At 48.3% G+C, this 225,999-nt stretch overlaps 2 protein-coding genes, 1 non-coding gene and 1 pseudogene across 9 annotated transcripts; 3 read left to right on the top strand and 1 right to left on the bottom strand.

Moving 5' to 3' along the window:
• Positions 1–67,568: 67,568 nt before the first annotated feature.
• Positions 67,569–158,958, bottom strand: OTOG (otogelin). Of its 7 annotated transcripts, XM_047824173.1 has the most exons (57): positions 158,728–158,958; positions 158,228–158,297; positions 157,999–158,059; positions 154,323–154,398; positions 153,297–153,389; positions 152,958–153,112; positions 150,541–150,659; positions 148,990–149,195; positions 148,027–148,157; positions 147,653–147,759; positions 147,111–147,220; positions 146,616–146,744; positions 145,626–145,734; positions 145,279–145,325; positions 144,653–144,798; positions 138,077–138,209; positions 137,040–137,217; positions 134,856–134,980; positions 133,397–133,609; positions 131,829–132,021; positions 130,200–130,274; positions 129,905–129,948; positions 128,326–128,479; positions 119,237–119,344; positions 118,722–118,860; positions 116,965–117,099; positions 116,529–116,675; positions 116,111–116,230; positions 114,115–114,231; positions 112,897–113,053; positions 110,117–110,143; positions 107,489–107,656; positions 103,121–103,399; positions 101,088–101,205; positions 100,337–100,416; positions 97,973–99,768; positions 97,025–97,193; positions 96,569–96,714; positions 95,863–95,952; positions 85,879–86,062; positions 83,322–83,542; positions 82,973–83,111; positions 81,426–81,620; positions 81,001–81,213; positions 80,332–80,436; positions 80,057–80,164; positions 79,560–79,661; positions 76,383–76,481; positions 75,122–75,162; positions 74,064–74,139; positions 73,789–73,967; positions 72,942–73,046; positions 72,650–72,769; positions 71,463–71,508; positions 70,678–70,755; positions 69,028–69,107; positions 67,569–68,946 (listed from the first exon to the last, which is right to left on the bottom strand). In XM_047824173.1, exons 1-57 carry the CDS (start codon positions 158,837–158,839, stop codon positions 68,746–68,748), a joined length of 8,874 nt encoding a protein of 2,957 aa, XP_047680129.1. In that variant the 5' UTR covers positions 158,840–158,958; the 3' UTR covers positions 67,569–68,745. The 7 variants fall into 7 exon arrangements, with proteins under 7 accessions (XP_047680129.1, XP_047680130.1, XP_047680131.1 ...); XM_047824174.1 differs by lacking the exon at positions 70,678–70,755; XM_047824175.1 differs by lacking the exon at positions 153,297–153,389.
• LOC125147307 (small nucleolar RNA SNORD89) lies at positions 90,662–90,771 on the top strand. The gene has a single exon (XR_007145135.1). It is a non-coding gene; the product is annotated as a small nucleolar RNA SNORD89 (small nucleolar RNA).
• Positions 158,959–161,619: 2,661 nt separating the features above from the next.
• On the top strand, positions 161,620–208,854 carry USH1C (USH1 protein network component harmonin). The gene is made up of 21 exons (XM_047878397.1): positions 161,620–161,723; positions 169,231–169,298; positions 170,693–170,836; positions 170,953–171,091; positions 175,789–175,897; positions 176,013–176,037; positions 176,247–176,304; positions 176,630–176,724; positions 178,315–178,399; positions 179,561–179,620; positions 179,786–179,842; positions 180,155–180,297; positions 181,340–181,405; positions 181,752–181,876; positions 184,944–185,017; positions 200,644–200,685; positions 201,234–201,287; positions 201,615–201,714; positions 205,047–205,153; positions 206,434–206,489; positions 208,716–208,854. Exons 1-21 carry the CDS (start codon positions 161,688–161,690, stop codon positions 208,726–208,728), a joined length of 1,656 nt encoding a protein of 551 aa, XP_047734353.1. The 5' UTR covers positions 161,620–161,687; the 3' UTR covers positions 208,729–208,854.
• Positions 174,442–174,795, top strand: LOC125176641 (60S ribosomal protein L34-like; annotated as a pseudogene).
• Positions 208,855–225,999: the final 17,145 nt, after the last annotated feature.

Here is a 225,999-nt window from a genome sequence, read left to right as displayed (position 1 = left end):
TGCTGGCCTGGATGGCCACCATAGCCTCCTGGCTGCTCTCCTTACTTCCACTCTTGTCCCAGCATAATCTGTGCACTATACAGCAGCCTGAGTAATCCTTTAAACATGTAAATGAGATGATATCCCTTTCCCGCTTTAAAACTCCCTAAGAGCTTCTTGGTTGCGTTTAGAATAAAATCTCATCTTCTTACACTAGCCTGTAAGGTCCTACATGAGTTGGCTTCAGCCCATCTCTCCAATTTCATCTGGAGCCACCATCCCTTTTGATCACCCCGTTCCCGTCTGAGCTCCTTTCCTGTCTTTTCAACACTGAGAGCTCAATCTGGCCTCAGAGCCTTGAACTTTTGGCTTATAGCACTCTCTCAGGCTCCTCCCAGGATCAGCGGCTTTTCCTATGTCAGGTCTCCACTGAAACGTTACTTCCTGGGGATGTCTCTGTCCATCTTCTCTCAGGTAGCTGGGTCACATCACTCTGCTCATTTCCTTCTTAGCACCGCCACTCTTTAATTACCTTCTTAATTCGCTCATTGATGGACTTAGGCCCAGGAAGGCAAACACGTTTTGTTCCCCGTGGCGTCTCCAGAAACCATCACAGTGGCTGTCACATAGTAGGAACTTGATAAGTGTGGAATGAATGAATGGGTGGCCTCGTGCCCTTTGAATCTCTACGCATATATTTGAGTTTCCTGAAACACGTCATTAACGAGGATGGTTGTATTTCTTCTGAGCTCGACAGTCACATACATAATTAAACATACATGCTGGGTGGCACTCGCTCTTCCCAGGCAAGACTCAGGCCCATTTGTGGGCCTGACACATGGCCTGCTGCAATATCTTAATAGTGTGCTATAGATTTGGCACTGACTACAAGCTTGAGTCTTTTCATTTGCCTTACGTACCCACAATGAGAAGTGCAAATAATTGTTATATTAGTGATTTAGACCAAAACCTATATTTCTTCCTACTTGTTCCAGCAGCAGCAGCAGAATGCCTGGCACACAGGTCCTCAATAAATACTTGTTGGATGAATGAAGTAATGAAGCAAATCATTTGATGCTAGAGTACCCTGAGATTTCCAGGTGAGCTCCTCGAATCGCTTATCTATGTAAATCTAAATTTTTCTCAAGCCTGAGCAGATCTAATTTTTTTCTCAAGCAAGCAAACAAAAGAAACAGAAAAACAACCACAGAGATAAATTTAATGCTAAGACTTAAAAGATTACAGCTTTGGGGCGCCTGGGTGGCTCAGTCGGTTAAGCCTACGACTTCAGCTCAGGTCATGATCTTTTGGTCCATGTGTTCAAGCCCAGCGTCGGGCTCTATGCTGACAGCTCGGAGCCTGGAGCCTGTTTCGGATTCTGGTCTCCCTCTGTCTCTACCCCTTCCTTGCTCGCTCTCTCTCTCTCTCTCTCAAAAAATAAACAGTAAAAAAATTAAAAAACAAAATAAAAGAATACAACTTTGTGTTTTGTGTTTTGCTTTCATAAGAACCACCTTGGGGCCATCATCAAGGCGCCTTTATGATAAGTAAATGTGTGTTCAAACTTACGAAACATTTAACATATTACCACTTGTGGCTTCGAAATCTGAACTGCTTTCGCAGTTTTAAACTTGATTTGTAGCTTTATTTTGTTCAGTAATCAGGAAGCACGCACACCCTGGGGGTGCACTGCCGCTTTTCCATCAGACTTCCAAGTGGGATTTAGTTTGTTACGGAGCTCCTGCTGCTTGAGGAGTTTGGGAATCACTGGACTCAGTGGCTGTTACAGACCTTCCAGGCTGGCCTCACGCCTGACTGGGGTCACTCTCCTTGTTGTGATACCACATCCTCAGGGAGAAGTTTGCCAATACCACCATCCCATCCCTGCTGCCCGAAGAGCAGAGAGAAGCATGTCTGCCCTCGGAACTGGTGCCCTTTCATAGTCTTAGAGCTGGGTTGGGGCCAGGGAGGGGGAAAAGGACAGGTCTGAAAATGGAGAGAGTCCAAACCCTTATAGGCATAGAGTCCAGTCAAGGGTGGCCCTTGAGGACACGAGTGCTGGACTTGTTCTGGGGGAAGCCAGAGGCAAGGGGCTGAGGGAACTACCCAAGGAGGCATCCCCCAGCACCCTCCCTCTCCGACTCAGGGCCGAGCATACTGGTGGGCAAGTGAGCCCCCGCCCTTGGTTCTCTGGTCTTCCCAACGAGGAGCTCCTTTGGCAGCAGGTGGGAAGGGAGGGATCCCTAGGCTTTTCTCCCTCCACCCTTTCCAGTCCACCCTCCTCAGCTCTCTTGCCTGCCTGCCTGCCTGCCTGGGGCTATAAATGGAGAGCTGGCCCTGGGTAGGAATGTAGGCCTGGCTGAGCCCCACAGGGTTGCACCCTCAGGGAGCGGCCGGCCCCAGGGCTCCCAGCAGCTCTCTCTCTCTATATATAGCCTCTGGAAACCCAATCCAGCCTGCACCTGCCCTGGTCTTCATGTACTCTGCCACTGCCCACGCTGGACCTGTGGCCTCTCCCCCTCACTGGCATAGGCTGCATATCTGGCTGGGAGTTGGGGGTGCCACAGGGCCACGGGTGAAAACATAAGCTGGCCAGGTGGGGCTGGGCCAGCCCCAGGTTCCCTTTCTATCCCTAGTCTCTCCTTTCCTGTTCTTGGATCCACCCTGAGCACCCCTTCTGTCCCCTGCCAACCTTGCTCCCTGGCAAAGCCTGAAGCTGCCTACCACTTGGGTATGAATCCTGCCCTGGGGTCAGCCTGGGTTGGTCAGGAGGGTACAGACGTGGCCCCAGGTTCAGGGCCAGGGTCCCTAAGTTTCTTCACTCCCCAACCTTCCACTTACAATCAGGGCTTGGGAGCCTAGCAGATAAAGTGGAGTTGGAGTAAAGGAGCACCCATGGAGGGGGAGGAAACAGGGAGACAACTGTCATGTATAGGCCCCCGGGGCCCAGGAGGCAGGGTGTGGCTGTGTGGGGTTGGGTGTATGCTGAGGGGGGAGGTCATATGCCCCCTGTCATTGTCCTCTCTGATCCATTCACTTATTCAACAAATATTCATTCCTCTCATGGTCTATGCCAAGTGCTGGGAACATAGCAGAGAACAAAACAGACAGAGTCCCTTGCCCTTGCGGAGCTGACATTCTAACAGGCAAGACCAGGAGTAAACAATAGACGACACACTAAGAAGTAGATCATGGGGTACGTTAGAAGGTACAGGGGAAACTGCAGGGGAAAAATATTAGAAGCAGAGCAGGGTGAGCAGGACTCGGGTGCCAGGACAGGCCTGGTTGCAGAATTTGAGTGGTCGGGTTGACAAGGTAACATTTGAGCAAAGAGGTAAAGGAAGGTTGTGGGGGTGAGGCATGTGCCCTTTTGGGACAGAAGGTTCCGGGTAGAGAGAACAAATCATTATGAAGCACCTTCTTTGGGACAGTTGCCCCTGTCAGAAGCAGGGGATTCTATGGAGGACAAGACAGGTTTGGCTCCTGTTCTAGAAACCCGTGGCCTGAATGTCTGGTGCTGCGTGGGCTGAATGAGATGGGGTTTGAAGGTGGCTTGGATGGCTTGGATGATTCACAGGGTGAGGTGAGGGTGAGATGCTTCATGCATACAATGTACTATGTGCACAAGGAGGGGGTGCAGGGCACGGGATGGACCTGATGTGAGCTTGGCATTGTCGGGGAAGACTTCGTGGCTTGCACAGCTGTTCACTCTGCTGGGCCCCACATGCCGCGTGTACCTCACTCCGTGCACACTTCACTGTCCATGTCTACCTCTCACCGCCAGGTCCTTCCCCAGGGACTAAGAAGCCAGGTGAGGGAAGTTCTCAGGAGCCCAGACTATTTGACAGAAGCAGGGAACGCTGAGGCTTAAATTAAGAATGACCTGATGCCTGAGGCACCTGGGGGGCTCAGTCAGGTAAACCTCTGACTTTGGCTCAGGTCATAATCTCACACCTCGTGAGTTCAAGCCCTGCATCAGACTCTCTGCTGTCAGCGCAGAGCCCGCTTTGGATCCTCTGTCCCCCCCCTCTCTCTGCCCCTTCCCTCCTCTCTCTCTCTCTCAAAAATAAAACGTGAAGAAAAAAAAAAAAAAGAATCACTTACTGCCTGACTTATGGGAAGAACTGAGGAGTTCATTCATCCAAAGTCTCTCCCTCAAACATATTCTTCACATAATGAAAGCCTTTCCCCAGTCTTTGAAGGCCCAGGTTGCTGTGGTCTAACATACAAACTTACTGAGTCTTACTAAGCAACACAAATACGGTGACAATGGCTTAATGACCAAAGTGTCAAGGCAGAAGGTGTCAAGGGAGGCGGGGTCCATGAAGGTACTGATTCTGCCAGCCTGAGGGCATCAGGTTCTTGGGGTGAGGAGAGCCAGTTAGTGGAGAGTTTACCACCTCCACTGAACAAAAACCACATTTTTAAAATGTGATTTTAACCCGCACTTTGTCTTTCAGGTAAGATGGTTTGGGTGCAGAAGAAGGGATGACGGAAGGCCTCTCTAAGTCACCTTCTACTTTATGCACATACGGGTTTGCCAAGAGCAGAAGGATGTCCCTTGTCTCCTCTGGCTGTGGCACTCCACAGGAAGTCGTCCCAAGGTTCTAGTGTCTGGGCCCACAGGGGAGCTGACAAGTGCATTTCTGTGGAAGGACTGCCTGCCCTCCTTCCCACACCATCATGCCCTTTAAAAAAAAATTTTTTTTTTAATGTTTATTTATTTTTGAGACAGAGACAGAGCATGAGCAGGGGAGGGACAGAGAGAGAGGGAGACACAGAATCGGAAGCAGGCTCCGGGCTCCGAGCTGTCAGTGCAGAGCCCAACGTGGGGCTCAAACTCACAGACTGCGAGATCGTGACCCGAGCCGAAGTCGGACGCTCAACCGACTGAGCCACCCAGGCGCCCCTGGGTGAGTATATCCCACGTACAGACGCACCTTCCATACTATGCAAACCTCTCACACTATGTCCCCTCACACACATACACACCCCTCACTCCATGTATACCACACCTGTGTCACACACTACTTCGTATTCTGTGTCAAGCGTATCCACACCTTGGGCCAAACGTGACCCCTTGCCTCCACCTATGCGCCTGGATGTTCCCCACTCTATCCAGAAGAGGACACTAGGGGGCATATTGGCTGTGGCATCCACACCTTCGTGGTTTCTAGTTTGAACTTTTCTAAGCTGAATCTTCCCGCTTAGAAAAGGCCAGGCCTCCATGTAAGGGCTGAGGAAAGAACCGGTGATGGGGATGGTCCGTGTGGCAGGATCCAGTGGGCAGCTGTGGGGGTCTGGGGGGGGGGCCTCAGCTCCCCACCCCATTCCCACTGCCTCCTTTCTGTCTAATCAGCCCACCTGCCAGCCTGGGGGGCTCCAAGGAGCTGGGATTAAGGCACACGCAGCCGTTGGGCTCCAGGGACAGACACCAGCTGCTGCCCCCAGCAGCTGCCCCAGCCACACGCCTCTGAGCGGAGGTCGGGAGCCTTGAGGAGGCCTCACTCTCTTCCCCAAACCTGCCCATCCCTGGACAGTAGCAGCCAGGACAGGAGTTTCCTGGCGGAGGGACAGAGGGCAGGGGCTTCATGACTGATACCCAGGCTGCCTGGGACACCTGTCATCTGCCTTTGTCCTACATCCTGTCCTGCCACCCCCATGAAGCCTCCCTGGATTTGCTGCTTCCCCTCTGGTTTGGAAAGGTGATTTATGGCCCATGTACCTCAACAGGTCTACCTTCTTACCATTCCTCAAGTGCTCATTAAGTACCCACTCTGTTCCCTGGGCTTCAAGCTAGGCGGTGCGTACAGGACCCCTAGCTTCTGGGAGCTCCACCTAGTGGGGAGAGGGAGACCCATGAATGAATCATCAAAACATCCTGTGGGAATACCCAGAGGGGACAACTAACTCTCATGTGGATCACTGAGAAGACTTTCCCAAGAAGGACCTACTGATATCCTTCTTCTTGGGTACTGAAGGACGAACAGGAGTGCCCAGTGGGAGAACTGGAGGAAAAGCATGCCGGGCTAGAGAAGAGCATGAGCAAAGGCCAGAAGGCATGGCAACATACGATCGGATATTCCTGTGTGGCTGACCCTGTGTCTGGGGTTCCTTTGGTCATTTGGGAACTGCTGTCCCATGCCCCCAGTGGGGTAAATGGGCTCTGTTTGAGGTGAAGCTCACTAGCTTTCCAGGCAAAACAAACTAAGTCAAGGGTAGAGGGTGGTGTGAGGAGGGATTGCAGGGACCGGACGGCAATGTTGTGCAGTGGAGAGAGCCTGGACTGAGTCCAAAGACCAGAGTTTTCACCGCAGTGGCTGTGTGCTGCATTGTGATCCTCTGTGAGCCCTTCCACACCCTGCCTAGATCTCACTTTCTCCACACGAAGGATGGAAGCATTGGACTCCTGGCTCCACTCACATTTAGGTAGGGGCTTGCCGAGGCCCTTGCGTCTCCCTGACCTCCCAGCCTCTGTCTTGGGCCCCCCTTCTCAGCACAGAGGAAGAGGCCTGTCCTTCCACCTGCCCACCCGGCCCAGCACAGAAGCAGGGGTCACCTGAGAGAGAGACTAGGGCTCAGCATGCGATGCAGAAGCTATTCTCCAGACTGGAGAGGTAGTTAACAGGAAGGTCCCTGCCCCAAGGAGCACTGGGGAACCATGAATGTCACAGTTTGTCCTCTCCAGAAGATAGGCAGCTTAATCTCTCTCGGGCCCTGTCTGAGCTTGCCCTTGGAGAACATGGAGCTGATCTTGCCTGCCGCGGATACTGGGTCACCAGAGCCTCAGGCTGTGTTTCCAGGCATCTCTACTGGACTTAAGGGTCAGAGAGACCTGAACTCAAATGCTGGCTCTGCCCTTTTTACTTACCTTGGGTAAGTCACTTTCTGTCTCTGAGGGTCAATTTTCCCACAGCTGTAAAATGTGACCAGTCCCAGCACCTATCTTGTAGGGTCATAAGGATTCAATATGCTGAGGCGTGTGGCGTACTTGTGAGGAGCCTGTCTCATGGTGCATGGTAAGAGCTTGGAGATTATTCTTGCCTTGCTTGCTCTCCCTTTGGAGAGATGCTAGGAGCAAGCTGTGGGTGGAGCGGGGCTGGGGCAGTGGGGGTCCTGGCCTGGTTATTCTGGGGTCTGGACCTCTCGGAAGTGGGGACCATGGTGAGGTGGCTGGAAGTATGGGTAACCTTGAAGCCTGCGAAGTATTTGTCTGCAGCAGCAGGTGTCACTGCCTCCACTGTGCACATGGGCAGCCTGCCAGTCGCCCCCAAACAAAGCTTGGCCCAAGGGGAGCAGAGCTGGCTGATGACAGATGCAGAGAAGCTGGTGCAGGCAGGGCCAGGGGGTGGGGGCTGGAAGGGGCCAGAGAAGGCAGTTTGTGGAAGGCATCCCCAGAGAAGACTGAAGCCCAGCAGAGCCCACATCTCAGTGGCCAGTGTCTCTCCCCTGCTCCAACACTAGCGATGACATTTATCTTCTTTATATAGTGTAGGGCTCTAGGCAGGGTTCTAAGCAATTTTCCCAGGATATGTATAAGCTTAGCCATGAAGGCTCTGGGATGGGAATGTTGGTCTCTTGGCTCTATATACCAAGCCAATCTAGGAAGCCCAGCCTTGGAGACAGGAGGATGGACTTGATGACTTCTTTGAGGCCCCTTTATATCCAGGATGAACCTGCCCTACCTCATGCCCTTGAAGCAAAGACATCCCCACCTGTGGTAGATGAAGGCAAATCAAGGATCACCAGGGGCCGGGCTGTTTTGGTTTATCTGTGGTCAAGAAGTAGGCACCTCTGCCTTGGTATAAGACCTTCAACTTATCTGGCTCATGGGTCTTGGGCCTCCCAGTCCTTCCTTAGCTATTTTGGGATGTGGGCTTATAGTAGTCTTGTCCAGGAACTAGAGGGAGGAAAGGAAGTGGTGAGAACACGGGTGGAAACAGACACTTGGTCTTGGGGCCTTCCTGGGCCCATCACATTTGCTCTTGTCCATTCGGCCCCTCCTCTGCCTCTTCTTCCCTTCTCAGCCAAACCTCCTTTTTTCACTCTCTATTGTAAAGAGTTTCAAACATAGGCATAGACACAATAGTATAATAAGCCCACTACTAGCTCTGACACCCACTAGCCAGTGTCTAAACTTGACCTGACCTGTCAGTGTCCTGCCTGCTTCTTCCCCTCTTGTGATTTTGAACATATTTCAGACATTATAGCATTTCAGTTGTGTATATTTGATTATATTTTCTAAAAGAGAAGAGATTTCTGGGGCGCCTGGGTGGCGCAGTTGGTTAAGCGTCTGACTTCAGCCAGGTCACGATCTCGCGGTCCGTGAATTCGAGCCCCGCGTCAGGCTCTGGGTTGATGGCTCAGAGCCTGGAGCCTGTTTCCGATTCTGTGTCTCCCTCTCTCTCTGCCCCTCCCCCGTTCATGCTCTGTCTCTCTCTGTCCCAAAAATAAGTAAACATTGAAAAAAAAAAATTAAAAAAAAAAAAATAAAGAGAAGAGATTTTTTTAACATAAGTACATACCTTTAGAATATGAATAAAATTAATAGTATGTAACTCCTCATACAATAAAATATTCAATTAGTAATCAAATTTCCAATTATCTCACAAATATTTTTGTTTGTTTGTTTGTTTGTTTGAATCAGGATACAAATAGGGCCTACACATTGTGATTGTTAATCTTTTAAGCCCCTTTACATGTAAAAGTTCCTCTTCCATATCTTTCTCCTTTGCAATTTATTTATTGGGGAAAAACAACAACAGAGTTGTTTGTCCTGCAGAGTCCTTACACTCTAGAGGTTTTTTTTTTCCTTTATTGTATCCCAGTAGTGTCGTCGTGTTTTTTTTCACTTTTTATTAACAAAAATTTTTTTCCTTATCCATTCATCAGTTGATGGACATTTAGTCTCTTTCCATAATTTGGCTATTGTTGAGAGTGCTGCTATAAACATTGGGGTACAAAGAAATTGTGGTTTATATACACAATGGAATACTATGTGGCAATGAGAAAGAATGAAATATGGCCTTTTGTAGCAACGTGGATGGAACTGGAGAGTGTTATACTAAGTGAAATAAGTCATACAGAGAAAGGCAGATACCATATGTTTTCACTCTTATGTGGATCCTGAGAAACTTAACAGAAGTCCATGGGGGAGGGGAAGGAAAAAAAAGAGGTTAGAGAGGGAGAGAGCCAAAGCATAAGAGACTTAAAAACTGAGAACAAACTGAGGGTTGATGGGGGGTGGGAGGGAGGGGGGGTGGGTGATGGGTATTGAGGAGGGCACCTTTTGGGATGAGCACTGGGTGTTGTATGGAAACCAATTTGACAATAAATTTCATATTAAAAAATAAAATAGGGGCGCCTGGGTGGCTCAGTCGGTTAGGCGTCCGACTTCAGCTCAGGTCACGATCTCACAGTCCGTGAGTTCGAGCCCCGCGTCGCACTCTGGGCTGATGGCTCAGAGCCTGGAGCCTGTTTCCGATTCTGTGTCTCCCTCTCTCTCTGCCCCTCCCCCGTTCATGCTCTGTGTATCTGTCTCAAAAATAAATAAACATTAAAAAAAAATTTTAAAAATAAAAAATAATTGTAAAAAAAATTTTTTTTAACATTCATTTTTGAGAGAGAGAGAGAGAGAGAGAGAGAGACAGAGTGCAAGTGGGGGAGGGGCAGAGAGAGACAGAGACACAGAATCCGAAGCAGGCTCTGAGCTGTCAGCACAGAGCCAGATGTGGGGCTTGAACTCAGGAACTGTGAGATCATGACCTGAGCCAAAGCCGGACACCCAACCGACTATGCCACCCAGGCACCCCTTTTCTTTTTTAAAAAACATACTGATATCATTTTTAGCTGGCAGCACGGTCATCTAGCAGAAGACGACATTTTCCAGATTTCCTCGCAGCTAGCTGTAGCCCTATGAGAAAGTTCTAGTCAATGTGGTATGAGTGGAAATGATTTGTATGTAACTTCTTTGTTATACTTTTCCTTTCTTCTTCCTCATTGGTTGGACTGTGGGTAAATGGCAGGGGCTGGAGTAGCCATTGGTAGTAGAATGATGGTCCACCAAAGATGTCCATCTTCTAATCCCCAGAACGTATGGATATGTTTCCTTACCTGGTATAAAGGGCTTTGCAGATGTGTTAAAATTAAGGATCTTGATGGAGAGATTATTCTGGATTATCTAAGTGAGCCCAATGTAATCAAAAGAGTCGTTAAAGGAAAAAAGGGAGGCAGGAGAGTCAGAGCTAGAGAAGAAAATGTGATTATAGAAGCAGTGATCAGAGTGATGGGGCCATGAGCCAAGGAATGAGGTAGCTTCTAGAAGCTGGAAAAGGTGAAGAAACAATTCTCCTCTAGAGCCTTCAGAAGGAACACTGGTCTGCCAGCACCTTAATCTTAGCCTTTGTAAGACCCACTTCAGACTTCTAATCACCACAATTATAAGATAGTAAGTATGTGCTTTATTTATTCATTCATTCATTCACTTTTTTTTTATTCAAGTATGAGTAATATACAGTATTATATTTGTTTCTGATGTGCAATATAATGATTCAAGATTCCATGCACTTCTCAGCGCTCACGATTAGTGTGTGTTGTTTTAAACCACTGAGTTTTGGTAATTTGTTTCAGCAGAGATAGGAAACGAATATACCATCTTAGATCATGCGATGATAGTTCTTATTGAAGATTTCAGAGCAATGAGACAGAAAGAACCTGAGTCTCAGTACTGTTAAGCCACCATACATCTTTGACTACCTCCTGAAGTGTCACATAAGAAAGGAATGAACTGCATTTTTAGGTGTCTTTGTTGTTACAGCAGCCTCACCTCTACCCTAATTAATATGCATACCTATTATGTGTCTGACAATGACATAGGTCCTGGGAAATAACATGTGTCATGCATGTGGTTAAGTGTGGTGGCTGAGATATGTCCAGGAAATTGTGTGAACGTAAACGAAGGAAGCAAAAAGTATTTGTTGGACTCAGCTGACTGCTAGCAGGTAAGTAAGGATTGCTCTCATTTTGCAGACAGGGCCAAAAGGTTGGTGATTCTCAGGCAAGCAAATGGGGCCCCTGGGATGGAGGCAGAGGTTCTGGGGTAACCTTTAGGGAGGGTGAGAAATAAGAGCCACATAAAGGGAATCTATGTAAGTGATGTAGTTAAGCCTGTGGATTCTGGGAGTCACGCGGCTTTGGTTGTACTCCTGACTCTGCCACTAACTGTGTGACTTTGGCAAGTTCTTCAGTCTCTCTGAGCCTCAGTTTCCACATATAGTAAAGTGTAGATATTATTTTACATTTGTTGAAGTGCTGGATGTGAAGTAAGAGAATTCACGAAAAGTGGACCCAAAGAACAGAACTGGGAACACAGTAAGGACTCGATAAATGGCATGATTTTTAAGGTCTCACCTGTCCAAAACTCAACAGTCAGGCCCACCTATAAAATGTTATGGAGGTCCAACACCCCTCAGTCTCTGCATTGCCGACATTTAAGCCTGTCTCTCTTAGACACAGACTAGAATAGTTACAGCTGCCACTTAACAGGCCCAGCCCAAGTAAGGGAGGAAGAAGTGAAAGGGTCTGCCCTGCCTGCCCCCTCTTCCCATCCTCCTCTTGTCCTACATGAAGAAGGAGATTTATTTTGGCCTAATAGGGAGCAAATATCAGCAAATGTATAGTATGCAGGCATAATCCTGTTAAAAATGTTTCCCAAGGGCAGCTCTTTAATGGCTTACCTCTAAAGGCTCTCAGGGGAGGCCAGAAGGGAGTCACAGTTTTACTACTGTTGCAAATGGTTCTCATTTGCTTAACTCATTCATGCATTCTTTCAACAAACCATGAGCTTTTGCTCTGTGCCCAGTTCTGGAAGACATAAAATTGAACCAGCCTTGGTCTTTTCCTTCAAATCCCTAAAGTTCTAGAGGGGAGGGCAGATGGTGAAACATTTTCTTATCCCAAGACACAGATTGAATTAGTGCTAACTTGGGAGGGGTGATGCAGTGACAGTCTTTGCACTGAACAAGAATACTGTTGCAAAGGGGTCTCTCACAATCCCTTTAAACCTGCTTTTTAGCATAATAGGTCTTTTCCTGATCCTGGAGAAATGTTAGGCACTCTTATGACTTTTCTAGTATCCTCAAGATAGTAAAAAGTCCTAGTATTATTTTGGGTTGTAATACTGTAGAAGAATCTAAGGTGTCCCCCAAGATGTCCCCTTCCCCCTGCCTTGCACACATTCTTAATAATCACCAGCATTGTGGTTTCAATGGTTTTACTCTGATGAATAGGTTATGTTACATGCCACAGTTGACCTTAAGATTTGGAGATTATTTGGGTGGTCCTAACCTAATCACACAAGCCCTTTAAAAGCAGAGTGTTTTCTCCAGTTTGTCCCAAAGAAGGAAGTCAGAGATTCAAAACATGAGAAGGATTTGATATACCATTGTTGCCTTGAGGATAAGTTGGCCACATAGACAGGACCTGAGGGAGAATGCTGAGGGTGACCTCCAGGCAAAAGCCATCGAGAAAATTCAGACCTGAGTCATAAGACCATAAGGAACTGGATTCTTCCAACAATTTGAGTAAGATTGAATGTGGATTTCCCCCCTAGAACTCTCGGATAACTCAGCCCATTGACATATTAACTTCAGCCTCATGAGGCCCTGAGCAGAGCCCAGCCATGCCATTCTAGACTTCTGGCCTTTAGAACTAATGGTAAGCTACTACATGGGTATTGCTTTAAGCAGTGGTTTATGATAATAATGCTATGGGGCAATAGAAAACTAACACAAATACAATCTCAATTCAGTGATTACAATGATCAAAACTCTTATTCTGAAATGTGACTTCCATGGAGGCTTCTCTTCCTTGCTCTCCAGCTTGCGTTTGCTATGGGTAGGAAATCTGCAGCCAACGAGACTTGCTTCAGCGGGGAGAGGTGAGGGGCAGGCAGGGCAGGAATGTAGTTATTTGGCTGGTGCTTCTACAACATTCTAGCAGCAGTGCTCTCCAGGCTTGAAAGGCATTTTATTTTTTTTCTTTTGTTTATTATTATTATTTTTTAATTTACATCCAAATTAGTTAGCATATAGTGTAACAATGATTTCAGGAGTAGATTCCTTAATGCCCCTTACCCGTTTAGCCCACCTCCCTCCCACACCTCCTCCAGTAACCCTCTGTTTGTTCTCCATATTTATGAGTCTCTTCTGTTTTGTCCCCTTCCCTGTTTTTATATTATTTTTGTTTCCCTTTCCTTCGGTTCATCTGTTTTGTCTCTTAAAGTCCTCATATGAGTGAAGTCCTATGATTTTTTACTTTCTCTGATTGACTAATTTCAGTTAGCATAATACCCTCCAGTTCCATCCATGTAGTTGCAAATGGCAAGATTTCATTCTTTTTGATTGCCGAGTAATACTCCGTTGTATACATATACCACATCTTCTTTATCCATTCATCCATCGATGGACATTTGGGCTCTTTCCATACTTTGGCTATTGTTGACAGTGCTGCTATAAACATTGGGGTGCATGTGTCCCTTCGAAACAGCACACCTGTATCCCTTGGATAAATACCTAGTAGTGCAATTGCTGGGTCATAGGGTAGTTCTATTTTTAGTTTTTTGAGGAACCTCCATACTGTATTCCAGAGTGGCTGCACCAGCTTGAATTCCCATTGAAAGGCATTTTAAAGTTTACTCTTTCCATTTTGGTGCTTTCTTTGGTGATTCTTCCTGCCCTTATCACTGGGGAACCCCTTACCTGCAACTCTGTTCCACTGATCTCTTGCAACTCCAGATGTTAAGTTGTCTACCTCCAGTTTTCTCCTGATGAGGCCCCATTGCTCTCTAGATGGTCTCTAGGGCAAGCTCTAAGTCACCCCATGCCCACTTTTCCTATATGACCCATATATAATCCATAGAAAGTACACATGAATCCTTGCCCAGACATTTATGAGCATGCAGCTTTCTACTCTGCAAGTCCAGGCCATTTGGGCCATCTTCGTACTCTTTAGGTTTTGTATTCATGATTCAGATGTCAGCCTACTATGTCTCCCAAACTGTAGGACAGATATGTTAAGGTCCCCATGAGATATCCCTAAAGCTTCTCTCTCTTGACTTGAGGGAAAGCATGCCCCACCCCAAGGGAGTGTCTTCATGGCTCCAAGAACCACCTCCCCAAAGAAAAATCCTCCCTTAAATCCTTAATGCCCAAGATAATTAGTTCTTAGCCACCTGGTTACAAATGCTTGCATCTTAGTTTGGGATCTTACTTTGGAATGTTCCTCAGTGAGAATTTCCATAAGATCTTTAATGCAAGGAACTCACAGTGGAGACACAGAGAAACAACTAATGAATACCTCGCCCGGAGTGGGGAAGAGAGGAGAGGGGAAGGTCCCACAAGACAGACTTTGAGTTAAATATGATAAACAGAGAGGGAAGGAAGAGAATTCTAAGCTAGACACCAGAACAAGACAAAGCAGTGAGCTCTAAAGGGGCATAGTTTTGTAGAGACACTCCAACAGAAGAATGGAAAGTTCGTGACTTCTGGAATAAGACCTAGGTTTGAGTCCCAGACCTGCCACTTATGACTGTATGATTTTGTTTTTTTTTTTTTAAATTTTTTTTTTCAACGTTTATTTATTTTTGGGACAGAGAGAGACAGAGCATGAATGGGGGAGGGGCAGAGAGAGAGGGAGACACAGAATCGGAAACAGGCTCCAGGCTCTGAGCCATCAGCCCAGAGCCCGACGCGGGGCTCGAACTCACGGACCGCGAGATCGTGACCTGGCTGAAGTCGGACGCTTAACCGACTGCGCCACCCAGGCGCCCCAATGACTGTATGATTTTGGATAACCACTCTGCACTTCAGTTTTCTCATACCAAAACTTGTAAGCAACCAAGATGTCCCTTAGTAGGTGAATGGATAAATAAAGTGTGGTACGTCCAGTCAATGGAATATTATTCAGTGAACTATCAGACTCATGGAAAGGCATGAGGAACCTCAAATGCATATTACTAAGTGAAAGAAGACAATATGAAAAAGGCACATAACTACATGATTCCACTGTAAGACATTCTGGAAAAGGCAAAACTACGGACAGAGCAAAAAGATCAGTGGTTACCAGGAGTTATGGGCAAGGGAGGGATCAATAGGCAGAGGACAGGATTTTTAAAGCAGTGAAACTATTCTGTATGGTACTTTAATGGTGGATACATTTCGTCACACGTGTCCAGACTCACAGAATGCATGACACTAAAAGTGAACCCTAATGCAAACTATGGGTTTGGGTGATTGTGATGTGTCAATGTAGGTTCAATGATTATAACAAATGAACCCCTCTAGTGTAGGATGTTGACAGTTGGGGAGATTGTGTGTATATGGAGACAGGTGATACATAGGAAATCTTTATACATTCTGCTCAATTTTGCTGTGAACCTATTATTTAAAACCTATTATTTAAAAATAATTAAAAACCTATTATTTAAAAAGAATCTATTTTTAAACAACAAGATGTGCATCTATTATCTATTACATCATGATAATGATCCATCCCTAAACTCTGTGGCCCCAAACAATAAGCACTTATTTAGTTTATGAGTCTGCCTTTGGCTATTTAGATTGGGCTGTTCTCCTGGGCTCATGTGGGCAGCTGTTCTGGGCTCAGCTGGACTCACTCACATGTTGTGGCTGACTGGTTCTTGGCTGCTCCAGGCTAGCCTTGACTGGGGCAACTGGGACAACTCATTTCTACTCCATGGGCCTCTCCTTATCCAGCAGACTAGCCTGGGCATGTTTTCATGGTGATGGCAGTGGCACAAAAGTTCAAGCAGAAGCACACAAGTGTGTTTTCAAACCTCTGCTCGGGTCATGTATGTCATCCCTGGGGCCACAACAAGTTATATGATTGAATTCAGAATTGAGGGGCAGAGAAGGATACGTCTTGCTGTGAAGAGTTGCAAAGTCATGTGGCAAAGGGCATGGACACCAGTAGGAGTGGAGAATTGGGTCCATTAGTGTAATTAGCCTACCACATAGGGATAATAGTATGTTTCCCCCATAGGCTTGTTGGAAAGATTAGATGTGGTCAAACATATGTGTTTTATACAGGCCCTTAATAGGAAGTCATAAAGTGGTTAGTTCCTCCCCACACGGGAAACTTAGGCTGTCTCTGGGATTTCTCAGGTAGGGTAGAAGATATTGCAAATTGCTGGAGATACAGCAGCAAAGGCTAACACACAACTTATGCTTTGCTCAGTAGAGCTACCAGTGGGACCCTCCATCACGTATCTGCTACAGCTATTTCTCGTGTTTTGTCTTCAGCCATAGTGAACCACAATGTTACCGGTTGGCAGATACTTGCTCATCATTTACCGAGTTACGCTCATCTGAATAGATTCCTACCAGATGACAGGAGTCACTGAAAGCCTTTCAAACCATTAGCTTCCCTCCTACCACACAGACACCATCCCTGACAAGTGAAAATGGATTCTCCTAAGGGAACCCTCTTGCACTGTCAGTGGGAATGTAAATTGGTGCAACCACTGTGGAAAACAGGATGGAGATTCTTCAAAAAAAATTAAAAATATAAATATCATATAATCCAGTAATTCCACTACTGGGTATTTACCCAAAGACAATAAAAACATTAATTTGAAAAGCTATCTGCTACCCTATGCTCATGGCAGCATTATTTACAATAGCCAAGATATGGAAGCACCCTAAGCATCTATCGATAGATTAATGGATAAAGAAGATGTGGTATATATAGAATGGACTCAGCCGTATAAAATGTCCTGCCAATGGGGTGCCTGGCTGGCTCAGTCAGTTAAGTGCCGACTTCGGCTCAGGTCATGATCTCGTGGTTCATGAGTGAGAGCCCTGTGTCAGGCTCTGTGCTGACAGCTCCGAGCCTGGAGCCTGCTTCGGATTCTGTGTCTCCCTCTCTCTCCTCTCCTTCCCCCCTTGTGCTCTGTCTCTCAAAAATAAATAAGCGTTAAAAAACTTTTTTTTTAAATGTCTTGCCATTTTGACAACATAGATAATGGGGGACCCAGAGGGTATCATGCAAAGTGAAATAAGTCTGGCAGAGAAAGATGAGTAACATATGATTTCACTTGTATGTGAAATCTGAAAAACAAAATAAATGAACAAATAAGAAAAAAGACCCATAAATACAGAGGACAAACTGGTGGTTGCCAGAGGGGAGAAATGGGTAAAATGGGTGAAGGGAATGGGAGGTACAGACTTCCAGTTACGGAATGAATAAGTCATGGGAATAAAAGGTACAGCACAGGGCATCTAGTCAGTGGTACTGTAATCGCGTTGTATGAGGACAGAGGGTAGCTACCCTTGTGGTGAGCATAGACAACATGTAGAATTGTCGAATCGTTATGTTGTACACCTGAAACTGATGTAACATTGTATATCTATATCAACTTTATGTCAATAAAAAAATGGAAATGGTTCTTCTCTGCCTTTTGAGTGATAATGATGATGACAATAATTATGGCAATTATGCCAGTCATAATAATAATAATAGTTCCTACCTACTAAGTAGGCAAAACAGAATCTTGTCTGATTTTCACATTAACTCACCGAGGTGAGTACTGTCGCTATCCCCACTTTACAGATGAGAGAGCTGAGACTCAGAGAAGCCATTCAGCTAGCAAGTGGCAGAAATGGGACTTGAACGCAAGTCTCTCCAACTCCAAGGATAATACTCTTATTACTTCACTTGCCCTCCCTTAAAGTTCTTGTGTTTATTCTGCTTATCTCAAGTCAGAGATCCACTTGACCTTGGTCTCACTTTTTGCTAGCCAACTTTAGCCATTCCCCATGTGCTTCATGTCATACACCGTCAACCAACAGCAGATCTGCAGTGAGGGGGTCATGATGAAAGGAAACAATTTTCCAGATCTATCCGGGCAATGGACCCCCAATTGCAGGGCTGTCCTCTCCCTGCTCCCAGGGTTAGACTTGAAACCTCGTCCTTCCCTTGAGGGCCAGGGAAGGCTGGTCATTGCTGGGGACATCCTGAGATCTTGGCCAAAGCCAAGGTCCTGGAACTGGCCCTCCTCCCAAGGTCCTGACCTCTCATGGCTCATATCTAGGGGTCAGTGAGGAGCAGGACTCCAGGAGGGAAGACAAGGCCCCAAACCTCAGGCCTGAGTTTGGAGAAACCCGAGAAGGACCCTGGAACAGCTGACTCTGGGCGCCACGTTTTGGAGGCAGCTGCCCCCTCCCCCACACTGGCTATTCTGTGAGTCACGGGTTTTAAGCTGAGCACTCTGGGAGATTAACCAGCTTTGTGACCAGCTGCTGGAGGAGGATACTTGGCCGAAAGAAGCAGGATAAAGTTACCCTCTCAGAAGTTTATAGGAAGGCCCATAAATGCCCCCAACTGCTGTGGGGCCCACGATCTGGGGCGCTCCTAGATGCTTCCCTTGCCCAGGCCCTCAATGGCTATACTCGTCTCCCCACTTCTCACCTACCCAGCAGTTTCTGCTAATCTGGCACTCCTTGGGAATGCCCGCCATTTGGGGCCAAGTGGTTCCAAGAGGGGTCTTGGGCAATGGTCCTTCCTTCCCCGGATGACACACATTAGGAACAGAGCCTGGCCCGGAGTCAGTGGGAAGGGCCTGGCTCCTGCCTGGCTCAGGCCCAGGGCAGAGGCTGGCGGGAAGTGCCTGGAGCAGGGTGGTGGGCCGCTGGCACACAGGCTGTCCCAGGCAGGGAGAGGTGATGGGAAGAGTCCACCCTAGGGCCTCAGAAAGCATCATGTTGAGATGCTGAGAGGGAGCCCTGGGATGAGGATTCAGACCTGGGTTCTAGCCTGCTTTTCCCACTGACCCTCTGGCCTTAGGGTCCTCATTTGTTAAAACAGGTCACTTTCAAATGGTGTTCTGGGGAGTCCCGGACCATTCAGAAATGCTACAGGGATTCCAGAAATGCTGGATGAGAATTTCAGGCTAGTAGGATTCTCCAACTATCATACATAACTCCCTCCCCCCACTCCTCACCCCATTTCACAGATATGTGTTCATCAAAATAACCTCTTTTTTTTTTTTCTCACAGATTGACTATGCATTCAGTCAATAATTATTTCTTGAGTGTATACTATGTGCCAGGTTCTGTTGTGGTGGTGAACAGGAGTGCTCTTTGTAAGAAATAAGAGTTACATATTTAAACTAATACAATTAATTTATAATGAAATGGCACCTCCTCTGCTTTATGTATCAAGGTTCACTTAAGAACTTATCTGACTAGGATTCTGCTCCTAAAGAAGTTTGCCTTGGGACCATCTCCTGGGCATGTCCTGTCCACCTGACTCTATTCCCAAAGCCCTAAGCTGACATTTCCCCCAGGAAGATCAGGAAGGGGTGAGGAGAAGGCATCTTGTTCCAGGGTAGCTATTGGCATGGGGTTTTCTCCATATGATGGAGGGTGCACAGTCTGAGTGAGGCTCTGTGTGCCCTCTGTACTGGGGCCTGAAAGGTATGTGAGTAGGAAGATGTGCTGTCGCAGCCTCTGCCCTAGATCTGAATATGGGGTGTCCAGGAACACCTGCCCTGGCCCTGACCCCCCCATCAACCTACCCACAGCCCACTAGTGCCACTACCAATGCCAGCCTCTGCCCTGTGCCAGGCATTTTACATACAACCCCTCAATCCTGTAGGTTGGATATTATTAGCCACATTTTACAGATGAGGAAATGCAAGGACCCACTAGAGGCCAAGCCTGTGCTAAGTCCTGGGGATACAGCAGAGAGCGGTACCTGGCCCATTCTAGTCTAGTGGGAGCTACTAATAGATAGTAAGAGTATTATCTAATGCTTATGTACTACCTGCCATATGACAAGAACTTCCCCTGGTTGACGCAGTCTTCTAATACCACCATATGATTATCCTTCTCATTTTATACACGATGAGACAGAGATTAATGTTTCAATGTCATAGCACAATTAAGACAGAGCTGAGATTTGAACCCCAGAACTTGCTATGCTGTCTAAGAGCCAAGGTAACATCATTCCACTAGCATTCCTCAATGGCTTCTCTGGGGCAATCGAGAAGACAGGACAGTCCTTGTACCCCATAGCTCTTGCTCTAATGTGGGAGGCAGGTGTATAAGCATAGTCACCACCCAGGATGAGGAGAGAAACACCTGGGTCAGCACTGGGAAAAGAATCCTGGCTCTGCCTCTGAACTGGCTCTGTGAGGTGACCTTGGGCAAGAAATATACCTCTCTGAATATTTACTGCCTCATCAGAAAGACAGGGATAATAACACCCACCTTTCAGGATTGACTTAGGATTAAGTAGATAATGCACACACATCATCAAACACCATGGAAGGTGGACAGTAAGTGCACAGTAAATGGTAGCTGTTATTAATAATATGAAGTAGTGGGTGGGGAGAAGGAGGAAGAGGAAGAGGAAGATTTTGGAACGCTGTCTCTCTATGAGTCCTATTCTTGGCCAGAGGCTGGCCTGCTGTGCCCAGCCCTTCTCTCCAGCCCCAAGTCTGTCCAGGCACCTGCTGTGTGTCCTGGCATCTCCAGGCAGGGCCAGGGTGAGGCCAGGAGGGCGGGTAAGGACAGCTCAACCCAGCTCCTCACTGCTGGGGAGCCTGGCGGGGGCTGGAGCAGGACTGCTCATGGTGGTTTGGTGCCTCCCTGGAAGGAGAGAGGACGTGTGTGAACATAGAGCGAGTGGAGAGAGGGTTGGTCAGACCCACCTGCCCCTTAGAACTGAAGCCCCGAGCAGGCTTTTGCTAGTTGGTGGTGGGCAAGGACAGGGTTCATGGCTCTGCTGCCCAGTGCCTCAGTGCAGTGAACATTTCCTGCCACTTGTCACGTGTCCAGACCTGCCTCTGTTCTCAGGGAGCTCCTAGCTGCAGAAGACGCAGATGAGTTTGGAAGAGCCCAAGCCAGGTGTGATTGAAGTTTCTGCACTGAGAGGGGAGAGCAGGATGGGGTGGGAATGCTACAGGGAAGGCTGGTGGAGGTGGCTCCTGTGCTCTAGGAAAGGCAGAAGCCTCTTTCCAAGAAGAGGGAACAGCAGGTACAAAGGCCCAGAGGCTTACCTATGGCGGTAGATAAGAACTCCCAATTCCAACACAAGCTTTGTCCGGATCAAATTATTTTGGTAGAAAATGTGACTGTGAAAGCAAGTCTGGGGGCCCTGAGCTAGACTTGGGCTGGGGAAGTTCTTGAGGGAGCAGACCAAGTTTAGGGAGGAGAGGAACACAGGGACCAGAACTCCCCTCCTACTGTCTCTACTCAGCACCAGAGATTTGGGGTCCTGCAAGGTACGTGACTGAGAACTGTCACTGGGAAGTAGGCAGCTTGTTGGGTGGCTCGTGCCTCAACTATAGAGGGAACCTGAACAGCAGGTGCCAAGGAAGGTAGTTCTTCCTGATACCCCCTAAGCACATACTCAAAGTGCAGAGGTGTCCCATATAGTCTTGTCCAGATCAGTCTCACAAGTATGGGTTAAGGTCCTGGCCAGCCACACACGGTCAACATAGGGTGATAATGGGGACTATCATATCAGAGGCATCCCTGGTCAGAGCCCCAGGGACTCAGACCCAGAGCGACACCATCACAAGGTGACAGCCGCTCACTGTGGCACACCATCAAGTGGCCCTCACTTGACCCTGAGAGCCCTTACACACGGCGGGGACACCTTCCGGCCACCGCCCCTGGCGGCCTCACTCCGGGGGCCCTCACAGGGCCGTGCAGCCGGTGGCGGGCAGACAGCCGCCGGGGCTGGTGGCGCACGTGCGCACGCCGACGGGCCGCACACACCCGCGCACACGCCGGCGCGGGCTAACGAGCCCACAGCCCTTCTCGGCGGGAGGGAGCCAGTTGTCGGGCGGGGCCGCGCGGTCACACAGCATTAGCCCTGCGGCCGCCCCACCAGGTGCGGCCACTGCCCCTAATCCCCGGGCCTGGCCCGCTAAGCCGGGCCTGAGCGACGCCACAGCTGGGGGCGGCCGGCCACGCGCCGCCCATCACCGCAGCCCCAGCCCACCGCCCTCCCGGCCACGCGCCCGGGGGCCCCTCCCCACCCCCCACCGCCCCCACCTCCCTAGCCCTGCGCAGCCTCCCCGGCCCACCTCCGACCAGGAGCTCCCACCTCCATCTATCCCATAGCACCCTACTGCTCCGCCCCCAGATCCTCCCTCACCACCACCCCGTCTGCCCATCAGCCTCCCTCCGGGTCCTCAGGCAGGTAGACTCGCACCCGGCCCGGTCCCTCCATCGCAGGACCCGCAGCCCAGACCTGCCCCAGAGCCACCCACCTGCCAGCTCCCTGCCCATCACGGATACCACTGCCGGATCATGGCTTGGGCCCCAACCTCCTCACGCTTCGCTTCGTGCGACCCTGTCATTTACCTGCCCTGCCCCTCTCAGCTGACCCCTCAGCTCGGCAGCCTCCCCTCCTTGGATTTGTAAAGTTCCCAGGCCCTCTCTTCCCACACACAGGTTTCCAGCCTTCACCTGCTCCTGCCGGTCCCAGGCAGAACTCACCTCCCTCCAGAGTAGCCAAACTTCAGTTCTAATTCTGGGACTCTTGCTAGACTCCTGACGGATCCCAGGGTCTTTGGTTGGGGGGTCCTGGGGCCTCTTTGAACCTCAGTTTTACTCATCTGAAAAATAAAGAAGTGCGATCTAGATGACCTCCCAGCACTCTTTTGCCTTTTCCTATCCCACAACATTAGCAAGGTCATGTCCTTCTAGTCATCTGTATGCTGAAGACAGATGAGTGTGGGAGGGCACCCGCTGGCCACGTGTCCCCTCTCAACCTCATCCCCTCACTTAGCTCTCAGGGTCTGAGTGGCAGGGTAGCTTTTTAGCCTCTGGGGTGGGGGTGGGTAAAAGAGGACAGGTTGGAATCTGGGTGCTTAGGTCTGGGCCAGAGCTTGGGGCTGGCTGTGGGGCGGTCTCTGCCACCTTGGGATGTGCCCTGGAAGAGTGTGCCTTCTGAGACTAGTCTGCTGGGGGTCCTGGCCTCAGGCACTGCCAGCACTGGTGCTGATGGACAGCCTCAGCAGGTGGGAGCCGGCCAGTCACCCCCGACAGCCCTGCCCACCTGTCACCCTCCTGCTCGGGTGACTGGCTGCCTGACCCACTGACCAACTTCCTGCTACTTCCCAGCACCCTGGGCACTGTATGATCAGGGCTGCAGTGGCCTGCCCCCTTCCCTTCAGCTTTTCCCAACAGCTGCCTGCCTCAGAGCACACAGGCACACAAATATCACACATATGCAGATTCACACTGCTCACACATACACATGCACTAATAAGGGCTGCATGAACGCATGCCCACATCAGAGCCTGCTGCAAACTCAGACAAACTGAGCCAAGTTGCTTCTCCCCAGGTGGGAGAACACCGAATTGCCTTCCCTGTGGCAATAGGCCACATAGTAAAGACAAAGGCATTAAGTCTGGGCTGACCTGACACCAGTCCTGGCTTTGTGATACCCTAACTGTGTGGTTTTGTCAACCTCCTGGCACCTCAGGGTCCTCATCTGTTAAATGGAGCAGATAATAACAAGTATCTGTCTTGTTCGGAGGACCAAATGGAACAATCCACAGAAAGTGCTTAGAATAGTTCCTAGTAAAATGTGAGTCCGCAATACAAGTTAACCAATAATATTATCATCCAGGGGGAGGGGGCTGAGAGGCTCCTGGGAATACCCTAGTCGATAATGCTCCTTTAATCCGTAACTTCTGGCCATAATTGTTCAAATGGTTGTAAATCATCCTGGTAGTATTTTTATTCCATTTTCTGCATTGTGAGAGGCTGGCCGTCTATTAGGAGATGAAACCAGGATATGCTATTCCCACAGCCTCGCCTGGCTCCTGGCTATGATTGCTCATTCTCTGCTATTTAAAAACCCAGAAAGCACATTGTTGGTTTAGTGAACTCTGGGCCGGGCCTGAACAGATCTCTTCAGACTCTGTTCTAGGCACTCTCCCCAGATCAGGATCCCTTAGAGTCTCAGGATCCGTCTCCTTCTTTCTGGAAATAAGAACAGTGTCTGCCCCCTCCAACAACTTGACCCCTCTAATTCCCCAGACCCTCCCCCCACCAAGGGCTACCATAGTACTACCAATCTCAATTCCCATGCTCTTGGGCCCACAGAGTGAGATTTCTGGGGGCCTACGGAGAAGACTCCAGAAGCAGAGCTCTGAGCTCTGGGATAGCCTTCAGTCTGCTCCAGCCAGACCTGATTCTGCCAACATTCTTGGCAACATCTGAGAAATGAGTGAAGAAGCGTGAGGCTCATGGCTCCTCACTGGGGACAAGAGATGAAGAATGAAACTGGGGAGTTCTGCTTCTCTGCCACCCTCAGCCCTGACAGGAAGGCTTCTTTGTTCTGCTTGTTGCCCTAAATGAAACTTAAGAAATTCCATTTTCTGCCTTTAGCATTTCCCACTTGTCACTCCACACGGGGCCCCTTCCCTTTCTGACTCCCTTCTCATAAACCCTCTCTGTGGTTCATTCTCAGGTGTGAGTTCTGAGTTTATTTGGGTATATTCTTTATTGTAACTGTAATAAAGTGTTGTCATCTCTATCATAAACCTTCCAGTATTAGTTATTTATTGCTACATGGCAAATTTCCTAAAACTCGGCGGCTTAAAACAACAAATTTTTATTATCCCCCTGTCTCTGGGGGTCAGGAATCCAAGAGCAGCTTAGCAGTGACTCTGGCTCAGGGTCTCTTATAGGCTGTCATCAAGGTGTTGGCTGGGGCTGCAGTTATCCCGAGGGCGTGACCAGGGGAGGATCCAGGCCCAGCTCACTTATGCGGCTGTTGGCAGGCCTCAGGTCCTCACTGGCTGTTGGCTGGAGACATCAATTCCTTGCCATGTGGGCCTCCCCATTGGGGCAGCCCACAACATGGCAACTGGCTTCTCTCAGAGCGAGTGAGCTGAGGGAGAGGGCACGAGAGAGAGAGAGAGAGAGAGAGAGAGAGAGAATGTACCCCAAACAAAGGTGCATCTTTACAAAACCTAATCTTGGAGGTGACATCCCATTACTTCTGCTGATATTCGCACTCAGAGGGAAGGGATTACATCATACCAGGAGGCAGGGATCATTGGAAGCCATTGTAGGGGCTGCATCCTGCATTTCTCATCTGGTTTCTCCCTGTATTGTGGTGCCCAGCACAATGCCCACAGTAGATATTTGTTGGAAGAATAAAAGCAATTATCAGAAGAAACTCTACAGGGGTCCTATTATTCTATGTTGTTCTCCTTGGATACAACTCTCCCCCTACCCTACACCCACCCTCCACTTTTCTCCTTCATGGGAATTATTTGCAATTAAAATTTTAAAACTATATTACCTTGGGGCACCCGGGTGGCTCACTAGGTTAAGCATCCTGCTCTTGATTTTGGCTCACGTCATGATCTCACGGTTCATGAGTTTGAGCCCTGCATTGGGCTCTGCACTGGCATTGTGGAGCCTGCTTGAAATTCTCTCTCCCCCTTTCTGCCCCTCCCCTTCTCATGCTCTCTCTCTCTCTCTCTCTCTCAAAATAAATAAACTTTAAAAAACAAACAAAAAATATTACCTTTGAATAACATATATTCTCACGGGAGCCTATCATCCCTCCCACTTTTTGAAAATTGCCTTCCAAAAATGGGGACATACTTGGCCTTTGTCTCATGCAGATAACCTCTATGACTGTCACAAACTCTAAAGTGAGTTGGCTACTTCTCTCCTCATTAAACAGATCAGGAGTGGTTTCAAAAAAACATTCCCTAAGTCACAGTGCTCCTATGACTTGTGTTTACCTCCCACAGCTATCGCTCCTGGAACTTCCCTGTCTTCTCAACTGAACAGGGACCTACTGCAGGGTAGGGACAGTGAGCAAACGCTCAGCATTCACTGTGTGCCATGGCTGGGCTAAAGACCAGGGAGACGAGGGGGTAACTCATAAAATTCTCCAGCATCTGAATGGAACAGGTGCTCAGGAATGCTTGCTCCTTCTGGGAGATAAAACTGTCAGTAAGTCCACCCAAAAATAATTATCAGGTGCTGTGGGGGCCGAATTTCTAGGAATGGCTCCCAAGATTCTATGCCTAAATCCATGGAACCTGTGAATGTGATAAGACACCACTCCCCTGATTGCATTGTGTTACGTGGTACAGTTGACCCTAAAGAGGAGTGATTATCTCAGGGGGGGTCTAATCTAATCCCAAGAGTCATTCACGGCAAAGAACTGTCTCACACTGGCGGCAGAAAAGGAAGCCAGAGAGATTTGAAGCATAAGAAGGACTCAAGGCACTGAGTTGATTTACTAGTTTAAAGGTAGAGGATCATATGAGAAGATATGCAGTAGCTTTAAGGTGCTGAGAGACAGCCAGCGAGGAACAGGACCTCAGCCCTATAACCACAAGGACTGGACCCTGCCAACAAATTGATGAGTTTTCAAGCAGATTCTTGGCATCTGTCTCATGCCACCCTCCTACTGACAGCTTGATTTTGGTCTTACGAGACCTTGGGATTAGAACCCAGCCAAGCCTACCCAGACTTCGGATCTACCGAATGTAGATGAATTTTAACATGTACAATTCAATGTATTTGTTGTTATGTTGTTGTTGTTGTTGTTGTTGTTGTTGTTATATTCACAAGGTTGTGTAGTCATTATTACTGTCTAATTCCAGGACATTTTCATCAACTACCTCCCCTCCCCAGAGACAAAATTTATATTCAGTAAGTAGTCACTCCCCATTCCCCACTTCCTCCTGTCCCTGGCAATCATTAACCCACTTTTTGTATGTGTGGGTTTGCCTTTTCTGGACATTTCATATAAATGACATCATACAGTTTGTGACTTTTTGTGTCTGGCTTTTCTTGCTTAGCATATTTCAAGCTTCATCCGAATTGTAGTATATATCCATACTTCATACCTTTTTATGGCTGAATAATATCCCATTCTACGGATATGACACATTATATTTATACATCCATCAATTGATGGACATGTGAGTTGTTGCTACTTTCTTGGCTATGATGAATACAGTTGCCAAATAGAGTTGCTATGGATATTTGTGAGCAGGTTTTTGTGTGCACATATGTTTTAAATTCTCTTGGGTAAATACCTAGGATTAGAATTTCTGGGTTACATAGTAACTCTATATTTAACTTTCTGAGGAATGGCCGACCAGAGTGTTGCCCAAAGTGAATGTACCCATTTACATTTCCCTCAGCAATGTATGACAGTTCCAATTTCTCCACATCCATGCCAACAATGGTTATATCTGTATTTTTAATTTTTTAAATTAAAATCATTGCAGAGTGTGTCTCATTGTGGATTTAATTTGCATTTCTGTAATGGCGATTGATGAGGAATGGGTATTATCTTAAGTCACTAAGTTTGGGGTAATTTGTTATACAGCAGTAGAAAATGAATTCAGGTGCTTTCTCACACTCCTGTGACAAAAATGGAAATGGGGCAAAAGTTGGTGACAAAATAAGCCATTTGAGTTGAGTTGCCAAAGAAGTCTCTAAATGCCATTCTCATAAGGCGGGCCTTGACTGCCATGGGTGGGAGGACAGACATCTAAAGTTAAGGGGTCAGAGTAAATTAAGAACCAGGATTGTTACCCAGTTATTAAGGCAAGCACAGAGTAGCAGGCATGAAGTGAAACCAAAGAATATCAGGCATATGTTGCTTCCAGTTTTTGCCCAGTTTGATTGGATCAGCCATAAATTGGGCACTTCAGTATGTGCAACATGTTAGTTTTACCACAGTGGCAGGACATCCAGATGGATGGGGACCCCATCACTGTCTAAATGGATCTCTGGGCCAGTACTGGGATGCATTTCAATATATAGCCAGAGAGCTTTGGGGACATTCCTCTCCTCTTTACCACCTCAACTCATTCATTCACTCATGAGTGGGACACATTCTGTTTCCAGGCGCTTGGGAGATGGTAGTGAACAAAATACAGATCTCATGGGGCTTACCTTTTAGCTGGGAGAGATGGTCAACAAACATAAAGATAATAAGAATATTGGTGTTACACATAAAACAATGAAAAAGTAGGGGCGCCTGGGTGGCTCAGTTGGTTAGGCAACCGACTTCAGCTCAGGTCATGATCTCACAGTTGGTGGGTTCGGGCCCCATGTCAGGCTCTGTGCTGACAGCTCAGAGCCTGGAGCCTGTTTAGGATTCTGTGTCTCCCCCTCTCTCTGTTCCCTCCCCTGATCACACTCTGTGCCTCTCTGTCTCTCAATAATAAATAAACGTTAAAAAAAAATTTTTTTTAAATGAAAAAGTAGATTTGAGCAAGAGTGGTCAGGATTTTGGAGGAGAGAAGCTTCAGTTGCATTTAGATGGCGAGGGCAGACCTTGCTGAAAAGATGAGAGCTGAGCAAAGACTTGAAGGAGGTGAGGGATGAGGAAGGTAGATATCTGGAGGGAGAATATTCCAAACAAAGGGAACAATTACAGCAGAAGTTCTAAGACAGAAACACATCAATCTGGTTTGAGAAAGAGCAAAGAGGTCAGTGTACCTGGAGCAGAGCAAGGAAAGAGTAGTGGGAGATGAGGGCCAAGGGTTGAGGGAACAAGATCACGTAGAGCCTTATGGGTATTGCCAGGGCTTTGGCTTTTGGTCTGAGTGAAATGGGAGCCTTGAAGAGTTTTGAGCAGAAGAGACCTAACTTGGATTTTTAAAAGGATTCCTCTAGTGGCTGTGCTGAGGACGGATGGGCTAGAGAGGTGGGATGGGGCAAGGGCAGAAGCAAGGGGACTTGTACAAAGGCTTTGGCAGGAATCCGGGTGGAAGACAACTGTGGTTGGGTTCACAGTGCTAACAGTGGAGGAACTAAGTAGTAGTCAGCTTTTTGATATAGTATTTGAAAGTAGAGCCAATAGTATCTCATGACAGATTGGATGTGGGAGTGGAGAGGAAAGACAAAGAGAAGATTCAGAGACCGTGTCAAGGTTTTGCCCTAAACTATGTGAATGATGGAGTTGCCATACGCTGAGATGGGAAAGGCTGTATGTAGAGCAAGTTTGTGGGAGGAGATCATGAGTTAAGTTTTGGAAAGTTATGTTTGAGAGCTCAGTTGGATATCCAAGTGATGAGATCAAGCAGACTGATAGATGTAAGAGTTTGGAGTTTGTGAGATCTTGGCTGAAGATAGAAAGTTGATAGTCATCTGCATATAAATGGTATTTAAAGCAAGACTGAAATGCAAACATTGATGTCTCTGACATATAGGACTGTTTGTCCTTCCCTCTGAGCAGACTCATTTTCCTCGTGCACATGAAACATTTCCATCCTGTTTCTGAAGGATGAGTCTCATCCTGCTATGTCCCCGTGAAGACTAAGAGGTAGCATTGACTTTGCTGACTTAAAATCTCAAGCTCATGGGATTGATCACCCTACTCTGATCTTGACATCAGACGCCACTGCATTATTCGCCAGCCCCTTCTCCCAGGTGGCATCTCTGAAAAGCAGGGCAGAATTTCTATACTGCTCTTATCTCTAGGTCATACCAGTAGATGCCATACCAGTTTTATTTGGTTATCATTCTCCCTCTTCCTCCATTTTCAGTTTGTTGGTATATTGGTGTCAGATCTGGAAGCGCGTGGTAGGGACTTCAAGACATTATATGCATAGGGAGTATTGGATGGTGTTTTTAAGTCAGAAAGTAATAGAGTTTTTAAGGTCAGTCTTGTAGATTATGCTCTCAGGGGCGAGAGGCAAGGACAGCTGCTGAAGACACCATTTCCACTATAGCCCCTCAACACAGGGATTTGGCTGTGTCCTAGAGTGAAGCGTTCCCTACTTTTGTCAGCTAACTGTTCTCTGCCCATCCCATCTCTGGACACACAACACAACAGTCAGAGCGGGTGTGGCACGTGAAAGAGATGGAATTAGGGGGTCAGGGCATGATAAAGAAGCTCATGTCTGAGCTCCATGGCCTGCATGACTCTGGTGTCCCCTCCTCTGGATTCTCACTTCCTTCTTCCCTCAGGCTGGGTTCTCCCTGTCTCCTCTTCCCTCTCCCCAGGCAGAGAGGGGGCCAATTCAGGGCCCTATGACTCAGGCACAGGGTGGGGGAGGATGTTTTGGATGCCGCTCTGCTGACGCTGGTGCCCTCTGTTCTTACATCCTCCTTAATTTACTGCCTGAGGAGGGGGCCAGGGCTCTGGAGAGAGGATTAGATGGTCCACACTGATCTGAGGCAACAGCTGCTGGGCTGGCGGCCGAGGAGCGAGGAGTGAACAGGAGGTGGGGGAGGCTCATGCCTCTACCAGGGCCGGAAGGGAACTAGGCAAGCATCTGGATGTGGCCCCTAGGTGAAGTTTGCTCTGGGGGAAGCCACCCTTGGTCTGAGCTGTAGGGCTGCAAGGCTCGGTCAATGAATGAAGTCAAATACAGGAGTCACACAGGAAAGCCTGGAGGCCATCTGGTCAACCATCTTGCCAGCTTCCTAGAGAAAACTAGAAAGTGTTTTGTTTAGCTTTCTGTAACCTAGGGAGGGGAAGACCAGCTCTGGGGCCTGGGGCTTAAAGGACCATCTTGTCAAGCCCTAAGGAGCCACACAGTTGTGCAAGAGGCTCCCTAAAGTTGAGGCTGCCCCACATCAGTTGGAGCAATCCCTCACATCATTAAGAGCACTCTCTTTTCTCACTCATGCATTCACTTCCTCCTTCTAAAGCAGAGGAAAACCAAATAGCCACATCCCCATTTGGCAGATGGGGAAACTGAGACCCACAGAAGGTCAGTGCCTTGTCCCAGATAACACTTGGGGTCAGTGGTGTGACCAGTGCTTATAACTAAATCACTCTGGTTCTTGAATACCAGGGCACACATGTTAACATTTAGCACTGGAGGTCAGCTTCTCTCCTTCCTTCTAGTTCGTAATTCCAGGCGATAGACTTGGCTAATAGAAAATAGACCAGGCATAGGAGCCATAAACCCAGACTCTCTGAATTAATTGATGTCTCCTTTTGGGGACCTGGTTTTCCCCTCTGTATAATGGACAAGATCTTGAATAGCACTCTGACTATCCCTAAAAGCCTGACAGTATCATCCTAGTGAAAGGACAGGAAAGGCCTTCAGGATCATTAAAAAAAAAAAGTTGGAGTGAATATGTGAGCTCTGGATTCGAAATATCTGGGATTAAATATAATCTCTATCACTTACCATTATTTCTAGTAAGTTTTCTCCCCTCTCTGAATTCAGTTACCTCATATTCTGTAGATAAGAGACAATAACACCTACCAAAAAGGACTGTTATGAGGATTCAAAGAGACAATGCCTTCTAAAAGCCAAGCATTGTTCTTGCTGCATGTTCTTGGTGCATTACTTTTTCCTTGCTGATACATGTAGCCACTGAGATTAGGCCAAGAGATCCTGTTCTAGTGGATTGTTTAGGGCAGTGGTTCTCACCCTTGACCAATCAGTCAGGATACCTGCATTGGGCACTGATGCTTAACAAGGTTCCTAGGTGACCTTTAGGTTCACCCGAGGTTGGTAATCACTATCTTAGGGGACCTGCTTTGATGGCCAGATAATTGACATATCAGTTGTTTGTAGGTAAACAGGTGCTCAGCCATTTAATAGTTTAAACACTCCCTTCTTGGCACTTTCGCTACTAATTAACTCCTAACTAGCCCTTCCTTCTCTGGGTCATGAGCAGGAATTCCCCACTGGGGGTTCCCAATTAATGAGGTTTAGCCAGTGTGGGGGCCTCTGGGAAGCAGGCAGGACTAATTATGCTCTACCCCCCACCCCTGAGCCCCCTGGCCAAATCCTCTCCCTGTCCTTCATCAATCTTGTCCTAGCCTCCAGCTGGCTTGCATTAGCTCTGGTTTTCCAGCCCCCATGGCTGCGACTGTAGCTGAGAGGTTGAGCCAGTCCAGGCTGGATGGATCTGTCACCCGATCCTGGGTCTGTGCCGCAGCCAGTCCTGGAATCTGGGGCAATGTGATCCTGCCCTGCGGGAGCTCCTAGCCAGGCCAGGGACACCATGGCGGGGCTCAGAAAATCCCAGCTATCCAGGGACCTCTGCTTAAGCCCCTAAGGATCACAACCACTGATTCTCAGATCACCTCCTGTCTCGGCCCCTCACCTTAAAGAACAGGAAATGGGTCCAGAGAGGCGAGGCATCTGCCCTGGGTCACACAGCCTTTTCACTGCAAAACCTGCACTAGAGCTCTGATCTTTCTACTCCTAGCCCAGGCTCTTTCCCCAACTCCTTCTGGAGAAGTTCCATAGACTAGAGAAGTTCTACAGACTAGTCTGGGTGATAGGCCTGTTATGAGGGGTCCTACCTAATCCCAGACTCCCAAGGCAGAGGATATCAGGAGAAGGAAGTTTTTGAACTAAAGCACATGATCCTTTTAACCCAGATAAAATCAGACAAATTTTAGGTCATTTGAAGTTAGAAATTTGAGGAGTAGCAGGAGTGAAAGTTGGGGAATAATTGAAATAAGGGCAATAAATAAGTTTTAAACATTTATTTATTTACGCATTTATTTATTTAGAGAGAGAGATACAGAGTAATCAAGAGAGGAGCAGAGACAGGGGGAGACAGAAACCCAAGCAGGCTCCATGCTGTTAATGCAGAGCCTGATGCAGGACTGGAACTCATGAACCATGAGATCATGACCTGAGCCAAAATCAAGAGTCAGATGCTTAACTGACTGAGACATCCGGGCGCCCCTTAAAATATCTTTTACGACATAGCACCACTTCTTAACACAACTGAGGACAGATGGTTGGACTTGACACACAGGGACATTCACCTCTGGAATTTGCTTATTATAATGTCCACCTAAAGGTATTGCTACACTCAAAGATATGGAACTTCAGACTACGAAACAGAAAAAGTTGTAGAGGAAAGCTTGCATTGTTATCTTCAGTGTTTGAGGGAAAGGTCAAGATGATTCATCAAGGATAGATCTTTCTCATATTATCCCGTTTTTTAAATATCTGGATTTTACATCTCTCACTCAGACCTGCTTCTCCTGTACTTCTCAAATGGTTTGAACCAAATATTTAGGACAATAAGTGGTTCTGTTAAGGGTCTGATTGTGAAGACAGCAGAGGTTACATGACTATCTGCTGTTGGCCTTCAAAGTGTCAGGATGTCAGGCAGCTTTTGTCCAGAGAAGGTCAAATGGCCACCTTCTCGCAGAGACAGACTGGAACTCAGAGTCTGGAGCTGAGGAAAAATGTGCCAGCCCTTTAGTAAGAGTCGACATATGCTGAAAAGGGCCTTGCACACCACTGCTTTAGAGGAAGTATTTTTATTCCTATTGAACACAGAGGAAACTGAGGCTAAGAGCAGCCAGGTGGCACACCTAAGGTTAGTAACTTTCATAGTGGCAGAGCCAGGATTTGAACCCAAACTTGAGAGATTCAGAAGCCAGTACATTTTTTCTCCAATGCCTTTTGGGTATAAGTGTGGAATACCACATCCTTCGTTTTGGGTGAGGTAAACTGCTTCACATTTCTTGCTCCTGAATTTATTTCCTCGTTGCTCTCCCTCAGAGTTCATAAAATTGTTCAGGAAGGTTCCAGTCAGCATGTATAGCCTGTGGTGTCTGCACCACAAGCCCCCTGGACCACCTCTGCTTTCAGCCACAGCCGGAGCGGACCGGTCCTAGGTGAGGTCACACTCATTCTCAATGTCCTGCCTCAAGCAGAGCCAGTCTCTCTGAACTCTCATTCAGGGTCCCCCACCTCCACCCCCACCCCTTCTGTGCCCCGGGGGGCTTGATCAGAGCTTGCAAGGGCTGCCCGGAAGCACAGAGGAGTCAACTTCCCCAGAAAGTTTTCAAACAGTGAGGGAGGGAGACAATGAGGAAAGGCTCCAGCTATCATCCGTGAGGTGGGTATTTCTGGGAGGCGCCTGTACACTCCTCAGAGGTTCCAGAAGACGGAGCCCCCTGTGGCCGTAGACCTCAAGGAAACATGTACTCATCTTGGCTTTTCCCCTGGGTCACTCTTCCTACCCCACACATCTGCCTCCTGGAGTCACCTTCTGAGTAGACCACTTCCATTAAATTCTTGTCTGAGCCTCTGCCTTCAGGGTGACCCAAAGCAAGACAGTGTGCCTGTGCCTGGAAGGCTGTGTGAATTGCAAGTAGCACCTCCAGTGTGTGCGTGTGCGTGTGTGTGTGTGTGTGTGTGCATGCACACGCGTGTGCGTGTGTGTGGTGGGGTGGGTGGAATAGGGTGGCAGAGTCGTAAACAGGGACGCAGGGACACAGCGGCCAGGACCTCCTTTCCTTCCCTGGAGATTCTCTCCATATAAAATTCCTGGAGCTCCTGAAGTCTCTGCCCAAAAGAGAGGCATCACATGACTTACAGGACCCTGCAGAGACATGTGATCTCTTGATCACATGGGTGGGGTCAACACTCAACGGGGTGTTTCTGGATGGGGCTGTCCCTGTCTCTAGGTAGGGCTACCCCTCAGCCCTTGGCGATGGCTTTCCCACGCTGTCACCAGTGGGGCTGTCTCAGGTAGGTCACTACCTGACCGGGATTTCAATGCAGCCAGTTTTATGAGTCACAGAGTGCGGGGCTTACATGGGTGGGATGTGGGGGCTGTTTTACCTGGTAATATCTTTGCAACTGATATGCAGCCACATCCTAAGCCTCTGTATAAAAACAAAGGGGGAGAACTTAACCAGCTGGAAAAATCAATTTAAATGCTTACAGGGAAACAGTAATGCCTGACACTGCCGCCTCATTTTCACGAGGTGAGTCACTAAAACGGTTGACCTCATGGCTAATCTATGAGCAAAGGCGCGCTGGCAGTTACTGTTGGCGCGAGAAGGGCCTGTGACCAGTTTCCTGGAGCCCTGGCGCCAGTCGGAGGCCAGAGTAGCCGTCTGCCATTAGGAAGTCAGCCTACTTCTCCAAGGAGCAAGCTCCCAGCTCAGAGGCACGGGTCTAGCGGAGACTCCTTGATTGGGCAGTTTCATGGGCTAATCCCCTTTTCACGGTTAGTGATTGGCCCGTTCCACTACCCACGCCTCACAATATGCAGCTCTCATTGGCCAAGTTCACTGTGCCCTCCAAAGATCTTGCTCTCTAATTGGTAAATCCTGCCAGCCAGTCCGCTGAAGAGTCTGCTCTCACACACCTTCGGTCCAATTTCTATTTAAATGATAGTTCCTGCTGTGATTGTATGTATTTATGCTATTCTCGCAGGCCTCCCTTAAATATGCCTGCTTTGTGACTCTGCCGCCTAGGGTGAAGAACAAAGGCTTGGGGTTGGGTGAGATCTAGATTTGACTCTCAGCCCAGTCCCTTACTAGCTTTATAACTGTGGTCAAGGTATTTAACTTCTGCATGCCCCAATATTAACAATTGAGAGCACTAGAGTTAGATGGCTTCTTGTTTGCTAGCTGTGTGATTTCGAACGGATTACTTAACTTCTCTGAGCCTCACTTTCCTCAGCTCTGAAACAGGCATAGTAGTAGTACATACCCCCAAAGATTTGTTGAGAGGATTAAATGAGATAATGAATGTAAAATATGTGGCACGTATGTTCTCAATAAATATTAGCTATTTCTGTTGTGTGTTGGGGTGGGGGTGGGGGTGGGGGGAGGGGAGGAATTTGCAGAACAGTAAAGACCCAGCCTTGTCTTCCAGTGGCTAAGGATTTAGTCCAAAGATCAGCCAGTGTGCAGGCCTAGGTAATGGTCGGTGATATTATGCATGCAGTTCTTATCTTCCTGGGTGTGGGCAACCCCACACCCTGGGCCTCCCTGGGCCTGTCCCTCAAGAGATGTAGGCAGAGATTTCAGGTGTGAGTTAGAGAGACCCAGGAGGGGCAGGAGGATGAAGAATGTTGCATTAAGACCAGCGACTCTGAGAGACCTGTGTGAGTCAGTGGTGGCCAAAGTATTGATTGTGGCTCTTAACTATGCTAAAGCATTTAAAAATGAGCATAAAAGCATTAGGAAATAAAGACATGCATAGTATAGGATTCAAATATTGTATAAAGGATCTGCATTCAAGCACATGACTACAATATCATGAAGCGCAACAATTATGACAGAAGAAGCAAGATCTAAGGTGTGTTATAGTGCATTTTTGTGCAATTGCATTACTACAATTCTCTGGGGTTGCCCAATAACACTCAATAGGCATTCTCCTAGTCTTTACTGGGTTAAAAAATTATAAGAGCAAGATACATTGTACTCATAAAAATTAAAACATCCATGAGTTAGGGGCACCTGGATGGCTTGGTCAGTAGGTTAAGGGTCCAATTCTTGATACTGGCTCAGGTCATGATCTCATGATTTCATGAGCTCTACCCCATGTTGGGCTCTGCACTGACTCTGCGGAGCCTGCTTGGGATTCTCTCTCTCTCTCTCTCTCTCTCTCTCTCTCTCTGTCCCTCCCCAGCTTGCAGTCTCTCTGTCTCTCTCAAAATAAATAAACTTAAAGAAATTATTTTTTAAAAATCTGTGAGTTAAAGAGCACCAGAAATTGCTGTATTGGTCAAATTCAGCTTTTGGAATTCACACTCTGTCAAAGAATATTTCACCTGCATTTATTCCTCTAATTTTAGGATTAAGCTATACTATGCCTGGATTGCCTTCATATGCAAAGATTATATATATATATATATATATATATATGTATATATATGTATATATATATACATATATATACACATATATATATACATATTCCAACATACTGACTATATATATATGTGTGTGTATATATATATATACGTATATATATATATATATATATATACACACACATATATATATAGTCAGTATGTTGGAAAACCCTATAAAAACTGGTCATTGCCTGCCATTTACCAGAAGAATCTGGAAGTTTGTGTCAACACCGGAAGGAAGAACAGCTGTCAGTGCTTGCTACCTTTGAGACTTAGCTGCTTGTTAGCTGAAAGTATATAGAAATCTTTGTGAGAATCGTGTGTGTCAGGGATCAAAAAAATGTTTTATACCTGCTGATGTATTTTTCTAAGTGGTTTGGGTTTGTGCCTTACAGCATTTTTGCCATCAACCTTTGGGCTGTGGAGCTGGAGTGGAAAAGGAGGAGGAGATGATGTAACAGAAGCCAGATCAGACAGGAAAGGGAAACAAGAGTTGCTAGGAAGCCATGAGGTAAGATCAGCCTGCTGCCTCAGCCCAGGGGTACAGGGGGGTATGTAAGAAGAAAGATACTCCAAAGGAAACACTCACCCCCAACAGGTTTAAGAAAATGTTACAAGCGGTCAAGCTATTGTTGCATGTTCTCCCAGCCCCACCTTCATGCTGCAAGATGTGTCCAGACTGGTAGCTTGAAGCAGTCTTTGCGTGTTACGCAAGAGATCCAGAAGCATCTGCACCACTGTGGTAAACAGAGAAAGTGGCTGAGAATTGAGAATTGGCAGGCCTGCCCAAAGGTCGCTCTGCACTGGAGGTACAGGGACCCCGCCCCGTTGTATGGAGGTCTGACAAAAGGCTGCAGGTTGGCAGCTCAAAGCTGAGGGTCCAGGTGGTAGTTGTACCAAGTCTCTGGGGGCAGTGGCTGGAGCAAGAGCCCAGCAGCAGGAGCAAGAGCCCAGCAGCAGGGTGACAGGGCCAGAACACTGCAAGATATCCAGCCACAGATCCCTCAACAAGGATGTGGAAGGACAGAGACTCCTGTCCAAAGGCGTTGAGCTCCCTTTTCCCACGGAGGAGCAAAAGCCATATGGCTCAGACCAGAGGTCCCTCTCCAATTCTGTGCCCCTGTAGCACTCAGGAAGCAGAGAGGGAGGGGTGCACAGAGAGCCCCTGGAAGGGCTGAGAAGCTATTGCAGAGTGAGCTTACTCACAGAGAATGAGAGGCGATTTTAAGCAGAAAAGCTGGAGTATAATTTCCCCCCACCTTCGTTTCATTTGGAGGCTTTGAAACAAGATAAAAAAAATATTCAGGGAACAATAAAGAAACACCTTATTTCCTTGCACATCTGAATTGTAATGCATAAATTGTAATCCAGTTACAAAAGTATACAGTGGCCAGTGGCATTGTCCTAAAAGGCTATGTGAAACCAACTGCTTTAAATCACATTTCCTGCGTTGTAAAACTCTCTTGGTTGAAAGAATAATAGTTTAGACATTTTTGTGTCATCTGCTCCAGAGCGTATGATGGTTCTCTGATCTGCAGATTCTTTACGGGAAAGGATTATAGTTCACCATTTTTCATCCTGTAATTGATACACTAACTGCCTATCGAGACCCAAGATTTCAGAGGCAAAATACAGCTACTGGCTTTGTCTGTATGTCTTACTCAAAAAAAAAAAAAAAAAAAAAAAAAAAATTAAATAAATAAAAAATAAAAACGGGTGAAAAATCCAGTGTGGCAGACAAACTAAAAGTGTAAAAGCAATTCTCAAGTGACCTTTCGGAAGCATTATCAATGCTGCTTTATGTAAAATCATTAAATGCCAAACTGGCCAAAAATTAAGACTGCATTTGCTGGGATGCTTACTGTGACGTATCACATCTTAAGTGCCTGCTTTTCTGTAGTGTGTGCTTCAGTTTGAGCAATTTCTATCACTTTTGACCTCGGCAAAAATGAATTTAAGCCCCTTTAAGTAACTAGGGGAGGCAGAGCCTTTTCTAAGTGTAGCATGACTTATCAATAAGACTCAAATAGCTGGTCCCCCACCCAGGCATTATAGACTCGGCATACCTTTTGTAATTTCTTCATAACAACAGAAATTTTTAAAAATGTTTATTAATTTATTTTGAGAGAGAGAGAGAGAGAGCGCGTGAGAGAGCAGGGGAGGGGCAGAGAGAGAGGGAGAGAGAGAAAATCCCAAGCAGGGATCCCAAGCACTGAGAGTGCAGAGCCCAGCGCGGGGCTTGAACTTACAAACCATGAGATCATGACCTAAGCTGAAGCCAAGAGTCAGACAGTTAACCGACTGAGCCACCCAGGTGCCCCTAATATTTTTTTTATTGTTATATTGTCAAGAATTGTTTAACATCTTCAGGGGTTTTTTTTATTTTTTAAAGTTTATTTTATTTTTGAGAGAGAGACAGAGTGTGAGCAGGAGAGGAGTGGAGAGAGAGGGAAACATGGAATCCGAAGCAGGCTCCAGTCTCTGAGCTGTCAGCACAGAGCCCGACACGGGGTTCGAACCCACGAACTGTAAGATCATGACCCAAGCCGAAGTTGGACGCTTAACTGACTGAGCCACCCAGGCGCTCCAACATCTTCAGGTTTTTTTCAATGAGGTTTACTTTTGCTTTAATCAATAAAACAATAAAATTATTGATTATTGATCAATATTAAAATTATTGATTATGTGCCTAAAAATTACAATAAGCCTTTTTTTTATTATGCTCAGTGCTGGAAGGAATTAGATTTCACACTGCAGTCTATTTTTCCTGCCAGAAGTTCTTGTTATTCCCAAAATATCTGCCTAGAATGCCTACCCTTGTAGTCTGTGGGCTAAGGCACCTCCTTTATGAAATGTGCCCACCTGGGAGGTGAAGACAACATGAGAGAGAACGTCACAGGAGGGTAAGGTAGGAGCGGGCCACAGATAGAAAAATGCTTTTCCTGAGCCCTTACAGTGTGCTGGCACTGGGCCAAGCTCTTATGAGCAAATTGTTGCCTTAAAATTTTTTTTAATGTTTATTTATTTATTTTGAGGGAGAGAAAGCAGGCAGGGAAGAGGAAGAAAGAGAGGGAGAGAGAATCCCAAGCAGAGAATCTCTGCTCTGACAGAGCCCGGTGTGGAGCTCGAACCCACAAACTGTGAGGTCATGACCTGAGCTGAAACCAAGAGTCAGATGCTTAACCAACTGAGCCATCCAGGTATGCCCCTCCCCCCCCCCCATTTTGTTTATTGAGGTATAATGTACATAGAGGCAAATGCACATAAAGGTACAGCTTGATTTTCATAACATTTTTATAAAGTGAACATACCTGTGTATTTAGCCCCCAAATTGAGAAACAGACCATGACAGCACCTCAGAAGCCTCCTAATGTCCTCTCCTAATCACTTCTGACCCTCCCAAGGATAACCACTATCCTGACTTCTAGCAACATAAATTTAGTCTGCTTTTAAAAAGTTTTTTTATTTTGAAATAATCTTAGACTCACAAGTTGCAAAAGTAGCACAGAGTTCCTGTATAGCTTTTACCCAACTCCTCCCCAACCCCCATGATATATTATAGAACCTTAGTACAGTATGAAAACCAGGAAATTGACGTAGGTACAGTAATAGTAACTTAGCTAGAGGTATTATTCAGCTCTTGCCAGTTTTTACATGTGGGTTTTTGGGTTTTTTTTTTTTTTTGGAGTATAGTTCTATGAAATTTTGTCACATACATAGATTCATGTAATCACCACCACAATCAGGATACAGAAATGTTCCATCACCACAAAGAGTTTAACCTGGTTTTGAACTTTATCTAAATGGTGCCATACAATGTACTTTTATTTCTGGCTGCTTTCATTGAATACTATGTTTGCAAGATTTATTATTGTTGCTGTGTGTAGTTGTAATTTGTTTCTTCTCATAATGTGTTCCGTTGCCTGCATACCCTACAACTATTTATCTGTTCTGCCCTTGGTGCACATTCTGGTAGTTTCAATGTTTGTCTCTTTTGAGTGGTGCTATTATGAACATTCTGGTGTATCTTTAGGTGAATATATGTAAGCATTTCTGCAGGATATATTCTGAGGAGGGGACTCCTGGGTCTTGTGTTATGCATGTGCTTATCTTCGATATACACAGCAAATCAATTTTCTAAAGCAGCTCTACCCATTTACTTTCCCATTAGCAGTTTAGGGCCCTGGTTTCCACATCCTCACCAAATCTCAGTATTTTCTGTCTTCTTCCTTTTAGCCGTGCAGTGGTATGCATGTGGTATTGGGTGGTGAGTTTAATTTATATTTGTTTCCCTGATGACTAGTGAAGTTAAGCACCATTTCATACATTTATTTGCCACTTGGATGTTATTTTTTGAGAAGTGCCTATTCAGGTGTTTTGCCTTTTTAAAAATTGCATTGTCTTTTTCTCCCCCCTCTTATTGATTTGTAAGAATTTGGATATGAGTGCTTTGTGGGGTATATATCTTGCATTCTCTTCACCCACTCCATGTGTTGCCTTTTTTTTTTTTAATAAAAACTTTATTTCTTTTAAAGAAGATTTAGGTTCTGAGAAAACTTAAGTGGAAAGTGCAGAGAGTTGCTATATGCTTTCTTGCCCCCACTCACACCCAGCCTCCCCCACTATCAACATCCTGCAGCAGAGTGCTACATTTGTTACAATCGATGAACTTACATTGACACATCCTTATCACCCAAAGTCCATAGTCTAATTAGGGTTCACTCTTTTTTTTTTAAGTTTATTTATTTATTTTGAGAGAGAGGGGGCCAGCTTCAGTGAGGGAGGGGCAGAGAAAGAAGGAGAGAGAGAGAGAGAGAGAGAGAGAGAGAGAGAGAAAGGAGAATCCTGAGCAGGCTCCAAACTGTCAGTGCAGAGCGTGAAACGGGGCTTGAACCTATGAACTGTGAGACCATGACCTGAGCCGAAACCAAGAGTTACACTCTTAACTGACTGAGCCACCCAGGCACCCCAGGGTTCACTCTTGATGTACTTTCTGTGGGTTTAGAAAAATGTATGACATGTATCCACCAGTATCATATTATAGAGAATAGTTTCACTGCCCTAAAAGTCCTTTCACTCTGCCTATTCATTCCTCCCTTGCCCCAACCCCTGGCAACCACTAATCTTTTTACTCTCTCCATAGATTTGCCTTTGCCAAAATGTCATACAGTATGTGGCCTTAGATGCTTGGCTTCCTTTCCTTAGTAATATGTATTCAAGGTTCCCCCATGTGTTGTCATGGCTTGTTAGCACATATCTTTTTCTAGTGCCGAGTAATATTCCACTGTCTGGATGTCCCACAGTTTATTTATCCATTTACTTACTGACGGGAAACTTGGTTGCTTCCAAGTTTTGGCAAATGAATAAAGCTTCTATAAACATCCATGTGCAGTGGGGGGTTTTGTTTGTTTTGGTTTTGGTTTTGTTATGGTTTTGGTTTTGGTTTTGGTTTTGGTGTGGACATATGTTTTCGACTCATTTGGATAAATACCAAGAAATGTGACTGCTGGATTGTATGGTTAAGAATATGTTTAGTTTTGTAAGAAACTGCCAAACTGTCTTCCAAAGTGGCTTTGTATCATCTTGCATTCCTATCAGCAATGAATGAGGGTTCCTGTTGTGCCACATCCTTGCCAGCATTTGGTATTGTCAGTATTTTGGGTTTTGAGCGTTCTAATGGCACATGATGTTGAGCATCTTTTCATATGCTTACTTGTGGTCTTTAGTGAGGTGTCTATGTAGATCTTTCGCCTATTTTTACGTTTGAATTGTTCATTTTCATATTGCTGAGTTTTAAGAGTTCTTTGTATATTTTGGTAACAGTCCTTTATCAGACATGTCTTTTTGCAAATATTCCCTCCCAGTCTGTGGCTTGCCTTCTCATTGTTTTGATGTGTTACTTTTCTAGTCTCTTAATTGTACTTCTTTTAAAATTTTTTTTTTCAATGTTTATTTATTTTTGGGACAGAGAGAGACAGAGCATGAATGGGGGAGGGGCAGAGAGAGAGGGAGACACAGAATCGGAAACAGGCTCCAGGCTCTGAGCCATCAGCCCAGAGCCCGACGCGGGGGCTCGAACTCACGGACCGCGAGATCGTGACCTGGCTGAAGTCGGACGCTTAACCGACTGCGCCACCTAGGCGCCCCTCTTAATTGTACTTCTGATGAACATCCTTTTTTAAAAAAATTTAAATATTTATTTATTTCTGAGAGAGAGAGAGAGAAAGCGCTAACGAGAGAGAGAGCAGAGCAGGAGGGGCAGAGAATCTGAATTGGGCTTGCGCTGACAGCAGTGGGCCCAACGTGGGGCTCGAACCCACGAACCATGACATGAGATCATGACCCAAACCCAGGTTGGATGCTTAACTGACTGAGCCATGCAGGCACCCCGATGAACAGACATTCTTAATCCTAATATGGTCTGATTTATCTTAAAATTCCCTTTTTGATTAGTGCTTATTCTGTTCTATTCAAAAAACTTTTGCCTATTTTAAGGTCACAAAAATGTTCTATATTTTGCTCTAAAAGCTTTGGTGTTTTATCTTTCATGTTTAGATTTGTCATCCAAATGGAACTGATTTTTGTGTATAGAGTGGGATGGAGGTCAAAATTATTTTTTCTCTATTGATATGCAACTGACCCAGCACTATTTATTGGAAATATCATTATTTCCCTGTTGCACTGAAGTGGCATCTTAGTCATAAACCAGGTGTCCATGTACATGTGTGTCTGTTCATATAGATCTATTTTATTCTTCACCGTAACTCTTTGTAAGAGGTGGGAGCTCTGGCCTCAGGACTTGCTCAACTCAAGACCAGAATTGCTCAACAGAGACCCAGCCTGAGACTGGCTCAAAGTTGGGAAACTTCTGTCATTGGAGTTAATCCTGTGAGCTTTGTTGTCTGGCAGATTTGCATTTGAGTCTTTATTGTGTGGCTTTGAATGCATTGGCTGACATCTCTGAGCCTGTTTCCAAATGTACGAGACGAAGATAATGACACTGTTGTGACGTAGAACTTGAGACACTTAGATAATCAAATGTATATTCTCACCGTTGTTGTTACCGTCATCTTAAGAATGATGAAGGGGAGGGCAGGGTGATTCCACTGCAACCTTTAAGTGCCTTCGTTCCTGCTCCCTTTCTTCTAGTCTCATCTCCCCAGGGAGGCTCCTAAGCTGATGTCCTTGTGAGGACAGGGGAATGGAGAAGGTTTTGAAGGTCTGCCTCCTAGGGGGAACCAGTTGCTTCCCATCCTCAAAGCTTCTACTTTTGTCCGGCCCTATGCTCCCTCTGGAGACCATCTCCAGCCTCCTCCCTGGGGAGCTTGTTAAGTGCACACAGTCTAAAGCAGGCAGAGGCTGCGGGAACAAGAGTAAGGTGTGGCAGTCAGGGAGCCCTCATTCTTGAGCTTGACTCAGTAGTTCATCTCTGCGGACAGCCTCAGAAGAGCCGCTCCCCTTCCCTGAGCCTTAGAGTCTTATGGATTGTGTCCCCAAGTCTTATGGGGATTGTGTCCCCAAGTCTCTTTGGCACTCCTATTCGGTAACTTCTAAATGTAATGTGACACTGGTGACCCCTAGTTTGTGGTAAGTTTGAGGGTAGGTCCCCAGAGATGCTGCAGAGAAGGCTTACCCCACTCTCAAGGGCTTAGCCTTTCTCAGTCAAGAGACAGGTAGTGTGGTTGCTGTTTGTTTCTTATTTTCCCAAGGAAAGACTTTAACATACAGAAATAGCTTTATGCACAAAGATGTTTACCACAGTATTGCTTATGCCAGGGAAAACGCTAAGTTTGGAAATAATTTTTCTGCTTTATGCTCCATCTGGAGGCAGCCAGACTGGTCCTCGGGATCCTAGATTCAGCACAGAGAACTCTAGTATCAACTTGGTTTCAGGAAGCAGCTACAATACTTGATGTAGAATCATTTAGCTAAACATTAAATGTTTTGATCACACCTTATGTCCTGGGCTAAGGAATGGTTTTATGAAGATGACTCAGACATTATTTCTCCTCCAAGGAGCTCACAGTTTAGACGAGGAAGAAGAAACCTAAGGAGTGAAGTGGATGCCAATGGAAATGCTGCATTAAAGGCACGCGAAGAGCGCCGTGAGAGCCCAGAGAAGGGAGAGTCATTTTTGATGATCAGATGGGAGCTGCTTGCAATTTTCTGGGAGACAGAGGAGGAGGCATGGAAGCCTGGGGTTGCTGAGGTTGGAGAGAAGCAGAGTCCTGCTGCTCTTCAGGAGGTAGAATCAACGCCCTGTGAGCTGAGCGGATGCGGGAGGTGTGATGAGTCTCAGGTTCCTGCTTGGCAACTGTGTGGGTGGTGGTACCTCTCCTGAGACAGGAAACCCGGGAAGGGGAGACGTTGGTGGGAAGTTAAGGGCTGTGGACTGGGCTGTGTTGGGTTTTGGCTGCTTAGGATGCGCTGTCGGGAAGCAGATGGGTGGATAAATCAAGGGCTCAGAAAGAGAGTGAGGCTGGAGATGTTGCTTTGGGACTCATCAGCCTAGAGTTGCTGTTTAAAGACTCGGGACGAGAAGACATGTGTCAGGAGCGGGTGCTCAGAGAGGGGACTAAGGAGCCTACCTTTAAGGAAGGGACATGAAGGCATGGAAAAGTGAAAGAAAAAAAGCCAATGAATGAGGGAGACAAGGGAAAGTCAGAGGAGACCAGGAGAGCTCCAGAGGAGGAGCGAGAGGCTCAGGAAGGAGGCACCTGCCAATCTGTCTTGTAATGCTGAGAGGTCCAGACAGTTGAGGACTGAGATGTGGCGTGTGCTAAATATAGCATGGAAGTGGTCAGAACAGGATAGTTCTCTGGGGTGGGGAGAGTGCACTCGACCCTGCGAGGAGCTGAGGAGTAAGTGGGCAAGTGGAGGACAGTGAAGAGAGACCACGCTTTTGAAGAGCATGGCTAGAAAGAGAAGGAAAGAAATGGGCAGTGAGTAGGCGTGGGGGGAGGTTCAGGGAGGGTTTGAAGCTGTGGTGGAGGCCACATCACTCTTTCCAACAACCTCCAGCTACTGAACAAAGTCATAGTCTGCCTTGGGACCTTTCTTCTCCGGGCCACGCTTCTCATGGAAGAAAGGGCCAAGGTCAGATGCTTTTCTCTCTCCCTTTCTGAGCAGTGTGTCTGCGGGCATATACACGCCCTGTGTTCAGGAAGCTGGAGTAAGAAGCCACTGTGTGTGAGCGCTGGCTTCCCACCTGGTCTGGAGGCAGCCCTGGGGCAGCCCCAAGTTTCCCGAGAGGGTAGGCCTGCATCTTTTTCTCCAAGATGAGGATGAGAAGTGGGAGGCAGGCTGTGGACCATCAGGATCTGTCAGCAGCCTCTGCAAGTCTGCCCACCATCTGGGTCCCATCACACAAGTGGGGCTTTTCCTACATTAATCTCTGATGAGCTTGGCCCGGCTTTCATTTCAAAAGGCTCTACTTCTTTTCTGTCTTCCACCAGCCCCTTCTTTACACCCCCTCCCCAAAAATCATGCCTTCTCCCTTCCTTGGTTTCCCAACCCAGCTGGGGCCAGAGAAAGCTTTGAAATTGGAGCGAGGCTCAGGATGGGGAGGGAACGGATGCTGGTGTAGCTGGTGGGAAGGCGCTGGAGGAGGAAATGGCCAACTGAGTTCCCAAGTGAGGGGGAGAGAACAGAGATCTCTTGGGTGACCAGTGCTGGCCCCTTGGAGTCTCCAGTCCTTTCCTTCCCATTTCCCACCAAGCATCTGTCCTTCACCACAGTCTTTCCTCTTCTTGTCCTGCATCCCTGGGACAGGGACCATCTCCTGGTACTTCTACTCCTCCCCTGGGTTTCTCTATAGATAAGGGACAACTCTCCTACCCTGTCAGGAGATGAGTCCCGACAAAGGCTGACTTGTTATCAGCTGCCTGAACATGGGCTTCCAGAGCCTGAGCCAGGACTTCTGGGAACTTTGTTTCCTATCCTCTTCCCTCCGTGTTTATTATACAGTATAGAAGACCATCGCAGAATCGATGTGTGCCAAATGCAAAAAGGGCATTAGGGTAACCAGGATAGATAGAGTTTAATGTATCTTAGAGTCCAGGAATCCTGGAATGTCAGAGGTAGGAGAGATCTTGAGACATCTGGTCCAGCTCAGTTGTTGTATATGGATGAATGCCTAGGGCTCAAAGAGAGGAGAGCAATCACACAACAGGGCCAGGATGAGAACCTGGCAGTGAGGCACTCACTTGTGGGTCTCCTAGTAAGGGATCCTGCAACAGGAACAAAAGATGCTTTACTGGTCACATGTCAAAGGCTAACTTAGATTCATAGTCACGGGGGGCAGGGTTGTCCTGGAGGTGTTTTGTGACAGATCCGGGTTCCACAGATTGACGATGAGGAGGTGGCTAGGAGACAAAGTCAAGGCCCAGTTTGTAAGAGGCATACGAGGGGAGGATAAGTGGCTAAGGATAAAAGATAAGGTTAATGAGAGCCCATTCGTATTAGATTCTTGCCTGTATCAGTCTCTCCTTCTGTTTGCACAAAGGAGGGATTCATTTAGTAAGGAAGACATTATATGGGTACAGGATGGATTTGGTGCCATGTAACAGAAAACCCAGCTCAAACTGGACCCCAAATTAAGAGCCTTTATTAACTCACATAACAAGAAGTCCAGAGATAACGTGGGCTTAAGGACTGGTTGATTCAGCAGCTTAACTGTGTCATCAAGGATTCAGGTTCTTCTGTTTCTCAGCTTTGCCTCAGTCTGTATCATAGATGGCTGCCTCCTAGTTGTAAGATAGTGGCCAGCCGAAAAGGGAGAGTTTTCCCCCTTTATTCAGTTTAATGGAAAAGAGGCAAATATTCTCTCCCCAGTCATGGAATGCAAGTCTTTTTCTTGAGTCTGACTGGGCAACTTTGTGTTACATGTCCATCCCTGGACCCATAGGAGTTACCAACAGCATGCATCCTATATACTATTAAATAGATTTTTAAAACATAGATTAAAATAGATTAAAAAATTCTTTTGACATTTATTCATTTTTGAGAGACAGAGAGAGACAGAGCATGAGCAGGGAAGGGGCAGAGAGAGGGAGACACAGAATCCGAAGCAGGCTCCAGGCTCTGAGCTGTCAGCACAGAGCCCGACGCGGGGCTCGAACTTACGAACTGCGAGATCATGACCTGAGCCAACTGACTGAGCCACCCAGGCGCCCCTAAAATAGAATTTTAAAAAAAGCCTCTCAATTTTTCTCAGAAATGAAAACCTTTTTGTTGGAGAAAAAATAATAGAAGACTTGATGAACATATTGTAGACTGAACAGTGAACTAAAAAACAGTGCCAAGGACTTCTCTCAAAATACAATGCAATAAGACAAAGAGGTGAAAAGCATAAGACAGAAGTGTAAGTATAGGGAGACTTAAGACTTCTAACTTATGCCTGGGATGTAGAACTCTGGAAAGAGCTTTGCTCATTGTTTCTACAGTAACAGAAAGAAAAAGCTGGATAAATTACAAAACTGTAACATTTCAGGAACCCATCTGTGGTAGCCAGCTTCCAAGATGGCTCCCTGTAATCCCTACTTCCTGGTATTTACACCCGTGTGTAATGTTCTCCTGTATTATACCAGGTCAATCCGCATAAGCCATAGAATGCGGCAGAAGTGATGATAACGCCATATCGAAGATTAGGTTATAAGATAATATGGTATTCTTTTTTGGGCTCTCTCTCTCTCTTTCATCACTCATCACATACTCTGGGGGCAGCAAGGTGCCAGGTTGTGAACATCCCTAAGGAAGGGCCCAAAGAACTGAAGTCTCCGACCAACAGCCAGCAATATACCAAGGTCTACTGAAAACCATCATCATGAGTTGGGAAAAAGTCTTCAACCTCCTTCAGGTCTTGAGGTTTCTATAACCCTGGATGAGAGTTTGAGAGAGTTTGACTGCAACCTCATAAGAGACCCTGAACCAAAACCACGCCATTAAGCCTCTCCCATATTCCTGAGACATGGCAGCTGTGAGATATAATTGTGCGTTGCTTTAAAGCTGCTATGTTTGGGGGACAATTTGTTAGGGAGCAGTGGATAACTAATAACCCATCAGAGAGTAGAGGTGTTAGGGTAACCAAACAGTGTGAAATCTAAGGAAATACAGAGCCCTCCAAACAGAGACAGAATTTGTTTACCTATGGCAGAGTATAAGAAGAGATCTAGGTGATGTAGAAAGAGGTAAACAGAGAAGAGACAAATTTTTATTTATTTTTGTTACATCAAAGGACTTTATGTCTTCTATTAATGTATAAGTGACATGTAACGTTATATTAGTTTCAGGTGTACAACATAATGATTGGATATTTGTGTATATTGCAAAATGATCACTACATTAAGTCTAGTTAACATCTGTCACCATACATAGTTACAGAATTTTTTCTTGTGATGAGAACTTTTAATATCTACTCTCTTAGCCACTTTCAGATATGCAATACTGTGTCATTAACTATAGTCACCATGATGTACATTATATGCCCATCACTTATTTATTTTATAACTGGAAGTTTGTACCTTTTGATTCCCTTCACCTGTTTTCCCCACACTCCACCCCTTACCCCTGGCAACCACCAATCTGTTCTCTGTATCTATGAGCTTGGTTTTCATTTTTGTTTTTGTTGTACTTTTTTAATGTTTATTTATTTATTTTGAGAGAGAGAGCACGTGTGAGCAGGGAAGGGGCAGAGAGAGAATCCCAAGAAGCCTCCATGCCCATCACAGAGCTCTACTCAGGGCTTGATCTCATGACTGCAAGATGAGAGCAGAATCAAGAGTTGGACACTTAACTGACTGAGCCACCCAGACGCCACTTTGCTTTTGTTTTAGATTCCATAAGTGATTTCATATGGTATTTATCATTCTCTGACTTATTTCATGAGATAAATTTTTAAAACAAATTGCTAAAGGCCAAATGTGGGTTAATTTGAAAATATAGAAATTCTGGAAGCTGCAAACAAAAGAGTGGTTCGTGCTTGCTTGTAGACTCCTCTTCATCAACCTTTCACTGTTTGCTCATGACAAAGATCAGTGACCATGCAGGAGAGTTGAGACCCAAATCAGCCTGCACCTTGACCTTGGACTTCTCGACATCCAGAACTATGAGAAAATAAATTTCTGTTATTTAAGCCACCCACAGTATTGTGTTTTCATTATAATAGCCCACTGAAACAGTACTTATTTTAAATTGTAATTTCAAGTTCTTTGTTGATTTATATTGACCTTATATCCTACAGCCTTGCTAAACTCACTTATTAGTTTACTGATTTTTCAGGATTTTCTACAGAAACACTTATGTCATCTGAGAATAGAGATAGTTTTATTTCTTTCTTTCCAATCTGTATACCTTTTGTTTCTTTTTCTTGTCTTACTTCATTGGTCAGAACTTGCTGTACAATGTTGAATAGAGGTGGTGAGGAAAGATATCCTACCTTGTTCTCAAATTTAGGGGGAAAGCATTTAGCCTTTCATCATTAAATATGATACCACCTAGAGAATTTTTCTTAGATGCCCTTTCTTGGATTGAGAAAGTTTCCTTCTATTGTTAGTTTTCTGAAAGTTTTTATCATGAATAAATGTTGAATTTTTTTCTAGTGCTTTCTCTGCATTTATTGAGATGATATTATGTCTGTTGCTATTCCTTTGTTGACAGTGATTTTTCTCTGTTACATTAATTTTCAGATGTTGAACTGACCTGGTATACCTGGGATAAGCCCCATTTGGTCATGACATACTGTTGTGCTTTTTTCTATATTGCTAGATTTTTCTTTTCCTTTCTTTTTTAATGTTTATTTATTTTTGGAAGTAAGAGAGACAAAGCATGAGCGGGGGAGGGGCAGAGAGAGAGGAAGACACAGAATCCGAAGCAGGCTCCAGGCTCTGCACTGTCAGCACAGAGCCTGATGCAGGGCTCGAATTCACAAACTGTGAGATCATGACCTGAGCCACCCAGGCACCCCTAGATTTTTATTTTCTAATATTTTCTTAAGAATTCTGCATCTATACCCATGAGGGATATTGGTCTGTAGTTTATTTTTTCCATAACGTCTTTTTCTGTTTTCAGTATAAAGGTAATGCTGCCCATATAAATGAATTAGGAAGTATTCTCTCCTCTTTAATTATCTGGAAGAGTTTGCATATAATTGGTATTATTTCTTCCTTAGTATTTGGTGAAATTTTCCAGTGAAGGCATCTGATCCTGGGGTTTTCTTTGTTGGAAAGTTTTTAATTACTAATTGAATCTTTTTAATAGATATAGTGTTATCCAGATTACTTAATTCTTCTTGAGTAACATTTGGTAGTTGTGTGTTCAAGAAATTTTCCCTTTCTTTTAAGTTGTTAAAATTTATTGGAATTGTATTTTCACAATAATATCTTATTCTTCAGTGTCTGCAAGGTCTGTAGTAAACTCCCTTCATTCATTCCTGATACTGATAATTTTTATCATCTCTCCTTTTTCTTAATCTGACTGGTTAGAAGTTTATCAATTTTATTGATTTTGTCAAAGAACCACTTTGGATATATTAATTTTTCTCTGTAACTTTTTTCTTTTAAATTCCATTGATTTTTACTCTTATCCTTACTATTTTCTTCCTGTACTTGGTTTGGATTTAATTTACTCTTCTTTTTCTTTCTATCTTTTTTTTTTTTTTGAAGCGAAAACTTAGGTAATTGTTTTATAGTCTTCCTTCTATTTAAACATTAGCATTTAATGCTGTAAATATTTGTCTGCATATTACTTTAGCTGTACCCTGCTAATTGTAATATGTAGGACTTGTATTTTCATTCAATTCAGAGTATTTTCTTATTTCTCCTTCTTTGACCTATTAGTCAACTCCTTCTTTGACCTTCTTTGACCTATTAGTTATTAATAAATACATTGCTTTGTATTTACGCCTTCTTTGACCTATTAGTTATTAATAAATACATTGCTTAAATTACAAATATTTGTGGATTTCCCAGACATCTTTGTTATCATTTCTAATTTAATTCTGTTTGTTAAAGGAACATACTTCCTATTATCTCAATTTTTTTAAACAATTTCTTGAGGTTTTTTTAGTGACCCAGGATATATTCTCTCTTGGTGAATGCTTCATATATATTTGAGAAGAATGAATATTCTGCTGCTGGTGGGTGGAGTTTTCCTTAAATGTCAGTTAGATCACTTTGATTAGTCATATTATTCAGATTCTATCTCTTTTTACTGACTTGTTGTCTACTTATTGTATCTATTACTCAGAGAAGAGTTTTGATGTCTCCAACTGTAATTGTGAGTTTATCTATTTTTCTTTTTCTTTTTAATTTTATATTTCATCTACATTGTTAAATTTAGGGGAATTAAGTTTTTCATAATGATATTTTATTATCTTTTAGTGTCCATAAGACATGCATTAATGTTCCTTTATTAAATCCTGATACCGGTCATTTATTCCTCTGCCCTTTTTTTTGAAAAAAAAAATGTATTTAAAAAAAAATTTTTTTTTTTCAACGCTTATTTATTTTTGGGACAGAGAGAGACAGAGCATGAACGGGGGAGGGGCAGAGAGAGAGGGAGACACAGAATCGGAAACAGGCTCCAGGCTCTGAGCCATCAGCCCAGAGCCCGACGCGGGGCTCGAACTCACGGACCGCGAGATCGTGACCTGGCTGAAGTCGGACGCTTAACCGACTGCGCCACCCAGGCGCCCCAGAAAAAAATATTTTTAATGTTTATTCATTTTTGAGAGATGGAGAGAGACAAAGCATGAGTGGGGGAGGGGCAAAGAGAGAGGGAGACACAGAATCCAAAGCAGGCTCCAGGCTCCAAGCTGTCAGCACAGAGCCCTACCTGGGACTCAAATGCATGAACTGTGAGATCATGACCTGAACCGAAGTCAGACATCCAACCAACTGAGCCACCCAGGCACCCCCCTCTACCTTTTATTCTGGATTAATTAGTCTAGAGGTATATCAGTTTTATCCAGCTTTCCTAAAAAACGACACTTTGGTTTTATGGATTTTCTATGATTTATTCTCTATTATTTTCCATCTTATTCGTTCCAACTTTATGAGTTTTCCATTCTTAAATTTACTTTGAATTTAATTTTATCTTTTCTTTTTCTAGTTTCTTAGAGTGAGAATTAAGATAATTAATTGACACATTTCTTCTTTTTTAATATAGGCAATTAGTGTTACAATTTTCCCTCTAAATAGTGCTTTCGATATGTCCCATAAATTTTGATATATTATGTTTTAACTTCCGATCACTGCTAACTTAAAAAAATGTTTCCTTTGACCCATGGATAATTTAGAAGTGTTTTATTTCTAGATAAATGGAGAGTCTTCAAAAAAAACCATACTATGAATGGTTTCTAACAATTCCATTGTGGTAAGAGAAGATGGTTTTTATGACAGTATTCTTTTAAATTTTTTTAGTTTTGGCTTATGGTCAGAATATGGTCTGTCTTTACAAATATTTCATGTCCATTTGAAAAGAATAAGTATTCTATTCTTGTTGGGTGGAGTGTTCTATGAATGTAAATTAGGTCCCATTAGTTTATAGTATTGTTCAAGTCTATATACAGACTTACTGATTTTTTTTAAAATTTTTTTTTTAACGTTTATTTATTTTTGAGACAGAACAGAGCATGAACGGGGGAGGGTCAGAGAGAGGGAGACACAGAATCTGAAACAGGCTCCAGGCTCTGAGCTGTCAGCACAGAGCCGGACGCGGGGCTCGAACTCACAGACTGAGAGATCATGACCTGAGCCGAAGTCGGACACTTAACCGACTGAGCCACCCAGGTGCCCCAGACTTACTGATTTTCTATCTGCTTGTTCTTTGAATCATTGGTACCAGGTGTTGAAATATTCAACTATGATTATAATTTTTTTCGTTACATATATTGGAGCTCTGTTGTTAGGTGCATGCAAATTATTGATTGTTATGCTTTCTTTGATGAATTGACTCTTTTATTGTTAAATGTTCTTTTAAAAATATATAATATAAAACTTACCCATTGTAAGTTTCCATGAATATTAGTAAGCTTACACAGTTATGTAATCATTAATACAGTCAGTTTGAAAATAATTCCACTACCTTAAAAGATCCCTCCTCTGCATTTGCAATCAGCCCCACTCCCATCCCAAGCATCAGTTAACCACTGATCTTATTTCTGTCTCTAGATTTTTGGCTTTTCTAGAACTTTCATATAAATGGAATCATACAATATATAGTCTTATAAAGATTTGGCATTTCACCTTTTGCACAATGTTTTTGAGGTTCATCCATATCTTTGTATATATCAATAGTTCATTTCTTTTTTTATTCTTGGATAGTCCATTACATGTGCATACCATATTTAGTTTATTAATTCACCTGTTGAACATTTGTGTTATTTCCAGTTGTATAATGCTGCTGTGAACTTTTTCATACAATCTTTAGGGGACACAAATTTTCACTTCCCTGTGTATATACCTAGGGGTAGACTTTCTGGGTCCTACAGAAGTGTATATTTAACTTTTTAAGTAACTCACTGATTTCTAAAGTGACTGTACTATTTTACATTCTCACCAGCAATGTATAAGGGTTCCATTTATCTACATTTTCAAAACGTGATGGTTCAGTCTTTTAGTATATAGACATCCTAGAGGGTATAATTGTGTTATCTTATTATGGTTTTAATTTTGATTTCTATAATAGTGAATGATGTTTGGAATCTTTTTATATATTTGCCATCATATATCTTATTTGGTGAAGTGTCAGCTCAAATTTTGCTTATGTTGTTATTGGGTTTTTTTTTTGACTTCTTACTATTGTGCAGGTATATTTCTGTACTCCCTATTGTAGTCCATTGATCTTTATGTGTATCCTTAGACCCATATCACATTGTCTTGATTATTATAACTTTACAGTAAGTTATGAAGAAAGGTTGTGTAAGTGCTCCAGCTTTGTGTTCTTCCAAATTGTTTTGGCTATTCTAGGTCCTTTATAATCCCTATACATTTTATTTATTTTTTAGGTTTATTTATTTATTTTGAGAGAGAGAGCACACAAGCAAGGGAGGGGCAGAGAGAGAGAGGGAGAGAGAGAATCCCAAGCAGGCTCCCTGCAGTCAACGCAGAGCCTGACATGGGGCTCGATCCCACCAACTGTGAGATCATGATCTGATCTGAAACCAGTGTCAGATGCTCAGTTGACTGAGCCACCACCCAGGCACCCCAACATTTCTGTTTACTTGTTACTTTCTGCAAAACAAGCTTGCCAAGATTCTGATAAGGAGTTCAATGAATATATAGATTAATTTAGGGGAAATTGCCCTCTTAACAATTTTGAGTCTTCCAATCCACAAAGAAGGCATCTCTCTCTTTTTAAAATATCCTTATTTATTTTTGACAGAAGGAGCGTGCATATAGGCAGGGGAGGGACAGAGAGAAAGGGGGACAGAGGATCTGAAGTGGGCTCCGTGCTGACAGCAGAAAGCTGGATACCAGGCTCAAACCTGCAAACTGCAAGATCATGATCTAAGCCGAAGTCAGACACTTAACTGACTGAGCCACCCAGGTGCCCCATGAAGGCATATCTCTCTACTGATTCACATCTTCATTAAATTGTCTCTGCAATGTTTTGTAGTTTTCGGTATGTAGATTTTGCATGTTTGTTAAATATATTCCAAATGTATTCAAATTTTATACTATTATGATTGGCATTCTTTTCATAATTTCATTTTCAGATTGTTACTATTATATAGAAACACAATTGATTTTTGCATATTGAATTTGGATGCATTGCCTTGCTTCGTAGCTCTAATAGCTTTTTTGTAGTTTCCTTAGGATTTTATACATAGATGATCATTAGTATGTGAATGAAGACAGTTTTACTTTTGCCTTTCCACTCTGTATGCCTTTAATTTCTTTTACTTACTTTATTGCACTGGTAAAATTGCCAAAACACGATTTCATAGAAGAGGTGAGACCAGAAATCCTACTAAGTTTACAATCATAGTGGGAAAACATTTAGTCTTTGGTCATTATGTATGGTATTAATTGTAAATTTTTCATAAATACCATTACCTGGTTGAGGAAGCTTCCTTGTATTCTTACTTCTTAAAGAGTTTTTTAAGGGTTCCTGGTTTAAGGGCTCAGTTGGTTAAGAGTCTGCCTCTTGATTTCAGCTCAGATCATGTTCTCATGGTTCATGAACTCGAGCTCCACATCAGTCTCTGTGCTGACAGCATGGATCTTGCTTGGGTTTCTCTCTCTGTCTCTCTCTGTCTCTCTCTCTCTTCCCCTCCTCAGTTTGTGCACACATGCTCTCTCTCTCTCTCTCTCTCTCTCTCAAAAATAAATAAATATACTTTAAAAATGGCTTATTAAAAATCATGACTGGGTGTTGGATTTTATCCAATCTTTTTTCTGTGTCTATTGAGATGATCATGTGGAACTTAATCTTCATTTTATCAATATGGTGCATTATGTTACTTGATTTTTGGATGTTAAACCAACCTTGCATCCCTGGGATAAACCCCACCTGGTCAGAGTGTGAAATTCCTTTTTACATGTTGGTGGATTTTGTTTGCTAATATTTCGTTAAGGAATTTGCACCCATGTTTGTGGGGAATATTGGAATGTTGCATGGTCTCTTGTCACACTTTTGTCTGGCTTTGGTATCAGGGTGATACCTGCTTTATAAAATAAATTGAGAAGTGTTCCCTGTTTCTCTCTTTTCTGAAAGAGTTTGTGTAGGATTTGTGTCATTTATTCCTTGAATGTTTGGTAGAATTCATGAGAAAAGGTATCTGGGCCTTGTACTTTCTTCATGGGATGAGTTTTAATTATCAATTCAGTTTTTTACTTGATATATGTCTTTACATATTTTCTATTCCTTCTTAAGTCAGTGTCAGTAGTTTATATCTTCCTAATAATATTTTCACTTAGTTTGTCTAGTTTGTCGGCATGAAGTTATTCATAATATTCCCTTATAATTCTACAGGATCTTTGTGATGTCCCCTCTTTCAGTCATTCCCAATTTTGGTAATTCATCTCTTCTCTCCTGTTCTTGGTCAGTCTGGCTAAAAGTTTATCAATTTTGTTGATGTCTTCAAGTAACTAATTTCTGGTTTTATTTATGTTTGCTATTGTTTTTCTTTTTTCTATTTCATTGCTTTCTGCTCCAATGTTTATTATTAATGTCCTTCTCCTTACTTGGAGTTTGATTCAGCTTTCATTTTATGGCATTCTGAGGTTAAAACTTAAGATTGTTGATTTTGAATCTTTCTTCCTTTTTAATACATATTTAAAACTATACAATATATTATAAAGACTTCAGCTGCATCCCATAATTTTCAAAATGCTTTGTTTGCATTTTCATTCAGTTCAAAGTATTTTCAATTTCAACTGAAATTTTTAATTTTTTTTAAAAAACTTAAATTCAAGTTAGTTAACATACAGTAAAGTCTTAGCTTCAGGAGTAGACTTTTATGTAGAAGTATGTTGTTTAATTTCCAAATATTTAAAGATTTCCTAGATTTCTTTTTTTGGTTGATTTCTGACTGAATTCCATGGTGATGGGAGATTTTGTATGATTACATTCCTTTTAAATTTATGGAGACTCATTTAATAATATAGCATACAGTCTATTCTGGGAAATGCCCCATTTGAACTTGAAAAGTATTTATTTTGTTGTTGAGTGGAGTGATCTATATATCATTTAGGTTAAGTTGGTTGAGAGTGTTGTTCCAGTGATCTATATTATTGCTGACTTCATATATATATATATACATATATATATATATTTAAATTTTTTTAAGGTTTATTTATTTTTGAGAGAGAGAGAGAGAGAGAGAGACAGAGTGCGAGCAGAGGAGGGGCAGAGAGAAAGGCACACATAGAATCTGAAGCAGGCTCCAGGCTCTGAGCTTTCAGCACAGATCCCAATGCAGGGCTCAAACCCACAAACTGAGATCATGACCTGAGCCAAAGTGGGATGCTTAACTGACTGAGCCACCCAGGTGCCCCTCATTGCTGGCTTTCTAATGTACTTTTTTTGTATAACATGTATTTTTAGTTCTCTTGCATTTATACCTGGAACAGAATTTCTGAGTCTTAACAGGTACCTTATGATTATAATTCTGAGAAACTACTAGGCTGTTTTCCAAAGTAGTTGCCTCATTTTGTATTCCCACCAGCAATGTATGAGGGTTTCAATTTGTCCTCAGCCTCTCCAACTCTTATGATTATCTGGGTTTTTGATTATAGCCATTTTAGTGAATGTAAAAGTGGTATCTCATTGTGTATTTTATTTGCATTTCCTTGATGTCTAATGATGTTGATCATGTTTTCATAAGCTTATTGAACATTTGTACATCTTATTTGGAGAAATATCTATTCAGATCCTTTGCCCGTTTAAAAAACTGGATTATTTGGGCTTATTTGTTGTTTATTATCAATTTGTAAGAGTTCTTTATATATTATCCGTACAAGTCTCTTATTAGACATAAGACTTGCAAACACTTTTTTCCACTGGTGAGTTGTCTTTTTGCTTTTTCCGTGTTGCCCCTTGAAACATAAAAGTTTTCATTTTGATGAGGTTCAAAGTATCTATTTTTTTTCATCACTTGAGCTTTTGGTATCACATCTAAGAAGGCTTTATTTAACCCAACCCAAGGTCATGGAAATTTACTCCTATATTTTCTTCTGAGAGTTTTATTGTTTTACCCCTTACCTTTAGGTCTGTAGTCTATTTGGAGTTAGTTTTTCTGTGTGGTGTAGGGCACAGGTCTGGCTTCATTGTTTTGCATATAGATATCCAGTTATCCCAGCACCATTTGTTTAAAACTATTCTATTCCCATTGAATTGTCTTGGCACCCTTGTCAAAAGTAATTGACCATAAAGATATGGACATATTTCTGAGAGTTCAATTCTGTTCCATTGATTCATATGTTATCCTTATGTCAGCACCATGACTATAAATTTGAATGCTGTCATCAACCCACATACAGATTGATAGGCAGAGTAAGCATAACCTCTGTGCAATTCATTGGCTGACCATGAGGCTCAGCTACTCTAAACATGTCATATAAGTGGAATCATACAGTATTTGTCCTTCTGTAATTGGGTTATTTCACTTAACATAATGTCTTTAAGGTTCCTTCACATGGCAACATGTATTAGAATTTTCTTCCTTTTTAAGGCTGAATAATATTCGCTGTGTGTAAAACATTGAGTGTTTATCCATTCATCCATCAGTGGTCACTTGGGTTGCTCCTGCATTTTGCTTATTGTGAACAGTGTTTCTGTAAACATGGGTATACAAATATCTGTTTGTGTTCCTGCTTTTAAGTCTTTTGAATATATGTCCAGAAGTATAATTTCTAAACCATATGGTAAATCTATTTTTTATTTTTTGAGAAACTGTCATATTTTTTCTATAGGGATTTGTCATTTTGCATGCCCACCAGCAGCGCACAAGGGTTCAGTCTTCTCTACATCCTCACCAACACTTGTTCCCTTTTCTTTTTTTTTAAATCATAGCCACCCTAATGAGCGTGAAGTATATTTCATTGTGCTTTTGATTTTCGTTTCCCTCTTGATTAATGATTTGTGCATCTTTCCTTGCACTTATTGGCCATTTGTGTTACTTCTTTGGAGAAATGTCTGGTTTATTTGCCCCTTTAATAAGGGGCAAATTGTTTTGTTGTTCATTGTTTGTTTCTTCATTGTTGAGTTGAGGAATTCTCTATATATTCTGGATTCAGCCATTATTTCTTTTTTTAATTTTAATTTTTTAAATATTTTTTAAAATCTTTAGTTTTGAGAGAGACAGAGACAGAGTGAGAGCAGGGGAGGAGCAGAGAGAGAGGGAGAAGCAGGCTTCAGGCCCTGAGCTGGCAGCACAGAGCCCGATGCGGGGCTCAAACTCACGGACTGTGAGATCATGACCTGAGATGAAGTCGGATGCTTAACCGACAGCCACCCAGGCACCCCAAGCCATTATTTCTTAATATACTTTTTTCTTTTCCTTCTCTCCTTTTGGGCCTTAAATTACATGGATTTTAGATCTCTTGATATTATTTTACAGGTCACTGAGGCTCTATTTACTTTTTCAGCTTTTTTTTTTTCACTCTGTAATTCCTTTTGGATACTTTCTCTTATTATGTCTTCAAGGTCATTGATCTTTTCTTCTGAAGTCTTTATGTGTTGTCAATCCTATTTTCATTTAAAATGTTATGTTTTCATCTCTAGAAGTTCCATTTTCTTTTTAAAAAGATCTTCCATTTCTTTCCCCCTTATGTTAATATTTTTCTCTGCATTCTTGAGCATATTTGTAACAGCTATTTTAAAGTCCTTGTCTGCCAATATCATCTTTGTCATTTCTATGCCTGTTTCTATTGGCTGATTTTTCTCCTTGTGATGAGTCATATTTGCCAGCTTCTTTGCATACCTAGTAATTTTCTTTAATTAGAACTCTGAACATTATTATTACATTGTTGAGTGTCTGGATTTTTTTCTTCTAAAGAATATTTGGGGTTTGCTGTATCTTACAGTTTAGTTACTTGTGTATCAGCACAGTCAATTTCAAGCTTGTTTCAAAACTTAATTGGAGCAGATTTAAGGTGGGATTTACTCTAAGGCTAGTTTAATCCTATTTCTAAGGTGTGACCCTTTCTAGAGGCTCAGTTAAGTGCTCTGGACGTTCAGTGAGGTGTTTCCACTCTGGCTGGTAAGAACTTAAATGTCTCCTATCCTTGTATAAGCTCCAGTAATTCCTCAGTTTACAATTGGGCAATAGTTCTTTGCCCAACCTTATGGATTTCTGCTCTCTACATGCGTACCTTAGTATTCAGCAACAGACTTAATCTATGCATATTTCTGGAGCTCTTTCACTACACAGCTCCCTCTGCTCTAATACATTGCCACACAAATTCCAGTTGCCTCACACTTCCTGTTTTGATCTCTGTCTTAATGAGACCACCACCCTCTGCTGGGGCTTCCTCATCTCTGTGCCTTGTTCCAGAAAATGCCTGTAGGCAGAAAGTTGGAGCTTTCTATTAAGACTCATTATGTTTATTTTCTTTTCTCTTGAGGATCCTAGCCCTGCATTGCCTGTTGTTCAGTGTCTGAAAACACAGATTTCATGTATTTTGTCCAATTTTCTAATTGTTTATAATTGCATCGTAGTCTGTAATTGCAGGATACTCTGTTGTAAGGTCATGGATGTTTTCAATTTCTAAACACGCTTTTGTTTTCTAATTGTGTTTTTATATGCAAGCCTCCTATTTTATAGATACTTAAATATCCTCACAAATCATCCTGGGAATGTTAATTAGAATACTGTCCAGATCCTTCCTGTTTCTTGAATTGATGGTGTTTCCTTGAGGGAAATTTGCCCTGTCGTCTCAACTTGGATATCATTTTCAGGTTGTCCATCTTTTACAAATAGCTAATGAGTTGTAATTTACTGAAAATATTTATAATAAAAGTCTACGTTAATCTGAATTGGTACTCTGTGGGGTTTCTTAGCAGCTCTGTAGGTGGGTGGCTGGGCTTCCCAGCCCACACCACACCCATTCATTCACTGGGTGATGCTGTTTCCTCCAATAGTGGGATCACAAGGATGTTCCCCCACATGATCTCTTCTCATGTTTACATAATTCTCACCACTATTATAATTATTATTCCAATTTCACAGTTGAGGAAACTGAAGTCCAGAGATGTTCAGTTACTTGCCAAGGTCACAGAACTGGTGAGTGAAGCAACCAGAATTAGAACCCAGAAGGTCTGTCCAACCTATACACTGTGCTGTCTCCCACTTGCTTGACAGCTTCCAGAAATTTCATATTATCTGGCCTATTGGTGGAACTGTTTCATGTTTTTTATTTTAGGTACATTTTCTAGTTTTAAATTTTCTTTGTTATATCATACGGCTTTTTAGAGTATTTTGAGAGTACTTATATCTTTTTATCTTGAAACTATAGCCCTCAACATTTCCCCCATATTATACACTATTTATGGTAAATTCATCTTAAGTTAAAGTTCTCACTGGAACTACTGAGACAGAAGAACAGACATTTTTGAGGGACTTCATATATACTTGGTAAAAGTAAAATAAAATTTTGATAAATTTTACTGAGACATTCCCATCAAGCAGTGCCTAAGAATGCCAGCTGCTCCAGGAAGTGCAGTTTTTAATTGGTGTCTTTGAAAGACCTGAAGTTTGTAAGATGTCTAACAGTAGAATTTGAGGCCCAGTGACATATGGGCAGAGGAGGTATTTTTGGGAGCAGTCCCTCCCCTGTACCTCTCAAATCCCTTACAGACCCCCTTTCTCGTCAGGCGGCCCCTCCTGCACATGCTGGGGGCAGGGCCTGGGCTGGGGGCACCTCTGCCAGGACCCTGCTGATCTATGTTCTCGCCTGACACTCAGCAGCTGTCGTGGAGGCGTGGGCTGCAGGCGCTGTTCCCCATGGGCCGTGTGCAGGCTGCAGGCCGGGGATCCTTTCCCGCCTAATCCGAGGGGCACTGGCGGTGGGGAGGGAGACAGCTGGGTGTAACTGATCTGCAAAGGAATGGAGTGGTACAGGCCTCCCAGTGCTGGGCTGGGCCGTCTGCAGCCTGCCCGCTCCAGCTGCCTTGCTTTAACCCTTCCCTCTCTTACTTCTCTCTCCCCTTCATCCTGGGAATTTATGTCATCCAGCTCAGCTGAGTCCTCGGAACGTCCCTGGCTGTGTCTGCACACCTTGCAGAGGACCCAGGCTTGTGACAGCAATGTTGGGGAGGCTAGGGCAGGAGAAAGAACCTCCAGTCTTAGAAGGAGACAGAACTCTTGGAAGGCCCAGTAGGTGAGTCAGGCGGTGCAGGCTCTGAGATCAGAGCAAGGAGGCCCTAAGTGGGTTGGAAGTCAGAGGAAACTCCCTGGAGGATGCGATGGAAGGATTACAGGGTTTGGAGTCTAGTGTTGGCTCTGCCATTGCTCACTTTGCAGGGAGACCTTGGGGAAGTCACTGCCTCTCTCTAGGGTCAGGTCCTGCCCCTGGAGATGTGGAGTTTGAAGAAGATGACCGTTAAGGTTCTGTCCGCAGTGGTTAACAGTAGCTTCATTCACTAAATGCCTACTGTAGGCCAGGGGCTTTATCTGTCAACATGATCACGGTCACTTTGCCAGATTCTCCTTTCCATTTTAGTGATGAGGAAACTGAGTTTGGAGAGGATAAATCACGTAGCTGTGCAGAGACAGAGCTGGACCCCATCATCTAGGCTCTTCCCTCAGAGCACTCTGCTCCCTTAGCTCCAACCATCCGTAAGCGATGATTTTAGCTCAGGTAGAAAGGCAGAATGCACAGCTGGCTGGGCAGCAGAGGCAAAGGCTTAGTTGGGAGCCCCAGAGCCTCTGCAAGAAGGGTGGGCTGGGCTGGGTTGGGCGGTTTGCTCCAGCTTTTCTCCTACTCTGTGCATGGCTGGAGCTGGATCTCCCGGCTCATCTGGGCAGCTTCACACAGGGTGGCAGACTCCGCAGTTGTCCGGCCTGTTCCCATCCATGATCTCACTTGACACTCATGCCAACCCGAGCATGTAGAACCTGTTGCCCCTCCTCACAATGGGGGACTGAGCCTTGACATTTGCCAAAATCCTATAACTGGTAACTGGCCAAAGAGAGAGAAGAGACTAGAATATTCTTTCCACTGTGCTCTCTGGCTTCCCGGAGGAAGGGGTCTCGACACCCAGCAGTCCTTTTTGTGCTTTTCCCGGTGAGAAGGAAAGTCTGATTGTGGACTCTGGAGTGACATAAGCATGGGCTCAAGTCCCGAGTCCCCCACTCTCCAGCTGTGCAGTTGCTAAACCTCTCTGAGCCATGGCTTCCTCATCTGTTGTGAATGAAATGTGGGTGAATAATGACGGAATGCTGCAGCTGGGCCTGCATCCATCTTCCCTGAGCAGAGCATAGGGTCGCACTGGCACATAACACCCCAGAAAAGGAGAACCTAGGGCCGTGGGGGACTAGTGGCCAAAGAGAAGGAACCCAGGGCTGGGGTTTTGCAGCTCAAAGCTGGTCAGAAGGATGGGCAGGAACTGCCCAGGGAGAGGGAGGCAAAGGGCCCAGGCAAAGGCGCAGAGGCAGAAATGGATGTGATGTGGGATGAACAGGGACATGGTTTGGCTTTAGCCTGGGGGGGAGGACAGTGGCCCAGAGGAAGGTAGGTCTTCATGCCAAGTGTGGCGGCGGTTGGGGTGGGGGGGGCGGTGTGCTGAGTAGCAAGCCTAGAGAATGGCTCAGCTCCGGAGAACGAGTTTTCCAAGCATGCAGGGGCTGGACCAGTTACCCACCATGTTGCCTACCTATCTCCTCCCCTTCCTCCCAACCCTGGGCAGCCAGGACCTCTGGGCAAAGGGCCGGCTGGGTGTGCAGTTCCAGCTTGAGAGAGACAGCTGTGCAGGCCTCCTGCCTGCTGCAAGGGATTAACTGGCACTGCCACAGTATGTTGGGGGGCACCTGGCTCCCCAGATCTGCCCACCCCTACATTCTTTAACTTCTTGCTGCCTGGGCTCCTCCCTTTCATGCTTAAACACACGGTCATACTCAGCTTTCAGTGCTCTGTGTTAGACACTGGGGGCCCAGAATGAATAAAGATCAGGGCAGGGTCCACCCAGCCAGAGGTGCCTTTATCTGTCACTGTTCCTCCTCATGCCAGCCCAGGGCCCTCTGAGACCTTGAGCTCTTCCCCAGCAAAACCCTTCCCTCTCCATTGGCTCCTTCCTGAATACTTGGTCAAATCACTGCCTTCCTCAAACCACCAAACAAATAAACCTTCCCTTGACCTCATGCCCTATCTCTCTCTGTCCTGCTCAACCACACTCCTCAGAGTTGACCCACTATCTACCTCCTCACTGAGAAGACATATCACAGACCCAGCCCCTCTTCTTCCTGGGCACACAGTCGGACTACATCTCCCAGCCTCCTTTGCAGTTAGTTGTGGCCACATACACAGGTTCTGGGCAGTGGGATGTGAGTGGAAGAGAGCAAGCCACTTGCGCTCCCGCTCCCCCAACCTGCAGTGCGTGCTTCCTGCTCCTGGCACACCTCCCAGGGGCTGGCTTGATGCAGAGGAGCATGGCGCCTTTGCAAGGCTTGTGTTGAAGATGGTAGTCCCTCAAGATAGAGGAGCCAGGGTCCTGAATCGTTTTGGAGGCAAGGTTCCAGCTACTCAGAAACACCTGTTTTTGTTTTTGTTTTTTATAGGAGGGAGAAATAAACTTGTATCATGTTTGAGCCACAGAAATGATCTGACTTGCTGTGCATTAAAAAAAAAATGAGGAACTGGGGCACCTGGGTGGCTCAGCGGTTAAGCACCGATTTCGGCTCAGGTCATGATCTCGCCATTTGTGGGTTCGAGCCCTGCCTCGGGCTCTATGCTGACAGCTTAGAGCCTGGAGCCTGCTTCGGATTCTGTGTCTCCCTCTCTCTGCCCTTCCCTCAATCATGTGCAAGCGGTCTCTCTCTCTCTCTCTCTCTCAAAAATAAACATTAAAAAAAAATTTTTTTTTAATGAGGAATTTAGTCCCTCTTCTCCTCCGTCTCCCCATGTGGGACAACCCTGGGCAGCAGGGAAGGGGTGGGGGGGGACCTAAGAGCTCTGAAAGGAGGGTTGGAAGTGGGAAAAGCGCACCTTCACGGAGACAGATTTCCTGGGTCAGGATGTGGCCAATGAATTTATAGCATTGACCTTCAAGTTGAAGTTGTTCCTGTTTGGCTCAGGCTGTGATTGCCATCTACCTACCCCAAATCACCAGGAGCTTGTGTGAGGTTCCAAAGCCTGTGTGGTCAGACAGAGCCCCCTGGGGGGGAGGGGGCGGGAGGGGGATGTAAAGGGCAGGGCCACACTAGGGTGAATGTGCCCTGGGGCCCTAGGCTTGAGGGAGGAGGCTGAAGCTGGGCGAGTGCTGCCCCCGCCTCTGGGGGTGGTGAGGAAAGGGTTAAGGGGTCTGGGAGCAGGATTGGCTCTCCTCTCTGTGAGGCGGTAAAATCAGCATGTCGCCTCCAATTTGCTCTGGCCTGACCTTGAACGTGAATCATTCCATCACAATGTCCTTATTGATTTCCACAGGAAGAAGATTAAGCCCAGAAAATCAGGGCGGGAACTTGAGCCCGAGGCAGGGAAAATGGGATGGTTCTGGGGCTCAAAACCCCTCGTGTTTGCAAAGACGTCACAGGGGGCCCGTAGGCTGGGCAGCCGCCCAGCTCAGCTACCAGCTCTCTGAGGGGCTGGGCCCTGGATTCCTGTTTCCTTACCTGTCTGCTGTGTGGCCTCTGGGCTTCCCTGAAGCTTTAAGTCATGCAAAGAGATTGGGGATAGGGGAGAAGCCATACATACCCCTTGAGCCTTGAATCTATTCTAATCACTTCGTCCTCCCTTACACAGTGACAGTCTTTGGGACCCTCAGGACCAAACAGGATGTTCTGGGACCAATGTTGCCATTGAACCAGCTGGCCCAAGCAGCGAGGAAGGGCTCTCCTCAGTCCTGATAACCCTTCAAGGGAATGAGACTGATGTAGGTGTGTGTGTATGTGTGTGTGTCCCTGCACAGGTGCATAAAGGAGGTGGATCATCCTGTGGGACTTGACCCACAATTTCCTTTCTTCATTTACCATATCCTAGAGAGCCCACCATGCCAGTATATGAAACAGTTCTATTATGATTTTCAATGGCGTGGCTGTAGCAGGTGATCTAATCATTCACATTGATAGGCATGTAAAGTTGTTACTTTTTTTTTTTTTAACTTAAGACAATGCTGTAATAAATAATCGGGCACCTGCCTTGTATGAATTGCCTTTTTAGATGCTGTATTAGTTTTCTATGGCTGCTGTAACAAATTACCACAAACTTCATGGCTTAAAATAACACAAATGTATTCTCTTAGAGTTCCAGAGGTCAGAAGTCTGAAATCAGTTTCACTGGGTTAAAATCAAAGTGTGGGCAGGCCTGTGTTCCTTCTGGAGCTCCAGGGGAGAATCCATTCCTTGCCTCTTCCAGCTTCTATGGGCTGCCCGCATTCTTTGGCCAGCGGCCCCTTCCTCCAACCTTAAAGTGCATCATTTCAACCTCAACATCTGTCATTTCATCTCCTCTCTCTGACCCCTCCTGCCTCTCTCTTCCAAGGACTCTTGGGATGACATTGGGCCCACCTGGATAATCCAGGATGGCCTCCCCACCTCAAACGTCTTACCGTAATCACATCTGCAGAGTCCCTTTTACTATGTAAAGTCATATATTCAGAGCTTTCTGGTATGAATATGTGGACATATTTGGAAGACCATCATTCAGCCTACCACAGCTGCCTAGAAATATGATGGCTTCATCAAAGGGTGTATGTATTTTTTATATAAATCACCATCTCCAAATCATTTCAGTGAACACTGATATCAGTGCTGCTGGTGGCTTTTTGAGGGCAATCCGGCAACACTGATCAAGGTTTAAATTCCTCACCATGTCCTGTCCTTTCTAAAGCACAGGGCATGGGATCATGCTGGCTGATAACGTGTGCTTCTTGTGAATCTTACACTAAAATGTCTGAATCTAAAAGAGTTGGTTTCCCAGGAGGCAGCTGGGGGATCAGGACTGGGATATTTGGCCAAAGGGCTGGAGTAGGAGGCTGGCTTCCAGGAGGAGCAGGCAGGAGGGATGCCTGGGTGGAAATGAAGGTGAGGTAAAGAGGCAGAAACATGTGATTCCAGTGGTGGGTGTGACCATCAGGAGTGAGGCCCCCAGGAGTACACAGTGGGGGCAGGGCAGGTGCTGAGGGGGGCACAGTGCTGGGCACAGGTGGGGCAGGACAAGGTGGGGTGACCTTCAGGGCCATAAAATAGAGTCTTTTCTTCACAGCTGAAACTCCTTCAGATTCAAAGCAAACCTGACACCCTCAGAGATGCTCAGAGGCCTGATATCTTTCCTTGGTTTATTGGATCTAGAACCAGAATACAGATACAAGAACAAAGAGGCTGCAGGAACAGCTGGGGACCATCTTGGCACAGGCCCCTATCCCCAAACCTAGGGACACTAGGGCAGCCACATATCCCCAGACATACCAGAGCACTGCTGGGGCCTGAGCATCCTGGCCTGGACCCAGCAGCACACAGTGGCATGGGGAGGTGGCCTACAGAGTGGGGTGTGAAGGGGACCCTAGACCTGGCTTTAAGAAGGACACTCTGGTTCAGAGACAAGGTTCTGGGAGATCAGCTGTATGTAGGGCTTGCATTTTCCACTGATACGCTCTCCTGCTAAACAGTCCCATGATGCAGAGAGCTAGGAATTGGCTGAGCCACAAAACTCACAGGCCCCTCCAGAGACCAACTCTACTATGTCCTTGGAGAGAAGGCACATTGCAAAGCCAGGCACTGCCCTTGCAGGCTGAAGGTACCATTAAATAACCAAGGCTCCTGCCCCCACCTCGCAAGAGCCAGCTCACCTCCAGGAAGGCTGGCTGTGGGGGATACGTATACAGCAGGCATGGGTCTGTTCTCCTAAATCCTTTCCTGAACCACAGTGTCAACAACAGAATACGAGGGCATCCCTCTTGGGGCTATAGGGGACTTGAGGGTCACCAAGCCCCCTCCCCAGTCTCTGGGCCTGGCCTCACAACACTGCTGAGAGGACCCCGGCCTCGGAACCCACCCTCTATGCTTCTGGGAAGTCCTCCTGGGCAGCTACTCACAGGCCTGTGTGTTGCAATTAAAGCCTCCCTTCCTTTTACTGTGTCTGTGGTTCTTCCCTGGTAGAAAGGGCCAAAAGAGAGAATGGGCCACCACATCCTGGCCCTGCACGTGGTCTTGGGTCTAGCTCTGGTCCTTCCTTCTCAGGAAAGCCTTCCCCCTCTCCACTTGTAGCCAGAGTCATGGATTCCCACATCCATGCAGGGGCTGCTGCCCCCAATCTAGGGCCCATTCCAAACCTCAGCCAAAGACAGAGCTGAGTTCCCTGACCCTTCGGGTGTGGCACTTTCCCTGTATGCAGGAGAGGGAGGCCAGAGAAGGAGCCGGTATGGGTGTGGCCTGTTCTAGTCACGTTCTGTGCCTCTGCCTGGCATTCCATGCTCAGCACATACCAGCTCTCTACTCCCTAGGAGCTTCCCCCTGCACACTGGGCCAGCCCGCCCCCAGGTCTCAGGACCACTGGCAGGCGCAGTCGGTGGGCTCCTGCACTGTGTAGGGCACCCAGGTGGCGTTGGTGGCACAGAAGAGCTGCACCGAGCGGCGCTGCAGGCCCACCTCCCGGCAGCACTTGCAGAAGCGGGCGTAGGTGTTGATGTTGTAGTTGTAGATGCTGGCGGATGGGCATCTCCCGTCGCAGGACACGAGGTTCACCTGGAGACAGGCAGGCCAGTGAGGCCCACTGTGTAGCCCCGCCCCCCCACCCCTTCCCACCGCCACTCGGGCAACACTCACAGGGGTGTTGCTCCGGCATTCATTCTTTCGGATGGTCATACGGATGGTCACCTTCTTGCAGGAGCGCCCATCCTCTTTACCTGGGGGGACAGGCTGGGTGAGGCAGCTATGGCTGAGAAGTGCTGGCAGGGGGCAGCAGGATGGGCCAGACTGAGGCAGTTAGTGTCATGCTAGAGGGTCTCTCTACTGGTGTTAGTGCCCATGCATTAGAGCCCTTCGCCAGCAAAGAGAAAGCCTTCTAACTCAGTGCCCTGGAAAGATGTGGAGATGGCTAGGGCAGGGGAGAAAAGGAACAATGTCTGGATGGCCTCAGGGGCTCTTGGCCAGGGAAGAGGAGGATCTGGAGACCAGGTGGGCTGCTTCCCCACCCCACCCCCAAAGCCTATCTCTAATCCTTGCCCCTGACCCTGGCCATGCTCCCCCGCCCCCCACTCCCCTTGTGCCTCTGGCTCAGCTTCAGCATTCTGACTCTGAGAGGGCTTCTGGGTAAAGAATCTGCAGTTTCCTGGATGTCTGGAAACCCCAGTCCCGAGCAGATGCTTGCATGCCTCAGGCTCACTGGGTTTCCTTTATCCATCAGACAGGGCCAGGGATTTGCCCACTTCACACAGTTGTCACAGAGGTGGAAAGTGATAAGCAGGTTCCTCTGCCTGGACCACGCCTCCCACAGACAAGCGAGCTCAGGGCCATTCCTGCCCTCACTGGCTCAAATAGCTCATCCTTGGGCCCTTCCTTCACCACTCCTGAAACTATAATGCCCACCCTCCCTCCACCCTGTGCTCCCTGCCCCCTCCCTTGCCTTATTTCTATCTGGGGCACTGTCACCATCATGTCCCCAGTATGCTGGGGAAACGGAAGCTTTGGACCTTCCTTTGAACGGCCCCTTCCACAACTTGTGGGTTGTTTTCTCATCCTCAATGAATACTTGCTTTCACACCCTGATACAGGACTTGTAAGTTTGTGTTCTTTCTCTTATGAGGCCCCCCAAGTTGCATAAGTTTCAATCCCCATAAAACTGGATGCATCTATCATATATATTTGACTTATTATGCGGGGCTCTCCCACTACAACATCAGCTCCATAAAGCTTTATTTATGCTGTGTCTGCAGTGCCTAAAACAGGGCCTGGCATACTGATGCTCAATAAATATTTGTCTGATGCATGGGCTCCCTCTGTCACTAAGGGTGCCTGCCAGAAACAGGGTGGAATCCTTTCTTGTGGCCTCTTGGCCTCACCACAGTGGGTTTCCTATCATCCCAGTGGAGGACTCCTGGCCAGAGCTAAGTTCACTTTTTCCTCCTTCCCTGTTTCCAGGAGGCAAGAGGACCAAGGGCTGTCCCGGCCAGGGCCCTCGGGGTCCCAGACCAAGGCCAGCTGAGTGACGAGTGGGAGCAAAGTGGTGGTGGCATTCGGCATTGATGGGTCCAGGAGAGGGGGAACCGCTGAAGCATTCCCACGCAAGCCCAAGGGATGAGGCTCGCTACCCAGCATGCACTGTTGGCCGAGAAAGGCCTTTGCCAGAGGCAGGGAGCAGAGGCCCCGCCCTCCCCTCCCCCACCCCCAGAGCTGGGGCCACCTAGCAGAAGGAACATTGTTGGGAATAGCAACGTGGCTGCATGCCTCAGTCCTGTGGGTTTCCGAGAGGAGTACCTGGGTGGCAGTGGACACTAACCCGTGGAGGAGAGGCGGGGCTAACGGGGACCACAGGAAACAGGGTCCCCGGGGAACCTGGGGAGAGGGACACGGGTCGTAGGTCACACGGGAGCACATGGAATATTCAGGGAACATGAGTTGCGGGTCGGAGATCAGCCAATGAGGCACTTAGCCCAGCTTCCTTGCAGTATGTGAGGTGGACACAAAAGGGTGTCAAATTCTACATCCCTCCAAAGGACAGTCTGAGGACCCTAGGGAGAGGGGAGGCGTGTAGACAAAGGTCCTAAAGCTGACTAGAATGTGCATGCTTATGTGGCTCGGGCTGCAGGTTCCAGGGGCCAGGTGTGAGTCCAGGTCACTCGGACTGAGACAGCTACCCTGTGGGCCTGAATCCCCCCCGGGGGGAATCTCTGAGACAGGGCTCCTGACCACAAGGAGAATTCACCTGGGGGGCTTCCGGGCTGGGGGTCTTGGCAGGGGAAGGAGGAGGCAGAACAGCTGATGAATCTCTGACCTCCTGGACTCAATAGCCCAATGTCCCCTGTCTCCATCAAGAAGTAAAGGCTTTTTGTTGGGATAGGGACAGGAGCATGGGCTCTGCCCACCCGCATATCTGTGCCAGTGCCGTGAGCCCCATGGTAGCGGTGTGATCCCTTCATCTAAACCCCCGAAGAACTAGCACTGGAGGTGCCAGGCCAGGAACCCGGCCCTCTGAGCCCTGACAGGATACCCTGTCCCCCGACCAGAGACCTCACCCCTGGGCCTCCACCGTGCTCACTCACATGTCCTGCAGCATCCTTCCAAGGAAGGTACCACTGAGCCCCCAACCTAGAGGGAGAGGGGGGGAGGTGAGTGGGAGAGCCCGTCCCAGGCCAGAAGCCAAGATCCCAGCAAAAGGCAGAAAAGGCACAAGAGCCTTGACTCAGCTTTTCCTCCCAAGATGCCCCAGGGCAGGTGTGCCAGGCCCTGCCGTCCATCAGGCCCTGGCCAGAGGGAGAAGGCGCCCCTGGGCTGACCATGGGAGAGCCACAGGGACTACCCTGACTGGCTGGGCCACTGGCATAAAAGCTGCCAGTGGCCCCAGTAAGACTGGAGGCTGGGTTAAGATGGTGAGATCCTCCCATCTTTCCAGTGGCGGCTTCCCTCCTGCCCCACCCTGTGCCCACATTAGTGCTTCCTGCACAGAGGGTCCGGGAGGGGAGCGCTGCAGGGGCTGACCCATTTGGGTCAGTGGCCTGGGCTCCATCCCAGCCCTGGATAAGTCATCCTTTTCCTCTGGGCTCCGTTTTCCCACCCTTAAAATGGGTGCAGTTATCCCTTATAGCCCTCCTCCTCTATTATGAAATGGATAAAACAATGATGTGACAGTTCTTTGTAAATAAGTATTGTGTGTGTGAGCACATGCATGTGATTTTGTGAACATATACATGTGTGGTTTTGTAATGCGAGTGTGTGTGACTGGGAGCGTGTGTACTTGTTTTTAAGATCAGAAACCTTTCAATGTCCAGTATCCATCTCAGGAACCTTCCTCATTTAACAATAACCAAACCCTCCAGAAATCCTTTTCCTTGAGGTATGTGCCCTTAGTGACAGCTGTCCCTGCCAGTGCTGTTTTGGCTAGTGGTAGTGCCATTAGAGCATCAGAGGACTGAACTGTGCACCTGCATGGCGTGTATGTGACGTCTCCGAACATGTGAGGATGTGTGTTTGCATACATCCGTGTGCAGCTGTGTGTGTGATGTATGAGGATGTGGGGTGTGACGCATGAGGATGTGGGGTGTGACGCGGTCAGAGCAGGAACATGGAGAGATGTGGAGCTGGGGTGGCAGGGCAGGTACGGCCTCCAGGGAACCCCTCTTCCCTCACTTCCGCACACAGGAGCCCCCCACCCTGCAACACCCCCCGCCAGTAAGACAGGCGATACCCCTGGCTTCAGGCCATGCTGTGAGGGGAGAAGGCTGGCACTGACCTTGGCACACTCGGTCTCGTTGAGTGGCGGGCAGCTGATGGGTGAGCGGACAAGCACAGCGCCCAGGGGCGTGTTGCCACAGTGATGGCGGGTACAGTTTGCGATCCAGGACGCCCCAGGCTGGAGGGCACAGAGGTGGACAATGGGGACTGGGTGGCTAGATGGTCTGAGTGAACAGACAGGGCACAGCTCTTGGGCACAGGTGCTGCCCAGGACCCTGTCTGTGCCTAGCCCTGAGCCCCGGTTGCCTCCTGGGATGCCCTCCCAGGTGGGTGGTTAAGGGGCTGCATACCAAGAACAGGGAGGTGGTGCCGTTGGGGAAAGTGAAGAGGCAGGACACGTTCCTACAGGAGCCACAGCAGGCGGCCAGGTCCCGTGGATGCTCGTACTCCTGATTCTGCAGGACAGGGAGGGACCAGAGGGACCTCAGCCATGTGCCCACCTCCACCCTCCCGCTTTCCTACTGCCCCAAGCCCAGAGAAGCCCCCCTGTAGATGCTCAGAAAGGGAGCTCGCTCCCAGCCTCTTATTTCAGACAGGAAGGTCATCCCTTAAGCCTCCTTTACGGCAATTCCTAGACCCATTCCCAGTTGACGAAGAGCATTTCCACCCCTTTCAAAGACAGCACTGCTGGTGATTAAGGGTGCTGGTTTTGTTTCCATGCAGACCTCAGTCTGAGTCCCGGTCCCTGTGGGAATTTGTACAAATGACCGGACCTCCCTAAACCTCATCTTTCTCATCTGACAAATGGGAATAATGCCAGCCCCTTTTAGCTTTTACTAGAAGCCAGTCGCTATCTTAGATACTGGGTGTGCAGAAGTGCAACAAAGGGTAACAACACAAACACACAAACCAAAGCAATAGGGAATGTACCAGTCGTAAGTAGGTGCTTCATCAATACGTCTTCTGTCAAATACTCGCCCTTGCCAGACCTTCACTCCTGCCGTTCCCCTCCTGGCCTCTCCCAACCCCGCCCGTTCTCAGCACTTTCTACAGAGGTCTCTGAAGGGTCCCCTGCCCGCACCATGTCTCCTCTTCAGACTTGTCTAGAAACCTTGAGACTCCTCTGATTCCTGGAGCACCAGGGATCACCCAGGGCAGCCGCTGCCCCTGCCCACCCCCATCCTGCCCCACACCTACCGCCTCACAGTGCACGTCACACAGCACAGAGGTGGTGTTGATTTGGTAGAAGCTGGTAAGAGGGTCGAGCACGTCAGTGCAGCGGGAGGTGTGGCACACGCCATCGGCCGAGAGTTCCACCACGGTCTGGCCCGGCAGCATCACCCCCAGCTCACGGCTCAGGCACACGGGGGCCTTCACTGGTTGGGCGTGCAGGATGGCAACAGTCACCGGAACCCAGCACGCACATCGGGCCCAGCCTGGCTCTACCCCACAGGCTTCCCTTCCCCACTCACCGCACTCGTATTTGGCGCATCCACACACGTTCTCCACGCTATGCAGGAACTCCTCGTCCAGCTGGGACTTCTCCCACTGGGTGGGGCAGAGGCAGTCAGCACCCCACGCTGGGGAAGCCCAGCCCTGCCCTTGGGAGCAGTCTGCCACCAGGGCCCTTGTCTCTATCAGCTGCCTCCTCGCGGTGGGTGGGGAGGGGCTGGCAAGCTCCGGCAAGCTCAGTCACTCCCCAGCCAAGGGAGAAATTCCCAGTATGGCTTCCCCACTGAGGATCACTCCCCGACGTCTTCTTCAGGGACTTAGGCCTCTCCTTTCATCCCAAGAACCCACGGGCCTCATCAGGGAGGGACCATTGCATGGCTTCCAGCCAAGAACCCAGCTTGGCTCATACTATCTCCCTTCCTCCTTCACCAGTTGAAGGGAGGAGGGAGGAGTGGGGGAGAAAATGAGAGGAAATGTGTGCTGGGGGGTAGGGGGTGAGGAGAATATATAAAATCTAGAAAATTGTGAAAAAACTTTAAACATAACTTCACATTTCTTACAGTATTTTCCCTTCCCTCAGTGGCTGTGCGGTCTGGTGGTTAAGGGCATGGCCTCTGGAGTCAGATTTCCTGGGTTCTAATCCTGACTGTGACTTACTAGCTTCACGATCTGAACCTTAGCTTCCTTGTCTGTATCACTGAGCTCATCGTGGAATCAACCTTGTTGGTATGACACTATATACACAAGGCCCAGGAACGTTCCTGACATATAGTTAGCTCTCAATAAGCATGAGCTGCCGTAAAAAGTATCATCACCTTCATCATCTTCATCCTCACCATCCCCACCATCCCCACCATCATCATTGTACTTGCTCATCACAATGCTGAAGCATCCTCACGCCCACTCTATAAATGAGGACACTGGGCTCAGAGGGCAGAGCTTAGGACAAGAATGCCAACTTGTGATCCACGGCTCTTTGCACTACATTAAAGGAATAGGGTCTCCAGGGGATGGGAAAGAGTGGAAAAGAAAGGGGGAGGCAGGTCATAGACGGCGGGGAGGAGCAGGGTCTCCATACCAGGTGGCACCGGGGCACCGGGATTGTGTCGCAGTCACACTCTGAAAAACAGGAGGGGCCAGGACCTGTCTCACTGGAGATGTCCAGGTGGAAGTCTCCCCGGGCCTCCACGCCACTCACTCTGGCACAGCCCCTCCTCTGGCACAGACTCAAGCCCAATTGGGAGAGGGACTGGGGAGAAGAAGCCAAAATCTCAGCTTCCCTCCAGCCTGGCCCAGCATGGGGGCTGCGGCTTTCCTGGTAAGGCAGGTGGGGCAGTGATGGGTCCTAAGCTCCACCAGTGGCGGGTGAGGAGAAACAGGCCAACAGACCAATCATAGGTGTCCTTTGTCATCTGGGCTTCATCCCGCCCCATCCTCCTGAAAACCCTTTCTAGAGCAGATGTGGAGCCTCTCCAGGAGGGAACGCATCAAGGGCAGAACTTCTGACCAGGGGCACGTCCTGTTGGAAGACTGCTGTGGCCCCACTAGCAAACTTAACAGACACCACGTCAGCTCGAGCTTCAAGGTAAGGAGAGCTCACAGTGCCTGTGAAACGCTCTCCCGGGTCACTCAGTCATGTTTACTACATGCTGAGGCTTTTCTGTGCTCTGGGGACAACACAATGAGTAAAATAGACTAAAATCTCTACCCTCGTGAAGCTTACATTGCAGGCCTGGAAAAAGACAGTGAAATAAATGCAAAATAATTTCTCAACTCTTTTTAAATAACATTTTATATAAAGCTCACTGGTATTCACTATTGGTCATTGATGCTCCCAAAGGAGTTTGGGGTAATTTTTCTTTGTTTGTTTGTTTGTTTATTTATTTGGGGGGGGGGGCGGAGAGAGAAAGCGGATCTCGAGCAGGCTCTGCAACAGCACAGAGCCCGACATGGGCCTCGAACTCACAAACCGTGAGATCACTACCTGAGCCGAAATCAAGAGTCAGACACTTAACCAACTGAGCCACCCAGGTGCCACTGAGGTAAATTTTAACAAAAATCATGCTTACTAACAGACAGCTGCAATAAAGACTTGCTTTAGAAGGAAAAACCTTTTGGGAACAAGGAACTTGATTTTTCCCTTCTTTTGTCCTGGGGAGAAAAAGGTGTAGGAATGCTAAGCACCCAGAGATCAGAGGCAGGGCGAGGAAGGTGATTTTGGCAGCCTCCATCTGGGGATTCTGGAGGGACAGTGGTGGGTCATTCCTCCCCTCCCTTACTCTTCACGGGGGCCCTGGATCCCTGCCTTTGGGGAAGGGCATCCCTGGCCAGGGACTTACCACAGGACTTGTAGGGGCAGCAGCGGTCTGGGCTCCACACCTCCACCAGAGCAGTGCCCATGCCACACTGTACTTGGGGACAGCGGAAGCTCTCACACACTGCGAGGGAGGGGAGGCAGGGGACACATCAGCTGCAGATACCTGGAGCAGAAATCCCCAGAATGCAACATTGGCTACGGAGAGGGCTCCTCCTTGGGTTCCCCCCAGTGTCCTCAGACACCCTTCAGGGCTAGAGTCCTGGGAAGAAGTCTGGGCTCCTGGAGTCTCTCCATAGAACTCCTAGTGGAAGACATAGTTCCACTCTGATGAGGCATTAGCGATATGACAATGTCAGAACCTTAAAGTCACTCAGCTGGGCCTTCCCTCCCCTGAATTCTGTGTCACCCTGCGAGTAGTCAGGTTAGGATTATCAAAAAAATTATGAGGTGGAGGAAGAGAAGGACTTTTGTATAGTGTCAAAGTAATGGGTTACTTTCTGGCTGAAAGAGGAAAACTGTAAATGTAAGATGGAGGCATCTGGCAGTCCCCACCGTAATCCAGGACCAACATTAGCCTGAGTCGCGGTGTCTCAACCAGCTAGTCTGTATCTCGTGATGTGATGTACGTTGAAGCTCGTGTTCTGTCGGGCCCCACACACAACTTGAATCCACCGGGTCTTAGATCTAACTTCTAGTTTATAGGAAGCACAGAGGATGGGGAGGAGCAAGGAAAACAGTTCCCGGACGAAGCAAGTGGATAAACCTAGAAGGTAGGACTTTCTGCAGGACCACAACCCAAACTCTACAATTCCATGTCACGCAGAAAAAGATGCTTATGCTAGATTAAATATTTAAGAGACCACAGGTCCTGGGTTGGACAAACCAGGAAAATCATAGATGGGGTATGATAGAACTTGAAATTTTTATTAACATTAACTGAGAACAGCTGGTTAAAAAAGAGCACGTGCTGGGGCGCCTGGGTGGCGCAGTCAGTTAAGCGTCCGACTTCAGCCAGGTCACGATCTTGCGGTCCGTGAGTTCGAGCCCCGCGTCAGGCTCTGGGCTGATGGCTCAGAGCCTGGAGCCTGTTTCCGATTCTGTGTCTCCCTCTCTCTCTGCCCCTCCCCCGTTCATGCTCTGTCTCTCTCTGTCCCAAAATAAATAAAAAACGTTGAAAAAAAATTAAAAAAAAAAAAAGAGCACGTGCACATTGTTGGCGACATGGATAGAGCTAGACGGTATGATGCTCAGTGAAATAAGTCACACTGAGAAAGACAGATACCATATGATTTCACTTACATGTGGAGTCTGAAAAACAGAACAAATGAACAAGAAAACAAACAAAAAAGCCAGACTCTTAACTGCAGAGAACAAACCGGTGGTTACCAGAGGGAAGGCTGGTGAGGAGCTGAGTGAAATAGGTGATGGGGATTAAGATACAAACTTGCAGTTATAAAATAAATAAGTCACGGAGATGAAAAGTACAGCGTAGGGAATATGGTCAGTAATATTGTAATGACATTGCATGGTGACAGTCGGTGACTACATTCATCATGGTGAAGACAGAGTAACGTCTTCTTGAATCAATATGTTGTACATCTGAAACTAATATAATATTGTACATTGATTATACTTTAATAAAAGCAATAAAACATAAAATAAAAAAGAGCATATACATGCTTATTTTGGTTAAAACACACACACATATGAAGGCATAGAGATTATTTGGAAGGATATATACTCAAGTGCTGACAGTGGAAGCAGGAAGAAAGTATTTTCACTTTCTTATCTTTACTTGGATTCTGTACTTTCTATAAGGCATATGTAGTGCCTCTATAATAAAAGCACTATGAAGATTGGGAGAAGGTAATAATATCAATAGCCTCCTTACACTGAGCACCTCTGTATCCCAAAGACCATCAAGTATTTCATTTATTGTCTCCAGGCTTCACAACTGCCCCTCAGGGGACATCCTATTAGCACCTCATTTTACAAATGAGGAACCTTGGCTCAGAGAGTTCGTGACTCGCCCTAGGCCACACAGCCAGAAAATGGCAGGACTGGGGTGCAAAACCATGACTCACTGACCCCGCCTGTACTCACTGCACACGACCAGGCTTTCTCCTGAGAAGCGTGGAGAGACACGTGAACAAGAGAGGGGGGTGAGGTGGAGAGAAGAAGAGACGCGCAGAAAAAGGAGAGAGAAGACGAGAGGAAGGACATTGACCCTCTGCTCAGATCATCTTTGTAAGCTGGCCCCACTTTTGGGACCAGTGGCCTCTGAGACCCCGGGTGGAGCCGATTGGCCCGGTGTGGACAGCGCATCTGGGGAATGCTCCATGGGAAACCTACACTGTTTCAGACTTGGTTCCTGACACTTGAAGCAGTCGGTGTTGCCCCTGGAGTATCCTGGCAGACGGTCCTCACTGGCACCGCTCTGTGCCCGTGAGGTTCGCTCACATTTTTCCCACAGTCAATGTGCAGTTTTTGCAAATGGGGTCATCTTTAAATTTAACCAGTCTGTTAATTCTTATCCATCAGGTGTTCTTCAGGTCTCACATGCTGGCCGTACCACTATTAAGGTACTAGGTACATAGTACACCCTGTATTAAGGTACTATGTCCTGTAAAATTATCAGAAAGGGCCCACGCTTATTTGCGATTGCGAAACCAAAGAGCTTCAGAGGCTTCAAGATGCAGGGTCGTCAGGGATCCAGCCTCCATGTGCAGATACCAGGGTAATACAGTGACAAAAGAGATTGTGAAGCAGGGGCCTGGGGTCAGAGAATGAAGACTGTAAATCAATGCTAGGAGGATTGGGGTGGCCTCAACCCAGGCCTGTCCCTGGCCCTGGGCTGGGTGGCCATGGAGGGGACAGGGAACCTCTTCATGAAGCCTCAGAGCCACCCATGTCACAGCCTGGACCCCACACCATCCGGCTCCCCTGGCCTGGCCCCGCTTCCTCGGGTGGGGTCTCATCATGGCTTTGGCTACTTCATGCTTCGGTGCTCACTACCTGGGGGCTCCCTGTTGCTCCCTGTTGAACTCCCACGGTCCTGAGGTGGGGGCATGGTGAAGGGGCCTGGTGGCACATAAGAGTCTCATGCTCTACCCACTGAGCTAGCCGGACAGTTTCTGGTGGCACATAAATGTCCCTGGAGCCCCTTACGGTTAGGTCCCCATGTCCAGGTGGGACTCACCACACTGGTACACAGGGCAGCAGAGCTCTGTGGTGTTCCTGTCCACGGTGAGCGCCTCTCCTTCCTGACACTCGGGGATGGGATCTGGACAGTCGCCACAGGCTGAGGGGGGAGAGGGGCCACGGCTGTCACAGGTGGTCCCCCCCCCCCCCGGGTATGTGGGGGGGAGGACCTAAAATCCAGCTGTGACAGACAGGAGTTGGACTAAAGTAGTGTGTTGTGGCTTCATGGGGCCTGTCCTGGAGCAAGAATCTAGATCTTTCCTGTCGACCTAAAGTCTTACACTGAACAAGCACCAACTTCCTCATGCTCAGTAATATACAGGATGAAGCTGGGGTTGGTTCTCTTCCTCCTTCACTTCGCTCTGAACAGGAATCTCACCCTTCTGTGCCCAGGCCACCTGGAGACCCTCTCCCTTTCCTCCCTGCTGCCCAAGGAAACCAGTGACGAAGGGGTGGCTGGGATCCAGCCGTGCACCCGATGGCATGTCCACCCACCGCAGAAGTAGGAGGTACAGCACGAATCCCCCAGGCGGCCCGCGATCAGAATCTGGTCCTGGCGGCAGCTGGGGACCAGCTCTGCCTCACACAGGTCTGGGTCACACTCTGGGGAAAAGACAGAATTAAGTGCAAGGAGCAGACCCTGTCTGGCCACGCCTGGACCCCCACCCTGGCTCTGCCCTGATCTCCAGCCAGAACCCAGTCCCCAGAGCTCCCCTAACCCAGCGGCTGGGCTCCCTTCCCCCTGCCCTCCCCACCTCAGGGTCTCTCACCACAGCTGTAGCTGGGGCAGCAGGAGTCCTCCTGGAAGTGGGTGAGGAGTCGGTGGCCTGGGTGGCAGGTAGGGGCGAGGCCCTCGCACAGGGTCTGGTTACACACTGGCCGGGGGGCCACGGGGCCTGTCACCTGGAGGCTGGGACTCCCCCCAGCCTCCGGCACTGCCCAGCACCTAGACAACTTGTCCCCATTTCTCCCTCCAGCCCCCCAAGACCCATGTTCCTGGAAGGGGCCTCTGAGGGTCACATAGAAGGTCCAGGGCTGGACAGAAGAGCATTAATAGGTAATATTCATTGAGATGGGTCATGTGCCAGCTGCTGTCCTAGATCAGTATAAACTTCTAGATTCTCACAACCCAGAAGGTGGGTACCTATGATCAGCCTCCTGCTACAGTAGAATTGACTAAAACACAGAGGATGTTAAATGATCTGCCGAGGTCACGAGGCTGCAGTGGTGGAGGAAGAGTTCTCCAGGCTGCCTGGCTCCATAGCCTGTGCCTTTAAGCCCTACCCCATGTTGATTCTTGAGGGTGGCTCCTGCCCCCCCCCCCCCCCCACCTCAAGACACTTTCCTCTGCCCAGGCCTTGTCCTACCCATCAAGGCAGAGCTGGAGCCTTTTAACAGTCTTAAAGTTGAGGTCGAGGAAAGTAAAGGGTCTGACTCACCACAAACTGTCCCCAGGCAGCAGGGATCCTCAGTGGGCAGGAGCAGAGCCACCTCCCCGAAACGTGGGCAGGTCTCAGGGCGGGGCCCTGGGCACTCCAGGTCCACTGGGACGATGGTGTTGGGAGCTTGGCACTGGTGCTGGCAGCATCCGCTGAGGGAGCTGTTCCAGGTCTCCCCCAGGGCCCGCGGCACCCCTGTGCTGTCAGTGCAGGCTGCAGTGGGGGGTATGGTGGGGCACAGGGCACTGAGGTGGGCAAGGAGACCCAGACTGTCCCAGGCTAGACCCTCCCTGGGACACTGACCATCCCCAAAGTGGCCCTGGAGGAATGCAGATGGGCCTCAGCCATGGGTAGCAGATGGGCTGAGGAGACCCTAGAGCAAGGCCAGCTTTGGAGGGCCCCACCCAGACAGAGGAAGAACCTACCGCACTTCTCCTGAGGGACGCAGAGTGCTGAGTGGCGCCGGTGCAAAAGGGTGCCCTCAGAGCAGACACAGCCCTCGCCCAGCACCTGGCACTGCTCTGGGTCCAGCGGGCCAAGCAGCCCATCCTGGCATGTCTCCGGGGGCTCACAGGCTGCCACACATGCCTGGTATATGGAGTCACTGGAACACAGGAAGGCTGCAGGGACACAGTGGGCACCAGGCCTGGCTCAGACCCCAGGCAGAGTGAGGAGGGGCCTCAGAGCATCACCTGTGCCTCAGCAGAGAGCACAAAGGGGTTTAGGGGCATTACCTCCCTTCTCTAGATCAGGAGGCAGCAAGGTACAACCCGTGGCCCAATTCCAGCCTCCCACCTGTTTTTGCAAATAAAGTTTTATTGAAATACATTCACACTCATTCATCTACCTATTGTATCTGGCTGATTTTGCACTACAAGGACAGAGTTGAGTAATTGTGACGGAGACCACACAGCCTGAAAAGCTCAATTATTTACTATCTGGCCCTTTACAGAAAACATTTGCCAACCCCTTGCTCTAGGTCAGCGTTTTCAAACTTTCTTAACGGGAAAAAGCAGATTTTACATTGTGGTCCAATACACAAGTGCATGTAGAACAGTGCTCCTCAAACCTGATTGCCAAGGAGTCCCTTGGGAGTTTTTGAAATACCTTTGCCAGGATCCCACCGCAGGGCAACTGAATTGGAACCTCTTGTTGTGGGACCCAACATTAATACTTTCTGAAGTTCCTCGGTGATTTCAAAGGGGGAGCCGGGATTGAGAATTACTGATATATGAAAACAAATTTTTTTCACAAAATAATATTTAATCTTTCTAGGTGGAGTACACGCTAGCATTTTCTATTCTATTGTGTATTTTGAATGTGGGGTTGACCCCCAAAGTAGATTTCACACCCGCAGTTTGAAAACACTCCTCTGGATGACTTAGTCTTGTCATCCTTTAACCGTCATATTGTAGGTGCCGTCTTCCTGCGAGCTGTTTCCAGCCTATCTGGATGTGTTCACATTTATAAATCAAACTACTCGAGGCCAGTCTACCCCTGCCTACCCCACTAATGCAAACCTAACAGGGTGGGGAGGCGGTGGATCTCACCTCCATTCTCAGGGAAGGAGGGGAGAGACTGAAAGAAGAGAAAGATGACCAAGAATTTAGAGAAAGGAACTAACGTTTCCTGGATGGTAACCATGTGGTGGGGCCATTCTGCACACACTGTCTCGTGTCACCTTCAAAAGAACCCTAGAGGGAGCTACTATTACTGCCCTCATTTTACAGATGAGGCAGGGAGATTCAGATAAATTAAAGAGTAATCAGATAATATTCCTTTGACTTATTAATATAAACTGTAATAAAAATAAATTTATTAATGTACTTATGGATTTATTTATAAAATGTTTCTTAACTTCTTAATATGAATGAATGAATGAATGAATGAATAGTTAACAGGGGGTGGGAGCAACAGAAGCAATGGAGGAGTCCCCCACCCTCCCTGCTCCCCCCTCAGCCCCCTGACTCACGGCAGTAGTCGGAGCGTCTCCACTCGATGCACACGTGGAACTTGTGGCACATAGCCACATACACGGTCAGTGCCACGCAGGGCTGCTGCACGTACTTGGTGTCCCGGATCCACAGCTCACAGAACGACTCTGGGGAAACCTGGGCACGTGCATCGGATAGCCCTGCTTGTCCCGACTCCCCCCATCCCAGCGTCCAGCTCCTCCTAGCCCTGTCCAGGGGCAACAACGAGCTTCTGAAGACTCCTAATCCAGTCCCAAGTTCAACACCTCTGGGGGCCCACCCTCTGCAGGTAGTGCTGCCATTCCTAGCCCGGGAGGTCCCCCAACACCGGACACAGTGGGTACATACAAAGCGGTGACAGGCGCTGAAGGTGCGGTTGGACACCATGCGAAGGCAGGGTGAGCAGTCAGCTGTGGCACAGCTGTCCGGGCGGAAGCGGGTCTGGCCCACCGAGGTCAGGGAGCTGGGCACCTGCCAGCTGTCCAGAAAGGGAGCAGGGTCCTCAGCCTCACCCACCACAGAACCATCCTCTAGGGTGAGGTCATTGGCTGCGTCCCCATCACAGATACCTGAAATGGGGCAGAATTATGCCGATAGCTATAATAATCACCACCACGCCCAGGTCCCCAGATGTCACTCTGCATATTTCTTACAACAATTCTTTGAGGCTGGTATTACTATTATCCTCATTTTATAGATGAGAGAAATGAGGCACAGAGAAGGTAAGAAACCTGCTGTGTAGGAAGATGTTGTTGTTCTCAGGAAATGCACACCAAAGAATTTAGGGATAGAGGGATACAATGTCTCAAACATACTTTCAAATTGCTCAGAAAAATGCATATATATGCAAATTGCATACACATAAAAAAGTGCACTTATATAAATCCTACATGTATAGATGTATTTACACATCTGTCTGCATGCATACACATGTGTGTATTTTATATACATACACACACAGAGGCAGGAAAAGTAAATGGGGCAAAATGCAAACACTTAGTAAATCTGAACAAAAAGTACATGGGAGTTCTTCATACTACTTTAGACATTGTGTCAAAACGAAAGGTTACTCCAAAAAATGTGCTCTAGCAGAGATTGCTAGCTAAGTGTAACTAACACCTGTTTCCTTTTCTTCCCGGGCAGTTCGCTAGCCTGTGTTTTCCAGGCTCTCCTGGGGTGGGGGAGCCCATGCTTGTCCCAGCTGGCAGAACGAGAGTGAGGGTGAGGCAGTGACCACTGCCAGGCCTGGCCCATAAACACTTCCTAACTTTTTTTCCTGCAGTGGAGCTGGAAGCTTGTGCTGAGAATGGAAGAGCCACATGATGAACGGAGTCTCCATTTGGGAATTTACATGTGCCAGAAATCAACTTTGGCTGTGTTGAAAGGCAAGGAGACGGGAGTAGGGCAAGAGCTTGTCTGTCACAGCTTCTAACTTAACTTCCAGCTTTATCTCTCACACTCTAGGCTCCAAACACACACTTCCCTGCCTTTGACCTTGCTTACACTGTTCCCCCTGCCTGAAACACTTCCTCAGAAGTGTGTCCTTCAAATGCCCCTCACATGCATCTGAATCCATGACCTTCCCAGTTCTGCAGAGCAGGCTTTGGTTTGCAGGTATGTCTTGCTCTGGGTGCAAAGACTCGTTTTCCTTTAGACTCATTTTCTTACTCTCTCAGTAGTCCCCCAAGTTGCCCAGCCGGGTGCTCAGGATACTAAGCGTGAATGTGGATAAAAACAGAGGAAAATTAGCCGGCTTGTACTCCAGCCACCAGTGTCATGAATATATAGCATGATTGGCTACAAAACCTTCAGGTTTTATCAATGGTCCCAGTGGCTGCGTTTTGGGTCTTGGCCTTGAGTCACAAAGGTATCCCAGGCAGGGGATCACTGCTGCCCCCAGCACTCCTTGCCAGGCATAAACAATGGAAGGAAGAAACGGTGGCAAAGGGATGGTGGAAGTGGTGGCAGTGCTGGTATGTGTGTGTGTGTGTGTGTGTGTGTGTGTGTGTGTGTAAAGATGTTTGTATCAATAAGTCAGTAAGGACGGAAGTTTCATAAAACAGCAATTTTGTCTGCTTTGCATACTATCTGTCCCGTGACTGGTACATGGGAAATAAATGAAAGAATGAGCAGGGACCAGACTTAAATGTGTCACTTCATATGTAGAGGGCATTTTGAATACAGGGGTGCAAGCGTGAATGATTAAAATGGGTGCAGATTAATGGGGGGGAGGCCACGCAAGTATGTGTGTGTATAAGTGTGCCTATGTCTCCCGTCATCATAATCACGGCCATCTGTCATGGGTGTCCTGTGAGGGTGCAGCAGTCTGCACTCAGACTCTTCCTGCACCCTTTTATCTTATCAAGATACATCCGGTCCCTTAGGGCATGCGCCTACAGTCATGCTGTGGTCTGAAGAGCCCTAATTTTGTGCATTGTGGCAGCTCTGCTGTGTGAGCTTAGGCAAGCCGCTTAACCTCTCTGGGCCCTCTTTCTTCTTTAGTTCAATGGCCACCTCTCAGGGTTGTTGTGTGGATGGCCTGCAATCAGTGAGATCAGAGTGTGGAAGTGCTTTGTGAAGTGCCCATGCACATGCAGACAGGAAGGATCATCTGGTATTAGGAAGCTGTCAGGGAAGCTGACAGACAATCCCGGCCAAAGTGACAACTGGCCGAGACCAGAGCCCCGCGCCATCTCCCTGCTGGCAGCTTCAGCCCCAGAACACAGGACATTAGGTCTCTCTGCCCTGGCAGCTCTCCTGGTCCCACCTCTGGGCTGGCACTCTGTCCTAGCTTCCCCTGATTTCACACAGAGGAACCTGTGTCTGGGGACAGAGGTGGACTCTGGAAACTCAGGGAACTAGATCCCCTCACCTCCCGCCCCGCCCCAGCTGGGTCCCTCCTCACCGCAGAGGCCACGGCCCTGGGCCTCGCTGGTTTTGCTGGCCTCCAGGATCATGAGTCCTGAGCTGTGGAGCCACTGGATCTGGATGTGTGACGGCGTCCGGATCACGTACATGTGGCCTGTGTCCTCAATTCTAAATCCGTGTCTGCTCACAGGGGGCCAGACAGGCTGTGAGTCCACAGTCACCTTGTGGGGTGGGGGTGTTCAATGTGAGCACAGCTTGTCTGTCTGCCCATCCGTTCATCCATCCCTCCATCCATTTATCCAACAAATCGTATCAAGCTATGTCACAGGCTCTGTTTCAGGCACATGTGGCCAAGACACAGTCCAGGGTGGCACGGAAGAATTCTGAAACCATTTCATGAGCACAAAATGATAAAACAAGAAATACAACAGTGGGAGGCAGGCTGCATCCCTGTGCCCAAACAAACACACACCTTGAGCCTTTCAAATCACTCTCTTCTTTCCTGATCTGCTCAGATCATTTTTTTAGGGAGATTTTCCTAAGTCTCCAGCCTCTAGCTTGGGCACCCCTTCTCTGGGCTGACCTCATCTCTGTGCTGACCGTTAAGATAGAATCTGTTCCCTCATCGAGGCATCCTGTGGACTCTGAGTTTCTTAAGGGCAAAAATTCTGTCTGATCCACCTTCGAATCCCCAGCTCTTGCCTTTGAGCCTGACATTAACTGGGGTCTCAATCAATGTTTGTGATAGAAGGAAAATTGTAAAAGCGGTCAGGAAAAAAAAAGACCCATTATGTAGGGAAACAAAGATCAGAATGACAGAAGATTTCTTATTGGAAATAAGCAAGGTGAAAGCACAACTTTATATATAGCAGCACTATTCACAATAGTCAAAAGGTGGAAACAGTCCAAACGGCCATCGATGAATGAATGGATAAAACAATGGCAGTATGTACATACAATAGAATGTTATTTAGCCCAAAATTGAATGAAGTACTGGTAGATATTACAACACAGATGAACCTCAGAAATATTATGCTAAGTCAAAGAGCGAGACACAAAAAGTCACATATTATAGACTCCATTTATATGAAATATCCAGAATAAGCAAATCTATAGACAGAATGCATATTGGTGGTTGACAGGGGGTAGGGAGATTAATGATTAATTTTACGTTAGCTCAATTTTACCTCAATTTAAAAAGAAAAGACAGTGGAGCAAAATCTTTAAAGCACTGAAAGAAAAATTAAAGTCAACCTATAATTCTAAACCCAGTTAAAATATCTTTAAAAAATTTGGGAATGCAAGCTGGTGCAGCCACTCTGGAATACAGTATGGAGGTTCCTCAAAAAACTAAAAATAGAACTACCCTATGACCCAGCAATTGCACTACTAGGCATTTATCCAAGGGATACAGGTGTGCTGTTTTGAAGGGACATATGCACCCCCATGTTTATAGCAGCACTATCGACAATAGCCAAAGTATGGAAAGAGCCCAAATGTCCATTGATGGATATATGATGTGGTATATACACACACACACACACACACACACACACACACACACACATATACAATGGAGTATTACTTGGCAATCAAAAAGAATGAAATCTTGCCATTTGCAGCTACATGGACGGAACTGGAAGGTATTATGCTAAGTGAAATTAGTAAGTCAGAGAAAGACAAAAATCATATGACTTCACTCATATGAGGACTTTAAAAGACAAAACAGATGAACCTAAGGGAAGGGAAACAAAAATAATATAAAAACAGGGAGGGGGACAAAACAGAAGAGACTCCTAAATATGGAGAACAAACTGAGGGTTACTGGAGGGGTTGTGGGAGGGGGGATGGGCTAAATGGGTAAGGGGCACTAAGGAATCTACTCCTGAAATCATTGTTGCACTATATGCTAACTAATTTGGATGTAAATTTAAAAAAATAAAAATTAAAACAAGTTAAAATTAAAAAATATCTTTAAAAAATGAAGGTGAGGTCAAAACTTTTTCAGATATATAAAAACTGAAAGAATTTATTACTGGCAGAACCTCACTATAAGAATATTAATGGAAGTCCTTCAGGCAGAAGAAAAGTGATATCAGATGGAAATCGAGATCTACGCAAAGGAATGAAGGACACCAGGAATGATAAATATGCAGATAATATAAACTTTTTGTATTTTAAAAACCATGCTAGAAAATAATTGACTGCTTCAGGAAAAGTAATAATGATGTAATGTGTAGTTTATAACAGATGTAGAAGTAAAATGTACAGATAATAATCCAACATAGGCAATGAAATGGAATCATTAAAAATAACCTCAAAATGGGGCACCTGGGTGACTCAGTTGGTTAAGTGTCTGACTCTTGATTTCAGCTCAGGTCATGATCTCATGGTCATGAGATGGAGCCCTGTGTTGGGCTCTGAGCTGAATATGGGGCCTGCTTAAGATTCTCTTTCCTCCTCTCTCTCTGCCTCTCCCTCCTCAAATAAATAAATAAATACCCAAAGAGAACAGAAAAGGAGGAAAGGGAGGGGACAAACAGAGAACAAATACCAACATTATGTTATATACAAACCTAATCATATTGATGACTAAATTAAATGTAAATGGTCTAAGGATCTCCCAATTAAAAGGCAGAGATTCACAGATTAGATAAGAGGAAAGGAAGACCCAACTATTCACGCCCTACAAAATCCTACTTTAAATAAAAAGACACACTATGTTAAAAGAAAAAGGATGGAAAAAGATGTCTCTTAGATATATACATTAAATATACATGCTAACACAAATCAAAAGAAAACTGGAGAAGCTATTACAGACAATTCAGACAAAGCAGAATTCAGAACAAGGACTTTTACCAGGAGAAAAAGGACATTTCATACTGATAAAGGAGTTAATTCAACAAGAGGGAATAACAATCTTAAGTATTACGCACCAAATAACAATTTAAAAATAGGTGAATAAAAAACTGATAAAACTCCAAAGAAAAATTGACAAATCAACAACTTTAGTCAGAAATTTCAACATCTTCTCTTTCAATGATTGATAGAACAAATAGGAAATGAGTAAGGATGTAGAGACTTGAACAACCCTGTCAGTCAACTTGACCTAACTGACATTCACAGAATACTCTACTCAACAAGAGAATATACATTTACAAGATAGAGTGTATTCTGGTACATAAAATAAGTCTCATTAAATTTAAAAAGGTCAAAGTTAGATTAAATGTTCTCTGAACACAGTGAAATTAAATTAGAAATCAGTAATAGAAAGGTATCTGGAAAATCACCAAATATTTGGAAACTAAAGAAAAACACTTGTAAATAACCCATGCATTAAACAAAAATCAAAGGGAAAATTTTAAAGTATTTTAAACTTAATGAAAATGAAAATACAAGATATCAAAATTTGTAAGATGCTGCTAAATCAGACCTAAAGGGAAAATTGTGGCACTAGATACTTATATTAGAAAGAGCAGAAAGGTCTAAAATCAGTGACCTAGGCTATAACCTTAATAAACTAGAAAAAAAAGAGTAAATTAAACCCAAAGGAATCAGAAGGAATAAAATAATAGACATAAGAGCAAAAATCAATGAAATAGAAAACAGAAAAACAGCAGAGAAAACCAATAAAAAATTCTTTGAGAAAAACAATAAACCTGACAAAACTCTAGCCAGACTGGTGAGGAAAAAGAGAAAAGACACAAATTACTAATATCAGGAATGAGACAGGGTACATGGATACAGATCCTATGGTATAGCAAGGATATCCTAAAAGGATAGGAAGACTGTATGATGAACAACTTAATGCCTAGAAATTTGACAACGTGGATAGAATGGACATATTCTGTGAAAATGAAAACTACCCCAGCCTACTAAAGAAAAAATAGGTAACCAGAATAGCCCTATATCATTTTAAAAAATTGAATATGTACTTAAAAACCTCCCCCAAAGAAAACTCCAGACCCAGATGGCTTCACTGTTGAAGTCTACCAAATATTTAAGGGAAAATATGAAAATTACCAATTATACACAAACTTTTTCAGAAAATTAAAGAGGGGGAATACTTCTAATTCATTATTGAGGCCGGCATTACTCTGATACCAAAACTAAACTAATACATTACAAGAAAAGAAAATTTAGACTAATACACTTCATGAAGATCCAACAACATATAACAAGGCTAATATATCTCAACCAAATAAAGTTAATTCCAGGAATGCAGCACTAGTGCAACATTTGAAAATCGTAGTAATTCAACACATTAATAGTCTAAAGAAGACCAATGGAATATTATCCAGTGGTAAAAAGAAATGAGCGATCAAGCCATGAAAAGCCACAGAGGAACCTTGAATGCATATTGCTAAGTGAAAGAAATCAATCTGAAAAGGCTACATACTATATGGTTCCAACTCTGTGGCATTCTGGAAGAGCAAAACTGTGGAGACAACAAAAAAGATCAGTGGTTGGGTGGGGGCTGGCGACCAACTGGCAGAGCACAGAGAATTTTTAAACCAGTGGAAATACTCTGGATGATATTATAAAGATGGATAGATGTCATTACATATGTACCCAAACCCATGTGGAAAACCAAGAGTGACCCCTGAGGTAGGTAGACTATGGACTTCAGGTGATGATGATGTGTCAATGTAGATTCATTCACCTTGGTAACAAATGAACTCTGGTGATTGAGGCTGGTAATGAGGGAGGCTATACATGTGTGGGTACAGAGGGTATATGGGAAATCTCCATATGTTCCTTTCAATTTTGTTGTGAACCTGAAACTGCTCTAAAAGAGTTAAATCTTTAAAAAAAAATAGTCTGAGGAATGATTACAATAAAAGGCCAAATTGCAATGCCTCCCCCAGCTGCTCTTTGTGGGTGCACGATGAGAACATCTTCAGATGTGAACCACTGGTCTGACCCCAGTAATCACAGGATTGAACCTTCGTACGTTGGGGAAGCTTTCCAAACAGGTATGGCCAAAAAAGGCATTCCCATAGAGAGCTCAAATTTAAGAAAAATAATCAGTTAAGAAAACATAATCAGGGAACCTCAAACAACACTGTGGCTTAAAGAAGCAGTGAATACCTCTCTGTGTACTTTTCAATACACTTGCCAAATCTAGGACTGCTACAATCGTAAAAGTTATCATAATAATAGAACCTTCAAAAGCAGGTGATTTGAAGATATTAAGCTAGAAATTATAACTAGAAAATCTGGAGAATTTGATTTTTTTTAACATGACAGTTAAATTGAACTCATCTGATGACACGTAGAAGTTGATTGCATGGTTATTGAATCTAGGATTATAGCTTCTTTCTCAGGAAAACTGTCTTCTAAGTATATTTAATGAAGAAGATTTTGCTGATGTTGTAAATGTAAATCTTGACTCAGAGGTTTTTTTATATACATAAAATGTTCTCTAAATATAACTACTATTATTTATAAGCTATTTATTTAAAACAAATTTGAAAATCTTTCCTTTTTTAAGTAAACAGCAATACTGTGATTTGGGGGTAGGGTAGAAAGTCTAAAGAAAAAGAACAATATGATTATTTCAATAAATGCAGTGAAAAGCTTTGACAAAATTCAACATCTGCTTACAGTAATAAAAACTCTCAGCAAACTACAAATAGGAGAAAACTTTCTTCACCAGATAAAGGATATCTATAAAAGACCTACAACTAACTTTGTGCTTTATAGTGAAAGACTGAACACCTTCTCCCTAAGACCAGATACAAGACAAGGATGTCAGTGCTCAATCCCTCTTATTCAACATCATATTAGAGGTCCTAACCAATGCAATAGGCAAGAAAAATAAATTTTAAAAATATCCACTGGAAAGGAAGAAATAAAATCGTCTCTATTTAGAAAAGACATAAACATCTATGTAGAAAAACTAGAAGAATTTACAAGAATAAGTGAGTTTAACAAGGTTGCAAGATATGAGATCAATGTAAAACTCATGTGTACATATAAACAGCTAAATGAAAACCCAATGGCAAACACTTTTTAAGAGATGCAAAAATCAATTGTATGTATATATATTAGCAATGAGCGATTAGAAAGTGAGTAAAAAGAACAGAATCATTTACAATAACATCAGAAATATGAAAATTTTAGAGATAAATCTGACAAAATATGTTCAAGATTCTTATATTGAAAACTACTTTATATAGAAAGATGAAATAATTAAAATAGCCAACATAATTTTGAAAGAGAAGAAAGTTGGAAGACTCATACAACCTGATTTTAATAAAAATTTAATAAGAAGTAACAGTTATCAAGACAGTGTGGCACTGGTGAAAAGATAGATATATGATTTGTGGAACAATATTAAAGGTCCAGAAATAAACCCAAACATTAATGGTCAGTGGATTTTTGACAAAGGTGCAAAGACAAGTCAATGGAGGCAGGATAATCTTTTTTAAAAAGGTGCTGGAGGGGCGCCTGGGTGGCTCGGTCGGTTAAGTGTCCGACTTCGGCTCAGGTCATGATCTCACGGTCCGTGAGTTCGAGCCCCGCGTCGGGCTCTGTGCTGACAGCTCGGAGCCTGGAGCCTGTTTCAGATTCTGTGTCTCCCTCTCTCTCTGCCCCTCCCCTGTTCATGCTCTGCCTCTCTCTGTCTCAAAAATAAATAAACGTTAAAAAGAAATTTAAAAAGGTGCTGGAACATATAGGTGTCCATATGCGAGAAAAAAAAAGAATCTTGACCCATACCTCACTCCATTTATAAAAATTGACTTAAAATGCAGCATATACTTAAAACTACTACTTAGAGGCACCTGGGTGGCTCAGTTGGTTAAGCGTCCAACTCTTGATTTTGTCTTAGGTCATGCTCTCACAGTTTGTGAGATCGATCCCCACATTTGGCTCTGTGCTGACAGTGAGGAGACTGCTTGGTATTCTCTCTCCCTCTCTCTCACTCTGTGCCCCCCCCCCAAAATAAATAAATATTTTTTAAAAATTTAGAGACGTCTGGGTGGTTCAGTTGGTTGAACGTCCAACTTCAGCTCAGGTCATGATCTTGCCATTCATGAGTTCAAGCCCCACGTTAGGCTCTGCGCTCACAGCTCAGAGCCTGCAGCCTGCTTCAGCCCTCTCTCTCTCTGCCCCTCCCCCACTCGCACTCTGTCTCTCTCTCAAAAATAAATAAACATTAAACAATTTTTTAAAGTAATACCTAAAGCTATAAAACTTCTAGAAGAAAACATAGGAGAAGATCCTTGAGACTTTGCATTAAGCAAAAGTTTGTTAGAACACCAAAATCATGATCCATAAAAGAAAGAACTGATAAACTGGACTCCACCAAAATTAAAAACTTCTGCTCTTTGAAAGACACTTGAAAGTGAATGAAAAAATGTGCCACAGACTGGAAGATAATACTTATATCTGATAAAGGACCTGTATCCAAAAAAATACAAAAAATTCTCAAAACTCAATAAAACAGACAACATAATCTTTAAAACGTGCAAAGGTTTGAACAGACATTTCACCAAAGAGGATATACCATGGAAAACAAACCCATGAAAATATATTCAATATTATCAGCAATTAGAGAAATGCAAATTAAAACTACAATGAGATCTTATTACACATCTGTTAGAATGACTTAAAAACTCAACACCAAAAGACCACAATAATCCAACTAAAAAATGGGCAGAGGACCTGAATAGACATTTTCCAAAGAAGTCATACAGATGGCAAACAGACACATGAAAAGCTACTCAAAATCACTAATCATCAGGGAACTGCAAGTCAAAACCACAAGAGATTACCTGATATCAGTCAGAATGGCTAGAATCAAAAAGATGAGAAAAAATAAGTGTTGCTGAGGATGTGAAGAAAAAGGAACCCTTGTGTGCTGTTGGTAATGTAAATTGGTGCAGCCACTGTGGAAAACATTATGGAGGTTCCTTAAGAAATTAAAAGTAGAAATACTATATGATTGGGGTGCCTGGGTGGCTCAGTCAGTTAAGTGTCCGACTTCTGCTCTGGTCATGATCTCATGGTTTGTGAGTTTGAGCCCTGTGTCGGGCTCTGTGCTGATGGCTCAGAGCCTGGAGCCTGCTTTGGATTCTGTGTCTCCCTCTCTCTCTGCCCCTTCCCTGCTCATGCTCTGTCTCTCTCTCAAAAATAAACAAACATTTTAAAAATAAAAAAAAAAAAAGAAATACTATATGATCTAGTAATTCCACTACCAAGTGTTCACCCAAAGAAAACAAAAACACTAATTCAAAAAGATATATGCACCCCTATGTTTATAGCAGCATAATTTATAATAGCCAAGATATGGGAACAACCCAAGAGTCCATCCATAGATGAATGGATAAATAAGATTTATGTATACATACATATATGCGTGTGTGTGTGTACACACAATTATTACTCAACCATAAAAAGAATGAAATTTTTCCATTTATGGCAAAATGGAAGGACCCTAGAAGGTACTGTGCTATGTGAAATAAGTCAGACACAGAGGCAAATGGTGCATGATTTCACTTAAATGTGGAATCTGAAAAACAAAACAAATGAAGAAAGAAAGAAAGAAAGAAAGAAAGAAAGAAAGAAAGAAACAGAAAAAGAAAGAGAGGAAGAAAGAAAAAAAGCAGATTTAAAACAAACTTAAATACAGAGAACAAAATGGTGGTTGACAGAGGGAAGGTGGGTGGGGGAATGGGTGAAATAGATAAAGGGAATTAAGGGGTACAAACTTCCGGTTATAAAATAAATAAGTCATGAAAATGAAAAGTACAGCATAAGGAATACAGTCAATAATATTGTAATCACATACAGTGACAAGTAGCAGCTACATTTATACTGATGAGCACTGAGTAATGTATGAAATTGTTGAATCACTATGTTGTACACCTGAAACTAATATAATATTATATGCTAACTATACTTCAATTTAAAAAACCTTATACAAATGCTTAGGCATCTTTATTTGTTAGCACCCCAAACTGGAAGCGGCCCAAATGTCTTTCAACTGGCGAACGGATAAACAAATAGTGGCACATCCGTATGACAGAATATTACAACAATAACAATCAACAGACTACTGATACATGCCATGGGGGAGAATCTCACCGTATACTCTGGTTCCCTGCATATGCCATTCTGGAAAAGCCAAAAGTATAGGGACAGAAGGCAGAGGTTGTCAGCAGGTGGGAGAGGTTGACAACAAAGTGGCACAGGGCAACGACTGGGGGTGATGATTATGGTGGTGGTTACAGGACTGTGGGTGTTTGTTAAAACTTATAAAACTGCACACTAACAAGGGTGAATTTTACTGTAGGTAAGTTATACCTCAAATTTCTTTTAATGGAAACATTTAAAAACCTAAGGGGTAAAACCCAAGGAGTTTTCTCCCGTTCCTGAGAGCTTCAGAGGGTGTGGTGGCCCTAAGTCTGGCATTCAAGGGCAGATTCCAACAGGAGGGCTGCAGGTCTTGGCTCAGGAATGGGTGGGGAGAGTCAGGACCACAGGAGGACATACATCAGCCCCTCTGACCCACCTGTTGGGAGGAGCAAAGCAGGCCCTTGGGAGGGTACCACACAGAGTGGGCTGCTGTTGAACACCAGCTCCTTGGCAGAGGTGGGCTTAGTGTGAAACTAATGAAGCTTAAAATCAGGGCTCCTCACTTAGATAGTCCCTTTCTCAGAAGGGGCTCTAGAAATATATACTTTTAGAAAAACATCGCCATATATTTATATAAAACTTGCACATGGCCACATATTTTTATAAAACCTGCTGAAGTAGATACTTTAACCACAATCATTTAAGGTCACTCTCTCTCTTGCCATTCTAACTTCCTCTCATTTACAATATTCCTCCCAGTACCTGTGCTCCCCTGACATTAGAGTGGCCACAAATATTTTAATTAAATCACTTTCAAATATAACTTTTCCGTTCGAGTTCCTGCCCACTCTTGCCCCCAATCACGAACAAGCCTCAAGACCCCTCCCCTGTCCCCATGATTGCTGCCCTAGGAATACTGGCTATTTGATGCACTCACCTTCCGGTTGAAACGGTCGATGGTGACCTGATGGGTCAAGTGAGTCACATTCAGCATCACCGGACAGAACGGGGGCCAGTTTAGGTGACCCTGCAGAGAGAGCCCAACCTTCATCAGCTTGGAGTCCAGGCCTGTTGTCTGCTTCTCCTGGTGAGCCATTGTGAGCACACTTTCCTGGCCACCCCCTCTCAATATGCCAGGAGCACTCACTGGGGCTGTGCAGATGGTGCACAAAATCCCATGGAACATGTCTGGTTCTACCTGACCTCCTGTAAGCCCAACCAAAAAAAGAAGAAGAAGAAGAAGAAGAAGAAAAAACAAACAAAAAATACCCTGCCTCCTTCCACCTGGCTCATGGGGATATCCTAGTAGGTGATTCTCTGCAGCCAGCACTCTTGACCTCAGGCCACATTCCTGGAGTGGCATCCCCACTTCTCTGCACTTCAGTGCCTCTCACATGGGCTTGGGTAGCTGGGACAAGCTGGGAATGGCACAGGCCCCAGGAAGGGCCAGGAGGTAGTGCACTCCACTTACCCTTTCCCCACACATCCCTTCCAGGAGACCCTTGACAGAGGGAAATACTGTAGGGGTTTACACATCTGTCCTCAACTCCGGCATCCCTCAAAACCCAATTCACCGCTCAACCTCCCTTCCAAACCTAGTCAATCCCAAGGCCCCAGAAGGAAAGGAAGTAGGGGGAAGTCACCAGGTTAGCACTTTTGCAGTCAAGGACATGGACGGTGACCATTTCGTTGGGGCTCTGGGTGAGGATGTAGATGGCCTCCTTGAACAGGGCTACGTGGCTCCCATCAAAGGTTATGAAGCTTAGGTCAGGGAAGATTGAGCATCGACCTGGGGGAGGGGCAGGGATAAGAAGAATAGACGGATGCTTCTGGGGGCCAAGGCCACCCAGGAACAAAGGGCAGGCCTCTTGGCCTTTTCCTGGGTGATGGAGAGGCCCTGGGGACTGGAGAGCCACTCAGAGCAGGCATCACAGAGATGAGGTTGCAAGAGTAGGGAATCTGCCAGGTCAGGGGTCACACGGAGACAAGAGGTCCCATAGGAGAATGCAGTCAGGTCAGGGTTACCCTAAGGCTAAGGAGCACACAGGTAAGGGGCCGAGGTCACACTGGGGGAGGATCGGGTACATCCCAGGACTCACAGGCACATTCCCAGACGGGGCAGCAGCGGTCCCCGCCCACCCTCACTGCGAGGCCCAGGACCCCACAGCGAGGGGGTTTGGCGCCCTGGGGACAGTGCTGGGACTGGTTCACTCGGATCAGCTGGCCCTCCAGGCAGATGTGGCGGACGCAGTCCTGCTCAGCGATTGGCTGGGGCACAGGGTGGAGGGACAGCGTGAGTGCCCAGCCTAGTGCCACAGCCACTCATTCCCCCACCCCAGCCGTCAAGCCTAAGGGCAATAAGATCCTTTCCAATGTAGACTGTAGCAGGTCAGGGGACCCAGAAGTAAGACTACTAGGGAGTGGTGTCCTTACTCTCCACACACCCAACATACCCATCAGGGGCCTGGGGATGGGCTGAGCATGAGATTGGGGGTCGGGGAACTGACTCCCAGAGACCTCTGCATATCTGTCTGGCCCTTGCAGAGAGCTCCAGGTACACAGATGTGCAAACACACTAGCTTAGACTCAGAAAAACCCGAGCATACCCATGCATCACACACACACACACACACACACACACACACACACACACACTGACATATGAGGGCTCACCCTGAGTCTCACACACATACACTATGCACACATAGTCCCATGTAGCTCCATAGACACAAACAGACACATGCTAGCACGCCCGTGTTGTCATGCTCTGGATGTCACGCTAAGTCATCCAATCAGCCCTAGGGGAATGGTCGGACTCTGCTATGACATCGGGGGCCCAGAGGAGACTGGAGAACCTGTCAGGCTCCAGAGTGTGGGGCAAGGGTGAGGGGGGTGACTGAAGCCCCATCTTTCAGCCTGGCAGCCAGTGAAGGAGAAGCAGGAGCAGGCCATGAGGAATGTGATGGCATGATGGTGTCCCAGCCAGGGGGCACAGGAGGAGAGACACATGGAGTGTCCACATATGGGGGGCCTGACAAGTCACTCACGACACATGTGGCAGATGTGCTGTCCTCAGTGGTGGTTGTCAAGGTCTCTGCCAAACTCGCTGCGATGCTCTGGGCTGGGGCCGAGCGCCCAGACTGCTTGGTGGTGGCCTCTGCCTCCAGCTCTGCTGGGAGCCGAGGTCCAGCCGAGGTTCCATGGGCCTCGGGCAGCTGAGGGAGCAGAACCAGTGCGCTCTCTCGGGAGGCGGTCCTGGCCGAGACGCGGCTCAGGGGATAGGATGTAGGCACCAGTGGCACTGTGCCAGCCCAGGGGACGTCAGCCTCAGGTGCCAAGGTAGCAAGAGTGTGGGCCACAGCAGGTGTGAGTTCTGTGGGCCCCCCCTGGGCAGAGCCATGTATCCTGGTGGGCAGAGACACTTGCTTGGACAGGATGGCCATCTTCTCTGCAGTGCTTTTTTGTGGGGCAACAGATACTGTGGAGGCTGCCCCCTCAGCCACGGCCACGACTCCAGAGGCTGGCAATGTGGCTCCCAGAAACAGGCCTGGTGCCGTGCCTACTGCCTGAGGGGTTATGTGATGGGGCAGGTCTACCTGGCCCACAGCGGGAGTGAGAGGAGGTGCTGAGCTGAGTGTCTGAGCAGGTGGAGTTGTGGCCATAGGGAGAGATGTGGCCTGCTGCTGCGGGAGCAGAGGGGTGGTGACAGAACCCTTGGACCCGGGCGTGGCCACTGGGGCAGATGTGCCCACCTTGGCCAAGGGCAGACTGGTATCGAGAGGCAGGCCAGAGAGGAGCTGGTGTGGCCGAGTTGAGTCCAGAGACACGAAGGGTGTGACCCCCAGCCCGTGAGCAACTGTGGACTGGCTGGTGGCAGCTGGAGTCTTTGGGGGCGGAGCTGGAAGCCTGGTGGCTGTGGTGGTGTGCCAGGCAGGGTGGAGTGGGGCAGTGGGGAAGGGGCTTGGAAGTGAGGATGGTGGGATACCCAGGGGCTGGTCGGGCCCAGGTTGCTTCTCTGTCGGTGGCTCCGTCTCTACTCTCTTGGTTGCCAGAGGACTAACAGGAACCTGTTCTGCTTCTGTTCTAGCCTCAGCCAGGGGGCTGCTGGGACTAGAAATGCTCTGGGCCTGTATGGGCTGAGGGATCCCTGTCTTGTTTGTGGCCTCTGTTATTGCAGGTGTCAGCAAAGCCTTGTGGGATCCCAAGGAAGTGAGGGGCCTGGAGGTCACTGCAGGGGAAGCCACAGGTCTGGAGGGGGAACTTGCAGACAACTCTAGGCTCGGGAAGGGCTGGAGGGGCGTGGTCTTAATAGTCAAGGAGCCAGGGCCTGGGACCGTCACAGCTTTGGTCATGAGTGGGAAGCGAGGTGCAGGGGGTGACCGGGAGGAGACTGTGATGTTGGGGCTCCCTGCAAAGGTCAGAGTCACCCTAGTCGTCTTCATAGCACTTGGTCCTATGCTAGGTGTGGGAGTCTGCTGCGAAAGGGAGAGGGATGAGGATTCTGGGGCAGGGGAGGTGGCCAGGTGGCTGGCAGTCACTCCCTTGCTGGCCAAGGCCTCTGTGGGGTGGACAGGGAGGTTAGATGCAGTGACCTCCAGCGGCTGCTGCAGAGTGGGCTGTGTGGGGCCTGGAGATAGCATTGGCCCCTGAGTAGCTACCAGGGGTGGGTTCAGGGCTGTGGTGAGTGGGGCAGCTGGAGTGAGCGCTGGCTTGTGGGAGGGGGCCCCGGGAGCTTCCTGTGGAAACTGCAGCTCCTTGTCACTGGGAGTGGGCAGCTCTTGACTGGGAGGCAGGGTCTCATTGCCAAGAGGTTCTGTGGGACCCAAAACCATGGGCTCCACACCTGGGGCAGAGAGAGAAGAAGCTCAGAAGTGCCTGTTGCCCCCGGGAGTCTTCACTGGGCAGGGATGTAAAAAAAAAAACAGGGCTCTGGAACCAGCGATTCAGGTGAACATGGGGGAAGGCAGCTTCCAACGTCCAGCCAGGCTGCCTGACCAACCCAGGGGCCTCTGCCGCATGGTACTGGATGACTCCCAGAAGTCAGCAGGTCTGGACTCTGCCCCATACTTGAGCTTGGATTCAAGTCCAAAGTCCAACCTTGGACTCTTGCCCCAAAACCTGAGCTCAGAGCCAACAGACCTCAGGCCTAAGTTTGTCTGTACAATGTTCCTACTGCCTGATTCCAAGCCAGTCCCTTCCCCACTCTGGGCTTCTTTTTTCTCTCTGTACCATGGGGAGAATGGACTGAATGAGGTCCCTGCCTACTCCAGGGTCTCTTCCAGAGGCCCCAATACTGATGCTGCTTCTTCAGGGACCTGGGGGCTCTGGGCATGATTGGTCAAGGTGACTGTGGAGATTTACAGGAAATCTGAATGGGGGGGGGTGTGGGATGAGAAATCTAGGCCACTCACAGTCCTCCAGGTAGACACATCTCTGTGTGACTTCATCCAGGACCTTGGGGGTGGGGCATGCAGGTACACAGCCTTCTACCCTGAGGACAGAGCAGGGAGCCAGTTAGCAGTCTGAAATATGAAGGGCATCGTCTCTTTTCACTAGGATTGAGCACCGCTTCATCCCTCCTTAGGGCACACATGACATGAACCTCCAGAGACACTGTGTACAGGAGCACATATACCCTAACACACATGTTGCACACTTTTGCACACACCTTCTCCTCAGACCAAGAGGGAAACACGAAAAAGGCCTGGTTATGCACATACTTGTGCACACACTCACACATGCTCACAAGTGTCTGCATTTAGGCACATTGTTACGCCAGCAAGACTCGAAAGCATTCACACAGAATGTCAAAACATCAGCGCATACACCTTCACGCACACACAGCTGCACCAACATCCAGACACATGCATCTCACATACATGCACATACACACAGCTGTGTAGAGCCCACAGACACACACAGGGCCCAGCTCTATGCACATCATGCACAAATCAATATTCACACATACCCGCGTAAGTCAGGTTTGCTCTGATACGCACGTCCCCATACACACGGCACACGAAACATGCATTCACAAGTATGTGGAAGCACACATATACACCTCAGGACGTGCTCATGCCTATGCCGTCAGACTACATGCCCATTTACACGTGTGTGTGCTCAAACCAGTGATGTACACACCTTGACTCCATACCCCCTCACCTGGGCACATCCTGGCAGCTAGCTGCCTGTGGGTCCCGGCAGGTTCGGAAGCAGGGGCTGGCACAAGCATCGTAGTGCCACTCACAGATGGGGTAGGCAGCCCCTGAGGGCTTGGCATCTGGAAAGGCAACCCGCCCCGAGTGCTGAGACTGAGTGAGACTGGGCACCAGCTCAGGGTCAGGTGACAGAACACAGAGGTAATCCTAGCTCAGCCCATCCCCACCCTGCTCCATGGAAGAGACAAATGGACGCATGTAGGAAAAGTAAAGAAAAATAAAATAAGACAGCATATACTAAAATAAAAGTCAACCTAAGGGGAAGTTTGTATTCCTGAGAGTCGGGGTCGGTGCCTGGGGGATCTTTGGGATAGGGCTCTGGGAGTTTGGTGTAGGGGCTAAGAAGCCCAGGGCAGGGCACTATAGAGCAGGCAGTTGTAGCTGGGCTTGGAGGGTTAGCCAAAGAGAAGGCTGGGACCTCTGATCTCCCCATAAGGCTGCTCTGCCCCTCTGGGACCTTGATGGCCAGGCTTGCTCTGCACCCCTGGGACCTTGGTGGCTATTAATAGTAATAATAACAAAAACAACAGCACCAAATGTGACATTCAACATCTCACAAGTATTTCCCCACAATAATCCTGTGACGTAGCACTATCTTTACCCCCATTTTATGGGTGAGGAAACTGAGGCACAGAAGATGCTGGGAAAATTAAACTCTCCCAAAAGAGATTTCCTCAGAAAACGTCCTGTGGCCAATGTGACAGATGAGGAATCCTCAGAGGAAGTCTGGGCAATGGGGGACTCAGAGGCAGCCAAGACCCCAGACCATCTTAGCAGAAGTGACTGGTCTCTGAAACCCTGGCTTGAGCAGGAAGATGTGGGTGGGATCTGCAACAGGCCAGAGGGAGCAGCCCCTTTCCGACTCCCTTTCCCCACACTGCTGAGGACTGTGGAGAAAATCTGCTTTTCTAAGATCCTTAAGACCTGAACTGAGAACTTACATTTGGGGAGCACCTGCTATAAGCCAGGCCCAGAGCAAAACCCGCGAGATGCAATAAATCCTCACAACAATTTTATGAGGCAAATATTCCCATTGTACAGGGTTGGATGACGGGGAGCTCTCCTCCAAGTGCCAAGAACTAGGGTCAGGATTTGAACCCAAGGCTGTCTGGCTTCAAAGCCTGCGTTCATTCCACTCTGTCTTCCAGAAAGGGACACAAGCTCTGCCATTACAGCCAGTGATGAATCTGTCCGTGGTGGGGTTCATTGGTGGACTCTACAGATGACCGCTGAATGTAACAACGAGCTGGCCCAGGCCTGGTTTGTAGGGGAGGTGATAAATGAGGAGGCTGGCTGGAGATACATTTATGCATGTATGTAAATGGATCCATTCATGTGGCATGAGGTGCCCTCACAGACACAAACATACATGTCCACATGCAGGACACAGAGGTCTGCCTGAAGTGGTAGAGAAATTGTGATCACTTCCTCCAGGGATTAGGCAGTGATCAAGCATTTGGGGGCAGACCCACCTGGCAGGGGGATGGCAAAGGTCTGGAACCTATCGGTCTCCGCTAGAAAGGGTGTGGAGCTGCCCCATTACTGCCACGGGGGAGAGGGAGACTGCTGGATCCTCAGCCTGGTGCCCCAGGGGGCGGTCTTTGAAAGCACAGGGCCAGCATGTGTCCCCATCAGCAAGAAACCTGAGCCAGTGGGCTACGCAAGCTGTGGCCAGGAGCACTTCTTGCCTCCCTTCCACAAAGGCTGCCCTATTTTTAGACCATGTAATCGGCCTGTGGGTGTAGGCAGGACCCAGGAAGCTGGCTGGGCCCCAAGCCCCACTGCCCACAGGCTCCCTAGGCCATCAACATGGAGGTTGGGCCACATCCCATCTCAGGGGCAGCACCCAAGGGTGGTCTCCCTGAGCCAGGAGAGTGGGAATTCTGCCTCTTGAGGGTGATTGGAAGGGTGTGGTGCGAGAGGGTGGGAAGGGCAGTCTGATGAGGGGCTGAGGGTGATGGCAGGGGGGACACCTACCTAGAAGGCGGAAGAACGTGCCCCGGCGGAACACCTCTGTGTGCTCATACAGCCGCAGGACCAGCGTGGGCCCCAACACATAAAGGAAGGACCCAGGCTCTGCCAGTGACTCTAGGGCCACTAGGCCTGCCTGCCACGTCCCCCGGTGCAGTGAGAAGGAGGCATGGTGGTGGAAGGCAACGTTGCCCTGCCACTTAGCCAGCTCCACAGACCCATTGGCTGTGACATGGAGGAAGAAGTTGGGTCTGTCCGCTGCCTCCAGGGATACCACGTCCGGGTCTGCAAAGAGCCAGGTGGGTAAGGTGAGAGCAGAGACGGGTCCAGATGGGGCGCAGAACCTCAGAGACTCAGGACAGCAACACGCCCTGTGGATTAGCTGGGCCCTGCTCCTCCATGCCTGCCCACCGACTTCTGCCTGCTGGCTGCCCCTCTGTGCACACCACCTCTCCCTGAGGGAAGTGGAAGGTTAGAGAAGCTGCCAGCTGCCAAACCTCGGGGAGGTGTCTTCCTCCCACCTTCCTTCCCTCCTCCCTCCTTTCTTCCTCTGCAAACATTTTGAGGACACTCTGTGTGCCAGGGGAAATTCTAGATGCTAGGGATGCAGCAGGAAATAGACTGACAGAAACGGCCGCCCCGGAGGAGTCACATTCTATTGGCCAGGCTGGGGTTTGGGGATTTGCCAGGTTTCAGGGACCCCACCTCGGTCCTGCTTCACACAGAATCCCAGATGGTCAGAGCTGGCAGACTGAGAGGTATGTCGATGGGAATATATGCCACAGATGGGAAAATAGTGAACCCGAGAGGAGAAGGGGCTTGCTCTGAGCCCTACGATTGGTCTCTGCTGTCCTCTCTCCTGTGTCCACAAAGGCCCGTTTCTAGAAAGTAGGGCTTGTTTCTGGGTGGATAACCCCCTGCACAGGGCCCTGCAGGTTTTGTCAGCCCCCAGATCCACAAGCAGGTGTCCAGGAGTCCCGGCCCACCACAGCCGGCTGCCTTGTGGGCTAGTGACTTGACGTGCCTAGGCTCTTGTGAGGGATGAACAATACAGTGTATGTGAAAGACCTAGCGTGGGGCTTCGTGTGTCTTCCCTTCCCGCCCATGTAGCTCCTGTTACACCTCCCTGAGCAGCTGTGAGAAGACAGGAGGCACATGGACGAAGGATTCATCGTTAACAGTAATAACAACAACTGCTATGTACCAATGACTATGTGCCAGACACAACGCTAAGCAAGCCCTCTACCTGCTGGTTTATTAAATTCCAAGAGCGCCCTGGGAGGTGGCAAATTCATTCATTCAGCAGCTCATGTTTTCTGAAGGCCCTTCATGTGCCAGGCACTGTTCTAGGCACAACGGAGAAAAGAAAAAACAAACCAACAAAAATCCCTGCCGGGATGGAGCTTATATTCAAGTGGGAGGAGGACAAACATAATAAACAAGTAAAATCTATAAGAGGTTAGAAGGAGATGATATTGTTATTCCCATTTTACAGATGAGGAAAGCGAGGCCCAGAGTCACACCGATGGTGGACGAGGGAGGCAGGATGAGGAGCCCAGGCAGGCTAAGGCCAGAGCCCAGGATCTTAACCTCTGCACCGTCAGCCCCAGGGATGGGATCCAGGAGCTGGCACAGGGCAGCACAGAGGGGTAGGGTGCTGTGTTCCAGCCCAGCCCTGTTCACGTTCTCGGCGTGACCTCAGGCAAGGCACTTTCCCTCTCGGGGACTTCCCCTCCTACTTTGTGAAGGCTGCTCTCAGCCTAGATCAAAGTTCTCAACCATTTAAGTCCTCTTAACAGAGGAGAGGCTGGAACGCAGACCCTGAGGTAAAAAGTCTTGTGTTTTACCTGAAGCATTCAAGTGACTTCTACCTCCCAGTCGCTCAATTTTATTTCTTTTTACATCTGTGTTTGGGAGGCAGCGTGGCACAGCAGTTCAGATGAAGTACTGGCTGCTGTCACTAACGAGTGACGCACCTTTGGGTGAATTTCCTAACTTCTCTGGGCCGCAGTTCTCACATCTGTAACTTGGGAAAACCCAGCACCTTACCTCCTAAAACTGCCCTGAGGTCTAAATGAGTTGGTATCTATGAAGCACCGAGAATAGTGTCCAGCGCATGGTAAGTGCTACAGCAGGGTGAGCTACTATTATTAATAAATAAGGAACCTCCTCCCTAAATCTTCAAGTCGAATTGACCCTCCCCGGTGATACACCAGGCTATGACTTGTGTCCCTTGAATATATTCTACAGGACATCAAAACTCCCAAGAGTGACAGGCTCAGGCCTGAATGATTGCTGAGTCTTCCCCTCTGTGACTTTTTCTGCTCTCCATTTCTTCCCATCATAATCTTTTCCATCATTCAAGGCCCAGTTCAAAGGACACTTCCATGCCGCCACCCCAGATCTCACCTAGAAGGCACATTCTCTTCTGCTGTCCAGTACCCTGGGTACAGTATAAGGGAAGGAGCACAGGATAGGGTAGGTGTGGGGACCTGGGTCCTTACTGGGCCCTGCTCCCACCTGCCCAGGAGACCCAGGCCTGACTGAGGTGGAGGCTGGGCTTCACAGCCTCTTCACTCTGGGGAATCCTGTCCACAGTGATGTTCTTCAGGGACAGGCTACCCTGGGGTTCTGCTTAACATGCCCATAAAACCACTGGAAAATCATCGCCCCCTCTGGACTACTTCTTACTGGACTAACATATTAAATGGAGAACAGAAAGTGCCCACTAAGTAGATGACCTACTGTACCTAGAAGGTTGTAAGACACCCTTCTTTAAATAGGACCACACACGGACCTGGGGATTAGGAACGTTTAGGGAGGGAGTGCTCTCTTTTGGGTGGTGGTGGGTGGCCCAGTCCCAGGCTTCCTTGTGCGGTGACGTGATTCCTCTTGGCACCTCCTACTGTACCCCTGGCTCACACCCCCATGAACATCACCCACAGCTGTGCCTGGGGCTGGGCAGGAGCTGGAGTGTCTCTCTCCTCCTGAAAGCCCTTCCATGGCTCCCCACTGCCCTCAGAATAAAAGCCCAGCTCCTGAGCCCAGCTTACAAGTCCCTCTCTGGCTTCTTCCCACCCCTCAAGGGAACACCACTTACTCTAAGAAGCCTCTCCTGACTCCCCAAGACTGCTTTAGGGGCTCCTCCCAAGTGTTCCCACAGACATTGTTAACTGCCTTTGATCATGGCATGTCTGTCTCCTGGATGGGACTGTGGACTTCTGGTGGGCAGGAATGTGTCTTTTCCATCCCTGATGCCCCAGCACCCAGCTCTGTGTCTGGCCTGGGAATAGGGCCCAGTGAAAGGGAGGGAGGGCATGAGGAAGGGAGGCAAGGATGAGGGTGTGGGGAAAGGTTCTCCTAACTAGATAAACAGCAGACCCTGAGAATCTGAGAACTTAAATCCTTAGATTGGGATGGACTCTCTGAGAAGCATCTTGGTTCATGGCTCCAGCTGATGCCAGGACAGGCTGCATGGACCATCCCTGTGGTTGGGAAGATACTGACTGGATGGGGCCAGCAGGATGCGGGGGTAGAAATGCTGATCACAGTGACCGTGCACACTGGGACACACACAAATGGCCAAAGAAAAGACTTCCTAGCACTGGTTCATCCGAGGCCTTGGCTGGCCCAGGGCCCAGCAAAAATACCATCCAGGGGTCTCTCTGCACCAGGCAAGATTCCTGCCACTCCTCAAACATTACCGAACTCCTAAGGGAGGGCAATGCCCGCTAAAGCTAAGCTTGTCCGGTCTGCAGACCTTCTGAGACCTGGGAGGCTGCAGCTGGTTCCAGGTGTGTCCCAGTCTGTGTAACCTGCCAGACCAGAATTCAGGATCGTAACCTGAGCATATCAAGAGCCTGTGCCTCCATTCACAGAAGAAAGGCCCCTGGAGTCATCAGCCAGCTCCCCTCTGGCACTTGAAGTCTATCCGGTCTCAAGGATGGAAGGGAAGGGAAGAGGAAGAGAAGGAGAAGCAGGAAAAGATGGGGGTGGAGAGGGAAGAAGAGGAGGAGGAGGAGGAGAGGGGAAAGAAGACTGAGGGCAGGAAGGAGGGGAGGAGGAGAGGGAGAGGAGGTAGCAGTTGTCGCCACCAGGGTTTTCTGGAGTACGACAGGCAATGACGTAAAGCAAGGTACAAAGGTACATCAGGACCTTGGCCTCCCTGTTTTTTCCAGGGAGAAGAGGGAAGGTACCTCTTTGAAGAGACTAACAGGCTGACCCAAAAGGCTGTCTCAACTGGGAAAGGGGCACCTGTCCAAGCCCCACTTTTCTTCAGCTACTGCAGATTGCTTAGGGCCTCAACATCCTCCCCTCCTCTGGCAACTGCCTCCCTCCACCAAGGGCTGGGGTGGGGTTAGAGATAGGCCTTACCGTGAGCCTTGGCCTTGTACAGTGCAGCTGTCAGCAGGAAGTTCACAATGTCCCCTGGAGCCACGTCCTCTGCACTCACTAGGACTACGGCACCGCCTGCAGCCTTGGTGGCCACCAGGACACTGCCACCTGCCAAGCTGGCCAGCTGGTAGGGACCCTTACCTAGTGCTGGAGAGAAGGGGCCCAGTCGTGAGCCCTGCCCCCCTGGGCCTTTGCCCACCTCCCATCCTGCCAAAGGTGGGGAAAAGAGAGGGTGCAAGAGAGCTACTCTTGGTTGCTTCCCTCAACCCGGATCCCAGGGAGCTCGATTCCACAAGAAGGGAAGTAAACTCCAGGCTGTCAGTCCCTGATGGGAAATGCCCCTCTGCACAGTGCCTGAACAATTTCACAAGAAGCCTGAGAACAAGGCCACCCATGGGAGACCTCTGCCCACCTACCACCACCAAATGTCTCTCTGTGAGCCGGTCCCACAGCCACTGCTCTATTCAGGGTCATCTCTGATACTTAACATCAGACCTGGTCTCTGCCCACGCAAGGCCTGAGGGAAGGCCAGGAAGTCTTGGGCTCAACATTAGTGTTTACCTACTTATCTCAAAGTGTCATTTTTGTGTCTCTTAGGTGCCTACAGTTGTTGGTATAGGTTGGAAAGGGCCATGGGGTTTCCTAGACAACTGGCAATAATCTTATAACCAACTTCCCTGCCTCTGGTGTGTCCCTTGGCTTCCAGTGCTGCCTCCCCACAGGTGTCTGAGTCACTTTTCTAGTCACACTCCCTGCTGGGACTCATCCATGGCTCCCCATTGCCGTCAGGATAGAATCCAAGAGCCCAGATTGAATTCAGGGACCCCCGCCTACCTCCTCACACCCTTGCCCGGCCACACTGAACTTCTCTGGCTCTTCCTTGAAAACGCCGTGCTGTGTTCTACCTCATGCCTCTCCTCATGCTGTCCTGCCCACTCAGAATAGTCCTCCCTGTTTTGTGCCTGGCAAACGCCTACTCAACCTTTGGGGCCCAGCTCAAATGTCACCTCCTTGGCGAAGCTCTCCCTGCACCCTCTCCCGCCACACACAAACGTCATCCCTCCTCCCCTGCGCTCCCCCAGCCCTCGGAGTAAGGCACACACTGATCACAGCTCTTATGATGAGGCTCATGATGGAGGGTCCATGTCTGTCTCCTGGACCGGATGGGAAATAGGCAGCACTGTGCTACTAAATGCCTGATAATAAGCTTTCAAACAAACAAACAAAACCCCAATCTGTAGCGTTCGCCGATTTCCATGGCGTGAATACTCATGCCAGTGGTCAGTTTCAAACTACGGACTGAATGTGGAGTTAGGAGTACACAGTGGTTTTAGAGAGCCAGCATGGGCCAACACGCTACTGTGACAGGCCTCATTGACCACTGATTCCCCAACACCCAGCAAGGGCCTGGACCAGAGAAAATGTTGGTAGAAGAGCAGAGCAAGGAATGGATGGGTGGGTGGGTGAGTGGGTGGAGGATGCTAGAAACAGCTTGTCCTTTGCCAGTTACTGCCACTGAAAATGCCACAGAAGAGAGAAAACTCTGCTCAGAGCTGTCTTGCTGAAATGTCTTTGCCTGATGTCAGACAGACCTTGCCTGTCCCAGGGACTGCAATTCTCCTATTTCAGATTCATTCCTATAAACAAAGATTCCTCATAGCCAGGAGGAAGCCCCTGGCCATCAGGAGTCCCTAAGGGCTAACATTTTGGAGGGCCTATAGTCACTGCACTATCATGCTTTACTCTGGTCCAGCTCTCCTCTCGCAGACCCCCTGACTGGTATCCTGGTCTCTAGTCTGTCCCCCTCAATTTCACTTGCTATACTCTGCCAGTGGGACAGACCAAAATCTGATAATGCAGGAAACTGAGGACAAAGCTTTGGACCTATACCCACACAGGCCTGCTCATGGCATGGTACCTGGAGAGAATGGAGCTGGGCCCAGAAGTCAAATATGAATGATACCAAGGACCTGAGAAGCATCTAACTCTGCCAAGATCTGACTTCCCACCCCATTGCCCATGACCCTAGTGATGAAACTGAGTAATGAGCTCTAATGCTGGACATTAACCTTCCTTGGGTCTTTAGTCGTGACCTGTGTTTTCACCCTACCTAATGCAGAAGTTGGAGCATATCTTGGTACCCTGGGACCTTGGCTAAATTTGAAGATGAATCTGACAGTCTAAGCCAAACTATAGGTTTTGCTCCAGTCATCCTCAGAAAGAGCAGTTTGAACTTGCCTTTGCCACTCAAAACTTCAGGAGACCCAAGACAATATTCCATGGGCCTGATGAACTAGACTGTGAAGGCCACAGGGTGGCACACTGTGCAAATGGGGTTTTAGCTTCCTGGTGAAGCTATCCTGGGTGAGAACAACTCCTGGGAAGCTGGCCCAGCCTGGACTATGGACAAAGGCCACAGGAACTTCTAGGGACAGAATTCCAGGGCATCCCTGTGGTCTCTGCACTGTCTGGGTTCTCCCTGCATGGTGGAGTTCCCCCCCTGCCCCATGTCACAGCTCTTCTGGGGCCAGCAGGGCCTCAGGATGGCTGATGCTGTTATGGCATCAGGGCAGGGCCCAGACTCCATTTGGGGAAGACGGGGCTTACCTTTGTTAAAGAAGTCACAGTCATAAGCTGAAAGAGAAAGAAAAGACTTTTTGAGAAACCTGGAACAGATGGACAGAGCCATGGCCCCTAGCAATCCCAGCTGTCCCAGATTTAGCTTGCCTCCCAAACTCCAAGATTTAGGCATGGTCACCGGATTCATGTATCTTAAGGTGTAGGAAATACCATGGCTCCTTTCTGTACCCCCAGCACAAAGCTCAAAGCCTGGCCTAGAGTAGGCACTCAGCATGCATCAAATGAATGAATGAATGAATGAATGTTGGACAGAATGGTGTGTTTTGTGTGGTCCCAAAGGGCAAGGTGAGAATCAAGAAGTGGAAACTCCAATAAGAAATGTTATAGCAGGTCCTGGAGGAATACAAGCACAAGGTACAAATTGGTATTTCAAGAACCTTGGGTAGAAGGGAACCAGGGGCCTCTAAGATCCAAGGCTTCTTCAGGTCCCTGGGTGTAGTTTCCATCAGGTTTTGACAAGCTCTTCCAAGTGTGTGCTCAGCGCACCCTCTAGTGGCCCAGCCCAGCACCACAGCCTATTGCCCTGGGACCTGAGACATGGATTCTTTAGTCCATTGGGGTAAACTGGGGACCTTGCAGGGGTACCTAAAGCCAGAAGCAAGGCCATGAGGAACCACTCGGGTAGGCTGAGGAGGATTCTCCCTCGCTTGTAGGCATGGTCTGAAGAGAGCCACCAATTCCACTGCATTTGGCATTGACCTCTAGAAAGAGCACTAGCAGTTAGATTGACCCACCATGTGGTTATGGGAAAGTACTCACTTTTCCTCACTTGTTGACTCACAAGATTGAACTAGAGAATTAGATCTCAGAGTCTCTGGTTCCAAGTGTGTACCAGGTCTGGGGGAGATAGTCTGGAAAAGTCAGACCTGAGTTCAAATTGCATCTCTCTCACTCTTCAACTGTGCATACTGGGACAAGTTACTCAACCTTTCTGAAATTTAATGCCCTACTTTATAGGATGGGACCACCACTAGTATCTGCCCCATGGATTTGTGAGGTCTGGACTAGGGTAAGGCAAATGCTTACCTTGGGTGCAAAATGTAAGAGGGCGTCAAAAATCTCAGTAATTAAGATATATGGTATTTTAACACACCGTTTAAAAACTTGAAGTTAATGCAAAAATACCCACGATAAACAAAATATCAAAAATTTTAAATAAGGACAGGATCAATGACAGTGCCTTGCCGAGCCACACTGGATCCTGAGGCAGAAGGGAAAATCAATAATACTGATCCTGCCATTACTTAAAACTTTGACTTTTTGTTCACCAAAGCCGAAGAGAGTTTTGCACTAAGTTTCAGTTTTTAAAACAATTACCTTAAAATGTGATTTATCTCCATTACTGAGATCTTGGTGCCCCTTAAATCTTGTGTCCCAGGTGAGGTGTCCTTTATTTCACTCTAGCCCTAAAGATTAAGTGAGTTAACGCGGAGATGGCTCAGGGCCTGGCACACAGCAGATACTTGTAAATATGTGTTCCCTTCTCTTTCAAGAAGGATTTTTACCTGAGGAATAGAGGGAGGACCACTGAGCATCCACAGAGCATCTGCAGTGGGAGGGTCCAGAGGAAGATGGACAGATAAAAGGGAGGCCAAAGGCAGATTCTGTTCCATCTTCTTCCTAGGGTCATCCTGCCTGGAGCTCTCAGGGCTCAGGACATGCCGGCCCCATGTCCCCATAAAAAATGACAGCGACCTCAGTAATAGCATAGAGCACTGTGCCAAGGGCTTTACATGTGTTATCTCACTGACAGCTCACAGCACCCTGCAAGGCAGGTATGGTTCCCTCAGCCCTCGACTACGAGTGAGAGCGTGAAGAACATGCCCCAGGTCACCCCACTTGGTGACCGCTAACCCAGAGAGTCTGGCCCCAGTGCTTGTGTAATAACCACTGCACCCCAAAGTGAGGCATAAATGCACCAGGAAGATCACTGGTGTGCAGGAACAAATAATAAAAAATAAGTTAATGAATAATTTAACTTTCTACATATTTTATTTAATTTTTAAAATATTCACTTTTATATCTGCTGTATGACATACATTTACACTACTAACAGTATATTTATGTACATGCATCTATGTATATGTATGCATGCATGCTGGAAATATTTTTACAGGATAGGAGCAGACAGCCCAGGGCGTTTGCAGACCACCATTGCGCTAAATAAACTGATGTCTTGTGCTGTCTCTGATGGGGCCTGTGTGTGTTAGCTGACAAAGGGCTTTTACATTCACTATCCCATTTGATCCTCACAATGAAGCTGGTGGGGCAGGTCTATTCCTACTTTTCAGATGAGAAAATTGAGCCCTGGAGAGGCTGAATGACTTGTTAAGGCCATTCGCAAATGGTTAAGGCCACACAGCTTGCAAATGGCAGCTGTGGGTCTGAAACCCGGGGCTCCTCACTCCTCTGGTAGAGTGGGTAAGGGCACAGGTCTGCAGCCAGACCATCTGAAGATGAGCCCTGGATTGACCACTAACCTATGTGACCTTGAGCATGTTACTTAATCTCTGCCTCTGTCTAACCTGCTCCCCAACTGTAAAACAGGAATAAATGGTCCTACTTCGTAGGGTTTTGTAAAAATTCAATGAAAGAGACAGGCAAACCTGTATCCAGTTGAGGAGGATGCGCCTGGAACATACCAAGTACTCAATAAACACTAGCCACTAGAGACTGATGGCGCCCCACGGGCCTGCCCACAGAGGGGTCCCCACTCCCTACCTTGGCTGATTGGTCTGGATACTCACGGCAGAGGTGTGGGGTCCTCCAGTCCACAGCCACCCCATGCTGACAGCACTGGTGGGCATAGGCAGACACGCTGGCACAGAAACACTCACAGTCACCACCCCGGTTGCACCCACATGTGTCTGTCAGGCAGTTTGAGTAAAACCAAGTGACATCGACCTAAGGGAGGTCAGAAGTCAGAGGTCAGAGGACAGCTCCTGAATGTTAGCTCTTCAGCTTCTCAACCAATGCCACTTAGCCTTAGAGAGTGGTATAAACATGAAGGGGCCACAGGGCAGGGCGAGCTGCCCGGGTGGGGTGAGGGCAGACAGGTGGCCAACTCAGAAGGAAACAACTCCATGGCCCAGACAGATCCTACTTTTGAGAACTGGGCTCTCACCTTCCCCAGGCCTATGCTATTGGATCCAGGGGCTAAGGATGTGGCTGAGAAACAGATGTGGGGTATGAACTCCCAGCCAAGGCCAGAGACAGCCAAGGCCAGCCCGACAGCAGCCTTGAAAGCCCTGGAGGGGACCATGCGAAGCTAAGCGCCAGCTCCCCTCTGTCTCCTCTGAGGGCAGAACAGGCAGCGGGCCGATGCCACAGCATAACGGGTTTTTGTTCACTGTTCAGAAGGACTTCCTCATCAGAGCCAGATTGAGACAGGTTTGAAAAAGGCATGGAAGGGGTGTGTGGGTGGCTCAGTCCATTGAGCATCTCACTCTTGATTTCGGCTCAGGTCATGATCTCATGGTTTGGTTTGTGGGACTGAGTCCTGTGTGGGGTTCTGTGCTGACAGCACAGAGCCTGCTTGGGATTCTCTCTCCCCCCTCTCCTACTCATGTACATGCGCATGCACACGCACCCTCTCTTTCTCTCTCTCTCAACAATAAAAAAATATTCTCTCTCTCTCTCTCTCTCTCTCTCTCAAAATAAATAAACAATAAGAAAATTCTCTCTCTCTCTCCATCTGCCCCTCTCCCACTCTCTTTCTCAAAATAAAAGGGGGCATGGAAGCTGTTTGTCTGGCTGTCTGTCCTGGGTCATCTGGGAATCTGGGAAAACAGGGCAGACTCATCTGAGCTAGCTGGAGGCAGGGAATTGGCAGAGGGGGATCTCCTTTCTAGACCTGAGGTGCCTCTTCTGAGGCATGGGTTGTGGAGTCGGGGGTTCTGAGAGCGGAAGGGATCCCGGGAAGGTGGGGGAGGGAATCAGGAGTGTTGAGGCTGGGGTCCACTCACCACAGGGTGGCAGGTCTCAAACACCTCACTGAGCAGAATGCTGCACTCCTTTCTGGCAAACGGTTCCCGGAGAGGATTCAGGACACATGTGTCCCAGGGGTCAAGGGTATCTGGGCACTGAGAGGCAAAGACACGTCTGTTGATCCCCCTACCCCCACAATGCCTTATTGCCTGGTGTGGTGGACAAACTCCTAGACTGACTCCCATGGTCCCTGACTCCTGAGGTTCAAGCCCTTGTATAATCCCCTCTCCTTGAGTGTGGGAAGGACTTATGAAGGCTTCAAGCTGAAAAAAGAAGGCTAAGGTGATGGGATGGACACGGTTATGTGTATGTGATTGCATTTTTATGTTACATAAGATGGAGAGCCCATCTCTCTGGAGTCTCTCTTTTGCTGGCTGTGAGGAAGCAAGCGACCGTGTTGGGGAATCTCACATGACCAGAACGGTGAGTGGTCTTTAGAGGCCGAGGGTCCTCTCTAGCCAACAGCTAGCAAAACCACTGAAGCTCTCCGTTCTATGGCTGCAAGGAACTGAATGCTACTGACAACCCCCCAGCTGGTGGGGAAGGAGATACCTCCCTAGTTGAACATCCAGATGAGAGCTCAGCCCTGGCTGACACCTTGGTAGCAGACTGTGATACCCTAAGCAAAGAACCGAGTCAAGCCCTGCCCTGACTCTTGACCCACAGAAACTGAGATAATACATGTGTGTGGTTAAATGCTGCCAAATCTGCAGTAACGTTGTTACACAGCTATAGATAACTAATAACTAATACAGACTTCCCCAATGTCTGACAAGCCTCCTCCATCAGGCCTACATTCTCACATAACACACCCCTCCCCCGCACCGGCCCAGGATATGCCAAGGGATTATCGAGAGGAGCAGCAGTAGGGGATCAGAGGAGGGGAGCAATACAAGTTAGTCACCCTCTCTGCTTCTTTTAAATGGGAGTGGGCTAGAGCACACCCTTCTGAGACTATGAGAACAGCCTTGTCCCACCTCAGGATTATACTGAGGACGATGCCCTGACCCGAAGCTACATAAGCTCACCTTCGTCTATTACCCAACAGAGAATTAGGGACCTAAAATGACCCAGTCCGAGAAAGGCAAATATGTAACACTCATATCACCACTGTCTGCTGCTGTACTCATGGCAGACATAACTAATCAACCACAGTTCTCCTTCTAGCTGAGCCTGACACAAGTCTTAGGTATTTCTCAGCATAGCTTCCTAGGCAACCTCTTCTGGCTGATCAAAGCTGTCATGATAAGTCAAATCCAGTCACCATCCCTCTCCTGGCATAGCTCCTTCACAGAGGATGACAGAGAAGATGGAACTTAGTCAAGGTCAACCAGCAAGTCACCGGATGACCCAAGACAAGAACCTAGGTCTCCTGCTCTGAGTTCAGTGCTATTTAGCTCCATAGCTCACAGCTTGCGCACCTCAGCCATCTCTCAATCTGCAGGGACACCCTCCTCATTTCTGCCTCTGTTAAAGTTGTCCTCCCTCTCAGAGGCTTTCTCTCTGATACATGCATCTTTCCAAATATGGCCTATCCTTTAAGTACCACCGTACTCCCACCTCCTTCAGGAAGCCTCTGATTGCCTCAGTCCACATGGGTCTCTCTTGGATTCTCCTCTGGGCCAGACCTAGTGCCAGGCACTGGGGACACAGAAGATGGGTAAGACGGTCATGCTTCAATAAGCCTTATCTTCCCTGGCAGGTGGTCATGTCTCCTAAGACAAAGACTTTGTCTCCTTTGCAGCCCCTACCCTCCTGCCAGGGCTTGATCTGGAGCACACATGCAGCTCGATTTGTGAGGTGGGTGGTATGTGTCCTCAGGCCGCAGAGTCTAAGGCTGGGGATGCTGGGTCAGAGGCTGGTGGAGCAGTTGCAGGAGCAGCCTCACCGGGGAGCAGTCTCTGACTGGGGTTCCCTCCGTGCTGGCCAGGGCCCATCTGAGTGAAGGAGTAAGCCAGCCTAGGGAGGTTTTACCTCAACTGCAGCCCAACTGCTGCCAAACTCCTGGGGGTTAGTTAACTCCAAATTCTCCGGAGTCCTCATCTCATTGATGGTTTTTAAGTCAAAGTTCCCACAGAGTCCAGCCAGCTGGCCCTGAAAGAAGAGAGAACACGACGGTCACCTGCAGGAACACCAGGGATGAACCACTGGAAGAGGAGTCACCATGAGCCCAGGAATCTGTCATGGACCCAGAAGCAACTTCTGGAGTCACAATGTAAAGAGGAATAGGAGAAGAGTCAGGGGAGAAGGGCACAGAGTGGGGTGTAGGCAGATAGGACATGATGCTCCTGGCTCCTCAGTGAGGGTATAGTTCATGCGAGGATGCCTAAGGCCTGGATCAGCCCCAGACAGGAGCAGAGGGCCCTGTGAGGGTCACTGCTCGTGCAACTACCTGCCATTGTGGCCCAGCCTGGACGTGCACTGTGGTTCTTTGGTCCCATAAGAGGGTGATGTGTTCCCTTGGGAAATGCACCAATGTGAAAAACCCTGCTTGCCAGGTGTGGACCTCCTGCTTCTCATCCAGGAAGCTCTCAGGACTCTAGGGGGACAGAGACAGTCATTCCTGTGCCCTGAGTGTCCCCCAATACCTGGGTCAGTGGGGCCCAGATCTAAGTCATTGTCCAGTCCCAGGAAATCATGCCTCCCTCATGCCCTGACATTGACCTCTGTGTTCTTGACTCTAACCAAGGAATTCAATCTGGGCTGCTGACTCAACGGCTCCAAGAGAAACTGCTGTGGTAAGGAAACCAGTCCCCAGCCCTCTTCTGCCCCTGGCCCCTGTTAACATACAAATCGTTCGTACAACCTTAACCTGCACCAGGCCTTACAGGATTTCCTGAGTCATCATCAAAGATAATGAGTGAGTTCCCAACGTTGATGGAAATAAACTTCCTGCAGATGATGCCAGAGCTGTAGCAGTCTACGTTTTCTACAATCACAGAGAAACTGAAATCCGATGTGCTCTGAGAAGAAAATAAGTCAGTTCATCAAGCCAGGGAGGGAAAAGATCCTGCAGACAGGCACAGAGGTAGCGGGACATGGACTCTGAGGTGGTTTTCAATCCACTTCTACTTCTTATTAACTGTGTGACTTTGGGAAACTTACTTCAGTTCTCCAAAGGTCAATTTCATGTAGTCACTCTCCAAAAAGTATCTGATGGATGGATGGATGGATGGATGGATGAATGGATGAATTTATAAGAGGATGATTGGTGCTGACAGGGGTGAGGGACAGGGGTACTATCTTATATCCATTGATGATAGTAGTGAAGCCTTTTTGGAGGGCACTTTTCAAGCACTGTGTACAGCTTTTTATAGCATTTCCGCTTACAAGAGTCTAGAGACACATCCACAAAAGTATTCATTGAGCATTTAAATATCAGCAACAACCTAAATGCCCATCAATGGGGGGATAATAAAACAAACTAGAGCATGTCCTCTCTGTAGAATTTTACAGAAAGAAGAAAGGAGTATGTACTGACTGCATGAGATCATGACTAAGGTATGTTCTGTTAAGTGAATAGAGCAAATTGTAGAATTCTATCCACATAAACTAAACCAAGTACATGTGTGCATGTGTATATGTGTGTATGTCTGTCTTGTGGAAAGTGATCTTGCAGGATTCACATCTGACTGTTATGAGCAGGGAATGAGAACAGAAGAGGTACGAAGGGAAACACTCATTCCTAACATATGCTTCTATATTGTTTTAAATGCCCGTGAAGAGCACGCATTACCTTTGAAATTTTAAAATTAAAATGGGTATAATCTGTCTCAGAGTTACAGAAATTATGTGAAAGACCCCAGTACAATGCCTCCTCCATAGATAAGACTCATTCCATAGAAGGTTTGTCATTATTATTATTACTCTTACTATTATATAGTGTGACAGGCCCTTAGCAAAACCAAGGTCCCCTGAGAGTGTCGCTGGCACTCTCCCACCTGCCCTGTTGGTACCGCTCTTCTCCTTCTGGAGGGGATCCTGCTTCTACTATGCCCCTCACCCTACATCACCATCCCTTTTTTGTTGCATAAGCTGACAGCTTTAGCATGTGACTCCTTAAGCACACCAAATGTCCCATCAGATTTCTTGGTTCACACCTGACACCAGCTCTGCTACTGCCTAGATGTGTGATCTCAGGCAAGACACCTGACTTCCCTAAGCCCAAGTTGCTGCACCTATAACATGGGGCAAATATATTCTACCTCATAGGATTGATACGAGAACTAAGTAAAATAATCCTCAAAATTGGCTCAGGAGACCACCAGGCATATAATAAAAGTTTAGAAAACATGAGCTCTTACTACAGATAGAAAAACCATTGGGACCCAATGGGGCAAGGCTATAATGGTGAGTGGACATGCAGTGGGGTATTTCATGCCTGGTGAGCTCTGTCTAGCTCTGAACCTGCTCCTCAGCACTTCTTTCAGTCGCTAGCTAGCCATACCCCCAGGCTTAGATCCCTCCACCCACCTAATTGTGCAACAGACTGGAGTCTAGAATATCACCGTGCCTGACAGGTCCTCAGCCTCAGATGCCCTGGGTCTCCATAGCGCCAGCCCATCAGACACCTCCAGGAGCTCACCTTGACCAGGTGCACTTTGCATGCTCCCACAAAGTCAAACGGGAGCCCATCAAACGTGCGGTAGTGCCGGTCGCCATAGGCCGTGCAGGTGGAAGCACAGGGGTGGAGAGCGCACTGGAATGAGCCCCGCTGGCACACACTGAAACACATGTGCCCAGACAGCTCGCAGGGCACCCCCCCCCACACACACACACTCTGAATACCCACGACAGAGCCATTGCCTGTAGAGTTCCCACTATGTGCCTCTGGGCTAGGGGGTCACAAACACCAGCAACCTTCAACAGAAGCCTGCCGGTCACAAACTCACATTCATGTAAACATTTACAGAAACACCCCCCCAAATTTCCATCTATACATACACTTGTATATACACAAACATCCCTAAATAACACACAAGCACGCAACATGAGTATGAACATGGTGGAAGGGGAATGCTAGACTGTACTCATGATCACGCTTCTCATATCCATCCTCATCCCAGCCAAAAGCGGAGTGTGAACAGTACCCTCACTTACCAGGTATGGCAGGGAGACATGACCTGGTCCCCAGGGAAATACTCCTTCCCCTTCCAAGTGCATGGGCAATCCTCTGGCAGGAAACATGCATCCCCGTGTCTGAGCAAGCTGTAGGGACACAGCAAGCAGGTGGTCAGGAAAGCACCCTTCCCATATCTGCCATCTATGGAAGACCCTGCATCCATGTGGATACCGAGGGGCGGTTCTTAGCATTTATGCCAAAGAAACTGACCATGTACCCAACTACCATCCTGCTGCTGCCCAGTGGGGCAACTGGAAAAACCAGAGACAGACTTGGCCCACGTCAGAAGCCTCTGCTATCCATCAGGAAGCAAGGCTCAGTTCCACTAGCCGCATCCCCCCGGCCAGGCTAGACACCAGTTGCCTCTTAGGCACTAGCTGTATATTAATAAACAGATCATGAATGTGGGCATTGACCCTCTTACTCCAGTTGCTCATGGGACAACCAGTAGACCTGCACTGAAAGAAATGTTAGTGGAACTTTTTCAGGAAGATGGAAACTCAGATCCACATGAAGAAATGAACAGCTCCAAAAAATGGAAAATATGGTGAAAGGCAACTTTAGGAATTATTTCTTAATTTCTTTAAAAGATAATTGAGCATTTAGAGCAAGGTTAAGGTCAATGAATTGGGTGGTGTATAATATATGTAGAAGTAAAATGCATGACAATAACAGCACAAAGGATAAGGAGTAAGTAAATGAAAGTATACTGGTGTAAATACTCTATATAAAGTGATAAAATATTAATTCACAGTAGATTGATAAATGAAACAAGTGTATTATAATCTCTAGAAAAACACAAAAAATAAAAATGCCAAGATATATAGTTAAAATGAAGTAAAAGAAATAAAATAGAATATTAAAAATACGTAGCCCCCAAAAAGGAAAGAAAAGATGGGGAAAAAAACAATAGAACAGACAGATAACAAAGAACAAGACGGTAGTATTAAATCCAATCCAATTACATTAAATCCAAATGTATTTCTCACTTCGATTCAAAGTGAGAAATTGTAACATTGGCTAAACAAGCAAGACCCAACTATATTTTGTTTACAAAAGACACAGTTGAAGTAAAAGCACAGATACGTTAAAAGTAAAATTCCAGGAAAAAATACCATGCAAACATCAGTTATAAGAAAGATGGAGTGGCTTTATTAACATCAGACAAAGCAGACTTCAGGCCAAGTAGCATTAACAGCAACAGGAGGAATATGTCACGGCAACGGAAGAGACCATTTATTAAGAGAACACAATAATCCTAAATGGGCATGCACCAAGCAACAGAGCTTTAAAAGCAGAAGCAAAAACGCATAGAACTAAATAAGGAGAAAGAGACAAATCCACAGTTATAATTGGAAATCTCAACACTCCACTCATTAATGATAGAACAAAAAATTCTTCAAAGATGTAGGAGATGTGAAAAATCGGACATTGCTCTTAACCTAATCGACAATTTAAAAACTCTATACAGAACAAGATGGAGTCAGTCATATCAAGCAGTGGCCTGTGTCAAACAACGACAGTAGCAGGTAAGGGCATTGCAGCCAAGACCAGATATCACCAAGACCAGCACCAGCTTATGACACACTCAGAACTGATAGCCAGCAGAAACAGAGATCTGCAAAGCCCCAAGACTGATTAAATCCCTTTAAAAAGGGAGGATTTTTGCAGCAAACTGTCAGACTCCTCAGACACTGACCCCTCTTCAAAAAGGCACCTGCTGCCAAAGGTTCTGCCTGATTGATCTCCGAACAGAACAGAGATCGTTCACTGCTTGAACATAATAAGCAGTAAACGCGAACAGTTGATCTGGACCGGACCTAGGCCTTATCTCAACTGTGTGTCTGACTTAGCGTTTGTTTTATTAGCTTCCTACCCTTATTCCATCTCGTTTGTTGTGTGACTTGTCTTGTGCTTTGCTTTGTGTGACATGTATGAAGCCAAGTTAAACACATGAGTTAAACACATGTCATTGAGTTTGGAATACTGAACCTGCTTTATAATTATTCTAACCTTGCTTTATGACTGAATAAAGCTCACATTGTGGAAAGACACAACTCATGTGTGTGCCTTCGTAGTGTGCTCATGACACTCTATATCCAGTCACAGCAAAGTGCACGTTATTTTCAAGCATTCATGGAAGGTTCACCCAGACAACTATATTCTGGACCATAAAAACTCAGTAAATTTCAGAGGTTTGAAATCATACAAAGTATATTATCTGATCACAGTGAAACTAAATTAGAAATCAGGAACAAACAAATATAAAAAAAAACTCCAAACATTTCAAAATTTTGTAACATTTCTAAATAACTCATGGGTCAAAAAAGAAATCACAAAGGAAATAGAAAAGATTACAACAAAAATAATAAAAACATGTTATATCAAAAATTTTAGAGTGAGCTAAGGCATTGCTTACAGAGAAATTTATAGCTTTAAATGCTTGTATTAGAAATAACAAAAGATTACAATAAAAGATCTCAAATAGAAATATAAGAGCAAGTTAAATCCAAAGTAAGTAGTAAGAAGGAAATAATAAAGATAAGAGCAGAAGTCAGTGAAATAGAAAACAGAAAAACAATAGAAAAAAAAAATCAATGAAACCAGAGTAGTTCTTCGAAAACATCAATAAAACTGACAACCCCCTACCTAGACCGGATAGTACAAAAAAGGAAAAAATCCAATTACCAATATCTGGAAAAAGAGAAAACATCACTGCAGATCCTACAGATATTAAAAGGAAAATAAAGAAATACTTTTATGATGTAAAGTCCATAAATTTGACGACTTAGATGGAAGGAACAACAAAGACATCAAATACCTATGAACAAATTCAATGGCACATGTCCAAAACCTTTCCATGAAAACTATGAAACACTGCTGAGAGAAATTAAAGAACATCCAGTAAATGGGATAATGCCATATTTATGCACTGAAGGACTCACTAGTGCGAAGACATCAGCTCTCATCAAACCGACTTCTAGATGCAACACAAAACCAATTAAAATCCCAGAGGCTTTTCTGTAGAAATTCCCAAGCTAATCCTAAATTTACATGGGAATGCAAAGACCTAGAAGTGTCCACATCTTTGAAAAAGAATAAAGTTGGAGCACTATCACTTTCTGATTTCAAGACTTACTATATAGCTTCAGAAATCAAAAACGGTGTGATACAGGCCTAAAGATAGACAAACAGGGGCACCTGGGCGGCTGTCGGTTGAATGTCCAACTTTGACTCAGGTCATGATCTCACAGTTTGTGAGTTCAAGCCCCACATCAGACTCACTGCTGTCAAGGCGAAGCCTGCTTCAAATTCTCTGTCCCCCTCACTCTCTTCCCCTTCCCCGCTCATGCTCTCTCTCAAAAATAAATAAACATTCCCTCTCTCTCTGCCCCTCCCCTGTTCATGCTCTGTCTCTCTCTGTCCCAAAAATAAATAAATGTTGAAAAAAAAAAAAATTAAAAAAAAAAAAAAAAAAAAAAGGGGCGCCTGGGTGGCGCAGTCGGTTAAGCGTCGGACTTCAGCCAGGTCACGATCTCGCGGTCCGTGAGTTCGAGCCCCGCGTCGGGCTCTGGGCTGATGGCTCAGAGCCTGGAGCCTGTTTCCGATTCTGTGTCTCCCTCTCTCTCTGCCCCTCCCCTGTTCATGCTCTGTCTCTCTCTGTCCCAAAAATAAATAAATGTTGAAAAAAAAAAATTTAAAAAAAAAATAAATAAACCTTAAAAAAATGTAAAGAGAAACAAATAGATCAATGGTACAGAATAGAGAGTCCTGAAATAGACCCACATTTATACAGTCAATTGATTTTTTAACAAAGGTACCAAAGCAATTCAATAGGGAGAGAAAAGTCTTTTATTAAAATGGAGCTAGAACCACTCGATATCCATCAGAAAAAATAAAATGAAACTTGACTCCATTTTACAATATAGAATCATTTCAGATAGGTTATAGAATCAAATGTAAAAGCTAAAATTGTAAAGCTACAAAGGGAAAACATTGGAGAATGTCTTTGTGGCCTTAGAGTTGCAATTACTTAGGACACAGAGAACACTGATCATAAAGAAAAAAATGATAAATTAAAATCAAAATTTAAAACTTCTGCTCATAATCAATTTTTAGACATCTTAATATACATTAAGTAAAAAAAATAACCACGGACAAGGAGAAAATATTGGCAATGTATATATTTGATAAGGAAATAACTTCTACAACTTAAAGAAAATAGTCAACCAGATAAGAAATGGGCAAAAGACTTGAGTGGAGACTTCACAAAGGAAAATATATGAAGGGTAGGGGGGGACCATGAAAAAGTACTCATTCTCTTTAGGGAAAATTACCAGTTAAAATTACCAATTAAAACAATAATGAGATACAACAAATAATGAATACTTTTCATAGGTAGGTATGCATGACCATTTAAATTTGTCAAAGCTGGGGTGCCTGGGTGGCGCAGTCGGTTAAGCGTCCGACTTCAGCCAGGTCACGATCTTGCGGTCCGTGGGTTCAAGCCCCGCGTCAGGCTCTGGGCTGATGGCTCAGAGCCTGGAGCCTGTTTCCGATTCTGTGTCTCCCTCTCTCTCTGCCCCTCCCCCGTTCATGCTCTGTCTCTCTCTGTCCCCAAAATAAATAAACGTTGAAAAAAAAAATCTTAAAAAAAAAAAAAATTTGTCAAAACTTAGCCAACTGTATACTTAAAATCTATTTAAAAAAAAATAAATTGGTCAAAGCTTAGCCAACTGTATACTTAAAATCTATGCATTTTACTGTTTATAAATTATGCTACACTTTAAAAAAATTCAAAGGGAAAAAACAGTGAAACACCAAAAGTTGACTGGAAACTGCATAATTAAGAGTAGCCACCATTTTGTTGGGAAACTTCTAAAATGTAAGTTTTGGTAGATTTTTGTTCTCTTGGCCCATACCATTTTCAAGAGAAGAATCCTCTTCATCTCCACCCTGGGACACAGAAGCTTCGGTGCCACTATTGTTGGAAGCAAGCTGGGGAAGAGGGCTGAGGTCCCAGTAGGCTTTCATTTAATCTCCCTGTTTTTACTCTGCATCTCATCCCTCTTGGTGCTCCTGAGATCAAAGTCTCTGATCTGGTTTCTGCAGAAACTTTTACCATCCTGCTGGATGGGGTTAGGGTCGTTTCGTGACCTCAGGGCATGGGGGAGGAAGCCTAGGGGGGTTAACTGCTCCTTACATAGACTTATAGGGGACATCCTCCTGTCTCCCTCCCACTACCCCACCCTCTGAGATGCCTGGAGCCACCTGTCCCTGAAGCTGTCAACATGACACAGGTTGTTTCTCCTGGGCCTCCTCTGCAAGCATCAGCTGTAAACCAAGGTCAGTTTCTACATATCCACCCTTGTTACTTCTTCAGAAACTATTGACCCATCTTCTAGCACTGTCACTCCCATGCCTGTTCTCTTTGTCCCTGGGGACTTATGGGTTTTTTTCTTTTTTTTTATTCTATTACCAATATTTCATTGTGGGAGGAAGCAGAGAAAAAAGCCTGGGTTTAATCCACTGTTTTCCCTGAAGACACTTAACCTTCCTAAGCCCCGGTATTTTCGTGCGTAAAACAGGGATAATGACGCCTTCCTCCCAAGGTCACTATGAGAATTTCATTATAGACCTGGGCACACTGCCTAGTGCCTATAGAATTGCAATAAATATTGGTTTCCTGTCCCTTCTTTCCCCATAATTACATCAGGCACCGGCAATGGCTGGCTCACTGCCTTCCACCTTCAGCCCAGACCTTGTCTCTTGCTACCTCCTGAGGGGCCTTCTCTGCTGCTCACCTTTTACTGCTCCCTCCTGAGCCTATGCAGAACTGCCAGCATCCCTGAGCACTTGCTGTGTGCCCACCACAGACAATAGCTGTGGCCTCTCTCCTCAAGATACCTCAGTCCATGGAGCATTCTTTCCTTACCTGTTCAGAGATCCTGTCACTTCAGGGTTCTCTCGGGGGCATTTGCAAATATGTGGCATTCAAATGAGGAACACAAAGCTTGTCTGCTCACTTAGAATGCTTACTTTGTGCTACTTTACAAATGAGAAAACTGAGACTCAAGGAAGTTAGCTAACTCACCTAACCCTGACCCTAACCCCTAACCCTAACCCTAACCCTAACCCTAAACCTAAACCCTAACAATAACCCCTAACCCCGAGTTAGGTAAATTAGTTAACTTACTTGAGTCTCAGTGGTAGAATCAAGATTCAAGCCTGACTCCACAGTCTGTACTTATATATACTGTACTACACCACTTAGTGGCCCCAGGGCCCTTGGCTCAGCACCCAGATGCAAAGAAATTTAGAGTGGCACAAACAGCTCCTGTGGCTCCTGCAGTGGCTCAGGGCCCTTTGGAGCAATGTATGACACCCAGATTCTTAGAAGTGCCATAGAAGGAGGTATGGGGCCCAGGGGCCCAGAGGATTCCAGGCATCCCAAGGTACTAGGGCATCTTTAGAAACCTTATCTCAACTCCCAAGAAAACATTCCAGAATGGTAGGAAATGCCTGTCCTTTCTTTACAAGTTGAGACTCTAATAATTTCCTTTGTTTGTTTTTTTTAACTGAAACTAACAAATTATTTTATTTTCAAAATAGAAGGTAAAAAGCACAATAATTATTAATTCTATTATTCCCTATAATGGATTTGATCATTCAAATCCTTTGAAGTAACCAGTAAATACTCAGATTGTGAGATTTATAATATGCCCTTACTAATAGCAAATGCTTTTATTTTTTTGTGTTTTTTTAATATATGAAATTTATTGTCAAATTGGTTTCCTCTACTAACTCCCTTTGGACAAGCCCCTGTGGAACATGTGTAAGCTCCTCACAGGACATTTCATACAGCTTATGAGCCACTGTGGCAAACACCCCAAGAGGTGATGGCATTCAATATTAACAAGGGGAAGGGAACAAGTCTTAGTAGAGCACTCATGACACAGTGCCTGGCTCCTTGCAGCCATTGTCTCATTCAAGTGGTGTTACTACCCTCAATTCACAGATGAGCAAACCCAGGCTCAGAAAAAGTAAGTGAATTATCTGATGTCACATAGCTAGCGACAAACATTAAGGTGACTGGCCTGGGCCCTCTGGACTGTGGATGTTCTTGGCACGGCTCCAAGACCTGAACTGAACTTCAAATGGACTGGAGCAGAGGAAGAGGATTTGGGTACTGCCCTGTTCAGCCAACAAACAACCAGCAGAACCTTGCAGACAAGAAAACTGATGCCCAGGTGGCCACATAACTTGTCATAGGTCACCCAAGCAATTAGAAATCTTCACATTCTATCCTACCCTTTGGAACGTGGGGACTGAAAAGAAAACCCTGCTCTGGCTTTGCAATCTGAGTGAAACTAATCCCTAATGTTGGATAGTGCTTTAGAATCTTGTTTTTCAAATTGTGGTCCCCAGACCAGCAGCATCTGGATCTCCTGGGAGCTTGCTAGAAATGCAGAGTTTCAGGCTGCACCCCAGGCCTCCCGAATCGGGGTCAGACCCCTAATGATTCATGTGCACACTAATGTTTGAGGAATATAGTTTGAGACCACAAACTGTCATTAAGAGGGATCCCACTGAATCCTTCATTCCTGAGCCCCTCTGGGAGAGAGTCATCAGCCCTCATTGTGCAGATGAGGACATGTTCAGAGAGGTCACAGGATGGGTGACTGGCAGAACTGAGCCCAGCTCTCTCAGTTCCACCTGGCCACCATGCTTGGCGGTGAGCAACTCTCAGTTCCTGATTCCAGAGGCCCTGGCTCTCCCTGTCCTCAGAGGGGCAGGCTTGTGCACATAAAGACAGTGCTGCAAGAGGCCTTCAACAACAGATGTTCCTCACAAGCTCATCTGGAGCCTACATGGTAGCAAGTATTGTCTACACCCTACCAGTTGGGCCTAGGATCTTGTGCAGGCTCTGGAGACCTCACATCAGTCTCCTGTGGATGCCCTTGCTTGGGAAGGGGAAGCTCCTAACCCACATTATGACCTCTGTGTAGGGGACCAGACCCCAGGGCTCACAGACCTGGCATGCTCTGGCCAAAGGGCAGGATCTGGAGTAAGCAGAGTCAGGTTTGAGTCATGGCACCCTGGGCCAACCACTTCCCTCTACCCTGCTGTTGGCCTCAGTTTTCCTCATCAGCAAAATGAGAGTAATGATCCTTCCTTTCTCCTAGGAAGGCTCTGAGATTAAAGGAGGTGATAACACAAGGTGTTTTAACTGTTTTACTGTTAACACAGTAAAGCTCTAACTGACTATTCCATCCCCTTCCCACTCTGACCCCCCCTCACTTCCCTTGGCTGCCAGGCCTGGCCCAGAACTCCCAGCTGACCACTGATCTCTGCACCAGCTAAAGGACACAGCCCCAGGTTGCCAAGTCATGGGATTGGGCACCCACCTTCTTCTCAGGAGTGAGAACTGGCAAACAGGAGGTCGGGGCCCCTGCAGCCACCTCAGCTTACGAGTACCCATGAGGGACACCCACAGAATTCAGCTCCTGTGGCATCTGAGGCACCTGGGCAGGAGACTATTTGCACTGGGTGGGGCCCTTCTTTTTGCCGAATTACGGGGGCACCAGCCCTCTACCTGAGGGTTTTGGCCAGATCTTTACAGGGAAAGGGGCTGAGAGGTGAAACATGGCTTTTCTCTCCTGGGCTTCAACCCACTGGACCTCTGGAGCATGCCACACACCCCATTCAGTGCTTCTACTCCAGTACCTCATGTAATCCTCACGACAACCTGTTGGGGTGGTAGGCATTGTGATTACTACTCTCATGTTACAGATGAGAAGCTGAGCCTCAGAGAGGTTGGGCCTCTTCCTTGTCCAAGGTCACACAGATGGTAAGAAGAAGAGCCAGGTAGAATCCACTCCAGTTGGATCCCCACGCCGCCGTTCTTTCTCGGATTCAGTGCCAGTCATTACATCAGCACCGGCCAGCCCTGGGCTGCCGCCTCCAGCATGGCTGTGTGAGGAACTCCTTGCCCCTCCCTCTGCCTCGTGGGTCCCCGGTTCTGCCAGCCTTCAGGGGTGGGGGACCATGAAACATGGATACTCACCCTTGGGGACAGGCACAGCCTGAGAGGCAGGGGCCATGAGCTGGCACGCTCAGGTTCAGCAGCTGCTGCTCACATGTCCTCTCTCTGCTCAGCTCGGGGTCGGTGTGCAGGTCACTGCAGTTCACGAAGACCTGGCCCACCGGGCAGGCAGTGGCTGGAGGAGAAGAGGGTGGCTGCTGGGAGGAGCACGGACGCCCATCAGGCCTTGGAACACCCAGGCCAGGGGGTGGGCTCCTGGGTGGCAGGGGTGACCAGGGAGACCTGGGGACGCAACTACTGGAAGAGGCAGGGAGACAGGGGGCTCTGATGCTTCCAGAGGCATCCCTTGGGTTCCCAGATGCACCACCAGTACCCAGAGTACCATGTGCTCTCCACAGGGCACTGTTCCAGGCATTTTACATGCATTTTCTTACCGAATCCTGCAACACCCTATGAAGCGTTGTTATCCCCCATTTCCCATATCATGGAAAGAAGTCACTTCTGCTTTCAAAGGCATGATAAAGTGAGAGGAAGTGCCTCAAAGAGACCAGGAGGAGAGCCAGAAAGAGGATAGCAATGCAGTGTGGCAGGGTGGCCAGAGGACTTTAAACCACAAGGAAGTCAATTTCCCATTACTTACACTTTTGTGACATAAACCCCTTCTCTCTCCCTGAGCCTCCAGTCAAGTCAGCTGTGCACACTTACACCTTGTGTGAGTGATCGTTTTTAGGGAAATCAATAAAAGGGAGCTGAGTTCCATGCTCAGCCTGGGATGGAGCAGAGAGAAGAGAATAGCCATGGAAGATGAGAGGAAGAAATCTGAAGCCAGAAGCAACACCAACCAAAAACAAAACAAAACAAAACAATGCTTTCAGGAATACATACATGGGGAGAACACAGAAATCCAGGTTATATACAAAGGAGGAAGTGATGGCTCAGAGAAGCAAAGTGAGTTACCCAGGGCGGCACAGCTTGCAAGCATGGGGCAGGATTTGAATCCAGGGCTACCAGACTCTGGAGGCCCTGCTCTTTGCCACCTGCCATGTGATTATTCTCTGACCCCTCTGTGCCAATCCCCATCCTCCCTTCTGCTTCAGTCCCCTGCTCCACCACCTCCACATCCTTCACAGGCTGATCCAGTGCCAAGCCACCCTACCGTCTTCTCTATTGCCTGGGACAGTCTCAGAGACCCGGGCTGTCCTCCCCATCTCTATGACCCCCAAGTCTAGCACAGGACTGGGCAGCGTCAGCCTTAGTAGACAAATGACAGCTCAGAACAAGGAAACCCAGGACCCAGGGGAGGCCAAGGGACTGTCCAGTCACCCCAGCTAGTTGCCCCTGGGAGAGATAGTCTCAGCCTCTCCTTCTTGAGAAGCAGGAGGGACAGCTGCCAGGATGGGATTTCTGGATGCCACCCTCCAAACTGGAGCTTTTCCCAAGACGGTGAGGAAAACAGCAGGCTCAGTGGGCTCAGTGTGGCTGGACTCAGATGTGGCTGGGCTGTCCCTGTCCTGATCTATCCTCTAGCTCCCCACTCGCCTCTCCATAGCCGCACCACGATGGAGGAGCCCCTAAAAGAACCCCCCACCTTCCACCTTACCTGGGAGTCTGCTGTCACAGCTCATGATTCCATCTTTGCAGTGGCTGCAGAGAGAGGGAGGAGTGGGGTGTATACCGGGATTAGCTGACTCAGTCACTGCAAAGCCAGAGACTGCATGCCACTGTGCTCAGGCCCCTGCAGGGTTCAGACAGATATCCCCACTCTGTCCCTGGTCCCCTGTGCAGAGGTGGAGGGTGGGCACTGCTTTGTGGAAAGGTCTGCTAGGCTGTATTTTCTTCAGTCAGCAACTTCCATTTAAAGAGAGGACACTAAATCTGCAACCTAGGGAGCTCACCAGTGGCCCAGAGATGGGATGTCACTGTCTCCAGGGGGATAGTCCATTCCTTGAAAGTGACAGGAGCATTGGTTCCTGCAAAACCCAGGAACAGAGAAAAGTGAGCCAACTCAGGAACTGGGGCAGGGACCGCCCCCCCCCCCCCCCCCAAACCGCCACCGGAAGCCAGGACCATAAGGACACAGAAAAAAGCAATGGCATCTATTGTGACAAGTGACACATATCCAGGGAGTGGGGAAGTCAGCCTAGCACCAGGGACAGAGGTCAGGGCTGGGTCCCAGCTTCAGGGCCATCCAGTGAGCCGGCACAAGGACAGCCTCACTGGTCTCTGTCCACCCAAAGCCAACCTCCCTTTGGGCTGGGAAAAAAGAGGTGGTAAGAACAGGGCCATGCTTCCTGAGCCCATGCTGTGTCAGGGAGGGACACAGGGCATATATTCCATACTGCTCATTCCCACCCAGCATCTGTTCTGATTGCTCATGGCCTACACCATACTGCTTGTTAAACATTTTGAACACCAGACTAGGCCCTCCAAATATGTCATCTCGTCTATTCCTCCTCACAGGGTCCTTTATTCTGTCTTTTGGCTCCTCTTTGTAGGTCAGCTGAGGGCCAAGACTGTGTTTCCTCCTCCTCACAACCTCTCACAGCCCCAGTGCAGGCCTTGGAGCAGGCCATTTGGGGGCTGCAAGGGATGTCTGAACTCCTCCAACCCCTGTGCTTCTCAGCCACCTTCTCTCTCTCCAATTCCTCCTCCCATGTAAACCTCAGAGGTTCCCTTTTTTGGCAATACTCAACCACAAGTCCGGGGTTGAGGGGGCAGGGCACACATCTGGATCTCAAGGGAGGATCCTGTAGTTTGAAAAGGCTGCTGAATGATTCCAATATACCCCCTATAGGAGCCTCTCTCCAGCCCTTATCCCTCAGTGGAATTTTAGGGGAATTTCTCCCCATTGTGGAAGGGACTAAGTGCCTTGCCAGTCAGCTCTGGGATCCTGTGAGATCACCAGCCCTGAACTCTGCCTCCAGCCACACTGACATGCCACAGCCAGCCTCAGAGCCATCCCTGTCCCCTTGGCCTGGAGCACTCCTCCCTCAGTTCCCCCCATCTTTGCCCACATGTCACCTCAGCAGAAAGGCCTTCCTTCTGTGCATAACAGTAATCCCTCCCTGACTATTTATAGCTTATTACTACCAGACCCTTTAAGTGTCTATTTATTCATCTGTTTTGGCATGAGAATGTGAGCTCAATGAGGGCAGGATTCTGTTCTGTATTTGGCTGAACTTCCAGGGCTTAGAAATGTCTAGAACATATGAGGAAGCCAATAACTACTTGTGGAAGGAGAGGGGAGATGAAGGGAGAGAGGCTGTCTCTGTGGGAGTGCTGTTCTGTTTTACGGGGAAGCCAGGCTGGAGAGGGCTGAAGAGCCGTAGCTGAGGAAAGAGGCCCGAGAACAAGGTCCGGGGGAGGAAGCCCATCCAGGACCACCCAGCGGTGCATCATGCTCCGCCCTGTGACTAGGGGATTAAGCAGGGACGTAAGAGGTGCAGTCAGGCTCCCCAGCCTCAGATGCCCTAGAGACCCTCAGCCTCCTCCCCATCTGACAGAGGTCACACTGGCCCACTCACCTAGGGACGCAGAGGTCAGCCTGGGTATCCAGATAGGTGTCCGGTGGGCAGGCACAGCCTTCCACACACTCGTCCCTGCTGAGGTCGCTGCCACCACCAACCCCACAGGCCACAGGGCTGGCCAGGTCCTGGCAGGTTTGTCCACACAGGGCCACACAGGGGCTATACTCCTTGGTGGCCTCACAGGACAGTGCTGTAGTGGGAAATAAAACTGTGTGTTTTGTCTCTCTCATCCCCACAACTGTGTGAGGTGGAGCCATCATCCTGATGAGGAGAACTGAGAACCAGAGAAGATATTTGTTCAAGGTTACACAGCAGGTCAAGGCCAGACTTGGGATTTGAACCCAGGTCTCTCTCCAGAGTCCCACTTCCTCCTGCTACACTACAATGGCAGAGTGGCAGGGGTGGGCCCCACTCCCCAAGCTCAGCCTGGACCTTGCCATTGGTGTTTCTTTTCCTCTGCAGGGCATTCTTCTTAGGTAGTGATATTGGGGGAGGGTGGAGGTCACGACTCCCTGACACCCCTTCCCGCCATCGCTCACACATAGACACATGCACAGATAGGTATTACACACACTTCCGTCCTTCTCACTTCCACACCTATAACACATATGAGCTGTGAAGATCAATTGTGCCCCCTTAAGCAGCCTCTCGGGGCCCTCTGTCCAAAGACTCAGAGCTTCCCTCTCCTCATCTGGCCAGCATCCCACTCCCTTGAGGTCTCCTGCTCCCTGCCAGAGCCAGATTGCCAAGTTCTCACCCCAGCTACACATCAAAGTCTCCATTTAAAAATGCTGATGCCTGCCCCCGTTGCCAGATATGTTGTTTTCATTGATACTCAATGTGGCCCAGATATGTGCATTTTTCAAAAGTTCCTATGGAGAGTCTAATATGCACCACTGGTCCCATCCAATCACCTCTAGAGGAACTTTGATTCAGAGAGGGGCAGGAACTTGCCGGAGACACACAGCAATTACCCGCAGGGCTGGAACAGAACTCATGACTCCCAGGATGGAGTCTTTTCCATTTATTCAACAAGCATTTGCTAAGAGCTTACTGAGTATGGGGCCCTGTACTAGGGCTGGGGGCACAGAGACAACTAAGACGTGGAGAAGAGTGTGGCCCAGGTGTGTGTTGGAGGGGGAAGCAGGGGCCAGCTCATGCCCATCGAGCCACGAACGCACTGAGGATGATGGGAGCCAGTGATCTTGAGAAGGCTCACTCTGGTTGTAATGAGAGGAGGCCGTGGGGAGGCTTACTAGGAAGCTTTGACCGGGGTGGTGGCAGCAGAGGTGGCAACAAGTGGGTGAATTTGCATCTCAAATCGACAAGCCTGACAGGACTTGGAGACGGACTGGCACTGGCGGCGAGGGTAACAGAGAAGCAGCCATGTGCCACATGCCCTTGTGTCAGGTTTGGGTGGCCAAGGGGATGGAGAACACGGGAGAAGCAGTTTGTGAGGTGGAGGTGTTAGGCTGCAGGGGCGGGAGGGGCAGGTGGACCCTTGAGTCTGGAGCCCAGGATCTTCCAGTGACCCTCACGTAGAGGCACATGTGTGGGGCACTCACCACAGGCTGGCAGGTGGGCGCGGAAGTCAACAGGGAGCCCGTGGCGCCGGCACAGGTGAGCATAGTGGGCCAGCGTGGCACACAGGCAAGGCTGCCCGCAGCGGCAGGCGTCCTGGCGGCACTGCTCAAAGTAGGGCACGGGGCTCAGGTACACCGAGCAGGGCGCAAACAGCTCCCCGGTGAGCACGCTGCAGGACTGCACCGCATAGGAAGCTGGAGACGGGAGGGACAGGGGCAGGGAGTGGGGGTCTGGTTTGCCTGGTGCTCCAGGCCCCAGCCTCTTCCTGCCTCCCCACAGTCCAGGGGTCTGTTGGCGTGAGAAGGTGGGTGGGAGAGAGTGTGGGTGCACAGAAGGGATGTGAGCAGGGACCTGAGTACATGGCTGGTTGGGAGTGGGTGGGTACGGTTTGGTCAGTCCAGGTGTGAGTCGGTGGCTGGCCAAGGGCATGGGTGTAAATTATTAAAGGAGAGTGAGTGGGGGCACCTGAGTGGCTCAGTCAGTTAAGTGTCCGACTTCGGCTCAGGTTGTGATCTCACGGTTCGTGGGTTCGAGCCCTGCGTCCGGCTCTGTGCTGACAGCTCAGAGCCTGGAGCCTGCTTTGAATTCTGCGTCTCCCCCTCTCTCTGCCCCTCCCCCACTCGTGCTCTGTCTCTGTCTCTCAAAAATGAATAAGTGCTAAAAAAATTGTTTTAAGAAAATAGAGGAGAGTGAGCATGTGTATGTGTGTTTAGTGCATTCATGCAATACATTCCATCTTGTGTGAGACATGAATCCATATGCTGGGAGGAGACACGGGAGTGAACAAAACTGACAAAATTCCTGCCCTCGTGGAGCTTACAGTGTGGTTGAAGGAGACCATCACTAAACAATTTATACGGCAAAGCAGAAGGCAAAGACCTCGGAGAGTGAGAAAGCGGGGAAGGAGGTTAGCGATCGAAGGTGGGGTGGGAGGGGCGATTGCAATTTTAAAGCAGGTGATCAGGAAGGCCTCAGTGGCAAGATGAAGTCTGAACAAAAAGTTGAAAGAGGTGAGGGACTTTAGTGAGGGAAGAGCATTCTAGGTGGAAGGAACGGCAGGTGTAAAGGCCCAGAGCAGAGAGCAGAGCTGGCTGTGCAGAAAGAACAGCAAGGAGGCCCGTGTGGCCGGAGCAGAGTTGGGGGTGCAGGGGGAAGGGCAGAGAGGCTAGGGCCTGGTGGGGCCACTGTGAGGGCTTAGACTTTTGCCTTGAGATGGGAGAGCCGGTACAAATGTGTGTCTACGTGGCAGTGATAGAGCATGAAGTTTCTGTCTGCCTGACCCTTACCAGAAGGGAACCACGGTCCCCTCTCTGCAGCTCCACCTTTTCTTATCACTCCTGCCCAACCCGACCAGCCTCCTCAGGCCCAGAGTTCCCATCTCACCCCTCTCAAACCAGTCCCACCTCACCCCACTCCCCCCTCCCTCTCCCCTCACCTCACCTGCTTGCAGGTGCACATCACAGGGGTCCAGAGGGGAGCCAGCGACCAGCGGGGAGCAGGCGGACAGAGTTTTCCACGAATTGCCAAAGAGTTGTGGGGTGCTCTCAGGCACACCCACTGGGGACCTGCAGTCATGGCACAGCCGCATTCACACACTTGGCCGTGTGGACCCAGGTGGACATACAGCATACACCCAGATAAGTATCTATCTACTCCTGTATACACACATAGACCAAGCATGAGCACACACACACTCAGAGGCGCATATGTACCCACCCAAAGGCGTAACACCCATAGGCCTATATACACCACTTGCACATGCCCTCAACATACACAGAGCACAAGTATCTGCCAAACACGTAAACAGACAAGAGGGTCTACACAGTCACATTCAAACACATACAGTTATGGATGTGCGCATACACACACACACACACACACACACACACACACACACACACACATCATATCACATAACATCACATTTAACAGGCTCCAAAGGGACTCAAAACTGGCTTGGGGCCGGCCACACATTACCCTATCTTCACCACCCGCCCCCAGCTCTTCATGTCAGAAAGAGAGAAACAGGGACACCATGAGCCAAACTTCACTGGATTAAGACTTCCTCCTCCCTTTTCCATAAGCAGTTCCCAAAAGCTCCTTTGCACCCCTCACCTTTCTCTCTAGGTAGGAAATAGTCACACAAGAGGTAATGGAAGGAAGGAAGGAAGGAAGGAAGGAAGGAAGGAAGGAAGGAAAGAAGGAAGGAAGGAAGGAAGGAAGGAAGGGGGAAAAAACGTGTCTCCTAGTCATCACCAGTCTCCCAGAGTCACCAAACTCGAGGAGATGGTAGACTGGAGACAACACAGCGTGCACGGGGTGGGGCAGGTTCTGTGTGACACTCAGCATGCCCGCACTACTGCTCCAGAGCAGTGAGAGCACCCAAGTTACACCCAGCCACTGTTCTGCCCAGAGTTCACATTCAGGAAGGTGGCAGGCAGCCCACACACTAAATCAGGGTCGTCTGTCCCCCACCACTCCGGCCAGCTGCCCTAACATCAGTCCCACCAGGCAAGACAGCAGAATGCTACATTTTTTAATGTGCATGCATTTAAAAGGTCTCAGTTTGGGGGCACCTGGTTGGCTCAGTTGGTCAAGCATCCAGCTTCAGCTCCGGTCATGGTCTCATGGTTCGTGGCTTTGAGCCCTGTAATGGACTCTGGGCTGACAGCTCGGAGCCTGGGGCCTGCTTCAGATTCAGTGTCTCCCTCTCTCTCTGTCCCTCCCCTACTTTCTCTCCCTCTCTCTCTCAAAAATAGATAAACATTAAAAAAAAATGTAAAGCTCAGTTTCTTTTTATTCTTGTTTTTCTGAATGAATCTGAGTTCTCATTTCTGGCTGAAGATAGTGTCTCCTGTTTACTTCTGCATCACCTAATGCATGTCACTTGAAAAATTGGCCAGAACCTCTAGCCTTCAAGATCAACCCCTTATTCTCCTTTCAGGAAAGTCTGACTCTGGTCCCCTCCCAAGTTTCTAAACTGTATCCATGCTCAGATAGTCTTTCTGTCAACCTAGGAAACAGCCTTCCCCTGAACATGGGAGGCGCACACGGTGCAACCCTTAAGAACCAAGCAGGAAAGACATGTGGCTTAGACTGACCTGGGATAGAAAGCAGGAGTTTTGGAATCATTGGTTCACAGGGGGCTTATGCTCATCTAAAGGTGCTCACAGTCAATTAAAACAAGGAAAACCATGAACCAAATCAAACACAGCCTGAGGTCCACCAATTTTAAGACCTCATTATAAAACAGTATTTCTCAAGGTATGGTCCACAGATCTCAAGGTATGGTCTGCAGATCTCTTATACTAGAATCGCAGTAGTTACATATTAAAAGTAGAATTCTTGGGCCCCAATCCAAATCAGATACTCCAGAAGTAGAACCCAGGAATAAGCATTTTAACAAGCTCTCCAGGTGAGTCTTTTGCACAGAGAAGACTGTGGGCCACAGCCTTAAAGAAATACGCTTAAATTTAAATGCTGAAGAATAAATAATCAATGGTGCATGCGTGGCACAGTGAGAGACCCAGGGAGTTTGCGAAAGATGTTTTCAGGCAGTGCCTCCGGATACCCGGCCTTCCGGGGCCCCACCCTCTCCTTCTGCTTCTGGGCATGGGCACGTACAGGAAGTCATCCTGCGTGTTGCCATTGAAGGTGCCACAGAGGCCCACGGTGTCTTCCACCCATCGCTGGTCCACCTGCAGGTAGAGCCGCAGTCCTTGGCGGTCGTAGAGCACCCGCACGCCCACGTTGGTCCTCACCCGCAGGAACATGGAGGACAGCCTCCGGATCTCAAAGGCGTCTGGGCACAGAACCAGAAAAGGGATGTGGGAAGTTCTGCCAACATGCACCCACCCACAGCCACCACCTGCATGGTCCTCACTGACCTCGATACCCAGCACAGTGTTCACACCCAGTGAAGCCCTGCTAAGGAGTTAGTTTGGGAAGCCTTGAGGAAATCTTGTTCAGTGATGAAACAGAGCCCAGAGACAACTGACCACAGCAACCTAAGAATTTTTTTTTTTTTTTTTTAGCACCAAGTGCCAGTTAAAGCCTTGCCTGCATAAGGAACTGATATATTTCCTTCTGTAGCAAAGGAGAATTCTGTTAACTACCCATTTTTTTCACAATGGCCACCAGGAAGCTCACAATATGATTTTAGATTCAATTGTAGTGAAGTTTTCACCTCTTGTGGCATGCATTTCTTTGGCCTCTTTACACTCTCCCCCTGCATCCCCACTCAATCTTGAACCCCTACTTTTTTTTTCTTATTCATTTTCTCTGGTGCTATTTTATTTCTTAATAGTTTTTGCATTTTTGTTAGATGTGCTTCCTTTGAGCTACCACTGATCCCTTGTGGAGTCAGATAGGATAATAAGTAATTACAAAATAAAATAGGGATAGAGAACAGCCTCATTCATATCCTTATGTTAGGAGAAGGCATCATACTGCTGAGATGCCTAGTGTCATGTTGGGATGGGGACAAAGACCATCTTACAAGTCCAGAGTCCATGTTCCTGGGACCAAGGTGCCCTCTGGCCCGATTCACCCAATGCTAAAATGTGAGCTCTTGCCCATGTGGCAGTGCCTTTGGCCAGAGACAGTGCTTGAAAGAGGCCTGGGCAGCCAGCTCCCAGTTACTTCTTGTCCATGAAACATACCATCCGTGTAGGGTGGGGTGACCTTGTACTGGTCAAACAGAAGGACATCCCCCGCTTGGGTCAGGGTCACCTGCCTCCGAGGGTCCTGATGCAGAATCACTGACACTGACTGGACACAGACTCCGTCCTGATTCTGGAGAAAGAGGAAGGCAAATAGGGCAGAGTTAGTCTGTCTGTCCTGCTGGTCCCAAAAGAGGCCCCAAGATTGGGTATTCTAGTGCAGTTTGAGGTCAGAGACAGGCTGAGACAGAACCCCCAAAGGACATTAGGAGTCCTCTAACCAAATGCTCTCATCTGGGAATGGGAAGGCAGAGGCTAAGATTGGAGAAGGTTGGCAGAGCTGGGATAATGCAAATAAAAAGATAGTCAAGTCTTAGGCTATCTATGACAGAGAGCAGAGATAGACCCCACCCTGGATGGCCCAGAGTCTAGCCTCAGAAACACTGGCCTCCCCACTCAACTACAATACAGGACTTTAATTTCATCCTTTTACAGGTGTTTATATAGCTCTTTCCATGTGTCACATCCTGCAGAGTATCAAGCTCTACTCATAGGCAGGCAGGAAATGAGCTAATAATATCTGGGCCTCAGGTTCTCATCTCTGAAATGGGTAGTACACGTTGGGCCCATTCATACCTCCTTCCACAAGAAGACATCCATACAACCATACAGTGATGAACATGACAGATATAGTCCCGGGCCTCATGGAGAGTACATATTTGTGTGGGACACAGACACTAAACAAGTAACTACAAAGTTGGTTTTTAAATTACTGCTGAGATCAGTGCTACAAAGAGGTGTAGGGTGCTAGGAAAGCATAGAGTGAAGGAACAAGATTTAGTCTGCAGAGGCAGGAAAGGTCATCCTTAGGGAAAGATAATGATGATGTAAAAATCATAACAAAACTCTTAGTAATACTATAATTTATTATAATAACAGCTAACTTTATTTTATTTAAAGAAATTTTTTAATGTTTATTTACTTTTGAGACAGAGAGAGACAGACAGACCTTGAGTGGCAGAGGGGTAGACAGAGAGGGAGACACAGAATCCAAAGCAGGTTCCAGGCCCCATGCTGTCAGCACAGAGCCTGAACTGGGGCTCAAACTCATGAACCGCAAGATCATGACCTGAGCCAAAGTTGGACGCTTAATTGACTGAGCCACCCAGGTGACCCTAATAGCTAACTTTAGAGTTACTATGTTCAGGTTACTATTCACATCTTTTTTATTAAATTTTTTTTTCAACGTTTATTTATTTTTGGGACAGAGAGAGACAGAGCATGAACGGGGGAGGGGCAGAGAGAGAGGGAGACACAGAATCAGAAACAGGCTCCAGGCTCTGAGCCATCAGCCCAGAGCCTGACGCGGGGCTCGAACTCACGGACTGCGAGATCGTGACCTGGCTGAAGTCAGACGCTTAACCGACTGCGCCACCCAGGCGCCCCTATTCTCATCTTTTTTACATGTATTTACTCACTTAATTCTCATAGCAGTCTTATGTAGTAAGTACCACTCACAACCTCACTTTGCAGATCAGAAGACTGAGGCACAGGAAAATGTGACAGTTGAGCTGAGATCTGAAGGGTACAGAGAAGGTAGCTGGGCAAAGAGAGAAGGCAGGAAGGGGGATACCAGGGATAGTGAACAGGCTATACAAAATTCCCTGACACAAGAAGTACATAAAAGTACATTAAAAAAGTACATCCAAGTACATCAAAGAAGACCAGAGGGCCAGAGCCCACTGAGAAAAGTGGTTTAAGGTAAATTCTTCAAGAGGTAGGCAGAGGCCAGCTTAGGCAGAGCTTTGTAATATTTTAGGACTTTATCCTGAGTCCAAAGACAGCCAAAGTATAACCTGAAAGTGATATAATCAAACAGCGACATGAGGAAAGAACTAGAACTTGAAACTTTTCAGGAAGGCATTATGCAACAAGCTACAACCTTTCTTCCAAGCTCCTTCCCAAGGAGACATAAAATCCCTGAAACAGCTCAAAACCATTGTGTCTAAAACATCACCTTCTTTGTCAAGCCCACTCATCCTCTGGTCCCCTCTGGACATGTCATTGGTGCAGGAAGAAAGTCTGCACCCTTTAGTCAAAGTCTCAGGCTCAAGTCTTGATGTCACTGAAAGCTGAGACCTTAAAGACCTCATTTAAGTTACCTAAACCTCAGTTCTCTCCTTGTGAAATAGAGATAGGACAATACTTGGTTGGTCCTGCCTGGTTTGATAGTGAGAAAAAAAGTGTTCATGGAGGGGTGCCTGGGTGGCTCTGTCAGTTGGGCATCTGACTCTCGGTTTTGGCTCTGGTCATGATCCCAGGGTCATGGGATCAAGTCCCGCACCAGGCTCTGCACTGAGTATGGAGCCTGCTTGAGGTTCTCTTTCTCTCTCTCTCTCTCTCTCTCTCTCTCTCTGCCCCCCTCCCCTGCACACACACACACACACACACACATACACACTCTAAAATTAAAAAAATTAAATTTTTAGGAAAGAAAATGTGCATGGAATACTTTGGAGGTTGCATTTGTCAAAGCCCAGAGAACTTTATAGCATAAAGAGTGAACCCTAATGTAAACAATTAAAAAAATCATGGAGGAAGTCAGAGGATCCCAGGATGGAATGCAGACTGTGACCAAAGAATCTAACTGTACAGCTATACAAAACTACCTCACTGACGGGGGTGCAGGGAAAGGTGTTGACCTAAGAAGCCTTGGAAACAAGTGGAGTTTGTAAGACTAAAAGCAAAAGAAACTATGCATAAGCACTGTACTCTAGTTGATAAAGTTCTTTCCCATGGAGGTATGGATTAATAATTCTGGTACTTCTATACATGTATACTGGAATTGAACAATTAGATAATTAGATGGAGGACAATGGAAACCATATTTCTCACTGTTGGAGTGGGTGTTTATAAGCAAGGGGCGGGATAAGCAAGGGGAGACTAGAATGACCCATGTGGCAATGGATTAGAGTTGGAACATCAATATGAGCTCCTTCTTAGCATATAGATATAGAGGGCTACTGATAGATTATCTATAGTTATGTGTATATATATTGGTTATACAAGGATATTCATAGGTTATACATATTATTTCCTTTTTCTATCAGCTGAGAGGATCTAAAAGAAATGATACCCCAGTAGCAATGAGCACACCCAGTACCCCAGATCTTGGTGTCTAATACGATTCTCCAAAAGGAGCTCAGAGCATCTGATAATACTTTTTCAGGAATGGCTGATTCCAGGAATGTAACAGGAAATATGCAAGATGAGCCTGGTGCATCTTATAGGACTATAAAGTAAGGAGTAGGCAGCACACACACACACACACACACACAATGATGGGGGTATACCAAAGGGACCCAAGAGCCAACTGAAAGACTACCCAATGGTTCAAGCTGGAAAAATTTGAGTAACAAAATAAAAAAGGAAGTATTGGTTCTTATCCAAAGTATAAAATAAATATCCCGGGTCCATGCTGACATAAATAAATGATTGACAAAAAAAAATATGTCAAGGGAAAAAAAGACAAATTTCCTATGCAGAAAAATTCCAACTAATGCATGTAGATTCTCTGCCTTCAAGGAGAGGGAGCATAACTCCTTACACTTTAACTGTGGGCTGACTTCTTTCAAAGAGAACAATATAGTAAGGGGGAGAAGAGGAGTAGCTTTACAGAGGAGGATTTGACAAACACTGCCTCAGCCAAATGACCAAGGTCAACCTCAATAGTGATAAACCATGTTGGTATATGTATCCTTGATAAGATGTGATGAAAATAGCAATTTACCTCTTATCTTATCTCCCCTAAATCCCTAACACCATTCTAACCATGAGAAAAGCATACAAATCCCAACAGAGTGGCATTCTACAAGATATCTGACCAGTACTCCTCAAAACTTTCAAGTTAACCATAAATAAGGTCTTAGTAAACTGTAACAGCAAGGAAAAGCCCAGGAGACACAATGACTAAATGTAATGTAGTATGTTGGAACAGAAAAAAAAATGACAGGCTTAAAAATAAATAAGAAATATGAGTAAGGTGCAGACTTTAGTTAATGATAATGTACATAACGAAAATTGGTTCAGTATTTGTAACAAATGTACCATACTAATGTATGAGGTTAATAACAGGAGAAATCGGGTGTGAGATATATGGGAACTCTGTGTACTACCTTTGCATTTTTCTGTAAAATCTAAAGCTGCTCTAAAAAAAATAAGGTCTACTTTAAAAATACTTCAAAGGCTATAAACACTACCCTGATTTGGGGGTGGATGTATAAGGAAGCTGTGACAGGCTTTCTGGACTTCCAGCCTTGGGTCTGGCTCAGCTCCCCCTCCTGCTGGCTGGGGGTCGTCAAGACTGCCCCAAGCCTCTGTTAGGCATGTCTTACCAGATTTCAAATGGGGAGAATCACAGTGACCACTACGTGGGGGTATTTTGAGCCTTAAACTAGATGTCAAATGCAAAACTGATTAGTCAAAGTTTAAAGTACTGTGCAAATACTTTCTCATCATCATCCTCTCTATTAACATTCTCACCCTACCCACTTCTGTTCACCCGGGGTTGAAGTCGTGGCTTCACCTTTGACTCTTCCTGCTTCTCTCCCACACACCTGGCACTTTACCAGCCAGTCAGCCAGTTGCCATCGTCCTCCTGCATCTGCCTTAATGTATTTTAGAACATTCCACCCTGTTGCTTTTTCTTATATGATCGAATCCTCCTGGATTGCCCTTCCTCCCCATCCTCACACATACATATCTTATTTCTATTTACATTTTTGGCCCAATTTTTAGGTCGTTCAGCTCAAATGCCACCTCTTCTGACCTGTAGGAATATTTCTTGCTCCACAGACAGCCCCTCTGATGGCACTGCTCTTGTATCTCACAGAGAAGCAACTGACCTGAGGACGTGATTGACTCCCTGATTGGGCTGCAAGCTCCTGGTGGCTAGGACCAGGGGCTGACTCATCTGTGTAACCCTCACTGTGCCCAGCACAGAGCTGGCACAAGGCTGGCCCTCTACTGGTTCATCAGTGTGGATGAAGTCACAAGGAAGAGAACTGGCTCGTGGTAAAAGGAATGTGCTATCAAGAGGCACTGTTCGGGGGCGCCTGGTGGCTCAGTGGATCAAACGTCCAACTTCGACGCAGGTCATGATCTCATGGTTCGTGAGTTCAAGCCCCATATGGGGCTCTGTGCTGACAGCTCAGAGCCTAGAGCTTGCTTCGAATTCTGAGTCTCCCTCTCTCTCTGCCCCTTGCCCATTCACACACACACTCTCTCTCTCAAAAGTAAATAAGCATTAAATAAACAAAAAGAGGCACTGTTCAGCAGTGAAGCAAGTTATCTCAGGCCGACGCTGGCCAACCACCATCCAGAACATGGTGGAGAAGGAGCTGGTAAGGGATTCCCCAAGGTCCCATAGCCCTCAGGTACTCAAAGACTCTAGAACTTTGTAAATGGGGAGGAGTCCCACTGGGCTATGTCTGTTTGCTTTGCTTTTTCTATTGCCACTCTCAAGATGTGATGGGAGTGACCCAGCTTTTGAGGACAAGTATTCATTCTTCCAACTCAGAGAGCAGCCAAGGGCAGATCCAGGCCATTCTCTGGCAGATAGAGGGGAGGGGATCACTCAGGCTTCAAGAGGAAGAAAGCCCAGCCCTCTACCTCATCCTCAGCTCAGCCTGGGTCCCCAGGGCCACGGAGGGACACCTGTAGGTGATGTCTGCTCACCCACCTGACGTCACTGGGTGTGGAAAAGGCAGACAGGGAGCTGGGCTTTGGGGGCAGCTGCCCTGGCTATGGGTGTGAACCCTTTGTCCTATTGTGCAGGAAGGAGCTTGAGTGGAGTCCCAACCAGGGCTTGTGGGGTCAGCTCAGGGAAAATGCAGTCCCTGAGAAACAAACAGACTTATAACTACCCCAGACCTGCAAGCTGGCCATTTTCTCAGTTATGTGCACAAGTGGCCGACACAGCTCAGGGATCACCTCCTCTGGGAAGTCTCTCCTGATCTACCCCTTCTCCCACCTGGCATCCAGGTAAAACAAGAACCAGGAGAAGCTCCTACATGGAGACCTACCCTGTAATGTCCATGTTATTACAGCTCCTATAACATAGTGGATTATGCGGTGAGTTATCTGCTCGACCCACCAATCTGCGAGGCCCAGGAGGGCAGAGCCAGATCTAATTCATCCCAGTCTCCAAGACCCAACATAGCTTCTGGCACAAAAATTAGTTCAGTATTTGCTGAATGAATAAATGAACAAATGAGTGAATACAGAGATGTTGAAGGCATAATCCAAGGAAGCAGAGAAGATTTAGTTGAATTAGACCCATTTTAGAGATTTTTTTTAAAACACTGAGGCCCAGGAAAGGGAAATGGCTCTCAGCTATCAGATGTTCTAGAGACAGAACCTAGCCTCCTGCCCCCTGGCTCTGCCCAGAAAGAACAGACATCAGGGTGAGTGGGTTGTGGAAAACCTGGGGCCCTGCCCTAAATCCTTCAGCCTCTCTAGGGGGCAGAGAGCAGGGGTGGCTGGCTGGATTGGGCCTGAGGTCCCCCCAGCCCTTACCAGGCCACAGGGGGCATTCTGCAATGTCACTGTGAAGGTGCCTGAGGAGCGGCTTTTGGCCAGGATGTACTGACACGTGGCAGGGAACGTGTACCGGCGGCCGTCAAAGGTGGTGAAATGGATGTCGCCAGTCACTGAACACTCGGCTGAGGGGCAAAGAAAGGTGGCTGACACATGGGAGCTGCCCCATGGGGACTGCCTCTGCCCTGCAGGCTCTAAGCATGAGGAAGAGACAGCACTCTGTCCTTAGGAATCAGGGCAGTGTTTGGAGCCCTGGCCTTCTTTTGACACTCAGGCCACTGGGGAGATGCAGGCCTGTCCCCAGCAGCCCACCTGAAGGTAGATGCAGCCCTGCCCTGGGCATCTCCTTCTGACAGGAGACCAGGCCCTGAGCTTGGAGACCAGTCTCCATCCAAGCCCCCCAAGCTCAGGAAGGTCCTTAGACCCCCCAAAACCCTCCCTGACAGGAGGCAGAACAATCCCTTAAGCAGGCAAAGCAGCTCTGAAGAAACAAAGTGGGGCAAGCTGAACCAATGGAACTGCAGGCCTGGCCCCCAGGTCCTCCCTGCCCAAAAAGCTGAGAGACCAGAGGAAGGGGGTAGAGTCCAAGGTGGGGTCAAGCATACCTGGGCAGACAGATGTGCTGCACACCCACTTGCCCGCAGTGCATGTGCTGAAACACAGAGATTAAGGAGGCAAGTCTCACCTCTCCAGGCCTGGGATAGATGCTGGAGGATAGCAGGGTCCACAGAGCTCCTGTCCCCAGCCCTCAGTCTTCCCGTCCCTAAAATGGGTGGTAGAGATTCCCCCATCTCCAGGGGTTGGATTAAATGAGATCGCCTGGGACTCAGAGATGCTGAGTGAGTGCCCCCATATTGCCAGGGGTCCCAGACCCCAGATGGATAGCCCTGGTGGAAAACCCTGGAAGTCACCACTGCCCACCCCACCCCCACCCCTTGCTGTGGACACAGACCAGGCATTGCAGTCTTCTTTCACCACAGAGCCAGTTGGGTACAGGGTCCCATGGAACTCACAGGGACATTCAGCTGGTGCCACGCAGTCCCCATCCTCAAAGATCAACCCTAGGGTCACAGGAAAGGCCCACTTAACTCACCTCCACTCCTGTTCATAGACCTTTCATGGCTGTCCAGGGCCTATGACAAAGATCCCTTTATCTAAGTTTTCACCACTGAACCCACTTTCAAGCTTTCTCCTGCATAAATCCTTGGCTCAGGCCAGATCTGAATCTCCTCTGGGCAAATAATCTCACCTCCAGACCTCTTCAGAGAACCACCTCCTCAAGCAACCTGCATGCTGACTAGCTTCTCTTCTCCACCTCCCAAAAGCCTGTCACTGCATCTAGAACCAGTTTAGGTGCCATCTCCTCCAGGAAGCCTGACAATCTCTCCCCCGACTGAATTCCTATGTCTCTTCCTGTCTGAACCCCTGAGCTGATCCTCATTACCTTTTGCCTTAGACTGGAGTCGTAGGTATACGTGGCTTATCACTGCAACCAGATTCTGACCCCTAAAGTCAATGACTATATCTCTACATTTTTTTTTATCCCAACGACCCCTGCCTAGCCAAATGGGCTACACGCTACAGATGTGTGGCAAATGTATACCCCCTCAAAACCAATGCATTTATATCCCATACAAAACAGCATGTGAACGAATGTTTAAACAAACACATAGGTGATAAATGAACAAGTGAATGAATGAATGACTTGTTCTCATCTATACACAGTCCCGATGAAATTAAATACCCTGATGAACTTCTCAAGAGCCACAGTTCCACCCCCATCCTCAGCCCCCTTAAGCCAGTCATTCGTTTATTCACTTATTAGTTGTGTGCTCCTTGCTTCACTCATCCCACAAACAGGCATCCTCTGAGCCCCTGCTTTGGGATCATGCGTGCCAGCCCAGGAAGATGCTGCCAGGCACCCGCTCCACCCTTGGCATACCATCAGGGCAGTAACAGCCGTCCACACAGGCGATCTCGCTGTCCACACAGGACGCCTGGGACTGGCAGGAGGCAGGGCAGCAGGCGATGCATTCGTTGTAGGTAAAGGCCTTCTCCTTGCAGTGCACGGCTTGGGAGGAAGGGAGCAGTCCATCCAGTCCCATCGGCTCTGCCAGGACACACCCACCCCCTACTCCAGGGAGGGAGGGAGGACTGTGATTTTCCTGTTCCCCTAGTCCCCCTGGGTAACCAGAAAGTTGGCAAGAGGCTGGGAGGCTCTGAGAACGACCCTCATCTCGCTCTGTGGCCCTGGGCCAGTCCCTCCACTCTGAGCCTGTTTTCTCATCTGCCACATGGGGCCTCACGGCTTCCAGCTCTGACAACTGTGGTTCTAAGCAGGACAGGACGTTGAGCTGAGGCCTGATGAGGCCACCCACAGCCTCAGGGCAGAGATTGTCTGAACCTCTCCCTGCCCCCACCACCAGGATACACCTACCACATTGCCGGAGCTGGGTCCTCCAATCCTGCAGGGGCCGCCCCGCCTGGGCACACGCTCGGGCATACTCTGCCAGCGCCCGGCACCAGGTGGCTTCATCGCCCACTGCTCTGTGCAGGGAAACCGAGGGTCACACCGGAGCCCAATTTCTCACCAGCCCTCCAGAACCCTGTAGAGACTGCCAGGGCTCAGGGCACGCACCCCTCCTTGTCCCACAGCTAGGAAAGGGAGACTGGGAAGGTATCTAGGTATACAGATGGAGGCAGGACACCCCCGGATTCTAGTCCCAATATTGGCATTGACTTGTTTGACCCTGAGGGTGTCAGTCCCCATTTCTGGGCTTCAGAGAATAGGGAAACTCTTCTGCCCCACCTATGCAGATAAGAATTTCTGAGGTTTTGGAAGTGCATCTGTCGGGGCCTGGGATTATCAGGCTCAGTGGCCCACATGCTGAGACCACCCGCCCCCCCCCTCCGCCCCTCAGTACTGGGACAGGTCTCCCCACAACCCAATACCAGCTCCAGTCTTGGTTGCCTACTCACTGGCAGAGGTCACTGGTACAGCTGGCTGTGAAGGGAAGAGGGCTGACGTAGGCATGGCAGGCATCAAAGGGGGGTCGCAGCAGTGCCTCGCACCGGTCGTACACACCCTGGGGAAAGAGCCAGGGGCCAGAGCTGGGAGCTGGCAAGGCCACTCACAGCCCTCTGACTTCACCCACCCCTACACAGAACCCCAATTTGAGGCCAAGGGAGAGAAAGAGGATGATGGAGGGAAAAGGGATGGGGCCATAGGCACAAACAACCCTGGGCTCCTGCAGCCAGTGACTTTCTAAGAGATAGACAGGACACCTAAGCCAGACACTAGGATGAGGGGTAAGGGGAGGGTGGGGAGTAGGCATTCTCCCCAGGGTCCAGACCTGCATGGTTCCCGGGCTCTGCTGCAGACACGGTGGGCGAGGCAGGGAGGCAGTTGTAGGCCTTGGAGGCTGGTTGGGGGCTTGTTCCTGCCAGCTGTGCACAAACTCAGCCACATCATCGGTCAGCTTCCCTGGAAGGGAGAACTAGCATGATCACAGGTGGGTGTGACAGGGGAGGAGGGGAGGGGCCGCACAGGGCTCTGAAGGAGGGCAGGTGGAGCAGAAGAGATACCAAAAGCGGACAAGGAGTTGAAGAACCCAACCTCTTGGCTGCCATCCCAGTTTGCATTTCCCAACAGAGCCACTCTCCTGAAAAAGCTGGTGGTGATAGTCAAGAATACTCAAGAACCTGTAGTAGCTCCCTACTCTCCAAACTCAGGGGAGGCAACTAGTATGTGAGCCTGGACAAGCTCTCTCCAAGCCTCAGTTTTGCCCTATGCGAAATGGGCAAATAATCCCCCACCATGGTATTATTGCCAGGACTGTATGAGATGATGCGTGTTAAGTGTTCAGTATGTTGTGGGTGCTCAAAGGTGTCACTTCCCTTCTTGGGAAGGCCAGAGTCACCATGATTTGGCCCTGCATGCTTCACTTTTACTTCTTACCACTCCTCTATAGGTATCTTCAGCTCCCACGGGGCCCTTTCTCTTCCAGGCTCTCTCTGGCCTTCTGCTCCTGCCCCCACCCTACACTCACAGTGCGTGCTTAATATCCTACCTAGCAAAGTGCCCTTTAGATCCTTACACAACCTAGTAGGAGTGGTCTTTATGACTCTTTTACCCACAAGGAAACGGAGGTTGAGTGGCCACACACTTGGTAGGAAGGGGCCCTGACCCCCCACTGGGTCTTTAGTACCATGGGTACTGCCCCAAGACCTCTCCCACCCTTCCCAGCCTGACCTCCACCCAACCTCCTCCCTACTTCCATCCAAACCCCTCGAAGGCCACTTGCCCTGCACCTCACCATAGCTGGTCACCAGGTCATCCTGAGGGTCGGCATTGTTGTTCCCACACAGCCCATGAGTCCAGCCCAGGAACTCTGGGCTCATCTTGATGTAGACGGCTGAGGCACCATCCCAGGCCAGCGTGAAGGCTGACTGATGCCGCACAAGGACGTAGCCAGCAAGCCTCTGCAGACTCACGCTCCCCATCACATGTGGCAGTTGGACTCTGCAGGGCACAGCCCAGAGCTTCTGGGTGTTCACATCACCCCCACTCACCCAGTCCCGTCACCAAAGGACCCGCCAGCCCCACCTGCAGGAACCATCATGTACCCAGCGCCTGCCTCGTCCACACGCAACTGGTACCATGTGAATCTGAGGCCCCCACTTCCCCCCCCCCCCCCTTGACTTCCTGGGCATCTGAGGCCCACCATTAGGGAGAGATTCTTTTGTTTTTGGTGTTTAAAACTTGCTTTTTAAATTTGCAATTTCCCTGGCAGGGATAAATCTTAGAGTGTCTGAAGTTGCTAGATCCTTTCTCCTGGACGGGAGAAATGGTATAAGCGGACATTTACTTGTTTTGTGTGTTTGTTTGGGGCTTTTTTTTTTTTTTTGGTGGGGAGCAAGAAAGGCATAAGAAGAGAAAGAGGCTGAGGGATATGGAAAACTAAGAGTGGAAGAAAAGATGGAGAGCCATTGCAGTCCCAACCACATTCCCAGTTTTACTGGGACGGGGTCTCCCAGCCAGTCTGGAATTTGGCAACTTTCAATCCACCAGAAAATCAGGAAAAGAAAATTAAAGAAGGGTCTAACCAGCCAAAACTGGTACCCAAAGATCCATATACCAATCTTTTCTTCACAGAAGAGACACCTGGGCTTTCAGGTTTACATTCAGCGCCAGAAACCTTGGTTACCCAGTTTCCAGATTTGAAGCAGGAAATGACAATGGGAGAAGGGTCATTGCAGGAAGACCCCTTCCCCCAACCCAGCAGCAACATGAAGTGACAGCAGATAGCAAAGGAAGGAAAGGACAGTGAAGACAAGAGACAAGAAAGATTTCAGAAAGAACCATGGTCTGGACCATCTGGTGTGGGGGCAAAGAGTCCTTATTCCTCTGGTCCCAGGCATCCCTGATGTCCCAGCAAGATAAATAACATTGAAATGACCCTATATCATCAGAGAAGGGTGACAGTGTGCTTAATATCTATTCAAGGAGGCTTGAACTACATATGATCCATTCACAAAGATTCCCTTAAAAATGTGAAAGAAAAGAATTGAGCATGCTTGTAGTGTTATACCCTCAACTTTATCTGGAAAATTCTGATTTGAATACCCACTGTCTGGGAAACCCACAGGGCCCTGAGTCTCCGAAAATCTTAAGGGACTCATCTTTCCACAAACCCAGCCGACTAGAAACCCAGCTGGCCTGCCAGTATGTTCCTGCTCTGATGGTGTAAACTGCTGTTTGTCCCTAGAAAACAATTTTCTTTAGGCTGGAGAAGAAAGGTACCCACCATCCCCCACCACTAGTGTCAGGGAGCAGGAGAGCTCAGGGCAGAAGGTGTTATAGTTACCTCACGCCTCCATGGGTGACCTCCTTGGCCAGACGGATCTCCTGCTCACCCGCAAAGAAGAGGCTGACAGACCTGGAGCAGGTGTAGGGGGAGGAGCCGCACTGCGGGTCGTTGTGCACCTGATTGGGGGGTTCAGAGGCCAGTGTGAAGGGCTCCCGCTACAGACCTGGCCCTGAGCTTCAGTTCTGAGCCCAGTGGCACCCTGTGGAGCTTCCGCTAACGCCGATACCCTGCCCCCAGTGTGCCAAGCACCTTTCCTCTGTGATGTCTCCAGTCCCCGCAACGCCACTTGACCAGGAGGTCAGAGCTATGATTATCTGCATCTCCCAGAGGCAGCAACTAATACTCAGAGAGGTGAAGTGATGAAGGTCACACACACACAGCCAGAATTCCAACTCAGGACTGAAGGTGAAATTTCAGGGCTCTTTCCAGTACACTGTGCTGGCTCCCTATTTCTGGATTTTTTGTTTTTTGCAATCCAGGTTATCCCATCAGATTGAAAGCCAAAGTAAAGTATATGCTCACACAGTCTCACACACACACACACACACACACACACACACCCCTCACATATTCACAGGGTACTCTCAATACATACACTATAAACACACTCCTACCAGGACCCTGGCAGGCACAGTCTTGTCCTTCACGGCACACATAGGCACACGTCACCCCTGTGCTGCCTGTCACATACGCATCTCCTCTGTCCCCTCCTCAGACAGGACCCACCCCCCAAAGCCATAGGACCCAAGAGAGGGAGGAGAACTGAGGTCCCCAGGGCTTAGGGAAAAGTCTGAAAATGTTTCTTCCCAGTGTGGAAACTCTTCCCAGGAGTAAACCTTCCACTAGATTACTGTTAAATGTGTTTAAGCAGGCTGGAGTCATTTCATCTAGAAGTGGGGCCTGTGAAAACCACCTCACAGTCTAATTAAATTTTTCAAACTTTTGGACCATGACCCACGGTAGGAAATAGAAATGTATACATATATAAATAAAACAAAAGTTTTACAAAATAGTGTTTACTCCTATTCATGTGCAATGCATCCTTATAATATTTTCTTTCCTTTCTTTCTTTCTTCCTTCCTTCCTTCCTTCCTTCCTTCCTTCCTTCCTTTCTTTCTTCCAGTTGGGACTTATTAAGTTGATTTCATAATCCGCAAATGTGTGGCATCCCGTTAGTCTAAGTAATTGACACATACCCATCATGAAATGACAGTCATGAAAGATCCTGATGTGTGATACCAAAGCAGAGAGGGCAGAATTGCTCAGCCCATCCAGGGCATGGTCCTTGGGGCAGGCCCTGGGCAGGTCTATGCCTGAGAGAGAAGGACACACCCAGCTAGCAGAGGGGTGACACTGAGCACTAGGATTTCCCCAAACTCCCAGCCCGTTGGCCCTAACTCAGTACTGACCGAGATGCCCCTCAGCAGAGCTGGCTCCCCAAGTAGACTTTTCTCCAGATGGAGGTACTGACCAGTGCCTGAAGCTGATGCCCCACTCAACACAAGGAGCAAGCATGTAAATCAGGCCTGCCTGACAGTGAGTCTCAGACATGTGTTCACATACTAGACAAACTCTGACTGAGCACTAATCTGGGAACAAGGAACACCGAATGAGAAGACATGGTCCCTGCCTAGAAAGCTTATATCTGGTAAAGAAGACCAACCTGGAAACAGACCTTTGTGAGAAAAATGTACTGACAATGTAACAATGAATGCAGAACTTTGATTACACAGGGATTACACAGGCTCTCAGAAGAGCCCCTGAGCCAGCTTAGGTCAGCGCATCCAGAAGGGCTTCTTAGAGGCGGTAACTATGAACTGAGTCATCCAGGACCTGCCATTCCCTCTGAGGCACAGTGTTCTTTCTTATCTCAGATCTTTAGCACACAAGTTCCCTTTACCTAGAACGTTCTCACATCCATCTTTTACCCCTGGGACCCTTCACTTGGCTAACTCCAATTCATTCATCAGTTCTCCACTTAAATGTCACTTCCTCCAGGAAGTCTTCCCTGATCATCATCCTTCCTAACGAAGAAGGTAGGTTTCCATCACGTGCTCTTCTAACATTTGGCGTTTCTCCTCTGAAGCACTCAGTTGTACTTGAAATGATTCATTTGATCTGAGGTCTACTGTAAGTTCTGTGAGGACAGAGACCACATCTGTGTTGTCGTCCACGAGGCCACCACCAAGCCTTGTGCCAGGAAGCGTACAAGTACGCACTTAATACCTAATGAGTGAGTGACTGAATCAGTCACTGGCCAGGGGCATCCAGGAGTGGGTGGGTGAGAGAGGACCGTGGGGCCTGCAGCTCCTTCCAGGTGTAGACTCTCTAACTCTCACACGGAGAGCCCAGGCCAGTACAACCTCCAGAGCCTAGTGGAAACTTCTAGATGGGCAGGGTAGGGAAGGCCTCACCTGGACTGAGAAAGTCTGCCCCTCGGGTTCATGGCGCCCCGCCAGGGTATAGCTGCCCTTCCCAGAGAGGTAGTAGTACAGGCCATCAAATGTCTCCACATGGTGCTGTCCCCATGCCCGGCAGATGCTGTCCCGCTCAGGGCCGGCATTGTACACTGTGCCAGAGAAGAGAGAACCTGTCCGTACAGTTGCAGTGGGCACCAAGCTACAGGCCGGTGGGTTCCAGAGCTGGCAGAGAACCCCCACACACACCCCAGCCCAGGACCCCCAAGCCTCAGGCCCTCAAGCTCTCCCTGTACCCGGGGCCAATCCCAGGGGTGGGATGGAGCCCAGACCCACCCATCTGGCAGCGTGGCCCAGTGGCATTGAAGCGTCTGCAGTCACAGAAGGCTGGGTACACACACTCGCCCCCGTTGAAGCAGGAGAACAAGTCTGCATGGGAGACACAGAAGGCACCTCCCCATTGACCCGAGATTGGCAAAACCCAGTGATACAGCACCTCCCTCGTGCCAGGGCACCAGACCCAGCACTCCCAGAGCTGCCCAGAACTCAGATCCCACCACAGGTAGCCCCAACATTCCTTAGTAGCTAGCTCTGATGGGGGCACAAGTAGGATGCCTCAAATCTGGCTGGCTGTCTCCCTCCCTGACAGACAGGGGGTGTGGGGTCTCAGAGTACCTGTCCTCAGCATGCATCAGGTGGCCCCCAGACTGGCTCCACCTGGCCTTCAGCTCCCTGTGCTAAAAGTTCCTGGCTACCAGACAAGGCAGGCAGACTGAGAGTATGGAGTATGTGGAGTGCCCAGAGATGGTACTTGAAGTACCATTTTCCTCCCTTTCCTTATGCCTAGGGGAAGAGGCCTAAGCATGAACCAGGGAAGGGGGAGATGCCTCACATTTGGAATACAGTAGACAGAAAGGCCACAGAGGAAAAGAAAACAAAGTAGAGCAGAGTGTGGTGAAGGAAGGAGCCATGATGCAAGACAAAGGGCCACAGACACAGGGCAGGGTAAAGGTAGAGGCCACAGACACAGGGCAGGGTGAGGGGAGAGGCCGCAGAAACAGGGTGAAGTGGGAGGGGTAAATAACCACTAAACAAGGAAACACAATCTCACTAGCATCAGATAGTGTGAGAGAGAAAAGCCACAGGGCCATGGTCGTAAGAACAGGACACTGCAGAGGAAGCTCTCCTCAGCCAGGAAGGAGAAAGCAAAATGGAGTTGGAGACCGGGGCTGGAAAAGGTGGAAAGACACCCCTTTCTGGGGAAAAAAGGTCACAAGAGGCCTGAAGAAAGCCTGCCCTGCCCTCACAGGTTTCCTTGCGGGCCAGGGCCTTCCCATGGGCTGCAGGGAGAGGGCCACTTACAAGATGGTGCACATTTGGCCCGATGGAGCCGTCTTTCCCAAGAGGACATGGCCAAGGAGTCCAGGACTTCAGCCCCCTTTTCAAAACAGAAGGAAGAGAACTCGGTCAAGGGTTGATGTCAGGGAGGGACCTCCTAGGGGTCATGCCCCTTCCTGTCCATCACCTGGAGGAGGAGGCGCCCTGTCCCTCAGTGCCCCCAACCAGTCCACCTCTGTAGGCCCACTTCTGAGAGGTCTGGAACACAGAACTCTCAGGCCTGCCCTAGAGGAGTGAAGGCTGGTTTTTACCCTCCAAGGTGGCATCTCGGTGGCCCGAACACAGTTCCTCCGCTCCATGCTCCAATATCCCCCAGCCTCCACTCCTTTCTTCTCTCCCTCCCAGCCCAACACAAAACCCCCTTGTCTGGAGAACAAATACTCACCACAGAAACCACATGAGGCAGACCGAGGAAACAAAGGCAGCCCCTCTCCCCAGGTCAGGGGAACATCTCACCCCGTCCTCCACTCCAACCTTCCACATAGGTCACCACCCACCACCCTCAGAACTCAGCTCCAAGCAAGGATTTTCCCTGATACCGTAAATCTGGGGAGGCCACAAGCAAAGAGAGCCGAGAAATCCTATCTTCCAGACCAGAAATCCCAACACGTGGTCTCTCAAGATATAAACCATCTAAAATTCGAACTGTCCCAAACATCAGATGTATTCAGTCACCACACGGCTAGCTGACTTGGACACCTGACTTCCTGGACCCTAGTGTGAGGTGTCTCATGTCACCTGGGTCTGGGGTCCTGGGTGCAGCAGGCTCCTCACCTCTCAGAGCCCTGGCTTCCCCATTTGTAGAGCTTCCCAGATCTCATGTTCTTGTTCCCGGGGCCAACCAGGCACCAACCACACTGTGGGTATTTCTCACATGTCTTCCTCCCTCGTTGTCATCTCTGCATCCTCAAACAGAATCCCCAGCCTCCGGCCAAGGACTCAGACAGAACCCTTGGTCCCTGGAGCCCAAGCTCAGTTCTTTGCTCCTCCTTGGCAGGCCCAGTCTCTCTACCTCATCCCTGGGCACTCCCTCCCTCCCTTTTCACCATCTTGCTGACCCCTGGAAGATTACCAGCCCCTCCCTGGCCAGATTTCAGTGTTCTTGGCCCACATTGGACCCTGGTTCCCAGGTCCTCCCTGGCTCTCCTTACCCTCCAGACCCAGCCAGAGCCCCAGGAGTCAGGCTTCCCACCGTGGTCGTAATCAATCTCACAGGGCCTCGGAGACCATGGGAAAAACGATCACCATCAGCATCCCATAGGCCCTGAAGAGCTCTTAATGAAGCCTGGTCTTTGTGTCTTTCCACTCCTAGCCCCCTCCTCAGATGTGGCTCCTGAGATCAGTGTTAATGAAGGTAAGATAGCCAGTGCTTGCAGTGCAAGGCCATTTTCTGGAAAACATTTTAAATCTTGCCCAAATGATTCGTCTTCAGTATAGATCAGAAGTTCTTAATCATTTTGATGCCAAGGACCCTTTTGACAACCTAGTGAAGCCTATCAACCCATTCTGAGAATAATGTCTATAAATGCATAAAATAAAACAGAAGATTACAAACATACCGATTATACTGCAATACAGTTACAAAAATATTTTATAAAAATGATTAATAATATTTGTGCTTGTTTATTAATACATTAAATAGCAAGATAGCAGCAGGTCTTAACATTGCCAGAGTTTGGAAGTAGTGAGTTCACATGAGACCTGGAAATATCAACAACTGTAAGGTGATATGAAAATATATGTGATTTCTACTGGTGACAGTCACAGACACTGCTATTGCTGCATTGTGGTTTGTAGCCTATAGTAATAATTAAAGGGGATGCTAAATTTCAGTTAAATTGAGGATCCTGTGAATAACAATGTGAGTTTTTTTCCCCATCCTGGTCTATACCCTCAATTCTCTGGAGAATGGCTGAGTTCTACAGGAATGTGGCAGTACTGAAGTAAAGGTTGGCTGACTGCTAGTCTGGGACCTCCACCCTTACCGATGAGGTTATTCCAGGCAAAAGCCCTCGAAGGATCCCCAGGTTCACTTTCTAGCTAATGACCTCATTCTCCCACTCCCACTGAGTAGCTTTAAAGGAAGGTCATTCCAACCCCTTATTTGCTCTAAGGAATAATGTGAGAAACCTACTGGACTTGGCTGATCCAGAAGCTTCCCAGAGGAAAACGGAGGGAGGCTTACCCTGGAATCTGTTAAGGAAGGAAGCTGGCCAGCGGAATGAGGTACTTGGGTAAGGATAATTTTCCCCACTAAAACACAGGGATTCCTGGAGTTCTGGGGGGCATTGATGTTGTGGGGAAACAGGCTGGCTCCACCAGGAGACCCTGTTTCACCTGCTTTTGGGGGCCCCGGCAGGTCATCCTTGATTTCATCTTATATAAAAAGAGTAACAACATTGTCTTTCAATTCAAACTGCATCTGGCCGTGATTCTAAAACTTGGGGCCTGGAAAAGTGGGCAGACAGAAATAAAAAGCCTAGATAATCCACACCTTACAGAATAAGCATGCCATCCTCCTGCCTTGGGGGTCTTCATTCATTCCTATTTCCAAAAGACAGGTATTTGGGGCACATTGTTTTCTATTATAAACAATACTCCCCAACCTGCTGGCCAAGGAGCCACAAAGAGCTGATCCCGAAGGCCAAGGTGCATGAGCTGAGGTTCAAGATCCTCTGTGGGACCTGGCTATGGGTGGGCTGGATTTGTAACATGTCTGTAGTTGGAGAAAAGACACATGCAGGACAGGATTGAAAAGAGAACCTGAGGGCGCCTGGGTGGCGCAGTCGGTTAAGCGTCCGACTTCAGCCAGGTCACGATCTCGCGGTCCGTGAGTTCGAGCCCCGTGTCAGGCTCTGGGCTGATGGCTCAGAGCCTGGAGCCTGTTTCCGATTCTGTGTCTCCCTCTCTCTCTGCCCCTCCCCCGTTCATGCTCTGTCTCTCTCTGTCCCCAAAATAAATAAAACGTTGAAAAAAACAAAAAAATTAAAAAAAAAAGAAAAGAGAACCTGAGTCACCTGATCCAGAGACCAAAAAAAATTGGCAAAGGGGGAAAACAAACTACCACCTCTCCTGAAAGCATGGAGGACCCCAGGAGGGTGGGCAACAGATTATGGTGCAGACTCAGAGGATAATAGTTTGGGGCTCCCTTTCCCAACCAACCCTTCCTCACAAACCCCACCAAGTGGCCCAATTTTCGTCTCTCCTCTCTAGGTATCCTTGCTGGAGCATGGCTCAAGATATGGAGTGGGGCCTCTTACAGGGCTTTGTACTTTCCCAGACCAGGCAGGGAGGAGAGAACTCAACTCACCTAAACTTTCACCTTCTTGCTGTCACCCCAGGACGGGGGAGAGTTCAGCTATGTCCTGATTGCATCTTAGTGCCCTCCTCCGCAAACAAAACAAAACAAGACCAAAACCAAACTGAGCTGACTACAGGGTCCCAAGAGATTAGGAAAGTGGGAATAGAGCCGTCTCGTAAATTTGCACACTTCAGACGTATACTAGGAACACTGTTTGTTTCCTTCCAAATAACTGCAGAGACAACCTTCCTGCAGCCTACAGAGCTCCCTGCCAGCCCCAGTCCCAGAGAGAAATAAGCCCCTGCCCAGTGAAGAGCCCTTCCCCAGGCCTCCTCTTACCTGGCCTCCTATCACTGTGGTAGCATCCTCTATGGCAAGGGTCACCTCCTGAGAGCTGTGGCTAGATGAGAAGCAAGTCTAACATGGGCGAGGGGATGGTAATGGGCCATACATCCCCACCACCTCCAAGCCTCCCCCCTACCCTCTGTGCTAAAACCCTGGGGTCATCCATACTAGAAACAAAGATGGGAGCCGCGGATGCAACAGCCGCAGGCTTGCCCTTACTCACCTGGGATCCCGGTCAGGCTCGGGCTGCAGCACTGGATTGCCCTGGGCTGTGGGTGCTGTAGGGGCTGCGGCTGGGAAGGGGGATTGCTTTCCACTCAAGCCAGGCCTCTCTTTGTTGGGTCTCTCACCACCTATCCTCTCACCTGCTAGGAAGCCTCTTCTGCATCTCCCCATTCTCTCTCCCTACAGACTTCAATCCTTTCTCCTTCTCTCTGGCGACCTCTCTTACAAGGGTCTCCTCCCTCTTTCCTCCTACTCTCTGTGCCCCAGTTCTCTCTAGCTCCCCACCTGGGGTCTCTTCCATCCTACCTAACTTGGGACCCATTCCCCTGGCTGTCGCCGGCCTCTTTTTCCTTCCGCGCCCCCTCCGACCCTCTCCTTGGCCGTGGCCCTGCCCTCCCTTCAAACCTCTTTTTCCTCCCTCTCTGAAACCTGCCCAGGCCGGTTTTCCTAAAGGTTCCCCCCGGCCCTTGGCCTCCCCTAGCCCACACCCTTTCTCACCGAGAGCCTGCACCCTCAGGGACGGGCCCGTCGGCTCACCCCAGGGCAGCGAGACGCAGGCGAGTAGCAGGCAGAGCGCGGGCGCGGGGGCGCGCGGGGCCGGGGCCCCCATAGGGGCGCAAGGGGACTGGGAAGCCTGAACGCAGGATCCGGAGCTCGAGTGTCTGTCCCGGCGAACGCAGGGTCACATCTCCACTCGGCGACCGCAGTCCCTCTCACTCTCTGGTCTGAAGGTTCCCCTGGCCCCTCCTCCCAGGCGCTGGGCTCCTCCCGGAGCTAGAGTGACAGGACTGCCCCGCTCATTACCATAATTTAGGCGCCAGATCTCAGCCCAGCCTTTGCCCCACCTGACCTGTGGCTGCCCCTCCCCAGGGGAGGCTGGATTCAGATCACTAAGCCTTAAGTCCCCCGGTGGGGCAAGGAGATAGCAAGTGCAGCCCCCAACATCCCTTACCCTTCAAAGATCCCCAACTCAGAAACCTGGGTTTTGGAAAGCCCTTCCACCAGACACCCAAGATGCTTGTGTGAGTCTGGTCTTCCACTCTCCTTTTACAGAAGCCCTGGGACATGCCGCTCGGTGGTCCGTTGTCAGTATCAGAATCAAACCTGCAGAATCCTAGCCTATGCTCCCACCACTCCCCATTACAACTTCCTGGCTCCCCAAGTCCCTACTCTACCTGTTCTGAGCACCTCTAGGGAATGAATCATGACTTAGTCCTCTGTATGTCCAGCACTAGTTCAGGCCCCAGCTCAGAAAATGTTGATTGAATGACAGAAGTGCCTCACACTCCCATATTATTGATCCCATCAAGGCCAGACTTTTTTTAACAACAACATACAAAAACAAACAAATAAAAACACTTTAATTTTGAACAAGATATACTCCCTCTAAAAGGAATTGTTTAACGTTGGAAATGTGGACTTGGCAGCCTTGGGAACCTGTGTATCACTCCCTTGGCTAACTAAGTGTTGGAACACAAACCAGATGCAAGTCTTGCAGAAATTATGATGATAATGGTGGTGGTGGACTCAGTATATAAACTTGGGATGCATTCATTTATTCATCCATTGAACAAATTTGTTGAGCATCTATTTCTTACCCCACCTTGTTCTGGGAATATAGTGGGAAATAAAGCACACATCCCCACAGAGAGTATTTGGAGCTGTAGGCATAGATGAGAAGAGGAGGGAATCAAAGATGGAGCCTTAAGGAACCCTGGTTAGGGAATGGGTGAAGACAAAACTTGAAAAGGAACATTCACAGGAGAGGAGAGACAGGACTTAGTGCTGTCCTCAAAACCAAAAGATAAAGCATTTAAAGAAGGAGAGAGTCTGTGGGAGTGGTGGTCATGGAAAACGACTGAGGTGGCCAGTGGACTGCATTCCCCTTATAAGGACATTTGCCACTTTGCCTGGATTCTATGAAATAACAGCCATATGACTTAGTTAACAGATGTAGAAAATCAACAAAGTAAGTTAGAGGAGAATGTATTTTATGTGTCTTTCCTGGACCTTTGAAAATCCCACAAGTCTTCACCTTTTATCTCTGCCTTAACTAGTTAATACTAAGGTGAGAACATGGATAATATTTCAAGCTTCTTCTCCAGGAAGGATTTATATCCTAAAGTAGGCAATAATTTAGCTCAAATAAAAACAAGGCTGTTGGCAAAGCTTCAGCCATTGGGGATAAGATGAAAAGGAGGGGGGTCTTTAGGTGTCCCTCAAGTTATGATTATAAGTGGTTCAGTATTTTGGGTTGCTGTCCATCTCCCTGTTCCCTGCTCCCTGACATGGTGCACACAGACCAGGCTCCCACCATGGGTTAAATCCAGAAACAAGCTCCAAGATTAAAGGTCCCACTCGCTCTCATTCACACCTATTTTTATCACCTCTTTCCTAATCCACTCTTTCCTCTCAGTTTGTCCCAGGCTTGGTTCATCATTGTCTTTGCACCCCAGCCCTAGACCTAGGAGTTGAGCGAACTTTGGCTGAATAAATCAAATGAATCAGATGGGGTCTGGGCCCTGGGTAAAGGTCAGCAGTAAATCAAATCAGGATGTCACTGCCAGGCCCGTCCATGCCTCAGTGAGTGTGTGTGTGTGTGTGTGTGTGTGTGTGTGTGTGTGTGTGTGTGTTTGGAGTGAGGTTGAGCTAGGGATGTGGGATGGAAAGTTGGTTCGGGAGGGGCACTGCCACCCACCGGTTCAGGCCTCTGTGAGCCTCATAAGACCCAGACTGAAGGGATTCACAGATAAAAGATTTCTTCCTAATGGGAATAAGCCCATGGAGGAGGCCTTATAGAATTACTCTGGAGGTGAGATGCCTGGCAGTGGGTGAAAGCCTCAGGAGTGCACGAATGTGCCTCTATTTGCGCATCCATTGATTATCCCTACCCACTGATGTGAGTCTCAGGACCTCCACAAAAAAGTAGTCTGACCCCCCCAAAAAAGTCTCAAGCCTCCCCAGGCCTCCTGAGATCCTCTCCCTCAATTGCTTGTGTTTGGGGGAGCACAAGGTCTCACTGGCAGTGAGTGACAGGGTTGAGATTCTGTCTAACTCCAGTTCTGCCTAACTCCAGATAATAAACAACAAAACAACGCACATTCGTTGAAGACTCACTAACTATCACGGTCTATTTAAACTCCCTACACCCGTGTAGATTTCATCGAACCCTCCAAGGGGAGGGCCAGCATCGAGTTCAATCACCTCCGTCACCACAACGTACACACAGTCGGGGACATTTGCTCCGGAGGGCGTCGGTGGGAGGCGACGAGCTTCCGGACAGGTGTTCTGGACGGCCCAGCGGCCCCGCGGCCCCGCCCAGGCCCCGCCCCTCCGCGCCCAGGCCACGGCCCCACCGCTCCCAGGGCTGCCGGATCTCGTTGCGGCTCCTGCCGGCTTGGGGCCGCCAGGCATCCGAAGTAGCGACTTGTGTGGCGAAGCTGCGATCTGGACCAGCCATGGACCGGAAGGTGGCTCGAGAGTTCCGGCACAAGGTCAGAGCTTTTTAGGGGCCCCTAAAGCGTCCAGGACTCCGGAGTCCTGGACAGGGTGAGTGGGGGATTGTCAGACCGAGTGCCACCCCTCCCTTTTCCAGCCCGGACTTAGAGCTGTGGATGCAGTCGTTTGATTTCCAGCTGGGATCCCCAGTGAAATAAGGGAGGGGACACTAGGACTCCAGGTGTGGGAACCCATAAACCGATCTCCAGAAAGTGCCCTTTCTCCTTCTGCTCTCCAAGGGTGGGAACTTCTCTGGGGTTGGAATTCCTTCCAGCCTTGGCCTGAGGACAGGATGCTTCTCTGACATGCCCCATAGTCAGTCCCCCAGCTCCTAGTGCCCCAAGCTCAGGGCTGTTGGAGCATATGGAGAGGGTATGGGACAGTGTCTGAGAGGTGAGAATTGGTGGGAAGGAAAACTGGTCATCTCTCTCTGTCCTTTGACCTCAAAACATGAGTTAGAAGCACTTTAGGGAGCCTTTCCCCACTTCAGGGTGCCTTTCCCCACTTCAGGGCATATCTTAGGGCCTGAGAAGCAAGCCCCTGGCACTGACAAGGGGGCAGTGAGAGGAAGGGAGGAGGTACGGAGAGTCAGCCAGACTCTTCAGACGGAGCTATATCTCCCCTGGTGTGTCCCAGTAAGGGACATCAAGGATGATTCAGGATTCTCAGGCCCTCACAGAAAGGGGCTGGATTTCGCCCAGGGCATTTCCAGAACTGTTTCCAGAGCTGTGTGGGAGTTGCTGAGGTCCTGAGACCAGAGAGGACCATTGGAGGTAACCCAGCAGACCTCCCCACCAAGACTCAGGATGCTTCAGAGCCCAAGGGTGAAGCCAGGGGTATCTGGAGCCACCCACAGGCTTTGCCTGAGGGACAGGTGACTCTGTGCCCTGAGGCCATCACAGAGCCCGATGGGGCAGTGTCTTTAGACCAAGCCAAACCTCTTCCCAGGCCTGAGGGAGGAGAGCTCAGGTAGGCAAAGTCAGGGTGCTTAACCCCTCTCTCCTCACAGAGAGGCCCAGGGAGCCAGAGGAGCCAGCCAATGTAGAGGCCACAAGAGCTAAGGGCCAGGGGGAGTCATTCAGTTAATAAATGTATTTGGAGTACCCACTCAGTGCCAGACCTCATCTGTGCCCTCACATTGCTGGCTGCACAAGCGGGAGGCAGACCCTACGTTAATAATTACCCACGACTGGGTGCTGAGTGTTGGGATCAAGGTTTGGTGGGAGTACGAAGGAGGAAGCTCACACTGGCAGAAGTCTCCTAAAAAAGAGGGCTTGGGTATTCTAAGGATGAGAGATAGCTGGAAATTCAGCAGGAGTTTGGGGCTGGCAACTAGCAAGGGGAGCATGAAACTGTTCACCAGTGCATCCTGTTGTGCAGAGACGTGAGGGGAGAAATTTCAGCCGCAGGGGACATTTGGTGAGTGTGGATTTCAGGCAACCCACTTCAAAGGAGCACAGCCTCTCATCCCCACCGCAAGGCTCAGGCTTGAATTTCAGTTTCCTGTCCCTGAGCAGAAAGTAATGTCAGGTCCTCTTTTGCCTCTTCCCTGTGGGTACTATCTTTGCCTCTCTTTCAAGAATTACCTATGGAGTCCCTGGTGTCTGACTTGCCCTGGAGTTAGCCCCTGTTTCTCTTCACCAGGGCCTGCAGGTTCCAAAGGACTTCGGGTCTTCGTGTTTCCATTGCCCTGCTCTTCCTCATCACAAGAGTCATTACCTATTTATGCCCCTGTGTGTGCAGGCGGGGCCGGCGCCATGTGGGCAAGGCCTAGGCTGGACTTTGTGCCCTGCAGCCTCCAAGACAGCAGGAGCCTTCCCCTCCCAGGTTGAGATCATCTAGGAACTAGGGAGAGAGGACAAAGCAGCAGAGGATACAGATGGGGGTGCACAGCCATACTGGCTGAAATTTACAGCTTCTGTTGATTGTTTTCTAGGTGTCCCTTCCTTAGTGCTGTAGTGCAATTTTACCCCTTGGGAATGGTTTGTAATGGAAATCTTTATCTGTTGGGAGTAGCACTAAAAGTGGTATATTGTCATGGAAAGTGCTGTGTGGCCTTGAGCAAGTTATTAACCTCTCTGTGCTTCAGTTCTTTGATTTGTTAAATGAAGATAACAATAATATTTGCCTACTAAGGTTCATGTGAGTGTTGGGTGAGATCTACACGGGTGTAGGGAGTTTAAATAGACTGTGATATTTAGTGAGTCCTCAACAAATGTCCATTGTTGTTGTCTATTATATGAAGTTGGGCAGAACTGGGGTCAAATCTCAACCCTGTCACTCACCGCCAGTGAGACCTTGGGCAAGCCATTTAATCTCACTGAGTTCTAGTTTCCTCGGCTATGAGATGAGGTTCACAGTGCTTACCCCACTGGACAGTTAGGATTAAATAGGAATTCAAGCACTGGCTACTCTGGACCTGTGGTAACCATTTGGTCCATGGCCACCTGCAGATACCTGCAGAGCATCCTGTTGGATGAGCCAGCAGGCTCCAGGCTATTGAGTAGAGTCCCTTTCTCTGGGCTTGTGCAGTTTCCCAAGGACATCAGCAGTACTTGCATGCCCTTCCCAGTCACCACCTTGGGCCGGGATACCAAGGAGAGGGAAGGGGAGCATCAGAGACCAAGTAAGCCTCGTCCCCGGAGAACCAGATTGTGAAAAGAAGGCTGTCCTTCTGCTCACTGTGCCTGCATGTTGGAGGAGCTTGGTTACTCATTTGCTCAAAAAGTTTTTATTGCCTGTTCAGTAATCATTCATTTATGGATATCTGTAGTGTACCCTGCTGAGGCCAGGCCCCTGGGGGCAGGAGGAAGGGGATCAATAAGAAGGTCAGAAAGGCCCCCTGCCTTCCAAAGTTTTACTAATCATTCATGCAGTAAACATTGACTGAGCTCCTAATATATGCCCAACATTACTCTAACCATTGAATAATAAAACAAAGTCCCTGGCTCCTTAGTACACTCTAGTGGGGAAGACAGACAGTTAACAAGTAAACCAATACAAGTATCATACAATGCAAAGTAGTGATACATGTCATGGAAAAAATAAACTAGGATGAGAGGACAGAGAGCAACCAGTTGGTTGTCAGGAAGGCCTCTCTGAAAAGGTGATATTTGAACAGACATCTAAAAAGAAGGGAGGAAAGGAGCCATTCCAAGGAGTGAAAGAACTTGGAAGAATATTCCAAGAGGAGGGAACAGTAAAATACAAAGGCCCTGAAGCCTTTAGGAACAGCAGGGAGGGTGGTGTTTCTGAGAGGAATTACAGATTAAAGAGTAATGGGTGATGAATTAGAGTGGGGTGGGGGCCTGCAGACCAGGGTCAGGACTTCGGGTTTTGTTCTCAGAGTGATGAGAAGCCAGCAGGGGAGTGACACGACTGCCTTGCACCTTACACGAGGGATTGTTCTGAGTGCTGGTAGAGAGCAGACTGAAGGGGCCAGGCGTGGAAGGGGGACCCCAGTCAGGAGGCTCCTACAGCAGCCCAGGCCAGAGGTGGGGGCTTGGACTAGCATGAGGAGCAGTCAGACCCCGGACATGAGAAAAGGTAGACCCAGTGGGTTCTGGTGATGGGTGGCTGTGGGTGTGGAGAGGGAGGCATCAAAGGGGAGTCTACATTTTGGGAGGAGCAGGTTGGTGGGGACAAGATGGGAGGTGGTGGAAACCAAGAGTTCCATTTTGAACGTTGTAAGTTTGAGATGCCTGTTCAAGCATTAAGTAGAGAGGTGACAAAGAAGGCCAGGAGCTGTGGGAGTCTGAAGATGGGGGGAGAGGTCTGTGCTGGAGATAAGCTGCAGTGAGTCCTTGAGGAATAAATGGTAGCTCAACCTCTGAAACTGACGAGGTGACGTAGGGACGCAGTGAAGAGGAGAAGAAGACCCAGGACTGCACCAGGGCACCCCAACCTTTGGAGGAGAGGAAGAGAGGAAGGAACAGCAAGTGAGGTAGGAGAAGCAGGGGAAGAGGGCATGATCAGGTGTGCCAAGCACTGGGTCAAATGCCACCAACTAGGGGCGCCTGGGTGGTGCAGTGAGTTAAGCATTCAGCTCTTGATCTCGGCTCAGGCCGTGATCTCATGGTTCATGAGTTTGAGCCTCTCACTGGACTCTGCACTGGTGGTGGGGGAGCCTGCTTGGGATTCTGTCTCTTCTTCTCTCTGCCCCTCCCCTGCTTGTTCTCTCTCTCTCTGTTTCTCTCAAAAGAAATAAATAAACTCTAAAAAATTTAAAAATGAAAACAAATGCCACCAACTAGCCAGCAAGACACAGGTGTCTTGAAAGGATGAAGAATAATAAAACAAGAACCAAATATACCCAGTACTACCCAGGGGTAGTGCTCTGAAGGCCTGGGGAGAAGTGTGGCTGGATCCATTCATTCCAGCAACATTTATGGAGTGCCCACGGCCTGTTAGCTGCTGAGAATATAGAATCTGTGTTCATTTACTTAGTTCTGGTCAAGAAACACTTTGCACTTACTATTTGCCAGGTCCCGTGCCAGGCATTAACTCAATGAATAATAATAAAAAAAAATGATTAGGGTCTCAAAGAAGGATGACATCATATGAAATAGGTACTTTTATCCCCATTTTATGAGGAAACTGAAGCCCAGAGAAGTGCAGAGTCAGCTGGGGAAGGGGCTTGTTGGCCTCACCCTGCCACACTCCTCCCAGCCCCGTGTCTGGGCCACACACAGATTAGTGGGGAGACAGGAGAGTAAAGAGAGAATGTACAACACAGCTTGGTGAGTGCCGTGGCAGGGGTGGGAACTAAGTGGTGTCACGTGTGCAGAATGACAGCACAGGACTTGTGGGGGAGCATGAGGAGAGGTTTGACCAAGGAGAGCTGATGTTTGAGGCATCTTAAAGGTGGAGGAAGAGCTCACAGAGAGAAAATGCTGCTGGTACTACCACTGCTAAGAGCCAGTGTTTCACACCGGCCAGAGTTGAGGCAAGAAGCGTGTGGCTTATCCCAACGGTTTCCCAAATGGGAGACTAAAGAGAGCTTTACGAAGGATGGGCAGCGACGCATGAACCCACAAAGTGTGGTGACAGGGCCTGGGAGCAGCAGCAGAAACCCAGGTGCTCCTGAAGGGGCAAAGGAAGGGGAGAGCCATGGCTACAGGCAGAAGCTCAGAGCTGCTTGTAAGGTGATATAGCAGAGAGTGTGAGCGGGGGAGTCAGAACCCCATTTTCTCTCTCCTCGGGCTCTCACACCAGCTGGATGTCAGAGGGCAGGGAGCCCAGGCAAAGCATCCTGGGACACAGGGCAGTATGGAGAAGGCTGCAGAGTGGGTCTGGAGACAGAAAGGAAGAGACTCAGCACATGTTTCAGAGTCCTCAAGATTTTGGAGCCCTGGGCACTGTTCTAAATACTTTGTGTATATTCACTTATTTAGTCCCCACAGCAGCCTGAGAAGGGCAGATGTTCGTTGAGTGGAACAACATGCATTATTTAATTTGCTCTTGCTCTCTTTCTCGGTCTTTGGCAGGGTGCACACGTGGAGTTGTATTTGCATGAGCTGAATGTTGTTTGCTTTCCCTGTGCAGCTCTCCTGAAGGACCAGTCCATATGGAGGAATGCTGGGAGATGAGGCTGGAAAGGGCCCATGGCTAAACGCAGAATTTGCCTCAAGGGCCCTAGACAGGGGGCCTGAGCCCCCCTTCCCCCTACCATACAGACAGATAGCAAAGAGTTAGTTGAGGATCAGCCAGAGAATGCTGATGCAGGATGCAGGAGACCAGAGATAGGTGGGCCGGGAAGGAGGGATTGATGTGATAAAGTATTGTAGATGCTGGGCTCCTTTGGGGTTTCTGTGCCCATGTCAAGAGAGATCCAAGAAAAGGAAAAGATTTTTAAATCTAATTAGAAAAAGACGCAGTGTCTTGCACACAGTAGGTGCTCAGTAAATGTCTGTTAGACAAATGCATACAAAAAGTTGTATCTGGTAAGTGGATACTATGTGGTGGTCAGAAACAAAGCAAAGGTTTTAGAGCCAGCCGGCATACGTTGGAGTCTCAGCTCTGCTCCTTCTTGGAGCCTATATTTTCTCATCTCTCAAAGGGGGATGATAGTATCCATGCATGTCAGAGGTTTGTTGGGAGGTTAAGAGAATTTACGTAAAGTTCCTAGGCATGGTTGGCAGTCAGTAAGCAGAGTATGGCCTGAATGAGAGAACAAGGAGCAGTCCAAGGGCCGAATTCAAGGAGCCCCTGCTCCAGGGCACTTTGTGCCAATGTCCTAATACCCTGCGCTCAGTGGAAAGCACCTGGCATGCAGTAGATCCTCGACAGCACTGTGCCATGCAGAGGTGTGCAGTGCCCAGAGGTGTCTACTGAATGATGAATGCACTCCAGTTGCTCTGGTCTAGTGCCTTCCTTCTATCCTCTTGGTCAGCCCTGGGCCACCGCCTTCCCATCACTCCTCAGCACACATCTGCCACAGCCTCCTGGTTCTATCCCTCTTAGCTCAGTTCCAGCTCATCACAAAAGAGTAGGTCACAAACTGGTGCAAGATGGACTGTCCTGCCTCCTCCCACCTGAACCCTGCCTTCATTTAAGGGGAATCCAAGCCTCCTCTTGTAGAGTCTTTCCTGACCATGCACAGTTCAGAGCCTCCTGACCCGCCTCCCAGCTGGAAGCTGTTCTTGCCCTCTTATTCAGTCTTGGGCTAAAGAGAGAGTCAAGGATACAGTGTGTAGAGATTCACGCTGAACTGTTCCAGGGAGTGGAATCTGGGGCTTCTACCCACCAGTTCCCCTGGGATTGAGGTGCTAATGAAACAGCTCCTGACCCTGACCTTGGAGTCCCAGCCATTGACGTCAGCAAAGTTGAAATGATGTAACTTGACTCTCCTCCTGGAGGGGGAGGGGAGGGGAGGGACTGAAGGGATGTGGAGAGGTGAAGGAGTAGCCAGGAGGCTGACTAGTGGACAGACGGCAGGGCTAGCCCAGCCTAGGCCAGGACAGGACAAGGCAAAGTTGCCCCTGGCATTGGTGACAGAGAAGAACGGTAGGGTCCTTCCAGCGGGTAGGATGTGCTATCTGAGCGAGTGGCCCAAATCCTTTCTGAAAGCAGTTATCCGGCACTACAGTCACCATCAGGTAAGACACTGGGCTTCTTCCAGACCAGGGATCTGACACTGGCATTGCCACTCTGGACTCTGGTGACATAGCCATGGGGTGAGCGGTAACACTGCTGTCATGGGAGTGCATCACGGTCACGCGGAGGTTCATGTGTGTGCATATGAGTGTGTGTACCTGCCTGGGGATGAGGTTCAGCCTGGCCACATCTGGATGTGCAGAGGTACTCCTGTGGCCACTTTGGGGTGATCTGCATGCATCTGATGTGTTACGGTCAGAGGGCCAGCCTGGCCCCTGGCTGCCCTCCTCTCACAGCCCCAGCCCCGTGGAGGTGCTGAGGAGGCCCTTGGCAGTGGCCTCCCCCTCCCCGGGGTCTGCTATGGGAGTGCTGGGCCTGGGGTTATAATTTTGCCCTTGGGTTTTCTAGGTGGATTTTCTGATTGAAAATGATGCAGAGAAGGACTATCTGTATGATGTGCTGCGGATGTATCACCAGTAAGTGTGCTGGGTCCAGCTCCCATGACCACCCCGGGGTACCTCTGTCTCTAGAGAGCCCTGGGATGGCTTGTTCTGAGAAAGGAGGACCTCCCCCTCCCATCCTTGGGACAGATGCTCAGTGCTCCTGGGAATCAAATGGACACACCATTCACTTGCCTTAGCAAATGTTTACACAAATACTCTGTGCATGGCTCTATGCTAGGAGCTGAGAGCACGTGAGTGAACAAGACAGACCAGTCGCTGCCCTCAGTTTGCTCACAATCCAATGGATGAGGCTATCAAGTAGCCAGAAAGGTTCAACAGAATGTAAGTGCTGAGATAGAACAAGAAATGCCAGCTGCCCCCAGCTACACATCAGATGTCACTTGTTTATTCATCCAGCATACATTTGTAAGCTCCTACCACTTGCTGGGTACCAGGCAGAATCTGGAAATGAAAAAGATCTAGTTTCTTTCTTTAAGTAACTCGTGACTCAGTGGGGGGAGTATACAGACACTACAACCACAGAGAACTCCAATATAAGTCACAGCAGAATAACTGCTAAGGTGAAGTGAAAGCAGGGTGAGGAAAGGAGCTTTTGCTTCTAATCATGGCAGGGAGGACCGGGACGGCTTGAGCTAGGTTTTGAAGGGTAAGAAGGATTTTGATAGGTGGAAATATCAGAGAAGGACATTCCAGGACAAGGGATCAATATGAGCACAGGTGCAGAGACATGAAAGCACAGGGAAGTGACAGGTAATCTGGGGGAGTAGAACCCAGGGCACACAGAGGCCATGAACAGCCACAAGCCTGGAGTAGCTCCACGGAGACAGGCCGTGGAGGCCCTGAGTCCTTCAAGGAAAATGGATGATGTCCTCTGGGCAGTGGGGAGCCATTGAAGGGTTTTGAGAAGGAGAGTGACTTACATTTAGGAAACATTAGGTGAGAGTGAGCAGGTCGGCTGACAGCTAGAGAGGAGCAGGCCAGAGATGCTGAGGATCTGAACGGTGTGAAGAGGAGTCATGTGAGAGATACCGTGAGGGCAGACTTTATAGAGCTTAGCTGCAGATCAGAAGTGGGGTATGAGAAGGGTCACCAGCATCTCGCGCGAAGCTTCCTGGCTGAGAAGATCCTGGGCTTCAGAATTAGGCAGAGCTGAGTCTGAATCCTGGCTTAGAGTTCATCTGTGAGGATGGGTTAATGATCCCTACCTCACCCCTGTCCTTGTGACATTTAACGTGAAAGAACAAAGCTCTTCTGAGGCAGCTGGCCCAGAGTTAGGGACTCTGGGATTTTCAGGAGCGTTCTCCCCATTTCCAAGGCTTGGACCCAATGAGTGGGGACCCTCTGGGAATCCTTGGATGTCACCCAGGCCATGGGTGAGGCTCCAGGCATCCCCCGTGTCTCCACAGAACCATGGATGTGGTCGTGCTTGTGGGAGACCTGAAGCTGGTCATCAATGAGCCTAGCCGCCTGCCGCTGTTTGACGCCATCAGGCCCCTGATCCCACTGAAGCACCAGGTGGAATACGACCAGCTGACCCCCCGGCGTTCCAGGTATGGAGGGAGCTGCCAGGCCAGAGGCAGGGGTGGTAAGGGTCACGTGGGATGGACAGGGTCACTCGCTAGTGGATGGGGCAGCGCCGAGCCATCACTGACCTCTCCTATGGCAGGAAGCTGAAGGAGGTGCGTCTGGACCGTCTGCACCCTGAAGGCCTCGGCCTCAGTGTTCGTGGGGGCCTCGAGTTCGGCTGTGGACTCTTCATCTCCCACCTCATCAAAGGGGGTCAGGCTGACAGTGTCGGCCTCCAGGTGAGTGAGCAGAGTCCAGGGGAATGGAGGGTCAGGGCCTCAGGCTTCCTGTCTCCCCTCTGAACATGGTCGCCTCACCTTTCTGAGACTTTAGGGGAGGAAAGTCTTCTTTGGACTGACACATCCTGACAGATTTTCCTCAGGCCCATAGACATCAGGCTGCAGGCAATTGCCGGTTTTCTTCGGTCAAGCTGGGAACCTGGATACTGCCCTTCACCACCCACCCCACTTCCCAAAGGAAGAGCATAGTTATGTCCTAACACCTGAAGCTTCAGATGTGTAACCTTTTACTGGAAGGGTAAAGGAAATCCCAGTGTAGTACGGTGCTTAAGAGCATAGACCCTAGAAAGCCAGACTGTCCTGGCTTTGCTATTCATTGGCAATGGAAATATGATGAAATTACTTAACCCCATGTCTCAGTTTTGTTATCTGTAAAATGGGGATAATAATAATACTCCCTACCTCATCAGGGTGTCATGATACAAACAGTCACAGCCGGTAAGTGTCAGAGTCAGGATTTGAAACCAGGTCTTGTGTCTGCCAAGCCCAGGGATCTCTCTTCGGCACCCCAGGTGCCTCTCCCTTGGGGTCCCACACCTCAGTGATCTCAGTGTCCGAGCAGAGATGGGCCGACCTCCAGGTCTCACTCCTGCTGGAGCACAGAGCTGTGTTTTGTGTGTCCGCATCGAAGAGGCCCTCCCACTGCCTCCCAAAGCTGCCAGCATGTTTGTTATCAGGCTGCCAAGACAGGGGCTTCAGGGGTCTCCAAGACTTATGGTACAAGGCCCCATGGAGAGGGAGGTGGAAAGTGGGAGCTGACAGACATTGCTTTGTTCTAAATCCCTGTCTCACGGCTCGCCAGTGGCAGCTGAAATTTCAGCCACTTCATTACTCCGCTCCTGTGGGGCACATTTTCCAGCCCAGAAACACAGCCAGAGAAAAAACATAATGAGCTCCTCTCTTGGCATCGACTGAGGCCCTCTTTTTTTCCAGGGTGAGCTTTCCTCTTAGGACAAGCATTTCTCAACGATGCTTCCATGACTGGGGACATCAGGGCATTTTAATGAAACTTAGAGTTTTACCTTCCCACCTGTTTCTCAGGCTTATGAATTATCTTCTCTTTCTTGGGCTGACGGGCTCATCTGTCCTTTGTGCTGCTGTCCCTCAGATCGTCATTTCATTGTGGGCCTTGCACAAAGGGCCTTTTGCAGGGCTCCACGCTGGAGCGGGAGAGAGAGGAAAGCTGATATCGCAGCCTGTGTGGGAATCATTCTGACTGGGGTCCTAAGCAGGTTCCCTTTTGGAACAAGAGAGGGAGCCTCACTCAGAGGAGCTTGGGGAAAACGTCCACATCCATTCACCTGTCTGGGGTTCATGTTTCTGGGAAGATCTCATGCCTGAGATCTGAGGACAGGAGAAGATTCTGGAAGGCAAGGGAGGGGCATGTCCAGACTGGCTGGACTGAAGGCCCTGCTGATTTGACCTGTGAGGCTGGTCCCCAGGTGGGGAACTTGGACCCATTAATGGGACTCAGCCCTGGGACTCCCATCTCTCCATTCTTGTCCACCTATTGGACATATTTTAATTAATTTATTTTTTAAGTTTACTTATTTATTTTGAGACAGAGAGAGAGAGCAAGCAGGGGAGGGGCAGAGAGAGAGAGGGAGAGAGAGAATCCCAAGCAGGCTCCATGCTGTCAGCACAGAGCCCGATGCAGGGCTTGAACTCACAAACTGTGAGATCATGACCTTAGCTGAAACCAAGAGTCAATGCTTAACCAGTTGAGCCACGCAGGAGCCCCATATTTTAGATCTTTCTTCAAATGTATCCTGTCTGAACCTATGTCCTCTGCCCTGCACAGGGCAGCCTCTGCTACACAACATTCTGTATAATCCAGGGCTAGAGAATGATTCTGTGTGCCTTAGTTGTCCCAGCTGTAAAATGGACAGAGTAATCTCTGCCTTTCCTATGGGACTTGAGATCATTTGTGACAGGTGGCAAGAATCCAGAGAGGACAGGATGCAGGGAACTGCAGTCAGGCTTGGCCAGGTGCCCTTCCTCCCTGCTTCCAAATGCCCAAGAGACAATGCTTGTGTCTGTGTGGGAAACCTGACTTCAAATCCCAGGAACACTTTTTACCCACCAGCTGACCTTGAGCGAATCCCTTTATTTCTCTGAGCTTCAGTTTCCTCATCTGATTAACAGAAACACAGAGCCATTATAAAAATGACTGGTGCAAAGAACTAGACCAGCTGCTCTCTTCACATGAGATGTCCCCAGAAATCTAGAGAGTTCTTTAGCGAGCCTCTCCCTGTGACACCTTTTCAAGCCCCTTGCCACTCTTATCAGGCCCCTGTGAACATTGGGGTCTGTGTTGAGATGTCGAAGGGAAGCATTCAGGTGGCAATATTGAGAAGCGACTCTGTAATGATGTTGTAGAGGGTGGAAGTTGGCCTAGCGAACCCCTCACAGGCTGTGGGCCTGCCCAGCTCCCAGACCCCACAGAGTCAACTGTGTCTCCCACATGTACCAACAAGTCCCCAAAGGGACAGCACATGTGGTGTGAGTTAAGCTGTCAGCTGACTTGTGCTGGCCTCAGGCTAGAAAGGGGCATCCAGGACCCAGTCCGTGTTTTGCAGCTAATGGCTGTGTGACCTTAGACAAAACATCACCTCCCTGGGCCTTGATTTCATGTGATGTCTAAGGGTCCTTCCAGCCCCACAGTTATTTTTTTTTTTTAAACGTTTATTTATTTTTGAGAGGGAGAGACAGGGGATGAGCAGAGAGAGGGAGATATAGAATCTGAAGCAGGCTCCAGGCTCTGAGCTGTCAGCACAGAGCCTGACAACAGGGCTTTGAACCCACGAACCATGAGATCATGGCCTGAGCCAAAGTTGGGCGTTTAACCGACTAAGTCACCGAGGTGCCTCCAGCCCCGCAGTTGTTAAGTGAAGAGCTTCAGGACTGACCCCCAGAGCCAGAGTGCTTAGAGGGGCCCACAGCAGTGGTCTAGCAGGGGATGAGCTCACCACAGATCTGTATCCAAAGGCTGTCCCTGCAGGCCTGTGAGCCCCTGTCTCTCCCAATCAAATGAGGCCCAAAGTCCTGCGAACAGGGCAAGAATATTTAGGGCTCAGGCCCAACTAATGGTAACAATTGTGACCATTGATTGATTACTGTCCAGTGTGCCAGGTGCTGGCTGGCTTTACATGGACCTGCTTACTTAATTCTCACAGCTGCCTGGGCATCTCCCCATTTTACAGATGAGAAGAACTAAGGTTCAGAAAGTTCAAGAGACTTGCCCAAGGTCCTGTTTCCTCTTCCGAGGACAATGTTCACGGGCATTCCGAATGGTCTAGCGTTTGACATACCATCGTAGGCTGTCCTACAAAACAGCCTCTGATGAAACTAAGCTGTCCCGAACCTCTGGCAATAGAATCATTTACCTTTAGACCAAGAAGGTTGGGAAGGCACCAGACTCCACATGTGACATGTGCCCAGGCCAGCTTCAAGGAGCTCGTGCTGTGACGCCTACAGTTCTTCCGAGGTTGCCTGAAGTGGAAAAACATGTCAGCAGGGCCTATGGTGGTTCCGTGTGTGCTAAGTGTGTTCATGACAGGATCAAGCGTGCTTTCCTTATTAAAGAGGAGAAAATCGTCGTGAAAGTGTTGAAAGCGCAAACATAGAGTCAGAAAGCTAAATAAAAAAATGAAGATTTTCTTTGAGTAATAAAAATATTTAAAAAGAGAGAGAGAGGGAGACTTACCCAAGGTTGTGCAGCTAATAAGAATAGAAGAATGGGGGTTGGGGGGCACCTGGGTGGCTCAGTGGATTAAGTATCCCACTATTGATCTCAGCTCAGGTCTTGATCTCAGGGTCGTGAGTTCAAGCCCTGAATCGGGGTCCGCACTGGGCATGAAGCCTACTTAAAAAAATAATAATAATGATAATGGAAGCAGAAAAAAAACAAAATGGAAGCAGGAGTTTGAATCCGGGACATCTGATGCCAAAGCCTTGTGTTTATTCACTCTTCTTTGCTTACTCCAAGTGGGAATTCAGAGGTCAGGGCTGTGGCAGAGTTAAAATGCCCATTAAGCTTCCATAGAGTAGAAAGAAAGATATTGTGTGTGTGTGTCAGTGATGTGAACTTGGGTCAGGAATCATGGAAGTTCCCCACCCCAACTCCGTTATGGTGTTATAGTGATTAACAAAGACAGGAGAACCTACTCTGTGGGCGGGGTGGGACAAAGGCCAAGGAAGAACTGCCTGAATCTAGGTGAAGGTTGCCCTTTGCACGCGTTATAGAACCTGATGGTGACCCAGTGGCGAAAAGGGACCCATAGAACCTGATGGTGACCCAGTGGCGAAAAGGGACCCTGGAGGGAGGATATAGGGTCCTGAGTTCTGGTCCCAGCTCTGCTACCCATTCTCTGTGCCTCTCACACCCGCTCCATGTAGGTTCCCCCATCTGTAAAATGCATCAGAAAGACTGCTTAGAAATGTCACTATCCTGGGACCCCTCAAGCTGATGGAGAGTGGGTTGGTTATAACAAGGTACTAGGGTACATACCGAGGTTTCTTCTGAGAGAAGGCACGTCATCGTCCCCTTTCCCGGAGAGCAGGCCCAGAGCATCTAGTGGCAAGCCTGCCCAGCTGCCTTCTCAACCTGGTGCTCATTCCCTCTGTCTGCGGCCAAGGTAGGGGATGAGATCGTCCGGATCAATGGATATTCCATCTCCTCCTGCACCCATGAGGAAGTCATCAACCTCATCCGCACCAAGAAGACCGTGTCCATCAAAGTGAGACGTGAGTGAGGCCAGACGACCAGGGGTACTGATGGAGGGGTGGGGTGGGATGGGGTAGGCGGTGGGATCCCTAGCTCCTGGGGCACCGTCCTAACCCCTATGCCATTCTCCCACAGACATCGGCCTGATTCCCGTGAAGAGGTGAGCAGGACCTTCCTCTGCAGACAGACTCTTCCCTGTGGGCTCAGTCAGGATCCTGGGATTGGCATTGGGGTCTGGCTTCCACCAAACCAGTACTGCTCCTGGGCCAGCAGTGGCTGGAGGCTCCAGATGGGCAGATCTGGATTTGGAGCCTGGTTCCTCAAACATCTCTCTCTAATGACTGCCCTTTTACATCCCCGTCCTACTAGCTCTCCTGATGAACCCCTCAAATGGCAGTATGTGGATCAGTTTGTGTCAGAATCTGAGGTAAGGGCCAGGACCACCTATGATGGGGTCTGGAGAGGGTTGTCTTCAAGGAGGGGCAGCAGGTCCCAAAGGGAGGGCTTGCCCCAGAGATGTGCCTTCAGGGGCTTTAGACAGGCTCCCAAGACATCCAGAGACATCCAGAACGTCCCTGAGGCCCCCAGGGCATCCAGCCAGGCCCAGCTGGGGCAGACATACCCCCTAGGAACATAATGGCAAGCTGTCTTATATGAAGACATCAGTACTTGCTCTAAAAGACTTTATGAAATCAAGAGACCACTTGCACACATGTGGACACCCAGTGACCCTTATCCCGTCCTTCCTCCAGGGTGGGCGGAGCAGCCTGGGCTTCCCCGGCAGTCGGGAAAACAAGGAGAAGAAGGTCTTCATCAGTCTGGTAGGATCCCGGGGCCTTGGCTGCAGGTGGGTGTCAGTCATGCCCTGGGGCTCTCTCATGGCCAGTAGACCCCAGGAGACCCCTAACACTTCTCCCCTTTCTCACTGCTGCTTCTGAGGAGATGACACTTCTCAGTGTCTGATTTCCTCTCTGGGCTTCACAACAGCCCTATACAGCCAGAGGGACAGCTCTGACAGGCCCATTTTATAGATGAGGAAACTGAGGCCCACAGGCAGAGCCATGTTCCGTTGGTGGGCTCTTGAGTCACTGCAAAAGGGGCCCGTCTAGCTGGCCATCTCTGTTATAGTTCCCTTGTCATTTATTACCTTGTGGGGTTCCTTAAGTGGCAGCCAGGGAATTGCAAACAGGCATCAGGCCACCTGAGGTGGTCTTATTACACACACAGGTGCTACACTTATAGATCTAGGTTCCAGCCCCTGCTCTCCACCTGTGAGCTCTAGAACCTTGGACTGGTCACTTAACCAGTCTGAGCCTAGTTTCCCCCTCTATAAACTGGGAATGATGATCCCCCATACCAGCTGTTGTGAGCAAGAATGAGATGTAGAGATAAAGTACCAGCTTAGTGCCTAGTAGGTAGTAAGCAGTTGGTAAACATTAGCTATTATTATTTAACTTTTTCATATTGTTTCTACTCATTCACATTTATTCAGTGCTTTTCTGCCAAGCATAGGTGCTAAAAAGTCCCTCCTTCCCAACCACTAAATACTTACAGTGTAGAGTTGCAAGGGCCCTAATGAAGCTCCTTTCTGCATCAGAGATGGCAAATAGGTCTCCCGTCCTGTGCTATTTTTCATCAATTAGTGGTGGCTGCCTGGAGTCCTATAGCTGACCCCGTTTTGAGTCCCCCCAAATTTAACTACTAATAACCTACTGTTGACTGGAAGCCTTACCGATAACATAAACAGTTGCTTAGCCCATAGTTTGTGTTGTATATACTATATACTGTATTATTACGACAAAGTAAGCTAGGGGAAAGAAACTATTGTTAAGAAAACCATAAGGAAGAGAAAATGCATTTACAGGGTTGTACTATGAGAAATCCACATACAAGTGGACCCATGCAGTTCAAAGTCATGTTGTTCAAGGGCCAGCTGTGTTTTGAAAAGACCTCTAAGGCACCAAATCTAGGTTTGGTGGAAAAGAGTGCTATGATCAGTTCGTGATGTCTGCCACAGATGTGAGAGGGGAAAATAACAGTACGAATGCCATCCTTGGTGTAGGTATCTTAGGAGCGCTGAGGAGGGAGCAACTATTTTAGGCTTGGGATAGAATAAGGAGTTTGGTGAAAACCTTGTAGAGGAGATAGCATTTGAATCTTAAGGAATGGAAAGAAAGAAGAAACAGCATATGCCATATATTGGGTGAGGGGTTGGGTAGCGGGAAATTACAAATAGTTTTTTTGTGGCTGTTGCTGCAGGGAAATGAGGCTGGACAGGTAAACGATGGAGTCCCATGGGTACTGAGCCTCATAGGTGACCTGGATCCTGAGGGGCCAGCGTACGGGACACACAGGCAGAGGGACCAGGACATTGAGAATGAGCAGCACCTGCCAGGGATGAGCAGAGCCTCACCCATATTTCCCATCTCTCCCACAGCATTTCCAGTGGGCCCATCCAGAAACCTGGCATCTTTATCAGCAACGTGAAGCCTGGTTCCCTGTCTGCTGAGGTGGGGCTAGAGGTGAGTGACCGACACTGGGATGCCCCAGAGGGGTACAGGGTCAGACGATGACCCTGGTCATCACGTTAGTGATGGAGGTGCAGGCCTTTCCACACAGCCCTCTCCCAACAGCCACTGGCTGATGATTCCTCCCCATCTGCCAAGTGAAGGCTTCACGTTTCACCTTTCTACAGTCTTCTCTGGCTCTGAGAGCCTTTGGTCCTGACCTTGGGGATGTAGTAATAGTAAAGAATTGACATTCATTGAGTGTTTACAGGGTAGGACTTTCTTCTAAGCCCTTTAAAATGTATAAGAAGTCTGAGAATTAGGTACTGTCATTTTACAGATGGAGAAACTGAGACCTGGAGAAAGTGTATGATTTTTCTAAGATCATGTACCTAGTGTAATAGGGCTGGGATTCAAACCTAGGTAGTCTGGTGCCAGAGCCAGAACTCTTTTTTTTTTTTAAGTTTATTTATTTATTTTTGAGAGAGAGAGCACATGCATACACAAGCATGGGTGGGGCAGAGAGAGAGGGAGACAGAGAATCTCAAGCAGGCTTCGTGCTGTCAGTGCAGAGCCCGACGCAGGGCTTAGACTCATGAACCATGAGATCACGACCTGAGCCAAAATCAAGAGTCAGATGCTTAACCAACTGAGCCACCCAGGTGCCCCCAGAACTGTTAATCTCCAATCTCTTCCTTTTTCTGCACTTCAGTTTCCTCTCCTGAAAAATGGGGGCAATAGTCTTCCTTCTAGGGTCATTGTGTGGATTAAATGAATTAATACATATGCTTCCAACTGTGCCTGGCACATAGTAAGGGATTGATGAGTGCTTGCTTTTATACAAAATATTATTATGGCTCAATAAAGCCTCTGCTATATGAGAAACCCAAGGCTCCTATGTCTACAAACTGAGTTTTTAAAGCAAATACAAATTAAGCCAAAGGAATGAACCTCTAATGGGATAATATTTGACAGTCGATAAAGAAAATATAAAGTGTAGGCACCCTGGGAGGATACCATTAGAGCTTTCTAACTGCTCTATTCATGAGGAAGAGCTGAGGTGCAGCCACTGGAAGACTCAATATGTGACTCTGGCCCCCGGGGGAAGCCCTTCCTGCAGCCGAGTAGGTTTACAGATAGTGGAGACACACTAAACCCTCTCCATTTCTCCTCTAGACAGGGGACCAGATTGTCGAAGTCAACGGCATCGACTTCTCCAACCTGGACCACAAGGAGGTGAGATGCGGGGTCTCCACCTGCTGGCCATTATGTCTGCCCTTCACTTCCCATGTCCCGCCCCCCAACCCTGCCATGGGGTCTGAGACCTTCTGTGATGTCTAGAGGCCTTGACTGCTCTGGGCTGTCAGGCTTCAGACAAGGTCTGTCTGCTTGTCCCCCCAGGCCGTCAACGTGCTGAAGAGTAGCCGCAGCCTGACCATCTCCATTGTAGCTGGAGCTGTAAGTCCAGAATGACCTGGTAGGGCCCCCATAACCCCTGACTTCCAACCCCGGCCATTCAGACCCCTGATCTCTGGCACACACTCCTGGGAAGGGCCAGAGGGTCTCCTTTCCTGAAGCTCTGACAGAGCAGAGGGAGAGATCTCTGCCTAGCGGGGAGAAGCTTGCTCAGAGACAATAGGAGCCACAGTGCCTGACACAGGGCGCCATGCTGATAAGAGGACAACCTGCATCTTGGTCCCCAGGGCTGTGGCAGTGGCTGGCCGGGTTCCCTGGGAGACTGAGCAAGAGGTCTCTTTTCACTCCCCTGAGGGCCGAGAGCTGTTCCTGACAGACCGGGAGCGGCTGGAGGAGGCACGGCAGCGCGAGCTACAGCGGCAGGAGCTTCTCATGCAGAAGCGGCTGGCAATGGAGTCCAACAAGATCCTCCAGGAGCAGCAGGAGATGGAACGACAGTGAGTGTGGCCAGCCAGGGTGCCCCCTCCCTCTCCTCCCTGCCCACCGTGTCCTGGGCCAGCTTCATCCTGCCCCCCTGAGGCCTGTCCTCAGACCAGATGGGTTCAGTGGTGGTCAGTGTATCCATCCCTTGCCTCCAGACCACCAAGCTCTCCCCTTCTAGTTGAGGGGAGCCCTTGACTTCCAAAACCCAGAAGTATGGAAAATGAGGATGCTACCAGCAGTAGCTAACGTTTGTGGAGTATCAGTCATGTGGCCGGCATTGAATCAGGACCTTGTTTATGTCTTGCTTAATTTAATTCCCACAATAGCTCTGGAAGATAGATGGTATTGATCCATTTTACAGGTGAGGAGGCTGGGAGGTCTTAGCTCAGAGAGGTTAAGCCACTTGTGAACAAAGTCACATGTGGCCAAGCTGGGATTCACACCTGTCTGTGGTAATAAGGCTCACCCATCCTAGGGTTGGTTGAGATGATGGACTGGGACAATAAATGTGGTGAGCAATTCACAAATAAAAAGCTACTGTCAAAATCCAAATCCAGATACATTCTAGGAGTGTAAAAACAATTTGGAAAAGGAAGGTGGACAGGATCTTTCCCTCTTCCCCATCACAGAATTAGCCTGGAGAATCAGCCCTGGTGGTACCTCTGCCCATTGCCCTGGCCTTGGCCAGTGGCCCCGGCTACATGTTGCCTGGGGCCCTCCTCCCAGAGGACCTGACTCCAGCAAGGCCCTGCCTACTGTCAGTCACTTTATCTAAGTGTTTGAAGGTAGACACATAGAGTGTGGCCTGCGTCCATCCGCCTCCCATCCCTGGCAGCACAGAATCTCTGCTCAGCAGTGCCAGGCAAAACCCCACAAGAGCACGAGGCCCAGATTTTCTTGGACCCGCTTCCCCAGCATCCAAATCTGGTCCAGGCATCCTTGGAAGGGAGCCCATAAGAAAGATTTTAAACCTTTCTCAAATTAGGAATTAGCTACAAGGAAGAGAGAACTTCTCTTGCATAGACTCTAGCATGCCAATCTGAATTTGTGTTTCAGGAGAAAAAAAGAAATTGCCCAGAAGGCAGCAGAGGAGAATGAAAGATACCGGAAGGAGATGGAACAGTGAGTGCTTGGGTCCACATGTCTGCGTGCAGACGTGAGTGTGCTCTCGGGATTGTGGCCAGCCAGAGGCCCCCTCCAGGCCCAGTTTGCCTGGCCGTCTTGTCTCCTGGTAGCCATTCCATAATTCTAATAAAGCCCATCACGTTAAGGTAACTAGAGCATAGTCCTGTAATCCCCAGGGTGGCATTGACACTCGATGTCGAATACAAGTGCCAGGAACTTTGTTTTCTTCATCACAGCTAGAGCCATGCAGCCTCTCCCCAGGCTGGTTAGGGTTTCCCAATAGGCAGAGGGTGGGCCTGTAAAAGTCCTGACCCCAGTCACAGGCAAGGGGATCTTATTTCAGGATTGTGGAAGAGGAGGAGAAGTTTAAGAAGCAGTGGGAAGAAGACTGGGGCTCAAAGGAACAGCTGCTCTCATCTAAAACCATCACCGCTGAGGTGCACCCAATACCCCTTCGCAAGCCTAAGTGTATGTATCGTGTACCGGGGGAGGGAACTTCCTTCTGGGGCCTGGGGGTTGGGGAGTATCTTGACAGAGACACTAGTCTCCCTCCAATCACCACCACCTCCCCAGGTGAAGAGCCCACAGCTCCCTGGGCTGTATTTCTTTCATGGAGGGGCAGCCATGTGCCAGGGCATGGGGGTGGGCAGGATCTCTGCCCCTTTGTCCCCAGGGGCCTGTTGCCAGACTCTCCCCCACAACACAGACTCGGGCAGGAGGGCCTCTCCTTGTGCCCTTGGGCTGCTGACCAGGGAATGGAGAGCTCTGTCAAAAGCGAGTTGTTCATTGGATCATCTTCTTGCTTTGCTGGGAAGTACGTCCACATCCCACCTGGTTCTGAATCAGAGCTGGGTGCAACAGCAGCAAGAAAGAGGGGAAATGCTCATGATGGAGAGGATTTGGGTGATCTGAGGCTGATGGGTGACTGTGGGAAGACCTTACCTGAAGTGCCCCTGCCACCTGCACCCCTGTGCATGGGGTATGGTCACACCCCTTCAAGGATGGAGTCAGGGAGACGACTGAGACCACTCCTAGGCCCAAACTGCGGCCATCCTGGGGCCTCAGCTCCCTCTGCCCTTTGCACCTCCTTTCTTCATCTGCCCTGGGTTCTCACTTCCAATTTCAGGCCAGGCCTCCACCACCTGCTCCCCTGTCCACCTGCTCACAACGCCTACTACCAGGTGCCCACACCACCAGGGCAAAGTAGTGGCTCACTCTCAGTGCTTCTCCAGGGGGCTGGTGGTAGGAAGCCAAGCAAGGTAGCTGGGGGCCATGGCAATCACGAGTCCAGGATTCCACATTGGGCCTTATTGTCACTTTACATGACATAGGGCCAGTTCTGCTGCAGCTGATTGTGCTCAGCTGACCTGGGAACCTCTAGATATGGGGTGAATCTACACCCAAGAACCAAGATTCCCCATGTCTGCTGTGTCACAGCCATTTGGGATCTTGTGATGGTCTAGACAACCTGGCCCCAACTTTGGATCATATTGGGCCCTAGAGTGGCATCATCTTGTCAACACAGGCCACTTGGGTCAACAAAGAGGTTGGGCAGGCACCTGGATGGTTCCATTTCACTCCTGCCTGGTGCAAAACAAACATCTCCCAGCACATTCCTTCCTGGCAGCAGGGGATGGTGTCATCCCAGGGTCCTCTCTGAAGGACAAAGCAAGCTCTCATCAGCCTCCCCCCTGACATTTGGTATTAGTTAAGGATGTGGCCAGAGCTGAATTCCTGGTGAATAATCTGTGTTTGAGACAGGGAGCTAATTTGCTCTTATGAGTGAAATAGGAGCTTCAGAAGGAGAGAAATCGATTTTAATTGCTTCTCGTGAAAGTAATCCTAGTCAATTTAGTACCTTTCTAGAAACCGGGCCTTGGCTTTAGAGCAAACACATTCTCTCAGGAACTACGAAAAATAAAAACACTTTCTCTGGCTAGCTATTTATTTAGTGCTTTTAAACCAAATCAAGCTTCTTGAATGAAAGGAGCAAGAGCTTTCCCTTTGCTTTAAGATACAAATTTTTTCTAAGGGAATGTGCGAAACATGGGATGGATGGCCCGAGCCTGCCTGCCTGAGCTGGGGCAGCTGCTGCCTCTGTCCATGTCTGCGTGCACTGGCAATTTCATTCTCCTTGGGAAATCAGTCAGAAAATGCAGGAAGGCCTCTGAGCGAGCTCAATTCCTGCCTCCCTCCCCATTCCTGGGAAGCTGGAGCGGTCTCTGTTGTGTTGGGCCAGCACAACCGGGACAAGCCGGCTCCTCCCTGGTGACTCTTCAGCTCTGGGGCCCAGTTAGCCAACAGGTTATATCTGACTCAGGTGTTTGTGCCTGTGAGGGATGGACTGCACATTTTTGAACAGACAGGAAAGAGTGTGGAGCATCTCTTGCCTGAAAAAGAAAGCCACTCATCCTAATGATGTGGTGGGCCTGACTGCTTCTCTCACCACCACCTGTCCTAGGGGCACTGCCTGCCTCCCTGTGGCTGACCCAGCAGAACCCCAACATTCTTCTGAGCCAGGACAGATTGTCAGAGAGTCCCCCAGAAGAGCTTTCTTTAGCCAAAGCAATGAGGAGGGGGGTTATTAAGCATCCCAGAGCCGGAAGGAGCCTTGGGAGATGAAGAGGTTTAAACAGGATATTTCTAGGATTTTCTCTCCATTAGGACCCCAGCAATTAGCCTCCACCCCCAATGGACCCCATGGTTTAGAAGTTGAGGTTTTTCCTATCAAACTATGAAGCAATCAGTTGTTTTCCTATTGTTTTATTATGTAGTCATTATTTGCAAGAAAGCATCAATGTTCCACTATTTAATTAACATAAATTGAGCCAAAAGCTAAGGAATTTAACTTACAGCCTTTTCATAGAGGAATGGGGAAGTTCTTCTAATTAATATTTGAAATATTAATAGGCAGGTCACAGCAGACTCATCCACTCCCTTCAACAGTCCCAGGGAGGCCAAAGTCCAGATTGGAAACCACTGGAATGGATGATTTGCTATTCTCCACATGATGTCAACATTCATGTCTTCCTAACCACATGTCTCCCCTTTACCCTTTGAAATCTCCTCACCTCCTCAGGATCAACCTGCCCACATAGCTCTGACATCCCCCAGGGACCCAGAGTTCCCAAAGTGGTAAGAAGCAGCCAAGAAGGTCTGTTCTGCCATTGTAAACCCTTGGTACCAGACATGTGTAATACTCAGATATTCCCATATTCTGTGCCTCACTTCCTAAGTTTCAACTGAATGCCCTGCACAAAGTTTCTCACTTGACTGTCAGATCAGAGGTCCCCCCGTTGTTAGCCCATTTTACAGACAGAGAAACTAAAGCTACCAAGGTTGAAAGCACTGCATGCACGATCCCGGAGCAAGACAGTTTTGATCCGGGCTCCTGAGCCCTGTTCCCACCCCTGACCTCACAAGTTCCCATAGAGGAGGCCGGGCATAGGTCATTAGGCTCCTGGGAAGCACCTCTGGCCTCTTGGTCTCCCAAGTCCCTCTTCGTTCACCAGATTCCTCCTCTTTTCCTGGGTAGCTGATCAGGGAGTGGAACCTGAGCTTGAGCCAGCAGATGACCCGGATGGAGGCATGGAGGAGCAGGGAGAGCAGGTTTGCAGCCCCCGCTTCACTGCCTGGCCTTGCTGCTCTGCTTGCCTTGCCCACCGCCTCCTGCTAGCCCTGCAGACACCCAGCTCTAAGGGGCCATCACGCGGCAGGGACCACTGGAGTGTGCGAAGCTCCTGCAATCCCAGCTTTGTCCAAGCACTGCACACAAAGCCTGAGGACAGGACTCCCAACCTGGCTGAAATGTCTGCTGATACACACCTAAACAACTGAACCACTGGTTCAGTGCTGCCCAAGCCCAGGTTCTTCCTCTGCTGCTCTGGGATCTCCCTAAGGACTCCCTAGATATCCCCAAGGTCAGGCAGGAGGCTTTCAAGATCCTGTTCTAGAACTCAGGCTGGTCAGGGTGGGTAATTATTTAATGGATCACTGCTGGTGCAGGGACTTTAGGTTTGAGATGTTTCCCGGTCATACTGTTGCCTGGGGGAAGCAGGGGGCTGGTGCCCTGATGATCTGGTCTGGGACCAGGGCAGGGTATGCTTGTCGGGGCAGACCTGCCCACAGGTGCCTGAGCTGCCTTTCTCAGAGCTGACCCCTGTCATTGCCTTCTCTCTCAACATTGAAAGCGCAGGACGTGGTCTGTACTATGAGATAAGACAGTTTTGTTCTGAGTGATAGCAATTTGAGGCATAAACCCAGGCTATCTTTTGCCTTGGGCCATTTCTTGGATGGAGGGACCAGACGTCAGTCAGGAGAGGCCTCGTTCTCTTTCAGTGTTAGCAGACTGCAGCTGTGATTTGGAAAAGCTCATCCCCCAACAAGGGCTGTCTCTGATTTTCTGGCACTGACTCCTGAAGCCAGTGTCCTGGGGAGAAGCAGTTGACGGGGCCCCAGGGAATCAGGGCCGTTCTCTGGCAGCCTGGGGCCTGCTCTGTAACCCAGGTGAAGCCAGGTGAGTGGAGAGTCAGACCGAGGGTGCGGTTTTGCTATTGGGTCTGCTCTTCATCTCACAGCCACATGTCCTTGAGATCCCAGCCCCTGGCTGCTGTCTGTGGACGCTCTGGCTGAGCCAAACAGCATCTCATCTCTTTGTTCTCTGTGTTGTTATAGCCTTTGGGTGGTTTTATCGTTACGATGGCAAATTCCCAACCATCCGGAAGGTAGGGCGCGAGACTGAGTGCTGTGCCGTTTGCCGCTGAGTTTGCTGTGGGGTTTGGCCTTTACGAGCATTGTTTCTTTGCCTGTCAACTCTAAACAGTGTAACCCGGCCTGTTCACTACAAGGGCTGACCTGTCTGCGTCTATCAGGCTGACGTCAAAAGGCACGGCGCTGCCACAGGAGCATTGTGGGGGGAAAGTGTTCATGGGGTGAGACCCGCCTGAGTACCATCTGGCACCATCTCGGTCAGCATCAGCCCCGGGAGGCACAGGGCAGGGACAGGGCCATGGCAGCTTCTTTGTTCCTCTGTCAAGACCAGAAACCGTAGTCAGACAGAGTGAAATATCAGGTTGGGTATACACAGCACACGTTATGAGACCAGCTGCACCAGACACAGACTCGCTGCCAGGCAGGGATTTTCTGCCTCGAGTTGAGACTAAGAGCCACACCAATCATAACTCTCTCCTAGAAATATCGCTACGTGTGCCAAGATAATGCATTTTTCTGGTCTCTGGGGCCTTGAATTTTCTCTCTAAATCTTATTACTGTATCTCCAGGCCCCATAAGACTCTCATCCTTTTTCTTTCTAAATCACTTTGGCATTTGATTATGAAAACGCCACTGTTAATATCTGTAGATTGGACATATGAGATGACTTGGCATTTGGAAGTCAGGCATCAGCATAAATCTGGGTGAACTAATTTAGTTGTTATCACTCGGCTGGGTCTTTCTGGCAGGATGTCAGTCCCCCAGAAACCAAAACGGTGGCAGCTGGGTGACCTTGATGATAGGTAGGTAGCTTCTCCCTGCCTGTAAAATGGGAATATCTGATGTCCCAGAAACGTCTGCTCCCTTCTTCCAACACGATACTGTTAAGATAATAGACAGCAATATTATTCCTGACAGGAGTTAGCATCTTGACCTAGGAACACAGATCATGATTTGTATGATATTGACTAAACTTAGGACAGGGCACCACGGGGGATTCCTTTCCACACTGCCTTGGTCTCAGAAAGGACCCAGTCTCATAAGACTGTCTTTTTTCATCCTACAGCCCGACTCTGTGGCTTAGGCTATCTCATTGGGGTTAGATTTTGAATGCTCTACACACTATCTCTACTAGAACTCACCTACAGAGGACAGCGCGTGCACACACACACACACACACACACACACACGCACACACACAGGATTATATTGGAAAAAATACCTATACCTTTATGGATAGGTAAAATCTCTTCCAGGCACTAATAACCAGGTAAATGTAAGAGAACTAACATCTTCTCCACACGCATACCTCCCATAGGAAATCATGTCACTTGGACATTGCTATTGGTAAGAAGGAGCCCTGTTTTCACCTATTCATTAGTTCAGTATAACTGAATAGCTGGTATTTTTTTCATTTCATTTCCAAAAGAGAGAAATATGGCTTCTAGGTAAGAAGCAAGAGCACATCCATCCTGTCTGCCTTTCCTCTCAGTCCAAACTGGGAGGGACCATTTGCCATGAATTTAACTGACAGCTAAAAGGACAACAGAATCACATCTCTCATGCTGGCTCTGAAAACCCATTGTCGCTTCCTCTAGAGCCATGTGACTTGCATTGTCTCCCAGCAGCTAGAACACCAAGTCCCCGGGTAATACACTTGGCTATCTATAGCCATGATCATCAGCGTGCACAATTTCCCTTATTTGAAAAGACAAAGATTCGATGTTTGTTATTCCTAACCTGGGAGTAAGTCCCTCTGAGGCTCAAGGTCCCCAGGCCTGTGGCCCCACAAAGTCTGTGTCAGCCTGCAGGATTCATGGTTCTGACTAAGCCTTTTACTAGGATGCTTGAGTAAATCCTGCAAACCAGCCCTATGGCAGGATCCCACTGTCCAGCAGGTGAGGTAGATTCACACGCAACTGAGTAACCTGTATGGAGGGCGCTAGTATGAGGTCAGTAGACGATGCTACGGGGCAGTTTAACCTTCTGCATCACTAAACAGGTGCTGCTTTCTTGGAAAGAGGACAGAGACTGCCACATCTGCCTGTCCCATCCAGGATACCTGGCTCTAAAATGTTAGCACTGGTAGTTTGAGGGTTTTTTGGTTTGGTTTGATTTGGTTTGGTTTTTAAGCCAACAGAATGGCCATTCCTATCATTGGTGGTCCCTGTGAGAGGCCATACCCATATCCTAGCAAGCTGCCATTAGGCAGAATGTTATTGGCTCCTCTCGGGGTAATTGCTGTCTGATCTATAACATGATGGCAGGGTTCATCTATCAGCTGAGCCAAGAGTCTAGTGAACATGGTGGGTAAGGAAACAAGCAGGACTCTGAAGCAATGAGAGTCATTGCTACTACTTTTCTCAAGTAGTTCATAGACTGTGCTGGTGGCGGGCCTCTATCCCTGACATGGGGGACCATCTCCAAAGAGCATTACCTGTGCATGGAAGTAGGGATTGTCTTTAGGAGGGGAGGCAGGATGACTCAGTAATAGGTCCATAACTACACCCCCAGGCTTCTCTAGCTGTGGATAAAGCTTCGTATCCGGTAATGAAAAACTCAATTCCTCATTCCTGCCCTTATGTGCTGGGATGATTTGGGAATTCTGAGAGAAGCCCCCAGGGAATGCTAGTTAGGGGTGGGGGTGAGCTCAGTGAACAGGCAGATTTCCTCCTCCCCACATCAATTCCCCAGAATGTTGACTCTCTCTGCTGCCACCTCTCCTGAGTGCTAACTCTGTCCTCTGTGCTGTGTGTGATGGGGCTGACACTCCCTCCTGCCATACTCCTGTTGCTGCCAGCTCATCTGGGCACAGTAGAAAATGTGTTGGACCTAGAAGACTCAGGTCCAAACCCTGGCACCACCACTTACTGGATGTTTGATATTGGGCAAGGGACTTCACCTCTCTGAGTCTTGGTTCCTTCATCAAGAGAATGGGGATAATATCTACCTATGAGCATAAGTAGATTTACCTATGAACATAAATCCCTTAGCACATAGGCAGTCCATACATTGTAATTTTCTTCCTCCCTTACCCCTTGGCTTTCCTGCAACCCCATGGGAGAAGCAGACAGGAAAGCAGGTTCTGTAGGTCCAATTCCAACAGGAAAAATAAGGAGTTTGTTTGCCTTGCATCTCCTTTCCCTAATCCTGTTGAACTCTGACAGTCAGCACAAAGCAGTTAGGCTATTCTCTTCCCCCACTCCCATCTCCTACTCCTATGGTTTTTGGCTAATCCTCAGTTCACGGGTCTAGTTCAGAGGGAATGGTGGACTCTACAGGATTCAATGGTCTGAAGTTAAGCATCAGAGCAAAATCTGATGTCCCTGGCTCTGGGCTCCCAGGTCTGAGGCTGGCTCCTACCTCCTGAAGCTTAGGACAGAGGATCTCTGGAAATGAGACTCGTCAGCTCTCCCAGATTTTTTGTAGAATCTCCCAGGATGCATCTCTGTTGTCTGAACATGAGACACCTCTCTTTCCAGATGATGGAGAAGGCGTGTGCTCAGATACTAGGACACAAATACAATGTATTCTATTTATACAGCACTTTCATTTTATAAGGCTCTTTTATAGATGTTATTTTATTGGCTCTGAGGGCAAGCCTATAGGCAGGAATTTCATCTATTTTGAAGATGAGGTGAATCAGGCCCAGAGAGGTTAAGGAACTTAGCCAAGATCACACAGCTACTTAGTGAGCTAGTAAGCCAGTTCTTCTGGCTGGAAAAAGGAATGTGTCTCCCACTCCACAGTGGGTAGACCTGTCCTAAATCTGAGGTCCAGTGCCCAGTGCAGATGGGCAGAGCAGGGGGAGGGGCTCACTTCTGGTGTTGTCTGTGGGCTGAGTGCCCTGTTTGCTGTGCTGTGCCAGTGTCTACACTGCCTTTTAACCCTTGCCATGTAAACAATACCACATCTGCTCAGAAAGGAAAAGATAAGAAGAAAGCCAAGTATGACAGCCTGCAAGAGTTGAGAAAGAATAAGAAGGAACTAGAGTTTGAGCAAAAGCTTTACAAAGAGAAAGAGGAAATGCTGGAAAAGGAAAAACAACTGAAAATCAACCGGCTGGCCCAGGAGGTATGTGTCTGGCTCACAGGCTAGGTGAGCATCCCCAGAACATAATTTGGTTGTTCCCCACCATGCTCCCAGGGAACCAGCTGGAGTTGTGTTCCCCAAGTGGAGTCCAAGGATGGAGTGAGCCCTGCCCTTCTGCTTAGTCTAGAATGTGTGATCATCCCACCTGCCCAGGGTCATGGAGACCACCTTCTGGCTTAGGTGTATGTTTGGCACGGAGACTAGACTCCTTGCTAAAGTATGGGTCTGAGGCTAGCCTCTCTGCCCAGATTGTCACACTTAGGTTCACCCTTCACATACCTTGCTAGAGGTTTGAGTCTGTCCCCTCCATCCCAGCCCCACCAGAGTATGAGTCCAAGGCCAGACCTGTCCACCCTATGTGTGAATATGAGGTCTTTCTCTGCACTCAGGGTATGACCCCAAGGCTAACCCCTCTGCCTAGATTATAGAACTGAAGTTAGCCTTCCACCCACTTGTCATCAGGTCTGCATCTGTCCAGCCTCTCTCCCCAGGTTATGAGTCCAAGACCAAATTTCCCCCACCTGCATTCGCTCTGAGAGTATGGGTCAGAGGCTAACCCCGTTGTGCAGGTGAGGTGTCTGAGGCTATTCCCCAATTGATCAGGCAGTGAGTCAGGCTGCTTCCATCAACATAAGATGTATCCTAAGCTAGATCTCTTCAACCTGGACGTGTATCTAAAGCTGTCCCCTTCAAGATAGGACAAAAGCAGTCGTCCAACATGAGTAATTCCTATTTCCTAGATGAATTGGGTGACTTTAACTCCCTAGCTATTGGAGAGGTTATTGATTCTGCTTCTCTTTAATGCTTCCATGAATCAGAATGCCAAGCTGATTAGATTACAAAATCAGAGTAATGCTGGAAAATGTGAAGTGCATTACGTCTGGCATTAGGAGCGAGTAAGCAACAAAATTAAAAATAAAATCCAACTTGTTCTTCTGGAACAAAGTAGCCTGGAAGGGGAAAAAGAGTAAAGTTAAAATTTTGGCATGTGCCAGGAGCCTACAAAAGGGCCATTTTTAGAGAATCCCCAAATCCCAGAGTTCATGGGGACCCTGGGAGCCTTATCCCAACTAATCCCAAACAAAGTACAAGTCCCTCCTCTGGTTTTGCTAAGTGCCATTAGTCAACTTGACACTCCAGCATCCTCTCCCTTCTATTTCCACCTCTTCTGGGGCCAGATGGAATAAGCCAGGGTCTTTTGCTGGATAGTGGACACACCCAACAGTACTCTTTAAAGAAGTGCTTCTATGCTGCTGATTTGAGTGCGCCACGCACGTGTGACTCAAGTGTGCCTCTCCTTTTTGCACTGGCTTTGGGTCCTAGGTGTCCGAGACAGAGCGGGAAGACCTTGAGGAATCGGAAAAGATTCAGTATTGGGTGGAAAGGCTCTGTCAGACACGCCTTGAGCAGATTTCCTCTGCTGATAATGAGATTTCAGAGGTAACAGAGCCCTTCTTTCCACATAGACCCTCCTGCTGACTTCAGAATGACCCACTCTGGGGACAGTGGGAGGCAAGATGGCCACATCAGGTTCACTGTCCAGGGCCACCCCTACCAGCCCACTCTGCCTTGCTCTCTGGAGGAGGGGGACATCTCTACATTTCTGGGCTTATCTCCTGAGTGGCCAGCAAGTCCTAACCCATCTGAGATGGTCTCAGGCATGTTGTTCTGGAGCAAGGGTGCCCCTTTCACTATTGAGTTGTTCCAGGTTAGATAAACTGTATGGGCACCTTACTTGTCACACATATGAGATAACTTGGGACTGTCCTACATTTGGACACTCCTTCCTAGCCACTTGGTTTGGGCTCACCTGAGCACCCAGGTGACAGAGAAGTGACAACCCCATGATTCTGGTTGGAGGGTGGTGGATTTCCAGCAGCAAGAGAAACAGGAAAGCATTATACTCAGTGTTTTATGAAGTGGAGCACTGGTCAGACAATTACAGAACTTCCTTGCAACCCTCCCCCAGATGACCACGGGGCCCCCGCCTCCCCCACCTTCTGTGTCTCCCCTGGTCCCACCCCTGAGACGCTTCGCAGGCGGGCTGCACCTCCACACCACTGACCTGGATGACATCCCCTTGGACATGTTTTACTATCCCCCCAAGACTACCTCGGCCTTGCCTGTGATGCCCCACCCCCCACCCTCCAACCCATCCCCCAAGATCCCTGCTCCCCCTGTCCTTCCCTCATCAGGCCGTGTGAGTGCCTCTTCTTCACCCTGGGTCCAACGCACTCCACCCCCCATTCCCATCCCTCCCCCACCATCTATCCCCACCCAAGACCTGACTCCTACCCGCCCGCTACCCTCGGCACTGGAAGAGGCACTGGGCAACCACCCCTTCCGTGCTGGGGACACAGGAAATCCAACAGAGGACTGGGAAGCAAAGAACCACAGTGGGAAGCCCACTAATTCCCCTGTCCCTGAACGGAGCTTCCCACCCACCCCAAAGGTACTGCGCCTGTTCTGCATGCTATGCTGGGAGGCAGGAAGAGTGGCAGGGCTGCTGTTTCCCACATCCTCCACTGCTCTTGTGAGCGGAGATGGGAAGAAACATCACCCCACCCCATTTTCGAAGAATGAGCTCCCAACCTGCCTGTTGTGGTCATCCTGCATGTGTTTGGTTTCTGCTAATGTTGAAGTACTATACAGTATGGTGAATTGCCTGTGGTACTTGTGATGAGCAACAGTGTATTTATGTCTGTTGGTTTCTCTTGGCTCCTCTTGGCTGGTATGGGCTGGTAAGTTTCAATATAGTACTGTGTTAATGAATAGCCAGAGCTCAGTCACGGCCGGTCACTTTTTGATATAAGCTCAGAAAATCTTGAATATGGGAAATGAATCCCCAGGTTAACAGGGAGAAACTAGGGGAAGATAAGTAGTAGAGCAGTATTAAGATCTTGTAAATGAAATGATAACACTGTCCAGTGCAGTGTTAGGACATTACAATGCCATTTTCTATGGAGTTAGCCAACTACATTGGCTTGAAGTATAATACCCAGAAATTTCTGGCCAACTTCCACCTCCAGAAAAAAAAAAAAAATGAAGACAGAGAGTTCCTAGAAATCTCCAGATTTACTATATACAGACTAGGGATTTTTTTTTTTCTTGGATGTCAGGAGGCTGAACAGTGAGCTTTCTCAAAAAGACATATTTCTTATTAATTGTTCTTAATCCAAAGACTATTTTGGAAGAGGTAATCCCCAAGGAAGATATGGAGGTTTGATCCCATGGAGAGACAAACAAAATATTCCTCTGCTCCAGTGGCCATGGGGCCAGGCTTGAATCAGAGCTAAAGTGGCTCATATCAGCTAAGGGTAGGAGCTTAGAGAGAGGACAGTCAGTAGTACCTGATCAGTGGTTTTTATTAACCTGCCCTGCATGGATTTGAGTCCCAGCATGAAAAACAGAATAAGCTTTTCAGAGCATTTGGGAAAGCTTGGAGGAAGGTGGGAATGAAGAAAGTGCCAGATGCCAAAAAGGCTGCAGCTTCTGGCAGGGGACTCTCAGAGGGACTCCCTCTGGACCTCTGATGGGTCCTGAGCCCTGCAGTTCTGACAGAGAGAAGTCTATCTGTTCCAGGGAGGTCTTGTCCCAGAGCCCAGCTGGGAGCAGGTTCACTGGGGGCTGAGTTAGCCTGGCACAGAGGGCCATATCCTTCTTGTGAGTGCCCCCTATCAAGATGGGCAGCAGCTTTTCCTCAACAGATTCAATTCTACAAGCATGGATTGAGCACAAGCTTTGTGTCTCTATGTGAGGGGCAGAGGGGAGCAGTGCTGAAAGAGACACAGAGGAAATTGGCATACCTGTGCTCTCTAAGACTTTGCCATCTGAAGGATGAGCCACTGTCTGGCCAGCTATAAAATGGCACAGGTTTTTGTTTTGTTTTTGTTTTTGTTTTTGTTTTTGTTTTTGTTTTTGTCAGCAGCTACCTTTATTTGGGCCAGACACAGGTGTTAGATATTCCCATCAATCAGACCAATATGGCTTATGAGCAAAACAGATAAAAAGAGGCAGGACCAGTTACCATTTTCCAGGTGTTCACAGGGTTTTTATTTTTGGGTTTTGAGCTGGCCTTGAGTACGAATTTAGAGAAAGCTAAGGAACACCAATGAAAAGGTCCTGTATTTACCCAATAGACATGTCATGCCCAACTGCACCTCTACTTAGAGAACAAAGCAGGAATGATGATGAACCTATCAGGGAAGGTGAAGTTTTCCAACAGAAAGCTCACTTCCAGATCAGGTTTGAGACACCAGATCTCAACGCAGGACTTGTGCTCTGGGAAGGATGCATTCTAACAGAAGGTTGAAGGCACCTTTGCAGAGTAAAGGGCTTAATGAGCTGAGCTTTGAAGGATGGCAATACATGGAGGGTGGGAGGAAGGACATCGAAGGTACAGGGAACGTAAAGATGGTAAGGAGGAACCACCCTGGGTTTGAATCCTGACTCTGCCACTAGCTGGTGACTCTGGTCATGCATTACTTCATCTGTCTGAGCCTGGGTGTCCTCGTCCCTAAAATGGGAATGCTAATGGCACCTACCTGTTATGAGGATCAAATGGATTAATACATGAACTCATTCGAAGTTAATACTTAGGAGAATGGCAGGCACGTGGTAGGTGCTCAATAGACATTAACTATGATCAGTGACAGATCAGGATACAAGAAAATTTGGGTGTAGCTGCAAACACGAGATTGGAGGTAAACTCTGCAAACTTTTGAGTCGGAGTCAAGATTCAAAACAGGATCCAGCTTTCTCGGATTCCTCCAAGAATCACGAAGCTCCCACTGTTAGTTCCCCATCAGAGCACAGGGAAGGTTAAAAATTCCTCGACACAAGGAGCCTCTGAAACCTGGACCCTTGTGTCTTTTTTTTTTTTAATGTTTATTTATTTTTGAGACAGAGAGAGACAGAGCATGAACGCGGGAGGGGCAGAGAGAGAGGGAGACACAGAATCTGAAGCAGGTTCCAGGCTCCGAGCTGCCAGCACAGAGCCCGACGCGGGGCTCGAACTCACAAGCTATGAGATCGTGACCTGAGCCAAAGTCGGACGCTTAACCGACTGAGCCACCCAGGCGCCCCTGGACCTTTGTGTCTTAAATCACATCAAAGCCAGGGCTATTCCTGACTTGAAGGCCAGGGGGCTGCTGTTTTGGTGAGCTTCATCCTGCCCATGCCAGCACTTTGGCCCTTGTACCGCTGCCCCTGCCTCATGGCATGCTCCGAGAGAGTCGTCACCTGTGCTGCCGCAGGAGGCGTGGGTGATCCCATGTCTGCATCTGCACCGTCAGCTCAGCCTCCAGCAGGCACCAGGTGGTGGAAACAACCACTTGTGTCAGCGTGGCACACGTGCCTGCCACATCACACCTGCCAGAGGAAGGTTTTCAGGGCCATGCCTGCTGCCCAGGCACTGTTCTGTGTGCCCAGCATACTACTAAATCCTTCATTTATTCATTCAGCATGTTCAGTGCGCACGTACTAAACGCCAGACACTATGCCAGGCGCTGGAGAACCACCACAAAATGGGCAGCCCAGTCCCTGCCTGAGACCATCTGGTGAGGAGGACATATAAGTAAGCAGGAAACTACCACGCTACCTGGGGGGAGATGGGGGAACACAGGTACTGTAATGAGCTGGGGTGGAGAGGAAAAGCTCAAGGGGTGCCTTATGAAGGCAGTGACACCCAAGATAACACCTGGGCAGGTAAAGCAGAGAGAGGAAAGAGCATATACATAAATCAGGGCAAGAAAGCCTGGCGTTTTGGAGGCTAAAGTGAGGCAGAGCCGGGAGGGTGAGGGGTGAAGGATGAGGTTGCAAAGGAAGGTGAAGAGACTCATGAAGGACCTTGCAGGTGAAGCTCAGTAGTCAGCGGGGACCCATGAAGAGTACGGGCAGAGCTGTGACCTGAATCGATTTGTCTTGTCCAAGGTGATGGAGTGTGTTAGAGCAAAGCAGACAGGTTGCATCGGCTCTCCTGGATGCTACTCTTACTGGTCCTCACCGTCAGTCTTTGAGCCTCTGTAACCACCCACCAGGGACAGCAGATGCTTTGTGTGTAGTCCAGGGGATGGAACCGTGGCCAGAAGAAATAGCCTTTAGGGAGAGAGGAGGCTGGATGGCATCCGTGACCACTGAGAGAGAACGTTGAAAGTGTATCCTCTGAGTGACGGTGGCTGCTGGCGCCCCTGTAACGAGGCTCTGGCTCAAGTCTCTGATTTCTTAGAGCCACCCAGTAGTTTCTGTGGCCTCAGAATGCGCTGCGGCCAATGAACTTGTCTTTCTGCTGAAGATCACACCCTCAGCACCTCCAACAGGGTGAATGAACCAGGCGGGCTCGGCATGTGCATGACGTGAATTTGCATGTGTGTTGACGTGCCCTGGTTGACCTGGGCCACCCCCACCATGACTTCACATGGGTTTCTCTCTTAAACTAACCCTTGTAGACATTTTGCCCAAGCCCACAGCCTCCACGGGGCCCTGGCGTGTCCACCATCTCCAAACCTGTCATGGTCCACCAGGAGCCCAACTTCATCTACAGGCCAGCTGTGAAATCCGAGGTCCTGGTAAGCCCCTTCCTTGGATCCTCTCCAGGGCATCTCCTGAGACAGAGACAAGAGCTGTCTCCTCTGGGTTCTGCTGCCTCTGGAGGGAGAGTTAGGTGGGATACAAATGCACATTAAGTGCCAGCTCCTGACTTCTCCTTGGCCAAGAGGTGAATCCACACGGGTATAAGCCAGGGTTGACAGGACCAGTGAAATTCCTCTTCCTCACTTGACCAGACGGCCTGGAGCTCCATCTAGAAGTGATAATGGCAACAGCTCAGACTTATTGTGAACCTACTGCGTGTCAGGATTCAGTGTGTCAGGATACTGAGGCATAGAGGGGTTAAGTCGGTTGCCCAAGGCAGAGCAAGATCTTACTACTTACTCCAGAGTCTTTTAGACTCCACAGCTCAAGCTCTTACCTACGTTGCCATCTTGCCAAACCGACAGTGATGCCACCGGCCCAGGCCTCTGTCCCTAAAGCTTGGCGTGGCATGGCGCAGAAGGCCCTCAGGTGGAAAACTGGCCAAAGTGGATCCACTTAGTTTCTCCAACTCGTCGCTCACTCCTCACCGGACTGGGAGTGTGAGGTGTGGTCCTGAGGGGTGGGGGCAATAGAGTCTGCCCACTCCCAGTCACCTACGGCTGACCCATGTGTAACCCTCATGTCCCAGGGGTACCAGGCACAGACTGGACTCCCACCCACAGTGAGAAGAAAGTCATGCCAGAATTTTTCTTCCCCTTTCAAGGAAACCCTATCCGAATGTCAGGGCAGGACAGCTCAGATACTTATTTTGAGCTTTTGCTGTCCTGTCAGCTTCCCAAAGATCAAAGTTCATGCCCCTGCGCTAACCTGCTGATGCATCCATGTCGCATTCTCTGGCTGGTGACAACCAGTGGCGTCTGCTTGACTTGAACTGGGCAGCTGCTGCGTCTGGGGGCGTCGGGCAGGCCCCTGACATAAATCAGGCTGTGTCTATTTGGGGAGGGAGGTTGGCAGGGCAGCCCCAGGCTGGCAGGCCCAGGGTTTGGCACCAGAGGGCAGACGAGACCTATTGGTAACGTCCAGTGTGGAACTTTCTATTTTTTTTTTTTTCTGGCAGCCACAGGAGATGTTGAAGAGGATGGTGGTTTATCAGACCGCGTTCAGACAAGTAAAGCGATACCTGTCGTGTGTCTGTAGTCCTCCCCGCCACCCCCATCCCTCCCACTCTGACTTCTCTCGCTGCTGGGAGTGCCAGTTGGCTCTGAAGCAGCCCCAACTACCATCTGCCAGAACCTCAGGCCAGAGCTATGTTCCTGTTGCCTGCAGCCAGGAGTTGGGAACGGTCTCCTATCAGGAGGGGACCCTGGCTTTATTAGACCCCATCCCCAAGCTAAGAGCAGCAGGACCTTGAGGGCTCTGCTCTTTTGCTACCGTTTGTTCAAAGAGGAGCAGGCAGAGGGAACCCTCAGAGGGTCACCGAGGCCAAGATGGGCCCTCGCTGCAGCCCTAGGAGAGAAGAAAGGGGGGCCTGAGGTGTCTCCCTGTCCCTCCCCTGTCTTGTCCCCTCAAGGCAGATCACAGCTGTACGTGGCACTGGATCAGTCAGGAAGGATGTGGTAGCCCAGATCCTCCACCTGCCTGGAGTGTTCCTGTGCACAAGGATATGGACGTTTTTCCCCAGCCGAGCAGTGGTATCAGACAGGCAACCACTTATCTTCCCCCCTCCTGGAAGCTCATATTCACAGAGCCAGCCAATGGATTGGCTGTGTCACCACCAGTGAAAGAGATCCCAAGACAGAGAAAGACCTTGCAGCCAACCTCACCGATAACCCGCCACAAGACCGCAGGCTGATTTGACTACAGGCAGAGCGATACAAGAGGGAGGTGTCAGCTTCACAGTGAGACCTGGGAGTCTGCAAAGGAGGCTGCTCCCAGCCCAGGCCTGGGGAGTGACAGGCGACAGCTAAACAAGGTGTCAAGCACAGTTGCTAAATACGTTATGTATCTGAACTCAGTTAATCTTTATAGCAACCCTAGGAGGTAAGTGCAATGATCACCTCCATTTTGTAGATGAGAAATTGAAACAGAAAGGTTAGGAAACATGCCCATGATGGCACAGCTACTGTCAGACCCTGGAGTTGCATCCAGGAGGTCAGGCTCCACAGTCAGGCTCCTACCTGCTACACCGTCCTACCTCTCGAAGCACTGTGATTATGAGACAGATATTTAAAGGCCTTGTTGTTTAGGGTACAGACAGCTCTCAAAGAGAGAGAGGCTGGATGGTGAGAAGCCCAAGGACCTAGACTGGACGTCAAACCCTTGCTCCGCCACCCACTGGCTGGATGACCTGGGGCATAAATGTCAGCTTTCTGGGCCTCAATTTCTCCATCTCTTGGATGAAGGGTTGCCCTCCCTCTTCAAGGGCTGACCAGCTGTAGTGGCTTATAAGTCTATGATCTGAACTCAAGACACAAATGCTTGCCATCTGGCCATCCTGAGAGCAGATTCTCACAGGGAGGGAGAAGGGGAAGCCCATAGCCAGCACTGCCCAGTTTTCCAGAAGAAATAGCTAGAAGTGGTCTGGGTCCTCAGTGAAAGAGCACTGACTCCATATCCTGCCTAGTGACCTCTCCCACCCCTGGATTTGCCGCATCCCTTCCTCTGTTTGCTGACACCCAGACTGACCTGGGAGTGGCCTCCGAGCTGGGCCAGACTCCAGACTCCCAGGCTCTTGGGGGCTGAGCCTGAGCAATGAAGACTCATGAGGAGGGAGGGCAGATTGATGCTCAGGGAGTTTGGGCCTCCCTGTCTGCTGATGCTTGTTCCTCGTCTTGTGCCCAGAACTTGTTTGCTGCATGCTGGGCGTAGAGAGGGCAGCGGTCTCTCCATGATGCTGGCCACAGGTCTGGGGGGGGGGGGGACACTTGGTGTGGCCTAGGAACTGTGTGCTGGGGGTGGCTCCATGTCGTCTAGCAGGGCCTGTGTGGGCCCTGCCACTGGGCCTCTCTTCTGCTCCCACCTGCCCATGGGGATGAACTGTGGCTTTGCTGCTCTAGGACTCGGCGTACCTGGACCCTCAGTCTGTGGACCCTGGGCTCCCATTCTCTGTGTGCGATTCCTAGGAAGGCAGTGTGTGCTGATTTTGCCCCCATCTTCCTTCTTACCAGCTTGTTTCTACGCTTGGGGACATTGTTCCCACAGCCCTCCCCAAGCCAGAGCTCCTGAGCTATGTCTCCTTCATCCTCCCCTGGCTAAGATTCTGGGGAGAACTCTTACATTCTAGATAAGCATTATGTAAAGAACAGTGCTGGGCATGGGGCAAGCGCAGACACCCCTGTTCTTCCTGGAGCCTGACATCCCTTTCTCCCCTCCCCCCAATCATCTTGTGGCCAGATTCCCCAGGGAGAGCAGCCTCTTGAGCAGTGTTGTCTTTCTTTGGGGTCAGAGCACTCAGTGGAGACAAGCTGGGCTTCATCCCCAGAACCTGAACCTGGTCTCTCACGGGCACCCGGAGGAACTCGGATAGGACCTGAATGCCTTGAAGCTGTGGGCAGATGATACCTTTGGCAAGGCTGACACTGGCTGCTCAGACCACCTGAACATCAGTGGGTGCCGCTGCCAGCTCCAGACACCCACCCCACTGGAGTGGTTCAGGGTGCAGGGTCCAGGGCTGGGCTCCTTCAAACGCTGTCATAGCTTCCTGCTTCTCCCCAGGCAGAGGCGCTCTGGCTGTTGGGGTTTCCCGCCTCCTCCCTGCATCTGCATCCAGGCCACATCTGGCTCCCCACGCTCTCCCCTGCCTCTGACCCATTCCCATCTTTCCCTCTGCCTTAAGCTTGTTTCCCACAGCAACCCTCAGGGAACTCTGCTCTGTGGCCCTGACACCCTCCCTTTGCTTTCAGGATTTCCGGAAATATGAGGAAGACTTTGACCCCTACTCCATGGTGAGAAGATAACTCTCCTCTCTTGGGGAGTAATCCCAGGAGTGGGAGTGGGGGATTACAGTGTGTTCAGTGATGGTACATTCTGAGCCCTGGGGGTCCTGGGGATAAAGTGGGGCAAGTGAGGAGCCCCAAGGATCCCCAACTGGTCTTTGGGGGTGAAGGCTCCTTTCAAAACAGCACTCTGGTGTGACCCACAGGACTGGTGTGACCCCCAGGGCTGGTTGGGGCCGAGGAGGGTTATAACCACAGTTTCACATGCTGAGCCCTATGACCAGGTGCTGCGTGGTTTGCTGGGTGGCACATCCTCACCCAGCCCTCACGGAATTCTCACAAAGAGTGGATATGGGATCTGCGTGGCCACCTCTGTGTGTGTGTGTGTGTGTGTGTGTGTATCCATGTGGCCGCCATGAGGCCTGGGACCCCCCCCCCCCCCAGTTGAAGACCGATGGGTGTGGGGCTGGGAAGGGTCCCCTTGTCCATATACTTTGTGGGGCCCCACCGTTACCCTCCAGGCAAACTCACAGCTTCCAACTGTCTGTTCCCTCTAGTTCACCCCAGAGCAGATCATAGGGAAGGATGTCCGCCTCCTGCGCATTAAGAAGGTACGTGGGCACGTGAAAGTCAGGCGGCCACCACCCTTCTCTGCCCCAGCCCCTTCCCATCTCGGTCCCCTGCTTCTACTCTTGAAGAGACTCCTGGGCGACTCCTCAGATCCCGTTTCTTCTCCTTTCTCCACTGGGAATGTCCCCTCCAATGATGGGACCACACACCCAGGTCCCACTTAGTGTCCCTACCCCCTTTTCTCCCTGATGGCACTGTCGTTGGCCCCGTGGCTTCTCTTGCCCTCTCTGTAGCCCTGTCAAGAGGCCCACAGGTGCCCACAGGCTGCTGTCTGCGTGGATCCCTGAGGCCTGTTTTTCTCTAACCAGGAGGGATCCTTAGATCTGGCCCTGGAAGGCGGTGTGGACTCCCCAGTCGGAAAGGTGGTCGTCTCAGCTGTGTATGAGGGGGGAGCTGCTGAGCGGCATGGTGAGTGGGAACCAGCTATGCCCCAGTTTGGGGATGGTGTGGTGGTATACAGGGCCCCTCAGGAAAGCACACAGCTGCCAACTTGAGGGGGCCGACAGTTGCTCAAGAATTCCCCGCCATCTGAATGGGTCCATCTATCCACTGAGTCCCACATGTTGCCCGTGGGCATTTGATAGTGCCAGGGCTATGGGTATACAGTGAACCAGACTCCACGCTGCCCTCCAGGGGCTCCCCATCTAGTGGTGAAAACATGCTCAGAATTGTCTCATTCTGGCAATAACAGTGCAGCATGCTAAGAGCTGACAGAGGAGTGGGGGCGTGGAGGGAAGTTGTGGAATCCGAGGGGCCCCTAACCCACCAAGGGAAGGCTCCCTACAAGCATGATACCTGAGCTGAGCCTTAAAAGATAAGTCAGTGTTAGCCTTATGATGATGGGAAATAACTTTCCAGGAAGAGGGGACAACACATGTAAAGGCAAGAAAGAAACCATCAAAACCTTCCCTGTTCTTTTTTTTTTTTTTTTTTTTTTTAATTTTTTTTTTTTCAACGTTTATTTATTTTTGGGACAGAGAGAGACAGAGCATGAACGGGGGAGGGGCAGAGAGAGAGGGAGACACAGAATCGGAAACAGGCTCCAGGCTCTGAGCCATCAGCCCAGAGCCTGACGCGGGGCTCGAACTCACAGACCGCGAGATCGTGACCTGGCTGAAGTCGGACGCTTAACCGACTGCGCCACCCAGGCGCCCCACCTTCCCTGTTCTTTTAAAAATAAGGGCCAACAGGGGTGCCTGGGTGGCTCAGTCGGTTAAGCATCTGACTTCGGCTCAGGTCATGATCTCACAGTTTGTGAGTTCGAGCCCCACGTCGGGCTCTGCGCTGACAGCTCGGAGCCTGGAGCCTGCTTCAAATTCTATGTCTCCCTCTCTCTCTGCTCCTCCCCTGCTCACGCTCGGTCTCTCTCTCCTTCAAAAATAAATTAAAACATTTAAAAAAAATAAAAAAAAATAAGGGCCAACATCTGTCAAGAACTCACCATGCACCAGGTGCCATTCTAAGTACCTGCACCTATGCCGTCTAAAGTGTTCACGTGTATTAACTCATTAATCCTTATGACAACACCAAAAGTAGGTACTGTCATTACTTTCATCTTACAGCTTAGGGAACCGAGGCACAGAAAGGTGAAATGCTTGTTCAAGGACCCATGGCTGGCAAGTGGTGGAGGCAGGACTTGAACCCAAGCAGTTTTGTCATTTTGCTTTTTCTTGCCTTAAAGCCACTCACCTGTCAGGGTCTGAAACTCATCATTAGTGATTTATTTTTTTTTTCTAATTTTTTTTAACATTTATTTATTTTTGAGAGACCCAGCATGAGCAGGGGAGGGGCAGAGAGAGAGAAAGACACAGAATCCGAAGCAGGCTCTAGGCTCCGAGCTGTCAGCACAGAGCCCTACACAGGGCTCGAACCCACGAATTGTGAGATCATGACCTGAGCTGAAGTCGGATGTTTTTTTAACCGACTGAGCCACCTAGGCGTCCCAGTGATTCCTTCTTCCAAGTCCAAGAGCCTTTTCAGTACTCTTTTTTGAAGGAATCGGTGGCCTTGAAGGAGAAGCCTCGGGCCCCTCACCTTTCCAGGGCAGAGCAGGAATCCCATGGTCAGATCCCTCCTGGGATGTGCTAGGCTGCAGATGGTGGAATGAAGGGTGGGTGACGACATGGGCAGGTGACAGAGTGATAGGACAGTCACCAGGCTGCTGGCAGCCAGGCTTCTGTTGGTTACAAAGGGGAATCCGGTTCCCACCTATGGCCCCCTGATGACCTCAGGCCTCTCACAGCCATTCTCTGAGCCTTCATTTCAGCTGTAGAGCGGGGCCTGCTCAGCTAGGCAGCTGCCATGGCCCACTGCTGCCCTCCTAGCCCATTTGACACATCTCAGTACCAGGTGAGTGAAGAGTTGCTGCCTGGCCTAGGAAAGACACCTGTCTACTGTGTCTGGCAGGGAAAAAGGACCAGAAAAAATGGATGACTTTCCCGGGTCCCTCCCTTCCTTACAAAGCTCCAGCCCAACCACTGCCTTATTGCTCCTGAGGCTCCATCTTGGGTTTGTACAAAAGGAAAAAGTCACCTCTCCCCAGACCCACTGGCCAGAGGAAACTGCAGTCTATGGTCTGGTCCCACACTGCTTTGGACTTACCAGCAGCTGCTGGAAGTTTCTCCAGGAGCCTGTGTGTGTTAAGCCACTGCCACACCACAGTGTTCAGTAACACACACCGCATTCCTGTGGCCTCAGGCCTGCAAGGCTTCTGGGTGATCTATTTCAACATAATCCAGAGAATGTTCCGTGGACACCAGAACTGAGAGAAATCCCTTAAAAAAATTTTTTTAAGGTTCTGAAGTTGAAGATGTATGAGAAACCATGCACAATCTACCCGCTTCTTGGAGAGCCACAATACATAGTAGCATGTGCAAGGCTCTGACAAGTCCTGCAGTGAGTAACTGCTTAGCTTATAACTCAGCTTTTCCCAAACTTATTAGACCATAGGTCATCTTATCCTGGAAGACCTTTAACATCATTCATTTATTCAAGAAATATAGTGAATTCTTATTTGTATGCTAGGTATTATGGTAAGTGCTAGGGGTACGGTAGCCAACGAAAGAGACGGTCCCTGACCTCATGGAGCAGACAGTCTGGTGGGAGGGACCATCAATCAACAGATAGATATATGATTATAAATTATGAAAATGCTCTGCAGGAAAAGACTGGGGTGCTATGAGAGAACAATAGGAAAGACCTGCTCGAGATTGTGTGAGGTCAGAGCAGTCTTCTCTGAGAAGGAGACATTTTATCTCAGCACTAGAAGAGAAGGGAGAGAAGGGGCAAGTGTCCCAGGTGGAACAGCATGTGAAGGCTCTGGGGCAGGAAGGAGCTCAGCCCTCTCAGGGGCCTGATGCAGACTGAGAGGGCTGAAGCACAGACAGGGACAGCTCACAGAACTAGTTCATGTTTCAGATGACTTCATGGGTAACATAGGTCTGCCTCCCTCCGCAATAGTAGAGGCCTGGGCAAAGGCTGGGGTGGCGATGGTTCATCACTGGTGTCCTGATTCTACTGAGCTGGGGTGAGGGAGTGGGGACAAGGTGGGTAGGAAGTGCCCTTTGAGTAACCTAGTGGATTGTTCCCCCCATGCCTTCTGAGCCCATCTCAGAATTGAGGGGTGAGGTTCATTCAGTGAGGGCCCTACAGTGACCCACTGCCCCTCACATTTGCCAAGCCCTGGGACAGGTACATGTCATGTACAGGCCAGTTGACCAATAAGCCTCATTTTCCTGCAGGTGGCATTGTGAAAGGGGATGAGGTCATGGCGATCAATGGCAAGATTGTGACGGACTACACCCTGGCTGAGGCAGAGGCCACCCTGCAGAAGGCCTGGAGTCAGGGGGTAAGAGCAAACCCCCTCCATGTCTGCCTCCCCTGCCTGCCTGCCTCAAACCCTGACCTCTGCATCCAGGCCTTATAGTCAGGATGCCCCATCCCAGGGTGGGTATCCAGGGTCCCAGAAATTCTTGGGTGACACCCATATAACACATCCAGCCAATGGTCTCAATATGACAAGATGGGATTCAGGAAAATAAATGTCACTTCTTGGCCTTGAGTCCAAAAAGCAGGTGGCACAAATACAGACTCCAGAAGACCAGGTGTGGCACGGCCTTCTCTAAGTGCGCACTGATCAGGAATCAAAGGTGCTTGGGGCTACTAGAAAGCATTAAAAGAAGTAGAGGGCCCAAAATGGAGGAGGGTCTGGTGGTAGTCTGTTCTGTGCTAATTAGACAGCCACCTGGGTCAAGGCCACCACATAAGGTTTCCCTGGCTGTGCACTGCACAATCCGAGGGGGTGCCCTCCTACAGACTACAGTGTGGATGGTGCCTTCTCATGTTGTGCAATGCACAACCTGTGCAACTGTATGCAGGCAGCCGAGCCTGAGGTATTAAGTTCAGTGCCGAGGAAGCTGACCAGATGGGCCTGGGACCCACATGAAGGGATATGGAGAAGAGAAGATTCACGGGTAACATGATGACTGTCTTTGATTATCTGAAGGGCTACATTAGGGTAGAGGGAGCAGAAGAGTCCTCTGTGTTTCTTAAGGGCAGAACTGGATTGGATGGGGGGAGGTCCTGGGGAAAACTTTCAGTTCACTGGTAGGAGCTATATTGCATGGTAGAGGGGCCCAGTGATACTTCACTTACTTTTTATTGGATACACCCAAGCCGAGGGTGCACAATGATGGCTAAGCCAAGGATGACAGTGATGCCATTGAGGGGATTCAAGTGTTAGAGTCAGAAAGCTAGGCCTGAAGTTCCCTGATTGGATGTGCATCAGATTAATCTAGGGAGATTGTTAAAAATACTATTTCTCAGGACCTTCCCCAGATTTCCAGGGGCATGTCTATGAGTCTAGAGTTTTAAGAAATCCCCCAGGTAGATTCTCACATTGCTGCCTGGCTCTGGACCACAGATCAGCATTTGGGAACTTAGTGTCATTCAAGGGCTCATAAACCTTGCGCTCTATGGTTGTGAAGTCCCAGAGATTGGAAGCTTCCCCATGGGAAGAAGGCCCTAGCCAGCTGATCTTGAGCCACCAGGAATGGGAATGGAGTGTCAAGGGAAGACATGCCATCAATCCCTGAGCATGCCCCAGAGTCACAGGGCTTCTCCCCACAGGACTGGATCGACCTTGTTGTTGCCGTCTGTCCCCCCAAGGAATATGATGACGAGCTGTAAGTGTATGCGGCCCCTGGCCCTCTGCTTTCTCTTTCTCCTCCTCCAGAATCTTGGCTACCTTCTCCCAGTCTGCCCCCGGCCTTCCTCTAGCCTGAAGGATTGGTCCAAGCACACAGCTTCTAGGAGTAATTGATCCTAAAAACTCCCAGGTTAGAGAAAGCCTAGAACGAAGTCACTGTCCCCAAGCATTGTCAGTGCTGCCGCCACCACTGTCTTGTCCAAATTCTTCTTGACATATGGAAAACTGAGGCCCAGAGCTGGTCAAGATCTCAGGCCAAGTGAATGATGAAGCTGGGACAGCCTCAGCATTTCTGATTCCCCACTCAGCACTTCATCCCCTGCACCATCATCAGCTAGTTTCCACATTTCTGTGTCTTTTACTATCTGGTAGTTCTTCCTGGATGCGTAACTGCATTTCCTCATGCTGAGTCTCTAAGCAGCCAGGACCGCAGGCTTTGGCCCCATCCTGCAGGATCTTCAGGGAGCCTTAGGCCAGTCTCCATCTTGCTCTATGATTCTCTGTATGTCTGTCTCTTGATGTATATGTCCCTTCTCTCTTACCCTGTCCTTTTCTTGCTTCCTCTGTTCCTGACCTGAATCTGTGCTCTCCTCTCTTTTACTGTGTATCCATTTCCCCTCGCTGTCTATCTGTCTCTCTGCCTCTTTGGTGACTGGCGTCCATCCTCATCGCCTTCCTCCCCCCACCCCTGCACCCCCCCACACACACACTTATTCCTCACCTCACTGCTTGCCTGTCTTGGTTGTGCCTGTTTGCTTCCTCCGCCCTGCACCGGCTGAGTTCTGGGTACGTCTTGGAGAAATCAAGGTCCTGTAACAATTAGTTCTGGACCCAAAGCCTAGGCAGGACCCAAGACGGTTGCTAAGTGAAGAGAGAGGTCTGCTGGAGCTCTGCCTGAAAATAACCAAGCCACGTTTTGTGTTTCCTGCTCTGCTCTGCGTATGTAGCTCTTCTCTTCCCTCCTCTGCAGCCGAAAGCCCCCAGCCGGTCCGAAAGTTCCTTGAAGACCGTGCTCCCGTGCATAGACACAGGTTCCTCCTGCAGCTGGAGCCTGGCAGCCCCCCACGGTGAATAGGCAGGCGGGCTACAGGGCCCTGTCTGTCCATGCTGCATGCAGTGGCCATCTGCTGCCGGTGCTGGCAGGTTCTTTGGACTGGCATCTGGAGGGCTGTACAAGGCTCCATCCCTGAAGTGCCATCCAGGCCTGCTGGGGGCCACCCTGGAATTTTGTCCACCTCAAAGACCCTCCCACTCAGGGGGAGCCAAGCAGAGCCCAGTTTGTAGCACACTCGGGACCTGGGTATCCCACTCACCAGAGCCCTTGAGAACAGCCACGGGTGCTATGCAGCACCCATGCAAGCAGGGTGGGGCAGTGAGCACCATTCTCTACTGGGCACAGACAGTGCCTGATGGGCTGGGTGAGCCCAGAGGAAGTGCAGCCTGGATATCTCCCCAGAGGTGTCCTCAGCGAAATGTGCCTCCCTTCCCTGGGAACACCACCCTCTGGGAGCCCCTGCTCTACCAGGCCCCATGCTTGGGCAGAGCCAGGGCAATTAGGAGGCAATTAAGGCTGGTCCAAAGAACCAGGGTTGGCCTATCTGAGCTGTTCATGTCCTGTTGTGACTTGTCATGGCCTGAGCCCTGCTTGGACCAAACTGTCCCCTGTGCCTTCTCTCTCCCTTGGCTCCAGCTCCCTTGACAGTGTCCTCTGTGGAACACTGTGGAGCCCAGTTTGGGGATGGGCTTCCCACTCTGTGACAGAGCTGTGCTCATGGACAGAGCTGGCAGGTGGCCATGAAACTGGTGTTTGGTGTGGCCTAAGGCCCGCAGCTGGCAGCATATGGGGCAGACTGAGGCCTGAACTTGTTGACTTTTCTGTTACAAGTTTCTCAAAACATGAGGACCTCACGCTCCCAAGACAGTGGGCCCACTCTGCCCTGCCTTCTGGGATGGCCTCAGTGGCCCTATGTTTTCTGCCACTTGTCATGTGCTCTTTGTAAGGGACCCCACACTGCCTTCTGGTCCCCTCCTGTCTCATCCCACATATCCCTTCTGACCTCTCCCTGGCCTCGTGTGTTGTGGCTATAGCGTCTGTGGAGCTGTGTGGGGCCTGCCGTGTGCTGCCTGTTGTCAGGCCCTGCCCTGGGCTGCGTGTGCACCCACAAGGCCTGCATCCGCCTGGTCTGCTTCTTCTTCCCGACAGGACCTTCTTCTGAAGTCCAGAAGGAGAAACCAAATTCACCCCTTGAAGCCAGCGAGCTCTGGACTCACCCTCCTGAACACAAAGCCTGGAACCAGCCTTGAGAGATGCCAGCCTGCAGGCACCCTGGAAACCTGCAGCCAGCACCCAGGGATTTCAGACTCCCACTGGCCCTAAAGTAGGGCTCTGTAAGGAACCCTGCAGGCCACTCTGATGCCCACCATGGAGGGAGGAAGAAGCTGTTCTGAAGAGGGCCCCTGGGATCCAGACTCTCATTTCTTGCTTCCAGCCCTGTGAATTTGGTTTCTCCCAGCCCTGGGAGACTACCCCCTTGAATTTGAACAGGCCCTGACTCCTGGGTTTCTTTCCCCTCCCTCTCCTCTTACTTCTGCTAATTGCTGCCACAAATCTTCCTCTGAACTCATTAACAAAATAAACTGTTTTATTTTCCAGCTTCCAGAAGTGAGTGTGGATTGGGGCAGCAGATTCAAAACTCTCAAGTTGAAAAAAAAAGTACAAAAACAAACAAAACGTAAGGTCTTGGCCCTTATTCAAGAGTAGGAGACAGGACCCAGCTCTGGAATCTGGGTCTGACATAAGGACATGATCAAATGGCCAGTGGCTGGCTTTGAGGAAGGGGGGCTGGAGCAGCAGGAGATGGGCTGGGCTGGGCTGGGCTGGGCTTTATGTCTCCTCAGAGAAAGATGGCGGGAAATGAAGCCACGAGATAGGGACTTTGCTCAGTTCCAGAAAGCATAGTTGTAGCCAGGAGTCCCAGAGGATTACCTTTAAGTATGGGATGCCCCAGGTTCACTCAGGGACAGCATGACCACAGCTGCTTCTCCTGAAGTCACTAAGACAGGATGCTAGGGAGGGAGGCAGGGGCAGGGGGCCTATTCTGTCCATGAAATTCCATCCAGTGGAAAATCATGGAAGGGGGCAAGGGCTTGAGGCAGGAAGGTATAACTCCATGGGGTTGGCAGGGGGTAAGTCGAGGCCCCCCTGGTTACAGGGCCCAGGGATGCTCTCAGACTAGCTCCAGGGAAGAGAGGGGTCACCAGGGTACTCCACAACCAGGAGACATGGTGTGCCCAGGTCTCCTGAGAATTGGAAATGGAAGGTGGTTCTGATTCAAGGTGTTTTGGAGCAGCAGCTTTCTCCATTGAGGCCTTCTGTCTCTGCCGCCACTTCCCCTATGTCCTCAGAGCTCAGCTTGAGCTTGGCCATCATCACCTTCCACCTTTTAGCTGTAGCTCCACCAAGCCACATCGGTCCCCCCTCCCCCACCCTAATCTCCATTTCCCAATTCCAGATTCCCCAGGCAGAATCTTATTGGGCCGACTTACCTGAGTGGGTGACCCTGGGGCCAGGGACCAATCGTAGTTCCAATCAGCTGAGGTTGGGCAGGGAGTGGGTCGTGACCCACCCAACATGACTGCTGAGGCGGCAGGGACTATGTGTAGCGAGTCATGTTCAATGGAGGGGGCAGAGAGAAAAAGAGAGAGAGAGAAACTGCTGGCCTTTTTGATCTTAGTGGAGACAAGGCCACAATGACCTCCTAATAGCTGGTTTCCAGAGACAGCAATCACACTGAGGAATTCTCCGTTTTTTCTTATCTGGCCTCTAACCTGGCTCTGGAGACAATTCCAAGATGAAGGTAAAAGGAGGGAGTTCATCTCTGCTGACATCTACTGCGTGCTGGGCCTGGGCTCGACCCTGGGGTCTGCCATCTCAAACTGCAATGACTGGAATTGATCCACAGCCCCCCCTGAGGAGCCTAGAGATAACAGCCAACACTTAGATGGCATTGACTGTATGTCACGGACTGTTCTAAGCACTAAGTTCATCTGCTCCCCTTAACTCTATGAGGTAGATACCACTGTTGTCACCAACTCCATTTTATTAAGAGAAGACTGAGGGACGAAGAGGTTAAGTGACTTTTGTTAGGTCACATGGGAGGAGGTAGTGGAGCTGGCAATCCAAACCCCGGCGCTCTTGCTCAAGGGACCATACCTTTCTCCACTGTATGTTGTATGGGGCCGGGCAACCCTCACTGGAACATATCAAGTTCTAGATTGTTGTTAGAACAATTCTCCCCACACGTGAAGAACAAATAGCGTTTTGCCGTTCAGTGATGATTACTTCCTCTTGTGACCCGCAAATACTGCTGTAGAAACCTTTAGCTTGTTGATGCCCGGGATCTCAAATTCATCTCCCGCTATTCTTAGTTACTGGTACCTTAGAGTGAATGAGTTTATCAGAGCTTATCAGGACTTGATGAGTGACACAATAAAGAGGGCTTTGAGCCCCTGGTGAGAGGAGCAGGGTAGGAAGGTATGCCACTGCGCAGGGTGGGAAGAGACAACGAAGGGAGGCCGGGGACTTGGGTGATCCAAGCCCTAAGCCATAGGTTTGTTGAGAGCAGGGAGGGTGCGTGGGCTACAACGAGCTTCAACTTCCGTTTTTACGAGGCCTGACTCCATCTTCATTATCATCAAGCAAATCAATTCTCATGCATTGGAAAGTGGTTCCATGTTAAACCCAAAGCACTCAGCTCTCCCCAGCAGACAGTGGCATTAACCAGGTAAGAAGTGGGAAGCTCCAGAGGAAGTGTATTGAGGTGGGATCCTAAAGCAGCTCCCGACCTTCTGTGGGGGCCATGAGGAGCTCCGCTGAAGCTAGAGTCCACCAAGGGGACTGGGCCGGACGTGAGATTCCACGTCAGTGTCCAGACAAACCCATCCGGGCCCAGGACCATGCACGGCCTACATTGCTACTTCTGTCCCGGGGCTCTGGCCAGGCAGCCACTAATCACTGATCAAAGGTGGCCCACAAGGGGAACCCCATTTGCCACCTTTGAATCTAACCCGCATCATTGGGTATTTGGGAAAATTGAGGCCAAGGAGGGGATGACTTATCCAGGGTCCGCCTAAGTTGGTGGCACAGCTGCCATTTCTACTACACTGCCCGGTGGGAAAAATAACTAAAAAGGCTGGGAATTCAGGGATGCCTTTTGACTCTGAACTTTTAGCATTTTATCCATCTCATTGAAGTTGCTTCCCACAGCCAGTCTCTGGGGATACTAAGCCGACTTTGAGCCTCTCACCTCTGCATCTGGAAGTCAGAGTAAAAGGGTCAAGTTTACAGCCTCTATGCTTCCAACACTCCCCTTTAGGGCCTGTGCGGGGCTGGGAAGCTGGTTTTCACCCATTCCAGCCTAATTCCCCAGGCTGAGATGTGGATAAGAATCTGTTTCCAGGGTTGAAAGCCCTTTTCTCCTCCTGTCCCTTCTATGACTCTTCCCAGCTCCCTGGGGCCCGGACTGGCCATGCCTCTGTGAGAACGGGAGGGAGCAGGAATGACCCCCTGGGAAAGTCAGGTGGGGCTGGCAAAGGGAGAGGGCAGAGGGCCAGAGAGCCTGCCATAACTGTCCTCATGGGACCTAGGATTTGCAGCCTACGGACCTACCCACAGGCCTCGGTAGGAGTAAGATTGCTACTAACTTTTAGGTGTTTACTATGTGTCGAGCACTAAGTGTATAGTGATGTTTAATCATTGTAAGACATTACTAAGAGGTAGACAGACCGTGATGTTCTCTTCACTGAGGATACTGAGGCAGCAATACTTAAGTTACATGTCTGAGGTTAAATAGACAGTAAGTGGCAGAGCCAGGATGCAGACTAGGCTCCAGAAGTCCGTATCATTAACCATCATGCTATACTACCTGATGAGAAAGAAACGACACACGGAATGTGGTTTGGGGAGGATTAGGGAAAACTCCAGTCAGAAAATAATTCCTCTATGCTTCTAACTTCTCTCTGCTTCGTGGTGTCCTTCACACTGCAGAATGAACCGCCAAAACCTGGCTCTCCTTCAAACTCTCCACGGCTGTCCATGCTGTCCTCAGGACAAGGTCACACCCCTCTGCCTGGCATTCAAAGTCCTACATTACCTGACAACTTTTCCACTCTGGCCATTTGCTACTTGCTTCTTTCACTGCACTCTGGTTTCCAGGGCCGGTCACGTTCTATCACTTCTCTGCGTCTCTGCACACGTTCACTCTACCTTGTCCTCCTCGTGCCCAGGTGAACTTCTATGCATCCTCCAAAGCCCAGGTCAATTGTAAAAGGGGAACACTGGGCCTGGCATCGAATAAGAGCTCAGTCAGGGTGAGCTCCTGCTTCCTCCTGAGATGGACCCGTTGGGTTGTGACAGAAATCCAATTCAAGATGATCATGTCAGTGAAAAATCTAAGAGTATTTGATGTCATGTCTGGCTGGATCAAGTGTTAAAGCAGTGACATCAGGAATCTGCTGGACCATCTGAAATTGTCTGGGATCTTCAGAGAAACACACACACACATGAGAAAACATGAGAGAAAGATTTTAAGGAATTGGTGCACACAATTGTGGGGCTTGGCAAGTCCAAAATCTGCAGGGTAGGCCAGTAGGCTAGAGACCCAGGGAGGAGTTGATGGTGCAGCTCAAGTCCCAAGGCAGTCTGAAGGCAGAATTCCCTCTTCCTCAGGGGATATCAGTCTTTTTTCTATTAAGGTTTTCAACTGATTAGATGAGGCCCACCCACATTATGGAGGATAATCTTCTTTACACAAAATCTACGAATTTAAGTTTACTTATTTATTTTGAGAGGGGGGAGGGGCACAGAGAGAGGAAGAAAGAGAATTCCAAGCAGGCTCAGAGCTGTCAGCGCAGAGCCTGACGTGGGGCTCGATCTCACGAATTGTGAGATCATGACCTGAGCAGAAGTCCAGAGTTGGGTGTTTGAGCCACCCAAGCACCCCAAAATCTACTAATTTAAATGCTAATTTCATCTAAAAAATTCCCATACAGCAACATCCAGATATATCTGACCAAAATGCCTGGGTGCTGTGACCTAGCCAAGTTGACTCATAAAATTACCCATCATACCATTCCTTGTCTCTGCCCTCCTCTGGTTTGCTTCATTCTCAGATGAACTCTTCCCATGTGATGTCAAGATGGCCCCCAGCATTCAAAACATATTCTATAGCTGGTACAACCTCAGTGGAAAAAGCACATTTAGTTAATAGTCTCCACTCAATCCTGAGGTCTTATTCTGGTTAGCTTGACTTGGTGGTAAGGCTTTCTTCCCTAATTGGCCAGGCCTGAGTCACATGTCCACCCATGTAGCCCCACCAGCGCCCCAGAGTCTGAGTGAAGGGAAAGAGGGGTTCCAAAAGGAAAATTAAGATAGGGAAATAGATCTGGGCAGGCGCAAAGCGGAGTCCACTAAGGTCTCCCAAATCTCCCTTTCTCTTGCTCTTTTCCTTCTGTTCTTCCCTTATCTTTTCCCTGTGATCTATTCTAGGAGCAACTGTGGTTCAAGAGGCCAGAACCCTCCCATGGTATGTGGAACCCTCATTAACTCCCAGCTGCCGGGCTGGTTCCTCAGCCACCACCTGGGGACAAGAAATGGAGAAATGAAGGGTCTTCTGTGACCACAGAACTCCCAAGGGCTGAAAAACAGGGATTCCAACACTTGCTTCCCAATGTCCTGGGAAGTAAGAACTGTGTTATTTTATTTTATTTTTTATGTTTCTTTATTTTGAGAGAGAGAGAGAGAGCGCGTGCGGACACGTATGGGGGAGGAGCAGAGAGAGGAGAGGGAGAATTCCAAGCTGACTCCACACTATCAGCACAGAACCCCTGATGCAGGACACAATATCATGAACTGTAAAGATCATGACCCAAGCCAAACCGTGAGATCATGACCTGAGCCAAAATTAAGAGTCAGATGCTCAACCGACTGAGCCACCCAGGTGCCCTGAGAACTGTGTTATTTTAGCTTTACCTCCCTTTCTTCAATTATAAAAGAGATATAAATACTACCTGCTACGTACAATTATACAAATCAAAAGAAATATAGATAAGGTGCTTAGAACCAGTTCTTGGATCCCAAATTACATTAATTTTTTAAAAATCTGGCATAGATGCTGTAGAAGAGGAGTTTGGGGTTCATTTTACCCCTCGAGGATGGGGCTTCCCAAAGGTGGGCTCTTTGTTCCTTACTCTGCTTCTGTGCCCCCCCCCCAACAACTAGAGCAATTGGGAAGAACTATGGCCCCTCTCGAAATGTTAAGTGAAGAGAGCCCTCCATGCACCTTCCCTTTTTAGGTAAGCAGCACTTACTCCCCCAGCAGGCCACCAGCTGAGTGTGTGTGTGTGTGTGTGTGTGTGTGTGTGTGTGCAGGTTGGGTTTTTAATATGAATCTTTATTAATTTTATCCTGAGTGTGCACAGGAGGTATTCTATAACAGAGACTGATTTCCTATCAATTACTTTATAGTAAATGACAAGTGTGTTGTGCCCCCCTCCCCCTTGGCTCTGGGCCTTACCCCAGGGTGATGTGATGAAAATGAGATGCAAAAATCTCTACATGAGTGGTGGGGCATTCCATAGGCAAGGGATGGAAAACAAGGGATTTTCCCCACGTATAGACAGGAGAGAGGTGGCCATCCCACTGCCCTCCAGAAAAAGGAGGGCAGAAAAACTTCATTTCTTTGAGAAGGGATGGAAAGCATCATGGATTCTCACCCTAGACTTTTATTTTTTTTTCAATATATGAAATTTATTGTCAAATTGGTTTCCATGCAACACCCAGTGCTCATCCCAAAAGGTGCCCTCCTCAATACCCATCACCCACCCTCCCCCTCCCTCCCACCCCCCATCAACCCTCAGTTTGTTCTCAGTTTTTTTTTTGTTTGTTTTTTTTTAAATTTTTTTTTCAACGTTTATTTATTTTTGGGACAGAGAGAGACAGAGCATGAACAGGGGAGGGGCAGAGAGAGAGGGAGACACAGAATCGGAAACAGGCTCCAGGCTCTGAGCCATCAGCCCAGAGCCTGACGCGGGGCTCGAACTCACGGACCGCGAGATCGTGACCTGGCTGAAGTCGGACGCTTAACCGACTGCGCCACCCAGGCACCCCTGTTCTCAGTTTTTTTTTTTAATTTTTTTAACGTTTATTTATTTTTGAGACAGAGAGAGACAGAGCATGAATGGGAGAGGGTCAGAGAGAGGGAGACACAGAATCTGAAGCAGGCTCCAGGATCTGAGCTGTCAGCACAGAGCCCGATGCGGGGCTCGAACTCACGGACCGCGAGACCATGACCTGAGCCGAAGTCGGCCGCCCAACCGACTGAGCCACCCAGGCGCCCCTGTTCTCAGTTTTAAGAGTCTCTTATGCTTTGGCTCTCTCCCACTCTAACCTCTTTTTGTTTTTTTTCCTTCCCCTCCCCCATGGGTTTCTGTTAAGTTTCTCAGGATCCACATAAGAGTGAAACCATATGGTATCTGCCTTTCTCTGTATGGCTTATTTCACTTAGCATCACACTCTCCAGTTCCATCCACGTTACTACAAAGGACCAGATTTCGTTCTTTCTCATTGCCACGTAGTACTCCATTGTGTATATAAACCACAATTTCTTTATCCATTCATCAGTTGATGGACATTTAGGCTCTTTCCATAATTTGGCTATTGTTGAGAGTGCTGCTATAAACATTGGGGTACAAATGCCCCTAGGCATCATCTCACCCTAGACTTTTAGAAGGTACACACGTAGGGAGATAAAGCTCTAACCATCCTGGCACCTTAGGGGCTTACCTTAGGGACCTGGTCCTGGCTGTAACACTTTGGCCCTCTTGGGGAGATAAGAGAAGTTTTATTATCTTTTTTTGTTTTAACGTGGTAAAATACACAGAAGATGAGTTTACCATCTTAGCCATTTTAAGTGCACGGTTGACTTATTCAGCACATTCACATTATTGTGCGGCCATCACCACTACCCACTTCCAGAACTCCTTTTCTCCTGCAGACCCAAATCTCTGCGCCCATTAAACGATAACTCCCTGTTCTCTCTTCCCCTCAGCCCTTGGCAACCACAACTCTTTCTGCCTCTGAATTTGACTCTAGGTACTTCACCTAAGTGGAATCATGCAGTATTTGTCTTCTTGTGACTGGCTTATTTCACTTAGCATGATTTTCTCAAGGTGTTCCCACGTTGTAGCATATTTCAGAATGTCCTTCCTTTACTCAGGCTGAATCATGCTCCATTGTGTGGATACACCATATTTTGCTTATCCATTCCTCTGTAGATGGATGCTTGAGTTGCTTCCACATTTGGCTGTTGTGAGTAACGTTGCTCCAAACATGGGTGTGCAAATATCTCTTTGAGACTATGTTTTCAATTACGTTGGGCACACACCCACAAGTGGAACTGCTGGGTACATCTGATTATCCTTTTGGATAAGAGCAATTATTTGGACAAATGGCTACAGATCTAATTCTCATGGTACATAAAGAGCAAAATGCTTCCAGGGAAAGTGAGAACAAAAATTCCCTGCCTTTATAACTTATACATTTCCGAGTGTCAGGAGGGTAGGGCATTTTCCAAGAGCACTGAGAAATCAAAGAAATTGTATTTCCCCACAGTCCACATGCTGGTCACAGGTGGGCAGGAAATGGAGGTTCTTGGCAAGCATCACAGGCAAGTGATGTAGGCAGTCACCCGAGGAAGTAGAACTTCTCCTCTCTGCCTAGATGCTGCAGAGCTGACCACTCTGGCCACAGACTCTTCATCAGTCAAGAGCAATCCTGAGAACAGCAAGTCAGCTCCGACTCTACTATTAAGGTCCCATCACTTACTTGACAGATATCATGGAGCAAAATTCTAGCTGATGTGGCCCCAAACCCTCAGCATAGTCCAACAGCCACCCTGCAGCAGCCAGTTCCTAATTCGGTGTCCACAGATGGACTTACGGAGAGTTTATGAACACCAGCAATTAAATCTCCTTTTGAAGAAGTGATCTAAAGCTTTTATCGTTTTCAAAAGTGTCTGTGACCCAGAAGAGGCTAAATCCACTCTCATAAAAGGGTGCCAATGAAAACAAAAAGCAAAAATCTTAATAGCAAGGTCTTAGGAACTCCCGAAAGATTGAACAGCGAGCTCCTTTTGTGTAAGCCCTGTATTCACCACAACTAGTAAGGTGCCCAGCACACAGTATGTGCTCAATAAAGACACACCAACAAATGAATGAAGAATCTGTCAAAGACAAAGAAGATGCACCTTAATGATGTAAGTCAATGAGAAAGTTGAATACAACTTATAGACATCAATTTTTCACCTAGCTGAGCAAGCACACAGCTGGTTTGTCCATGGGTAAACATTACCACTGATTGATTCTTTCGCTCATTCGTCCGCTCATTCATTCATTTAGCAAATATTTATTGAGGTTGAGCACCTGCTCTGTGCCAGAACCAAAACTACATGAGACAGTCTCAGCTCTCAAGCAGCCCCCAGCACAGTGGGGCAGGCAGAACCACAAATGAATCATCACAGTACTGGGTGGTAAAGGCAGTGACACGGACTGCACAAGGGGCTGGGAGACCCAAGGCAGGGACCTTTTAGTGGTTGAGCTTGGAGGAGGCTCAGGGAAGCCTTCACCAAGGGAGTGACATTTGAGCCCAGTGCTGAAAGCTGAGAAGCAGGTAGTCAGTGGGTGAGGGAGCCTGTTTTTAGCCTCCATGGCCGGTCTGGGCACACACAACAGGTCCTCCCTTACTATGGATTGTCAAATGAAGAGTGCCCATCTGTAGGGGAAAAGTCTATGCAGGGAGCTCCTGAGCTAAATTCCAGCACTAGCAACCCAGCCTCCATTATTTTCCACGACTCTTCTCAATGTGCCCCCGCCCAGCAAGACTCACTGGTTCACTCACTGCATCTGGGAAGTCTTCTTCCAACCCTCCCACCTTTACACACTGATATCCCTCCCCAACCAGAGTTACCCCTACTTCTTCACCCACATAGGCTGGACCATCCCTCAAGACCACCTTTTCCCCCAAAGCTTCCAAGAGTCTACCTCTCCAAGATCAGTCACCTCTTTTTTTTTTTTTTTTTTTAATAAATGTGTTTATCTTGTTTTCCCAACCAGACTGGAGGCCCCTGAAGGCAGGGACAATCTGTTATTATTCTTTATCAGGAGACAATGTAGTAGAGAGCAACGGTTCTCAAATATTACACACACCAGAATCACATGGAAGAGTCACTAAAATAGACTTCTAAACTCTACTTCCGGAGTTTCAGATATAGTCAATTTCTAACAAATTCCCAAGTGATGTGGTCCAGGGACCGCACACTCTGAGAACCACTGGTATGAGAAGCACATGGGTTCCACACCCAGCTGAACCCGGATTTCAATCTAGGCTATGCATCTCACTGGCTGTGTGAGTTAGGGCAAGTCCCTTAGCCTCTCTGGGCCTCACTTTCCTAAGGACACAATAATACTTTGCAGGGTTACAAAGGAACCCAGCTGGCACCCAATGGACACCTAATAAATGCCTGTTAATTAATTGGCTAATTGCCTCAGTTACAAATCAAAGCATCCCTTTTTAAAAATGCTTTTTAAGTTTGTTTATTTTGAGAAGGGGGGAATCACAGAGAGGGAGGGAGGGAGAGGGAGAATCCCAAGCAAGCCCACACTGTCAAAGCAGAGCCTGAGATGGGGCTCAATCCCAAGAATTGTGAGATCATGACGTGAGCCAAGATCAAGAGTCAGATGCCGGGGCACCTGAGTAGCTCAGTCAGTTAAGCATTTGACTTTGGCTCAGGTCATGATCTCACAGTTTGTGAGTTAGAGCCCCACGTGGGGCTCTGTGCTGACAGCTCAGAGCCTGGAGCCTGCTTCGGATTCTATATCTCCCTCTCTCCCTGACTCTCCCTGACTTGTTCTCTCTCTCTCTGTCTCTCTCTCTCTCAAAAATAAATAAAATGTAAAAAAAAAAAAAAAAAAGAGTCAGATACCTAACCAACTGAGCCACCCAGGTGCCCCCAAAGCACCCATTTTTGAGCCAGGTTATTTCTCCCAATTAGGGGAGCAAGCAACACCTCAACACTCTCCTCCCCAACTCTTTTCCATCAGGGCCTGACCAGCAGAAGAATTTGATTTGATTTCTCCACTTCCAGTGGAAAAGGTGATGCTTCTCTCCACACCACTGGGCTCACTTTTTTTTTAAACAAAACTTCTCTAGGCTCTGTCCTTTGCCCAAGCCCCAGATCACCCACATCATTAAATGAGTATCTTCTCAAGGATGCACGGACTATCCAGAAAGCTTAAAATTAAATATATTCACCATTTTAAGTTTTTAATACATTCATGTTAGCTAAAAATAGATTTTGACTATGTGGGTCATGAGGGGAGTACTTCAGCAATGTTTCCTTCAAGCACGTAAATGTTAGGTAGTGGCTGTGTGTTTCTGTCTCTCTCATCCCTAACTCTCTCTCCCTCCTCTCCTCCCTCCTGTTCTGGTCTCTGCTTGCCTGAATGGAGAGGTCTTTCATCGCCCAAGCACCAGGGAGAAGGGTCTTCCTCCCTCCTCCCTGACAGAATCATAGCCGTAGGCATGACCCACACTTACTTCCATTTATGTGTAGAGATTCACCCGTGCACAAGGAAGTCAGCCATACACATTAAATACAGGCACATGCTCGGGGCGCCTGGGTGGCTCAGTCCGTTAAGCGTCCGACTTCAGCTCAGGTCACGATCTCGTGGTCCGTGAGTTCGAGCCCCGCATCGGGCTCTGGGCTGATGGCTCAGAGCCTGGAGCCTGCTTCTGATTCTGTGTCTCCCTCTCTCTCTGCCCCTCCCCCGTTCATGCTCTGTCTCTCTCTGTCTCAAAAATAAATAAAAAACGTTAAAAAAATTAAAATATATATATATAGGCACATGCTCAAGCAGCCAAGTCTCAATAAGGACTGTGCGCTTGCTCTACAGACGCCACTGCCAGAGAAGTCCCCACGCACCACCTTGCAACCCTTTCCAACTGGATAACTTCCAATGCCCTTTTTTGCCTTCCTTGTTTACCCCACCCCCACCCCCAACTCACCCATTTCTCAGCAGGATGCTCCAAGTAGGAACTGGGCTCTGCTACCCAATTTGCTGGGGGTCCTGGGGCAAATGAGTTTTCCTCTCTGCCTTCTCACTTGAGTAATGACAAATATACCACCTGCCTTAAAGTGAGATGACAATCAAGCCAGATAATGCAGTAAAGGGCTGGGGCCCTTGTTCCGGCCCATTTAAGTTTTAGGTAGGAAATCAATTACTAAAAATCAGTAAGCATTGCAGCATTATTTACAATAGCAAAGACATGGAAACAACCTAAGTGTCCATCGATGTATGAATAAAGAAAATGTGGTACACACACACACACTCACACAATGGAATATCATTCAGCCATAAAAAGAAGGAAATCCTACCCTTTGTGACAACCTGGATGAAACTTGAGGGCTTCATGCTAAGTTAAATAAGTCCGAGAAAGACAAGTACTATATGATCTCACATGAGGAATCTGAAAAAGCTGAACTCGGGGTGCCTGGCTGTTAAGCTTGCTGCTTCGGCTGAGGTCATGATCTCAGGGCAGTCCGTGAGTTCAAGCCCCACATTGGGCTCTGTGCTGATAGCTCAGAGCCTAGAGCCTGCTTTGGATTCTAGGCCTCCCTCTTTCTCTGCCCCTCCCCTGCTCGTGCGCCTTCTCTCTCTCTCTCTCCCCAAAATAAATAAATATTTAGAAATTATTTTAAAATTAAAAAAATTAAAAAGCTGAACTCATAGAAAAAGAGAACACATTGGTGGTTACCCGAGGTAGGGGATGGGGTGTGACAGGTGGAGGAAGTGTGTAAAGGTGGTCGAAAGGTAAAAACTGTCCACTATAAGAAAAATTAGTTTTGCTTAGGGAATGTAATATATAGCATAATGACTACAGTTAACAATACTCTATTGTATATTTGAAAGTCTCTAAAAGAGTAGGTCCTAAAAATTCTCATACAAGGAAAATATTGTATGTAAGGTGATGGATGTTAACTATAACTATATAACAATATATACATAGTTGTACCTTATTTTGTACATCCTAAACATACACAATGTTATATGTTAGTTATACTCAAAAAAAACGGGGTAGGGGAGAAAGGGGGAAGACATCTTGGGATTTGGGGCAAGAAGCCCTCAGCTGGTCTGAAAATGGAAAAGCTTGCCATGAGGTCTAGTGTGTGCCAGGCTTTCTCACCTTCATGATCCACGAGGGAGGGATTATTCCTCCTGTCTTATAGTTGAGTGTCCGGAAGGTAGACTTGCCTAAGCTCACAAGTCTGGTCAGGGGTGGAGCTGGGACCTGAACTTCCCCTCTGTTCAGTGGACAGGAGATGAGATGCCTCGAAAGTGAGGAGGAAGCTGAGACCAAGACAGTTTGTCCAGTGGCACCCACCTCACCTGGCCTCAGCCCCAGCTCTGGCAGGCCCTCCAGGCCCAGGCAGCTGAGGCCTGCTGTGCCTGCCAGAGGGCACCTGTCAGGGGCCAGGCTGTGCCAGAGAGAGGCATCCTTTTTGGTGGAGCCCAGATGGAGATTCTGCTGCAGTGTGGCCTCGGGTGAGGACAGAAGCAGGCCGGCACACCTCATGGGACCCCTGTGATCATTCCCATTGGTCACTAATAGAAGTTGTCTCCAAAACAAATCACTGCAGAGTCATTTGTGTGCCCGCTTCACCCACAGAAAGAGGCCCCAGTCAGCAGGGCCCCTGGCACTCAAGTCCTCCCATCTGGAGGCAAAATGTGCAGATGGGCAGGTTTCACAGAGAAAAGGCAAAATGTGCAGATGGGCAGGTTTCCCCAAAGGTCTGTTCTTTGGTGCCCACACTCCCTCCTCAGGAGATAAAGTCTCAGGAGCAGAAGAATCCTCAGCAGCCCCAGCATCCCTTTGGGAAGTGGTTAACAGCACAGTCTTTGAAGTCAAGCATGACTGGATTTGAATCCTTTCTCTACCAATTCCCAGCTGTGTGATCTTGGGAAAAGGGCTTAACTCCTCTGACCCTCAGTTCTCTGCTAACAGTAACTACTAGGCAGTTATTCTGTGATGTAAAACAGGTAAAGTGTGTGACATGCACTAAGCACACCCAACAGATGTTGGTGAAGCAAAAAGGAGATAATCTTATTCTCTCTCTCTGTGCCGCTCTCCACCATCTGTCCAGAAAGGCAGCAGGTTTGAGGATGGTCAGCAGCTCAGGAAGGGAAATGAGGCATGCTTGAGAAACCCTGAGTGCGTACACAGGCTGAAAGCAAATGCTGAAATGCTCTGGAAAAAAAATGAGGCGTGTGTTTTTTCAGAAAGTCTGTGTGGAAGAAAGGAAGAGGAGATATAAGATATACACAAGGGAGAAGACCTTTGGGGGTAGAGAAATGGTGGAATTTTACTAAATTTCTTCTGGGAGGTATGAGAATCATGTCTTTCCACCTCCCCTGGAGAGTTTAGTAAAGCCTCCACGTCTAAGCCATGCGATGGGGAGCTGGATATTTGGGGGGATGCAGTGAGAGAATTAATGTGACCTCAAGGGGCCTCAAGGATATAGAGCAACCAGGCCACGAATGGAGTTGCCCCTCTGGGTTATATTATTATAGTGAGCATGATCCTGGACCGAAACTTCAGTGGGCAAGAACAAAAATGTTACTGAATTTCTACTTCAAGCCCCCACTCCAGCAGGCAGGTAGTTAACATGGGGCTTTCTTGACATTTCTTCCCACCTCCCTGCCTGGTTCTGTGGTGCCAAGAGACTTGGGGAGGCTCCATCTTGTTTCTGTAGCAAACATCCATGTAAGTACTGCTGAGGGTCCCCTGCATCCTTCAGGCTGGTGGCTGTGCCCTGGGGCAAGGGAAACTTTCTTCAAAATAGTCCTGGTATGGATTTTCTAGCACAATCTACACACAGCCTTTCCCTTGCTGGGTAGCTTTCCCCCCTACCCTGTCCTGCCCAGTATACACACATACACAGCAGGCAGGCAAAGAGGCTGGGCACAGGTTCCCGTTCTCAAGAGCTCCCTCCCCTCCCCTCCTCTTGACAATGGGGCAGGATGGAGGTGAAAGGGGAAATGACTTTTCCCCGTCCAGGTTCCAGCCCTGACATTTTGTCTATAATTCAATTCTCTCTTTTAGTGATTTTACAGTCTTCTAAGTTTCCCTGCAGACACAGGCTTTGAACACACCAATTGTCTGCTTTCTGCTCTATCTCAGCTTCACAGCCACCTGCCTGAAGGGGGGTGGGGTATGGAGGGGAGGGTGATGATATCTTCTCTACAGATACCCCTATTTTATTCTTACTTGTTGCATAGTATGGATGATAGCATAATTTTTGTTTTTGTTTGTTTTTAACCAGCTCACTGTGGATTGGGATTATTGAAATGGTTAATTTCTTGAAATATCCCCCCATTCTATTATGTCACCATTATTAACCTGATGACCCCCACTGCCATGGTCACTGACACACCTGGTCAGCCAGATAGAGACAAGGAACTAAAGCCTGAACAACATCAGGGCTGGAAGGGACCTTTCTGAAGGTGTGCACCAACCCTTTCCTGGCACAAAGGAGGGGAGGGGCCCTGCCTGCGGTCACACTTACCCAGTACACCAGTGGGCACAAGAATCCAGGTTTCTGAAATCCATCCCAGGTTTTCCATTTTGCCAGAAGGAAGGCTGAGAATTCTCAAAGGGGAATACCCTTGCTGGTAGCAAGCTTTTGGTGCCTGCCCTTCTTCTAGTCCTCCTCCCCCCATTCAGAAGCCTGCTACCTTGTTGGAAGTGGGAAAGCAGGAGACCCAGTGCCTCCTCATAGAGACATGTGTAGCTCTGTGTCTCCTTCTGTTGTAGAAATAAATGGTTTCATGTCACACAGGCTGTTCTACATATATGCCTGGGACATCTTTCCATGTCAGAATATATATCCCTACTTTAGTCTCTGGACTGTCTCAGTATTCCACAGTATGGATAATACTATGTTTTTCGTTTGGTTTGTTTTAACCAGCCCTCTATTGATGACCATTTTAATTGTTTCCAAAATTATAATACATACTACAGAAGTCCTTCCATGCCTCCTTGTGCACCTGACTTTTGGAAAGTTACTTTCCAAAGTAACTCTAGCACCTACTTGGTGGGCAGTGCGATGAGCATCCTCTCCATACAGCTAGGTGTAGGAAGGTGGGAATTTGGTCACAGTCGCACAGCAGGCTTGTGCTAGAGACGGCAACCGTGGCGCCCTCTTCAGTCCCCAGACCCAACACCTGTAGTCCCAGCTGATGATCCCTTAAGTCCTTTACACTTGGGTCCAGCTTGGATTGAACTTGGCCTTCTGTTTATTTCAAATGGCCGGGAAGACCAAAGTGTGTGGGTTGTGCCAAGCACTGCATGCTGAATGTCAAGGAAGAGAAAGACTACTGGATAACCTTCACTGACTGAAGGAGTCCCATGGGTGGGCCCCTAGAAGATGAAGTAGGCTGGACTATCTTCCTGATCTACAAAGCATATTTATGCCCATGATCTCATTTTACTCCTCTGGAGTCTGTATTATTATCTTCTTCATTTAGAAAGGAAAAAAATGATGCACAGAATAATAACTTGTCCAACATCACACAAACGAGTAGTAGCAGAGCCAGGACTGGGGACTTGTTCTTTAAAAATTCATATATTATCAGCGCTAAAAGGAAAAATAGCGTTCCTGAAAGTGTGAAAAACTGAAATTGCAACTACAAAAATAAAATGGCGACTTTCAAATAGAAAGTTTGAAGAAAAAAAAAAAAACTTGGAACAACAACAAAAAAGCTTTGAAAAAAAAATCTTGTTAGGTGACCGTGGGCACATCATCTCATCTCTCTGAACCTTCGTTGTCCTGTTTTCACAGAAAGAGAATGGTAGTAACAATAATACTAAGCACGGGAATGGGAGCTAATATATACTTCACTCTGCTCTAATGCAACAGTCGTTTCCAAGTCTGAGCTTCCCCTGCAGACTTGCATTCAAACACACATATTTAATATGGCTATAATAATATAATAAATCTTATAATCCTATGATAACACACGATTTTGTCTCCTAGTTTTTCACGTGACGTCATAAGTTTTTCCCACAGCCTCAAGCAATCCCCTTTTCAGTGGCTATTATCCCCTGGATTAATTAATTCCTGCTGCTGGTGCCAGAAAATTTACTGCCACCAAGTTTTCACTATTTTGGCGGATACTGGAGGAAACCTCTTTCGGCTTCAGAGAGGTTCCAGAAAGTCAGAGACTGAGGCTTTTGGACCCTAAGCTCCTGCCCTCCCCAGGCTGTTCACCCAACCCCACCGGCCCTCTGCCAGGGTGCCTGCTCCTGCCCTCACCTCTTCCAGAGCCTGAGGCAGAGCTGAGGCCTTGCCTGACAGCATCCTATAAAGACTCAA

Source organism: Prionailurus viverrinus, chromosome D1, assembly GCF_022837055.1.
Source record: "Prionailurus viverrinus isolate Anna chromosome D1, UM_Priviv_1.0, whole genome shotgun sequence".
NCBI classification, from domain to species: Eukaryota; Metazoa; Chordata; class Mammalia; order Carnivora; family Felidae; genus Prionailurus; species Prionailurus viverrinus.
The sequence above is the reverse complement of the archived record's forward strand: the minus strand, read 5'-3'. Positions and strand labels throughout refer to the sequence as shown.

What these genes read in the sequence shown, in the direction of transcription:
- USH1C (XM_047878397.1), top strand. Translation starts at nt 161,688, where the DNA reads ATGGACCGGAAGGTGGCTCGAGAGTTCCGGCACAAG. An exon ending in CTCGAGAGTTCCGGCACAAG is followed by an intron (nt 161,724 to 169,230) that starts GTCAGAGCTTTT and finishes TGGGTTTTCTAG; the next exon opens with GTGGATTTTCTGATTGAAAA. An exon ending in CCAACCTGGACCACAAGGAG is followed by an intron (nt 179,621 to 179,785) that starts GTGAGATGCGGG and finishes TTGTCCCCCCAG; the next exon opens with GCCGTCAACGTGCTGAAGAG.
- OTOG (XM_047824173.1), bottom strand. Translation starts at nt 158,839, where the DNA reads ATGGGGGCCCCGGCCCCGCGCGCCCCCGCGCCCGCGCTCTGCCTGCTA. An exon ending in GGCTGTGCCTGTCCCCAAGG is followed by an intron (nt 119,345 to 128,325) that starts GTGAGTATCCAT and finishes GTGTCCCTACAG; the next exon opens with CTTGCTCAGACACGGGGATG. An exon ending in ATGATGACTCAGGAAATCCT is followed by an intron (nt 116,676 to 116,964) that starts GTAAGGCCTGGT and finishes CTGTCCCCCTAG; the next exon opens with AGTCCTGAGAGCTTCCTGGA.